The sequence below is a fragment of the Saimiri boliviensis genome, chromosome 4 (genome assembly GCF_048565385.1).
Source record: "Saimiri boliviensis isolate mSaiBol1 chromosome 4, mSaiBol1.pri, whole genome shotgun sequence".
Classification (NCBI taxonomy): domain Eukaryota; kingdom Metazoa; phylum Chordata; class Mammalia; order Primates; family Cebidae; genus Saimiri; species Saimiri boliviensis.
Genome location: NC_133452.1, coordinates 93,067,423 through 93,355,780, shown reverse-complemented (window position 1 = coordinate 93,355,780; position 288,358 = coordinate 93,067,423). Strand labels below are relative to the sequence as shown.

Genomic DNA, 288,358 nt, shown 5'->3' with positions numbered 1-288,358 from the left:
GGCTCACGCCTATAATCCCAGCACTTTGGGAGGCCGAGGCAGGTGGATCACGAGGTCAAGAGATCGAGGCCATCCTGGTCAACATGGTGAAACCCCATCTCTACTGAAAATACAAAAATTAGCTGGGCATGGTGGCACACGCCTGTAGTCCCAGCTACTTGGGAGGCTGAGGCAGGAGAATCGCCTGAACCCAGGAGGCGGAGGTTGCAGTGAGCCGAGATCGCGCCATTGCACTCCAACCTGGGTAACAAGAGCGAAACCCCATCTCAGAAAAAAGAAAAAAAAGAAGTATAATGAGAGCAATGGATCCAAATTCATAAAGTATTTAAACACCATAATATTTTTAAAAAATTACTTATTATTCACTGTTGGAGGTTGCTAGGATAACAACATTCTAAAGATTGGTAAATAAATAGAAAATTATCAGGTATTTATCTTGTCTTTTCTGTGTGGACTATAAATAATTTATGAAAGAGTATTCTTTATTATAGAGGAATCACAGCTAATAAGAGCACAAGAAATGAAAGAATCAGAAAAAAAACACTATTTTTAAAATTCTAATTAAAATCTGTATATAGGCAATAGTTATCCCTAGAAGCTAAAGATGTTTAAGGAAAGTTTGCTTGAGAATTTAAATGATGTTAACAGGTTTATAATGTCAGAATCCATGGATCAATGTCTATGTTACTAAAAGTAATATGCCTTCTGTTGTAATTTGATGATAAATATACAGCTCTACCTATAAATTGCTCCAGCTTCTCTTTCCCCTCCCACCAAAAACATTGAATGTGAATCTAATCAAGCTTCTCTATGTATCAAATTTATAGGAAATAAATGGTGTAAAGGAATACAGTAGATAACACCAGGAGGCCACTATCCCCAAAATGCTGATTAAGGCAAATATTATATGAAAATTCACAATTTTCTTCCATATCTAATTGACACATTAAAGAGGAGAGGGAAATTGTTATGTATTAAAGGATACGCAATCCATATACAACGTATGGATTTGCTTACATCCTCATATTGGCAAATAGAATATGAAGAAACTTTTGAAAACAATAGATTGTTGAACATAGATTGGCCATCAGATGAATTTAAAGAATTTTTCTTTATTTTACTGAATTAAAAAAGATTATATTTTTAGAATGTTTTATCTGTTATAAACACTGAAGCATTTGTGAATGAAAAGACAATGTCTGCATTTTTTTAAAAAAGTTCAGTAAAAGATAAATGGAGAAGTGGGAATTAAAGAAAGAATGGCAAAATATTGATAACAATCGTAGCTGGATAAGTTCATGGAAGTTCAGTGTACTGTTCTCTTTAATGTTTGCTTAAATGTTTCCATGAATAAAGAACCTAAAATGTGAAAAAGTGAACTTCAGCTTATACAACCTGGAAGGACAGCTGGGGAAAGAAAATTACCCGCTTTTCAGTTTTGTACATCTTTGGAAATTTGTATATTTAGTTCTGCTCCAAGTGTGGGTTAAATATAAATACCTTGCCAATAGTTTAATTATTTGAAAAAAAAATGGTATGTTTTAAAGGAGCAACATTACTACAGAGACAGAGAGGTTTATATTCCAAAAGTTTTATAAATAGGTAGCAACAATCTAGATTAATGGTTCTCAAACTTGTGGTCCATTTGCACTCCTAAAAATTGTATAAGATTGTAAAGATCTTTTTCTATGTGGGTTATGTCTGTGCTTGTTCTATATTGAAAATTAAAACTAAGAAAATTTTACATATATTTTAAAATAATGATACACTTATATGTTAGCATAAATGATCTATTTTATGAAAAATAACGCTATTTGCAAAAAAGCTGATGAGAAGAGTGACATCATTTTACTTCCAGTTTTTCTGATGTCTGCCTTAACTGAAGATTCTCATATTAGTTATTCAATGTTGAAGTATATTATTTTCCTTAAAAGTAGATAAAGAAAATTCATCTTCAGCTTCACATAGACATGTAGTTTGAAAGGGGAAGATTATTTTCATGACCTTTTCAGATAATTGTGGCTATTCTTCTTTGATACTGCCTCAAAACTAGATAGCTCATAGTTTCTTAAAGATTAGATGCAATGTGAAATTATCCCTTTATATTCAGTGACAGTGAAACTCATTGGTCTCTCTTGCACTTTGAATGTTTTTTTTTATTGATATCTAAACTTTATTATTTTACTAATTGACCACTTGGAAAATATTTGTCCACTGAGTGATGTATATTTCCCACTGGTGACACGTTTTATTCTACAATATTAAAAATCATGTATAATATGGCCTCCAATCTCATCAAAAAAGGCCAAGCTCATACTGACAGATTCAAATGTTCAAAAATTCTAATTTGTACTTAAAATCACAAATTTTATCATACTCAACAAATACTATCAATTGTTTTCCTTGAAATGGCAGTCTTATCACATTTCTTTTCAGTAAAATGTCGGCCAAGTACTCACATGTGTACAATCATAGTCTGTATATCAGTTTTACTTTCAAGTAAAATAGTGTTCCACACACACACAAACTGCTCATTCAACTCAAAACTCAAGGAATCACACAAGTGTGTTTGCTAGAGACAATCATCATACTTTGGTGTGTATCAGAACTGCTTTAAGAATACATCACATTCATCAAATGGAATACTAAAAATGTCTACTCAGGCATTGAAAAAAATCAATAATTTTTAGTGCTTCATCAAGGACATTCTTAAGTGTAAACAGGACTTTAATTACTATGAGAGCATGGCAGTGAATATAATGACTACTAGTACATTTTAGTGCTGGTATATTTTGGTGCCATTGCGTTAATTCTTGCTAAAGTCTCAGCAGTTTTACCTACCTTCAATATAAATAGCATGGTGAAAAAGGCAAATGATATTTATGAAAACAGTTTTCACTTCATGAATTCTGGAATTGGTCTCATAAACCTCCGTGGGTCTTCAGACCATGCTATGAGAACCACTGGTCAACCTTGAACGTACTGTTTTAGTTCCCTCACACATATGATAAAATTGTTAACATTTTTAATATAGGTAACTCACTGGAATTACACAGCAGGACTTGGAGAACTTCAGGATTTTAAGGCTTATTAAGTCATTAACTGTCTCAGTCAGGACAATAAGTTCTTATGTGTAAGTTTCCAGAGGAAAACATTCAACCTATACTAAATTATTTATTCATATTGTTTTGATTTTCTCAAAAGAAAATGTATGGAATGCTAAATTTTACATTCCAGGCATTTGAAAACTTTTGAATGTATTTATATAAAGCATATAATGCAGAATTATCTTTTAAACATTTTTAGATAATTGGGTATTCACATTCAGTTTTTGGAAATCATACAGAGAGAGATCTTGTATACTCTTTACCAAGTTTCCCTCAATGATACGTCACAAAACAATAGCACTGTATCACAACCAGGATGTTGACATTGATGCTGTGAAGATCCAGAACATTTCCATCACCTCGAAGATTCCCTCCCGTTGCATTTCTGTAGCCATACCCATTTCACCCCCATTAACTCCTGATGACCAATAATCTGTTTATTTCCATAATGTTGTCATTTCAAGAATTTTATATAAATAAAATCACAATATGTAAATTTTTGCAATTAGCTTTTTTATTGTTTAGCTTAATTTGCTGGAGATTCATCTAGGGTGTTAAGTGCATCAAATTTTGTTTGTTTTTATTACTGACTAGTAATCCACAGTATAGATGTACCACAGTGTGTTTAATTCATCAGTGGAAGGATATATGGGTTGTTTTCTGTTTGAGGCTATTAAGGAAAAAAAGATGCTATAAACATTCATGTACAGATATTTAAACACAAGTCTTTATGTCTCTGAGATAAACGTCCAGCACTGCAATTCCTAGGTGGTTTGGTAATTACAGATCTATTTTTAAAGAAACTGCCAAACTATTTTTTAATGGTTGTACTATTATATGTTTCTACCAGCAATACATAAATGATTTTATTTTTCTGCATCCTTTCCAGCTTTTGGTGATGTTATGATTTTTTAATTATAGTTCTGATTGGTGTGCAGTAATATCACACTGTGGTTTAATTTCCAAGTATTAGAGCATGGTTATAGTGTGAAAGGTTTCTCAGACTCAATTTACTTTCTCCAGTCAATTTTCTCTTTGTTGTTCAAATTAAATAATTTCTAATTTTTGTCTTGTTGTTTACTAATATTTCCTTTCTCCTTCCCTCCATTCTTCCGTTGTACCCATCTACTGAAATTTTTATTCTCAACTGTTCTCTCCATTTGTGTTTCTTGATATCTTCCATTTCTCTTTCTTTCTTTCTTTCTTTCTTTCTTTCTTTCTTTCTTTCTTTCTTTCTTTCTTTCTCTTTCTTTTTGCTAAAACTTTCTATTTGTTTTAACCATGTCAATAAATGCTTGCTGCAGCATTTTTTTCAAATCATGACTTCTTCAAATCTATTACAACGGCCTCATTACTCCTGGACAATGATGAAATCCTGATTTTTCTGTAGACTTCCTCTGAGACCACCCTAGAAGGGGAGAGAAAAGGGCACCTCATTGCTTATAACCTCTACAGGTTAGAGCCGTAACTTCAAAAGTCACAATCCTGGTTACCATACTCTCAAATGTTAAAATTCCAGAAGGTCAAAATCTCAAAAATGTCATTCTAGAAAGAAAAAATTAAAGATTATTTAAAAGACACTTATTTATATCTTCAAAGTGAGTTTATTTGAGAAACATAAAAGCATGAGAGAACACTTTATAAGCTACTTTACACAATAAAATAGTCAAAAATAACATATTTTGGTAAGCATAAGCATCACAACAGTATAAGTTATGTGAAGACAAAGTATGTTCATAAAGATATAGGTCAAAAAGCAAATTATATATATGCATATCACTGTGGTTTGTAGTTGTGTATCCTCAGCTTCATATAATAATCATAGTCATCTGAAACAGGGTGACAGTCTAAGTCTTTTGACAAGATCAGTCAAAACTGTGATAGGTTACCACCACATATGCAGTTGCTTGAAGAGTTATCTTTCAAGAAGTGTTATCTTTCACAAATGTAGATGGACAAAAGAACATCTCTTATTTATTAGGGAAGTTTCAATATCTTTACATACACTCAAAATGCATAAACACAAAACCAACTCAGTGATAATGCACTTTGGTGGAGTCAAATTTGAAAAAAAATGCATAAAATACATTAAAACTCTCTTAAAGTCTTTATTATACAATTTATACCTCCAGTATTGGAAATGATGCAAAGATGAAAGACAGCATAGCAAATTGGAGAAAAAAAAAAAAAAAAAAAAAAAGCTGACAATTTAAAATAATAGGAGAAAACCTTAAAAAAATAAAAACAGAAAAACTTTAACCTTCCCCCCAAAAAACTGACATATGAAAAAAGTGTATTATTACAGGGACAGACAATGGGCAATTACACAGAAGTCATCTATAAGAGCTGGCTGGCTGTCACTATCATCAACTATATTTTGAAATCCTACATCACAATGAATAGCTGCTTTTCTTTTTTTCTTTACAGGGCATGGCTTTCCTTGGAAAATACATTCACATTCATTTTCTGTGTGGTGTTTCTCTTTTAGAAATTCTTTCATAATTTTTTGTACACCAAGCATTCTTTTTAAGTTATCCCGTCTTCTGTGCCATGCTTCTATGTCATTTTCAGTGTAAGAAAATCTATTTTGCATATACTTACATTCAGACCAAAAATTTGGGAAAAACAATACTGGTGATACAACAGCAACACCATTGCATGTTTTTTTTTATCCTGACATGCCATAATTACTTTGTAATTAGTCAGTAACTTCTCTGGCTTCTTTAGGTAAATGTGGCTTCCATTTATTAAAAGCTCCCAGAATGTCTTCAGGTGGAAGGAAAGCCAAGCCAATGCAGACAAATAAATAATTTTCAAACTGAAGGTTTTGTTGTCACCCTATAGCATGGCCAAACCACTCATTTGATTTTTCCAACAAATACATTGGGCTGAATGAGAAAACAAATATCTTTATTGGAAAATATACTGAAATTCACCTTTAGAAATGTGGATTCCACCTAATTCCAAATCTGTCATTGTTTTCTGCAAAGTCCACCAAATCTTCAAATAAACAAGTGAATACTTCACCTTTTCCAATCATCAATACATACATGAGCAGATAAATTTTAAAATTTTCAGATCCAACAGGGGCATGAATTCCATATAGTTGATTAAAACCCTAGGGATTTTGAAAGTGTCATCTATTAGCCAAAATGAAACATGCTATTTTTTCTATGTTAGGATTAGTAGTAAATATAAGAAGTCCATATATATATATATATTTTTTTTTTACAATCAAACCCCTAACCAATAATAGTTCACCATTTGATGTATTTTTTAACACTGGAGGAACATCTATATCAGCAAGTGTCTAATTCAAAAGTCATTGAGCTTATTGAATTGTTTTTATTCTCTGATGAAGGACATTTTTGAAGGCAAGCCTCGTGCTATATGTGAAGGGGCAGAAGTCATACACAGTTGAATAATTTGGCAAGGAAGATTCCTTGAAATTTTTGTCTGCATTTTCACTTCTTCTGTGATCTTTAAAACACTAAAGCCATTCAAGGCAGACCTTCCCCACCTGGTCTACTGAGAATCAAAAACTAATCTCTGAAAATATCCTCACAGACACATCCTAAATAATAATTTACCAGGTTTTTAGATCTTCCTTAATTTAGTCACATTCACACCTAAAATTAAGTGCACAAGTCCACCCCTTGTCAACTTGACACTGTACGCAACTTCTGAAATTGTATTTCCTTTCCAAATAAGATAATAACAAGGTAATAGTTCTGTTTAGTATGATGCAACTATCCGTGTGCAACCAAAAATACACTAAATCCTTCCCCAGGATTTGGCTTTTAACATTAGGAGTTTTAATTTTTCAGGATTGTGATTTTGGGATTTTAGTTATCAAGGATTTTAAACTTCAGAAATTTTGATCTTTTGGGATTCTGATCTCTCAGGATTTCAACATTGGGGATAATGGCATTTGGGGTTGTGCCTTTCAGAAATATGACCCAGCTTCTACTAATACAAGGCATGGGAGTGCCCTGTGGGGCCAGAAGGAATGAAAGTCCCAGCTCCATATTGGCCTTCTCCGAGACCACACCAATTGGACTATTGGGGTCTCTCTTTACGGCCCAGCAAGACTGGCTCCCTACTCAGATTTTGCTGGCATGGGTGGAGGTGAGGCCTTAAGATTTTTTTGTTTTTTTGTTTCATGTGGTGTTTTGTTGTTGTTGTTGTTGTTGTTGTTTGTTTGTTTGTTTTAAGTTTCCTGTCTTGCTAGGTTGCCTCCTTCCCACTTCTTTGGCAAAAATAAAAAACTTTCGATGAGGCATTTTTTTTTTTTTTTTTTTTTTGTCTGCACTGGTTCACATTTCCAGGTTGCTGACTTCTTTAGCTCCCTGTCTAAGATATAAGATGAAAAAGAAAAGCCAGAGAACTCAACAACCCTATCATATCTCAGATCCCAAGGTCACTAGTTTAGTTGGTCTACGTTCTTCTTCTTCTTTTCATGTTTCAAAATCTTCTTTCTTCTTTACACACAATGCCCAGGATTTTTAGTTATGCTTAGCAGGAAGAACAGGGAAAAGTAAGTCTGTTCCATATCCCTGAAAGTGAAAATCCAAGGCATGAAATTTTATAACTACAGCATATCACATTCGTAAATAAAATCATTTTTTGCTCATCTATTCTATCTGCACTTTATATTATTGTATACAATTTACTCCATAAATGAGTAGCCAACAATTAAAAAGTATTGTATTGCTTTACTGGCTATTACTTATCCTGCATACAAGTGTATGCTTTGTATTAACTTGAAGCTTACATTGGGTAAATAACTTTCCCTACAGGTATTACTTCCTCTATCTTCTGCAATATTTATGAATAATAGCCTTTTCCTCCCCCTATTCACTTAAAAAATGCTTAATTTCTCTCCTCCTCCCTGGTGTGAATGGAGTCTGATGGACTTACATTGCAAAAGAATTAAGAGAGGTAAGATATAAAGGAAAACATGATTATTGAATATCCCTCCTCATTATTTACAGCCTAAGTGGAATCCCTGTTAATTAATTCAGTGCTTTGAGTGCTTTTCTAAGGATTTAATTATGCCCCACAGATAAAGAAATAGAAAAAAATTATAAATAAGGTCATACAATTTTATTGAACATTAAAAATGGAGAAGATCCAGAATCCTTTTCTTTGTAACTTAGAGTAGATGCAGACAGCTGTACATGTAGCTGGAGAAAACAAAAAACAAGAAGATGGTATTTGAGAGTTATCTGAAGGGCTCTCTAGGACCTAATATTTTAAGTCAGTAGAGACATATTTGCACAATCTGTTCTTAAAACATTAAACCATGCTCTTTAGAAACCATGTTAGTATGTAAATCTAACATTAGTGGTTAATTTCTCATAATGAAATAATATATCAAAGAAATATGAGGCAAATACCTCTTGAAATAACAAGAAAGGAAAGCATTCAAGTTTGGTGCACTATCTGCAAACACTTGTACATCAGCGCACTTGATGACAACACCATTGTGATGGTTAATATTGAGTGTCAACCTGATTGAATTGAACGATGCAAAGTATTGTTCCTGGGTGTGTCTGTGAGAGTGTCACCAGTGGAGATTAACATTTGAGTCAGTGAACTGGAAGACGCAGAACCACCCTCAGTCTGGGTGGGTACCATCTAATCAGCTGCCAGCACACTAAGATGAAAGCAGGCAGAGGAACATGGAAGGATGACACTGGCTACATTTTCTGGCCTCCATCTTTTTCTGGCCTCCATCTTTTTCTGGCCTCCATCTTTCTCCTGTGCTGAATGCTTCTTGCCCTGGAACATCAGAATCCAAGTTCTTCAGCACTGGGGTTCTTGGACCTGCGTTATTGGTTTGCCAAGGGTCTCAGGCCTTTGGCCACAGACTGAATGCTGTGCTGTTGGCTTCCCTACTTATAAGGTTTTGGGACTCAGACTGGTTTTCTTGCTCCTCAACTTGCAGCTGGCTTGTTGTGATCATGTGAGTCAATACTCCTTAATAAATTCCCCTTCCTATATACATATATCCTATCAGTCCTGTCCCTCTAGAGGACCCTAACTAATACAATTTCTCATAATGAAATAATGTATCAAAAAAACATGAGACAAATACCTCTTGAAATAGACTAAGAAAGGAAAACACTGAAGTATGGTGCACTATGGTTCACTGTCTGCAAACGTTTTCACACCAGAGCACTTGATGTCAACACCAACAAGAACTGAAATGGAGAAGATATGCTCTAGAGGGAGAAAGGCCACAGGAAGCGCTGAAATGGAAATGGTGAGGCACTGCTGTTTGCTTTTGTAACAACACACATCGGTGTTACTTTGAACAAAGGCTTTATCTTCTTAGTTTTTCGGAGCACTATTTACTTGATCTGCTAAATAACAAGTATGCCCACACTTTTAAGATTACAGTACTGTAGTGGACCCTGTTAGAACTACATGTCTGGCTTTATAGTCTTTTACCAGATCTGAATAATAAAAGCTAGATATGTTTAAGTAACATTGGATTATTATTATTTATGACAGGGTAAAAATGAGTAGGAAATTCCAACAAACTTGATTCCAGTTGAAACTTGATTATCACATTAATGACTTGATCAAAGGCATTTCCACTCAAAATTGTCTCAGTTTTATAGAACATAAAATTAGACATTCTTTAAAAGGCAAAATCTAATTAAGAATTTTAAAAACGTCACTTCCTCAGTGAAAGGTATACATTGAGGATAGTTAAGAAATCTGCCTACTCTTTTCCAGGCGTCCACAAAAGCAATGTATCTGCAATGGAAGTCTAGTGCAAAAACAGCAACAAACAACTTTGAAAAAGGGGAAGTTAAATGCAGAAGAATCTCCACTTTTGTAAACCTCTATCTGGAGAAGCTGCTTTCTGCTTTAAGCAACTTCCATCCTACAGTAGGGCCACAAGAGTTTCTTTTAAGTTTCTGGGCAAGAGCAAAGATTAAAAAAAAGAATTTAACTGTTGAGTAACTAAAAAGCAGAACACAGTTTTTCACAGCCACATATTTCCAAATAAGGGGTTTACATTCCATCTTTAGTAATGCTTAGTTTGATATTTGAAGTCTGAAATTACGTTTCACACTGCCTTTACAAAAACACTTTCTTAATTTTCTATTAGAGTGGGAGGCAAAGAGCATAACTTTCAGGAAGTAGACAATGTAAGGTCTAGATATACAGTTCTACCAGAGTCTGATCAGAAAAACATTGTCCTTATAATTACTAAGCTAGGACTTGAGAAGTGCTTTCATACACATGAGTTAATATGCTCACAATAAAAACTAGAAATAAACACTTAATAGGTAAGGAAACAGGATTAGATTATTCGTTTTTTGTGCTTATATTTAGCAGTTAATAAGTAAGCGGAAAATGATTCAAACCTAGGACCCAGGATTCATAGGAAACAAATGAGACCGGGGGAGAGAAAATGAGGCAAAGCAAAAAGCCGTTTGATATCTTCTCTGGCTTTTTATGCTCTTCCTCTTCCATAATCCTGACCCTATTGTCAGACTCTCTTTGGCAAGTTCAATTTTAGTGATAGATGTAATTTTGGGGACTACTGAAGTCCTGTTGTTTCCTTACCTGCACCTATTTAGTGGAATTCCATCTGTTTGTTGAATTTCAGTTAATTTCTTGAGTTTAACATTTTATCTCAGCATGAATGGATTATATTTGAGAGGTCCAGTATTGCAGTTTTATCAGGTTTTACCTCAAGGTGGCATAGAGGAATAGGAAGAGAGAGAATCAGATTTCTGAGAACACAAGGTAGGAGTCAGGGAAGGGGTATATACTCAGGGACTATCCTCTAAGTATGCCCTTTATCAAAATCATTCTTAAATTTTTCTATTACTTTTTAGTTCTCAGCATAGAAAAACATACTATGAGTAACAGCAGAGGAAGATATGAGAACTTCAGGGCTGCACTATTTTAAAATATTACTTTTAAACTTTTCTTTTTTTTTAATTAAAGAGCATACTAAGAGTATCCAGAAGATCAAAGAACTTTCTCTTCCTTGAATTACTACATTCGTTCAAGTGTTTAAAAGTAGACAAACAGTGCATCTATCTTTCTGAGGTAGACGTTAGTCTCAGTAATTGCTACCAGTTTGAACTCAACTGCCTGACAGGTACAGTGCTAAATTTCTCAAGTACTTTGGCATATATTGTCATTTCCCAAAACCTGTAAAATAGATTATCCATAATCACCATTTTATGCATGAGAAAACTGGAACCAAAGAGGTGTAGCACTTGCCATTGTCATTAAATTGTTAGAATGATTGTCTTCGTCCATTCAGGTTGCTGGGTGCCTTATAAACAACTAAAATATATTTCTCCTAGTTCTGGTGGCTGAGAAGGTTAAGATCAAGGCACCAGCCCATTCAATGACTGATGAGAATCGAAACCTGATTCACAAATGGCAATCTTTTCACTATAAACTCACACTGGAACAAAAAGGGGAAAGAGGTCTCTTTTAATCCTCTTATTACAAGGGCTCTAATCTTAGTCATGAGGAGTTTGTTCACATGACCTATCGAATCACGTCCCAAAGGCTGTACCAACTAATACATCACCATCACCTTTACCATCAACCCAAGGTGGTGGTGAGGTATTAGATAGTACTGCCTTGGGGGTTAGAATATCAACATATAAATTTGGGGCAGACACAAATTAAAGATCTGGCTCAGACTCCGGCTCAAATTAGGCTATAGTCTGGACGTCCAGACTATAGCCTAATTTGAGCCGGAGTCTGAGCCAGATCTTTAAGACTTCAAAGCCATAGAGATAAACCTCTGCATTTAGTGCTTTCTTTACAAAGAGGGCAGAAGGGATTAAAAACATAATAAGATTAGCAATACTTACAGTTTATACAAAGTGAGTATTCATTTTATGTCAAGCACTGTATCAAGCATTATAAAGTTTTTTTTTTTGTTTTTTTTTGTTTTTGTTTTTGTTTTTGTTTTTTTTGAGACAGAGTTTCACTCTTGTTACCCAGGCTGGAGTGCAATGGCGCGATCTCGGCTCACCGCAACCTCCGCCTCCTGGGTTCAGGCAATTCTCCTGCCTCAGCCTCCTGAGTAGCTGGGATTACAGGCACGCACCACCATGCCCAGCTAATTTTTGTATTTTTAGTAGAGACGGGGTTTCACCATGTTGACCAGGATGGTCTCGATCTCTTGACCTCGTGATCCACCCGCCTCGGCCTCCCGAAGTGCTGGGATTACAGGCTTGAGCCACCGCGCCCGGCCAAGTATTTTTTTAAAAAAAAAAAACTTCCCACAGTTTTATGAGGTAAGAACTATAATTTTCCATTTTGATGATGAGGACATTGAGACAGGGAAAATGAATAACCTTTCCAAATGGTGGGACATGAAGTCTAATAAAGATAGCTTAATTCTGAAAGTTGTTCTACCAGTCAGGACTCAAAATGTTTGATGGTTCGACAGTGTGCTATTATGACGGTATTCTTGCAGAAAACTTTGCAAGCAATGATAAGTTTCCAATTTCCACTGCTGTTTGGCTGAATATTTTTCTCTGTGTAGATTACCAAAATTGTGACACCTTTGAGAAATAGTAATGATGAAAACTTCAATCATGTTAACCGAGACTATATTACAGAAATTTAGTTAACACCCAAAATGGATGTTTTGTTATATGATCTGCCCACTCTTGACATTTTTTCTGAGTTGGTCCTGTTTTTATAATTAGAAGTAAGCTTTTAAGTTTAAGGATCAGTTTTTTTTTTTTTTTTTTAATTGGGCATAGAACGTTTAACATTGACTCGTCTATTTGAAATTTTATGCAGCTCTCATTCTAGAGTTAAAAATCTTAGGAATCATTTATAATACCCTTTGTTAGGGATTTCCCTTTAATTAGATTCCTGGGAACTCTTTTCCTCTGCCCTCCTCCTCAGCACCTGGTCCCCTTCTGTTCCATCATTCAATAATCAGATATCAAGTGATGACTCACTCTGCCCGGACAGACTGACCTGTTACCCTGATAGACTTCTTCTCACTAATGTTATCTATAATTTTGCTCATCTTTGCTGTAATTTTTCTGGGCAGGGATTTTGAATCCCTCAAAACACAATGCTGTACATTAGGGAATTATTTATTACACACAAGTTATGCTATTTCAGTCCAAATACAGAGAAAATTTTTCTCTTTATACTAGAGTATGTTTATTAGCAACAATACAATAAGTTACTCAAGTGTACGCCAGCTCTAGCTCTAGTTTCTACATTGATTCTTGTGTTTATATAAATTTGTAACAGCTTTAAACAAAGCAAAGGTAATAAATAAAATGGTTTACAAGAAAATTAATTATTTCTTTTAATTGGTTAGGCTTTTTTTTTTTTTTTTCCTAAAGCATACTATCTTACTAGTATCGTGATGCTACTCAAATGAAGGTTGAATTTATGGCTCTCTAAAATAAGGTTTTAATGTAAAATATACAATAACCTAAAGGTGGGATTCTGGTAACTTTGCCCCCTTTGCATTATTTTTGTAATCATCTTTATCTCTTTGATTGGTCATGCATATGATTATTCCAGGTGAGCCAGCAAAGGCAAGCAATCACTCTAAAAGTACTGGTAAAAAGTAACATCATACATAGTAATGGCAGCTACAAAACTGCTTTCTGTTTGCCAAATATGTGGAATGAAACCCCTAACTGTGGTTAAGTGTCACTAACATATAGTAAAAAAGTAAATGGGTATTGGTTTATCTAGATTAAAGTCCTATGAGCTCATTTTTTATCTGTTAAAATGGGAATGATTAATTTACCTTACACTATGGTTGAGATAGTAAGTTACTACATATATGTTATAAATATATATACATTATATGTATACATATATATATGAAAAACATCTGACACATTGTAGAATATCTTATATTAGTTTTCATTTGTCCTCTGCTTGGCTCAAGCATTACTTAACATGTACTTGAATGCTTATCAATTTTAAAGGTAGAGAAGGTCATTGCAATAGCTAACATTCAAATTCAACCAGATTTTAAAAATTATTTTAAGACTTTTTCCTCTCAGTTCCCAGTCTTAGCCACTTTGAATAAGCTGAGAGAGCAAGGACATTGAACAACTCAAACATAACCCAGAAGTGCTGCATTTTGTTTGGAAACCAATCTATCTTCCCCAAAGTCCTTGAATTTTACAAGCATAGTCATAGATCTAATTGAAAGTCATTTTGGAGAAATTCAATTTGACATTTAAAGAGAAGTCATTAGGCCAGGCGCAGTGGCTCAAGCCTGTAATTCCAGCACTTTGGGAGGCCGAGGCAGGTGGATCACGAGGTCGAGAGATCGAGACCATCCTGGTCAACATGGTGAAACCCCGTCTCTACTAAAAATACAAAAAATTAGCTGGGCGTGGTGGCTCGTGCCTGTAATCCCAGCTACTCAGGAGGCTGAGGCAGGAGAATTGCTTGAACCCAGGAGGCGGAGGTTGCGGTGAGCCAAGATCGCACCATTGCACTCCAGCCTGGGTAACAAGAGCGAAACTTCATCTCAAAAAAAAAAAAAAAGAAAAGAAAAGAAAAGTCATTAAATGTAAATATTAATGATCCACTGATTTCACTTGTAATACACTATAGAAGCCCAACAAATTGGAAACTGTCAAAAAAAGCTCTTATATTTGATAAGGTATCATCTGCATTAATAAACTTTTAAACTCAAATTTAAAAGGCAAAAATGTATATTTATTTCATCAAGTGACCTTGAGCTTTTTTTGTTTTAATACTTCTATTTAAATTCAGTTCAAGAAGTGTCCTGAAGATACATTCATGATGGCAGAAAAACTACCCTGATTTACGGTGATTTATATGTATAGCTCATAAGCAAACGCCTGGAAAACAAAGTTAGCTTTGATTGTAATTTAGGAAGATAAATTGATCTATTTTCAAGTTTTTAATCTTAAAATTGTGAACATGTGTGTAACTGCATTTTTTTGGTTCCCAAAATGAAGACATGAAAGTAAGTTTTCTAAAGCAAGAATAAAGGAAAATTATACAGGCATCATTTTAAGTTACTCTGTTGCAAGAAGTTTCCATTTCATTTCCTTTGGCATATTATCCAGCCGATTTTCTAACTGACGTAATAACTCCTTTAGCACTATTCCTATAAATAGTGGCAGTTTATCTTGGCCACTGATGTCTTTCTTTCTCCTTCAAATCTCAGCACTCATGTCTCCCACCTCACATGCTATCACTGAAAAACGCACTTCTGGCCACTGCAGAGGCTCCTTTATTTGCTATTGTGGTTAATCCCTAAACAAGAATAAAAATACTTGTTATTGCCAGATCCTTATTGTTATTCTCCTTGAATCCATGTACTTTTCCTTCTGTCGTATCATTGTTTCCAGTTCGTTCACTTATTTTTGTTATTTTTATTGTCTGTAAGAATGAATCCACTCATAATTCTTCTGCTCTTATGAAGATTTCCTGATAATGACGAATATTTAGCATGGTTGCTAGCCACTATTTGAGGAAAAAAAAATATTGAAAACTATATTTTTAAAGGAAATAGTAGAACAAGGACACTTTCTCTCTTTTGGCTTTGTGGCTAGGTCTGTAGAGAAAATTATCTAATTTATTCAAAATAGCACTGATTCTATGAACACATTTCTCATAATTTTATATTTAATTCCGTTTCTCCACAAACTAGAATCCTCTGCATTTCCTTGTGTTTGTAGCCATGCTTCCTCTCCATGCTTTGAAAGTGGGCTCCTCTCCCACAGATCTTAGCCCTGGGGCTAATGCAGGCTTTTGTTCCCTCCCCAGCTCAGGGGCAGCAGGAGTGGAGACCTTGCAGTGGCAGTGGCGGAGGGCCTTTCACTTGTTTCTTAGGGCTTCACCTCAGAGAAGAGCAGAGCCCCTGCTAGAAGAACAACCAGCCTGGGGAGTGGCAGCTTTGTTGTGGGACCAAATTGGGGGAGGTGGGAGTCTTTCTGGTAAAGAGCAGGTGCTGGGGTCTCATGAGGAAGACAGCTGTCCTCTTCGCCACAGGGCAGCTGCAGTGTGCTGGAGGTGTGAGTAAGGCACTTGGGTCTTTATTCCTTCCCCAGCCTGGTGACAGCAAGAGCCGGTACCCACGCAGGGGCAGTGGCAGAGGGGCTGTCTAGCCTCTGGGAGCTCCACTCCAGAAAGACACAAAGCTGCTGCCAATGGGAACCTCCAGCCAGCGGGTGGGGCAGCTGCACAACTTTATCTACTTTTAAGAAATCTTTAATTTCCTGATAGCCATTAGTTCCTTAAATTTATAATTTTATAAATTATAAATTTATAATAGATTTCTCAGCATCTGATAATTAGATGATAATCTCACAAACATAATATTATAAAGTTGTGTGGGGAAGAAGATTTAGAGAGAAATGAATACTAAAAATGATTTTTAAATTTTCTATTTATATGTTGTTATAATTAGAACTAAGGCAAGAAAAAAACATTTAAAAACATTAAGAAGATTTAAAAAATTAAAACACATTAAAAAGCTATAAAACCATTAGAAGAATTTATCCTTATACATTTGACTTGCCCTTAGAAATGCATTAATATTCAGAGAGCATGTTAATACCACAGATACATCTCCACAATAGTAGCAACTACATCTTTAATAATTAAAGAAGACAGGTGTGTATAGAAGAGTGAAAAGAGGACTGTATCAAATGGTATTATCAGTTTTTTTATAAGTGTCAGTAAATTCTTATAATGCTACTAAGGCAGTTTTCATGGAGCTCAAGGAGATAGCACTGAGAGTTTATTATGTGCAACTCATAAACAGAAAATACAAGGGCGAGCATGAATGTGAGATAGTGACAGGAAAAATAACCCAAGGCCTGAGGTGGGGGTAGGAAATGATAAAGGAGTAGTAGAATTCGAAATAAGATTTCTTTCAGTTCTTCAGTGTCTCTGATTCTAAAAGAGGAAGCTGCTAAAAGAGGAACATTGTGTACAGTCTGCTGTTCAGTATGTCAAATGCCCAGAGCACTTGATGTACCTTCCTATGGCATTCATTTCATTCTTCCAAGCCTTAAAGTAATCTGTTTACTTTTCATCTCCTCCATTAATAATATGAAAGGGTGACTGGGCACAGTGGCTCACACCTGTAATCTCAGCACTTTGAGAGGCTGAGGTGGGTGGATCATGAGGTCAGGAGTTCAAGACCAGCCTGGCCAAGATAATGAAACCCCATCTCTACTAAAAACACACAAAAAATAGCGGGGCATGGTGGCAGGCACCTGTAATTCCAGCTACTTGAGAGGCTGAGGCAGAGAACTGCTTGAATCCGGGAGGCGGAGGTTGCAATGAGCCGAGATAGCACCACTGCACTCCAACCTGGGTGACAGAACAAGACTCTGTCTCAAATAAATAAATAAATAAATAAAATGAGAGGGCATTTACTGAAGAATTACTGTGTGCCCCTTAGGAATGTCTCTGATATATGTTATTTCTGATCCTTAGAAAGTCTCTGTGAAAAATATATTGATATCTGTACTTGTAAAGACAAGATCAAGAAACTGAAGCACAGAGTAGCTGAGTAATTTGTCCAAAATCTCCTGGTAAGTTTTGAAGTGAAATTTATACTTAAATACATATACATGTAATTGAATGAATATGTTCATTTTACTATGCCTCTTAATACTCTCCTGAGGACAGAGGCTTTGTCTTACTCATTTTATTCCAGTGAAACAAATTACATAAGGTAACGTAGCATCATGTAAATATAAGTAGACTAGGAATAAAGAACTCTGGGTTCTAATCACTGATTAACTGTAAATTCTTCTTGAATAAACACCTCCCTCTCTACCTGCTTTCATGCTTTATTTACCCAACTGTGAAATGGCACAGTTCAACATCTGGAGTGAGAGTGTGGATTTGAAAACAGGTGTGAAGGGTAACTTTCAATGGTAATGCATCCTTACTTCAGCCAGAAACTATTCTATGTTTAACAGATCACTTAGTCACTGGGAAATACTTCTAACCCTCATTGTGGTACGGATATCTCATTTCTGTTTTTGTACTTGTTCATAGAATGGTAGCCACAGATAATTTTCTTCAATAGTGTCAAAAGGAAATCAGTTATTCAAACAAACGTTTGGAACCCAAACAAGACCACTAATTTGTCTATCAGTAATCTGAGCTTCCAATAATGCCCTTGAAAGCTAACACAAGGAAAATCATGTCAGTGTATTTAAAGTATCCTCCTGTTCCTCTTTTTTTTTTTTTTTTTTCTTAGTTTATGTCAGCACACCCTCAGCTACATTTTCTTTTTGGCTTGCCAGCACTTTTAAGTCAGCTGGTATTTTTATGAGATGCTACAAACATTTTTCTTTGTGGTAGATATCCACAAGAAGCAAGTGGCTTGAGCTGTCACTTTCTTTGACACATTTTGCTGCTTTTTGGTTTCTGTTATCAGTTTTTCTAGCTCATGAGTTCTCAGTCAGAACTGAATGCTCCTTCCTTTGGCATGAGTTGAAAGACTGTGGTAATCTACAGAAGAACCGACTGATATTGCTTTTCAAAGTTCTCCAAAAGTTGAAGCTGTGCTTCCTTTACAGCCTCCTGGAGAATATGCCAGTATGGAACATCTTGCAGGCATTTCACATTCCTGCTCTGACTTGGACTCTACCTATAATTACATGGTGATTTTAAAACCCACTTGAAGAGGTATGACTAGAGAGGATTAACCAGCTTATTAAAATATTCTCTTTTTTTTCTATAAGGTTTTCTGCTTTTCTACAGCCAAAGACTTCACATGGCTGGATGTGATATGAAAGTCGGAAATAAATGAATTGAAAAATAAAACTGTTAACATTTGGGATTCAACCAAATCAGGGAGATATTTTTTCTATGCTGAATAGAAATTTCATGTGTTAATCGCTATGCATATGCTGACAACCCTAGCTCAGCTGTGTTGAAGTGAAACAGCTTTTGATTTTAGGATTCGAAACAATCTTCAAATGATATTTGCGAGGGGTTTACAGTTACTTTGCACTGGCAGGTTCACCTTCATGAAGAGAATCTTCGTTTTTCCGAACTGCTTTCCTTTTGCAATAATACAAGGAGTCACTGAAAATTTCAGTAGGACCCTGTTGTCAGAATCTATCATGCTATCAGTTTTATTTGGCAGTCAATTAGGAAGTACAGTATTTTATTTTTGGCCATTAATTTTCATTGTGCATTCCATTGAACATTCTAGTTTTAATTTTCTATTTCCAGAACTGCACATTCTAAGTCACACAATGTTTGTGTTGCCATCGGTTAAATTACAATAGTTTCAATCCAGAAGATTTGTTACCTTCACATGGGAGAGTGATTGCTGCTAAGAAAAGATAGGCTTAAATTGAAATCCCATTAATAACTTGCCATTTAGCCATTATTGAGCCCCACATCTTCAAATGCCATGGAATTCTAGAAAGAAATATAAATGAGGGAAACAGATCCCAGAGAGAAGGTCTATTATGACCTGGACAGTTTATGCCCCACCTGCCTCGATTCAGGTAGTTTAAATTCATTTACTTAAACTCAGATTGCGAGTTTACAGCCCATGTGTTGAAGTTGGAATGAATGACCAGTTCTGTACCTTCTCCATGTCACTCAGAGGCAGGAAATGCTGGTTTAAGGAGTAACAATTTTCTTCCCAGCTCTAGACAGTGTAGATGGAAAAGGCCTGAACCTACCCAGTACATGGAAGTTAAAAACATAATAGGCAAGTGAATGCCCAAATCAAGATTAACTCTGCCGTGTCTCCAAAGTTACTTCGGTGTAAATCAGAGCCTCCACGTCTTTACAGTTAAGAGAATCTGATTTTCAATCAGCCTTCTTATTGGCTGTTTGAATACTAATGCCACTCATCTCCTAGATACTCCATTAAAGGTTAGTATTGGAGAAATGTTAGAATTGCCAGGTTCCAGTGTCCAAGAACTAAATCAACTCAACCTATATAAAATCATGGCTTCTCAGAGCTGTACGCATGTTAGTGAATTCCCTATTCCTCTCTCAGTTTATATGTATACGCTGTATAGGCCCAGCTAGTTAGAGTGAGTTTCTTGAAGTCACACAGTTGTTGAGAATAAAGACTGCAATGTTATTCCTCTCCCTCAGTTTTCCTATGATATATAATATTGAATATATGCATATTCTCTTCTACATTGCCTCTTTTTGAGCTACCCTATCTTTTCCATGTAATAGTTTGTATACTGAGATATACACTATTAAGTATAGAAACCAAATTCTACAAAAAATATATACATATGTGGCATTTAGAGTTACAATTAGCAACCTGCTCTAGTAGCTGAATGTATTTTAAACGCTGTGCTGTTATCAGCATGAACTATTGATAAGGATCCTTCCTAACGCAGAACTTGCCTGGCAGAGCAGAAGCTCATGTCTCCTGAGATACATACGGCCACAGCAGACACCCTGTCCCAGACTGACTAGCAGCCTGAAAGCCAAGGTCAGCACCCCACAGGAGGCAATACACGGTAGTGAGTTTTCAAATGTGGACTACAAATGAATTACAAATATACTATACATGGCAAGATAAGAATGGCAATATATTATCTACAAAACCAATGCTTACAGGATATCAGTCTTATTTTCTGAGACACTTCTACATGTCCCTACCTTGAACTTCACCATTTCCTCAATAGCACTCTCTGCCTACAGATTGAGAGGTGTTTTTATATGCCACTTCCATTCATCTGCTAACATATTTACTCAAACATACAAACATATCCAGCTTCTTTATGTTCGGAATACATCTGTTTATAGAGCATTCGGCACATTTGGAATAGATAAGAGTCTCGGTAAACGCTCCATTTTAATGAAAGCCCATGAAGGGAAAGTAAAACGGAAAATAAATTACAAGATAAAGTAAAACTAGCAATGCTACAGGGGTATAGTCATCACTATGGGAGCTAGAGAAAAAATTGACTACCTCATTTGGGTGGAATCTGGAATCAGCTCACACAAGAAGTAATATTTGAGGATTAGCAAATTTCTAGCTCAATGATAGCAGGAATGTAAAAAATGATCACTTTTTCTATTTCAAATCTTTTCAAAAACATCCATTTGGACTTGCTTTTGCTACTAAATTGGTTTTTTAAACATAGTTAAGGACCAGATTTTTGGAAGTACACAAAAGTCAAGGAATCTGGAAGATGACACTTTTCGAAGATAGGAGGAATTGTTCGTTTTTGTCACAAGAGGCCATGTTTCTGAATTATGACCCATGATACAAATCTCAAAGTGCTGATATGAAAGATATGCCAATTTAATCACAAATCAGTGAAAGGTTAAAAGAAACAAAAAAACTCAAATATATATGTCATAAAGTAAGGGCAGATTTTTTTTTAAGTTTTAATTATAATAAGAAAGTGTTTAAATGTTTACTACCTACACAACAGTTTAAAATTAGATTATTTTCATCACTCAGCTGCTGCTATCTTTGAGGTCAGCTGCATTCCATAAAATAATATGGGAACCCTTGTTGCCTATTATATAATTACAATTGTGAAAGAGAAAAAGATTACATTCCATTAAATTGTGCTAGGACTGATAGGAGCTGAGGAATAATGTCATCTAATGGATTTTTATTTTCTAAAATTTCTTTGTCCTCTGGTTTCCTAGGTCTTCTCTATGTTAAGAGAATTGGTGCTGCTTTGTACAGAAACATCACTTCTTTTAGCTAATCTTCTTTGTCATTTTCCCCTAATATATTCAATAAATGTTTACTGAGGGACAACTAAGTGTCAGGCACTATTCTAAGTACTGGGAAGACAAAGGGAAAAATGAGAATATTTTACCAAAAGATGCTTTCTTATTTATTCTGAGTGAAATTAGGAATCTACTTTGGGAGATAACATTGGAAATAACAACTAGATAACTCCTTGAAAAACTAAAATATAAAGAGTTAAAAGAGGTTTTAACTGGGGACTAAAAATAAAGGTAGGAGGGATGGGGCAGGAGAGTTGCTTTTCATCATAAGCCCTTCTGCATTATTTTACTTTTCACCATATTTATGTATTATTTGAATATAAATTAAAACTAACTGACCCCTTGAAAGAGCATGAAATGTGCTTACATCCTTAGAATGAGGCTATAAGAGACATTGAAAATAAGAATAACAAAAAGCAGAAGAAAGGAGTTAAAGACATGATCCTTAAGATTTGTCAGTTTAATAAAGAACCATCACAAAGCCTGAAAAAATATCTAATGCTATAAATTAGAAGTGGTAATTGTTTTGAATTGGGGGAGCTATTTTGATATATAGTTCTGCTAAACTTTCTTAGAATATTTGGAATCATGGCATCACTCCATTGCATTTAATTGGATAAACATTTATTGAATCCCTATTATTTCCTGGGCACTAACCAAGATGCAGAAATTCTACCACTGAATGAGGCAGACATCCTTTTCCTCATACAGTTTGCTGTTTAGTAGCAAAACGAAGAACCAGAGATATTAAGTTTATCCTGCCAATGCTCAAATGTCATATGTATTATACAGCAAAAAGCAGACTCGTTGTTTTCTCTCTCTCTCTCTTTTTCATTGTTTAAAGAGACAATCTCGCTTTGTCTGCAAGGCTAGAGGGTAGCAGCATGAACCTAGCTTACTATAGCCTCGAATTTTGGGGGTCAAGGGATCCTCCAACTTTAGCCTCCGGAGAAGCTGAAATTGCAGGTGCCACATTCAGTGGATTTTCTAAGAGATGAGAGTCTTACTATGTTGTCCATCCTGATCTCGAGTCTGGTCTCAAGCAATTCTAAGGCCTCAGCCTCTGAAATAGCTGGGATTAGAGGTGGGAGCCACCATGCTTGACTGTTTTATCTCTCAAATAATTTAGGATATCAACATTTTCAAGTTCAAGTGTCAGCTCAGATTTCTTTAACTTGCACTGTTGTACTGAGTTCAAATTCATGTTTTGGAACAGAAATCTCTAATTTCCTCATTAACCACATATACGCAATATGAAAAAATACAAAATCTGTATGTCACTTTGTTAGGTAGCAGAAAGAAAGAACACATGTACTGTAGTCTAGGAAGTTGGTGACCCTTGTTAACTAGGGTAAAACATTTGGTTGAACATTTGCTTTTCATGATTGTAGTGTCAGACACATCACCCAGGCTTGTTGAAAGAACTAGTAGCTAGCTGTTTGTAGTCATTATCAACAGCATCCTTTCTATGAAAGCCAAACCATGAATAAAGCTAGCCAACCTATCATCAAAAATGGAAGAGGATAAAGTTTTAATAACGAACATATTCTCTGCCTGAATCCTGTGATCAGAATTGACTGAACATCCATTAGTGTTGGGCCTGACACGCAGTTGAAGCCAACTGTTTCTGCAAAGCAACAGCTTGAGCATAAGACTGTGTACGCTTGGCCCTTCTCTAGTGTACTTCATAATGATTCTCTGCTAAATGTAGAAGTCATCCCAGAGGCAAACACAAAATAAGGGGTATTGCCTTCTCACACATTGCCCGCTATTAAAGTGAGGGGCACAGAGAAAGCATGGAAGGCATTAAGTGAAAGAAAGAGATTTCAAGCTTATTAATCATTTCTTGAGGTAAGATTTGGAAAGCAGCCTAATACTAAATCCCTTGTGGTTCGGGTTATAGAGGGATGTCAAAATAGTTGGTTTCATCAGGCTGTAATGTGCAAAACAGTCATGGCACTCTGCTAGTGCATGTTAAACCAACAGAATGAAGCAATTAATCTTGAGTCCTTTAAATGGCATTTTATTTTTTCTAAAAGAGAAGAGGTAACATCATCGTCTACATTTATGCTAAAAAGCTGGCACAAAGTAAAGGAGGAAAAGATTGGAGAACCAATACCAGCATCTTTCTAGCTTATTTTGATTGAATAGTTTAGCAATTCCATGACTCACATATTGCTTCCCAGTTAAGTATATTCATCAACATGGAGCAATTTTCATTACTCTAAAGATTAAATATTGATGCCTTTGTACACAGTGGGCAATGATTATACACTTCTCTCTACATTTATGTTAACTTCATTGCATTTGAGTTATGACAAAATGTTTTCCCATTAAGTTTTTTTTTTTCTCTAACTTCTAGTCATTTCAGAAATTTAATTAGTAAAGAAATTTAATCATAAAACCTGTTATGGTCAATAAACAGAGCTTCATGGTCTTCAGTTTTATTTTTAGTTCAATATTCACACAATGGCTTCCTTTCCTTAATAACAAATGATATTAACACCACCAATCATTTTCTTTTTTATTCACCCTTATGTATAGATGTCTCTATATAGCTTCAAACATGGGTGGGATTGATAGTGAACAAAAGAAGAACAAGTTTAAAATCAAGTATTCATAATAAGATGACATGGAAAGTGACTGATCTGAATAGATTAGTTTTTCTCAACCTTTCTTTAATTATTGTTTCCACCAAAAATACTTTTTATATATTTTTTCTTGTTACCTCTTGGTGAATTTTAATAGCATAGCACACATGTGTCTCTTTGTGTATTTGGACCTTTCCAGAGGACTACAAATCATTCCAATAGTTAAGCTTTTTCTGTTCCTCAAGAATCTGGTTTTGCCCTCTTAAAGAATATAGGGCCCCACTGAGAATATGTGGAATAGGTAACAGAATTCTTCTCAAATATTTCCATCACAGCATTGTGAAAGAAATTTAACGATATAATAAGTATCTAATAGTATAGTCCAAAATAATTACAAAGCAAAATTTCTTTGAAGTTTTAAATATCCATACACAGTTTCCACTCTAATTCGGAATATACCCATGTTTTCTTTGGTTTACAGTACATTTCCCCCAAATCTTTTATTAAAGTAGATCTACTCTGAGAACATGTCACGTGTATTCTGTGGCTTTTTGTATCCTGTCATGTTGTTACATATGCTATTTTATTACTGATATTTCTGTTCAATCAGCAGTATTGAAAGGCTCACGTATTCCTGATCACTGACTGTAGATGACTAAAATGACTCATGCTGATGCAGCACAACTCAACCCAGGGGCTTTCTGCCACTCTTCTACCCAATTCTTGGCCTTCTTCTTCAAGAGAAAAAATGTAATTCTCTTCACAAAATGTTGGAGTTACATGTTTAAGAAAGGCTTCACAGGAAGCAGGAAACCAGAAGGAGTTTGCCAGGATAGACAGAAAATCAATGATGTCTTTGAATATATGTCTGCCTGCCAGATTTCTTTCTCCCTGCCTTAACATTCTACATTGCAATATGTTATTACAACAACGTGGAAAGTAAACTCAATAATACTTTGAAGAATAATTTATAACTGTTCTAAATTTTCCTCCTAAAAATGTATTCTTGGATTTGCCATGTTACAATATCAGACTCTGGAATGCAGTGAGTTAATACCACATGAAGTGCTGTGTATCGTATTATACTAAAGAAATAGTACTTTCAAGCTGCACCATTAATATATGCTTACTGAAGAGAAATTAGGGAATGAAACAGAAATAACAATGCTATAAAAATCATATAATTATTTACCTCCTACTTAGAGGTAACTGGTAGGAAGTAACATCTTTCCAGGTCAATAATCTCCTTTCAGATATTTTTAATTTTTTGTTTTTTAATTTTTACATTAATTGTATTTTACTTTCTATCTCCCGTTATTAGAATGAATTTGTTCCCCCAAAATATATAGGCTGTAATCCTACTCCCTAATGTGATTGTATTTGGAGATAGAGCCTTTAAGGAGGTGACTAAGGTTAAAGAGATCATAAGGGTGGGGCCCAAATCCATTAGAACTGCATCCTTATAAGAAAAGGAAGAGAAGCTTTTAGCTCATACAGGAGGTGATGTGCGAACATCATGAGAATGTGGCTTTCTGTAAGCCAGGAAGTAACACTGCACCAGAAACCAATTCTACTGGCACCTGTTTCTTGAGATTTCATCTTCCAGAATTGTGAGAAAATAAAATTCTGTTGTTTAAGGTGCCCAGTCTTCGATATTCTCTTATGGCAACCTAAAAGATTAATATAAGTGTATATAATTTGTGGGGGGGCTGGTCACTGATTTTTAAAAAGCAAACATGTTTTATTTTAATAAATTTACTTCTATCATTACTGTATATGGTATAAACTCCTATTTAATTCAAATAAGAAGACAAAGATGTTTCTTTAGCATTCTAGAATTATAAGTAAGCCTAATTAATTAATATTAGACTTTATTATGACTAGTTCTTCAATTTTATAATCACTACTGGTTGGCTTCCAGTCAACACATTCTACTCACCTGTTTGTATTCTGTTAATTACATAATTAACCTGATTTTTCATCATCCCTGCTGGAGTTGGGGATAACTATAAAGAACCTTTGGTTTTCTGTGGTTATCTTCCTCATAACTGTTAAACACCTGGGTGGATATTTTCTCTGCTTTAGACCTTGTATGGATGTTTAAGAGCCAACTCTGATATGTATGGGGAAAAAGTAGAATAGAATTTCAATGGAATTGGATATGGAAAGGGGAACTTCATTTCAGGTTGGCATCACTTCCATGCACTGCCTTCTACTTGAGATCTTATGTCCAGGTGATGGCAAAGGCTAATTAATTGAGCCCCAAAATTGAAAACTTTGTTGAAACATACACTCAATTTTTATAAAGACATATCTTGAAGGATTGGTGTAAGGAGCTTCCAGTTTTGTTCCTCAAATCTATAAACATTTAGACAAATACTTATGCAGGAGTTAAGTTTCTAGTAACTGTTACAGAACTGTTTCAATGTAAGATTGTCCCTGGGCTCTTAGAAATACCATAATCCAAGTATCAACTGTTAAAACATACACCAGCTGCTGGACACAGCATAGACTAAAATGGGTCATGGTGACTTTACTTATCTTTGAGCTGACAGGAACACTTGTACAGTGAATTCTACATGATAGCCAGAGGTCATGTAAGGACATGTTTCAAGGTGATGTTTCACTCATCACCTCATTCTTTATTCTAAACATCACAATCTGCAAATTTCAAAATAAACATTGTTATTATTCCCAGAATCCTATTTGTCTTACTAATGTTCATAAAATAGAATGCAAAATCTTGATCTATCATTACACAAACAACCCCTCAAGTTAAGTCTGCATCTTTATTACATTTTTGAAAAAAAGTACATGAATGTAAAGCCAATACCTATACATTGTTGTGTTCTCACCCCAATAAACATATATATACACACCAAGAGCATTCACAGTAAACAAAAACAAATTTTAGGGATCATATTACTTTAGCACAGATTAATGTTTATAAGACCATCGTCATTTCCTGCATCAACTGTACTCTGTAGAGTGGATGCCAGTCTTGTTGGTGCTGTGAATGACAAATCTATGTTTTAAACAGCTAACCATGATATTTAAAGTAGCTCTAACTGGAGGAGGATCCTGTTTTGTATAGCATTCTCTTCTCACAAGGTCAAGAGATTGAGACAATCCTGGCCAGCATGGTGAAACCCTGTCTCTATTAAAACACAAAAAATTAGCCAAGCATGGTGGTGAGTGCCTGTAGTCTCAGCTACTCAAAAGGCTGAGGCAGGGGAATCACTTGAACCCAAGAGGCAGAGGTTGCAGCGAGCTGAGATTGCACCACTGCACTCCAGCCTAGTAATCGCGTAAAACTTTGTCTCAAAACAAAACAACAACAACAACAACAAAATGGTAATAGTGTCCTGGGGAGGGTGGGCATGCAAAAAAAGAAATTGCTAGGTATCCATCAATGGTAAATTGGATAAAGAAAATGTGGTATACATACAACATGGATTATGCAGCCACAAAAACAAACAAACAAACAAACAAACAAAAAACACCTCAGGTTCTTTGCAGCAACATGGAGGCAGAATACTGCATATTCTCATGAGTGGGAGCTAAACATTGGGTACTCATGGACATAAAGACAGGAGCAACAGCTATTGTGGACTACCTGAGGGGAGAGAAAGAGTGAGCTCATTGGTTGAAAAACTACCTATTAGGTACTATGCTCACTACCTGAGTGATGGCATTATTTGTACCCAAAACCTATGTTGTGCAATATACCCATGTAACAAACTTGCACATGTATTTCCTGTTTGAAATTGAAAATTTTTAAGTTGAAGTAAAGCAGATCTGGGGTATAAGTAAAGATTTTGGGCAATTGTTCATGTGGAGTGCCCTCCCTTGCCCTCAGATGCATTTCTGATATTCTCATTGCCTTTGGTTTGAAGCACTTTTATCATGATGTGCTTAGGTATAATTTTTCATAGACATTATCCAATTTGTGGTTTGTTAAATTTACTGGGTGTGTAGATGTTTATATATTTTTCACTACATTCAGGGAACCTTCAGATGCATCCAGATGGGAACATGCCCCCAGGAAAAGTTGCAGCTAATCAGTCTCAATTCATCACTCCTTTAAGAACTTTTAATTCTTGCTTTTTGCTTTACTAGGGCCCTGCTTCTGGAAAGTTATGTCTGTTAAGCACCATGAGACTGTAGGAATTTCTACTATTTTTAAGAAACTATCTTAACTATTTTACATCCCATGTGATGCCGCTTGGGAACGCCACAAATACACTGAAAAAGAAACCACCCAAGAGTTGAAGTTCCTTGAATCTCCAGGTTTTTGGTTGTTTGCTTGTTTTAGTGCTGCTGGGTCTGTTTTCTCTATTCCCTCTCAAGGATCCTCTGCTCCCAAAAGCAAAGACTCCTAAATGTTCCACAACAAAAACTACCAAAGGCCTCCAAAGCAAAAGTAGGTACAAACTCTGAAAAGGTTTCCCCTCTCTGGAATTTCAGTACCCTACCTCCTTCCTTTCGCGACTCCTGATACTTTTAAAAACACAGTGTTTGTAATGTATTTTGGTTTCTTGAAGTTTCATTTTTTTTTTTTTTAATTTCAAAGAAGGCATTGGAATGCCACCAACAACTCCAAAACACAAGTCTGTGTTACTGTTATTAATATCTAAAAGGCCCTCAATTGACTGTAATTCTACATAAAATTTCACATCACAAGATTCAGCACATTGAAAGGGTGAACATATTCTAATCATATAAAAACACCAAAAAAGTAATTAAGACATAATTCATAACTTTTTGAATAAATTTGTTTGACCTAATAATGTTCTTCACTTGAGCAAACTGAGATCACCTGACACCGAAATAGGAGGGGTTATTAAACATAAGCATGATTAAGAAAAGACACACTGGCTGGGCACGGTGGCTCACACCTGTAATCTCAGCATTTTGGGAGGCCGAGGCAGGTGGATCACCTGAGGTCTGGAGTTTGAGACCAGCCTGACCAACGTGAAGAAATCCCGTCTCTTCCAAAAATACAAAATTAGCCGGGCATGGTGGCACATGCCTGTAATCTCAGCTCCTCCAGAGGGTGAGGCAGGACAATCGCTTGAACCTGGAAGGAGGAGGCTGCAGGGAGCTGAGATCGCACCATTGCACTCCAGCCTGGGCAACAAGAGCAAAACTCTGTCTCAATTAAAAAAAAAAAAAAAAAAAAAAAAAAAAAAAGATACGTTTATTAAGACAAATTTTAGGGGAAAGGTGGTAGTTCTAGTCCACCACAAGGCCAAAAAAGAGTTTGAGCACCAACTAAAAGTAGAAACAATAATATATGATGGTGGAAATTATCACAAAAGGAGGAAAGTATATTTTGCCTCTGTAATTATTCTAATTTTTCTTTTTCTTTTTTTCTTTTCTTTTTTTTTTTTTTTTTTTTTGAGATGGGAGTCTTGCTCTGTTCCACAGGCTGGAGTGCAGTGGTACCATCTTGGCTCACTACAACCTCTGCCTCCTGGGTTCAAGCAATTCTCCTGCCTCAACCTCCTGAGTAGCTGGTACTACAGGCGTGCATCACCACACCCGGCTAATTTTTTGTATTTTTTTTTTTTTTTTTTGAGACGGAGTTTCGCTCTTGTTACCCAGGCTGGAGTGCAATGGCGCGATCTCGGCTCACCGCAACCTCTGCCTCCTGGGTTCAGGCAATTCTCCTGCCTCAGCCTCCGGAGTAGCTGGGATTACAGGCACGTGCCACCATGCCCAGCTAATTTTTTTTTTTTTTTTTTTTTTTTTTTTTTTTTGTATTTTTAGTAGAGACGGGGTTTCACCATGTTGGTCGGGATGGTCTCGATCTCTTGATCTCGTGATCCACCGGTCTCGGCCTCCCAAAGTGCTGGGATTACAGGCTTGAGCCACCGAGCCCGGCAATTTTTTGTATTTTTAGCAGAGATGAAACTTCACTGTGTTAGGCAGGATGGTCTTGATTTCCCAACCTCATGATTCACCCTTCTCAGCTTTCCAAAGTGCTGGGATTACAGGCACAAGCCACAGTGCCCAGCCCTAATGTTTGTTTTTTAGCCAACATGTAACAGAATTTAAAGAGGGGAAAAAAATGTATTGTCCCTTCTTCATTCTCAGTAAACGACCATAACATTCGCAAATAACTGACCAAGAGCAGTGATTTTTTTTTTTAAGGTGTGTTCTGTGGACTTCTAAGAATTATTTTGGAAGAGATGTGGTGGTAGCCTGCCTCCATCGTGGCCCTGAAGTGAGTCATGACCACGGATATTCATGGCCTTGCATAATCCCCTTCCACATAGGGCTTACCCAAGCAATTAATAGGATTTATCAGAAATGAAGGAGTGTGGCTTTCAAAGCTATATCATAAAAGACAGGACAGCTGCCTTCTTGCTTTCTCCGGGATTGAACTTTCTTCTGAAAGTCGTCTGTTACATCATGAGGACACTCAAACAGCCCAATGGAGGGGTCCATGTGGCAAGGAACAAAGGCCTCCTGCCAAAAGCCTGCAGCAGTGGGCCAGCGAGCCACCTTCAAAGCAGATCCTTTAGCCTCGGTCAAGCCTTCTGTTGAGTATAACCCTAACATATTTTCTGGAAGCCTATGAGAGACATTAGGCTAGAACCACCCAGCTTTATGATTTTACACTCACAAAACTGTGTGAGATAATGAGTGTTTACTAGTAAGCCATAATTTGGAGGAGAGAACTGGGTTACACAGCAAGAGATAGCTAATACAGATAATTAATAGGGATATTGCATAGGAAAAGGAGGAGAAGAAGATAAAAGATAAAGCAAGTACATGGGAATTGTAGCACTCCATCTTTCAACTTGATGCTATTTCTGACATTTTTCAGGAATGGCCCTACCGTTTGTATTCTAGGCAACTGAATATCATTTAAGAGAAGTCCCTTAAACAAATCCATTACAGTTGATAGTTTCCTTTACTGGACCTTAAAATAATTGCTTCCTAGCAAGGCAAAGTAGCTCACACCTATAATCCCAGCACTTTGGAAGGCCAAGACTGGAGGATCTCTTGAGGGCGGGGGTTGAAGCTCAGCCTGAGCACCAAAGTAAGATCCTATCTCAACAAAATTTTAAAAATTAGCCAGACATGGTGGCACTGCCTATACTCCCAGCCACTTGGGGAGCTGAAGTGAGAGGTTTGCCTGAGCCCAGGAGTTCAAGGGTGCAATGAGCTATGATCATGCCACTGTACTCCAGCCTGGAAGATGGAGTGAAACCCTGTCTCTGAAAATTAAAATGAAAAATTACTTCCTGTCCTACTTTCCAGAATTTTTCCTTCATCTTCCATTCAAACTCAATAATCCTTAGCAATAATAACCAATACTCCTTTTTCAAAAGAATAGTATATTATAATCAAAGCCATATTGCCAGTGAAATTAACACATATATTAGATTATCACAAAGAATCAAGGCAAATACAGAAGGTAAAGGAAAAGTGACACTCAGGTGTCTAAGTTGTCATGTTTGTAAAACATCATTTTTCATCTGGTCTCTCCTACATGCATTTAGATTAACATGAATTTTCAGCACGTGCCTCCCAACACTTGCCTCTCTTTATGTGCTTTTTAGAAAACTCTACCAGCAATTTTAATATCCACTTTGTGAAAGAGAGTCAGCTGGAGTTGTGGGTTTATCAAATGTGTTACTAGACAAAAATTATTAGTAAATCTTAACTCCTGCCTGAAATGAAAATATAAAAAATCAGAGTCATAGGCAGCCATTAGATCCACCCCATGAAAGTAAAGGAATGTTCACTTCTTTTTAACTACCCTCACTCCTTTCTGGCCTTGAATTTTTTTCATCTGTCTATCATAGTGTATCAGAGGTTTGTATCCAGATGGAAAAAGGCTAAACAGCAACACAAAGTATTTACTCAAACTGCTGAAAGCCTTTCAAGAAGGAGTATAGCCGGGCGCGGTGGCTCAAGCCTGTAATCCCAGCACTTTGGGAGGCTGAGGCGGGTGAATCACGAGGTCAAGAGATCGAGACCATCCTGGTCAACATGGTGAAACCCTGTCTCTACTAAAAATACAAAAAAAAAAATTAGCTGGGCATGGTGGCACATGCCTGTAATCCCAGCTACTCAGGAGGCTGAGGCAGGAGAATTGCTTGAACCCAGGAGGCAGAGGTTGCGGCGAGCCGAGATCGCGCCATTGCACTCCAGCCTGGGTAACAAGAGCGAAACTCCGTCTCAAAAAAAAAAAAAAAAAAGAAGGAGTATAAAAGTTTCAGGAAGGACAGTTACGTAACCGGTTGTCTTAATAATACATAAGTGAGGTTGAGAGACACAAGGAGGATCAAGATGAGATCTGGCAGGGTGGAACTGCGACCTTGAGAGAAACTTAGTTTGTATTTACCTGAAATTATTTTAATTATGTTGGACCACAGCCTTATAAGTTTGTACTAATGATATACCACAACTCTGCTGAGTACTATTTTAGAAAAATAAAAACTGATACAGAAGTTTAAAGATGGTAGAAGAGAGAAAATGTGAATAATAGTACTCAGTCTTCAGTATAGATTTCCAGAGATAATTTATCATTTAGGTTTTAGTGGATATTTGCTTAAGAATATTAGTGGGTAAGGTGACAATTGATAAAATTTTACTCATTCTAAGATTGTTCTTTCACCTCTTTCCAAAAGAAAGACATAAATTTATTTTCATCTTAGTTGGAATATACCTATATAAATGGTTACTCATAAAAAAGTTACAATGCCAAGGAGTCTTTCATATTAATAGAGAATGAAAATGTCCTTGGCCAAGAGACAGGCTAGTAATTTGGAATATTTCTCACCAGCAAACCTTGTGAACAGAGACATTCCTGTTTTCCCTGAAATAGTATAGCATAGGAGACCACCTAACCCTCCTACCATGCAGAAAGCATGAAAGCTTTGGACTTTCAGATCTCTAAAGAAGGGACAATAGGCCAGGCGCGGTGGCTCACGCCTGTAATCCCAGCACTTTGGGAGGCCGAGGCGGGTGGATCACGAGGTCAAGAGATCAAGACCATCCTGGTCAACATGGTGAAACCCCGTCTCTACTAAAAATACAAAAAATCAGCTGGGCATGGTGGCGTGTGCCTGTAATCCCAGCTACTCAGGAGGCTGAGACAGGAGAATTGCCTGAACCCAGGAGGTGGAGGGTGCAGTGAGCCAAGATTGAGCCATTGCACTCCAGCCTGGGTAACAAGAGCAATACTCCATCTCAAAAAAAAAAAAAAAAGAAAAAGAAAAAGAAGAAGAAGAAGAAGAAGGGACAATAGAACAATTAAGGCGTACTGGAAAAGGAAATTCTGCAGTCACTGATTCAGCCAATAAAAATAAGAACAAAAAAGAAAGACAACCATAGGCTCAAGTTTTTGAAAGAATGCCAGTTCCATGCCTCTGTGATTTTCTTAGTCTCCTTTATCTGTGTTGTATATTTAAACTTCCCAAAGCACTTTCTCAGACTCTATTGTTTACCTTAGTACTCTCTCTGTTAGCTTCTCACCCAAAGGTCCTTGGATTCCCAAATCTTTATTTTGTCATCCAGACCTTTCTCCTGAGTTTAGATCCCTGCATCCAGTCACCTACTCACTGTCCACATGGTATGCCCCAAAGGAAATTCAAATCCAGTCGATCCAAAGTAAATTCACCATCTTTTCTCCAAAACAACTTCTTACCAAGGTTGTCCTGCCTCAGTAAATGAATTATTCATCTTGTTTGCAAGGCAGAAACATAGCCGTCGTCCTTGAAATGGGTTGTTTCATTCCCTAGAGAAATAAATTTTTCCTTGCTCCCTTTTATGTCCGAAATCTTTCTAAGCTGTCCTCTCTTTTCTATCTACAACACTTCTACCATTCTTGTCCAAGCGACTCTCACCTCTCCTATCGGGCTCCCTCACAGCCTGCTCACCACTCTCTCCTCTTATGTAGGTTCCAACAGTCCATTCTCCAAAGAAAGGGCAGAAAGATCTTTTGAAAAAGAAGATCTTACTATTCCCTAACACCCAAATTCTTACAAAGGCTTTTCACTGTTATTAATGTGATGGGCAGGGTTCTTGCAATGACTGGAAAGCCTTGTTTTTTTTTTTTTTTTGTTTTGTTTTGTTTTTTGTTTGTTTGTTTTTCACTCCTTCTAGGCATCATCTGCTTCTTCCAGGTCCTGTAATGCCATGTTTCCTCACACACGCCCAGTCTTCCATCAGTCTGTAAAACTACCCTACAACCCCTCTGCCTAGTCACCTCCAATTCATCCTTCAGATTCCAACCCAAATAGAACTTCTTGAAGAAAGTCTGTTCTGAGCCTTCAGATTAGAACTATTCCCTAATCTGTTTTCCCTGTTATGAAATCTGTCTATATTTTCTGTACTATGAATTCTATAGATTCTGTTTCTTCTTTTTTTTTTCAGCCAATTTGAATGGATCTCTGTCCTTTCCAACAAGTGATTTTACATAAGCCACACTGGCAGAAAAGGAAAATTTGGAAAATCTTATTTGGAATTAAGAAACATTTAGATATTTGTTGTCAGTATCTTATTTTTGGTGAAAAGATGTTCCAAAACCATTTTGTACTAAAAAACCAAATATTTCTCTTCTTTCTACACATACCTGCTATGGTCTGAATTGTGTCTCCACAAAATGCATACATTGAAATTTTAACTTTCACTATGGATGCATTTGGTGACAGTGCCTTTGGGAGGTAATTAAGGCTAGGTGAGGTTTAGGAGATGACACAGTCATGAGATCACAGCCTCATAGTTGAGATCAGGTCCTCTATAACAGGGCTTGAGGGAATGGGTTGTTCAGTTTTGTTCTTCTGTCATGTGAGGACACAGTGTTCATCTTCATTTTGCTATGTGAGGATGCCTACATGCCATCTATGAACAAGAGGCCCTCACAAGACATTGAACTTGCCAGCCTCTAGAATAGTGAGGAAATAAATTTCTTCATTTTTAATAAGGTACCCAGTCTCAGATCATTTAACAGCATAAATGGACTTAAGACAAAGGTGCCAAGGATACACAATGGGGAAGGAATATAAATTCTTCAACAAATGGTGTTATACTAACAGCATATTCACATGTAAAAGAATGTATTTGGACTATTAACTTACACCCTATGCAAAAATTAACTCAAAAATGGATTATTAACTGTAGTCACACACCATAACCAAAAATATGTATAATTATCATTTTTCCATTAAGAATAAAATAAAACTTAAAGATGAATTAAATGCCTAAACATTAGATTTGAAAACTATAAAACTACTAGAAGAAAACATGGAAAGAAAGCTTCATGATATTGGATTTGGCAATGATTTATTGTGTATGATATCAAAATTAATAGGAAACAAGCAAATACAGACAAATCAGATTACATCAAACTTAAAAATTGCAGGCCAGCAAAAGAAATCAAAGCAAAAGCAACCTAGAGAATGGAAGAAAATACTGCAAATAATATGTCTAGTAATTAATATCCTGAATAAAGAACTTTTACAACTCAAACAGCAACAAACAAAAGCAATCCAATGTTAAAAAAAAAAATGGACAAGGAGCTTAAATAGATATTTTTTCAGAGAAAATATACAAATGAACAGTAAGCCAAAAAAAATCCTAAACATCCCTAATCATTAGAGAAATGCAAATCAAAACCACAGTGAGCCTTATCAGCCATAAGCCATACACCCTTCACACTTGTTAGTATAGCTAATTTCAAAAGCACAGAAAATAACAATTTTTAGCAAGGATATGGAGAAATTAGGCTCATTGAGCACTTCTGATTAGAATGTAAAATTAAACAGCCACTGTGGAAAATAATATGGAGTCTCCATATAATTACAGATAGAATTACATACGATCCAGCAACCCCACATTTAGGTAAATAGCCAAATGAATTGAACACATGCTCTCCAAAAGTTACTTGCACACTCACTTTCATTGCAACACCAGTTACAATAGCCAAGAAGTAAAAATAACCTAAATTTCCATAAACAGATGAATGGATGAAGAAAATGTTAATATATATAATGAAATAATATACCTCCTTAACGGAGAAGAAAATCCTAAGGTGTGTTACAAGGTGGATGAAATAAAATTGTCACAAAAAACAAACACTTCATGACTTCATGACTTCATGATTATTTAGATGTCAATAAAGTGATCTAAAATAGTCAAGATCCTAGAAGCAAAGTAGAATAGAGAATGGCAGGGGCTGACGATCAGGGGAGAAAGGGAGGTATAGTTCAGTGAATACAGAGTTTTATTTTTGCAGGATGAAAAAACTTCTAGAGATCTGTTACATAAAAATGTGCATATAACTAACACTACTGTACTCTGCACTTAAAAATGGTTACGATAATTTTATGTTGTGTGTTTTTTTTATCACAATACAAACAATTAAAAGCATGGGAGCATGATAGTATATTTATTAATATACAGTACATCATTACTTAACATCATCAATAGGTTTCTGGAAACTACAGCCATAAGCCAAAGGACACACAGGTCATTGAATAACATTGTTGCCTTCAATGTTGTTTTGTTATAAGGTTGATGAGAAAAAATGATTTTTTACATGTTATTTTGCTTAAAATAGTTTAGTAAAATAGCATAGCAAAAAAAAAAAAAATAGCAAAAACCTACGGATAATGTTAAGAACTTACTGAATTTGCTTCTTTAGAACCACATTTATAGTAATCAGCTTAATATTTGCAGTGAACTGGCTTCCTGCAAAGGAGTCAATGAAAACAGGAATACTTGTTTATTTGAGCAGGCATCCTAGTTTATCTCAGTCTCTCTATGTACAAAATCACAAAAAACTAAAGCATCAACCTTCAAGTTTTGGACTTTTTTGCTTTAAGATTCCCAATTAAAATGTATTCTAGCAATGTTTGGTTGGATATGCAAAGCTAGAATTCAGGTCAGGCCTAGAGATCACCCATATTTCGAGGTGAAAGAAAGCTGTGGGAGTGAGGGATAAAAATAGAGAAGAGCAAAGTGCTAGGAACCTTGGCAGAGACATTAAAAATATGTGGGTCTAATAAAACAAGAGCTGGAGTAGGAAAGTTTAAAAGGTCATAGAGGATATTCAGCCACAGATTTTTAGCCGTAGCTAAATAATTGAGGGTATATTCCAAGAGGCACCAAATAAATATTTTTTCCCACTAAAACAGTGTTTTTGGTCTCTTATTTCTTGCATTAGTCTAAAGTAATAGTTAATTCCCTTAGGAGATCTTTTCTTCTGTATCTTATAAAGCATTGATGTTCCACAAAAAATACCTTGGGCAGAGAACTAAATTCAGTTCTAAAGCACAGCTTGATGCAAGTGTCAGAGAATTTTTTTTAAAGCAGCAATTAAAAAACAAACAAAAAAGCTAGTTGCTAAAAAATCACACAAGACCTGAAATGCAGAAAAAAGGAAATGTATTTGGAAGATTGCAGAGATATTCATGCTTTAGAAAAATTGAATGAAGAAGCAATTTCCACCTAATTGTTGTGTCATCAATTTGCCAGTGATGACAACCAATTTGCATGTTTAACTAAAAAGAAAATAACATCCAAATGCAGATGAACAGTTTTGGTTCTTCCTTTTAATGGGCAGGTAAAACAGTTTCACAAAACCAAACATTGAACACAGAAAAATAAAACTATTAACATTCAGTTTAACATTTAACCAGCAATTGTGGTAGTTGCCCTTTATGTATATACATACACAAATACTTCGTAAAAAGCCACACGGACTCTCACATGTTCGGGAGAGAATGAAAATGTATGGCTATAGTTCTCAACACAGCTTTCTGACATTTGACTAGTTTAATTTTGGACAAAACTTTTCTATTCTCAACTTCTCAAATATAATTGATTGGATATGCCCATTATCAAAGCAACAATGATTTGTAATTCATAATGCCAACCAAAGTAACTGAAATAAAAATAAGAAACTCAACTTAAAATGATTAAGGATGTCTTTGGAATAGATCATTGCCAAAAGATGTAATTTAGAGACAAGTTAGAAACTTCTGTTGTTCTGTCTTCTTAAGATTTTTTTTTTTTTTAATCAGATGACTCACTTTGCTTACAATGCTACAATTACTCTGCCAAGTGGCAACTCAGAGAGGGAAAATAATTTTATTGAAATATGTAGATGCAGATAAAAAATACATAAAATAAACAGAACTGGGATATAGAAATATGTATGTGGTCTATGTTCCTCTGCAGAAGTATCATTTCCCTGCAGTCCTTCTCATCTCAACATTCCTGGTTAGAGGAAGCACTAGCCCAACCTTTTAACTGTTAAATACAGCAGCAAGACGAGGTTAGGGGCTTTTCTTCACCCACTGGGCTTACCTGTCCTGTACTTGTCATATTTTCATTATTCATATATCTATTTTTCCTGCTAAAGAGTAAGCTCTTTAAAGACAGGGGCTGTTTTATCTTTTCATAATGTCAAGCCATAAGAAACTCTTATTTAGATGCCAATAAAGTTATTTGACTTTGTTGACTAAGTTATATAACTTTTTGACTAAGTTATTTGTTTTATTCCATTCTCTCATCAGTCTGGTAAATTCTAAAACAATTTATTCTTTCAACCATGTTCATTTTGGGGATAAGAAGTTTCTATGCTCAAGGTGTAATTCTTGACTGTATGACAGCCTTAGTGCCACACTGCGGCTTCATCTTCCAACTATAAGAATTGACCTTCATTCAATCAGGTATGATTATATTGCAGGAAATCAGGATCATTATACTTTATTTTCTATTCCATATGTCCTTGTATATTTTAAAATTACATTTTTTAAAGCTAGTACTTACATAGCAATACAACATGTTAAACTATGAACTCATAAAACTCAAAACAATCCTTCAAGTCAGCAATCATTATTAGCATCCCATTTCACAGAGGGAAAACCTGAGATAAAAGGAGCAGTAGGCAGAGCTAATATTTCAACCTAGGTTGTCACCCTGAACCTGTGTTCTCCATTCTGGCCCTCTATAGGTACATTGCTCCATTATAAGTAAATTCTAGCTGCCAATTGCATTGAAAGCCTCTTGAGGGAAGAGGCTACAACAAATTTGAATTAAACAGTGAAATTTGAGCCTGGAGAGATAGAATAACACCAAATAACTATGTGAACTATGATGAATCAATTGGCCTTTCTGAGCTGATTATCCTCTGAGGATCTCCAAAGTCCATTCTTCAATATATATTACAATACATGAGGTACTCTGTACAAAGTATTTGGCACATCTAAGACCCTGAGTAAATGTTAATTTTTCCAAACTCCAAATGCTGTGATGCACTGAAATTTTCATTGTCCTCACAGCCCAAAGAGTAAAGAGATAAAATAAGCTTTAGCAAATATAAATTATCCAATGAATAAGAAAATAAAACATACAATACTGAAAAAGAATCAACCCGGACTTTCCACACGCTTGAGGTGCAGTTTGTTTTTAATTGATGTATTTCCAGTGCCTGAGATGATGGCATGAGCATCTTTGATAATTAGTAAACATTTCTTAAGTGAATAAACAAAAGGTAAAATTTAGACTGATATTTTATTATTTTTAATAATTATTACCTTACATCATGTGGGAATTTGGAAGAACTTTTTGAAAAACAGACATGAAACAGAAGAAATAAAGCAACAAGAAAAAATAAAATAAGATGTTAAAGAACATACATCAGACAAATTTAGTTGCATTTTTATAAAAGTATGCATGAATAGTGTAAAAAAATGGCTTTTGAAATAAACATATTTGTCCTTCATTTTATAAAGCAGTCAACATTTAAAAATCCATATAATTTTACTGTTAAAATCAGTTTCATTTCTTTGGACATTAGTATATTCATTTTCATAAATACAGTAAAATGTGGCCAAAGTATTTGCTATAGATAAATTAGGAACCATTGAGAGCCAAGTCAGGGAAAATGACGAGCCTCAGCGTTTTCTTTATTGATTTGTAGGCGAGACTGAGGACATTACAAAATTACTTAACATTTCAAAATGTGAGGACCAGCTCAGTTCAATTACCAGTGATACATGGATAATAACAATATCTATCTCAAAAGGTAATTGTGAGATTTTCAGAAGCTAGGTCATGTAAAATCCCTAGAACAGTGCCAGCCACAGTGAGAGTTTAACAAGTATTTTCTGTTACAATAAATTAGTTATCTCTGATAACCAAGATGAAAGAGAAGAATAAGGATGACACAGCTCACATATTCATGAGAAGATCTGCCTCTAAATAATTAATTTGGTACAGTGTCATGGTTCAATTTCTACAAAGACTATTTGATGGGAATAAATTGCAGAAAGTGGACTTCAGAAGATTTAAAACACTGACTCATTGACCATTTTAGAATTTAAGATATTACTGGAGAAACAGCATTTTAATAACATAGAGCGAACTAAGCAAGAAATATATATATATATATATATATATATATATATATATTTGACTATATTTGACTATATATATTGACTATGTATTTGACTATATATATAGTTATATAAATGGTTATATATATGTATGTATATATATATATATATATATATATATATATATATATATATAGTCATTTGCAGTAGATTTCCTTGTACTGAGATGGGGGATTGTGAAGTAGGCAATAGAAAAATAGAAAGATCTCTTAGATGCTCAAATGTTAAATGGGCAATAACATTTCCCAGACAGAGCACTGGGAAATGAGGATTGTCACGCTGCCTCCCTCTCTCCTTGCCAAGAGTAAAGGCATGAGGACTGAGTCTGGTTTGAAACACTTTCTCTACAATCATCAGCTACATAATGAATGTAGAGAAAGTGTTTGAAACCAGAGTAAGGAGACTTTGGAGAGTTACCTAAAGTCTCAAACCCTTAATGTCTTCATCTGTAATAGTAGTAGCAATAATCATGATAATGCATGCATAATTAACAGTACTGCAGGCAAAGTACCCTGATGAATACAAGAACCCTGATGAATAGTAGTTATTGTGTTATATTAAAAGAGAAGCTGAGGTTCAAGTTCTGTTCTGCTATGAAATAGGTGCACTTGGGAAAGTCATACCAATTCTCTAGGCTCAGTTTATTCACATAACAGATGAAACCTGTGACTGCTCATGAAGAATCTGTCTACTTATAAATGTTCAGTTGCTCACTCCTCTACAGAGAATGAGAACTGTGGTGAAACAGCTGCTGTTTCACTTAATATTTAATAGATATTTATATGTTCTTCAAAGACTTCAAATTATAAATTTAAGTCCCCAAATACGGTTCCCTTAGACTTCCTAATTTTATCTCATAATGTAGTAATGTGTTTCTGTAAATGCATGTGATATGCACATGTGTAAACCAATGTATATGTGTGTGTGAAGAATATTGAAAAGACTAATAAGCAAAAATAATTGGGACTTTCAAAACTTAGAAGAGTTCCTCAGGAATTTTACTCTGAATGACAATCATATAGCATTTGCTAATTGTAACTGTTGATACATGGAAATTTTGAGTAAGTCTCAAGCTTCATTCAGTAAAGTATGTTATGAAATTAGCATACATTTATGGAGGCCTAGAATATTAGTGGCTCTTTTATTTACTATTTAATGAGTGAAGATAGAAATGATTAGATTTATAAACAATAGGTAGGGCCCAAATTTAGTTCATCTTGTCTCCTTCAAACTCTAGTTCGTTTGCTATTTAGTGTTTCTTTAAATACAAAGATTTCCTTTTTTGTTTCGCATTTCTGTAGTTTGCTTCTATGTGAAGCAAACTGATGAGTGCTTAGGGCATGCCACGATGTCCTGGTTCACTTCTGTGAAAGCCAATGTCTTCTCTGGGATATGTTACTTATATTTATTAACTAATTAAAATCATCAACATAAAATGAACTTTGTGTTTTAGTAATTAGGAAATTATTTTAAGACTGAGCTGTTGGTAATAGTCATCTTAAGAGAGTATAATGAGTCAGTCAGCAATAATGTAAGAAAATTACACTTTGAAAGGCTGGTTTTGTCCTAATATGCTGTTGAACATCTATTTAGCCTGTACTTAAGTTGTTCTGTATATATATATATATATATATATATATATATAATTCTGTCTGGTATTATATGGAATGTTGATTGTGTCTGCCTCCCCTACCTAAGCATAAGCCCATGTCTTTCCAGTCTTCATTATGCCCCACAACATCTATTATTTGCATCAAGACCCAATTAACATATCACTGCTTTTGAAACAGCTCACCCAACACTTGGCAACAGAGTAAGCATTCAGGAAAATAAAACGTTTTGAAATTTTACTATAATGAAAAAGTGTGATAGTAGGAATTTATCTTCTAACTTTTGAATTCTTAAGAGAATTGCTAAACTGTTCATTCTTCAGTAAGCAAACAAACACAACAAAGACAAAAATAAAAATAAAAATAAAAACAAAAACAGAATTAAATTGTCTCCCAAAATGAAAATCCATTTTACTTTATGAAAGCCTTAAGAATTTTTACATACTGCCTAAGCAAACATCTAGTGATGCTTCTTATAGCAAACTATTCTTCAAAATAATTAATAGAAAAATATTATGCATACATTAATATAAGCATCACTGAGTTTTTAGAAAAATATTATGCATACATTAATATAAGCATCACTGAGTTTTTAAGGCAGACACAGAGCACTGTTGTAAATAAGTTCATGGATCTTCAAGGCTCCATGTGTGGTCTGTAGTCTTGTTTTAGAAGGTCAGTCTGGCTCTCTGCCACTGCCCGCCTTCCATATTAGGGACAAGTTTAAATGAAAAGCTGAAAAGAAAAACAAATAGGTTCAAAATTTGGGAAACACAAAAGACTTGGGCAGGTGTTTAGAGAGATCAGTGCTTAATATTATAGACTTCCAAATCGGAGACACAGCTTGATATCAGGCTCTAACACCTACTAGATTTGTGATGTTAAGTGTTTTATTTATTGTCTGAAATTTAGTTAACTTATCTGTAATATAAAATTACTATTATCTTCTCTATCAGATTGTTGTTAGATATAATCATTTATGGCATATATGAAAATATATTAGACTAGATATATTTATTATTTGCATTTTTTGGAGATATGAGAGAAACTTTGATGTTAGTGATTCCCAAGAAAATTTTCTCAGTGATCATACTTTCATGTAAAGTGTTTCTTCATTTGAATTCTTTTTTTACTCTATTTAAAAAAAGTTTATTTTAGTTTCAGGGGTACATTTGCAAGTTTGTTACACAGGAAAATTACATGTGATAGGGGTTTGTTGTACAGATTCTTTCATCACCCAGGTAATAAACATGGTACTCAAATCGTCCTCCCACCCTCCACTCTCAAGTACACTCCAGCATCTATTGGTCCCTTCTTTGTGTCTTTGTGTATTCAATGTTTAGCTTCCACCTAAAAATGAGAACATGCAGTATTTTGCTTTCTCTTCCTGCATTACTTTGCTTAGGATAATAATCTCCAGACCTCTTTCTTACACCATATACAAAAATCAACTCAAGATAGATTAAAGACTTAAATGTAAAGCCTAAAACTTTAAAAACCCTTGAAGAAAACCTAGAAAATACCATTCTGGATATCAGTTCTAACAGTGATTTCATGATAAAGATGTTAAAAGCAATTGCAACCAAAACAAAGATTGACAAATAGAACCTAATTAAACTAAAGAGCTTCTGCACAGCAAAAAGATATTAATAACAGAGTAAGCAGACAACCTACAGAATGAGAAAAAGATGTTTGCAAACTATGTATCTGACAAAGGTCAAATATCCAGAATCTATAAGAAACAAAGTAACAAGAAAAACACAAACAACCCCATGAAAAAGTGGATGAAAGAAACGAACACTTTTTTTATACATGTACAGTCTCACTCTGTCGCCCAGTCTGGAGTGTGGTGGTGCGATCTCGGCTCGCTGCAACCTCTGCCTTCCAGGTTCAACCAATTCTCCTGCCTCAGCCTCCCGAGTAGCTGAAACTATAGGTGCATGTTACCACAGCCAACTACAGATACATGTCACCACATCCAGCTATTTTTTTTTTTTTTTTGTATTTTTAATAGAGATGGGGTTTCACTATTTTGGCCAAGCTGGTCTCAAACTCCTGATCTCAAGTGATCCACTTGCCTCAGCCTCCCAAAGTGTTTGGGATTACAGGAGTGAACCACCGTGCCCAGACAACACTTGTCTAAAGCAGACATAAATATGACCAAAAGGATATGAAAAAATAAACATCACTAATCATTAGAGCAATGCAAATCAAAACCACAATGAGATATTGTTTCATGTAAGTCAGAATGGCTATTAGCAAAAAGTCAAAAAATAACAGATATTGGCAAGGTTGCAGAGAAAGGGAACATTTATGCTCTACTGGTGGAATGTAAAATACTTTCGCCAATGTGGAAAGCGGTTTGGTGATTTCTTAGAGAACCTAAACGGGAACTACCATTCAACCTCCCAATTCCATTATTAGGTATATACCCAAAGGAATGTAAATCATTCTACCATAAAGCTATATGCATGCATATGTCCATTTCAGCACTATTCACAATAGCAAAGACATGAGTCAACCTAGATGTTCGTCAGCAGTGGACCGGATAAAGAAATTGTGGTATATATGCACCATGAAATACTACACAGCCATAAAAAGAATAAGGCCGTGTCCTTTGCATTTGAAATCAGATCTTAACTATTTATATGCCAGGGTGTACATAGCTGTAAATCCGCTCTGCCCTACATTTTGTCCTTTTCAAGGTGTATATCAGAGGTTGGAATAAAGACCCAGAATGCCTACCTACCAGATATATAAATGGTATAATACTGACGTTAAGTAACAGATTCACTAGATGGCAAACTCGACGGGCCAGAAAAATGGGCACAGACCCATAAAAAGTATAAAATCTAACAGGGATTGAGATAAACATCCATATTTGATTTCCACCCAATAAATGAACTATACTCTTGCAAGGTAGAGGAGACCGGTTTATGGGGAAATATCAGGATCTGTGAATTGGCCATGTGCTGTCCTCTATGGCAGCATCACTACTACATTAATTGAGTTGAAAACTTGTCTTCTACTTGTTGCTCTTGCTTTCTTGTCCTTTGGAGATCATATATTCTACCATATCTACACAATCCTACCTCTATCTGTAGATTGGAATCTTTAGATTGAAATGAGGGTTTTAGGAATATCAGTATTTAATACTTAATAAGTATATTAAATGCTATTTTCTCTCCTAAAATATCAACTAAACTAATGAATCCAAAACTAAGAAAAGTAAGTTCCAACAGCCAGAGAAACCTGTATTTGAATTCATATATACACATATACACACACAGATTTTGTCATTTTCTAGCTGTGTGCCTTGGTTGCATATCTTTTGTGGGTCTCAATTTTCTCTTCTGTGAAGTGGGGGCAGGCGATACATATACAAGAGAAGGTGTGATATATTTAAATATTTCAGAAGGCTTTTAACTCCCTTCTTCATGGAAGGCAGCTGCTAACATTATAAAATAATTTGCCCTAAATGAAGTGAACTTGTGTATCATTGTGAGCACTATATTGAAACAGTAAATAATCAGTGTAGAGAGAAGATCAACTGAGACAGTATGAAAAATGGGTTCTGTATATAAATAAAATGGCTAAAGAAACAAAGTGTAGTCAGGTGAGAAAATCACTTGGTGCAGGATAGAGCTGGACATAAAGTTGGTTTTCAAATATTAAATGAATATGACACAAAAGAGTGAATCTATTGTTGCAAAGAACAGAAGTAGGAACCAAGGGTAAAAGTTACCAAAGGACTGCTTCAGGTGTACTATTAATGGGAATTATTAACTATAAATAAGAATTTAGACGGACAAACTCAAGCATTTGATGAAAATTTGTCAGGTGAACTGTAGAGACATCCCCCCACTGAGTGAAAATAAATGAGCTGGAGGTGACAGCATTCATTTCATGTATACCACATGCGAATATAAAGATGCAAAAATAACTCATTATAACCCTGTGAGTCTCTTATTTCATGATGGATGACACAAGTTCTTGACGCTTGTAAGAAAGAACAATAACTGATAGCAATTGTGGAATCTCTGTGTCTTAGGCTGTTTTGTGCTTACTATAACAGAATAGCTAAGGCTGGATAGCTTATAATAAATATAAATTTATGGAGGCTGGGAAGTTCAAGATCAAGGGACCAGCATCTGGTGAGTGTCTTTTTAATGGGTCTTCAGGTGGTGGAAGAGTGACCAAACTAGCTGAACGCTGCACAAAACATCTTTTAGAAAGGCCTTAATCTCATCTATGGGGAGCATCCCTTATGGCCTAATCATCTCTTAAAGATTACCTCTTAATACTATCACATTCAAATGATAGCACTCTGCTTTAGATAACTTGAAATACATACTTGTAGGACATACAGTGATTGCCTCAAGTACCATTACCTCTAAAATAGCAGGACCTTGGTCCTCTCTCAAATTTTCTCCAAGTTACAAGCAGGAATGACCAAAAGTATGCCTCACATGTATTAAATGAAACCTATCAGCAGCATACATCCCCAGGTTTCTGTCCTGTTCTTACTCTTGTAATTTTGTTTTCCTGAATACAAATCTCCTGAGCAAACCAGAGTGCCCTCACAACAACCACTGCAGCCATGGGCATGGGAACATCATGTTGAGCCGTGAATGTTCATCTGGAAGTTCCCAAGCCTGAGTTTCATGGCTCACAGTTTCATGCAGAAACAAGCCCATTTCCACATCTCTAGGTCATTGTTTTGTTGCATGGGCCCTGACACAGCTTTCACCATGCTCAGAATTTCCCAAAGTTCCAACTTAGCAACGCCATCAGCTCTCTGCCTCTACCCTACCCTATCAGTACAAAACCAAGCCAAGAGGCCAATTTGAAATAGACGCCACACCAGCTCCATCCTTCCCTTCTCCCCATTTTTTCTTTCTAATTCCTTGCTTCTGTACAACCCAACAAAGACCGATTCTGTTTCTAGTTCCCAGTCACTAAATAAAAGCATCAATACATAAAGCCAAACAAATTGGTTGGTATAGATTTATGTTGAGAATGCAAATAAGCAGTATGTTGGTGATGATATTTAGAAGGGGAGAAATTATTGTTTATTTTAGTAGCAGCTGGCCCAAATATCTTGTTTTATTTTTTTTTCCAAGGGGAAGTCAGATTGCGAAGCTTTTTAAGATAACTTCAAATGCACTAATATTATAATTCTATAAAGAGCTTTCTTTCATGCACTATAGAAATAGGCCATTAAATTTGCATGTCTAAAGGAACTTTTCGGTAATTACTTTGCTTAAACGCAATTAGTATATAGGCCCATGTAACTGGCAAGAAAAAGGAGGACAAAGTAAATTACCAACTTTGTTTCAGTGTGTGCATTAAAGAGGAATAAATCAGTCTCTTCTAACAGCTATACTTATATTTTAATCTGACTTCATAATGTGAAACCGTAAATTGCATTGACCTATTTTTAAAGGGCTTATCTGCTCGGTCTCCAGGTATGGGAATGTGCTGGTCTTAAATAGAGACTGATTAAAGAGTCTCCATTAGAGGGAAACTGGATATAATAGAGTAAATACTTCAATATTTTTGTTTCTTTGTTTCTTTTCTAGAGAAAGAGGGATTCTTCTTTTCTGTCTCTCACTTTTCTATACCCATGAAGTAAATTAAATGCAGTAAAACATTTATTCTGTTAACCAAACGCTTTTGCTGTCTATTGCGTCAACAAGCTCATGACAATACAAATTCTATTGCCATGATTTTACAAAGCAGAGGCTCTTCCTTTTTTTTTTTTTTTTCTTTTTTTGAGACAAAGTCTTTCCCTGTCGCCCAGGCTTGAGTGCAATGGCGTGATTTGGCTCACTGCAACTTCCGAGGCTCTTCTTTCTATCTGGCTTATCAGAGTAGATTTGCAGTGGCTATTCTGAAAGCAGGATTTCTAGGAACAGCTGGCAGAGAGGAATTCAGTTTTAGGAGACATAACTTGTACTTGAATGTTTCACCGAATGGTTGTATGAGCTTGTATAAAGAACTTATTATTTCCTACTCTCTCCATCCATGAATATGATTAAATATTCTTTCTTTCTCTTTCATTATTTTGTTCTTTCTTTCTCTCTATTTTTCTCTCTAAAAAATAATAAATAAATAAACACATAAAAATTAATTACATTTCCATACTATTGCATAAATAATCCAAAAAGGAAATTGAGTAAACACTTTTATTTACAATAGCCTCAAAAGGAATAAAAATTTTAAGAACAAATTTAACAAGACAAATGTAAAACTAATACCTGAAAACTACAAAATACTGTTGAAAGAAATTAAAAATCTAAGCACATAGAAATATATTCTGTATTCTTAGATTGGAAAACTTAATATTGTTAAGATGGCATTATTCCCCAAGTTGATTTATAGATTAAACACACCCCTATCATGATCCCAACTGGCTTCTTTGTAGATCCTAAAAAAAAAAAAAAAAAAAATTCTATCTTTCCCACAGTTTTAAACAAGAATCATATGAGATACTGGACTGGAAAATATTTATTTATCCAATCTTTAAACACTGTTTACTTTTAAACACCATGTAATTGTGTTTAAAATAGTGTTATTCATAAAGCAAATAGTGTCCTATGCAAACCTTTAAATAGTATTTACTTTGTGGGGGAATTATTTATTATGTTTATAAATATCCATCGATTTAATTTTCAAAACAGCCTGGTGAGTTGCAGCTATTACTATCCACATTTTCTTTTTTTTTTTTTTTTTCTTTTTTCTTTTTTTTTTTTTTATTGCATTTTAGGTTTTGGGGTACATGTGATGAACATGCAAGATTGTTGCATAGGTACACACATGGCAGTGTGCTTTGCTGCCTTCCGTCCCCTCACCTGTATCTGTCATTTCTCCCCATGCTATCTCTTCCCACCTCCCCACCCCCCGCCCCTCCCCCATTTCCCCCCAACAGACCCCAGTGTGTAGTGCTCCCCTCCCTGTGTCCATGTGTTCTCATTGTTCAAATTTTCTAAATGAAAAAAATTGAGGTACAGGAAGGTTAAGTAACTTGCACAATTTTTCCCAGATAGTAAGTGGCTGAACTGAGATTTTAATACAGTCCGTGTGGATCTGAAATCCATTGCCTTAACCCCTCTGCTGTGCTGTTTCTTACTTTGAAAACTCCAATATGTTGTATAAATCTTAGGTACCATTAATATTATTATTATTATTATTACTTTTTCCTTTATATTTTCAAATGAGGATAGTCATACGCTGTCCCTCCCTTAGTTCCCCGTGACAGTCCCCAGTGTGTGATGCTCCCCTCCCTGTGTCCATGTGTTTTTATTGTTCAACACCTGCCTATGAGTGAGAACATACAGTGTTTGATTTTCTGTTCCTGTGTCAGTTTGGTGAGAATGATGGTTTCCAGCTTCATCCATGTCCCTACAAAAGACATGAACTCATTGTTTTTTATGGCTGCATGGTATACCATGGTGTATATGTACCACATTTTCCCTGTCCAGTCTATCATTGATGGGCATTTGGGTTGGTTCCAGGTCTTTGTTATTGTAAACAGTGCTGCAATGAACATTCATGTGCATGTGTCTTTCTGTCTTCTCTTCCATAGTGAGTTTCAACTCCCTCTCTCTTTTTATATCTCCTTAAGAAAACAAAAGTAAACAGTAGTTGAGTATGTGTGTTCCTTCTGTCAGGTTAACAAAAATGTAAGATCTTCTTAAATAGTTTCCTGTTGTTCAGCTTCTGTTCTTGTCTGATCTTAGCAAATATAATTTCTTTTATTGTCTTTGGCTGTTTTCATAGATCTCAACACAGTCTGAGCTTTGGGGTATCCTGACTATATTGCTGCAGATTTGGATGCTCTATCCAAGGCTTTTTTTTCACACTGAAAGTTAGTGATTCTAGTGATCTCTCTGCATCCATTCTCCTTCCTTTTGCAAGTGTTATTTTAATGGCTAACTTTAGAGAGCTCTGTATGTAGTCAATGTGTTCTCTTTGCTTTTCCTCTTCTGTGGAATTATCAGAATTTCACTGTAGAAAATCCCATCATTCTTTTGTATCAAATTTTATTCAAATGTATTTATATAACTAGAAAATGAATATAGATTCACTATAAAATTAATTCAGAAGTTTAGAAAATAAAAAGATAAATTTTCCCTGTGCCCATAACAATCCCAATTCCATACTCAGAGGTAGTTGTCATTCTTACTTTTATGTTTTAATATCACTTTATAGTGATGTTGGTATTTTAAAATGGCAGAAGCTATATTATGTAAGCATCTAAACACTAGGACTTTCTAAAACTTTAGTCTGTGTTTTGATCCTCAATTTATAAACCAATGTGCCATCATAATTGAAGAAATTATAGTGCATGATGCTTTTGTGCTATATATAGGGCATGATGCTTGGTGAGGTGCTGCAGCTGGCCAGTTTGTGTTGCCATGGATTCCTGGTTCTTTATAATATAGGCAGAGGATGTGGTACCTGAAAAAGGGGTTGCACTGACGTCACAATATTGCTGCTAGAATGACATAGATCATCTAGGATTATCATTCATTCATATGTTTTGACAGTGAATGCTCTTTTAAAACCAATGAATTGTTCAAGTATGTATTATACACCTTTTTGTGATAGTACACTATGGATTTGAAATGTCTTAATGGTGGAAATAGCATTAAACTAAAACATGGCAAATCTTGATTATTATGGATAAATGATATATACGTGGGTTTTTAGATTTTTTTAAAGTAAACACATGTATTGTGCAATTGTTTCCATGTTGGTACATATATAGTTCTGCATCATACTATTTAATAGCTGCATGGTTTTGCATAGCTTACATATCACTTGCGATTCTAACAGGAAACATTTGTGGGCAGGGTTAAGAGAACCAGCAAAAGATGGTGAAATAGCCAGGTATTGCAACAGATGAAAGCAATGACCACCTCTCAGCCTGAGAAAACAAAGAGAGGACGTTCCTTGTTGCTGGAGCCCAGTGAATGCTATGGTCATGGGAGGCTTGCCCAGACTTACCCAGTGGGAAGTCTGGCCATGGGTAAAAGGATGCAGCCACTACCAACCACAGTGTAGCAGAGAAGCAGCAGAAGAGAAATAACAGAAATCCCCTCTCACTCTCCAATTCTGTTGCTGCCTCCATGGGCCAGTCAAACCAAAAGCCAGAAGGTAAGGGAACCCCAGATCAGCCTCCAAGCAATAAGAACAGGAGAAAGAAAGGATATAGAGGGGCAATCACAGAACAGTGAACATTGCACGTGTAGAAAGGTCATTCTGAAAACCTTTATTAAACTTTTATTAAAGGTTTATTAAAACTTTCTAAAAACCTTGCTGTGTGCCAGGCATTGTTTCAAAGGCCCAGGGGCTACAACAGTTAATGAAGCAGACAGATGTGCTGCTTTCAAAGAGCTTACAATCTAGGGTGAGAAGAAAACAAACTGACATTTATCCAGCATGTAACAGGTGCCAGACATTGTTCTAAGTGCTTTCCATAAGTACTGTCTTCTTAGTAAATAAATTGAGGGCATGAACTTTTTAATCATCCTTAAATGATAGAACATCATACATTGTACTCTGGCATTTTTTTTTGCAATTATCAACAGTGCCAAAATAATGTTCTTGAGCATCCTTCTTTGTGCACATACGTAAATAATTCTAGACATGAAACTGCTGAGAAAAAAAGGATGGTATTTTTTTAAGCTAGTAGATTCAGTCAGATAATGCTCCAGAAAACTGCACCAATTCGCACACTCACAAATAAGAGTGGCAGTTTCCTGCACACTTTACAATTACTATTATCTACTTTTTTCCCAATCATGCAAGCAGAAAAATGGCACACTGCTGCTGCTCTCCTCTAATATGTTTTCCTCTCATTACCTGTGAGATTAACCATGTCCATTTATATTTATTAGCAATTAATATTTCTACCTATAAATTGTGTGTCATATTATTTGCTTAGTTTTTTTATTAGGTTGCTTGTCTGTTCTTAAATTACATTCTGAAATATCCTGTGGTTAGTAATATTTTCTATGTTATATATTTTATTTTGTTCCTCACTCACATCTAGGGTATTAAAGGGTCAAGAGTTTCATTTGGTGAAAATTATGAAGAGGATTTCTCTGGATTGAGCTTTGCTGAAGAGTAACAACCACTGTCTCTCTCCTACAAGAAAGAAGAGTGAGGAGTATGCTACCTCTCACCTCCGCATCACTGGAAATGAGATTTGAGATAATGACTAGGAGTTTAACCTGTATTCTCTGCAGTTAGAAGGACAGTGGTGGTAGCCTGGGGTCTGAGTCTAGACTAAGAAATGAACGTGCAGCAGGCTGTAGTGGCTTTTGTGGCAACAAAGTCATGACCTGAAGTTTGGCAGGAAACTGTTCTTCTACAGTTTATTGGGGAATCATTTCCATGGACCAGACCTCTATAGAGAGGCAGCATCACCTCTTTCCCAATCCCTTCATCCCACCACACCAGCTAATTAGAGGAGCTGATTAGCTAGAACAAGAGAATGAGTAAAACATTTAGGGAAGGAAAAAGAAAGGAAGCCAATCAGCTTTCTTTCCCTTGCTGTTTGTCCACAATAGGACCTCCAAGGGAAAGGGGGAGATGCCTGAAATCAAGGTTAGATTCTTTGATGATGACATAAGACTGGACATTTTAGGGGGCTGAATTGAGACTCTGCTTGGTAAATGAATGTAAACAGGAATTATTAACTTATGATAAATCGTAAGGCTACCCAGTTTACCTGAGCAGGGAAAAGGGGAAGAAATAGCTCCACTCTACAACTGTAGAAGACAATGAGAAGCAAAAGTAGAAACACTTTATGACTACATCCTGTGAGTCATGTTTGTTCCCATTATAGTTGTCTTGGCTTGACCTGATGATTTCTGAGAGGAAGGGTTAACATTCCCTATCATGGTTATGTCTTTATTTACTAGTCCTTATGTATTTCATTGGGTTTGCTTTGCATAACTGTTTTATAAGTTCCTAGTAAAATGAACTTTGTATCATTATAAAATAGGCCTTTTCACCCAAATAACTGATCTTCACACTGAGTTCTATTTTTTCTTATATTACTGTTACCACAGCCATTTAAAAAAATACATTTTGCTAGATATCTTTTTTCCATTCTACATTTTCAAATGTTGTGTCATTTTGTTTGGAATGTATCTCTTAAAAATAACATTTAGTAACTTGGGTTGTCCATTTGTTCTTATTCTGGTTTCTCTGTCTTTTTAATTCAATCCAATGTTACCTCTCTCATAGAAAAACCTATACCTCCATATTTATTTTGATTACTTTTTATGCATTTTTAAATTACTTGCTATTTAAAAAAAAATTATTCTGATGCAATAAAACAAATATAAAATATTTTAGGTTATTCATCTATCATGTAATCTTGTTACCTAAGCAGTTCTCTTGGAGATTTCGGTCAGGATTCTCTATCCCAAGTGGGAGATGCAGGACTCAGAATAATATAAGAAAAAAAAAATGTATACGTGTAGGCTGGAGCAAGAAACACACAAAACAATGAGAGGAAGTGGGCCTCAATTTTGGCAGAATACCAGGGCTTACACAGCATCAGAGTACTCTCTCCACCTTTCTGTTGCCAAGCTTAGCCTTCCTCTCTTTATTAGCATCATTTTCTCTGGCTTCTTCTCCACGCAACTTCTACTTGAATAGTGATGGCTTTAGGCTCATATTCTTATCATTCTAAATCTTATGAGATGAAAGAGTCTTTTTCACCTTTTCCTCCATCAAACTAAATTGTAGGAAAGGATTCAGATGAACTTGAGTTTGATCACTTTAGAACAGTTATTGTTGCTTGGGAACTGAGTCACCATGACTGAAAAGAGGTTCTGTGAATGGAAGGACAAGGAAGAAATCACAATGCAAGGGAAGACATCACATTTGTGAGAGGCCTCATTGATTCTGGGTCAATCTCGTTTACCCTACTGTTCAGATATTTTACAATCCATATTTATTATCTTAGTGACTTACATGAAAATTTAATACATTTTTGAAGATATACCTATTTTTCTCTATATATCTTGGTTTGTTTTAGTATCTAGATACAGTTCCAAATTCAACAGAAATTTCAACACTTTTCACATCCCCTCATGCACATCCCCTTACATTCACCTACCATGTTGACTTCACTTCAATTGTAAAAGTTTCATATTGTTTTCAATTTTATGAGATATGAGACAGTAATTGTTTGCTTTCACTATGCTCTTCCTGTCCTGTTGCATCTCAATAATAATAATTTTTTCTGAATTTGCCTTGCTATTGAAAATTATCAACACAGCATGTGGTGTTGAGTTTCATTAATATGGCCAGTAACTGAAATTGCTTATGGGGAATTTCCAGTGAGGTTGTCTGCAGAAAATCTACTTATGGGAGGCATTTGTTTGCATAGTAAACATGCACCTACAAACTGGGAGGTTCATTAAATCTATGCAGAAACAAATTTGGTTTTAAATTCTGCATCAAAACACCTAATTCAGAAATCTCTATTTACAACATAGCCTAGAAGCTCAGGGAGGCCAAGGGGTTTGCTTCAGACATGCAGTAAGGTAGTGAAAGGCTGACCCTAGAAACACTGCATTCTAAACCTCATATTGTAATTATTTCCCCATTGCTACAAATCCACAAGTACATTGCTTGTAGGATGATGAGGAAAATACAGCTGAAAGTAGGTTTTTTTCCTGGATTCTGAAATAATCAGAGAATGTTCCTAGGATTTATGTTCTACATCTGCACTTAAAAGTCTTTTCTTTTCAGCTAACCTGTCTCTCACATGCATCTCATGTTGCTGTCATCCTGTGGAATTAATGTCCTGTACCCAGCTTTTTATGGAGGACAAAAGAGGCAAGCATATTTGAGTAACTTCTGTGAGGAGGAAGTGTGAACAGCCATGACACTCAGTTCTAGAACAGAAATTCCTAAAGTGGCTAGATGGCCTGCTTCTTCAAGGTCCATTGCCACCCGTCCAGCATGCTAGCAACTGTTGACCCTGGAAGCAGGTTTCCCTTTAAGGGCTGGAACTGGGCAGGCTGGCGACCACTATCCGGAGATGCTGCAGTTTGAAAAATCCTCTCCAAGTTTGTGTTAGTAATCTGGATCAGGTCCACCTCAGCTCTGCCAACCTCATTACTGCCAGGAAGGAAGCAGCTTCTCAAATGAAAGGAAGATAAATAAGCTTCTTTGTCATACCAATTCCAGACAAAAATAGCTGAAATGTTATTTAATATGAAGCAAATTACTGTAGAGGTTCTGAGCTTGTCATTTTAAGAAATCTGTGTCTAGGTACTTAAGTCTTCAAAAAAAAAATGTAAGATACAATATGCTGTGCATGGAGCAGTTTCAAATGGCCCATTTTTTTGATGCAATACTTAATTTTACTTTTAATTTTTAATAGTTTATATTCTTTTTTTAAATATAGCTTATAGTCTATCATAATTCTTATTTCCACTATTTGAATCTTCTATTACCCACAGCCACTGAAACAGGATGACATCTCTGGAGTTAACAAGATCAAGAAAACATTTTTGTTAAGAAGATCACTCTGCAAGCACTAAATGGTAACAGATATCACCAAACATAAGCATAATTATGGCAGAAAAACCATCAATTTCATAATCATGAAACTCCAGGCTGGTCATGGTGGCTTACACTTGTAATCTCAGCACTTTGGGAGGCCAAGGTGGGTGGATCATTTGAGGTCAGGGGTTTGAAACCAGCCTGGCCAACATGGTGAAACCCTGACCCTACTAAAAATACAAAAATTATCTGGATGTGGTGGTAGACACCTGTAATTCCAGCTGCTCGGGAGGCTGAGGTGGGAGAATCACTTGGACCTGGGAGGTGGATTTTGCAGCAAGCGGAGATTGTGCCAATGCAGTCCAGCCTGGGCAACAAGAGACTCTGTCTCAAAAATAAAGAAGAAATTCCAGTTACTTTCCTCCATCCTTGACTTATCTCATTTTTTTTCTTTGAAGTTCAAGTAACTCCTGTGTTTGGTACTTTTCACTTTGCATCAGAACTTCAGCTCTTCTTGTTGCAGTTGTTTTGTGTTGGGAAACCATGACATTAATGATGCTTGAAGGTATCTTTAGAAGTTGTTTGCTCCTGGGCTTTCCCTAATGTCCAGGAGTGCTGGTTTGGGTGATTGTAGCTGGCACCACTAAAAAGGGATACGGGCCATTCTTACTCAGACCATGAGACCTGACAGGTAATGTACAGGAACTCAGCTACTAATCAAGAACTTAACTGATTGAAGTAACCTAGTCTCTGCTTTCTACTACCTTCTCTTTCTGAAACTGATGGCAAGGGACACCTGTACCCTCTCATTCTTGCTTCAAGACTTGCCCAGACTCATCCTATTTCACATATATTCAGACAGCTGAGCCGTTACTATTTGCAGATGGACTGAACTTAACTTCTGTATTTACAACCTCTTTGATTTTTCCTTCTCCCAGCAAACCTAAACTGCACTATGTTCCTCTGTTTGCTTTTATAATAACTTCCTATTAAGGGCCTATCTTCTTGGCTATAGTATAAGCCCTCAGAGGACAGGGGTACTGTCCTTCTCACTTCTAAGATGCTAGACACAGAGTAATTGGTCACTGAAACCTTGCTCACTTAAACAATTCAAAGACCCAAAGTGACTTTGTAGAGAAAGGTTGGATAACAACCTAACATATTTCCTACTCTATTTCTTACTTTTTATTGCCCTTTCTATTAGTGATTTATTAATTGTAAAAAAAAAAAAAAATGAGTATGCTACTTGGAATTCATTAGATTTGCTTTAAATTCCAAATCTATCATTTATCTATGTTATGATCTACATTTCTTGAGTTTCAATTTCCTTGCCTTTCAGATGGAATAATGATGCCTCTTTTAGAAGATTTTCATAAGGATTAAGCTAAGTGACATAGAACTGTTAAGCACTATATCTGTTATACACAATATGAATTTCCCCATCTTAACAATAAAAAGATCTGTTAATTATTTCTGTATTTCTTTAATGATATATATTAAATTAAAATGATTAATAATCATTACTTTTAAAATTATGTTTGCCTTTCTCAAGCACATTTAAATTTTTCAAGCCTTTATTCTCCAAATGAAAGCTAAATTTAGTCAATATTTTTCTAAGAAAAGAGTTTTTGATCCATGGTAATACACTAATATTAAACTTTTAAATTAAGTAATATAATGATTACTTAACTATTTGTCATAAGTTTACCTAGATTTACATTGCATAAATTATTTTAACAAGAAATAAAATTATGGACAGTTTTGGCTTTACTCCTATATCAATATTTGTGTATATAACTACAAATTTATCAGTCATAACAGTCAAATATTTAATTAATACATTCTTTTACATGAATTAGTGTATTAATTCTTATTTGTCTAATGCAATATATATTTATGCTAGTTTCGTATCGATTGGAGTCTTCAATGCAGAGGAATTCTTGGGGTTCCCTTATGATTAAATTCTCCAGGGTGGCATATAAGGCCCATCACAATATTGTGCCATGCAGTCTTCAGATTCATCTTTGAGCTCTGTCCCACATTTAGTTTTTCCTCCAAGCACAATGACTTTTTTTTTCTTTTTTTTTTTTTTTCTTTTAAACAGAGTTTTTCTCTGCTGTTCATGCTGGAGTGCAGTGGTGCCGTCTCCGCTCACTGCATCCTCCACCTCCTGGGTTCAAGTGATTCGCCTGCCTCGGTCTCCTGAGTAGCTGGGACTGCAGGTGTGAGCCACCACGCCTGGCTAATTTTTGTGTTCTTAGTAAGACAAGGTTTTACCATGTTTTTCAGGCTGGTCTTGAACTCCTGACCTCAGGTGATCCACCCACTTCGGTCTCCCAAAATGCTGAGAATACAGTCATGATTCACTGCGTCCTGCCATACACAATGAATTTCAAGATATCCCATGTACTGTATTCCCTTATATGTCTGTGCCTTTGCCCATTTCTTCCATATTCAATCTCTATACTCCTTTCTCTATCTGCTAAACGATTTCTTCTTCAAGAGCTAATTGAAATGTCACTTCCTCCACCCTCACATAATTAGTTCCTTCCTCCTCTGTACTTCTACTATATTCTGCTCATAAAATTATTATAAAACTTGGGTTATTTTATAATTGATTTGTCTGCCTATCTATTAATATCTATCAGAAGCTTCTAGAGAAGAGGTCATATCCTACTCATCATTGTTTCCCATAGCCTGGCACAAGTACCAACAAAAATATTCTAAATATTTCCAAGTAATTTTGTCTCTTTTTAAGTGTGTGAAGTGTGGCATAGATATCTTAATTCTCATTTTTCAGTTGACAATATGAGCTTAGGTTCCCAAAACACAGAGTAGATCAAAGCCCTAGCTGACATCAGAGAGCCGGCATCCTCATAACGGATGCACTGCCTTTCATTCTCCACCAGTGAATTTCAGCCACACTCTACGTTTCATAGAAACACAAAAGGCACATTTTGTTTTTCAAAAAGATCACGATGGAGTAAGTTTTCCTGTTCCGCAGGGAGAAGAGGTATCCTGTGTCAGACAGGTATATCTTCTTAGGTGCAATCCAAGGAAATATTTGCCAAGACAACTCTACGTTTTTAGTGTAAATAGATTTTCATTTATCCATATTATTTCTCTAAAAAACTTTGTTGAGGTACACTTTATACATGTGCAATTATACTTTATAATTGGCATGTAAGAAAATCCACATTTATAAAGTATACTGTTTGGTAAGTTTTGACACATAAATACCTCTATGATAAACTATCAACACATCAAGATAATGAACATGTCCATAATCTCTGAAAATTTCCTCATGTCCCTTTATAATCTATCCCACAGCTTTATAATCTGTACTACCCTATCTCCAAAATATCAGTGATTGCATTGATGTGTTTTCTGTCTCTATATATTATTTTGCTTTTTCTAGAGTTTTACATAAATAGAGTCACATAGTATTTACACTTACTGTTGGGTTTGCCATTTTTCACTCAATTTAATTTTTTGAGACTTATATATTCTGTTGCATATATCAACAATAATCCCTAAAATCACTTCTTCCTCTAACCTGCTATGATTTCAAGGAAGAGAGACCGTATTTATCTGTAATTGTAAAATATCATCATAGTTTACTCACATTTATCTTATTACCCTAACTCTTCCTTATATTCTTAGGACATCAATCACATTTTTCTCATTGTGTTGTCCTTTGAGATATAATCTTCTAGATTCAATCACATATCTTGGGAAGAAAGAACTTGAAAAGCTATCCCCAAGAATTTACAGAGGAAAAATCATTTCTTGACGTGGTCAAATCCATACATCATCTAATGTTCCCTCAATGCTGCTCTCAGTTGATTGTATTACACAGCATTCAGTGAGTGAGGCTTTTGCAAACTTCTTTGTCTTCTAATTGATCTCAATATTTTTTCATTTTGTCTGTTATGTAACCCTATGTCCTCTCTCTTCCCCTTATCTATCAACCCAGCAGAAAATTATCCCAAAATTCGCCAAACAAGTTCCCTCAAGGAATTCTTTTCATTGTCACTACTCATGATTCATATCTTCATTTCTTTGCATTATTTCTTCACAGATTAGTCCACTGGTTACACCATAATACTGTCATTCATTCCAGTAACTTTCTTTTTTGTGCCTTTGTTTCTCAGAGAAAGAAAGAATAGGATGCTACTGGCAGAATACATTCCTTTTTATCTGAAATGCCCTTGATCTTTCAGTCTCATTTTTGCCAACCATTTTTTTCTAGACTCACTTTGAATTTCTTTCCCAATATTTTGAGACACCTCCATTTTAAATCTATGTCTCTTTTCTATGTGCTTTCGTAACAATTTCATATGCACCCCTATTACACATTTTATGTTTTAATTTCATGGTAGGATGATGTATGCATAAGAGGATTTTTTGCTTCTTGCAAGCTCTGAGATGACGGCTTTGAATCGTTGAAAATTCCTTTCATTCATGGGATGGTCAATAAATATTATTTCAGCGTCATTCTCCCTTCTCAAAGCAGATATAAAAGCTTCCACGGTGACCTTCCCATCATTCCTATTCATGGACTAGTAGGTCTATTTATAGTCAATTTTCTTCTTCTGCTTGCCATGTTTTTCTTCCTTTAAAGTTATAGATAATTAACATATGAAGGTGGGGAAAATGGGTGACGATGTAGTAAGAATTGATTAGGTCTGTGATTAAAAGCGGGCAGAGACGTTGTCAGATTTAATAAACGTTCTTTTCCAGCAATTTCTGCTGCCCTGTACTTTGAAATCACATGAGGAAAGACAATATTATTTCTTCTTCTCAATGGGATACTAGTTTGATCTATTTTAAATGTTCACCCATTATTGAGACATCATTTTACAAACCTACCTCTGCATAGTCCCAAATACCTTTGTTCTGCTTGGAAAAAAAAAAAAAAAAAGTGAATTTTCCCCAAAGTTAGGAAATAAAATTTAAAGTTTAATTTCTATAATACTTTAAAATACACTCTATGACTTGGAATGATTCACCTAGCTGTCCTAAATTCACACTTTTAAAAAAGAGAACTCCTTGGGCGAGTCGCTTCACCTTTTGCGAATTTTAATTCTTCACCTGAAAAATGAAGGGGTTTGAAGTAGATGATGTTTAAAGTTCCTTTTATCTTCAAGTCTCCATAAATCTGTGACTCTATAATATGTGCCTTGCAGGAATCCTGCAAGAATTAATGCTTTTAAAATAATTTAAGACTCAAGGATGAAAGGTTTTATACTAGTGCCAAAAACTATTTTTATCAAGTGAAGCATGCCAGGGAAGTCTGTTGTGCCTGGGGATAGCTTCTGTCAGCGGCATCCCCAGCACTGCCTGTGCCCAACACAGCCCCAGAGAATGAAAGAGAATAAAAAGAATTCCACAGATGGAGCCAGAAATCACAGCGAATAGAGAGCACAAACATTCCTAAAATTCAAACGAGATCATGATACATAATACCATGATGCATGGTAATATGTACATGCAAACACTAGCACTTACAGAGAAGCATTCATGAAAGAATCTTGCCTTGGTGGCCTTATTAAGACCCATTCCCATGCCAGGGAAGAGGACTTGGTGATATCCCTGTGTATCTGCTTGCACAGTGTATTTCCCATGACTTTTTGTGTTAAACCTGTCCTGGCCTGACCTTTTTCTGTCCCATCAAAGCAAGCCTGTTTGGTGCCCCCATTTTGGCTACTGAAGTAACTAAAGTGATTAACCAAACATTGATTAGGATTTCAAGACAATTTATAAATTATTAATTTAATTTTTCTCGTTTTGCCTCAGAGTAGTCATGAACTATCTAAAATTATAATTAATATAATTCCAAGATTGAATAGCCGGCCTATGACTCATAACCAGTAGTTATTTCAGCACATCTTATTATCTTAATACCACTCATTACTGGCTGATGGAGGTGTAATTAATCCCCTAGCTGCATATTGACAAAAGGCTTCAATGTTTAAATGCAAAATATAAAGTAGATATTTTAGCATTCGGCAAGGCCAGTGGAAGAAGATATTGTAAATCAATACTGCAAGAGCTGTTATGAATTCCACCATATCATCTAGGAATCATAAAGGAATCATGGCTAACAGACTTATCTCATCAGTGGATTCCTATTTTAATTCCTCCCTGGGTTTCATTTTCCAAATATGGAATAAGAAAATTGGAATTAAAACCACTGATTTCAGGGAATCATTTTTATTTAGGTAGATGAACACCAGCAAATTTAGGACAGAAGGTCAGATATATGGAATATATTAGAGTAAGATGTCTTGTGAGATTTTATCTAGGGTGTGTGTGTGTGTGTGTGTGCACACGCATGTGCATGTGTGTACTCTTAACCTGGATATCTTAAAAAATATAATTTCTCGTAGTGACTCACGCCTGCAATGCCAGCACTGTGGGAGGCCGAGGCAGGGTGAGGGGGTCATCTAAAGGCAGGAGTTCAAGACCTGCTTAGCCAATATGGCAAAATCCCATCTCTACTAAAAATACAAAAAAAAAAAAAAAAAAAAATAGCATGGACCTGTAATCCCAGCTACTCAGGAGGTGGATTCAAGAAGAATCCCTTGAACCCTGGAGGCGGAGGTTGCAGTGAGCCAAGGTAGTGCCACCACACTCCATCCTGAATAACACAGTGAGATTCCATCTCAACTAAAAAGAAAAAGAACATATAATTTTTGCTTCAATAGGCCAGGGGTGTGGTCCAAGATTCTGTACTCAGGTGATACTGATGCTACCAGTCTGAGGACCACATATTAAATAGCAGTTCTTCACAAGAATGCTCCTCGAATTTTAGCACGCCTCAGAATTACCTGAAGAAATTCTAATTTGGCAGAGATTCTGATTCAGAGGGACTAGATGGGGCCTAAGTATCTATCTAATAAGCTCCCATGTACCTGATTGAAGTCCATATTTTGAATACCACTGCCCTATACTATGACATTCCTCTTATAGTTTCATTTTTACTAGTGCCTTTACTAGCCACTCAACAATGACAATAATAACACATTTTGTTTTAGGTTAAGGAGAGTAAACGCCATAAAACATTTAAAAGCTTAAAATGAGTGACTAATATATACTAATATATAATGATTTTTGTTAATCTGTATGTTTCCTCACATCAGTAATCCTAAATGATGATAATGTCACCAAGATTTACCTTGCTGTTGAAGACCATCAGCACAGAAGATATAAGTTATCAGAAATTGCTTACTGTGAAATTTTCAAATAAAATTTAATAGAAAAAGTGATTACGCTAGACACTTGTTTATAAGTGTGAACCAGAAAACCTAGCTGCAAATTAAATTTGTAAAAAACTGACTGTATTTAAATAACGTGCGAGCATGCTCTTTTAAAGGATAACTGAACATGCTATTGTGACTGTACATCTGTCATGAATGAAGCAATCAAATCAAGACTGAAGTAAAACAGTTGATGAATATTACACGTGACGTCTTTTAATGATTTGAACATTTATGGATCCCAGCTGTCTACCAATGCACATTCTACGTTACGATACATTGTCTGCATTACTGAGTGGCCAGCTCCATGCTCAGTGCTTTCAGGGGATTTAGAAGCCCTTCATAGCCTGGTTTTCTCATAGAATAGTTATTTTACCCCTTCTGAGACTTTTTTTTTTTCAGCCTAGTGTAGAAAAAATCATAGGCTTTGGAATTAGGCAAGTCTCAGTTAAAATCCTGACACAGATATTGACAGAATTAATAGAGGTTACTCTATGATCCTGATGCAAAATGGCACCAAAAATGTCTGCTTGACAGTGTTGTTGTGAGGATTAGAAACAATATAAGTTAACTCTACTTTACTTAAGTAAAATGTCCAGCAGATAGCAGCTGTTTTTGATGGAAAAGCAGTGTTTTCGTAAGCATCCCTGAGAATGACCTTCCCTTCAGACAAATCCAATAATCATGTAAAAATGATAAAGGTTAATTTAAAAATATTGACACAAAGTATAGTAGATATGGAGTGGCTATAATAATTGTATGCATTTCTGAATGCATATTTACTTAATATTTTTATAATTAATTTTGGAATTTCTAATATTAAATGCATCACCTACTCTGAACTTTGAACAGACAATAATAAATTCTTATAGAAGTGTAGATTCTGAGTTAACTATAACAGATATTATATTAAGAACTAATATACACTACATAACATATATTTAGTCATAAGGACTGAAATTGGTGAAATAATTCTGAAAAACTATGCAAAATAGTGATGAACATTAAAAAATATAATCAAATTGAATCTTCAACTGAAAGAGACTTCTGTGTCAAAGAAGGCAGATGGAAAATATTAAAGAAAGAAAAGAATAGAAATTTTAAAAGAGGTAAAGTAATTAACAGGTGGTGCAGAATGTGAACAAATGACAAGCCCTAATCAATATTGCAGGCATAAGATGAGACACACATAAGACATAAAATTGTGATTCACAACTGTGGAAATAAGAATTTCAAATGCAACTGATAAATGTACTGAATGCTGTCATAATTAATAGGTTTTGCTCAACTGGCTGTATGAGATATCAATACTATTTAAAGAGCTGATTAAGTGGATTGACATTTAAGAACAAAAAACTACAAAATCATATGCAAGATTTCAATTCAATAATGGGTCAATAAATGCTAAAATTAAAACAATACTCTATACATTAGTTTTTAAAAGATTTATCATTGGACTCCAATCATATCTGAATATGATTATTAGTTATCTTTACAAAGACTATATGATTAAATGCATTAACATGTGTTAATATTTGTATTATCAGTTACTAAAATCTGTTAAAACAAGAAGTTATGTGTGGTTATAGCTATTGGGATTCTTTATCCCATAAAGACAGATTAACAGGATTTCAACCCATTCCACTACTTAATTTGTGATCATAATGTCCCAGAGTCTCAGAGTTCAATATTATGGAAAGTATTAAATAAAGAATACTTAGGTTATTTCTAAAACCATGTCTGTTTTAGACTAAAAACATTGTAAATTGTTTTGCTATCACTACTATTTAATTGCTTTCGATCTTTTGGAAATTTCTGCTCCTGCTACTACTGATCTCACTCCATTATGGCATCAGTATACCTCTGTCTTCCACATGGGAAAGCTTGGATCAGAGTAATGATTACCCCTGTTTCATTTATTTATTTATTTATTTATTTATTTATTTATTTATTTAGAGATGGAGTTTCACTCTTGTTGCCCAGACTGGAGTGCAATGGTATGATTCTTGGCTCACTGCAACCTCTGCCTCCTGAGTTCAAGCAATTATCCTGCCTCAGCCTCCTGAGTAACCTGTATTACAGGCACCGGTCACCACACTCAGCTAATTTTTTGTATTTTTAGGAGAGAAGGGGTTTACCCAGTTTGGCCATGCTGGTCTCGAACTCCTGACCTCAGGTAATCCACCTGCCTCCGCCTCTCAGACTGCTAGGACTACAGGCATGAGCCACTACGCCTGGCCATCCCCTGTTCCTTTAAACCAGAGATTTGGGCAAAGTTTTTATGACAGGAGAAAAGAGAGCTAATTTTGTCTGTATAAAACATGTAAATTTTCACTGCACTAAAACCAGTCTTTTAGTTCATCAAATGCTTAATGATATTCCTACAAGATCTGTCAGACTTAGCTGGATTTTTGCTGATTTTCATAACACAGCTTTTAAAAGATAAGTCACCTTCAATAACTTTCACATTTACACAATTATCCAAACTTAGGACCATTCATTTTATGCACAGCTTTTGTTTGATCTGTTCCATAGTCATCTTTACCACAATCGATTGATGGTCATTAAACAGAGCCCAAAAGATCAATTGCTTTTTATAAAGAAAGGAAATATTGTAAACTACAAATTACTTATCCATTTCAGAACTTGGGATTTTCACTAAATAGATTTCCTTAAACTAAACCAACGTATTTGTTGGCCATCTAAATTATGCTGAGAGAGGAAAATTAATCAGTTCTGATTTAGGAGACCCACCCTTCCAAACGGGGCACATTAAAAGGATGTCAAATAAGATCTCTAAAAAATACAAAGAATATTGCTTTGTGTTTTATCAGATCGACAAAACACTAGATGCTACCTTGTAAAACTTTTAGGAAATGGCAAGGAATTTACAATCCTGACTTCTCTTGTTGATGGTCTTGTAACCTAGCATGCCCACTCAAAATTGTATTTTGATTTTTGAAATAAAATATAATTATTGCTTATGGTCTTTATTGCAGCCAAGTAGGTTATATATTTTTAAATAATATTAATATTCTTACTAATAAGTTATTTGTTTTTATGTTGGTATGTTCTGTATACTACAGGCTTTGTCTAAAATCTAACTGCTTAAGGACCACCATGTAATAGTTCTATTAAGACTAAAGATATATAGATACTATGGTTTACCCTTGTCTTACTGGCCTAACTCATACCTGAGAGCTGAAGGAAAGGAAAGCTCACACAATTGCAGGCTAATTTTTTTAGATAGGGATGACTTTTTTCATTTGTTTTGTCTGCTTCCTATTTAGAATAAACATGCAGGCTTTGAAGAAAGATAATTCTGAATTTGAATCCAGGCTCTGCCATCTAGTGGTTATGAGACCTTAAGAAAGTCATTTATCATCTTGGAGCTTCAATTATTTCATCTAGAACCCTATGACAATTAATACTGCCCACCTAGGACTTTTTTGAAGATTAAATAAGACAATGTATGCAAGGGTCCTGTATCTTAGTAAGGGATTCATAAATATAAATTAGTATAACAAACATTGCTAATATTAGTAATAGCATCATTATTACATTTTAATTCCTTATTAGTAAATCATATAATAGACAACTTGGCTTACCGAATTTGTTATTTTACTTCTTAAAAGCATAAAGATACTACTTTGAGTATGTGTCATAGAGGGAAAAAAAAAACTACTAAATATGACTCAGGATGTTGGAGCTGCTGAAGATACTGGATAGACCAGAGGAGAAAAACATTAAAAGATGGTCACAAGGAGTTTACATCAAATCCATTTCACATTCTTCTACGCTGAGGCTAGATCTGTCCTGAAACAAATGCCATGTCACATGATCGCACAGACAAAGACATAGGCAGGCATAGGAAAGAGGGGAGGATTTGTGGGTAGGTGATGGGAGTGGGACTGGCAGCAGTCTCTGTGTCTGCCGTGTCAGGGTTTTACGTGCTAGGCTTCTCCAACTCTGCTGAAAGCCGACTTTGGAACAAATAGCGCTTATATATTTAAGATGTAATTTTGAACCTAATAGTAACTATAGACAATATTAACATGAAGAGATTCTTCTTGTTTGTCCATTTAGGAAAGAACGTGAATAACAAAGGTGTTAAGGCAGATTTTAACATTTGTGAGATGACCAAAAAATACATAGCAACCATAGAGACTCAAGGTAGAATTGTTTCATTTCTTTCTAAGTGTTGGATGTCTTTCTCAATAGGCATCTTCATTTTATAACTTTCTAAGTCCGAGGCTTTTCCCCCATGAAAATAAGAAAAGCTGAGGGAAAAAATGCAAATACCACTTTTTATTTACATCATTCAATTGTCTCCTTCTTGTAGACACAAAATGTTTAGTTCATTCCTAAGCAGACTTGCTCTGAAAAATAAGTGAGTATGTCTTTTCCTTTTTGGCTACACAATCTCTGTTGTGCCCTACTGTTTTCCTTTGATGGAAAAAAAAAACAAAAAACAGAAATCGGGTAATATTTATTTGTATTTGAAATTCTTGATTTTTATTAAAGAATATTCTTCTAGTTACAGGAGTCTGCATCCTACAGCCCAAAGGCCAGATTCAGACTGCTACCTGTTTATTTATAAATTATGAACTAAGAATGGGGTTTTCTTCTTTAAATTGTCAAGGTATGATTAAAAGAATAATAATTTTGTGCAAGTGAAAACTGTATGAAATGCAGATGTTAGTGTCCATAATTAAAGTTTTATTAGGACACAACCCTGTTCATTTGTTTACACATTGTCAATGGCTGCTTTCACACCACTACAGCAGGTCAAATAGTGTGACACAGCCCATATTTTACATATTTTACACTCTCGTTGCTTGCCACTGCTATTTGGTCCACTGTAAATTACAGTGACATAATTATAATTCTACAACATTTCTGGTGCTGTGAATATTGCTGTACCACATTTTTTTTTATTGTTGTTACAGGTCATGTCAAAGCAAAAAAAAATAAATAAATAAATAAATAAAAATAAATTAGACTCTGAACTTTGCAGTCTTATAGTACAATGGAGTGCAGATTATTTCATTGTCAAATTAGATGAAAAAAAATTTGTTTTTTAAGCAATGACACCATAGCTGGGCTAAAAGAATATAATATTGCCATTACCAGACCAAGCACTCATCACATCTCTAACTCATAGAAAAACAGCAATCTGAAAAAAAAAATAGAACATTTTAAATGGAATATCTTATCATGACAGAATTTCTTCACAAAAATAAAAAGCAAAAATGAGCCTGCAACTAAATTTCTCAGCAGCTCACTTATCAGCCAAGCAAGGAAATCCTTTTGCTGATGTTGACTTATAAAATCCTGAGTGATTACAGCAACTGAAGAAATGTAGCCAGAGAAAGTAATTAGGACCATCAACTTTCTGGCAAGAACAGTTTCTCAAAGAATTGAAAACACTGTGAGTAATATCAATAGTCAGCTAAAAATAAAAACAGCAAATGATCTTGAGAGGTTTTTCTTGGCTTTTGACGATCAACTCATGTTATCAACACTAGTCAGTAGTTGCTTATTAAAGAAGTCAATGGCAAGTTTGAAGTGACTGGAAAATTAACCTCTATCAATATGCTTATACATGAGAATATTCTCAAAAAGCCGAGAGAACACTAATTAAATACTACCTGAAGTGGAATCTCCTAAGATGTGTTATAACTGATGGTGATAAAAATATGTTTGAAGCAGGAAATAACTTAATTTTTATAAATTTACAAAGCTTCCGGTAAGGTATCTAAACCCCTTGCCATGCCTTGTATTATTCATCAGCAGGTACTTTGCAGAAAATATTTGAATCTGTGTATGCTATTGAACCATAGCATCGACAGTAAATTTCTTCACTCTGGCAGACTTAATCATTGGGTGATTCTGAAGTCAGGGCCCAGACTAAATTTATTTTTGAATGAGAAGTACTCTCAATCACTATTATAAAACACTGAGCAGTTTTGAAATTAGATTTTCCTATAGAATTAAAAGTGTTTCTTAATGAACATTAAGAAAAGTCAAATAGTGCTTATATGTGAAATGTACACAAAAGCTGATATTGTTTGAATCACAAATAATGGCAAATGGTCTATATGCATTGTGCTGCCAAACATTAGAACAATTAACTAGGTGTCTACTCTTATACAAACTGGTAGTGAGCTAAACTATAGTTCTGAGCTAAAACACAATTAGAGCAGCATTTTTTCTGACTATTATGAAAGTGCAAAGGAATTTTCATATTTCCAAATCCATTTAACTGCAACTGAGGAGCTTCCATCTAACATTCAATTGGAAGTGATTAATCTGCAACGTAATCACATGCTAAAAGTCAAATGTCAAGAGACGTATCCAGTAGAATATGGAGATTCCTTCTACTTAAGATATAAACATATCCAATCAAATTACATGCTTGTAGATTATTATCAGTATTTGGCAGTACCTGTGTGAAAGACATTTCATAGATGATATACACAAAATTTCCTTCCAGATCAACATTAAGAGATTAATATTTGCAATTAGTTTTGATGGTTGAGAACTAAATTTGAACCCCATCATAGAAGGTTTTTTCCTTCAATCACTGCTGTAGCAAATTACCACAAACTTAGTGGCTTACAACCCCCATTTATTTTCTCGCAGATATGTAGGTCAAAAGTCTGAATACATTATCACTCAACTGAGTCCTCTGTTTAGAGTCTTTTGAGACCAAAATCAAGGTATTAACACAACTGTCTTTCTTTCTGGAGACTCTGGGGACAATTCTACTTCTAAACTCATTCAGATTTTAAACAAATTCAATTTCTTGTGGTTGTACAACTGAGGCCTCTATTTCCTTGCTGACTGTCAGCCAGGGGCTAATCTTTGCTCCTAGATACTCCAGACACATTCGTTTTCATGCTTTCCATGTGGCCCCTCCATTGCTGGCAGGTAAAGTCCCTCTCATGCTTCTAACTTCTCATTTTGATATATCTCTCTGACTGCAGCTTCTGAAAGTTCTCTGCTTCAAAGTGCCCACCTGAATAATTCTGACAAATCTTCTATTTTAACCACTATAATCCTAATTATATCTGCAATGTCCTTTTTGTTATAGGACATAGTCAAAGGCTACAAGAATTAGGATATAGACATATATCTAGGGCCATTATTCCACTTAACATACCCAGCCTAGCAAATGTGATTACCCAGAAAGAATTTCGTTCTTCTTCTTAGTAGATCTATGTTACAAAAATTATACTCTATTATTACCATTGTATTTTGTTAATTAAATTATACTCTACTATTACCATTGTATTTTGTTAATTAAAAGGTGAAAATTTGTTTTTCTCTTGTTATATAGATACCTATATAGTATTCTCTATTTTGCCTATTGGCCCATAAGCCTAAAATATTTAGCCCTTTACAGAAAAAGCTTACCAGTATCCTATCTAGTGAAAAGTATATATATATATATATATATATATATATATATATATATATATATATATTAGTGCAGACTTTCTGGAAGAAAGTTTAACAATAGGTTTCCAAAAGTGAAAAACAAAAATGAAAAAATACTGTGCAAATGTGTCAGTAATTATACTGCTTTTTTTCCCCCTGGGAAACTACATATATGCTCATATTTAGTAACAGTTTTATTTTAAATGGTGTTTATTCAGCATTATTTAAAAAGGCAGAAATATGGAGCCAAGCCAAACAGGTACCAATAAGAGGATGGTTAAATAAATTAGAGTAAATCTATTCTGCACTCAATTATATTATAATAAATATAAATAATTCTTTTGTTTCACCATTGGTTATATACATTTTAATGTTTTTAATAACGTCAATTTCTTATATTTTAAGGAGAACCATAGTTATTTTTATAAATCTAATTGACTAAATTTTGTGGGAACGTAAAGGAAGTGATTAAAACTCTTTGGTCTAAAGTAGTTAATCCTGAAATCAAGCTCTGCAACTATTGTGTAGAGATATGGAGAAATCCTCAAAAAAGAAAGAGCTAAAGAAAATGGCAGGGATTGCCTCTTGGGAGTATAACTGAAAGTAGAAAGACACGGATCAAGGAGTCTTACTCTTAATCACAGGGTATACGCACTATTTGAATTATTTGACAAAAGTATAAAATATGGAATTATGCACTTGTGTATGTGGTTTATTCTGTTTAAGAAATAAGTGACAGAGGCTTCCCTATCATCAGGAAATCATTCCATGTCACAGAACCGAAAAGACTGAAGAATTGAGAGTAGAACTAATTACTAAGGTTGCTTCCTTTGACCAGACAGGTCAGAGTTCGAATGAAAGAAACATGGAGTGAATGAATTTTTATAAGACCTAAGAAGAATATTTCATAAGCCACATTTTTCCTTTTGACTCTTCCTGTTCTGACCTCTTCCTTCTACATTCATTTCCTGACTCCTGAACTCTGATGGCTACAGAAAGTTCTCCCTTCCAGCCTATAAAAGAGAAATTCTTAAGCCAAGCTGTTTTTCTGTGGCAAATTTGACATAGACATTGGAATACTTCCCCTGAATTCATGAATAGGCAAGATAGGAGAAAGTCAAGAAATGCAATTACTCTTAAAAAGGACATATCCAAGGCCGGGCGTGGTGGCTCACACCTGTAATCCTAGCACTTTGGGAGGCTGAGGAGGGTGGATCACAAGGTCAAGAGATCGAGACCATCCTGGTCAACATGGTGAAACCCTGTCTCTACTAAAAATAAAAAAAAATTAGCTGGGCATAGTGGCGCGTGCCTGTAATCCCAGCTACTCAGGAGGCTGAGGCAGGAGAATTGCCTGAACCCAGGAGGCGGAGGTTGTGGTGAGCCGAGATCGCGCCATTGCACTCCAGCCTGGGTAACAAGAGTGAAACTCTGTCTCAGGAAAAAAAAAAAAAAAAAGGACATCTCCAAAATAGACCAAGAACACAGAAAGTTTTTTCACTCTGCAGCCTGAATATCATAATAAACAGGGGCTTTTGGTGGACAGGTCTGATTTTAAATTTCAGTAATTCCCAAACCCTGAACCTCAGTTCTAGCATCTTGTAATAATGGATAACAATTTCTATGCCACAGGTTTCTTTAGTAATGAATTAAACAATAAATAAAAAGTAATTAGCCTACTATTTAGCATACAGTAAACATTCAACATAGCTGTTTCTCTGCTGGCTATCATAAATTTCTCTCTTACAACTATATTCTTCTTAATGTCTACAGTCATATAAATAATATTAAAACATATCTATACATATTTATAGTTATTCAATATAGGTAAAATAATTTCACTCTCAAGCAATTATGTACTTCCTTTGGTGGTAGATAAGCATTTTGAAGGCAAGAAGCAGATTGAATAATTCTTTTATAACTTTATATAAGATGCATACTAATTCTATTAATATATTTGAATAAATGTATTTGGCGTTTCACTTAATGAGAGGTATGAGCTCTTATCATCCCACTTTACAGATGAGGAGACTGGAGTATAGAGTGGTTAATAAGCTGACCACGGTAACATCACTAAAAGGTGGCAGAAGAAAGATTTGAGGGATTTGAACCTAGATTTGTCTGTATCCAGAGTCCATATATCTACCATGCTGTATTGCCTTCACTCCTAAAACAGAGCAGAAATGTCAGTTTCATGCTTATTTTTAAAGTGAATTCCAGAAGTATGCTACTTGCTTTTAATGTACACATCCACATTTAATCTATCACCAAATTATATCTATTTTCACTTGTACATAACTCTCAAATTCTTTCATTTCTCATCATCCTTGTCCTATTACCTTCATCCAGGCTGTCCTTGTCCTTGGCTCAAATAACTGTGTTACCCTCTTAAAAGGTCACTAAGCCTTCATTATTGCAGTCTTCATTCATTTTCAACACTGTAGCAGAGATATACTATATCCTAAAACTCAAGCATGTTCTTGGAACACTTCAGTGACTCCACATTGCTATGAAGAAGCTCCCACTCTTCAATTCCATCCAATCCCAGTACTCTTCAATTCTAGTACAATGTGTGCTCCATGAAAGTAGCAAATCTCTCCAGCTTCCATTGGAGGGTTTCGTACATTTTGGTTGTCCAGTAAATCTTTGGTGAGGGCATTGAATAAACATGGTTTCCATTCCTGTTTATATTCCTGCACTTGCCCATACCTTTACTTCAGCTATCATGAACTTTGTTTCGATCCTGAAAATCACCAAGAAAGGAAAAAGGTATCAGAAACATACAATGCTAAAACCAAAAAAGGTAAGCCCCAGACAATCCATTAATACCAGGAAAGCTGAGGCTGATGACAGGGCAGCTAGGATGGCCAAACAAAGACGTACTTGGGAATAAAAGGAGAATGTTCACGAGGCAAACAGGAGTTGAGGCCCACATCATCAGCCACAAGGATTAAACCTCAAGAATGAAGTTAGTCTGTTGTGTCTTATCTTTAGTGACATTTATACTTCTTTTTATCTTCCATAGTTCTCATCTATACTTCTCTTACATTGGGAAAGTTATAGAATAAATCAAGTAGCTATTAAGTGATTATGTGTCAGGTATTTTGCTAGAAATTAGGGTACAAGTCTAGAGAGTATTAGGCATTCCCCCCCACCCAGGAAGCCTACAGTCTATGTTGGAAGTAGACATGGATTACCTCAATATGATAGAATAAAGACTATACTAAATTTTTTTTTTGCTGCTGAGCAAAGAAGGGGCACTTTGCCAAAGATAAGTTCTCACAGAGAGAGATTTCATCACAGTTTCTATAAATGTCTATTGATTTTGCCTATGTCAACAAGATAACTAAACCCCCAGACAGTCTGCACGTTTTCTGGAGACGTGTCAGTATATATGTGTGGCATGTTAACAGTCATATAAAATATTTTTTTTTGATTTGGATATTTACTCCTTTGGTTTACATTGTCTTTTTATTTTTTTATTTCTTTGGCTAAAAGGCTGAATACTTGCCAAGGTCATAGCAGAATTCTTCACTTTGTTTGACAGGCTGAAGACCAAATTTGTCAATGTCAAACATAGTCTGAGTTTGTTGTCTAATGTCATTTCACTTATGTTTTCTGAAGAAATTTGTTTTTTTCCCGCAAGAAATCTCTATTTTAAACAGTCATCTGCCGATTCTGCTATACCAGCAGTTAGGCTCTTCTGTTTCTTTCCTCTCAATTTCTACACCATTCTGAAGGGCAAAAAAAAAAAAAAGAAAAAAAGAAAAGAAAAAAAAAGTCATCATAAGGGGCAGGGGTTCAAATCATATAAGAGCAACTAATTCTCTCCTATAATAATCCCAAATTGACTATAAATTCTATCCAAATCTCTTCACCAATATACCATAATATTGAATGGGAAGTTATTCAGAAATCACAGATGCAACTCCTAGGAACGGTGGTATATCGAGGGTTGCAAAGGAGGTGGAGAGGTGAAAGCACTCCACCCCGGGTATAGGCAATAACAGCATTGGCTGTAGAAAATTTAAAGAAATAATAAAACAGACTAAACACAAGTCTGCTTTTTATTGTCAGAATGTATTTCATTCTAAACAAGCTCAGTGGTTAAATACTCCTCCCTCCTGGATTGGAACACTCTTCTGTGCCAAACCGTCCCTACAAAGTTCCCTTCTCACTGCCTAAATCTCTTTCTCCTTTACCCTGCTTGTCAAAGGATACTGTTACCAGAACTCCAGAATATTGTACTCTTCTACTGCTGTTTTCTTTATAGTGATATGAATGTCGATATCTGATAATGCAATGATAAATACAGAGCCCCATTAAGGGGCAAAATCCCAACTGCTTCCTTGTTAGATGCCTCTTTACTGGTGAGTGTGATGTCCACTTTTGCTCAAGAAAATACTTCATCAAATTCTTTAATTTGTTAGACTGTGATGAGAGAACAGCCTTGTCAGGAAACAGGATTCGTTTTCATGGTTAGGACTATGCAAGGTAATTAATGAGAAACTCATCCTGAATAAGCAGCTTTCTCTCTGGATACAGTAACACCACCAAAACCTCAGTTTGGTAGCCAGCAACACAATTTTAATATAAGCACACACTTTTAGGAAAATAACATAATTTCATAACAAATATTAAGAGATAAATATATTCTGGTTCATCTAGAAGAAAGAGATATATTTTTAGAGTACTTTGAAGAAGGCCTTGTTAAAAACACTTCAGAAAAAAAAGTTTCTGCTGGGAGAAAAGTAAACAAGGAAGAAGAAAATGAAAAAAGAAAGGAATAAAAATATGTAGGAAGTCCTTCAGTTATTTTATAGATTAAAACTTACCAACTTGTATTACTATCAGATTTAAGAAAAAAAATCTAAAAGTGCTTTTTAAAAATGTGTTCTACTTCTTCCCAAATTAGAAAAATATTTATTTAAATAATTAAAAATTGAATGTGCACAAAGCAGCATGTCATCTTTGTGCACTGATCCAATAAGATTCTACACTATACTGTAATTTGGCAGGCAGTAATCTTCAGTCCAGCTATTCCCCTGTGGCCACAATATTCCAAGTATTTTTCCAGCTTCTATCTTTTTCTAGGCCAATACCAAAGCTTGTGTTCTTGAGTGGTGGGCCACTCCCAATCCTTGATAACTCTGTGTTTAATATTGTGCAAATACATGAATCACCAGGGAAGACAGAGACTTGAGTAGGGAATCAGAGCTGCTCTTTGTTAAGATGTGTCAAACCTAGCAAAGGAATCCCAGGAAATTAAAGTCTAGCTAGAACATCATAAAATCACAGCTGGAGAAAAGTTAATCATCACTTAGTTCAGTTCTATTACAGGCACACCTCATGTTATTGTACTTTACTTTATTGTGCTTCACAGATGTTGTGTTTTTATCCTACAAACCTTCAATTTGTAGAAACCCTGTGTTAAACAAGATTATTGGTGTCATTTTTCCAACAGCATCTACTCATTTTGAGTCTAGATGTCACACTTTAAACTTTTAAATTAATATTATGTCTGTTATCGTCTGTGAACAGTGGTCTTTGATGTTACTATTGTAATTGTTTTGGGGTGCCGTGAACTGTACCCTACAAGATTGCAAACTTAAATTACTGTGTGTGTTCTGAATGCTCCACCAACCAGAAGCTCCTTCATTTCTCTCTCTCTCTCTCTCTCTCTCTCTCTCTCTCTCTCTCACACACACACACACACACACACACACACGCACATCAGGTCTGCCTATTCCCCTGAGATACAACAATATTGAAATTAGGCTAGTTAATAACCTTAAATGGCCTCTAAGTATTCAAGTGAAAGGAAGAGTGGAAAATTTCTCACTTTAAATCAAAAGCTAAAAATCATTAAGCTTAGTGTGGAAGGCATGTCAACAGTTGAGTCAGGCTGGAAGCTAGGCTGAGAGAAGTGAAGATGCTTCAGGAAAATATCTTGAAGCTATCAGAGGTTGTTTCATGAGGTTTAAGAAGCCATCTCCATGAAAATGCAAAGTGAAGCAGCAAGTAATAATAAAAAAGCTGTAGTAAGTCATCCAAGTATCTGGCTAAGATAATAAATGCAAGTGGAAACACTAAAATGCAAATTTTCAGTGTAGACAAAGCAGCTTTATACTAGAAGAATAAACCATCTAAGACTTTCATAGCTAGAGAGAAGTAAAAGTCCTGCTTTGAAGCTTCAGAGGACAGGCTGACGTTCTCGTTAGGAGCAGATATGTCTGGTGACACACTGATCATTCCTAAAATTCTAGAGCCCTTAAGAATTATCTAAATCTACTACACCTGTGCTAAATAAATGATGCAACAAAGCCTGGATAATAGCACATCTGTTTACAGTACACTTTCCTGAACATTTTAAGCCAGTTGTTGAGACCTATGACTTAGAAAAGGAGTCCTTTCAAAATGTTACTACTCAGTTGTTAAGGCAGACTGAATATGGCCTGAGAAGGACTCCATATTTCTATAGTTGAGTCTTTGTGGATGAACTGTAACCTAGCTTAACAGACAAAATTGAAAACCTAACTTAATAACATGAACCCATAACAATAGCTGAGTACTGGCCAATCCAGTGGCCATACTTAACCACTGATAGGCTGCTGAATGTTAAAACTGCATTCAAATAAGGCAAATGCGGAGCTGCAACCGATCTCACTGTTTCTGTACCTCACTTCCAATTCCTGTATGTCACTTTACCTTTTTCCTTTATAAATTTGTTCTGTGCATGAGGCATCCCTGGAGTCTCTGTGAATCTGCCATGATTCTGGGGGCTGCCCATTCATGAATCATTCATTGGTCAATTAAACTCCTTTCCAGTTAATTTGGATCAAGTTTATCACATTGAAAATGCACCTGGTTATCCAAGAGCTCTGATGGAGTCGTACAAGAAGATGATTGTTGTTTTCATGCCTGCCAATACAACATCCATTCTTCAGCCCAGGAATCAAGGAGTAGTTCTCATCAAGTCTTATTATTTAAGAAATACATCCTGTAAGGCTCTAGCTGCCATAGATAGTGATTCTTCTGATGAATCTGGGCAAAGTAAACTGAAAACCTTCTGAAAAGAATTCACTATTCTGGATCCCTTAGAACATTTATGATTTATGGGAGGAGGGCAAAATATCATCATCAAGAGGAGTTTGGAAGAAGTTGATTCCAACCCTTGTAGATAACATTGAGGAATTTAAGACTTCAGTGGATGAAGCAACAGTAGATGTGGTAGAAATAGTAAAAGAATTAGAATTAGAAGTGAAGCCTGAAGATGGGACTGAATTGCTGCAATCTCAAAATAAAATTTTAATGGACAAAGAGTTGTTTTATATAGATGGGCAAAGGAAGTTGTTTATTGAGATGGCATCTACTGGTGAAAATGCTGTGAATATAGTTGAAGTGACAACAAAAGATTTAGAACATTATATACATTTAGTTGATAAAGTAGCACAGGTTTTGAGAGGATTGACCCCAATTTTGAAAGAAGTTCCACAGTGGGTATAATGTGATCAAACAACATTGCATAGTACAGAGAAATCTTTCATGAAAAGGAAAGTCAAGGGATGTGGCAAACATAATTGTTGTCTTATTTTAAGAAATTTCCACAACCACTGTAACTTCAGCAACAACCACCCTGAGCAGTCAGCAGCCATCAGCATCATGGCAGGACCTTCTGCTGGTGAACTTGCTGAAATCTTAAATGAGCATTAGCATTTTCAGCAATAAAGGATTTCTTAATTAAGCACATTTTTAAATGTAATGCTATTGACACATAATAGACTATGGTATGGTGTAAAGATAATTTTCATATGCACTGGGAAACCAAAAACTTTGTGTGACTTGCTTTATTACAATAGCTGCTTTATTGTGATGGTCTGGAAATGAACCCATAATTTTTCTGAGATACAACATATAAACTGTACTTTGTTTCAGTTTGTACATATAAATCTAACGCTTGTTGACATGGAATGATTTGACCAAGGTGATACAGTGGTTAAGCAGTTAAGTGGTTAAATTAACTAGTACAAAAAGAAAAAGAAAACAAACACTTGATTGTCTGAAATTTTCTCCAGAAGTTTAATCACTTTCCACCATAAAAAAACTACTTTTGAAGAAAATTCCAACTTATGATTCATTTATAAATGGGACAAAAGTGTCTACAGTCTTTTCTTTTTAATTTTTAAACATACGGTTGGATATTTTACCATTAGAAAGAATGATGGTTACCGTAGGTTTTAAGCAAACACATGCAACAATGTGGCAATAAGAATGAACCTATGAGTCATCTTTAATGTACACTCTTAAGTAAGATGAATTTTAGGTTATCAATTAATGCAAATCCTGTCTAAACTTTTTATTACTTTAAGAAAAGATGTTTGCATTGGACTCCTTAAGTCACTGAGTTTTATATTATAAAGATATAGTGAATAGAGATAACAGATTTTCCAAGTGATAATATATATGCTTATATCCTATTTAAATAAAGGTAATTTTTTAAAATATCAGATATCATTGGACTTTCTTCCTGTACCATTATGAAGCTTTTTAACATAAATGAATTAAAAATCAGTAAGACAATTCATTTGCCAGATTATAGCTCTATTTTCCATTTAGAAAGCAGTCTCCAGAAGCAAATTTTCTTCATATCAAGGTTAGTCTTAGCTACCTAAGACCGAAACGTACCAACCATCTTATCATGCTTCTTCCTAAAAAAAACCGTTTTAAAACAAAACAAAAAAGCAAAATAAACCCTGCATAAGCTCCCCCATGACAATGTGCTCAGAGAGGAGGCTGGCCCCATTCCCAGCACCAGTGTGAGTCCAGATTGGCCTCAGCCAATTACCACATTATCATTCCTCTCACCAGTGATTGATTTAGACATGGGCATGGGAAATGAGACTTAAGAGGAAATCTACTGGAGGCCTTCTGGGAAAAGCTTCTTTACTCTTACAAGACACAGGAGCTGAGGCAGCCTCTTCTGGGGATCTCGTCCGTCTTTGTGTGTTGCCTGTGGAGCAAGCGTGAGCACAGAGCTCAAGCTCTGGGCATGGGCAAGGCCAGATGAAAAAGGCCTGGACTCTTAATGACACTCTTGAATCTCTAAATTAACCAGCTTTATAAGTCCTGTTCTTGTGGACATCTTGTTATGTGAGATAAGAAATGTTCTTATTCAAACCAGTTACAGCTGGAGACATCCAAAATGCCAAAGACCAAAACTGCCTCTAAAACATAAAACGTTATCTCTCGGATATGCCCTTCTGCCTACAAGAGGCCTGAGCCAAGCGATGAGGCTAATCCCTGGCAAACTCCTTAAAACCATCACAGAGGAAGGTCAAAGAGCATTTCCTTAAAACCTACAAGCCAGCACTGCTTGAGATGGCAGTGGCAGAACAAGTCTGATGTAAAATGACAAAAGGCGGTCAGATGATAGTCTTGAGCTCAGAAACAGGACTGAAGGTAAACAGGGCAAGAGAATCCAGAAAGAGGGTGAGAGAGTTTGCTGCCTGATCATCAAGCTCATCTGCTCTTCTCCCTAGGCACAGAATTAAACTCCATTTTTCAGCCTCCCTGGAGGTTAAGTGTGAATCGCAGAGAGGAGTGAAAAAGTAATGTTTTTCATGCATTTCAGAGGAAGCCATAAAAACCTCCCAGGTTGCTAACTTCGGGCTCTTTTCCTATTTGCAACTCGTAGACTAGGAAATGACCTCAAGAAGGTCTTTGAAGTCAACAGTGGCAGGTGGATGAATGACTTTGTGGATGAATCCAGGCCTGAGCTTGATTCCTTTCCTGGATGACCAGAAATATCCACAAGGGACTGCTAACCTTGATTCCTTTCCTGGATGACCAGAAATATCCACAAGGGACTGCTAACCTTGAACAAGATAAAAACCTTGTTTTATTATGCTGAGCTTTGGAGGCTTAGCAAGTTAGAATGGTTAGAATTCGTAATATTACAGCAGTAATTAATACGGCAAACTTACTGAGGTTTTGTGAATACCAATGAGTGAATTAAACAAGTAAATAAATGTAATATATGATTATAAATACACCGGACCAGAGAATTAGGTGTCTTTTGTAAAACACTTAGGAAGTAAATTATGGAGTTTGCCTAGAACTCAGGTATTCCATGTCCAAGTCCTGGTTTCTCTGGTGTCCCATCCTGCAAAAGAAGCTATTAAGTCCCAACTTGATTCTAAGTCTTGAAAACTCCTACTGATCAAGATATGTCAGAAAACACAAATTCTGTTTGAGCTAAACAGAACCAATGAATGTGTTGTTACTAATTGGTCCATAAATGCACTGCTTTCAGTTTTATATTAAGCTCTATTTTAAATCAGATTCACAATAACTACCAAGTATTTGATATCCACTGACTTTTTAGTGAAAATTAACCTTCTATAGGCTAATCTGGAATATTGCTAACATTTCCTTCTTTTTAGCATATAATTTATCTTTCTGATGAATCCCTAATAGTATTTGGCATTGACTTTTCACAGTATAAAAATTGAGCAATCATGCTTTTCTTCCTTATCTTAATTTTCCTTATGAAAATTAATACATTTTTATTATAGAAAAAAATTTTTAAATCATTAATAGAGCCAGACTTTTTATTGTTGAAATGGGAGGTTGCAGGAGAACAAGGGAAAGGGGCTACAATAATCTATGTAGCAATAGATTAGAGCTGGAGTCATCAATACAAACTCACAGTTAGCTTAATATAGATACAGACGGTTATATAAAAATCATTACAGGTACACAACACACACATATATAGATAAGTATACATCCATGTAACTTCCTTGCTTTGTCAGAGATTAGAAGCAATGATACCTCAATAACAGCCATCATATCTAGCAACCAGATCTTTGTTTGTAGTACCATTCTCTAATAAAACAAACAAAGACTGCTTGGAGAAGTGGCTGATTCTAGGACTGGTATAGGACTGGTATACACAAACGAGCCTGCAGCATTATGTAGGACCAGGAAGTAGTAATATTTCTAGAAAAGAAAATGGTATGCCACAGTAATGGAATATCAAAGGGACCCAGGAGGCAATTGAAAGAGCTCCTTTCAGTGGCCAAAGCTGGAACAATTTAAACAAGAAAGTAGTTTCAAATTATAGCCCAAAGTAAAAAAGAAATATCCAGAAATATCCATGAGTCCATACCAATATAAATAAAAGACTGGCTGGATGAATAAATGAATAAAAAGGGAAAATAGACAAATATCTCATGCTCAAGATTTCCAAATTACATAGACTCCAATCTTAAGGAGGAAGGAGATACAGCCTAACTCTCCACTCCTTAAGTATAAGCTGCAGTTAGTGACTTCTGTCCAAAAAATGCAGTATAGAAGATAGTAAAAGATTAACTTTACAGTGGAGAAACCTGAAAAATGCTACTGCAGTTGAGTGATCAAGGTTCACAACAACAGTGATAAATCACTTTGATACAATGCACCCTTGATATAATGTGATGAAAATGGCACTTTATCTCTGGGTTCTTCCTCCCAAAAATCTCCTAGCCCCAGGCAAATCATGAGAAGAACATCAGACAATTCCCAATTGAGGGACATTCCACTAAATATCTGAAGAATACTTCTGAAAACTGTCAAGCTCATCAAAAACGAGGAAAGTGTGAGCAACTGTCATAGCCAAAAAGGTCTTAAAGAGACAAGACAACTAAAAGCAATGCAGTATCCAGGATATTAATATTGTATTAATGTTGGTTCACTAATTATAAAAATTTACCAAACTAATGTAAGATGTTAATAATAGGGGAAATTGAGGTTATAATGAAACTTTCTACATTATCTGCCAATTTTCATTCATCTAAAGCTATTCTATAATTAATGAATACATTATTTTACAAATTCACCCAAAATTCCAACACCTAGCAATAAACAGAAACATTCTAATGTATCCTTCATCTTTTTTCCCATATGTATATTTTTTATTTTTTAAAATGGTTTCATATTTTACATAATTCTTCAGTTATTTCCATGCCATTGCAAGTCTACAATATGATTTATATTTATGTCAGAGTAGTTCATCTCAGGTATATCCCATACATTATTTAGTCAATTATATATTGGCATTTTTATTCTTCCCTAATTCTATTAAATTTATTGAAGAAGGAAATGTAGGAAATGAAGACAATAAGATAAAAGATAGTAATACTGACATATTTGTTTGTTGTGAGAAGAGAGTAGACTGCCCGATGCTACCAAGGGAAATATAATGGGCTGAGAAGCAAGACAGCCAGACACCAGTGTCAGCTTCAGAGAACTCTGAGGGCGGCCTTGAAGTCACTTAATCTCTGCCATTTCTAGTGTCCTTATTTATAAAATGGACTTGATAAGTTATGCAACAATGTCCATTTCTAGACTCTATTATTGAATATTTTGCAAAAAGGCTATTTAAAAATGTCACGTAGAGGATATAACCGAGTATATTTAATGTAATAAAGAAGGTATAGAAAATGAATGATAAATACATTTCCTCTACTGTATAGCCCAGAATTTCCCATCATGTAGCACTAATGGAATATATTATATAAAGTGATATAAAGATCTTACAGTTGAATGCAAAAGTGACTCTTTCCATTGAAGGAGAAGAAAGACTAGTCTATGAATGTAGCAAAGAGATCGAGTTTGACTGAATACAAGAAAAGGCAGTCTAACAATAGAACAGGCTTCCTAGAAAAATTTGTGAACTCGGGAATGCTGTAGCATGGGCCAGATGGAGAACTACCAGAGATAAGATAGAAGTTATTCCTATCATCAGTAGAAATTCAAACAGAATGGCCGCCAAGGTCACTTTCAATTTAAAAAGGGTGGAATTTGTATTTAATCTCATATATGATACTTTCTTTTAGACACTTGTCCTTAAGCATCGTTGCTGTTTCTGAGCTCTCTGCTGTCTCATTGGTCTTTTAACTGAAGAATCAATTCCAATAGAGAAAAATAAAAGGTATCTATTATGACAAAGAGTCCTTAGCTTGTTCGTATGCATAGATGGGTCCCTTTCTAAGTGTCTAAAGAAGAATGGGCACTTTCACTGTTATCAAGAAAGTGTGCACGGAACATCTCTTGAAACTCAATCTTTTCTATGAAGTCATTCCAAAAAGAAAAGAAACTTTGGGAAGCAAATCTCCAGTTCACAATCACACTTTAGAGTTTGTCCTCGAAATTTCTTCACACCCTTTCCAGAACATGAACTTGCAAAAATCCCAATACATAATACACACACACACACACACACACACACTCTCTCTCTCTCTCTCTCTCTCACACACACACAGACACAGACACACACACACACACACACACACACACACACACACACAAATATTAAAGTTTTCGAAGTTGATCCCATCTGAAGCTAAGAATTTCTCACCTTCACACTTTTGGATGCTGAAGGAGGAATTGTATCTGGTGGGTGTTTTCTTTCTTTAAGGCAAAGGAGATTCACTGTTTTTTACAAGTGACTCCAGTGGGTTTCCCTCTACCCACTCAACTCTCTTTTTTTTTCAGGCAAAACTACCTGATGTGTGTCTGGAAGTGTCTGTTTCTGGAATTCCACTCACAGGGAAAAATTAGCCTAAACTAGATAGCTTGAAACAGTCCTCATGGGTGGGGAGTGGAAGGGGACATTGGGAAAAGGGGACTGAAATCAGCTTTAAGAACTTTCCATCCTTTAACCTCAAGAATACAGAAAGTGAATGTAACATTTTATGAGAAACCTCATACTGCCTGTAGATCTTCACTTTCAACACACACATATGCACATGCACAAGCACACAGGCTCTTGCTATTGGAAAATGCCTCCTCTCCAGCCACCAGACCAAGGAAGCAATCCAGACAGTCCCAATGCACCAGGGATAGACGGGGTCTCCGCAGCCCTCAGCTGCAGCGGGCTGGTCTGTGGAATCACAGCAAGAAAGGTGTTGCGAGGAAATCCCTTGCATGCTGTGTGGTATGTTAAAAATGCAGCATCATCCTCTCTGCTCTTTTTCTTCACTGAAAAGCAGAATTCGAGGGCACGGGGAAACTGGAGGGGCGAGAAGGCTGCCTCCTGGAGCCCTGGAGCCCTGGAGCCCTCTCACTCCACGCCCCACTCCTTCTCGGGCTCTAATTGCCCCTGCTCCAATGGGCCAGCAGCACCTTCACCATTTCCTCTTCCATTCACTCCAGCGGGGAGGGAAGAGGGAACACAAAACTCTAAAAATAACTGACAGCCTCTTAAAAAAAAAAAAAAAGGAAAAAGCTTATCTGCCCCCCCAAACACCCCCAACGTGCTCCCGCCCTTTCTCCCTCCTCTCCCTCCCCAGCCCCCCTCCCTTATGGGGCACATGTCTGCTTCTTACAACACCGAGGCACATGGTTCCAGTTAGGCACCGAACCCCACCAGGACAGAGAGGAAATCCACATCTGTGGGACGCTCCGCACGGAACCACCTCCAGCGAGGGAGGCCAGGGGACTGCAGCACCGAGATGAAGGGCTAGACCGAGGGAACGCTGCTCATGCGGTGAGAGCCAGCGCGGGAGGCGGCGAGGGCGCGGGGAGGCCGGGGACGGGGTGGGCCCCGTGGCGCCCCCGCAGCGCCCGCCGCCCGCCCCCACGCGCGCTGTCGATATTTGCCCGCCTTGCTGCAACTTGCTGCAGTGTTTGAAAGAGTAGTAGGAGCGCATGGAGGTGGGGCCGGGGAAAGACCAGGCGGAGTGGTTGTGGGGTGAGCGCGGAGTGGGTGGGGAGGCGGCGGCGGTGGGGAGGGGGGACTGGCCCCAGGGGGTGGGATGGGGGAGAGCGGGGTAGCCCGGCGCTTACACATGTCACATGTGCTTTTTAAGACGGCCGGGAGCGCCTGCGAGCTGGATCTGCTGGAGGATGCTGCGGCAGGTGCTTCGCAGAGGGCTCCAGTCGTTCTGCCACAGGCTGGGCTTGTGCGTGAGCCGGCACCCGGTCTTTTTCCTCACCGTGCCCGCAGTCCTGACCATCACCTTCGGCCTCAGCGCGCTCAACCGCTTCCAGCCCGAGGGCGACCTGGAGCGCCTGGTCGCTCCCAGCCACAGCCTGGCCAAGATCGAGCGCAGCCTGGCCAGCAGCCTTTTCCCCCTGGACCAGTCCAAAAGCCAGCTCTATTCGGACTTACACACCCCTGGGAGGTATGGCAGGGTGATCCTCCTCTCCCCACCCGGAGACAATATTTTGCTCCAGGCTGAGGGGATCCTGCAGACCCACCGAGCCGTGCTGGAAATGAAGGTGAACCACAAGGGCTATAATTATACTTTTTCCCATCTGTGTGTGTTGAGAAATCAGGATAAGAAATGCGTGCTGGATGATATTATTTCAGTGCTAGAGGATCTCAGGCAGGCTGCCGTCTCCAATAAGACAACAGCCAGGGTGCAAGTGAGGTATCCCAACACTAAATTAAAGGTATGCTCCTTCTGCATGCTTCTGCCAATTAAAGAGGCAGCACTTCATTTCTTGCCCTAAACAAGCAAAGAAAATGCAGAGGTCTCATCCTTAAGACTCAGAAGCTAATGCTTCTTTCATTTCTGGGGGGAAACGATGGGCAACTGAGTGAAGAAAACAGGCAATGAATGGTACGACTAGATACTAAGAAATTCAAGGCCAAACAAAACGAGTGCCAAAAATAAAAAAAATAAAAACAAAATTTAAATTTTTAAAAAAAGTTGTTTCTGAGACCCTGCAATTACATCTTTGTTCAGGGTTAATAAATCAGTGAATGGAAGGGGGAGGGGGAATCCTGAACAATTTGTGGGATTTCTTTTCATTATGGGGCTCAATGTATTTCTTATTACTGATTACACATCCACTTCGTGTCATATCCACCTATTTACATCTTCAGCCTGGCTTGATTGTTAACATGTAGGGAGTTTGTGTTTTGGTGCCGTGTGAGTGTGTGTCTGAAAACATGGAGTTATGAATGTAGTAGAGATTCCAGGAATGATGTGTATGTGTGTTTGCATACCAAAAGAAGCAGGAATTTTCTATGTATAAAAATAGGAATGTGCACCTAACTGATGTACTAGTTAACTGAATCCAGCGATCTTCCTTTCCCATAAAAAATTCCAGATGAAAGCAAGATTATTACAACAGCCCAATAACAAAAGCAAAGATAAAAAATCAGCAAAATTTACAAAGAATGGTCATTTCAGCATGAAATATATTGTGTTGTTTAGGCTCTCAATTTAAATTTTATTGTTCAAATGAGATTTCTAAACTCATTCTACGCTGCCAAGATTGAGCTGCTGCAGGCAATGAGGCATGAAGTCTCCAGGTGACTGAAGTTTCAGGGACAAATATGACTTCCAAAAGAGTCACTGCACCATTTGTGTGCTTGACCCTGTGCATGCCCAGAAACTGTGCAGCCAAGAACTCCCAAGACAGGTGTTTCCCAAGAAGAATAAATTTTTTTAACGTGTGTGAGGATATGTGTGTGTATCTGTGGAGACAGTGGAATAGAAGACCCCAGTTTCAATAAATGAATGGCCTAATATAGGAAATTACTAATATTCCTACTTATTTGATACAGTCAGCATCTATACATAATAAAAATAACTTTTTCAGAAGTTTTGAGAGAAAAATATCTTTTTCCTAAATTGAAGGAGGATTTAGTGTACTTCAAAACTAGAGATTCCTCAGGAAACCTTATAACCTGCCTTTTTTTTTTTTTTTTTTTAACCATGATGCCCTCATTTAAATGAATCCAAAGACTGACAAGGGTTTCAGCTTTACAAAGCTGAGCAGTCCCTTGAGGCTTGGTGAAATGAAACAGATGATTTATCCGCTTTAAATCTAGGTTAGGGCTTGCCTGCTTCAAACTTATCGATGAGAGCATGATGGGTATGTGTGGTTAGGCAGCATGCTTTTCATTTCCCGAATCCTTTGCCATCAACATTATTGCTTGCTAAGGAAAAGGATGTGGTGGAGAGGTAATCTTTCTAACCCATAGTCTTTTAATTGAGGTTTTTCCCATACCAAACACCTGGAGTGAGAAAGATTTGAAAGTTTGTCTAATTTAAACTTCAGTTTGTTTTCCTATGGAGTCAACTTTGCATTATTGGTTGGGTTCACTAGTGCTTTTATTCAGCGGTATTCTCCAGGTGTAAATTTTTGTTCAATCAGCCATTGAGGATATTTTGTTTTCTGGCAATATCTTTATGCTATTTACAGTATAAAATCCCTGAGGTATTCAACTTGCTCATTTAATAATCATTGGTTGTGCTCTTCTGATTTATTAAATGCTCTTCTAAGCATGTGAGACAGAGTTTGGGGCAAGAAAAGCAAAGTTCTCATTATCATGAGGCTTAACAGTAGTAGTCTGGGTGACAGAGTGAGACCTTGTCTCAAAAAAAAAAAAAATTTTAGTAGATATCAGTGTCCTCACTAGAGTAATCTGCAAGGAGGAACTCTGCAATCTTTGAGTTCACCATTGATTCAGCAGCATGCTAGGCCTATAACAGGTGCTCCATGAAAACTTTATGCTACTTGGTGGTTGATAGACATCTTAGAGGTAGTCAGAGGGTATCACAAAAGAAGGGAATAATTGATTACAAATGTTAATATCATAATAGCATAAAAAGAACAGAAGCATTACACATTAGCTTAAGTTCTTATTCTGCAATACTCTAATATCTATCAATGTTTCCTCAAATGTGTTGGCTTGACTCTCTCTGCATGGCATCACTGGGGATCTTTAAACCATGTTTGGGTAAATTGGGCTTTTGAGATCTTCTGAGAGCAATTGGCCCTCTCAAGCATTCAGACACAATCTCACATAATATAAAATATAATATATAAAACATAGTCTTAAGAGTACAATGGATGCCTAGATTCTTGTCAAAGGGTCTTCAGGAGCTCCCAGGATGAGAACTCTCTGACAGAGAGCAAGATGAGATGGACTTTTGTTTTAATTACATGTTGTTTGGAAATGATTTTGGTTCCTATTTTTCAGGGGGCTCACAAAGTGTGCTTCTATGATGCTGATACATACTAATGTGTGAAAACTCCTCGTATGCAAGATTTGAGGAACAATTTTATATGTGTATTTTTTAGCCCTCAAATTTATTTTGCTTTCTCCTGTTCCCCTGGGACACCTCTCTTCCCGACTCTGACCAATATGAAAAATTTTAGCACTGGAGAATGCTACTGGTAGGCAGAAAATCAGGAAATTGCAGAATAAATAGGGGTGGCTTCATGAGTATGAATTGGCGATTACTTGACATGAAAGAAGCAGGTCCGTGTTTACAGACAGGCTGAAGATGTTTAAACACTGGTTGACTGACAGAAGTGGTCAGAAACCTTCATTATAACAACAGAAGGTCATCTTTCAAATATTATTAAGACACCCAAGGAGTCCTGGACACAGAAAGGTTTAGAACTTCTGATAAACATGATTATGTTGACAAGGTGATCCAGACAAGCAGAGACACAGAAAGGTGCCTCCTATGGAATTCCAAACAGAGGCTTAGATAAAGCTGGTATGAAAAAAGCAGCCATTGACTTAGAATACCACAAAGAAATGGAACATATATGCAATGTCAAAAGCTGTGTAGAAAAGATGCCAAAATCTGAAATCCCTACATCTATATGACGTGACCTCTACAATTATTTCCTTCATTACAATCTTTTTTTCATATCCCTCACTAGGCACAAGAATCATATCATATATTCTTTCTGTACTGTTCACTTTCCCCACCCCAACCTAATTCAGTTCCATGTAGATAATATTCACAACAAATAGTCATTGATTAATTTATTGATAGATTTGCACATTTATACTGTTAATCACAAAATTATCTTCACTTTTTTTAACTTTTATGGCTTGCTTTTATTTTAAAGATATTCTTTGTATTCTCCAGCTATCTTTAAAGTGCTTTTGACCTGAATATTTGGGGGCTATTTTTTTTCACCTGTGAAAAGATACATATTATACTCTAATATAAAGTAATAGAAATGGGCAGACTGAATTTTTAAGTAAAATACTTAACATGTTGTTGAAGTCCACCTCTTGATTAAAGTGAGATAGGCATTCAGAATCTTTAAGCAAGGGCAGTTCTGGACTCTAAGAAGTGTTTTCATTATCATTCAAGAAGCTTGAGTGTTTACAGGTAATATTTCCCTGCTTTTTGGGTGGGCCATCATAACTTCACTTTTTCACCTGGCTAGTTCCAGGAAAGTAGCAATTCTCATATGTCCCCCAGTTTTTCATTTTAGCTGCAGTAAAAGACATAGGTAAAGATTAAGCAGATGAATGTGATTCCTTTGATATGGGTTTGATTCCAAGTCTAGATCCCAACATCCTAGCAAACAGTAATAGAGGAATAAAGCAAATCTGATTTCCCTGAATCTTGACATTCCCATTATATTCCATTAATAACCACACCTCTGAGCAGATGTTAAAATCAAATCAGTATATACTTCAATGTACCACATTTGAAATAGGAGCACAGATAGACCTTCCTGCTTCTTAACAGAAGACAGTGTTTCTTTGGGTACATTTTGGGTGCATGCTCCAGGCTTGGAAGATATCGCCATTAATTATTTAGCACCCGTCTCAATGGAACAGTAATTTAAACCAACATGAAAAGTGAGGACCAGCATTACTTGGGGAAATTTTGAAGCAAAGTTATGCTATGGACTTCTTTCTCTAATTCTAAAACCATATAAGATATACATGTCAGGATCTTCTCTGATGCTTTGATTTAAGCTTACCTTTCTGATTGAGAAAAACATCACTACCTTACTGAATGTTCAGTTTGTATCCTACATGGTGCTAGGTGTTTTATGCACACATGCTATTTAATTTTTACAAGTTTTTAAGTCAGGAGGATGATTTCTATTCCCATTTTATAAAAAAGAAAAGTGAAAACCAGGAGGTTAAGTCATTTCCTTGAAGTCCCCAAGCTAGTACTTGCTGGAGCTTGTATTTAAATCTAAGTCTGTCTGGTACTGAAGCTCATATTCTTAACCACACTGATATGTTAGATCCCATGACATTCTGCATCTTTCTCTGTAACAACAGCCCTTTATACTAAGAAAGAAGTAAGGATTTAATTCCTATCATCTGAAATCCATGGTAAAATACCACTACTAATCTTTCACACTATTTTTCTTACTTGCTCAGAGTGACTAGTGGCTCATAGGAAGGTGACACAGAGTGAAGCTTCTAGTTTGGGCAAACTCTTACTAACCCCTTACTGGGGAGAGTTGAGCAAACTCTTCATTGGCACATGATTTCACCCAAGCCAGAACAAACCAAGGAGAGGCTCCAGGATCAATTAAAAGTAGATTCCTGTAACCTGGCCTAAAGTTTGAGCCCGTGGTTTATGTGCCAAATAAGCTTGAGTATTCCTGGTTTCAACTAGCTAGAAAGAAAGAGAGAGAGAGCGAGAGAGAGAGAGAGAGAGAGACAGAGAGAGAGAGAAAGGGGGAAAGGGAGGGAGGGAGGGAGGGAAAAAGAGAAAGAGAGAGAGAAAGAAAGAAAGAATTGATGGGATAGCACAATATGCTCTAATTGAGAAATATTCGGGAGACCTGGGTTCTGTGAGACCCAGGTTTCTGTGCTAGTTAGAACTCTGAGTTCTAACTTCAGTTCTTTAAGGATCAATTGTGTGCCATTACGCATGTCTCATTACCAATTTAGGTGTTAGCTCTTTCTCTGTAAAATGATAGAGGCAGGCCAGGAATTGTCAGAATTCTTGTCAGCCAATCAAGTTCTATGATTCTTAGGTAACCATTCTACAATATAGTAGATAATTATCATTATAGTAGATTTGGGGGTGGGTATATTCTAGTATATTTTTCTTCTAGAGTAAAGTAGATGTGCTTGATTCGATTTCAGTAATGCTGCTGAAAGACTTTTGTCACTGCACCCGAGCATGATAAATTACAGTGAGAAAGATTAGATTGTCACTTAAATAAAATAGATAAGTGACAATGAAGGCCCCAGGTAGAGGCAGTCAAGAATGAAAATGAAAATATATTTGAAAAGGAGACTTTGGTGCTGAGCATTGATAATGTGTTATAGTCACCAGAGTTGCTTTTAAAGGTCAACTGAATTATTATACATACTTTTCCTGGCTACCCTATTGGGATGAGTTCTTTTATCAGACTTTTTAGAGCATCCAAAGTGGGCTAAAGACTTGCTTGGCATTGAGGTCTACCTTCTGCTTCTTGGTTTCAGCAAAGATCTACTTTAAATCTGGTTTTAAAATTTTGATAAGGACTTTTTTAAACTTCTTTTTATTTTCCTAAGTCAAGGATTAAGAGAGGGTTAAAAAGAAACAAAAAGGGATAGAAAAGAGTTCTCTCCACTCTCCTTTCCATTTCCTTGCCTTTAGCTGATCTGATGACGGTTTCCTTTAGCGGTCAGGACCACCAAGGACTTGGGGTGGGGGTGGAGAGTAGAAGTCAAAGAGATGTACACATCATGATGGAAGTGTATAAGGAATCCAAGATCATCCCCACCCCCCCCCAAAAAAAACCTCCTTTCCTGTCCTGACACTGCGATAATTCACTCTAACCGTTTTAATTGTCTTAATCTTTTCTACTTTAAATAATTATGTGTAATAACTGAACCAATCTTAATGTTGCATTTTGCAAAATACATTGTGTGTGGAGAATACTTTGCACTTTAACCCATTAGCTATTACACCTTGACTTTGACCACAGTGCTTTTAATTCTGTTTTAAAGTTGACCAGCTTTTCCCCAGACCTGTTTCAGATACATCCAGACATATGCCCAATATAAATATTTAAAAAAAAAAATCTGAAAATTCCAACCACTTGGATTTGCCTAGGACAGCTTTTGATTGGCCAGCAGATCTATTTCTTCCCTAACTTAAACAAATCACTCAAGTCCCCTTCCCAGGGTGGAATCATGGAATGACTCATTTCTCTGGAGCATTTCTGCCAGCGTGCTGGTAGACAAGGGTGCATTTATAATAGCCCTGGCACGCAGAAATATTTAGGCAATGGTTCTGACTTAAAAGCATGCCAAATTGCATTGTAAGCCACAAAATTAATTTCATTTTGTTTTCTAAGACCTTGCTCCTCAAAGTGTTTTGTATAGACCAGCAACGTGAGCACCACCTGGGAGCTTCTTTCAAATTAAAACTTCCCAGGATTTACAGACCTACTGATTAGAATCTGCATTTCAACAAGCTCCCGAGGTGATTAATATGCACCTTTGGGTTAGAGAGGCTCAGATCTACAACTCAGGGTTGACCTCAGCACTCCTAATTCATGATGTGATTTTGAAGACTCATATGTTGTTAAGACTGAATACATCATAAGAAAATACGGTAATTGAGCCTCTCAGTGTATCATTTAGGTATGTGATGGAAACACCAAGAGATATCTGGAGAATTATCAAGAGGCTGTTCTACATTGAAAAACCCTCATCTCTATCATCTACAGTTGAGCCTGTCACCTGGTTAAGCATTAAGCTGATTACTGTCATTCAATATTCTCAAAAACTGTTTAAATTAAATCTAACCGTCTCTTAAGAAAAAAAATCAGCAACATTTTCTCAAGTCTCTTTGCAGTGATTTCACAATAGTAGCAGCATTAAACCCTAGTTATTCCAATTATGTTAATATTATATGAGAACACAAGACACAGGAACCATACATGGGAGTAAAAGTATTTGGAGGAAAATGAAACACAAAATTACAGAAGAGTGTACCTTCAAAATGGCATTGTAATCTATGCTTTTTTCAGACAGAATTATTATGGAAGAGTCTCTCACTGAAATCAAGGCTCATTTTCTGTCATTCAAATAAATTCAGGGCCTCTGAAAGGTGCCTGATGAGCAGCATTCAAAAATGAATGGATTGTGTTTAGTTACAGCATTTGTGTTGAAACAGTTTCTCTTCTAGAGCTCCCCTCTCGACATGGAGAGGCCTCACCTGGGATCTTCTAATTTTTCTGTTTCGAAGACTGAAGGCAGGTCAGGCACGGTGGCTCACACCTGCAATCCCTACACTTCGGGAGGATCATTTGAGCCCAGGAGTTCAAGACCATTCTGGGCAACATGGCGAAACCCCATCTCTACTAAAAAATACAGAAATTAGCCAGGTGTAGTGGTACATACCTGTGGTCACAGCTACTTGAGAGGCAGAGGTAGAAGGATGCCTTGAGCCTGGCAGGCTGACGTTGCAGTGAGCCAAGATTACATCACAGTGCAGCCTGGGTGAGGAAAGGAAACCCTATCTCAAAACAAAACAAAACAAAGACTGAAGACAGAGCACAGGCTTGGGGTTCTACAAAGCCAAAAAGGTGTGTAAGGGGTTCTCATAGCTTCAGGAGGTTCTGGAAGAAGATCAGGTGTTCATAACAGGTGGACATTTGATTGGGTGTTAAAGGTTTAGCCTCAAAGTTTACTCTTTCTTTTAAATTTGAGCTCTGTTCTCCTACTCACCAGGTCTTTTAATGACATGGAGAGTGAGGATGTTCAGTTCTGATTGTCAGTGAAGGCTATACTAATGTGGGTAAGACAGACATTGTGTCGGTAAGACTCAAAAATCATTCACATACATGTTCATTTAGGTAACTGTTCTGTCTGTTAAGTCTCAGGCAATGTGTTGGCCACTAGAGATTCAGTGAGAGATAAAACAGATGTGGTTCTTGCCCTCTGGGAGCTTGAGTCTTGCTAAAGAAACACACACACACACACACACACACACACACACACAATCACACAGATAAATTTCATAATTACAAATTATCGTGCATGAAAAATACATGATGCTATGAGAATAGAATACCAAGTTTTGGGGTACAGAAACACCTTTCTTGAGGAAGTGACTGTGAGCAGAGATCTGAGGGGTAAGAGGGAGTTAACACACAAGGGTGGGTTAATGGTAGAGACAAGAGAGAATATGATAGAGAGGATGTGGTCCCCTAGAAGCACTGAAGGAAAGACACTGTGGGTAGAGGTTACAAAGTGATGCTGATGAGTGCTGAGGGTCATGTAACCAATTTCTTGAGGGTCAGCATAGGCAACATCATTTAGGTCAGGGTTTGTGGATCCAGATTGTCTGAGTTTACTTCTCAGTTCTACTTCCACTAACTCTTATGACTTTAGGTACATTTCTTTTTTACCTCTTTGTAGCACTTCACCCATAATAGTCATTACCTCACTCATTGAGTATTTTAAATTAGTTCATAATACCTTAAGCAGTGCTTCTCATACTCCAATGATCACTTAAGAATCTTGTTAAAAATGCAGATTCTTCTTTAGTAAGTCTGGAGTGGGTAAGAGTCTGCATTTAAAGCAAGTTGCCAAGTGTCACTGATGGTGCTGGTCCACAGTCCACACTCTGATTAGGAAGGTGGTAAGATGCTTAGAACAGCACCAGGTTCATTATACATTCTTAACCATTGCTAGTAGGTTAAGTTCCTGAGCATTGACTTTGTGCCCTTATTCGAAAGACAGAATTACTTTCCTGTGAATTCAAGATTAGATTTAAAAATCATTTTTGTTTCAACCCTCAAAGCTGAAAATCTCTCCTCCTTTTGGCAGCCCTCATTAATTCCTCAGTAAGTGTAATAAGATGAACATAGACCCCTCTACTTTTTGCATTGCAGAGCTGGAGCTCCCTGCAGGTCATAGTTCAGAATGTGACCTCTCTTTGCTAAGGATAGTAAAGAGTAGCAAAGGAAGATCTCTTGGACATTTGGTCTCAGTGTGCGCTGGTCTGGAAGTATTTTCAAGGTTGTATTTTTATGATATTCTCAATAGAGCTAGCCTTGATCACTTTCTCCTTTTTTGGTTTTTATGATGTTACAGTTCTTCTATTTCTCCAAAGGTTCTCTACCACTTACTGGTTTACTTTCCTATTTCCATAGGCATATATTTTTAATAAAGCAAGTTTTTTTTTTTTTTTTCAGAATCCATTCTCTTAATGTTCTCATTCAAGCCAAGCATCTGCTATTTTCTTGTGTCTGTAACTCTTTCAATGACATCTCTATGCTACCATTAACTCAGACTCAGTGTTTTGGTCATTTATGATTAAGTTTCCCCCACTCAGCCAAAACATATAAATGGTAATATCTAATTAATCATCAAATCATAATCAATCTACAGCAGCAGTTCTCGAACTGTAGTCCTTGGACCATCAGCATTGACATCACCTGGAAACTTATTAGAACTGCAAAATCTCAGAGCTAATTTAGTCTCTGCTGAAACTCTGGGGGTAGCACTCAACAAGCCCTAAAGGTGACTGATTTCAGCTAAAGGGTGCCCAGTCTTCGCTGAGTGTAGAAATCATTACTGGAGCTTTAAAAATACTGATTCATGGATCCCATCTACGAAGATTCAGATTTAATTAACCTGGGGACGACCCAGGCACTGTGACTTTTAAAAGCACCTCTGGTGACTATAACAGATTGCCAAGGCTCAGCACCAAAGTCTCCTTTTCAAATATATTTTCATTTTCATTCTTGGCTGCCTCTACCTGGGGCCTTCATTGTCACTTATCTATTTTATTTAAGTGACAATCTAATCTTTCTCACTCTAATTTATCATGCTTAAACCTAGTCTACATTACAAGATCATAGGAATTTCTTTTTTTTTTTTTTGATATCAATAATTTTATATTTGATGCATAATCTGCAAAATAATGTTTCTGTGTATCTTCTACAGAGAGAATGAAAAACTTTAACACTTATAAAGTAAATTTTAAAAGAAAGATTTTTTTCCCTCTAAAGGTGGACTTACTGAATCATTCCGACCAAAAAAGGTATATATTGCATACAAGTAATAATCAAATAGTTGAGACATGAAATGAATAACATCAAAGGCAATTGGCTTAAGAATGTTCATCATCTGCATATATTTCCCAACAAGTCTTATTACATTCAACGTTGTATTTGTTAAAATAGGTGCATTCACTTTATTTAGACTGTAATCTGATTTCTTCCTGCTTTTTAGAGTTTCTCGAGAAACACTTTTCACAGGAGCATCTCCTGTCTGCTCATCCACATAGTCTCGTTTGAGTTCCTCAGGAACATCACTGTCACTGTCATACTCTTGATAGGCACTCTTTTCTTGTTCATCAGATTCATACCCATTAGAAGCCAAGACATCTTCTGTTTCTTCATCTTTGTGGTTAGCCTGAATTTCAAACGGATTCCCACCGCTACAGTACTGCTCAAACAAGGTCACTGCTTCTTGATTATTCTCTTCCCTAACCAACTCTTACAGACACTTCCCATTTCCTGGAGATAAAAGTACAAGCTGCTGACCAAGGTCGTTGAGAACTTCCCTTGGCTCAGCCTCCAAGTTTCCTTGTGGTTTCAGTTCACGTTATATCAAATGCTGCAACACACCAAAACAATCATACCCTGGACTTTCCTGCTTTCTTTTCATCATTCATACGGTTCCTTTGGCTTGGAATTTACTGCATACTGTAAAAATCATACATATCTCTTAAAAGCTGAGGCCTTAAAGCCACTTTTTGCATGGAGCTTCTCTAAGCCATTTTCATGTACTTTAGAGGTAGATAGTTCTCGGAGTCTCCATCTAACTTGTATTGTAGATACATAGTGAATCTCAACTAAAGTGTAACTGTATGTGCCTAACAAACTAATAGGGCGTTTAGCTCTCTTAGCAGAAATTAATTTGCCTGGGAGGATGTGACCAGCAATGAAGTCTTCAGGGCAAGTCCTTGGGGGAAAGTTGTAAAGGAATTGAACCAAAGCCCATTCCAGGCAGTCTGATATCTTATGTTTTTGTCCAAGCCCTAAAGGCATATGGCTACAGAAAAACATATAAGCCATTTTCATGAGTGATCCTGAGATACCTGAGTCATGGACAACACAGCTTGGGCTCAGTAAAAAAAAAAAAAAAGGGGGGGGGCACCAGAAGAGGGAGGGACAGACTCTTTACCCACGTGTACACAGCAACCATGTGGCTTCAGCTAAGGAAAGGATGCAGAGAGCATGACATGGCTTGGGCACCTGATAGGGTTGCCAAATATAGCAAGTAAAAATACAGGACACAGTTAAATTCGAATTTCAGATTTTGTTTTAAAAAATAACTTTTTGCTGTAAGTATGCAATAAATACTGCATTCTTCACTTATCTGAAATTCAGATTTAACTGGGTGTGCTATATTTGATCTGACAAATGTGGCACCATGAGAGTTTGCAGAATCACATCTGGAGACTTCATCACAGACGTCAGTGTCACATGGTCACCAGCACTTGCAGTTCTAACTCATAACAGTGATCATCAGCCAGCCAGAGGTTAAAGAGGAAGACTGTGAATGGCCTGATGCAGACTACTGAAACATATCCTATGGACCCCCAGAAATGCATAAGTGAAGATTTGCAGGGGCCAGAGCTCCCATCACATTCAAGTGGGGACAGCAACAAATGAAATTTAAGTTACTCTTACTATGACCTGATTTGTATACTTTGGTCTTAAGAAACCCAAGTTACATTTATTGTTTTAATATATACAAGAAGCTACACTCAATTAAGATTTCACTGAATCCAAATGCCTCTGTTTTATATTTAACTATGAAAAGATGGAAACTATATACACATGAGAAAAATTTGATTACTGAAAAAGAAAGACACGTGCATAATAGTGAACAGTTATAGACTGAAAATATTAATAGGCTAAAACCAGAACCCCTAGACAGTATAGATTACCCTTTCTAGGTAAGAAAAATTTCATTAAAACCAAAGGTGAAGCATGCTGTTAACATTTGTACTACAGCACTAATAAGTATATGTGTTATTTAGAACCTGTCTTATTTTCCTTCAAAATTATACAGCTTTTGAAGGTAGCTTTTTATAAAGCTTTTGAGGATAGATATTGCATCTCGTTTACATTTATAGCCTTCTCCACATAATTTAAAAACAGTTTTGCATATAAGAAAGCTTTCAGTAAATGACGGATGAAATGAAGTAAATGTAAATGTATTTGTTTAGGAAGGGAATTCTCATTTAGTGCTGATTCTGGTTGCCTGAATCTGTTTAATTCAACATTTACCATACTTTTCCACTAAGAGTGGAAAACATTGGATACCATCCTAATATTCCATATGTGGCTCTTATAGTACCCTTCCCTCATGGGAAAAGCTTGTCATTTCTCCCAGGAACTGAGTCTTTCTGTACAATTCAATGTGGGGGACAATCTCTACAGGGCAAAGACCTGGGAAGTTGAGGCAGAGCCTGCATAACAGGACATGAGGACAGGGAGGGTAGGGTGCCAGTAAGTACCCCAGGAGACAGATATTCACTCTGCAAGAACACCTCGGGGGAATGAGAGAAGCTCAGGGTTTGAACTAGTTTAATGACCCCCTTTTAGAGATAGAGTATATCTCTCTGAGGGAGTGGCACACAAAGCTGATATTAGCAGCTTGGCTCTTATTTTTATTTCATTCTTTCAATCATTTTCACCTTGGGGATTGTTTTTAAGGAATTGGATTCTTTCTAGGTTGTGAACCTTTAGACTTTTTTATTAGCTAATCACATCTTATCAGAGGGGCTCTTCCAAAGCAATGTTCAAATTTATATTTTTAGAGTTAATTTCTCTTAAAAAGTCGTTTATTAACTGTTATCTTACTAATCTTCCTCTTGATCGAAAAATATTTTGGTAATTGATAACTAACTTGATAAGAGCTTCTTACTCCCCATCTTTTCCTCTCAGCTCAATAGCCTACAAATTCATTGATACTGTTTAACTTATAAGCTTCCATTCACAATCTGACCCACTTAGACTAAAGCAGCAAATGTTTTTACTGGGTGGATCCTGTTTTTTGATGAATTAATAGGGGAACCAGTTATTGATCGAGTCTGTCTTTAAACATTTTTAAATAAGGATGAAGTGGATAATACATAGAAAACAGACAAATTTATGTTTGTATCAATTATCTCCATTTATTTGAGGTGTGACTTTGGATGTGACACTTAACATCTTTGACCCTTAGCTTTTCTGAGTTTAAAAAAAATTTTTTAGCACTTGGTAGTTTTTAAAATAAATTGTAGCTAGTTTGTATTAATATAAACTCAGAATCATAACATCACTGGAAGGTTAGGAAACCATGTGATACATCACTTACCATCCCTTCACTAGTTCTATAAAAAATTTATTTCCAGTATTTAACTCTTAAATACACAATTGTCATCATAGGGTGCATGTCTTTTTTATCCTATTTATTTTTATTGTCTTATGATAAACATATTCATAATCGTTTTACTGATTGCATGAAAGTTCATCAGGTAGCCATGACACAATTTACTTAAGCTTTTATTGCTATCTTTAGAGTACTTCTGGGGAAGTGTTTTGGGACTGAATTTTACAATCCTTAAACAGACATAAGGAAGAAAGTAAAACTTTCTGACTTGCTAATATAAGCTGTAGGGAAAAATAATTCTTATATGATTTTAAATGTTGCTTTCGTAAGTTTAAACTTATGGAACATTCTTTCATAAATTTAAACTTTCATACAAACTTATGAAAGAAAAATATAAATATAGGTCAACAAGTTCCAGGGGAACAGATATCCCAAGAAAAGCCTTGGATAGAAATTAGGAGGACCTGAGTTATTTATAGGCCAACTCCAAAATGCTGTAAGTTGCTTTGTTAAGGACCATATCCAAGATTAAGCTTCTAAGAGCACCTTGTGGCTTATCCTATTACAAAGTACTTTTTACTGCATTTTACTTGGTGTAGTTCAATGATTCTGCAAAGAAACACTTCAGGAACTTTCCAATTATGTAATGCCTGGGGCCCCTCTTAAGATCAATTGAATCAAAATATCTGGGGAAATAACCCAAGCATTGGTATTTTTCAAGATCCTTGAATGATTCCAGTGGATAGCCAAATTCAGAAAAAGAACCTGAAACTGCAGAAAGATCCCCCTCTCCTGCCTAGCTCTTTTGCAGGCAGGATGAGAGGATAAGTGAACACTTTAGGACTCATGTTGCTTCCCCTGAAACTCAGCTTCAGGCCAAGTTTGGGGTCTCAAAGGAGAGAACATCTGCCCTGACACCAGCTACCACAATACCATTTTCTTGCCAGGTAAGTTGCCTCCATGGGAGCTCTGTAACTAAAGAAAACAACTTTATCCTTTTCTGTACTTCCCTAATCGATAAGTGAGTGGCTAGAAATATGATGTATTAATCAATTTGCTATGTTCCTAAGATGTCCCGGATTGCTTATCATTGGGAAAACATGTCCCTAGACACTTTAAGAGGCACCCTCAGTTAACACATTAATGCAAGGAAGTTAATTTTAAAAAGTAAATCTGTACATGCATGGTAAATATTTATTATGTTGATGAAAGGGTCAAAAGTAATAAATTTTTATAGCTTGAAGAAGTAAAATACTAAAACTTAACATAGACTTGATTTTTATTAAATTGTTATTAGCTCTCTCATTTCCATCAAGACAAACTAAATTCCTCCACATCCTGAGATGGTCAGTGTTTGTGACTTTGCAACTAATTTATTAATGTTATCCGTTGTTAACCCATACTTTTGATAATAAGCCTGTAGTAAGAGATAAGTATATGTCAAATTAATGAAAGACAAGGTGAATTACTCCTTGACTCCTCAGCCATTACATTTTGAATATTAAAATCATGACATCAAAGAATTTTAATCAGGCTTAGCTTAAACAAAACTTATTTGACATTCTTCGGCCAAATTGCATGTTTTCTGTCTCTTCACCTGTGAACAAAATGTTATACTCTTCTTCTAGATGTATTTACTACTTTTAGCAAGCCTGAGACATCTAATTCATTCATATAAGGTTCCTGACTTCACCAGATCAGTGTGGCAAGTCAAGCCATATTCAAACAGTATTACCATAATGTCTAATTAAAGAAAAAGTATGTTCTTTAACGTGCAATGAATATTTAAAGTAGTTTCAGCTACATAGAAGACATAATCATCCAAGTGCCCTTCTTGGGTCAGTAGAAAGCTTTTCCATCAGTAGCCCAGTGAGTCCACAAATCATTTACTCCCTCTCTTATTATTTTTAAATGGCAATTATAAATCACTTGATACATAAGGGGAAAGGATGTTTTTCCAGTCAAAATGAATGATGTAGTATACACCAACGGCCACTGGCACTGGAAATTTTACATTACAGAAGGAGAGCCAAACATTTGGTACCCCATCATCACCTTTATATTAAATATTCTATCTTTGACAGAAAGGCAAAAGCACTTTACAAAGCTGAATCCATATCTGCCTTATATTTTGCAATGCCATGTAAAATAGAGAATTAACTCCTCTTCTATGTCCTGCTCTAACACACCTCCAAAGAGTTTAACATAAGCATCATATTTTGTGCATAGAGTTTCACAAGATGTATCCAGAAAGGATACATTGTAGAGGGTTATCTCATCTACACACTTCAGAAAGCTCTGTTGTATTTCTTTAGTAACTTACTCACTATTTAATGTCTCTCCAGAAGAAAATTATTTCTCGTATCTATTTAAAACAAGGTATTGCTATTTGTTATTCTTCTAGTGAAGAAAGAGAACCTACGTCATTCATTTTTTTTTCTTTTTTTGAACTATCCTTTACCTGTGATCTTGGAAATGGTAATTATATTTTCCTAGCCTTCTCTCTGGCTAAAAATCTCTCACACATAGCTTTCATTCTCAATTTCCCACACTTTCTGTTTTTAGCTCCTGAAGCAGTAAACTTCTAAGTTCAAGAAATTGATACATCTCCTAAGTGTTAAAAACATATTATGTGTTCTTTATAAAGATATCCAGGTGTCTTCTCAACTTTCTCCTCCCTGTATTTGTCTTATTTCAATGAATACTTTTCTCAGTAGAGATGTATTTTATGCTTACATTGTTTCAGACACTGTGCCTGGCATGGGGTTATAGAGATAGATCACAGACTTTCTTTTCCAAAAATCTACAATCTAGTCAGGAAAGCAAACAGGTAAATAGGAAGTTAGCAGCACAATCTGATAACTTGAATCTTCAAAGTTAGTCCAAAATGATCTAGAGCTCTAAATAATTTAGAACTGTTATTACATGAGATTCAGCATCCTCAAGAGCTCTATAATTTAAAAAAATGGGCTTTTATTGGTTGGGGAAAATCTTTCAGAGCTGCTTATTTCAATTGGTAAGAAATGTTTTCTTTTTCAAAATTTATTCATTAAAATTGAGGTCAATGGAGAGCTGCTCACTGCAAGCAGGAAACTATTTTGCTATGATCAGTTACTCTGAAGGTTATGAAGTCAGCATAAAATCCCAATAATGCTATAGACTTAAAAAATGAATACAAAGCAGGAAAATTTTATGGATATGGACCAAGAAATATCAAGATGAAAAAACATGAGGGTTATTAATCATCCACGGACCTGGCCAGAAGATTGCTGGATAGGGAACTTTCCATGACCCCAAAAATCATCCTCCCTTTCATCTTTTTTCCCTAGTGTGTAAGAACTATTAAGGTAGCTGTGGGACTATTTAACAAGCAAAAATGAAAAATATATATAAGACTTCTTTTATAAATCATGAAGTAGCCACAGCTAAAATGGTAACGTTATGAAGTAACTATAGATAAGATGTTAAGCATTTTTAATAAGGACAAAGAATAAAGAGTTAATTCCTACTTTTGTTTTGGGTAATATCTGATTTAATAAACATCTCTGACTTCGTGCCTACTAGGGTGATATATCAGCATTTTTATTCCCATTAAACAAATGAGTAATTTTTATACCTTTAACAAAAGGTCACATTTAATCTTTCTGGAACAGGCTAGGTAAAAATAATCAACAAATGGTCTCTCACAGTTTATTGATTGAAAGATTGTTTGATGTGTGTTCCTAAGAATTGATGTTCATCTACAAATTGTAGGACTCCAAGTCTCTGTGTTAAGAAATATAAAATGAAAATGTGTGTTTTTTTCTCTTTTTTTAATAAGGATTATTTTGCGCTAGCAAAGTGAAGTACAGCACTACACAATTGCCCGACTCATTCAATTATCATGATAGAAAATCTAGTTATTGTTATCTGACTGCCCTAAGACAATAATTTTGTTTTACTTATCTCAGTAATTATTTGGTTCTTTATTTTGTTAACTTTAATGTAGACACAATAAGACTTCAGGTTGGAAAGTCTCTTTCTTTGAATTTTTTGAAGACAGGGATAGGTCAAGTCTCATCTGATATGGATCTATGGGGGCAGATCCACCATGTAATGGTGATGCATGCTCAATGGACCAAGTGTTCCATGTCATTTAGAACAAGACCTGCTCCAAGTAATGTGCATGAATTTATTTGGTTGTCACCAACAGCCCGCTTAGAAAGCTGTATTAGCCTCATTTTTACAGTGAGCAAACTGAGGCACAGATGGTTAAGTCACTTGTTAAAGTCCACTCAGAGTGGATGAACCCAGTATTCTTACCTTAGCACCTACATTCTTACTCCTTCCTAAAGCATTGACCAGCTATATAGGTCCCCCAGTCTTTAGTTTGGTTGCCCGTAATATATCTAAAGTTGTTCTTCATAGTTTCTTAGGAAACTCAAGATTAAAAGTGGAAAAGGATTTACTGTATCATCAAAATTATTCTCACCTAGAACTAATAAAAGTATATTCCCTATAGCATTTTTCCAGAAGCAGTTTAGTCAGTTTTATTAAGTTCAATTTATGTGCACCTCATTTAATTGATCGAATTTCTGCCACTTTTCTTGGAATGTTCATCTAAAGCCCTAATAAACCTGACTAATATCATGACACTTCTCTATTATAAAACTATTTCTCTTTATTATGATATTCCATTATTTCTTTTTCTATTAACAATATAGAATGACCTTACATAATTCTTCTTTTCTTAATAAGTCATGTTGATACCCAGTTTTCATGAACAGACTGGAAATGAAAATCCACTGCTTGGCTTTGTAGATTAGAAGCCAACATAAACAGAAACATATTTGATGTCGTTTTACACTGGTGTCTTTCTGCCACAAATTTTGACTGGGAGAAACGGGTAGCCAAAGTTTTTCTTATCTTATTTAATAATGACTACTCTGAGAGTATCCAAAATATTTGAAGATATGGTGAATAAACATTTATGGAGTCCTTACTGATAATAATGGATTGCGTGTTGCCAAAGCGGTATGAAATAGTACCTCTACCAGCAAAGAATTTACGATTTAGTTGACATGTCACATGTATACAGAGAGCCTACAAGGCAGTAAATGCCTAATGAGGAATGCAGGCACTACTTTCTGTGGATAGGAGTTTAGAGGAACAATGGATCACCTTTATCTTTCCCTAAGGCTTTTAGGATGACGTGAGATTTGTGCTCATTCCAAAAACAAAGATTGGAATCAGATGGAGAAACGCAAGAACACTTTGCACAAAAGAAGAACCAGTCTTTAGAGCATGCTTGCTTAGGTAGTATATCAACATTTTTAGCCTTGTTCAACACGTGAGAGAATTATTTTACTTTTGAGAGCTAGGCCAGCTAGGCTAATTAAAGACACAGAAAGCCACCTTGGAACAGCCCAATGTAGAACCTTCAAGTATTTCAATATTTTAGAGAACTCAAAAAATGCGTACATTCATCTAGGTCAGGGTTTCTTGACCTTGACACAATTTGGAGCCAGATGGTTCTTTGTTGTGAGATTGTCCTGTGCATTGTGGAATGTTTAGCAGCATCCTTGGCCTCTACCCTCTAGATGCTAGTAGCATTCTCCTGCTCCCTCAAGTTGTGAAAAACTAAAACGCAGTCTCTATACGTTGCCAAATGTCCCCTGAGGCACAAAATTGCCTCCTGTTGAGAACCACTGCTCTGGTTCTATGAACACTGAGTGAAATCGGTCTTGCAGGTTTCTCTCCTCACAAGCCATCAGGAAAATTGTCTTTGTACCTCACCAAACTCCCTCATAGTGCATGTTGTCAATCACCTTCTTCAGTGGTCTTGGAGTGCGTGCCTTCCATGTCAAAAGTACACAGGCCACTTGGCAGGAAGCCAGACTCTAGTCTCTGGAAAATTTCTAGGATGCCCAGTGAAAGCCACTAAGATATGCTCACTAAAATGTATTCTGCACTGAGGAAAAACTCTTTAAGCTTGTTCACTTGTGAAAATTGTAGTCCTATTTAGATTAGAAACCTATTTCAATTGTAAATCCTGTTGGTCTGGGAAGCTCAGCATTTGGGAGAGAACACAGCTGGTGCTTCCTGGATGTTAAATAATTCATCTTCCTCGTTTTGGAGAGTCAGAAACAGCAAGCTGAGATGCTAAATCCTCAGTAATATTGCAAAACCTAGTCACTGGCACGAAGGAGGAGAAAGGCCTTCTAAATCACAGAGGCCATCCTGCATAGCCTTAAGGGAAGCTGAAGAAAAGAAATGCTATTTGCTAATTTGATTTTTTTCCCATTTTGGCAGTATAGGGAAGATAGATTGCCCTGGGAGAGTTTTGTGAAACTCAGTTAAACCAAATCAGCCTGTTCTATGTATTTTGTACCTTTTCAGACCTGTGTCTCCCATGCAGGCAGTTCATTTTTCAAGTGAAGTATTTTGACCTTTCTAAAAACTATTTTCCCCAGAAATTAGAAGATAATCATGGAAACTGGGGAACCACCTGCTCAACTGCAGTTAGTAGAAAATAGATGACATTTGAGTAACTGCTTGATGATAAATATTTCTCATTAAAGTTTCTATTCTCACATTTGGCTATTTATTGCATAATCTATTTTAGGCCAAATTGTCATAGTACCTGCTTTAAGTGCATCTAGCATTTTCGTATAACTCTGGAAACCACATTAAATTCTCTGAAATGCTCAGCTTCTTCAACAGTGTTTCACAGTAGTTCATTACCACTTTCTCAGGTAACTAGTAATCTTAGAACTTCAATTTCTGTTCCATGAAAGAGAGATTTTTTTTACTAGACTGCTTATTTTATATCTTAAGGATATAATATCATTTTCCTATATTACAGAGTCCCGATGTGTATTATTACAATCTATGCTCTGATCTTAGTCACATCGGCCCGGTATAACAAAAACACCATAGACAGAATGAGTTAAACAGGATTTATTTCTCACAGTTGTGGAGATAGAAAGATTAAGACCAAGGCATGCACTATCAGATTCAGGTTCTGGTGTGGGCCCCAATTCCTGGTGCATAGACTGCTCTTTCCTGTGTGTTTTCTCACACTATAGAAGGGGTAAGGGAGCCCTCCAGTGCTCTTTAATAAAAACACTAATCTCATTCATGAGGACTCCACCTGGATGACCCAGTCACCTCCTAAAGGCCCGCCTGCAAATATCACACTGGGGAGTAGGATCTCAACATACTGATTTTGTAGAGAGGTTAACAGTCCATAGCAGCTCAGTTCAACCAAGTTTATGGGGCTCTAATGAGAATTTACAATGCTGAATGAGCTCAAAAACTGTTATGTTCTGATATATTCTGCTTAACTGTTTGGCTCCATATGACATAAACAATCAAACACATTTTTCATTGGTCAAGCTATGTAGTTTTGCATTTATCTCCACTGAGAGTAAATGTAGAGAAAAGTAAAAGGTAATAATAGAAGTCTACATGCAACCATTGTGGTTATCAAGGCAATGCAAGTTTCTAAGTGATAATTAGAGGGGGATTTTCTGGGGGTATTATAAATAAATAAAAATTGAATGTCCTAAGTGGAAGCTAGCCAGGAGTGGTTTGTAACAGCTGTATTCTCTGGGGGAAAAAAAACTAAAATGCTGTAGACAATAGAATAAGAGAAGGGAAGGGAGAGAGTTCTACCAAATAAAATCTCAGTTTTGATTCATTTATTAAACTTTTTTCTCATCTCATAAGAACAAAGGGGGAAAAAAATTTGGTGATTGGACCCGTGGGCCAGGCAACCCAATATTCAGGCTCTCATAGTGAATCCAAGACATTGCAAGCAATATTCAGTTTATGACAGTGGTGCCAGGGGAGGTCTTATGAGCATCCACACTATTTTTTCCTTCATGATGTTTTCTTCAGAAAACATTTAGAAGTTAGGAATATAACCTGAGCCGCAACAGCTTCTTAATAACGCGGATTGCTTTAATATGCCCCAAAGAGGAACACTTAATTCAAACAAACCCCAATTTTAATATGTTTCAAATATTTCTTCCTTGGAAAACTTCATTTTATGTGCATTTTATTTCATTTGAAAATTGACAAGCTGCATCATAAATTAGATGTTATACTGCCTGATAAGATATGTATTATTAAACAAGTTGCAGGACCTCTTAAAAGTCAGAACAATTGAGAAAGCTGTTCCAGAGTAATATCAGTAAGTTTAGAAACATACAGAATAAAAATTGAAATTGCTGAAGAAGTTTAAAATAAGGGTCCATGGAAGTAATATAGATGATACACTCCAAACAGTTATTTATGTATAACTAATATTAAAAGGTAGATAATAATAAATCCATTCTATTAAATATATATTCATTCAATTTAAAATGAAATCATGATCCCATTACTGGGTATATATCCGAAGGATTATAAATCATTCTATTATACGGACACATGCACACGAATGTTCATTGCAGCACTGTTTACAATAAAAAAGACCTGGAACCAACCCAAATGCCCATCGATGATAGACTGGACAGGGAAAATGTGGCACATATACACCATGGAATATTATGCAGCCATTAAAAATGATGAGTTTGCATCCTTTGTAGGGACATGGATGAAGCTGGAAACTACTGTTCTCAGCAAACTGACACAAGAGCAGAAAATCAGACACCACATGTTCTCACGCATAGGTGGGTGTTGAACAATGAGAATACATGGACACAGGGAGGGGAACATCACACACTGGGGTCTGTCGAGGGGAAATAGGGAAGGGACAGCATGGGATAGGGAGTAGTGAAGAGATATCATGGGGAGAAATGCCAGATATAGGTGATGGGAAGGAAGGCAGCGAATCACACTGCCATGTGTGTGCCTATGCAACAATCTTACATGTCCTTCACATGTACCCCAAAACCTAAAATGCAATAAAAAAGAAAAAAAAAACTGATTTAAGTCTTTTAAAAAATGAAAAAAAAAATGAAATCATGGTGCTGAGACTATAACTGACACTTCTAATTCTGTCAGAAGCCTATTCAAATGAGACTGGGAGAATTCACTCAAAAAGCTTTGTAGAACAGTGCTTACCTGAAAAGCTACTTCATCTTGAATTATTTTGTTTCCATAAAGGAGCTGCTCCAATAGGAATGAGTGATGTAAGAAGACTTAAATGTGGGCAAATGTCTGGGAATCAATGTCCCAATAATATACAGTGAAAAGGTCTTAACCGTGAAGGAGTGACATTTAAAAATCAGTTAAAATAAACGTATTCAGAGACAGCAAGTTTTAGGGTTATTTTCTGATTTGTTCTCCTAAGTAACCTACATTCATTTGTCCCCTGATATTTACTCTCCAGTTTTCCATTTTCACTAGATTTCTGAATGTCCAGTTCCAACAAATTGTTAAGTAAACAAGCTGGCACAGTCACAGCTATACCAAGACATGGCAAGTGCTAAGGCTATAGCTAATATTCTTGACACAGATTTTAAACACCTTGTTAAAAATGTGTTTAGCCATTCATTCATTTAACAAGCATTTCAGTGAGAATCCCTTGTATACTTGAACCTATGCTGGACCCTGAGGGAATGAAGATGCATTAAACTCAATCTCTGCCCTCAAAACTGTAGAGCTCAGTGGGCAAAAAAAATTCATTTCTGGAATCAGACCAACTTGGGATTGCATCCGGGCCTTGTTACTTTATAGCCCTGTGATATTGAATAAATGATGCTATCTCCAAGCCTTTGTTTTTTTATTTTAAAATGGGAATAACGATAGGAAGTATCCTACACACCACTGAAAGGACTGAAATGAGACATGCTTTTCAGTGTCTACAATAAAATAAGATATGAGTAAATATTAGATCTTATGCTCTGAAGGGAAGAACAATAAATAAAAAAATTCAACAAAACCACAGAAGTCTCTAAAATGGGAGTGCTGAGGATCTCTTGTCACCTATGAACAAGAAAAATGAAAATGAACCATCTTTCGTGGGTAGAGGCATTGCTAGAATCATCAAAACCTGAGAATTTAGAAACATGACAACTCAAACATTTTTAAATGTGATCAAGGAATAACTCTATTTCTAATCTCTGCTATTAGAGGAGGAAATGGAATTAAACCATAGTAAAAGATTAGGCCAAAGAAAAACTTTCTAATTCTAAAGATTGTTAGTAAAACTTTACCACTCCAAAAAAAAATGCTTTTAGAAATACAGTATGCATTTGTCTCTCCTGGAAAATTTAGATTCACGGTTGAATGGAGCCAGAGGGGTAAAATCTTGAGGATCTTCCTTTCCTCCTGTGATTGATATAGGGATGATATGCAGAGTTGACAACTTACAATAAACCATCGTGGCAGAGACGGAAAGGCTGTCATAAAAGGTCTGGAGACATAGGTGGAAGTTGTATTTCTATAAGAAATTGGTCATACACTGTAATGTGTGGGATTGCATAATCTTTCAAAGGTTTGACACGGAAACACTAAGCTATAAATTCAGTTTGCAAATTCTGTCTAGAATTGCAGCTCTAAATCTCATGGTGCAATTCCATTGAAACCCAGTGGCATGAATGCTGTTTGACAGGACTTTGAGGACTTTATCACGTAGAATCCATGCCAAAAATATTTGGAGATTTAAACCCCCAAATTCCTATGTTATTTATTTCAGTAAAAGAGGATTCTAAGCATGATAAAAAGTAAGAATAAATAAAATTGGAGCATACCAATACCTGTTTTGCATGCACTAGGCCAAGTGTCAGTAAATCACATAAAAAACAGATGAACACGACTGTGTGTCATTAAGACATTATTTAAAATAAAAACTCAAGGTCTAGGTTTGTTTGATGGGCTGTACGTTGCCAACCCCTGCTTTATATTTAAAAACATGGTGTCACACAATCATTTTTTTTTCAAAATGATAAATAACATTTTTCTTCTACTGAGTAACAGATACCCTCAGCTCCAAGTTTGCATTGTAAATCTATGTTTTCCTTCTGTCTTCAAAATGTAGCATCTATAACTGCACTTAGACTGGAAGACTCCTATCTACAAAGAAAAAAACAGACAAATGTATTACAGGTTTCTATTACATACTTGCATTTAATTTGCAAGTAATTTGTGGACACTAAAAGACTGGATGAAAAGAATGTAGCTCCAGATGACAGCAGAATACCCTCACGGTGTGTCAAAACTTTCTGACAGGAGGGAGTAGAAAATGTCAGATTCCTTCTCTAACATGCAAAAACAAACAAAAAAATTGCTCAGTTCATAAAACTACCTTAGGATGCAAGTACAGAAATTGAAATATTAATGAAAATACATAAAATAGTAGCTTTTAGCACTCCCGCCCCTCAAGCCTCAGGAAGGAACTCATAAAATAAGAATTTCACTGGGTGTTGTAATGAGGCTCAATTGGGAAAAACAAGGTTCCTCTTCTTATTCATTTCTCCTACTCTTTCCCTCAAACCTCTATAGTTTTTACATCCTAATTTTCATATACTGCAGGCAATTTTACCTTCGATTTTGGATCAAGGGTCTAAACCTGAAAACTGTCTCCTTCTGTCTCCAGGTTAAATAACATCTTGTCTTAAGATCTGCTAGAGTTCTGTGTAACTTTTACAGTGCATCTGATAAGCTTTATCCCCTCCAGGAGGCAGACAGCCTCACTTTTATAAATACTTGGTATCTGGAAGCATGCTTTTAATGTTTGAATATTGCAATGAGCTTAGCACCTATTTTGGGTGGCATTTCTTAGAGACATTGTACATAGTCAGAACAGCAAGCACAGGCATTTGAATTTAAGGAGTGATAACATTTTGGGGTTTGAGATTTATCCATGCTTTGCTGTTGCAAAAAAAATGCATTATAGCAAATGACTTAAGCTAAAGAAATTTGCAGAAAGGGCAAATGTACTTAAAGGAAAACTTTGAGACTAAGATGCAAAAAGTAAGAAAATAGAATCTCAACATTCTAAATTACAAATGATTTTGAAAGTCAAAAAACCCTGACTCTCAGCATAAAAATAATAATTAAATATTTTATAGGGACTGAATAATAATTCTGTAGTAATTCTATGACTTGTATGTCTCAGATTGACATCTGGACATTACTAATATTATAATTGCAAAGAGAACAGTTTGGAGAAGCAGGTTTGAATTGTTGAAAAATCACTCTAGGAAGTCTTAGGATCGATGTGGACATTTTTTGAAATACTTTTGTGTATTTCTCCATATTAAAGGTATGTTTATACCTTCTAGCAGTGAATACCTTTAAAACATGGGTTTGTTTGTGTCTTTGAGTTTTTTTCAAATGCACTGTGTTTCTCTCATTTTTTCCAGCTCTAATATTTGTTGCTCCCATATTATCAACATAGTCACTGATACTGTCTTTCTTTTCTGTACAGAGTGGAAATCCAACAAACTGTGTGTGATACATTAGCTGGGGACTAGACCCAAGACCAAAAAGATGCATCAGAAATCTGAGCAGACCTTCATTTTGCTCTTTTGTTTGGCTACTATTCTTAGATAAAAATTAAACCAATGAGAGAGAAGTCAGGATAACTGTCTGAGGTGCTAGATTTTCTTGGCAGTGGTTTCTAATTAAACACTTTATTAATAGATGTAATATTTATTCAGTTTTCAATGTCGAATGTCTGCCTAGTGTTTTGACTAAAGCAAGACCTAGAAATTGCAGAATAGGAAGAACTGCAGGGTAGAAAAATAACCAAAAAACTGCAATGCAGTGGCCTGGGAAAGTTGACCGAAGGATCGGTCAAGCAAACAGCATCTTGAATAACAAAACTGGGTCAGTGACTTGGTTGGAAAGGGCATTCCGGTCTGTTTCGCTGTTCAGAATGCTGAACTGATGTTTCTATCATACCTTTCAGCCTCTGTGAAAGACGTATTTTATTGGGAGCAGGGGACCTTTTCACTAAACATAAACTGAAGCTTATGTTTCTATTGCATTTTGCATGGAGATGCATTGTATTATATTGTGTTGCATTGCATTTGCCTTTATATCCTCATTTTGAAGATTAAATAACTAATATTTCTGGAAGAAAGTGATTTCTCCATGGACACAAAGCTGGAAAAGAATGGGCTTAAACATAAATCTTTTGACTGCTTATGGTGTTTGCCTGTCTGCACACTGCCTGATAGGAAGCTACGTAGAAATCACCTGTTCAGGGGCTTGGATTCTGATTAAAAATTGCTCAACATGAATGGTGATAGGAAGCAAAAGAATTAAAGAAATGGTAGGGAGTGGCACATAATCTTTCTCTTTTCTTGTAGTTAATCAATGTGAAGAGAACAAAGCATTTGTCTCTAACAGTATATCACTGGTCTCTTGTAATATCTCCCACCATTCAGTTTGTGAACTTTAAAAGAGAGGAGGCAGTCTGTTTGCTTTCTGCAGTTATGACCTTGAGTGCCAAGATTCTAATTAATTTGTCAATATGTTTCTGTGGATGTCTTAAACTATACTAGTCAGCAAAGAAATTTTGCAATGAGCAGCTCTTTCTTCCAGAAATCCAAACAATTTTAGTTTTTTTACTAGTTATATAAACATTCACAAATACTTTCAGATAGCTTTTTGAAAGATAAAGAAAAGAGAGTTAAAAAAAAAAAGCAAATAAAGATGTGACTACATGTTTACTAGCAATTATGGTTAAGCTTCAAATTGAGATCTATTTTCTGGAAGTTAAGCGATAAAATTGAAAAAAAAAATAAAAATAAAAGAAATGCATGACCCTCTCAACAGGAAGTAAGGGGGCCGCTAATTTTTCCTATAGCTGAATCTCGAAAAGTTGATATACTGGACAATAATCTCAATGACATTTTTAGCAAGCACCGAGGAAATTTACACGTAGGTATGGTGATCAGTGACCTATGATAAAAACAGAGTGCAGCTTTAATGATGAAAGTTCTGTGAGAGGGCTAAATGATACAGTTAGGTGCGTAGATCTCCCATGCTCAAACTGGTACTAAGGAAAGACTTTAAAATATTCTACAGAATTAGTGGACCACGTGTTCCTTAGGTAGTCTTTACTAAGTATTACCTTATTTAGATAAACATTTGGTTAGAGTAGGATTTCAGAGTGTTTGAAGTTGGGTTCTTTGATAAGGAACTAAAGAGCTGATGTCCTGTATTACTAAGTAAGGGAAGGTGAACACGGTCAGAAACTGTAAGAGGTAGTAGCAGGACTGATGTTTCTTTGTGAAATTTGAAAGCCTAATTACATTCTCACCTAGGTGGAGGCCTGCTTTCTCTCCATTCAAACTGTGGTCTGAATCCGTTTGCTCACTCAGCTGAACTTGTCACTGCTAAGTTTCTTTAGGAAACAAAGTTCATCCCACTGTAATCCAAAAAACTAATAATTTATACTAGTTAAAACTTGATACTCAAAGTGGAACTGCCATAAACATCACCATGGATTTATATATATATATATATATATATATATATATATATATATATATATTATGTATATAATAACGGTGCAATTTGAAGACATCTCAGAAAATGATAAAATACTTCCTACTTCAAATCCATGCTTCACCAAAATGAGATTTTTTTTACCTCTCTGTAGGTGCTGCACTGAGGGAGTGTTACGGGCCAATTGGAATATTGGTCTTGGAAGTTAGAAGACTGGCTTCTAGTCTTAACTCCATCTATTATGAGATCTGTTGCCCCGAATAAGCCCCTTGACCTCTCTCTGCAGAATGAATATGAATAATATCTATTTCACAGAACTGAGGCAATTAAAACATAGGAAAGCACCATCTGGCATATAGTCAACACGAAACAGATAGGTTTTACTTTTTCTCTTTCTTAATACTTATACCCTGCTATAAAGTTCTTCATAAAATACTCCTTGTTTATAATATAGAACCTTCCTTTGGGCCCTCGAATTTGTAACTGTTCATTTTAACCCCTCATTGTGGGAGCTAGAAAATAGGACACATCAAACGTTTTTCTTTCTGACTCCTCATTAGTTCCTGACTCCTCTGAGGCAAAAACTGACCTATAGAAGAGGTGTCACTGAGGGAGGGAGGAAATTGCCTCTGGACCGTGGTGGCTATGCTTTCTGTGATCCCAGTTGTTACAAGGAAAAAGTTAGGAGGAATACTTGCCAGGGGTCCCTCACTGCATTTCAGAATAGAAGAAAATAGTCACTATAAGTAAATATGGCAGACTATCAATAAAGATGTAAGAGGATTATGGAATAAGAGAGAAATCAACCTTCTTGGATTGACAGACTATCCTTATTACTCAGTGTGGCATGGCCTTAGTAGAATGAGATTAACTCATGCAGGTATCTAAATTAAAAATTAGAATTATCTCATCATTAAGTTTTAGGATTGGAAATGTCCTTAAAGGTCACCCATTCTCTTGCTGTTCCAAGTGACATCCACTAATTGGCAGCATCAACACAACCTTGAGGCTGTTAGAAATGCAGAATCTCAGGCCCCATCTCAGACTTACTGAATTAGAATCTGCATTTCTACAAGGTTCCCAGGTTTTTCTTCTGTACACAGAAGTCTGAGAAGAACTGGCCAGGACTATACTCATCCCATTTTAATATAAGCTTCAATATGATATGTATATATTATATATTCATCTGAGTCCTTGACAAAACGTGCTCATGGAAGCAACGAAGAAGGTGGGGATAGAGACCTTCAATATGCCTCTGAAAAACTCAAGCCTAATCTAACTACCTAAGTCCACATATTATTACACATTTCAAACTCATCTAATTGAATACCATCACCCAAAGTATTTTTCTGTACCTTTTCCGAAGTAATATCATGAGACATTTCCTCTAGCATTTTAATTGCATAATATATCATAAGTTCAGGAGAATATGTAAAAGATACAGGTATAGTTTAAAGGATAACTATCAAGCAAGCACCCATGTAAACACCACCAGGGTTAAAACATAAATCACTGCTAGTAGCTCAGCATCTCTCTGGCATCTATCCCCAGATGCATACTTTCACCTCCTCTCCAGTGGTAATAACCAAGGAAGCCTAACTTTAGCGACCATCTCTTTCCCTTATTTTCCTTTATCACTTTTCCATGTAAGCATCGGATCCTAAATAAGATGATTCTGTTTTTCCTATTTTTGAACATTATATAAATGGCATTCTATAGGATATGTTCCTTGCTAATCTGACTCCAACTTCTATTTGTATGATTTATCCGTATTGATTTGCTTAGCCTTATTAGTTTCATTTTTTATGTTATAGTATTTCATTGAGGGGTAATTTCACAGTTTATTCTAATGTTCGTGGGCATTTGTGCTGTTTGCTCTTTGGGGCCATGGTAGATAATACTGCCATAAACATTTCTGTGCATGTTTCCTCATGCATGTATGCAAAAATTTGTCTAGGATCCCCAGCTAAGAGAGAGAAATCCCAGAGTCATGGAATCTCTGCATCTTCAGCTTTGTTTGGTAATTCCATTGGTTTCTCAAAGTGGTTCCGCCAATTTATATTCTCACCTGCAGAATAAGTCTTATCATTGTCCATCACAAACCTTTTCAGATATTGTTTTGATAGAGCGCAGGTGCACTGGGTTCTCTACAATTCTTTGATAAATCAATCTGTGGCTCTGTTTGAAAACAAAAGAAAATAGAAAACACAGCTCACACCGTCTGTTCACTATCCCGGTGTGTTAATTTATTACTCACCACTCCTTGAAATATCATGTCTTAAATCAACATCAATCTTTATAAACCCAGTTTAGAAATTCACTTTTTTTTGAGACGGTCTCACTCTGTCATCCACGTTGGAATGCAGTGCCATGACCTTGGCTCACTGCAAGCTCTGCCTTCTGGGTTCAAGTGATTCTTGTGTCTCAGCCTCCTGAGTAGCTGGGATTAAAATGGGCACCACCACACCCAGATAATTTTTGTATTTTTTTTTTTAAGTAGAGATGGGGTTTCACCATGTTTGCCAATCTGGTTTCAAATTTCTGGCCTCAGATGATCTGCCTGCCTCAACCTCCCAAAGTGCTGGGATTACAGGCATGAGTCACCACATGCAGCCTCTAGAAATTCACTTTCTTTCTTTCTTTAAAACCCAAATTATATTTCCCCATCCCCAGGCTTCTAGAACTCCTCTGTCTTCTGTGGCTGCATCATCACTGTAGGCAGCTCGGTCTCCTCACATTCTCTTAGAACAGTGGATGGTAATTAACACAGGTCAGGAGACAGAGATAATTTAAAGGCGTCATTCAACAATGTTTTCATCATCTTTTATTCCTTCCTCAGTTTCAATTCCTTTTTCCCTAAGTTATTTCTACCCCGTCATTTTCATTGAAAGAGAAGACAGAAGCGAAGTACTGGTTTTAGTCTATTTTTCCTATTTGATCAGCCCCCAAGAGTTACATTACTAGGAGAAAACAGTGGGCTTATTTCTTCTCTGATTTTCTTGATCTGAACGAAGAAAAACAAATCAAACCTTTACAATAACAAATAAAAGAAACTTTTCTTTTTGCCTTTAGCATTTGGTGGCTCATTTTAAAGTTAGTCTCTGAACACTATTCTTATGGGTTCGTGATGGTCTTTTAAATTATTTTATTCTTTTTATTATTTTGACCTTTCCTTTTAAAAGGTAAGCTCATTGGAGAATACTCTGTGCCACCTCATTTTCTATAGGTTCTTTCCCTTTTCTTCCCTCAGTGGAATTACTTATGTTTGCATAGTCTGAGTGATGTTTTTGAGACTTTTAAAATCTTTGATCTTTCTTTTTCTGTTATTAGTTACATGTAATAAATTCTATCAACTTCTTCTTTTCAACCTTTGAAGTCTTCCTTTCTGAAGTTCACAGTGCATGTCTGACTAAGCCTAAGCTTGATCAAAATGAGATTTAGAAAAGAAGAAAAGACACAAACCTGTGCATACTTTCTTTATAATAAAAGGAAACTTGGCTTCTAGAGTTTACGTGCTTCTACACTTGTTCAGTGTAGCATGTCATCTTTAAGTACAGTAGCTCCCACCTACCCATAAGGGATGCATTCCAAGATGCCTGTGGATTCCTGAAACGTCAGACAGTACCAAATCCTGTATATGATGTTTTTTCCTACACATACATACCTATGACAAAGTTTAATTTACATATAAGGCACAATAAGAGATTGACAATAACCAATAATAAAACACAACATTAGCACACGTATACCTATGTAACAAACCTGCATGATCTGCAGGTGCACCCCAGAACTTAAAGTATAATAAAAAACATTTTTTAAAACACAACAATGATAACAATATACTGTAATAAAAGCTTTGTTAATATGCTCTCTCTCTGTCTCAAAAACTCTTTTTCTTGTAATGATGTAAGCTAATACAATCCCTACATGATGAAATGAAGTGAGGTGAATGACAGTCATTGTGACTGAGCCTTAGGCTACTGAGTCTGTGTAACCATCCTCTGCTTGCAGTAAATGGCTTGGTGTCACTCGTTTTCAGGGGATATCTTGATGAGTACAACAGGTTACCATCAATAGAATGCATTTTCTGTTCATATCTTCCACTCACAAATTTAATGACTTTTCCATCTTAAATAATGCCTTATCATGCACAGTGGCAGTAACTTATGGTGTGAGATGCCACAGCAAAATTAACCTGATTTTCTTCCTTCCTTACAATTTCATGGATAGAAAATTGGTTCTTAGATCTTAGAGACCTTAGCATATGACGTTTTTTCTTTTCTTAGTAAGTTAAGAATTTTCAACTAGTCTCTTTAAGAAAGCACTTGGTGGGTTCCTTTTGGCATATCAGAACTGCCAGCATCCCTGCTGTTGTATTCTGAGGTTATAATTAAGTAAGGGTTCCTTGAACACAAGCACTGCGGTACCATAACAGAATTTCTGATAACTGTGGCAGCTGCTAAATGACTAATGGGAAGAAAGCATCTACAGCATGGTTTCTCTGGACAAAGGGAGGATTCACATCTGGCATTTGATAGCGCAGGACAGCATGAGATTTCATCACACCACTCCGGAGGTTGTGCACTTTAAACCTTATAAATTAGCTATTTCTGGAATTTTTCATTTTAATACTTTCAAACCATAGTTGACCACAGGAAACTGAAACTGCAGAATGTGAAACTGGGGATGAGGGGCACCACTGTGATTTTCTGCTTCCCCCCCTGGGCATTTTTACCTCTTATCCTGGCTATACATGACCTCAGTCTGGCTTCTTAGCACCACCCCTTTCTCTTCTTAAATTGTATTTCTCTTGAAACCCTTCTCTTAAGTATCTCTCTGCTTATACACAAATACTTAATTTCTCAGAAATGAAAAATAATCAAACTTTTTGGCAATTTTTTTCTGGTGTGAAATTTGAAATAATACCCCAGAGATGACATTGCAAGCCCTGGAAGAAGTTCTAGGACAGTGATTTTGAAGCTTGAGGGTGTATCTGTTAAAGAAATGTTGTTCCATTACACTGTTAAAGAAGGTAAGGCAGGCTTTATTCAGGGGATAATCTTAGTAGGTGTAGGGAGCACTGCAATGAGGTTTTACATGGGGGGAGAGAGATTAGATTCAACTCTGAATACAACCAATGAAAGTGGGGATTTATAGTCAAGGAGCAGGGTGGGAGTTTATGAAGAGAAAATGACTAAGAGGAAACATCAGTGGCAAGGGAGATTCTGGCTAAACTGAGCTGACAGGATTCCTGCTGAAGGCAGGCCAGGGTGATCAGTTATCAACTGGGGTATGGTGCAGGATGAGGAACCTGATAAGATATTGAAAGTGATCAGATACTGAGGATAAAGGATTCTGTCTAAACTAACTTAGGAGGATTCTTGCTAAAATTGGACAATGCAAACATGAACATGAAAATCCAAAAGTTCAGGCTTGGTTAAAAAAGATCTCAGGAAAGCTTGAGTAGTTTCCTCAAGGAGTGAATCTTTGTCAGAACAGACTCAACTGAACATTTATTAAAACAGATATTGGTAGGCCCTACCCCTGTTTCTGATTCAGGGAATTGTAATTCAGAGAACTGGCAGTTCTACCAAGTTCTCAGGTGATGTTAAGGCTGTTGGTCCAGGGAAAACACTTTGAAAAACACTGCAATAGAGTGAAATATCAGAATCTTATGGAAGATTGATTTTTCCAATTTAGAGTGACTCAATTCATCTCTGTAATTCGTTATTATCTATAATAACAGAAGTTGAGCTGTTAGATGTATTATCATCTTCCAAGTATGTGTTTCAATGGTATATTATATGACTGGGAAAAATAATAATATCTAAATGTATTTCTCTGCAAAATGAAGAGAGCCTTACTCATCTACTACACAAATAATAAGGGAAGAATACGATTTAAGCAAAAGAGTAAAGAAAAAGCATTTATATTTTGCATCTGATATACATTTTGGTGTAGGAGAATAATAGAGCATCATGATAAAGTGGTTCAACTCTAATGAGAAATATATCCTGCCCGTTTTTCAAGAGGGTGAGGTGAATGCAGAATGTGTGCACCAGCAATTGATTCTAGAAAGGAACATACTTCTCTGTCCCTGACGAGGTAGCTTATGCTCAGATACTTTTATCCAGCATTTTACTTTTAGTCACTTATTTAAGATATTTTATCTCTTAATTATCTTTTAAGGAATGAGAAGATTAAGGAGTGAACAGCAAAATTTTCATTGGCTGCAAAGAGAGTTTAATCTGACAAAATATAACGCTTGTGGTAATTAGATCTGGAGCAATGGAAGTGCTGGCAGATCTCGAAAAATCTGTAGTATGCCAAGGCTCAGGAGAAAGAGAAATAGCAGTAGAACAAAGAAAACCCTGTAAATTACTCTAGGCAAATTTAACTCTCATGTAAATGTCAACAATACTATCTCTAAGATATATTTTGTTGTTTTTCCATCCTCAGCCTTGTTCTATAAGATATTAACCAAATGGTCCCTGGGTAATCTGCAATTTTTTTCCCAAGGAAATTAAGAGAATGCAGTAACAGTCAGCTGCCAATCTTCACATTTAGCCCCTAATTCTAATTCCTCAGGTCAAGGCACACACTCAAATGCCCCCTTTATCATGTGGTTGACTACTGAGCAACCACATGCAGTCACCCAGTAATAACTGTCCTTAGACATCTCTCCTTATCCAAATGTGCCGTCACTGAGACCTAAACCTGTCATTTTAGGTCATGTGTGCCTGTATTTCTTGTAAAATAAAAAAAAATATTATATTTGTCATACAAAAGAAACGGTTCAGTTAATTTTAGTCAAAAGCTTACAGTATGTTCAAACTTCCTGTTTTTCTCTAATATCTAGTGGTCCAGGATTTTCTACAAAATATACTATCCACTAGGGTCATAATTCTTCAGGGGATCCTCATGTTTGACTTTTCAAAATCTGTTTTTTAATGGATGGTTACGTCAGGGACTTGCAGAAGGTGCTGTCCAAGGTAACAGATTGTTGTTCTGGACTGCCCTGCTCTTGAGAAGCAAACAGCATCCAATTTAATTATTCATTAATTCCTTCTTGAATTAATGTTCTTAAGAGTAATTTTCCATGAAATATTGCTCCCAACCTTATCATCTAACACATGCTCATAGCACCTAATAGTAAAAATTTTAGACCCAAATAAGAGACAAGCAAACACAGCCTATGGAAATCAACGGAAAAGATGTTTGAGAGAAGGTAGAAACTATGTAAAAACCCTCAGTGTTGGTCTAACTACCCTTTTGACATGAAGAAAAAAAATGCTAGTCACCTAAATTTCATCCACCTGCCTGCAAATTTCATGTTTTTCTCTTCTCTATCATCATGATTGGTATTACAAGTCTCCATGCACCCTGATGCATGAGTTTTCAGTAAGTGTAATATTTCTTAATGCCTGGATTCACTGTGAAAAAGTCCGGGCATATGGTCTGGGGTGTTCCTTGCCATGTAAGCACCACAGACTCCACAGTAAGTCCATAGAAGAAAAAGGAGGAAGGCCTGTCTCACTCAACGGAGAGGTGCAGCCAAGGTGGCACTCCTGTTGCTGAACTTGGGTGGAGGCAGATGCTCACATGGTTGTTTTTAACTGTTAGGGATAAAAGAGCACATCAGGCTCCAAAGATTACCAGAAAGGATGAAAAAAGTACAAACTGTCATATTATTTTCAGAGGTCCAGAGGGCTTCTCACTCTCAGCTTCTTGCAATCTCTGCAAAAATAAATCTGAAAAATTCTTTAATTATAATATTCCAGCTCCACACAGTTCAGGCTAATGGGATTTCCCATGATACTGGAAGAAGGTTGAGCAAAGTAACCATTGAGAGATGATTTACTGTAGTGGCTACAAGTTGATTTCAAATTTTTTAATTTCATGTGTAAATTAGACCAATTCATTTCTTTTTGTAATCATAATGCTGTCCTGTACAGAAAAGACCCACAATTCAGAAAAGAAACATTTTTAGCTAAGATGCATACAACTCTTTGTTCAGTAAGTAAATTTTGAGAGATACTTTAGTGTAGGCAATTGCAAACCATAAGAAAACAAAATCAAACACTTATTCTACCTACTCCTCTACAAGGAGTTTCCAGTAAATAGATAGAGAAATAAAAATAATGAAATTGCATGTAATAATGACAAATGTCATTGCAGTGATTCAGAAACTAGCACAAGACATTAGAGGAAAGAGATTCCTTTCAGTTTAATATTCTTAAAAATTATTGTGTTAATTCTAACTTGGTATGCCACAGATAAAAGAATCCCTTGCAAATAAATTGACTTAGAAAATCGTGAAGTTTCCTCAGAAATACTGTGGTTTTAATGGACTTATTGAAGAACTTAAAAACATGTCCATTTTATCATAACCAAAAAATGTGTTAATTTTTCAAAATATTCTTAATGCAATATATAATTGCTTTATAAATAAGAGCTCATTTTTGTTAATTCTTTATTACTTAATTTCACTTCTGTCTCTTTAAAGTGTTGCTGTGTCAAATTAAGTTAGAATATTGGAAATGTCCCTTCCTACCACATAAATACACAAACACACACACACACACACACACACACACACACACACACACACAGAGCTATTTTTCTCCTTAAAATATACTGCTGATTCATGCGGCCTTGAATAATCAAGCTACTCTTTACAAATAATTCTTAGCATATTCAACGACCTGATCGAACATCATTCTTTTCATGACTGGTTCCATCTTTACAGACACCTGGCTATAAAACAGGAAATCTGTGAGGTCATCTCTAAGGATTTTCTTCATATTGCACACTGCAGAGAATAATTTTTTTTTCACCCTTTCTTTTAACTAGTTTTTTAATATCTGAGATAAATTTTCTAGAATCTGTCATTGCTTTATGCTGAGCACATTATCCAAAGAAATGCCTGGTTTGGTGGAGAATAATCAAGTCAAGGACAGAGGGTACTTCATTATAATAAAATGCAAACTTATCACAAAAGGCAAATCCTTCATCTCAAAGGTTGAACAGGATGCAACTTCAACTTAATTGGCGGGAATTCAGTGTTTTAGGAACCAAAAGCATATTCCAACTGAATACTATTCCTAGGATCTAAATTATTTTCATTTCAATGAATTGGAAAATATGAGTGCATTTTAAGCCCATGTCTTCTTACGAAAAGTATTCTGAGATACTTAAACAAATGTCAGCAAATGGGTTGTCATCCATTAGAATTTCTCCTCTGTTTAATATATTTTTCCCATTCCTTGTTAATATATGTCAGGCAAAATGTTTTATCAATGTAGACGATACAGGGGTGTTACCATTTTGCAGTACTGTTTGCCTCCCTGAATTTTCTCGAATGTATTTTCCCTGCTCCCATGGATTCTCTCCGCAGCTTCTATTCTCGATTTTTTTATTTTCTCTGGACAGATACGGCTTTAGCCACAATCTGTAAGAGGATACCTATGCTGCTTTTATCCTTTAAATGAAAAAAATAGTCTTAACACCTGTTAAAGAAAGTAATTATTCTTTATTCAGAGTGGCACTATTGTGATAGGTACAGCAACCGCTGCAGTGGAGCCTCCCAGTGGGGGAGAGAGATTGGACCCAATTCTGAATACAGCAGGGGCTGAAGGTAATTTACAGTCAAAGAGCAGTGTGTGGGTAAGCGGGTGAAAAATTACTAACAGGCAACATAGGGATAAGGGGGCTTCTGGCTAAACTGATCTGATAGCATTCTTGCTGAAGGCAAACTAGGATGATTAGACATTACCTGAGGAATGGTGGCAGAGAAGAAACCAGATGAGACTAGAATTAGATTAGATATCAAGGGATGGGAAATGGAGGGGTAGCAGTAAGGGTCTTGCTAAAACTGCATTTTACAAGGAAGTGCACAGATTAGCCTAGGAAAAGGTTCAGGAGCCTGACTGAAGTTTGCCTGAGCAAAGAACCTTTATCAGTTTCTCCTTCCTTTTGTTCAGGAAAAGAGACATTCTCCTTTCCTTGGAACAACACAAGTCCATTGTTCTTGTCTGATCATCTTATCCATTGAAGACTTTTTGAGTCACCTGTTGGGACTTCATAACAGAGAATATTTGCTGGATGGTACAAGCAGACAGCCATTTAATGAGGGATATTTCTATGAAAATAAAGAAAAACAAAGATTGATATTTAGAAATCCAGTTTCAGAGGTCAGTCAGTAGAGAATATTTCTAGGTGTTAGAATGATATCTCGGCAATTTTTATCTTGTTAAAGAAAATCTTATTTTATTAGATGGTGGAGGATGACAGAGGGAGGATGGCAGTGACAATCTGGAAAATTTTCTGACTTGCAGTTTGAATGTGTTCAGTAATGTTATTGGGCATCCTGGTGAACTTTCTGAGTGGTTCACACATCAGCAGACATGCAAGTTGCCTATACATGATTTGTTTTATGTATAGGCAAGTTTGTATCAAGTAATCCAGCTTCAGATTGCAGAGTTTTGGAATGTTTGTTTTAAAGCTTGTAGCCAGATATTCGAGAAAAGCAGAATTAGAATTTAGTCCTGTTTACAGGTAAATAACAAAAAAAGACAGTCAACGGGACTAAAATTTAATACCCTCAATGGTGTGCTATAATTTTCTATTGGAATATAATTTTTCTATCTATAATCACCCTTGTTTCTATCAAATATAATTAATTACAGTAAGACCAATTTATTTGCAAAGTATATCTTGTCTTGTTAAACATAGCCTGATTATTCACATAAATCCATAGTAAGTGGTCACTGACTACGTAGACCTTTTTTTTTTTTTTTTTTTTTTTTTTTTAAGTTTGCTTGCTTGGTACTATTCATAAGGGATCTCAGATTAGGCTTTAAAATCCTCTCGAGGATAGGAAGCCAAGCCAGACTTCACCTGTACTACCTATAGATTTGAGTGACTTTTCTTCTGAGGTCTCCAAGATGTTCTGACCTTCCTAGGCCTGCCAGAAAGTGACATTTCTTATTCACTTGTAATGCTGGAACCCTGTAAGCCAGGTGCCTTAGCTTTCCAAGGGACATTGCAAGCATTCGTTTCGTAAAGTCAACCTTAGTTTCTTAAAACTCTGTGGTCATATCTGATATTATGCATCATTTTCAAGTATGATATTCTAGTCAAAACTTTGGTAATGTAACCATTGTTTTCAGTTATGTTCAGAAAAACAGATTCTGCTTGAACTTACGCAAGTAACTATATTACCATAAAAAATAAGAACACTCAATAAGAATTTCTGAACTCTGGAAAGATCAGATAGAGAGAAAAAGCAATTGTTTCACTTTTTTTCTCAAAGGCATATTTTACTACATGGCTGTAAATTATAGAAAGTTAAAAGAAACGGAAGAGATTATTTAAATCTAGAAAATTAAACGCTTAAAAACAGCAAAATTTCAAGCAGAAAATCCACAGAAATTATAATAGTCCTCAACAGTTCTTTCAGCTTCACATGATTAATTTTTATTCTGCTTGATCTTGGGCTAGCAATTTTATCAATCCATCAGTTTTTTCAGTAGCTGTGGAAATTTTTTCTCACTTCAGTGACATGATCTCAACATGGTCAGAGATTTGATTTGTCTTTCATAGTACTGTATATGTCAGAGATTTTTTAATAAATCTTTTTGAAGATAAAGCATTTGGCTTAGAATTGATTACAAATGCTTTCAGAGAAAAATCAAAGTAAAAAAGATTATCTGTAGTGACAAAAGGCTTAAAATGGTTCAGGTTAAGAATCTGTTCAGAGAGTTTATTGATAAGAAAATTGGTTATTTCTGTGCAACTGTATCACCTTTTTTCTCAGAGGCATATTTTACTAAATATCTGTAAATTACAGAAACTTAAAAGAAAAGGAAGGGATTATTTAAATCTAGAAAAACGGCGGGAGGTGGGGAGGTGGGGAGAGATAGCATGGGGAGAAATGCCAGATATAGGTGAAGGGGAGGAAGGCAGCAAATCACACTGCCACGTGTGTACCTAAGCAACAATCTTGCATGTTCTTCACATGTACCCCAAAACCTAAAATGCAATAAAAAAAAACAACAAAATGCAATGTTTAATGTGATAATTGCAATTATGACTGATAGTATTATACCAACACATATCAAATTTGTAGGTATTTCATATAACTTCTGGAACACATATTAATAACATGTACTCATAAAAATATCACATAAAGAAGATTTAGCATCACTTCTTACTTGACAGTGCTTCCCATACGATTCATTATAACAAATAAACTAAATGAGTTTTAATATTTTATTTTACAGGGTGAAAGAGTAAATCCTTTGAGATTTTCTGGAGGTCACCTTGACAAATCTTAAAGTTAGTTTGAGGTTAAAAAAAGAAAAAAAAACTTCATTTAGAATTTAATTTTTGGAAAGTCTATCAAAAATGTCAAAAGCCTTAAATGTTTTATTAGTTAGATTGTCAGATTACCATGAAATAATATTTGAGTTATCTTAAATAATCAAGAGCATGATAAAGGTTGGCATAAAGCACAGGAAATCATTTTGCTAGGACATGAAATCTTTGATTTTTAGGAAGATTATTTAAAGGGTGAAGAAAGCCCTTTAGTTTCTTTTCAAGAACAGACCCAAAATAATCCAAAAAATAGGTAGAGAAAAAACAAATTGTAGTTTTTACACCAGTGCACTTTTCATGTTGTCTTTAAATTTTTTTCTTTCTTTAAATTAATTCAAAAATTAAAAGAAATTTTTAAAAGAAAATTTTTTCTTTCTTTAAACGAATTCATTTACATTTTAGCTAGCTTGATCACACTTAAAACTAATTTTTCACAATTTCTTTTCCACAGAATTCTACAACTTTCTTAGGTCCGCTCGGATTTTGTCCTATATTTTTCTTCTCTATTGTTCTTGAACAACAGTCATCCTACTTTAAAGGAAAATTGTTCTCCTTTAACCTTAGTGAAATCAAATCTTTCATACCTCATATATTGTCTCTTCAGAAAAAAACATATCATAGGCCAGGTGTGGTGGCTCATGCCTGTAATCTCAGCACTATCGGAGGCCGAGGTGGGCAGATCACTTGAGGCTAGGCATTCGAGACCAGCCTGATCAGCATGGTGAAACCTGTCTCTACAAAAAATACAAAAATTAGCCAGATATAGTAGTGTGCATCTGTAATCTCAGCTACTGGGGAGGCTGAGACATGAGAATCACTTGAACCTGCGAGACTGGGGTTGCAGTGAGCAGAGATTGTACCACTGCACCCCAGCCTGGGCAACAGAGTGAGACTCTGTCTCAAAACAAAACAAAAAAACCCATCCCAGTTTCTTTGCCTTTTTATATATCATTTCTTTTCTTCGCCCTTATTATTTCTGGTAGTTTTGATCACATATATTGAGAGAAAATTAGAAAGTAGACAATTGTGAATTGTCTTTCTCTTACTAGGAATCTACAGCAAACTAGTAAATGTTATTAATATGCCTTTTTTTTTCTTTTCTTTTTCTTTTTTTTTTTTTTTTTTTTTTTTTTGAGACGGAGTTTCGCTCTTGTTACCCAGGCTGGAGTGCAATGGCGTGATCTCGGCTCACCGCAACCTCCGCCTCCTGGGTTCAGGCAATTTTCCTGCCTCAGCCTCCTGAGTAGCTGGGATTACAGGCACAGGCCACCGTGCCCAGCTAATTTTTTGTATTTTTAGTAGAGACGGGGTTTCACCATGTTGACCAGGATGGTCTTGATCTCTTGACCTCATGATCCACCCTCCTCGGCCTCCCAAAGTGCTGGGATTACAGGCATGAGCCACCGCGCCCGGCCTCTTTTTTGTTTTGTTTTCTTTGAGACAGAGTCTTACTCTGTTGCCCAGGTTGAAGTGCAGTGGCATCATCTCAGCTCACTGCAACCTCCACCTTCTGGGTTCAAGAGATTCTCCTGCTTCAGCCTCCCAAGTAGTTGGGCTACAGATGCATGCCACCATGCCCAGCTAATTTTTTGTATTTTTAGTAGAAACAGGGTTTCACTGTGTTAGCTCAGAACAGTCTCCATCTCATGGCTTTGTGATCCGCCCCACCTTGGCCTCCCAAAGTACTAAAATTACAGGAGTGAGCCACCATGCCTGGCCCATTGCACATTTCTTATACACAAAATCTTCCTCATAGTACAATTCCTCATGTTTGTCAACAGACCCAAATATATTTATCTTATCTAAGCAATATGAAAACAAGGTGCTGAAAGTTTATGAATTTTATATTCAATAACAAATGTTCCAGTAGTTTGTGTTAGGAATAATCTAGACTTATAATAAATATCTATTACTTAACTTAGCATAACTCTAAAGTTGCAAGTTACCAAAAAGATTTTTGAAACTATTTTCAGGTAGATATAACTTTACACAAAACTATCCATCATCTAAAGCTTTTTTCCTATTACCTATTTTTAACCTTATTTGCCTAGAGTAAAAATGTACGTTTATGTTATAGTAATACTGACTATTTAGAAAATGTAGTACTTTCATTAAATCAATAATATTAAGCTAATCTTATTTATCAATATTTAACCAAATTCACGTGAACTGGATAAATATTCGGGTTAGTTTCTATATTTCTGAGAGTTTGAGGAATATTTACTTTATATAAGTATTTCTTTATCTCTTAGCCAATTTGAATATACCTTTTTAAGGGATTATATTAATTAATTTGGTAATGTTATCTGGATATAGAAAAAAATTACATATATGTAACATATATACATACACATATATAAACATACACAAACATATAAACAGAAATAAAGAAAAATCTTATTGCTTTCATCCTAAAACTTTAGCCATGACTTGGTAGAACAAAGTAATATAAAACTTGCCAGTTCGTATAAAATAATTGGCTCTCATCTTTTCTCCACTTTGCATTTTTGTCTGAATTGTGTTTCTTACCAAAGGAAAAAATAGGAATTATGTACTAAATAAGAGCAAAAGCCTTTTACTAATATTCATCAAGACTTTTAATATTTTCATTTGCCCTGATATGTAATCTTGTGGAGGCTATCGACTACCTTTTAGGCGAGGGTACCTCTAACAGCTATCTGGGTATCTCCAAAGCCCATCTGAGTGGATGAAAGATCCCATCAATTTCCAATTAGATGTTTTTCTCTTTCAGTCTCAAGTGCTTGTTTTTCAGAGATGCTGAATCCCTTGAGAGCCTCCAGTGGAGGGTAGGGACCTAAAGCCCAAGTGAATGTAGGGAGCTACGGAGCTGAAGTGGGAAGGGAGGGGTCTGACGGGAACCGGCAGAGGAATGGAGGCAGAGATGGGATTGAAGGGGGCATATAGGAGGTGTTAAGAGGAGTGGAAAGGAAGGAAGCTGAAGGGAAAGGAAAGGACATAGAAGAATGACTCTCAAGAGATCTTAAGTTCCCCAAGGGGGCCACTGAAGTTCCAAACCGTCCTCTGAAAATCACGTCGGCAAGAAGGAGATGGACAAAGTTGGCAAAACATATAGTTAGTGAGGTTTGAGACGAAAGCCTTGAGTTGATTGAGAATTTCTTATGAGGAAAGCGGTATCCAATAGAGAGAACAAAGAAACCTCACAGGCAGCCAGGAAGAAAGACTTCTAGCCCAGGGAGTCAGGGAATAATTCCCACTCAGAACAAGAAGCCAGGAAGACTTTCCAGCCCAGGGGGTTTACTTTCGAAGGAAGCTCACTACCAGAAAGAACTTCTAACACTCATATCTCGACAGATAAGTTTTAAAAATTTTCAATGGCCACTATGCCAAATTCCTTAGGGTAATCCCCTTCCAATGTCTCTCTCAGGTTCATACTTACTGTCTTTTCTGCATGAGCAATAGCTGTGAGGTCATGCTCAAATGGCTGTTGGAGAGAATGGTAGGAGTCATTGCCCTTTCAAACTAGGAAGATCTCTTTATTTTTCCAATTGCATAGCCCTGTCCTTTAGTACCATTCCATTCTTTCAGAACCTCTCTTAGTATTTTCTTGCAAACAGCTCCAGTGAGGTCCAGGCAACTGCCAGCTCCATTTCTGAGAAAGTATTATTTTAGGGGTGTGTATGTTATTACTGGTATTTTTAACAACGCATTGACATAGCAATATGCATCTGAAAAGACTTACCCTAAATACCTGCTTATGTAACAAATTACAGTGCTATTGCTTCAAATAGCCCTGATCTTTCAGTCAATGCTGACAGCCACTTACCAAGTTAATTGTTCTTCCACAAAATACTTCCATGTAAGTGAAGAATGTTATATTGTTCTCCTTACATAATCTCTAAACAAGAGAGTCTTTTCCTCATTCATATGGTGTGATATAATCACCTTGAATTCTCTGCCTACTTGTAAAATTATAGAAAATTAATAATTTTAATTTTATAGGAAATGAATAATTTTAATCTAGGTGTTGAAGGAAGAGTGACAGACAGTGTTTTTAAGAACAATGAACCACATTTTAATATTTTTGTGCCTATAGCTTTGTTTATAACAGGTGCTCTCAAAAATTAGTTTTTTGTCAAGTTTGTTAAAGTGGGAGCAATGTCTATGTGTACCTTTTTTGTATTTGCATTTCCCACTGTGTATTTTTTTTTCTTGTCACTTTAACATTATCAAGTCATTTTATTTAAGATATCTACTATCCACAAGGAAGATGAAATACATTAAGTTTACCTTAATACTGCACTAGACACAGTGTTCTTGCCATTCTTAACCAAACATCAGTGATGCCTGTGACATGTTACAGTATATTATAAAGAATGTTTAATATCTACAGCAAGCATGAAATATTTCATCCAAACAAATATATTAAAATTAAAGTTTACTGCAAATTATTTTGATAAAATTATATGGCTCTAGCAATCCAGTAGTGCTCAAATAATGGGGCAGCAAAAACGAAATAAAACCATGTGAGTGTATAATCATGTCATCCGACTTTTGCATACTACCATTTTTCACATGAAATTTAAACACAGATGGTAAAATGGAGAAGTTTTGAGAAGCTCCTTCATGCCTCCACCAGATGCTTTTCATTAGAGAAGAATCCTTCAATGGAGAAACCTCTGTACTGTGTAAGCAGGAGGTTTGCTTCTTACTTCAGTCTCACAATCTTGCCTGCAGAGATTGCCACAAAGCTGCAGGTGCTCTTTCCACTATGGAACTTGTCACATCCAGAAGCCCCATCTGTTTTGTGCCTGAAACAAAAGCAGATGGCAGTGTTACATGGAGGCCTGACTCTAAATCCAAAGGGATCATAGAATGCCTGCAGTGAAGAAGGATAAATCCTATGAGCTCAGTTATCTCAGTAAAGTTGACTTCGCAATGAATTGTTTCCCAGAGTAGAGAAAGCCCATGTCTAGGTGGTCATTTGAAGTATATTAGCAGAAAAATTGAATCGGCTATTTTTAGGATTCTTCTAAAAATACCAGACACAGTCTGCCTTTCAAACCTGTGTTGACCTAGGAGCAAGTTCTAGGTCATATAGAATGGACCTCCCAGACTGGAACAGACATAGTTGGCATATTTTGTTCATTTTAGCTAAATACACCCCCTTAGAGGGTCCTGTACACTTTCTATATTTGTAATGTAAGCTGAGGGTTGATAGAATGTTGTTTATGACAAGAGCCATGATTTGTTTTTATTTATTTTATTTAAGTTCAGTGAAATCATTCAACCATCATTTTGTAATTAGGTAATAACTATTGATGGAGCCCTACAAAATAACACACCGTGTGCTATCTCTCTTCAAATATCATCAAACGTAATTCCTGTAATAAAGCTTATGAGCTAGACAGTCCCATTTTATAGCTGAAGAAAGAGGCTTAGAGAATCTAATTTTCCAAGGTCACAGCAGTAGTAAGGGGCGAAGTCAGCATTCAAACTCAAGTTCTGTAAATATTAAAGCCAAACCACTATTGCAAGCTATATTACCTGTGATGCTAAGGTGGTTTTGCCATCATTGCTATGGTAACCAGGTCATATAACCCCTAGCATGGACTGTGAGTCTTTCCCTCTGAAGACCTGAGAAGAAATCTCAATCTATTTCCTAACACTTTGTAAGAATGGCTCTGGGAGCATTCTCCATGGTAAAGTTTTGATCTTTTTTTAAAAAGGTGGTTATTTGTGAAGAAAAAATATTGATTGCTAAATTATGAGAAACTGGGCTGCTGAGACTGTGCCCTGTTTTGGAACATTCAGAAGAAAATTAAAACCAACCTAAAAGAAGACTCTGATTTCCATTGGAAATATTGTCTCCAAACCCCATGAAATAGTGGGTAGGTGTTATGAGAGTGGATACAACTAAGAGGAAAATTTATATGTGATTGCAAGAAGCAGTATTCATGTTTATGTAGTGGTGGCAGTTAAACTCCCCAGGGCTGGAATGGGAGTTGTCCTGCTTAAAATCGGCCTAATTTTGGATACCAGATTCATAAGTGATGACTGCTTTCATTATAAGTAGACTATCTATCTTAATATTTTTCTCTATTGCATAAAAATCTAAGTAAATCAATTGTCAAAACCTTTTTGAGTTATCCAGTCATATTTTCTTTTGCTCATTGTAACTTACTACCACCAAACTTATTAAGGTTACCATATTTTCCAAACAAAAATGGGGATATATAATCAAATGAAAGATTTTAATTTGTGAACATTATTAATTTTAAAAAGCTCACAAAAGTATAAAACTAAAAACACATGTGAAGAAGTCTTCCATGAATTGACTCATTCAAAAATGAAATGGCATGAAATTTTACCTTCCTTATTAAAGCTGGCCCAAACATATTCAACATAGTTTAAAGTGCTGCTGACTTATTTCCTTGCTTGGTTGGGTCACTTCTCTCCCACATCAGGCAAGTATTTGTAAGTGGAATGCAAGATAACTTTAATATTAGCCTTAAATAACAACCAGAAAGGCAATGTTTTCCTTTTCAAAAAATAAAAACAAAGAATTATTTTATAAGTATATAGTGATTTTTGGTTATTCTTTTGTGATAAGTTAACCAGGTGAAAATCATACAGTTTGCTTTTGAGTTAATTTTTCATTCAAGTATCTTACAAATTTTTTAGAATTTTTTTTTAATTTACCTTCCAAAGGCATTGAGGTGCTCCCTTCCTATTATCCAAGAGTATGGATTTTAATACAAAGACTAGCTTATGCACTTGACTAAAATACATCACAACAGCCCGGAAAATGTTAACACACTTGCAAAAGTGAGCCATTGCACCCTCATCTCCTGTTCTGAGAAAAGTAATATTTAACTTCCACATGGAGCTTAAGATAGGAGAGTACTCACTTTATTGGCTGTATTAAAAGGCTTTCAATTATTTTAATATCTTTGAAGCTAAATATCTTAGTTGCAATAAGGAAAAATTGTATGGACCTTATTAGAATGTATATCACACACTATATTTTCAAAGCATGTCTGTCCTTTTGGGGATTAAAAATAAAAGGTAATTTAGTAAAGATAAAATGGACTTAAGCAAGTGTTGTATTCTTTATCTAGTATTTTACAGACATAGTTCAATAATTATCCCTGTCTGTGGCTTTGAGGTAGTTTTCTTTCAAATAAAGGAAGGACAGTGATAGGAGAAGAAAGAGGAGGAAAACAGGGAGAAAAGGTCAGAGAGAGAAAGAACGGGAGGGAGAGAGGAAGAAAGGAGATAAAGCAAGAAAGTGAATACCAACAGATTCCTGGCTGCTAATGGCAGGGAAGAGAGCTAACACACACTTAAATCCTGAGCTGATCTGGCCTTGCACTTGGGTAAACAATGTTTTCTTTTCAAAGAAAAAATCACAGGGACTTTTTTGGCTCAATATCACTTTCCTTGTATTGAGCTTGAGTTCTGAACTGGCCCTTATGAGGTACTATTAATCTTTGCCTTTGTACCTTTCCATCTCATACATTTGTTTGCTTTAATTTCATAACAAAGGCCAAATCATTTGACTAACCAAACAATAATTATTTTTGAGTATTTGCTATGCATAGGTTATTATGTTAAGTGAAAGCTACCTTCTTTTTTTTTTTTGATTATAGTTTTGATTATAGATAGTTGTAATTGCAGAGGTCTAGAATGTGAAGTTGAATACAACTTCTAGGAACTATGCCTTAGACAAAGCTGTAAGGAAGGAAAAAAATATATATGGCATGCCCCATCTCTAGTGCCCATATCCATCCTCAAGGCAAATCTGATGTTCATTTTTCACACCGCAGTTGAAAGAGAGCTTTGGAATAAACAGATTTCACAATCCTGACTACCAGTGTCCATCTCTGAGAAATCACTCTTTTTTTACCCTCCTTCATTACATATTCTGGTAATTCTCAAAGTCTCAGGAATACAATATGCTTACTTACACGAAGGCCATTTCTAGACCTTTTCTTCTGCTTGGAATACCATTCCTTTCCATGTCCACCAACCAAATCTCCCAGCTTTACTTGGATAATTGTTACTTATGCTTCGGAACTCAGCTAAGGTAATAGCTTTTTTAGAGAGCCTTCTCAGTACCCACTAAGTTAGGCGATTCCTTCTCAACGCTCTCTTGACAGCTGTGTTAATCAGTGCCACAGTACTTGTATTTTTTAAAAATGCCTTTCTGCTTACTTATCTTTCCCTGTTCCCACACCATAGACTCTTTGAAGATAGGCACTGTAGCTGTCCACCACTCTGTCCTCAGTAGCTGTCTGCCCAAGAGCATGTGCTCACTGAATCTTTCTCGGACGAATAGATCATTCTGTCGTCCTTGCCTCTTTCCACTTGTGCTGCGTGTCACATCCTTGAGAACCCCTACGTATGCCTGACATTGGTGCCCCATGAAGATACCTGCAATGTTGAAGGTGCTTGTATTTTCTTATTTTCCCTAATGTTCTTATTTCTGTGAGGATGTTTTGAGCTCTACTCTGAGTTTTGCCTGTCTGTAGGTTGTCAGTCTGATCTACTTTTCCAGTCAAAGGTGCGAATATCCCAAATGTCATAGTCCTATAGCCTCTGGTTGTAAACTAGGGCCTTTTTAGAAGAGAATTTCTTAGCCCAAAAGAAAGGCAATAATGGCAGGACGTTTAATCCTTCTACTGAAGGGGGACACCATACATAGGGATTCGCTGCTTTCCTCAAATGCTCCTGCGTGAGTGGGGCCAAATTCCCTCATGTAGGTCAACATCAGAGCTAAGTGTTGTTTGATATCGGATTGCTTGCTTTTAAGAAACTCTGTGATCTCTTTGTGAAAGATTCACTCATGTAACAATAGTAATATTGCTTTTCATGGAAACTTTTGGGATAAAATCTCTAATATAAGTTACAGAGAAACAAAGGTTATTTTTACACGGCTCACATTTAATGCAGATGTTAACTATTTCTGTACATTGTTTGTAGATTTATGCAAAGACTTTACATAAATAAAAGAGAAATTAAGACCTATGTAAACTTGTCTTTGATAAGCAAACAGTAGAGAGGATACTAGCAGACATCTGGAGATAAAATGAATTTTACTATCTCAGAAATAAATTAATTCATCTGGATTACAGAGAGATGATTTACATCTAGGTATATTAGGGCAAATTCCTTATCTTTCTCCATTTGGGAATTCTCTCCAGAGATTCCTCAAAGAAAGGGCAGAGAGGTGGTTTGGTCTAGATTTAGAAGAAGATAAAATATTTCTTGTTTCTGTGGAAAGGAACACTCATCAGTTTGTATTCTCCCTTCCTTTCTATTTCTTTCTTTTTTTTTTTTTTCTTTTTTTTTTTTTTTCCTCTTGGGGCAGATTTCTCCAGCATACTAAGTAGTGTCTAACGACTTTACCACCAATGAATCATTAACTATAGGGCAGGTAAGACCTTTAGAGATAATGTAAGCCACGCCTTTTATTTTGGAGATGTGGGTGCTGGCATTCAGAAAAGCCAGACAGCATGTCCTCTGTCACCCAGCTGTATAGTAGCAGACCTGGAACTTGGCCTGGTGCCCTGTGTTTTTCTCCATCATATTTCAAACATTTGCTGGGAATTGCGGAATAATCTTAGATGGATAAGTGAATAAACAGTATCATTCAAATATTTTATTTATAAAGTATATTAATAAAAATAATAGCCAACCATTTCTGAGCACTAAATACTTTATATATATATTTGTGTGTGTGTGTGTGTGTGTGTGTGTGTGTGTGTATCCACTCATTCAATCTTCTCAATGCCCATATAATTCTTATTTTAGCCATTAATAAAACTGACACACAGTAAGCTTAAGACCCTTGAACATCTTATCAGTGTTGAGTTTGGAACTCTAAGCAAGACAGTGGACTCTTGGATCTGTGGACATAACCATTATATTGTACTACTTCTCATTCAAATATATATAAATTATCCAAATATATGGGCAATTGTGTTAAAGAGTGTGGAGTTAGACACACGAATCAAGTGATTGGCTGTGCTACTTAATAGCGGTATAATATTTATCTCATTGTATCCTCTCTCTTGGTCCCAATGTCCTTATTGGTGATTTGAAGCTTCTTTAATATGGCACTTTTTCAGAGAGTGATTGGAAGACTTTCCTAAGATAATGCAAATAGAATTCTTATATCTTAAAATTGATTCTGCCACATGTGTTAAAACTTTCCAACCAAGTCCCAGTTAATCGATATGCTAGGGCTCTCTTTTAAACTTATTTTATATTCTGGATGGCTAGAGTTTTTATAACAACACAGAAATATTGTTTTTTAACCTTCCTCTTTGAAAAAAACGTGAAATACACCATGGCATAGTCCTAGTTTACTAATGTGACCAAATAAACTTAACTTATTCTTTATTTAGGGCATTTTAATGCATTAAGTCTTCATTTTGAGAATGACTTTTGATTCTTATTTTTAAAAAATAAATATCTTGTATGAACTAGGTTTTTCTCACTATTTTCTCATTTCTACTAAATATGAAGCTCTGGTGTGGAAAATCAAGATAACTAATGTTTTTATTTAATCCTAGTTTGTGTATATACTTGATACTGGTAATAAAACAAAGATACATAAGTTAGAAAATAAACATGATGAAAAATATGATTAAAAAAACAAACAATATCATTCCTTTAGAAATGTCACCATATACCACACACAGGAAGATTTTCCTTTCAGTGATAAAGGACAACTGGCCATCTAAAACTTTCCAGTATCTTTATGGTGTCTGCCTCATGGAAAATCAATAAAATCTGAATTGCAATTGTCTTGGACAAGAGCTGTGCTGTCAAATTATCTTGCAGTCACAGAAAGTCAACCTAGTATCTAGAAAGAACAAATATAATTGCTCTCCTATAATTTCAAAGCATCATCAAGTAATTTTTTTCTCTGCATTATTGTCGATGACATTAAATGTCTCTATCCTCTCTTATTGCTTTAATAATTTTTTTATCTTCTCTCTGGGAGTTTAGTTTTCTACTGCAGAGCTGTTGAAATCTCTGGATTGGGTGGGAGTAATTATTAAAGCTACAGAATAGTAACCTGAAACTAAATAAAAGCTTTCAAACCCAAGAATTTTTTTTTTCTCTCTCCAGCATTAGTGCTGCCGGAGAGATAAAGTGATGAAATGCTTTATGGCCACAAGATAGCATCATGACCTGGAATTCCAATGATTCACCTTGAAACAATTTACCTACTAGAAGCTGCCTCAGCTGACATTTTCTTATGCTGCATCAAGAACTTGTAATACTGCAGGGACTTCCTCCTAACTAAGCTCTTTCCTTTAGAGTCACCTTTCCTTCCTAAATCATTTTCCACAGTGCAATGAGAGTGAGAACTTCTAAAAGTAAAACATGTCATTCTCTTGCTTAACACCCACCAATGAATTTGTATTGAAGGATAATTAAGTCCAACTCCTTAACAAGGCTTTGATAGCGTTTACTGAAGAGTCCTTGCTGCCTTCTCTAGCCTCAAATCTTATGGCTCCCTTCAGGTCCCTAGGCTGACTTTTGCCTGCGGGCCATGATACATGTAAATTCTTTTTCCTGGTACTCCCTAAGTCTCCCTGTCTGTTGACTAGCTTACTGCACATGTTTGGTGTACAGTGAAAATGAAAATCAAACATATTTGGGGAAAGGTCATACTAGAATAAGCAGATTGAAAAAGGAATGTTGTTTCTTTTCTGTATCAGCCTCAGATTTCTACATATGCCTCTTTTCACTTGAGTTCCTACGGTTCTCGGGCACTTTGAGCTGTCTCCTACTTGTTCTGGTCTTAGCAAAGTAGTCTCTAAAGAATGACCTATAGTTAGTTATAAATACCTTAAGGTGAATTCACTCAGCTAATGAATAGTATGGAATGTTTATTATACATCAGTCTTTTTCCAGGCACAAGGAAATTATCAGTGAGCAAAACAGGAAAGGTGTCAGCTTTCAACAAGCACACATTCTAGCAGAGGACACAGAAAAAAGCAATTAAATGATAAAATAAGATCGTTTCAAATAGATATCATTTGTAGGAAGAAGATAAAAAGGTCTATGCAATAGAATGATTGCAGGGAAGGCTGGTTTGGGTCTTGTGGGTCAAATCGTTTATTTGAAGCTAAGTCCTCCGTGACCAGGAAGTAGTCCTGGCCATAAGAAGAACAGAAGGAAGCATTTCAGGCAGAGGGGACAGCTGATGCAATGGCCATGGGATGGATATTAACTTGGTTTCTTCAAAGAGTAAGAAGAAAGGTCAAAAAAAAGTTGGAGCAGAGCTCACGAGAAGAGTGATAGGAGACAGGTCTGAGGACTCAGCTAGCAACAGGCCAAGCAGGGCCTTTGAAACCTGGCAAGAGGCTTCTATTGTATTCCTAGTGCAAGTAGAAGACAGGGAAGGGTTTTAGGTGTAGGAATGATGCAGTTTCATTTAGAAATCTACAAGCAGACTCTGGCTTCCATGTGGAGACTAGGTTGAAGAACAGCAGTGGATACGAACTAGGAACCAAAGTCGTCTACTGCTAATGTGGTCAGTTCAGTTCAGTAAAGCACTCACATGGGAGAGCATTGAAAACAGCGGGTTAGAATCTTGTCATAGTTTTACTTTAGGACTTGTCTTTTTGGGGGACATAAAGGTGATTTCTGCACTTAAAGGAATTTCAGAATTTTTGTAGGAGGTTTTTGGGGAAAATAAGAAGTTGAATCAGTATACAAGTATGTGTCATTGCTAGGCAGTTGCTTTAGTGGAAAGGACAACATTGGAAAAGCAGATCCACAAGTGAAATAAGTTTTAATCATAAAGAACGTTTCATGGAGACTAGGAGCCAAACTGGCTTCCCTGTTATCACTCCCTAGGATCCGAGAAAGGACTGGAGTTAGACTCAGAAGATCTGAGTTTCAACCTTGGACTTACCACTTTAACTAGTAGGTTTACCTTCTCTGAGCTTTTAGGCTTGCTCATCTGTTAAACCAAAGGGCTCTGTCATGTGATAAGTAAGACCTTTACCATACAAATAATCAATTAATGACTCTATTAGTTACAATGATATCCTTTCTGACATCCAGATATCTTCAGTGAAACTTCACATTGTATTTTTATGGAAAAATAGAGCTAAAATTTCTTAAATATTATGTAAACCTTTGTTTTTGTACTGATATTTGCTCATTTTATAGATAAGAAAACCAAATAAACTAGCCGTGAGCTAATGAATTAGACATCAACTAAGGAAGTTATCCCGTTATTGTGAGCTGCATGCTGCAACTCAGCTCACATGATTCCTAAGTGTTCTCTCATTATTCCTTGTGGTCATCTTATAGCTTCAAGGAAGTTCTGTCCACAAGATAATTACAGTATTTCTTATAATCATTCTTTATTTTTCCTACATAGAAGAATCTACGAGCTGGTTAGTTTGGGAAGCTAATAAACTCTTCTATAATCCCTTATAAAATGGTATAATTTTTACATACAAATAATGCATAGAAGTGTATTTCTCAGGACTATAATTCATTGGATTTTTGGATTAACTGCAAGTACAAAAAGTGAACCTTTCAATGGAGCTTTCAATTCCAGAACATCCAAAAACTTTATTTATCTTGTTCTGATGCATAGAGAAAAATATGAGTAAGAAATTCATTCCAGTAGTAATGTTAATTTAAAAATAAAGGAAAAAGATGGATAGAAGCATATCTTTTACAAACTTTTTTTTTTGTAAAAATGGGCATTAGACAACTTCAAAAGAGGGGTTTGCAGCTAGCCAAACTCAATGAAAATCTCTTGTTTAAAAAAATGATATTAGCCTTCTTTAAAATTTTGTCTTTTGTCCAGCTACATTATCAGAACATTCTTTTATCCACTGTAATCTCCAACTGAGGCCCCAGAGATGCATAAGTCATTTTGCTGCTAAAGATCCCTAAGAAATCTTTTTGATGACAGAAATAAGTAAAGACAGACAGCTACATATTCTTAAGTAACTAGATAGTGCTTTTAAAATACTTTCTCTTTCAAATAATCAGAAGTACAAGTCCACATCAAAGGTGGAATTTCAAAGGCATAGAAACAAGGGTAAACCTAAAAATTACACCAAGCTTAAAACAAAAATAAATTAGTCTAATTGGGAAGCAATTTGTGTCTACTTAAAGAGTAGAAATTGTATTCCACAATTTCTCAGTTCTGGGATGAGATTTCTGCCTCCTTTCTCAAAGCACGCCTACCTTTCTACTTGCAGATCATGATAACGTCCCATGAGATTTAATCAAGAGAGAGCCTTGGGAACCCACAGCCATAATTTTCATTTGATTCTTAAAAGGAAAAAGTTGGAAAAATTATGAAGGTGACACGGAAGCAGGAGACACTCCAAGGGAAAAAAAAAAAAAACCTCAAATCAAATTCTTATTGGATTGTTTATTTAGAGTTGATCAGGTTGAGATAAATAAAATGATTGTATTCATTTAGTATGTAGGGAGGAAAGGGAGTGACTATGAATTCCTCTCTTGTTCTGAAATTGAGGCAGTAATTAATAGCTTGCCAATCAAAAAAAAAAAAAAAAAAAAAAAAAAAAAAAAAACCAGCACCAGACAGATTCACAGTCAAATTCTACCAGAGGTCCAAAGAGGAGCTGGTCCCATTCTTTCTGAAATTATTCCAAACAATAGAAAAAGGATTTCTCCCTAACTAATTTTATGAGGCCAGTATCATCCTGATATCAAAACCTGGCAGAGGCACAACAAAAAAAAAGGAAATTTCAGGCCAATATCTATGATGAACATCAATGCAAAAATCCTCAGTAAGATACTGGCAAACCGAATCCAGCAGCACATCAAAAAGCTTATCCACCATGATCAAGTCACCTTCATCTGTGGGACACAAGGCTGTATCAACATACACAAATCGACAAATGTAATCCATCACATAAACAGAACCAATGAAAAAACTGCATGATTATCTCAATAGATGCAGAAAAGGCCTTCAATAAAATTCAGCACCCCTTCATGCTAAAAACTCTCAATAAACTAAGTATTGATGGAATATATCTCTAAATAATAAGAGCTATTTATGACAAACCCACAGCTAATATCATACTGAATGGGCAAAAGCTAGAAGCATTCCCTATGAAAACTGGTGGAAGACAAAGACACTCTCTCTCACCACTCCTATTCAACATACTATTGGAAGTTCTGGCCAGGCAATCATATAAGGGAAAGAAATAGAGGGTATTCGAATAGGAAAAAGGGAGTTAAATTGTCTATGTTTGCAGATGACATGATTCTATATTTAGAAAACCCCATCATCTCAGCCCCAAATCTCTGTAACTTGGTAAGAAACTTTAGCAAAGTCTCAGGATACAAAATCAGTGTGCAAAAATCGCAAGCATTCCTATACACCAATAATAAACAGAGAGCCATATCATGAGTGAACTCCCATTCATAATTGCTAAAAAAAAAAGAATAAAATACGTAGGATTGCAACTTATAAGGGATGTGAAAGATGTCTTCAAGGAGAACTACAAACCACTGCTCAAGGAAATAAAAGAGAACAAAAACAAATAAAAAATAAAAACATTTTATTCTCATGGATAGGAAGAATCAATATCGTGAAAATGGCCATACTGCCCAAAGCAATTTATACATTCAATGCTATCCCCATCAAGCTACTATTGACCTTCTTCACAGAATTAGAAAAAAAAAAAAAACAAAAAAAAAACCTACCATAAGTTTCATATGGAAACAAAAAAGAGCCCGGATAGCCAAGACAATCCCGGATAGCCAAGACAATCCTAAACAAAAAGAACAAAGCTGAAGCCATCACGCTACCTGACTTCAAACTATACTACAAGGCTACAGTAACCAAACGGCATGGTATTGATGCCAAAACAGACATATAAACCAATGGAACAGAACAGAGGCCTCAGACATAACACCACACATCTACAACCATCTTATCTTTGACAAACCTGACGAAAACAAGCAATGGGGAAAGGATTCCCTATTAAATAATGGTGTTGGGAAAACTGGTTAGCCATAGCAGAAAACTGAACTGGATCCCTTCCTTACACTTTATACAAAAATTAACTCAAGATGAATTAAAGACTTAAATGTAAGACCTAAAACCATAAAAACCTTAGAAGAAAACCTAGGCAATACCATTCAGGACATAGGCATGGGCAAAGACTTCATAACTAAAACACCAAAAGCAAAGGCAACAAAAGCCAAAATTGACAGATAGGATCAAATTAAACTAAAGAGCTTCTGCACCACAAAAGAAACTACCATTAGCACGAAAAGGCAACCTACAGAATGGGAGAAAATTTTTGCAATCTATCTAACAAATGGCTAATATCCAGAATCTACAAGAAACTTAAGCAACTACACAAGAAAAAAACAACCTCATCAACAAATGGGCTAAGTATATGAACAGACACTTCTCAAATGAAGACATTTTTATAGACAATGAACATATGAAAAAAAAAGCTCATCATCACTGGTCATTAGAAAAATGCAAATCAAAACCACAATGAGATACCGTCTCATGCCAATTAGAATAATGATCATTAAAAGGTCAGGAAACAACAGATACTGGAGAGGATGTGGAGAAATAGGAATGTTTTTACACTGTTAGTGGGAGTCTAAATTAGTTCAACCATTGTGAAAGACAGTGTGGTGATTCCTCAAGGATTTAGAATCAGAAACACCATTTGACTCAGCAATCCCATTACTGGGTATATATTCAAGGATTATGAATCATTCTACTATAAAGATAAATGCACATGTACATTTATGGCAGCACTGTTCACAATAGCAAAGACTTGGAACAAACCCAAAAACCCATCAATGATAGACTGAATAAAGAAAACATGGCACATATACACCATGGAATACTATGCAGCCATAAAAAAGGATGAGCTTATGTCCTTTGCAGAGACATGGAAGAAGCTGGAAACCATCCTTCTCAGTAAACTAACACGGGAACAGAAAACCAAACACCACATGTTCTCACTCATAAGTTGGAGTTGAACAATCAGAACACATATACCCCAGGAGGCGAACATCACACACTGGGGCTTATTGGGGGTTGGGGGGCTATGGAAGGGATAGCATTCAGAGAAATACCTAATGTAGATGACAGGTTGATGGGTGCAGCAAACCACCGTCACCTATGTATACCTATATAACAAACCTGCACCTTCTGCACATGTATCCTACAACTTAAAGTATAATAAAATAAAGAAATGTCTCTCTTGGAATTCCTGGTGATCCTACTAATGGCATTTGTACTCTCCATAAATGTAAACTTTTTGTGTTTGCAACATACTCTCAAGTATTAGGGTTTCTTTGGTGCATGTTAAAAACGCAAATACAAACAAGTGCCTTGGATTTTAAGTGTCGGTGTTAAATAAGTCCAAAACAATTATGATATGATGGTACGTGTCTGCTAGAGTATGTAATACCTCCCAGTTTTGTGAAAACACCAGAGTTTTCACACTATTGGGTTTACTGTCTTCTGCCCTATCCACTCTGGGAAGAACTGTTTCGTCCCTTGATTTTACTCTTTTATATCTTTTTTAGATAAACATCTTGGCAGATGCAATTGACACACAGACTACTTTTGACATAAACGCAACTTAGTGCCTTCCTCTCACCTGGTACCCGTGCAGATTTTCAGTGCTATACTTTATCAAGCAACCTGCTACTAGCTTCAGTATTCTGAGAACCATTACCATTGAAATAAATGATAATTGTGGCAATAATAAATTTTCCAAATTAATGATAATTTGGTGACGGCTTTTCGAGATTTCTTTCTTCATGTTGGGGCACACTGGATGAGATTTACTGTTCTCAACCTGTTTTAATAACTCTTTGGCCACATATATATGCTTTAAAGTGGCATGATTGCTTTTCTTTTCTTTTTTAATTGCATTTTAGGTTTTGGGGTACATGTGATGAACATGCAAGATTGTTGCATAGGTACACACATGGCAGTGTGGTTTGCTGCCTTCCTTCCCCTCACCTTTTCTTACCAGTTTCCCTCCATCATGATTTTGCCTCCTCTACCTCATGTCAAACGCTGAAAATGAATTGATTTTTGGCAACTCAATCTGAAATTCTTATCAATTACATTTGGGAGATTTGTCTACTCTAATCAATAAGAAAAAGTCAACTGTGTCTGAGGCAGGTGCTTGGAGGGAGCTTTGTAATGTTTGGATATGTATTCACATTATACTTAGGAAACATTTCAGTGCCATTAAATTAATTATAAGAAAGCATTTTTTGTACTGCTCTTCAATATACAATTATAGTCCCAGAATTAGAGAATATATAAGAATATTCATGTTCGTATATATTTGTATGAGTGTTGGCATAGATATATAAATAAACTCTAGAAAGATTAGTCTATGTTTATAGAATACATAATCATCTTAACTTTCAAAATATTATTAGTTTGTGGTGATCTTTACTTTTGGCTGAATCTGAATCATAAAACTTAATCCTTTATTAAGAAGTTGTAATGGATTGTTACAAAAGGAAATGTTGGAAATTGGGATACAAGTGAGATCAAAATATTTATCTACATTTTTCTAAGCATGTGAGCAATTCTTCTGTAGCTTTGTAATACTTTTTGCATATTTTCTATGTTAGATCATCATGCTTGGTATCCCATGTAGCTCCAAATGTTGAATATAAAATTCTAACTTGCCTCTCCACCCACATCAGTTTCACAATTACTAGCACCTATCTCTGCCTTCCTTGTGCTCCTTCACTTAGAGTAAGAATCTATTCCCTGGAGTGTGCATCCATTTGGTAACAGAAGTCTCTTTTTTTTTTTTTTTTTTTCTGTTTTCAAGGATGGGAGGAACAGTTTTATTGGACATCAACTGGGCGGGGTAGTGGAAGTGCCAAACAGCAAAGACCAGCGGGTCAAGTCGGCCAGAGCCATTCAAATCACCTACTACCTCCAGACCTATGGCTCTGCCACCCAAGACCTCATAGGGGAGAAGTGGGAGAATGAGTTCTGTAAGCTTATGAGAAAGCTCCAGGAGGAGCATCAAGACCTCCAGCTCTACTCTTTAGCATCCTTTAGCCTCTGGAGAGACTTTCATAAGATCAGCATTCTGGCCAGAAGCAAGGTCCTGGTGAGCCTCGTGCTGATCCTGACCACAGCCACCCTCTCCAGCTCCATGAAGGACTGTTTGCGCAGTAAGCCCTTCCTGGGCCTCCTGGGGGTGCTCACAGTGTGCATCTCCATCGTCACCGCAGCAGGGATCTTCTTCATCACGGATGGAAAGTACAACTCCACCCTGCTGGGAATTCCGTTCTTCGCCATGGGTAACTATCCATCCTTGTGGTAATCGGATTCTTACCGGTTTGGGGCAAGGTAGTATATTTCTTGAATTCTCAGGTGGAAATCTGTTTTAATTTTGCATTGGTGTATCTATGTCATCATGTAAAATTTTACCTGGGGTTGCGTCTGTTTCACCTTATTGAGCCTTTCGGAAAATTATGGGATGACCAAACCATTTTCTCATTTAATTTAATGCTGTCGAATGTTCTTAAGTTACATGACATTGGAATTCTCTACTCAGATTCCTGAAAAATTACAGGTCAGGGATTATGAGAGACAGAGTTGCTAAGGAGATTCAAAAACATACTTCAAGCAAAATTTTGTGTTTCATATTCATGGCCATTCCCAAGTAGATGGGAGTGAAGAATGAATATCAAGAGAAGAAAATTTCAGGAACCAATGATATGTCGTGACCTAAAAGAACTCCTTAAGTAAGCTTTGTTCATTAATTTATTTCAGAGTTTCTGCATTCCCCTACCTCTATACAAACTAAAACCTTCCTGCTGCCACTTAGATACATCTCTAATTTTTTTTTCATTGTTGGTAAAAAGAATTAATGAATAGCTTTAGTCAAGATTATCTCATGTTATAAGTTTTCCTCCAGCTATACATAAATTGTCTAGAAAAGAGTATGTAAGTAGTGTGTATGTTTGCAGGTTCTTTGAAAGATAAGATCAAATCTGGGAATAAAGGCGAGTAAGTGCTTAGCAGCAAGATTCATGTGTTATCAGAAAAGAGATGATGTTGGTGATAGCTATTGGTACAGCAAGAGGGTTCTACATATCGTGTGATGTAATTCTCTACGTGTAGCTGTTTAGAGAATGAGCTGTAAATAGCTTCTTGGTGGTGAACTGACATGAGCAAGACAGCTTTCATATTAGACACCTTAGAGCTTGCTAGGGCATTTGCTAAAATTGCTGGTGAACTAATTAGGTGATGGAAAGATTTATCAGGAAAATATGCAATTACATATTCCATGCAAGTAGAGAGAAGAGCTGCTTCTACTGATGCTGGATTGTAACATAGGCTCTGTGAAGCCAGAGATGTGTTTTCATTCCTTAAACAAAATAATTTTTTTTTCACTTTCCAGGTTAAAATCAGCTCTGAATTACAGCTTTATTAGCAAATTTAAAAAGATGCAGGCATGTGGTCAGAAAGTCTTCCAGATGACATTGCCCTTTTTTTCTCGACCTTAGCAAACATTTTTGAGACTAAAAGCATGAAGCGAGTTTATATGACAGACACTGGGATCTAACTCGTTTATCTATAAACCCAGTGTCATTGTGGCCATCTTAAGTTAGTTCGTCTTCTCATATAAAATGGGGATTATAATTATATTTTCAAATAATTAGGTTTGAAAAATGTAACAGTATATAATTAAAGCTCATAGCATGTAGTAAATGCTAAGTAAATATTGCCAAGTTTTACTATTTAACCTTATGTTTTAAGTGCAGCGGATTCACCGATGAATAGAAAACAGCCCTTGGCTTTAGGAAATTAAGCCCTCCTGGATTTTGCATAAATACATATAAATCTTGTTAGTAAATGGTATCTCTCTTTTTCCCAAAGAACTTATTCTATAAAAAAAAAATCCTTGTCAACAGTGACAAAGATGAGTCTGGATTTGAACCACTTCTTCTTGTTACATTTTTTGGATTAAGACTCATCGCTTGAAATAATAAGATTTATAAGAACCATACGGCATGACTTGCAAGTGAAACATAGTTCATTTAAGATTAACAAATTGGACACCTTACAACTTTCTAGGGTTTCTTTGTAAAACTGCTGATGAACTAATGAGGTAATGAAATTATTTATCAGAAAAAATGTGCAATGACATATTCCATACAAATAAAGAAAAAGTCTACCTCTACTGATGCTAGATTGTAACCTAGGCTTTATGAAGCTAGAGAGGTATTTCCATTCTCTAAACAAATAACTGGTATGCTAAAAGCCACTGCGAGGGAAAAGTCTAGACCCTTCAACAGACACTTTGCACTTCTCCCAGTGACCTTTAAAATCATAAATAAACCCTGGACAGTGTTGGTTCACACTTTAGGAAGACTGCTTAATGATTCCTCTGAAGCATTTCTGCAATTCAAGTCCTTAAAATCTCCTGAAAGGAATATTTCTACTGTTTCTGAAAAACGTACTAACGGAAGACCTAAGAACATAAACTTTAAAATTTTTGCTTCATCAAGTGGGCATTTGTTTTGTTGTATTTTGTTTTGTTTGTAAAATGATTGTAGTAGAAAAGAGGCCAAGATTGAGAACTGGTGAAATAAATGGCACACTCTGCTGGGTTTCTTCCCAGCTTTCCTACTAACTCTGTGTGTTATATTAGGCAGTCTGTGAAGCCCCTTTGCCCTAAATCCTTCATATGTAAAATAAAGGATTTGGAATCTTCAGCCTTACAATTTGAAGATTTCACGATACAATTTGTTTCATCTTTGAAGTCAGTATTTAATCAGTTCTTTATAAAAACCTTTAAAGTATATGTTATCCTCAAATCTCTAATCTATATTCTCCTTTGTTGCCTTCTAATGTGTGTGTGTGTGTGTGTGTGTGTGAGAGAGAGAGAGAGAGAGAGAGAGAGAGAGAGAGAGAGACTTTAGAATAGAAAAATCACAGCTTTGCATACAGAACCTCAGATGCACAAAGCTGTGAGACATAAAAGCACATTGCTGTGAAGGAGGTGAGGTGGAATGTGATGTTGAGCATAAATACGTTGTGTTTGGAACATGTATATCTGCTGCTGGTATACATGATGATGGTTAAAACGGTTTTTGATGAATTGCAGTTTACATGGTGTCAAAATTGCATAATCCCTAAGTTAGCTGGGTATAAGGGAAAGAAGCCCAACTCTTCTGGTAAATCTCTATTTCTGTTCCTGTCTTTCTAAGATGACTTCTTTGAGGTAGTGAATATTTATTTACTCCATTATGCGTCAATACTCAAACCATTCGTGCTTGTCAATGTCATCCCTGAAGCTGGGTGTGTCACTGATACTGTTTGTTCCTCACACTGAACTGGCTCGGATGTCTTCTCTTTGAATGCATATCTCCCATCTGTACTGCACCTGCTTGTTCTTTTTGTCTGGTCATTCATCCACTTACTATTCTCAATGTCATTTCAGAGGCCTATATACTGTACCTAAATACCCCACAATTTTTAAGCCAGTGACAATTTTTATGTTTTGTCCTGGTGTTCTCATAAGTAAATTTATATGTGTCAAATTGAATGGCTCAGATTTGGGTTTAGAAAAGAAGATTATTATAGATGCATGCAGTCTCTCTAGAAAAGTATTCAGAGAGAATTCCAGAATTCTAATTTTTTTTTTTTTTTTTTTTTTTTTTTTGAGACAGAGTCTCGCTCTGTCACCCAGGCTGAAGTGCAGTGACATGATCTCGGCTCACCGCAATCTCTGCTTCCCAGGTTCAAGCAATTCTCCTGCATCACCCTCCCAAGTAGCGGGGACCACCAGTGCATGCCACCATGCCTGGCTAATTTTTGTATTTTTAGTACAGACGGGGTTTTGCTGTATTGGCCAGGCAGGTCTTGAGCTCCTGACTTCAGGAGATCCACCCACCTCGGGTTCCCAAAGTGCTGGGATTACATGTGTGAGCCACACCACACCCAGCCATACATTTTTTTAAATACCAGAAAGAACCTCATTTAGTGCCAGCCTAACATCCTTTCTCTCTCTAAGCACATACCAATGAGAATGACACTAATTTAATTTATAACTCATTGTCAGCCTTTTTTTCACCTCATTTGCTTTATGTGAATGTGTTTCCTCTTTCTCAAAGGAGAAATATGGGCTAATATCACACACAGACGCCAAGCTGGCTCATGCTGTACTTTGCTGACATTCTATGGATAGTTGCCAGGGATGGTAGTAGCCTCGACTCACTATTATCTGAGTCTGTGTTATGTGTACTGTCTCGCTTCAGTCAGCTCGACACTACAGGACACAGTGCTGACACAGGTAAGAACAAGGCTTTCAGATACAAATTTTCACTCTTTTTCCCAAACTGAGGTTCATTGTAAATTTTGATTAATTTTCAAATATTTATTGCACATCCACTATGTTCAATAAATTTTGGGTTCTGGAGTAAAAGACATTGAACAGAATTGATCAAGTTGTTACCCTCCTGGACCTTATGTTTTAGGACGGCAGAAGGGATGAACAGGACAACAAAATAAAGAAATATAAACTATATTATATGGTTTGTGATATAAAGAATACAAATAAGGAAGAATAAGGGGTAAAGAGCATAAGTGATCATATAAAACCCTTTCTAAAGAGTCAGATTGAAGCAGAGACTTAACAGAAGCACCTGAGATAAGTGGGTCTAGCAGAGAGAAATAAATGCGCAAAGGCTTTAATACAGGACCTTGCTTGGCGAAGCCAAAGAAGAGCAAGAAAATGGGTGTGGCTGGATCAGAGTCTGATCTGAGTGGGAGTGTTACAAGAAGGGGTCTGAGAGGTAGTATTGGCTCAGGTCATATAGGACACTGAGAATTAATCTTCAGGTAAAATGGAAGTTGTTCGAAGCATTGTAAGACAAGGGTGTATGGTCTGACATACTTTAATGGCACTTCTGTCTATACTATGTAAATTAGTCTGCAATGGGGCAAGAATAATTCTACAGAGACTAACAGGTTATTACAAATTCTGCATAGCATAGAATGGTGCTGTGAAATAGCATGGGAGCAGGGATGGTGATAAAAAGGAATTCGATTCAGGATAAGTATTTGAAAATAGAATTGACAGGACTCAGTGAGGGGCTAGATATGGCATGTAAGATGATCTGCACATGTACTCAAGAACTTAGAGTATATTTTTTAAAAAGAGTAAAAGAATTGTCAAGGATGACCCCCAGCTTTGAGGACCAAAGGAGTGATAGAATGCATTTGCCATTTACTGTAGTAGGGAAGTCATGGGAGAAATTCATTGTGAAAAATCAAAACCAAGTGGCAAATGTGGGGTGGGTAGTATAGCACAGTACATAGATCAGGCTCGGAGGAAGTCTGTAGATTAGAGCTAAAGATACAAATTTCAGATTCATCATGGCATAACTAATATTGAAAACCGTAGGATCCAGTGAAATCAACTATAAACATACATATGAATGACAAAATAAAAGACATCCAAGATTTGAGCCCGGGAGTATTTCAGTGCTTAGAAATTGGGAAGATGAGGGGTTCAAAAAATGATACTAAGAAGGATCAGGCAGAAAAATAGCATGAGAACGAAGAGAAAATAATGAACCAGCAGCAAAGTAAAAGAAGTATTTTATGAAGGAGGAAGGGATCGATTATCTCAAACACGGTTAAGAAATTGTGTCCATTGAGAACTGAGAAGTAGCCATCTGATTTAGCAATATAAAAGTTACTGGTGACTTTGAAAAGAGCTGCTTGGGGGAATTCTGAAAATGAAAGGGTAATTTCAAGAGATTGAATAGAGCTTGGAGGAGAGGAAGTGAAGATAGTTAATAAAGACAGTTCTTTTGAGGGATTTGGCATTAAAAAAGAAATTAATGTTTACTTGCTGGTGGGAACACACAGGTGAGAAAGAAAACTTTATAGAAACGTACAGACAGAAAGAAATTGCAGAAGCCATGAGACTGAGTACGAAAGAAGAGACTATTTTCAGAGCACCAGTGGAGTCATTGCATAGATAATTCACCTACTGTAAGAAAAGGAAAGGCGTAATACATGGACAGATCCAGATAACTCAGTGCATATGGAGATGAGAACATGTGGAAATTCTCCTCTGTGGCTTCAACTTTGTCAGCAAATATGAAGCCCGTCATCAGCTGAGAACAAACTTGGGGAAGGAGATGTTGGTTTGTAGAAAGTGAAAGGAATTTGAGTCACATTGGAAAACTGGAGACTGAATTACAGAAGAAAATTCAAATAGATAACTAGAAACCACTAAAAGCCCACTTGGAGTTTGTGTTCGTGAATTGTTTTAAAAAGAAATGGCTAAACATGGTTTGTGTTTCTTTAACCTCCAGCCATACAGCTGGGTAGAATAATTGAGTAGGTGTTGAGTTTAATCAGAAAAGAAAAAATGAGGTTTACAGTGTATACAAAGGTGTGACTATAGTGACAGATCATGAAAATTGTACAGGTCAGGGTCAGTAGACTAAACCATATTGCAATAACAAACAATACCTTAGTTAAGTTAACATAATAAAGATATATTTCTTGCTTATCTCAGAGTTTGGCATAGGTCAGGAAGATCTCTTTGCCACCTCCCTTCCAACAGAGACACAGGGATGCAGGATGCCTCCATTTTGTAGCCATGTATCCTCAAAGTTTGTGCTCAAGGACATGTAGGCAAAAGAAAAAATAGTTAGAGAACTCACACCTATTTGTAACAGCCTTATCTCAGAATGATGATGCAGTTATTTCTTATACATTCTACTGGCTACCCAACAGCAAGGAGTCTAGAAAACACAGATGGGCAAATGGATTGTTTTATGAGCATCACCTGTCTCTTTCAAATAAACTAAGTCAAACAGTAAAGGAAATGGCAGTATTATTCCTTATCATCACCATGTTAAGAAATTGATAAGGTGAAATATTATGGTTCTTTCTGGGTCAAACAATTGTTTTAGGTTAGAGTTTGTTCTAGTTATCTAGACAAGATAGACTAGTTAATTATGTTGGAGGTATCGACTTATCTACAATAAATACCACAAAATTTATTGGGATAAAACAACCACTTCATTATGTTCATGTTTCTGTGGGTCAGTCGTTTTGAAAAGGCACACCTCTTCTCTCCTCTACATTATGCACCTCTATTTCCCAAAGAGTGAACCAGCACAGCGTTTAGGATATAGTGGGCCCACTCAGACTTAATTCTTGGCTAAAGTTCTTTTAAATGATTATTTTACGGTATTAGAAATGTTTCTAATATGCTGCCCCAAGGCTTGGTTTACTTAGGATCATCAAACACATCCAAATCCTTCCTAAAATAACTCCATTGCTGTAAGAGAAAGGATCTTATTATGACATCCAGTATGTTTATTTAGTTGGAGCTATTTCTTAACCATGTTCATTGTAGTCATCATGCTTTTGGTGACAGTCACCTCCTTTGGAAAACACTGGCCAATGCTGTGAAAATGTTCCTAGGCTTATGCTTAGAGGCTTAGAGTCAGAAGACGTGGAGTCCAGTCCAGCTCCTGCCGAGTACCTGCTAGACGTCTTCTCCCTGGGCTTCCTTCATCTTACTCCTTCATAAGATGAGGAGGAACTCATTGTTCTTTAACATCTCTTCCACTTTTACTCTTTAATCAGTGAATCATTTATTTGACACTTAATTCTGTGTGTCATCTCAGCTACAGTATTTTTTTGTTTTGTTTTGTTTTGCTTTGTTTTGTTTTGAGACAGAGTCTCGCTCTGTCACCAGGCTGGAGTGCAGTGGCATGATCTCGGCTCACTGCAATCTCCACCTCCTGGGTTCAACGGATTCCCCTGCCACAGCCTCCCAAGTAGCTGGCACTACAGGTGCCTGCCACCACACCCAGCTAATTTTTTTGTGTTTTAGTAGAGACAGGGTTTCACCATGTTGGCCAGGATGGTCATGATCTCCTGACCTGGTGATCTGCCCACCTCAGCTTCAAAGTGCTGGGGGTTATAGGTGTGAGCCACCAGGCCCGGCCTCATCTAGAGTTTTGACTCACTGGGAATACAACTGGGTCTCCTTGGCATCTTTGCCATTGTCTAAAGTACCCATAGTCAGTATTTTTAAACATTGACTTACTGGTGGCTTTTATGATTAGTAGAGTTCTTAGAGCAAGAAGAATCTTAACTTTTCATTGTTTTAGTTTAAGTATTTTAATGTGCCCATTTTTATGTATGTAATTCTTTAGTTTTAATTTCCTTGACTATTTATTTCCTTCTCTGTTCTTTTAGAGCTTTGGCATGGACCTACTGTGTCAGAGCTTTCTAACGAAGTGATGCATTGTCTCACTAACTGGTTTTGCTAGATCTTTTAAAGGAGGTAGAAAAGAAAGCTATCTCGGCATAAGAAGTAAGAGGTGAATTTTATGTCAAGCATTTGAGGTAGCATTGACTAGTGTGTACTTTTTATTGTATAGCACTGCCCAACACTGCTAGTCATTTTCCTGACTCCTTCAGGTTCTACATCTTCTTTGGAATCCACCTCCGTCTCTAGCACTTTTTACTGCGAATGAGCTTCCTCAAGTGGTTACTGGGGTTTAGAAATAAGAAAGAATACTGTTACATAACAATTTTACTGAGGGTGAGAATCATACGGACCCATTTTAGTAATCTTGTTTATCTTGACAGTAGCTGATATGCCAGTTTAGATTTTTTTAAATAGGAAGATTTGTAAATATGCCTCCTGTTGTCCAATATGTGCTGCTCTTGCTTTTTACTTCTTGAGTCAGATAGTGAATCAGGATTGAATAGTTAAGCAGGGAGGGACATGGGAGTGACATCGGTTTATCTAGCACATGGTAGAGTAATTAATATGTCAGGTACTTCCATTTCTCCAACTTGGGCATCTAAGCCATCCTCAAATGCATGTCTATCAAAAGCAACTTTAACACTCCTCATTAATTGAAGCCTACTTTACTGTCATGTCAGAATGTCCCAAGAAAAAAATATTGCTGGTGCAGGACAGCTGCAGTTGCCAACCAGAAAGGGATTTTTTTCTGCAGTACTGCATCAAGCAATGTGAATGCTGCAAACGAAACTTTGAAAACTTGTAGGGTGAAAATGCATTAAGGGTTATGCCATTGTTTTTTCTGAAGAAAGATGTATTGAAAAACTGGAGATATACTTCCTAGATTAAATTATCTTTCAAGCCAGTATTATCATACCTAGTCATCTAATAAAAAAGAAATTGGAGAGAAAGATGAGATGCACTCTATGCTTATCTGATGGTCTCAGAGGCCAGTCTCAGGCTTCTAAGAATCGAGGAACTCCTTTGGGCTGACTCCCACCTGCCTTCCTGGAACATGGTGGCTTATGTTTGCAGCAAGTGTTTGTATATCATGGCTGTTGGCATCTTTGTTAATGACTGAGGAATGCCTTAATCCAGACAAAGACAAAATTCTAATATTCGAGACTGGACTTACAGATATCACTGTGTACCCTTAGCAAATCAATCTGAGTACAGTCCTGAGTTTGAGTTTAATATAAAGAAGATGCTGCTGTTTGTCTTGCTGCTTCCCACATTGACTTAGCCTGAATAAAAATAAGACTAGGTCCAGGCCAGTGATACTTCGAGGGATTGTTTCCATTTTAGGCGTAACATTCTAAATAAACATTGTGTTTAATAATATAAATTAAGATAGTATGTTAATAAAGATGTTTATTAATAGTATTTGAGGTGACATAATAAAAGACACAAATACATATTAGCAAATGATAAAAACCAAGTAATGAAGGAAAATGAGATAATTTCACTGGAAAGAATTGGGGACAAGATTAGGAAAAAAAAAAAGAAAGAAAGAAAAAAGGAAGGAGGTTAAATGACTCATTTCATAGAATGAAAACCAAGTAAGATTATACAAAAGAGATCACTGGAAGCCACCTAACATGCAGATTTTGGGGTGAGACTGATGAACATAATGAGGACTCATTATAATACTTAGCACTAAATTGAGGGCTTTACTCTCTGTAATTCTATTACCCTCCTCCTCCTTTACCCTGCTGTGATGGAGTCACGACAACGTTATATATTTTACTGTGTTGTCACCATGAGGGGCAAATAACAAATGGTGTACTCAGTAATTATTTCTTGAATGAATGACTTATGATTTTACTAGCTCATAGTAAAGTTAATTTTTTTTTAGAAAAATACCTTTATCTTTACTATGAGCTAGTAAAATCACAAGTCATTCATTATTCATCATCTTATTATTTTTTAGAAAAATGCTATAAACCTGAATGTAAAATTATGTGTTCTTTTAAAAATTTTATATCAATGGCTTTTAAATGAAGCCATTGAAAGTGATTGGATGATGAGAGGATTTGGGGATTTCAAATATAAGAGTTTAGTTTAAAAGTTGTACCTTTTTGTGTCTGTGTGGAGCTTGGAGCTTCACACACTTAAAAGTATTCAGTGGCAATTTTTTGATGAAAATGGATTCCTTATTTGCCAAGAGGTAAGTAGGGCAGTTGTTTGTGCTAAATAAGGAAGCAAAGTCATCAGAACCATTCTAATGACTGTGTGGAGTCAGAATCAGAACCTGTATTTCTTGATTTTGCCTCCCTAGGAGCCTAGCAGGCTCCTTGGCTCTGCTAGCTGTTCTCGAACTGAGCCTATGGGGTTCTGGGGTGCAGAGGGTACTGCAGGGCCTGAGAACAGTTCAGCCATCAGGAGTCTCAGTTACTCTGTAGCCCAAGCTGGAGTGCATTGCTGCAATCTTAACTCACTTTAACCTCTACCTCCCAGGTTCAAGCGATTCTCCTCAGCCACTCGAGTAACTGGGATTATAAGCATGCGCCACCACACTCAGCTAATTTTTGTATTTTTATTAATAGTAAAGATGGGGTTTCACCATGTTGGCGAGGCTGGTCTCGAACTCCAGACCTCAAGTTATCCTCCTGCCTCAGCCTCCCAAAGAGCTGGGATTATAGGTGTGAGTCACCATGCTCAGCCACTCTCTCCTGCTTCTGACCATGCACTTTGCCCTAAATATTTTACATAAGAAGTTTCCATAAACATTCAGTTTGAATAAAAAATTGCTATGAACTTAAAAATATATATATATAAGATTGGAATAATCAGTACAACAAACCCCTGTGACATGGATTTACCTATGTAACAAACCTGCACATGTACCCTTAAAATAAAAGTTAAAAGTTAAACCTAAAAATAAAAAAAAAAAGTTTGAAAACTGCTATTCCTCTACCATTCTACTATGCCTCCTTCATAATATAATGGAAGGTAGAAACTAAATGCATTTCATATCATCAGTGGCTGTGCTTCAATCAAATATTCTATCCATGTACTTCCTGCAGTCATTTTATTGAAGTGTTCCTGGAGGTATGATTTCTACTTAATGCCTTAACTTTCTCTCCTGTAGACAAGTTAACCCAACCCAAAAGGCTGGAGGCAATGAGGGTTTATGGTTGCCAGGATAAACTATGTAGGATGCCTAGACATTCAGTGACAGAATTATCTGTAATGTTATTGTATTCCGGGGGAAGAACTTTTGTCTTATGGGTTTAGAAATTGTTTAATAAAGGCACAGTGGCAAAACCAAACTCTCAATGAAGGAATCCCATTAAGTATGTTGACAAGAGATAAATAAGTGAGCCAGAATCTCTGTCTCCTACCCTCTCCAAAAAAGTGGCTTGCATATATCTTCTAACTCAACTTCATTTTCTCAAGATATGTAAAAACACCAATGATTATTCAGAAGGCTTTGTGATGAGCATAAATTAAAGCAGTGATGCCTGATGAATTTCTTTGTTCCTTTCAAAGAATGTTGCTACAATGCCTCCCCGATGCCATTGCTCCCAGGAAAGTTCTGTGTATATAAAATGATGCTGACCTTGCTAGCCCTGACCATTCTATGTCGGCCACCTCCTTTTGTTGTTTAACTTTTGCCAAGATGAGCCAATATCACTGACTATGTAAGTAAATGAACTAAGTAAATAGTGTTTCTGATGGGACTAGTAGACATTCTTTCTCCTTTATGTATTTATTTATTATAAATATGTTACTTATTTATGTCAGTAGATAAATAGGTCAAATGAGACAAACTCTATTTAGATCAAATGAGTTTAATCCTCAGAAAGTGACCATCTTTTTATGATTTCTAATTGTTAGTTCTTCCCTACTGTTCCCTGCTGTGAACTTCCTACAACACTTTTCTTTATTGTTGTGTTATTTAGTTCAATCTGTTTATCCCTTTGCCCGTTCTAATTCTTCTTAATCTTTCCCTGAAAAATGAAAATCCTAAAGCAGCAGCAGATATTCCCCCACCGTACCCGAAGGCCATTACCAACATGCCATCTACATGTACGCAGCTCAGCACTACTGTGGTTCTGTAGCATTTCAGCCAAGGCAGAGAGGTCTCTCCAAAGAAACCCATGGGTTTAGTTTCTGTACCTCTTCTAATTCTAACCAAAACCAAACTGATATATATCCAAATATACAAGGCTGTTTCATATCTCATAATGTTCCTTTTTCCAGAAATGACCTTCTACCTCCTGTGATTTACAAGATTCAAATGTAGTTTGTTCTATGGCATTTTTTTACTGACTTCCAAATATAAGAATCACTGATTGGTTTCCTTTTCTGCCTTCTCTGTCCTCTTGTTTACATGCCTATTGTCACTTCCCAAGCTATGCTGCGAAGTCTTCATTAAAAGATCAAGACTTACTATTTTTGTGTCCCAGGTAACTAGTAGAGGGCCTAGGACAATACAGGAGGTAATTTTAAATTATTTTTGGAAAGACTGGATGAAAGATGCTCCCTCATATTGATCCACTATGCACAATTGGCTTTTACCTTGGGTGCCTTGCATGGGATTTGTGCTGGTCACTCTGTTTTCCCTCTCCGTTGCCACCATAATTTCTTCCCACTATTCTCTTTTCTGATCTTTGCTCTGGACAGCTGATCCCTACGGACTGCATTGCCCAGTATCCCTTGTCCTCTGGCTTTTGTTTGGTTTTGGCCAATAAAGGTCACCACTGGAAGATAGTAGGATAGAAGGAAAAATAGGTCAAAGTCTTTCTTACATGCTCCTTCCTTCCCTGCTCTGACAACAACTTCAATATCTGACAGGCAGCCTCTGCTCCATATCTACAGCCACCATCAAGCACTGGTAATACTATTTTGTCTCTTATACTTTAAAAGTGGTAATAGCTTCCTGCTCTTGATAGTCTGAGTATTTCAACATACTTTTTATTGTTCTGTTTTTCCATTGACCCTGCTCATATCTCTGTAAGTAGTCCTTTAATTAAGTTCTTTTCAATTCTATCATCTGAGGGATTTTTCTATCCTGCTAAGCCTCTCAATTTCTTACTAGATATGAAACAGTAGCTTCACATCCTGCTGGATCTAAAGTCCTGGCCTAAGGTTCATCCACTTGTTTTAATTCATTGCCTAACTCTTGCCAACTAATCATTTTCAAGGGAAATGGATTCTACTGTCTACCAACCCAGTTGCTGGCCACTAATGGACTTAGGAGCAGTCTGCATTGCCCACTTGTCTTTGAATATCACCTGACACCTGGACATCTGCTGCCGTATTCTGTCTGCCGCTTTTACATCTCAAGTTCACAATGTCCTTAATACACTGTGCATTGCGTCTCCTTTCAGAGGCCAGGCAACTGTCAAGGTTCATTTTACCTGCTTTTAGAATTCCTAGAGTCTGCTTTCTCCAAGTGGAAGTCTTGAGGGCAGAACTTCCTGCGTAGACTTATTTTTGTACCTATCTCAGCTATTGTGATATGTCAGCTTTGAAAAAGAGCCTGAAGAAAATTCTTCTAACATACATGTTTTTCCCATGATCATTAGCAACATCCGAGACTGCCATTAAAAGAGGTTATACTCTCTAAAACACAAGAATAGAAAAATGATCGCAGTGGTGACTTCCATATCCCCATAATCATTTTTAGGTCATGCTGGCTATTTTTTTCCATGTACTTAGTTTAAGCTAAAAGTAGTTTGACATAAAATTGTTGCCTTACAGTCAGACTTTCCAAATATATATAAAAGAGGCTGCCTGTCCTTGTTTTGTGCCATGGTGCCTGTGCTTTTGCAGCTGAAAATAGCATTGGCATTCATTCCTGGCACATTACACTGCAGGCTTCTATCTAATTTGCTGTCCACGCTCACCCTGAAGTCCTTTTCAGCACTGCTGCTTTCCAAGTATTTTCTTTTCATTCAGTATCTGTGTCTCATACAAAGCTATTCATTTTACATTTTCAAGGTTGACACACATCTTTCTACAATCTCTCTTCTCTCTATTCTGGATGGTAATTGTGTGTGTGTGTGTGCGCGCACGTGTATTTAATTTATATTTTTCTTATTACAAAAGCAATGCAGCATATTTATTATAAGAAAACATTAAAAGAAAAAGAAAGTATAAGACCACCATCCAAGGAATATTAGTAATAAAAAATATGTGCATAATTTTATTACATCTATACTTAGATAAATATATAAATATACAAAAATAACAAACAAAAGTGAGATGACTATATATGTTATTATGCATCCTCCTTTTTTATTTAATAATCAAGAGTTTTCATAAGTATAGAAACTGTATAAAACCTGCGTGTGTACTATTTTTACTAATAGCTATGTGTTGACATGTGTGAATACTTCTCGGAGGAAGAAATAGAACATGATCAGCATTCTAGAAGCCTCCTGAGAACATTTTCCTAATTACAACTCCCTCCCTCATCCTTTGTAATAACGAGTGTCCTGACTTTTATGGTAATCACCTTTAACTTTTCTTCATAGTTTTTCCACATGTTATGATGTGCGTGCATTTGTACATCTGTGTGTGTGTGTGTGTGTTATATTATCCTGGTGAAATAAATATTTTATCAGGATAAAGTTGTGTTCTATCTCTAGAAATAGTTTTTAGTCTATTTTCTACTGCTAATATATATTCTGATATTAATACAGATTCATCAGAATATTTTGTTCATATATGTTGTTTCTCCATTTTTTTTGTATTAACCTGTTTTCTCCTATTTTCCATATGTGATTTGTAAATTGTGTATAATTAAATGTAGAGATTCTTCCAGACTAATGATTTTTTTTTCCTCTTAGTGGAAAAATTTAGTTCCTTCAGTTTCTTCAAAATCATTTTAGATATGATTGAATTTAAATCTATTGTCTTATTTTTGCTTTCTAGTTGTCTTGTATGTCTGTATGTTATTGTTGCTCTTTTTAATTGCCCATCTTTTTTGGATTGAATTAATGTATTTCATCACTCATTTTTCCCTTTTGCAAGTTTGAAAGTTAAAAGTTTTGCTTTTGATTTTGTGATTATTATACAAATTACAGTATTTGTATTTTAAAAATCTAAAATTAATCAAAACCTTCATTTTCCTTTCATATATAATAAATAACTTATATCATTTGAGCTCCATTTAGATTTCCTCCCAACTTACATGTTATTGCTGTCTAGCACTCTAAGTCCATTTCTTTCTTTAACACCATTAGACCTTATTATTTTTTTTTTGATACAGCTCATGGTCTTTCACATTTACTAACACACATATTTAACAATTGTTTTTTCTTCTTACATCTCTGACCTTGATCTGGGATCAGTCTTCTTTGTAAAGAACAATACTTAGTTCTTTAGAAATGTTCTGCTGGTGCAAACCTCTCTTCATTTTTTGTTTCTTTGTTTTACTCAAAATGTGTTTTTGGTCCTTACACTGAAAGCTGTTTTTGCCAGGTACAGAATTCCTTTATTATATTGAAAATAATGATTCTCTGTCATCTTTATCCCATTGTCTTTTTCTCTGACTGATTTTAATATTCTTCTTTGTCTTTGGTTTTCTGCAGTTTTGCTGTGATATATCCAGATGTGGTTTCCTTTGATTGATTTATTTTATTTATTTTGCTTTGAATTTGTCTCACTGAGGATTCATTGGACCTCTTGAATTCATGGTTCATGGTTTTTACAAAATCTAAAAAACAATATCTATTCAAATATTATTTTTATATTATTCTTTCCCTCCTCTCTTGTACTCCAATCAAACATATATTACAATTTCTCATGTCTCATACTTCCTTTTGTATTTTCTCCTTGTCTTTGAGCTACATTGTGAATAATTTCTTCTGTCTAATAGAAAAGTTCACTAGTTTTCTCCTTTGTAGCATCTAAACAAGAGAGAAGAGGTAGCTATTATGAATATGTAGCTAAAAATATTCATTAAATATTAAAATATTTATTAATGGATTTTTTATTTCTACAAGTTTTAGTTCTTCTTGGAGTTGCCTATTTCTATACCTGTTTCCCATCTGAAGATACTTTTTTAAGGTTATATTTGTTTTTATTAAGGTAAGCACATGTATTAGTCCATTTGCATGCTGCTAATAAAGACACACGTGAGTCTGGGGAGAGAGTTTTAATTGGACTTACAGTTCCACATGGCTGGGAACGACTCAGAATCATGGTGGGAGGCAAAAGGCCCTTCTTACATGGTGGTGGCAAGGGAAAATAAGGAGGACGATAAAACCATCAGATCTCATGAGACTTATTCACTCTCCTGAGAACAGTATGGGGGAAACAGCCCCCATGATTAAAATTATCTCCCACTGGGTTCCTCCCACAACAAGTGGGAATTATGGAAATACAATTCAAGACGAGATTAGGGTGGGTGCATAGAGCCAAACCTTATCATTCCGCCCCTGGCCCCTCCAAATCTCATGTCCTCACATTTGAAAACCAATCTTGTCTTCCCTACAGTCCCCCAGAGTCTTAACTCCTTTCTGCATTAACCCAAAAGTAGAGTCCAAAGTCTCATCTGAGACAAGGCAAGTCTTTTCTATCTATGAGCCTGAAAAATCAAAAGAAAGCTAGTTACTTTCTAGGTACAATGTGGATACAAGTATTGGGTAAATACAGCCATTCCAAAGGGGAGAAATTCGGCAAAACATAGGGGTCTGACATCCAGCAGGGCAGTCAAATTTTAAAGCTCCAAAATTACCTCCTTTGACTCCAGGCCTTGCATGCAGGTCACACTGATGCATGAGATGGATTCGCATCGTCTTGACAGCTCCACCCCTATGGCTTTGTGGTGTATAGTGCCCCTCCTGGTTGCTTTCACAGGCTGGCATTGAGTGTTTGTGGCTTTTCCAGGTACGTGGTGCAAGCTGTTGATGGATCTACCATTCTGGGGTCTGGAGAACAGTGGTTCTCTTCTCATAGCTCCACTAGGTGATGTTCCAGTAGGGCCTCTGTGTCGGGGCTCCAACCCCACATTTCCCTTCTACACTGCCCTAACAGAGATTCCCCATGAGGGCTTTACCCCTGCAGCAAACTTTTGCCTGGGCATCCAGGTGTTTCCATACATCTTCTGAAATCTAGGCAGAGGTTACCAAACCTCAGTTCTTGACTTCTGTGCACCAGCAGGCTCAACACCACGTAGAAGTTGCCAAGGCTTCGGGCTTCCACCTTCTGAAGCACCAACCCAAGCTGTACCTTGGTCAGAGTGGCTGAGATGCTGGGTACCAAGTCCCTAGACTTCACACAGCACCAGGACCCTGGACCCCACTCACAAAACCACTTTTTTCTTCTAAGCCTCTGGGCCTATGATGGGAGAGGCTACCTTGAAGACCTCTGACGTGCCCTGGAGACATTTTTCCCACTGTCTTGGGGATTAACATTCCCTTTTTCTTACTTATGCAAATTTCTACAGCTGGCTTGAATTTCCCTTCAGAAAATGTTTTGTTTTTTTTTTTTTCTATCCCATTGTTAGGCTACAAATTTTTTGAACTTTTATACTCTGCTTCCCTTATAAAACCAAATGCTTTTAAAAACACCAAAGTCACCTCTTGAAGGCTTTGCTGCTTAGAAATTTATTCTGCCAGATAACCCTAAATCATCTGTCTCAAGTTCAAAGTTATACAAATCTCTAGTGGAAGGGCAAAATGCCACCAATCTCTTTGCTAAAACATAGCAAGAGCCACCTTTGCTTCAGTTCCCAACAAGTTCCTCATCTCCATCTGAGACCACCTCAGTCTGGATCTTACTTTCCATATCACTATCAGGCTTTTGGGGAAAGCTATTCAACAAGTCTCTAGGAAGTTCCAAACTTTCCCACATTTCCCTGTCTTCTTCTGAACCCTTCTAACTGTTCCGACCTCTGCCTGTTTCTGAATTCTAAAGTCACTTTCATATTTTGGGTTTCTTTTCAGCAGCGCCCCACTCTACTGGTACCAATTTACTGCATTAGTCCATTTTCACGCTACTGATAAAGACATACCTGAGACTCAAAAGAAAAAGAGATTTAATTGGACTTGCAGTTCCACATGACTGGGGAGGCCTCAGCTCATGGTGGGAGACAAAAGGCAGTTCTTACATGGCAGCGGCAAGAGCAAATGAGGAGGATGCAGAACGAGAAACCCCTGATAGAACATCAGATCTCATGAGACTTATTCACTTATTCACACCATGAGAACAGTATTGACCCCATGACTCAAATTATCTCCCACTGGGTCCCTCCCACAACACGTGGGAATTATGGGAGTGTAATTCAAGATCAGATTTGGGTGGGGACACAGAGCCAAACCATATCAGAACAGTCTTCTAAGATTTTTATAATTAGTTCATTGCCTGAGGTTTCTGTGACTCTGCTGTCATTTGCCATTGGTGTAGTTTGATTTAAGTCAATCATTCTTATTTCTTTATGTGCCTGGTAATCTATGAGTATGTGATAGTCACTATTTTTGCAAAAATTTGTATGGATGTTTTCAGATTCCTAGAATGGTGCTATCTCTTCTGAAGTGGCTACGTGTTTGTATCAGCCTAGAACTTGGGAGTGCTACTAACTGGAAAACATTTCAAATCTACTCTCAGCTATAGGTTTCCTGTTCAATGCGTAAATGTATACAAAGACCCATCTAAAATACAACTTTTTACTTTTTTTCTTTTAATATCTTTTTCCTCCTCTGCTCAGCACAGAGACAAGTTTCTATAAAATGTTATGTGACTGGGCCCAGGCACAGTGGCTCACATCTGTAATCCCAACACCTTGGGAAGTTAAGGAGGGTGGATCCCCAGAGGTCAGGAGTTTGAGACCAGCCTAGCCAACATGGTGAAACCCCATCTCTACTAAAAATTTAAAAATCAGCTGGGGTGCAGTGGCACATGCCTATAGTCCCAGCAACTTGGGAAGCTGAGGCTGAAGAATCACTTGAACCCAGAAGGCAGTGATTGCAGTAAGCCAAGATCACACCATTACACTCCAGCTGGGAGACAGAGACTCTGTTTCAAAAAAGAAAAAAAGTTATGTGACTGGAAGTAAAACATAGGGATTAGTTTTCATGTGTCATTGTTCTAAAGCTATGGCTTTTGAAATCCAAGCTTGAAGTGGAGAGGTATCTCAATCAGACTTCTCATCTTGAGCAACCCATGGAACTAAATTTCTGAACTCCCTCTTTTCTTCAGGTCAGTAGCCATAAGGAATGAGGGTGTTCAGAAATGGCCCTTTAGTGTATCATGTGTTTATTTTTTATCCAGCATTTAGCATTTTTTTAACTAAAGGATTAATACAAATTACATAATCTTGTAATATTAAGAATCAGAAGCAGTTCCACTGTCACTTTAAATGGCTGGATCTTTAGTCTTGTTTTTAAGTCATCACCATTTGAGTCTTTTTCAAATACGCATGTGTATGTGTTTAATTTTAATATTTACTGCCCTGTAACCCAAGTTTACTCTCATGTAATTTCCTAGGTGACAATTTGTTCATCGTCTTCAATTTTAATTCAATAGATAATATTCTAATACAAACTTTTCAAACTCGCTTTTACAGTAGACCCATCATTACATTTCTTTTAATACCCTGGTATCTCCTCAAAAGAAAGGTTTTGCTGCTGTGAGAGGTTTAACATGAACATAGAAGCAAAATGTTTCAAAAAGAAGATACAGCAGAATGAATTTATCCAGCGAATGGCACTGGAACACCACCAGTGTTGAGTATGATATCAAGCAGGTATTTCCCCTGCAGTGGCATACCCATGATTGGAAATACTGAGAGCATACAAATCAGTACCTTACCACACTGTATACCGGTAATCTTATTCTACAACTTGATGTATGTACGTTATGGGAGAAAACAGAAACAATATTCACGGTGATTCTTTAAACTTACTGTTCAAAAATATTATTTGAAGTACTCTGGGCTGAAGTTTGATTAGACTTAATTGATAGAAAATGTAATACAGCCCCACTAGGCAGAATAGATGCAATGACTTGATGACGGTAAGATATAAAGAATCTCTTACAAAGCATTTGAAGACAGGTAGGAGCAGCCACATGTATCTCCATATCAAAAGATTCTTAAATACCTCAGGAGGCAGACTACCAACATACTGTCCTGACAATATACAGGACAATAGGAAACGGTGGGATTTGTACAGTGGAGAACATATATACTGCTTAAAAGCATTCAAATTTAATTTTTGTAAATATACCACTTATCCAAGACACATCTGCAGGCCAGATCTTGTGGTTAAGGAACTAGAGTAACTGATGATGAAGATTTAATAATAACTAAAATATATTGAACATTCATAATGTCCCAGTGATGAATACTTTCCAAGTGTTAATTAACTTAATTCTCACAATAATCCAAAATATAGGAATGATTGGCATAAATAAGGACAGTGATACATAGAAAATCTTAATAATTAGCTGAAGATCATATCAGATAGCATGCAATAAAGCTAGAATACAAACACAAGGGCTCCATCTAAGTTCTCATACTAAGCACATTGTCCCTCCATGTCTTCATAAATAGCTATTCATTAAGACTGAAGTTCTACAAACAGAGGTCATACTGTCTACAGACTTTTTAAAAACTCAGACATACTTCTTATCTCATAAAAGGGATAAATTGTATATATAAATGATATTGTATTAATAATACATCAATACAATTAATATATATACATATATACACATATACAATTAGTTCTATATAGGCTGAAATTTTGCATGAGGCAGACCTGCTTTGGTCTCTATTCAAAAATAATTTAGATGTTGAAAAACCTAAGTCAAAAAAGCAAGCAAAATTTTAAAAAGAAAAACTTACTTCAATATAAGATCATATCACCACAAGCTTTCCTCACAATGCACATTCCATGGATATTGAAAAATAATGAAAATATTCATGCTGAAATGATAACCTTTCTTTTCCTTTAATGAACAGTGAAAAATAGGGCATGGCAGTAAAAATTTATCTGAGTATGGATATATAATACGAATAGCAATTGAATCAGCATGAATTTTATTTAATTAAAACTAGTTCTTTCATCATCCACTAAATGAAGGAGTTGTTTCTAAAACAAGAAAATTAAATAGGAATATTTATATCATAAATTGTTCTTCTTCAATTTTTTGCATATTTTTAACTATGTTAAAAATGTTTTAAGTCTATATAAATGACGTTCATACATGTCTTTCCATCTATGCATATGCTTTGCTACTGTAAATAATTTTATTACCATCTGAAAATATTAGATTATCCTCGCTAGTTACTTCATAAAATCATAAAATTACATCTGTGTCCTAAAATTTGTCCTTGTACCACTTATAGGTTTTAGCATATTCTCCATTTTGTGCTGTGTGGTCTTTTTTTTTCAGTATTTATTTATTTAAGGTATAGAGAATCAATTCTATCTGCATGATACTTTTTATTCAACTATGTCAGCTTAAAAGAGTAGTAAGAATGGGAGCTCTACATACAAAAGGCAAGACACAGTAAGAAGTCAGCTTCTTAGAATAAATCCAAGGAATCACAGGAAAAGATATATTATGTTTGATGAGTAAAAATCAGTTCTCCTAAGTAAATGAAAATGTGTTGGAATGGTCATAATTATATTTTAAATTCTCATATTTGGAATTCCCAATGCATTTCACTGCAGAGAACTAAGCTAACTTTATTATAGACTGCAGAGAACTGAACTAACTTTATTACTCATTATAAAGTCACACAGAAAAATCTTAATAAATAGAAGATATAAAAATTTGTCATCAGGATTTACGTAAAATCTTGGCTTATAAATCACCTAACTGTTTTTTGTACCTCTGAATTTCTTCTAGCTAAGTTATATTACATACATATCTATTTTATTTATTTGTAATGTAAATACATTTTAGATCATAAGTACATATATTTAGATCATAAGTACAATTATGACAAATTACCTGAACATTAAATTAATGAAACCATATTTATAGTTTTATAATGTTAATATTTATTTTTCTTTCTGATGCATTATCTTCTGAAACTGTACCCGTAGGTGTACTTAGATGTTCTCCAAGTATTTATAGATCTGCACAGAACCTTTACATGAAATAGAGCCTTTCTTATTTAAAAGAATCCTTTTTAATGCAATCACCAATAACTCATTGTATTAAGATGATATGGTTTGGCTGTGCTGCCTTCCAAATCTCATCAACAATTGTAATCTGAATTTTAATCCCTACTTGTCAAGGGAAGGACCTGGTGGGAGGTAATTGAATCACGGGGGTGGTTTCCCCCATGACATTCTGGTGAAACTGAGTGAGTTCTCATGAGATCTGATGGCTTTATAAGGCTTTCCATCCAATTGCTAGCTTGTTCTCTCCTGTCATCAAGCAAGACATGCCCGCTTCCCCTTCTACCATGATTGTAAGTTTCCTGAGGCCTACCCAGCCATGAGGAACTGAGTCAATTAAACCTCTTTCCTTTTTAAATTACCCAGTCTCAGATAGTATCTTTACAGCAGTGTGAGAATGGACTAATACATAAGATTTAGCTTAATCTCTAGCAAAATAGAGAATCTTTGAATTGTGTTTAGTTTAAATAATTATAAAGTCAATGATAATTGACAATTTATAAATATACTTGTTTATATAGAAACATTACTAATGCAGATATATTTCTAATAAAATACTTATTGATATTTGTTCCAAGTCATTTATAACATATTATTTCTCATACAGTATATTTAAATATGCTATATCACAATGAAAAGGAACTATGTTTTGTTTAAATATTACACATGTAATATTGTCATAAATTTACATAAGATTAGGTTAAATATCATTTGGTTTACTGACAAGTGTTTGATATGATTCATATTATTTTGTAAATCTAAAAACCTAGAATTATCCTGTTTTACTGGGTTCTAACACTGGAATGACAGATTAGCCTAAACTATCATAGTATTTAGAGGTTTTTGATTTGAACTTCAAAAGTGTTTAAACTGTTGGCATATTTTGCTAAGTTCATCAGTAATTTACTATCTTCGTTATTCTTCCTAGTATGATAAGATAACTTTAGGTTAGGCATTTACCATCATTTTATCCTTTTACACACAAAGACAGTTTTGTCATATGGTTGCACTATAAAAAACTAAACTTGGAAATCTTAGTTATTTGCCCTTCAAATCTTGAAATACCAAATGTACCTTCCTAAATAGAAAAAACAATATTTTTTCAAAACTGTTTTAATGTCATGCCTTTAAAGTGTTCTCAGAATGTTTGTCTGAACAGTAAGAAAAAGAAAAATTTAAACCACTGAGAACTAAACTTTTGTCTTGTGAAATTAAAAAACATGGTTTGAACCATGCATAATAAATTCAACATTGGCATGCAAGGCACCATTAAAACTTTTTTAAATCATATTTTTAATATGTTAAAATTCATTTTCTACTGCAGGAACCAAAAAAAAAGCAACAAAAAACCCTCACATCTTTTAGTACCCAAACAATTTTATTTCCTTCATTCATTGTATTTCCAAAATAGTTTTCTTGCCTTCAGCTTGACATTTATTTGACTTTTTGATATCTATTTTTAATTTTACCCTAACTTGCAGAAATATGTAATCAACATAAGTAATCCTCCAAAAGTATCTCCATTATCTCTTTAATTTAATTAATTTCTCAAGGTATTTAGGGCTTATTTACTTTCTGCTTTGTCATGTATATAATGTATATGATTTTACAGCCTTTTCAAAAAATTTTAAGGTTACTTATCTTGGTATACATTGGATGCCCTCCAAGATAACTTAATCTTGTTTGGAAGTCATCTTTTACTACATTCATGAGCTAATTCGTCATTTTATTTAAAGTTCTTATTGAGCATCTATTATCTGCTAGGTGCTGTGCTATGTAGAGGGGATAAAGAGATAAAACAGGCTGGTGTGATAACTTCATTTGTTGAGATTAAGTTTTCATTAAACAAATAAGGACTGTTTAGGACATAATCAGGCACAGAAATAAAATATTAAGCACCATGAAGGGCCCAGAAAAAAAGAGAGGGCAGTTTGTAATGGATTTGTTGGAGAAAATACAAAGGGAGATGGGCCTTGATGTCAGCCTAACGGGTAAGCAATGCTTCTAATTAGAGATGTTTCACTGGATATTTTAATAGCTTGCCTCCTTTACAAAGTATTGAGAGCAAGCAGGGAAAGAGTCATAACCCCAAACTATAAATTGTGAAAAATAGCTACTATATTGAATTAAGACAAAAGAAGATGAACAAAATCAACATATATCCATCTCCTTAGATTTATGTCAGGTTAGAGATATTTTGACAGTTAAATGTCACAATTCTGAGAAGTGTGCACACCATCTTTTGAACAGAGAGATGAGATGCAGAAGTGGTGACAAGTCTTGGAAGAACCAGAGGAATGACCCAAGAGAAACTTATCTGATACCATAAAACTTTAGGAAAAGTTAAGCGAAACAGGAGTAATTTTTGCTCACAAAAATGAACCTGGTTGAGAGCTGGAAACACAGCAGTATGAATTAACTCCTAATCTAGAGAAGTACCAATTAGAAAGGGTCTCCATAAACCATACTGTCCTCCTGAATGCCAAAACCAAGCGAAGATGAACAATCCAAGTACAGCAACAAGAAGATTTAGTGAGGGAGATTTCAAGACTGCTGGAGGGCAAACCTACCTCACTTCAGCTACCAGCTCCTAAGAGTTCAGCAAACAGCTACTCCAGATAACATTGCTTCTATTTAGTAATGAGAGGGACTAGCACACAAAAGTAAGAAAAGAACATAAACAAAACACAGAGATAAAATTTTACCAAAAGATCAGATTTTTCTATTTTCCCCAAAAATAGAAAAATCTCAATGCATGTTCCATAAAAATGTAAACACCATGACTTCTCCAGAGACTACAAAAATGTTAAAAATGGTCACAAAGGAAACAGAAAAACTGAAGAGACAGCAAAATGAGAGGAAAAAAAGCTAGCAGAGCCCAGAAAAAAAAATAGGAGCAAAAAATAAAATCTTTATTAGAGAAAAGAGTTGCTTTGGAAGCAACAAAATACAAAATAAACAAGAGCGAAAACATATTTAGAATCATGGAGGAGAGACTTGAGGAAATTGCACAAAATGAAACAAAAAGAACAAAAATAGGAAAGCAATTAGAGGAGAGATGATTAAGATGGGAGACAAAGGCATCAACATAGTGATAAAATGTGATTCTGAAGAGAAAATAGAAATATGGAATAGGCATAAAATATTCATCATTACCCAAGTTGTTCTTCAAGCATAAAGACTAAAGATAGTTGATCGCCTGCTTTCAGTAACTAAGGGAATACAGCACACATGACCCTTTTCTGAAAAAGAAAACTCCATTACAAAATGCAGTCATAAAAAGAAAAATCAAAATTAAAGCTCAATGGAGTAAACATGATAAAGCTACATACATACAGAACCGAAATCTTCAATTCTGAGAAGTACAGATATAAAAAGAATGCAACTATTATAAATATCAAAATGTTAAATCAAAATATTTAACAAATTTGGGGAGAAGATAAAACTGTGTATCTCTTGTCTTTCAAAGTAGGGAATATATAGATGGTGCTTAGTGTTGAAATATGAAGTTAAAAAACGTTCTATTCTTTTAATTTTTCATAACTTAATTATTTGTATTTATAATAATTACTTAGAAACGTTATCATTATAAATGAAATTCATGCAAAGTTTAGACATTTGCTTTGAGGAACTTATTTAAAGAATGTGATAACATTACATTAAGTTATCAAAAGAATTCAATAACTGTCACTGGTATTAGACAAATATATGTGAAATGTGATTTGAAAACATCATTTATATAATCTAACTTAATTTCTTTAAAAATCTATGGAAGGATAGAGGGAATTTTTAAGTTTTTACATAAGATGACAGCTATAGAGAAACAAGTGATAAGAATGGGAAGAATTTAGATTAACAACACAGAGAAGGAAGAAAGGCATATGAAGAAGTGATGAATAAAACTATCCAAGTACAACGTGGAGTAGATGTTTCCATGACTAAATGAAAATTGTAGCATATTCACATATGAATAGAAAAATGTGGTTTTTGTGGCCTAAAGTGCATGAATTTACCCTTGTTATATAAGAACCCTGGGAAATCATCTTCCTTCAGATTTTAGTTTTCTTATACATAAAAATATAATCATTTTGCTTCCATGCTTAAAAAAGTGTGTTTGATTTTAAAGTTATTGCAGGGAAACATTTTTTTACTCTGTACATGAAATAAATTGAATATAAGCAAATATTCTCGTTGGTTAAGTCATAGAGGTGTCAAGGTATATTGGTGTGTTCATACTGAAGAATGCTAAAAATACGGTTTATTTAAAAATTTATTCGAAATAAGATTGTTGTTTTAAGAAACGCTATTGCTTTGCAAGTAGAGCAGATTTACTAAGTAAAAATGCACTTTTTCTGTGGCCATTAAAAATACAGCAAAGAGAACTATGTGAATGAGCAGTGGTTGATTTTATAAGCTTACAGGAAATATGAACTTGGGAGATTTTAGTTTTCTATAACGCTTTACTTAAGGATAGGACTCTCCTCTCCAAATTTTTAATACAATTTTTTTCTGATATATGGTTACCTGGGAAATCAAACATGGATTTAAACGTATGGAGTATCTAATTGGATATTCAATACTAGTTGAGTATTAATATTGAACATAATTAAATATCTAATTAACATGATCTGTTTGCTTGGTAATAAAGAATCAACAAATTTCTGTCATTTAAGAGTTTAATTTTCTCTGCAGTTATTATAAACAATTTAAAACTTAAGAAAAAAGCTGAAAGAATTGTTTCTACCATCTAGATTTTACTATCAACATTGATTACACTTTTTTTCCACATAGTTATTCATCTATCCATTGTCTGTTGATCAACCATCTTATTTTTTATCCATTTTAACTTTTGCTCCTAACACGTCACTGTGCGTGTCACTTACTAGAGTTCAATATTGTTTTGTTCTTTTTTTCTTTTATGTAAAGTTTATATACAATAAATGCACAAGTCTTAATTGTGTCATTCATTGGCTTTTGATAAAAACACAGTCCTTTGTAACCCAAACCTCATCAAGATATAAAACATTCCATCATCCCAGGATGTTCCTTTATGCCCCGTTTCACTCAATCTGTATCCCCACAGCCATCCCTCAACAGCAACCACTGTTCAGACTACACATCACCATTGACTAGTTTTGCCTTTTCTAGAACTTCATAGGAACAGACTCATGTGTTAGACTTTGGTAGAAGGCTTCTTCACTGGGTGATAAGATTTTTAAGGAACATCCATTAAGCTCTTTTTTCTTATGTCAAATGAACTCGATATTTCAATGAAAGCATAAGAATGAATAAAATATTCATTTTGTTTATTTCTAAGTTTAATAGAATCTTGATATAACACATGAGAGGATGAGTCTGTGTACTTTCTGAAATCTTTTCACCAATTGTATATGTCCCACACTTGAAGAAACATGAAAAAATTCAGTTTTGAATCCTGACTGTATTCTCTTATTATTCTGTTGGTAGATGAGTTACTTAGCTTTCATCCACCTCAGTTTACTTAACCATCACTGGGATATTAAGATCTGTCTCGCTGGGCGCGGTGGCTCACGCCTGTAATCCCAGCACTTTGGGAGGCCGAGGTGGGTGGATCCCGAGGTCAAGAGATCGAGACCATCCTGGTGAAACCCCGTCTCTACTAAAAATACAAAAAAATAGCTGGGCATGAGCCGGGCACGGTGGCTCAAGCCTGTAATCCCAGCACTTTGGGAGGCCGAGGTGGGTGGATCACAAGGTCGAGAGATCGAGACCATCCTGGTCAACATGGTGAAACCCCGTCTCTACTAAAAATACAAAAAAATTAGCTGGGCATGGTGGAGCGTGCCTGTAATCCCAGCTACTCAGGAGGCTGAGGCAGGAGAATTTCCTGAACCCAGGGGGCGGAGGTTGCGGTGAGCCGAGATTGCGCCATTGCACTCCAGCCTGGGTAACAAGAGCGAAACTCCGTCTCAAAAAAAAAAAAAAAAAAAAAAAAAAAAAAAAAAAAAAAAAAAAAAAAAAAGATCTGTCTCAACGGGTTATTGTGCAGAATAAAGGAGAAAACTTACGTAAAGTCCTTAATGTAATTCCTGGAACATAGGAAGGATGAAATAACTGATAGTTATTCTTACCATAATTAGAAACCCATAACATGGTTCTTACGTTTCACTGTTCTAAGCAAATTAACACATTTAATACTCACAAAATCTATGAGGTAGACACTGTTATTATCTCAGTTTTTATACTATGAAACTAAGATATAGAGAGCTTTAATTACTTTTCCAGAATATACACAAAGTGATAGAGTAAGTTTCACACTGAAACAGAGTTCTCCAAACCTCTAAGTCATACTACCTCTTGGTAGTCCAGTAGTGCTCTGTAATAAACTGGTGTGGAGAGTAATAGTAAAGTAGGAAGTGTGAGTAGCAGTAGTAGTAGTAGTGTTAGACTAATTAGGAGAAATGGAAAGAATCAGAAGGACAATAAATCTCAGAGTAAAGTAAGAAGGAGACTCTATAAACAAAAGGAAATGAAGAGAAGGAAGAAGAAAAGGAGGAGAAGAAAAATAATGAGGAGTGGCGAAAGGATGAGGGAGAGGAGGAGGGAAGCAATAAGGTCAACTTTAATTATTTGCTAATTTCCCTGTTTCTATTTCTGTCAATAAGTTCATTCTTTAAGGAAAGACTAGTGTTGGAAGTTTCCTAGGTCACAGGATAGTCTTCCTGAAGCTGTCAAGTTAAAGCAACTTTACCTTCATAGGCTTCAACATGTTAATCAAGAGGGCATGGAAATTCTGAAATTATCCACTGAAAGAAATAGATTTTGTTGATTTATCTACCCCTTCTTTTTCTTTTAATGTCATTTTCTGATTGTGTAAATAGAATGTGCTATTTATAGAAAAACTTCAAGATGTGGAATAAAACAAAGTTGAAAAACGTCATTCTTATATTGTCAGAAGATAATACTTTATTTTATAAATATATATGTTGTAGGTATCTATTGCAGCATAACAAATTATCCTATTATTCACCTGCATAAAACAATAGCAATTATTTTCTAAAGTTTCTAGGGATTGGGAACCTGGGCATGGCTTTAATGAGTCCTCTGTTTCAGGATATCTCACAAGGCTAGAATCAAATTTCAACTGGGGCAGCATCCTTGCCAAGCTCACTCAGTGGTTGTTGACAGGATTCAGTTCCTTGCAGGCTGTTGGAGTGAGGACCTCAACTCCTCATGAGCTGTTGGCCAGAACTTACCCCCAATTCCTTATCACAGGAAATTCTTCAAGATGCCCACTTGCTTCATCAAAACCTTCAAGAGAATTTACAAGCAAGATGGAAGTCACAGCTTTTTGTAAGTTAATCACAGGAGTGAGACTCCACCACTTTTGCTGACTCTTATTTATTAACAGTGAGTCACTAAGTCTAGCTGACACTGAGGGGCAATGGATTACAAAAGAGAATAAATATTAGGAGGTGTGAAGATCATTGACACTCATCTTGCAAGTCTGCCCACCTTATATATAACCATTACTTAACTTTTGTATAACTGTTTTTTCCTTGGTAAAATGAAATACACAATTAGAGAGGTGAGCATACATTTTTACTCACCTCTTTAATTATTCCCTTATAATAAACTCCTAAAAGTAAAATTGCTAAGCTACAGAATACATGCTCTTTTAATAACATCATCAAATTATGTTTCAACAAAGTTATGTTACTTTATCTTCTCAGCAGGGAATGACAATGTATTTCCCAAAACCTCATCAATCTTTAACAATTTCATCTTAATAACTGATAACTTGAAAATCAAGAAACATTGCATTTTCATTTAAATTTATATATTCTTATTGTTGGTGCTGAACTTTTTAAATATTCTTATTGATAATATAAATTTTTCTTCGGTAAATTATCTGTTTCTATTCTTTCCCATTTTTAAGAGAGACATATTCTTTGAATAATTGTTTTGTAATTACATATATTTTTATTTTATTGATGTATTTGTTTATCTATTTTTGAGATGGAGTCCACTCATGGCCCAGGCTGGGGTACAGTGGCACAATCTCGGCTCACTGCAACCCACACCTCCTGTGTTCAAGCAGTTCTCCTGCCTCAGCCACCTGAGTAGCTGAGATTACATAGTGTGTGCCACCATGCCAAGCTAATTTTTTTTATTTTTAGTAGAGATGGGGTTTCACCATGTTGACCAGGCTGATCTCAAACTCCTGACCTAGTGATCTGCCCACCTCAGCCTCCCAAAGTGCTGGGATTACAGGTGTGAGCCAACACCCTCAGTCAATAATCATGTATTCCTGTAACATAAATGCCTCTGGAAATATTGCTGCATTGAGATTTTAGCAGACTTTCAGCCAGATGGGAGAACTTATTCCCCATATGAGAGCAGGATGCTGAGAAGGCTGAGGAATTCATTCTTTCTCTCTGGAAAGATAAAATTGTGCATTTGACCCCATTCTTGAAAGACAGACAGGGACGCATTGATTACCTAGCTGCTAGACCATACCTAATGAGGGCTTTTCAAGGGTTTCTGGGCCCCAGCAACAAGCTGAGTGAAGAGCATCAATGGCATAGCCATCTCAGGAAGTACTTTACCAAAGCAGAAAACATAAGCAATTGAAGAATTACATGGTCTGTGAATGCCTGAAAAGGTATTGCCAACCAGGAAAAACAAGACAGATGAAACATCTGAGAGCTGAAATGATGTTCAAAAAGGGCAAAATGGAATCAAAGAATAGAGAAGTGGACTACTTAAGAACCCATCTCAAAAATGCAACCCATCTTTTTTGACATTCACCTTGTGTACAAATGGCCCAGAATGTGTATGTAAAGTTGAAGAAGCTTGTGGCCCACTGTGCACTTTCCAAGAACAAGAGTTTCTCTGCTCATCTCTGTATGCAGAGTGTTAAGTACAATGCCAAACTGATTAATAGGTGCTAAAGAAATATTACTAGTTTGAAGAATTAAAGTAATACCACAGTCAGGAAGAGGCATAGGTGGGTGCAGTAATGACATACAGATGTGTGGGGAAAAGAAGACAGAGTAATTGTTGGTGAGGGAGTGGCTCTCAAGGCCAGCCTTACAACCTGACAATACAAGACAAGATTAGTAGCTAGCCAACTTCTAGTTGAGAAATCCATGAACTAAGAAGGTTAGGGGTTGATAGGTGCAGGAAACCACCATGGCACGTGTATCCTGGAACTTAAAGTAAACTATAATTTTTTAAAATGAAAAATAAAGATTAGGAAAACAGATGCTAAGAAACAATAAAGGGATACCTTGGTATTTGAATAAACACCTGCTTCAGCCAGAATGATTCATAAATTTTAGAATCTATAACAGGAAGAACTTTTCAAGTGGATTAGTCATTCATTTACTTATTCAGTAACTATACACTGAGCATCCAGTATGTGATGAAACATGCTATTCACCAGGTATATGATGGTGAACAAAGCACATGCTATAACTTCAAGAAGCAAACAATCACAACTAAGCTTAAAGGCCATGATGAGATAAGGAGATAATTTTAAAAGAGTTCCAGCAAGGAAGCCCAACTCAGCCTTGGAAGTGATGAAGGTTTCCCAGAGATGTGTCAACTGGCTTTTTTTTTTTTTTTTTTTTTTTTCATCATGGAATCTCCAGTACCTAGGAGGGTTCCTAGTAAATAAATGTTATTAAATACACTGTTATAGCTTGATTATAAATTATGGTTTAGTGTGAAACGTTTTAAACTCCAGATTGGTTTCTGGCTGATATTTTTGTATCTATTGGCCAACTTTCTTGCTTGCCAATAATTTGTGGTCAGCAAATAAAAACCAGTGTTAATATTAGCCTATGTTAAACACAATTAAGAAGGAAAATCAGCAAGAAATAATAATGTTATGCTTTCCAAAATCAAATATTTTTCTTATATTCATACAGCATTCTCAACCAGGGGCAATTTTGCCTCCCCAGGGATATTTGGTAATGTCTGAAAACATTTTTGATTGTTGAGACAGGAGGAATTCTACAGACATCTTGTGGGTAGAGACCTAGAATGCTTTAAACATACTACAAGGCACAGGACAGCCCCCACAACAACAAAAAAGCCCAGCTCCAAATGTCAGTCTTGTTAAGGTTGAGAAATCATGGATTTTCAGAAATCAGAGTTTGTGCTTATTTGGCACAGTCCATCTAAAGACGGTTTTATCTCTGAACTCTTAAAACACTTCTAGCTCTCAAAGTCCAAGTTTAATTACAATGAATGTATTTGGCTCCCTAATAAAACAAAATACAGTAGGAAGCATGAAGGAGAAAATGAAGTTTGGCTCTGGGACAAAGGACATATGAAAGGCTAGCCATTTCCCTGCTGCTAAAAACGAGATGAAATATTACAGCCAACTTTTCTCTTGTTTTCTTTCCAGAATGAAGCCTGGGAAAAAAAAATTAACAAGTAGAAAATGGTTGTATCTGGCATTTCTCTTGACTTATCCCTCATTATTTGTATTCATTCCTATCTTGTTCTTTATGTCTTCTCTTCATGTGTGGTCAGCTCATCCATAAAGCGCCCCATTGTGTATTTTGCCCCCTCGTCCCCTACTGTTTCAAAACTGCCTTTCTCTTGGTGTCCTGCTCTTTTTTTTTTTTTTTTTTTTTTTTTTTTGAGACGGAGTTTCGCTCTTGTTACCCAGGCTGGAGTGCAATGGCGCGATCTCGGCTCACCGCAACCTCCGCCTCCTGGGTTCAGGCAATTCTCCTGCCTCAGCCTCCTGAGTAGCTGGGATTACAGGCACACGCCACCATGCCCAGCTAATTTTTTTTGTATTTTTAGTAGAGACGGGGTTTCACCATGTTGACCAGGATGGTCTCGATCTCTCGACCTTGTGATCCACCCACCTCGGCCTCCCAAAGTGCTGGGATTACAGGCTTGAGCCACCGCGCCCGGCCGGTGTCCTGTTCTTAACCACTTGAGAGAGGCTCACTTCAGTGGCAATTGCTGGCAATAGCTTTGATGTTACTACTTGATAACTATATTTTCATTTTTAAAAGTATGACATATGCGTAACCCAAAGTAATTGATTAATAACGGTAGGATTTCAAGCAGAGATTTACAAGAGCATGGCTTTAACTTTGCCTTTTTCTTTAGGATTGAATTTGTATGTAAACTCTAACTCTATAAATGTAAGATACTATAACAAAGGTTGGTCTTCATCCTTGGCAACAGTACTGGCTGCAGTTAACCACTAGTAGTGGTTAAAGTACTAAAAGAATTCCATGCTTACAGATGTACAGCTACTGCCCTAAACCTCCTAAATATGCGGAATTATCACTGTCGACCCAGCCCCACTGCAGACCTTTCTCCATCTGCCCACAATCTAGCAACTGCAGAGTAAATACCTGCCCCTGTTGGTGCCTTCCAGCTCCAGCAGTTTCTGCTCTGATTCACATGTTCCGCTAGTCCCCTGTCCTGGTTGTTGAGTTATTTGAATAGTGCCTTGAGTATATCTCCAGCTACAACTACTGTTGCATTGTTCTCATTATCATTATTGCTGGTAAAAGTGGAGCTTATCTTCTTAGACTCCATTAAGTAAAAGTAGGTGAAAGCTTCTTTTCCTTGGTATTTGGGTACTTGTTTGAATGATTTCAAGGGAAACAGAGGACTTCAGCTATGAACCAAATTTTGGCGTTTCACAATAAATCTTCTTAAAGGTTAAAGAATTAAATAATGAGACACACGCACACGTATCCTTGCTCAGGAAAATTAACTATAGTAAAATATCCATTCCAAAATATGTGACCATTCTGTTTGTGTCTCTTTTAAATGTGAAATATATACATAATGGTATAAGTTAAGCATACGTTTCTGACTCATAGGACTAAGAAATGTGATGTGTACATGAGGAAAAAATAATAAATGAGGAAAATGAAACAAGTAGTTTAATTCTAAGGGTACTAAAAGCATATAATAAGAGATTATATTATAGAAGCATGTAAAAGGGGGAATGACATCATTCAACTTGCAAGCCATAAAATTCATTTAAAATATTTCTTCAATTTCAAGACTCTAAAGATGTTTTAATATGAGTATCATTATTATTTAAAAATCTAATCAATATAAAAAGTAAAAAGACAAGTGTAGAAAATAATTCCAAGCCTCATCACTTAGAACCATCATCACTAACATCAGGTGAACCTCATTCTAGATGTTCCCCAATTAGCACATATGCAGACAAAAGGATAGAAGAATAAATGGTTTAGATATATAAGATAGATGATAGATTGATACAGAGCATAGCAAATTTTATTAAAATGATTTTATGGTGTTTAATTTTTTAAAAAGCAAAGGAATTTTTGAAGTTAAAAGACTGCTAAACTTTATACAATGTTCAGAAAACTAGAGGGATATTCATTTCTAGAATTTCTATGGATAAGGGAATGAGATTATGCAAAACATTTGGAGATCATACAGTTTTAAAAAATATTTGTTTCCCTTTTTCTGGCCACTCTTATTTCTTCCTTATTATAAAGTATTTTGAAAAAAAAAATAGTGTACTTTTTATAGCACCCTGTTTCCCAGTTCCTGATCTTTGTTAGTTATTATATAACTTTTTCTAACATAATCATTATCCTCCCACTTTCTTAATTTGAGTTCTACCTGTAAATGGAGCCCACAGCAATGTTCAGCCTTTTCAGTGAATTTGTATACAATTATTCTGCTGTTTTGTGATTGACTCAACAACTGTGCATCATCTATCGACTTCCTACAATGAACTGCGAAGATTTAGCTCACTTACACCATTTCTACCATGCGTTGCCCTCCCTACATCCTCTCATTATGGTTATATCATCATTTTTTAAATCAGCGTTCAGTGCTCACATTAATATGATGATGCAAATATTCTTCACAACTGGGCTATTATTACATTTCTTTCCTACTCGGTTTATTTTCTCAAGTTAGTAATTGCCTTGCTTTTCTGTCAATAACCCTAATTCTTCCCAAAGTCAGTATTAGTTTTCATGTCAAGTAATCGGTTAGGTCCACTGGCTCCTCCCGGAAACATGACTCCTGGAGCCCTCTGGTTTCTCGAACCAGACATCTACTCACTCTTTAAGTTTGTTGCAGTATCTTCTACCTTGGAATTTCCTGTAGATTTGATTCTGAGGTTCCCCTTTTTCTATGTCCAGTAATGGTGGCCGAGTTTTCCAAATCTTGTGTCTTCTTATTTACATGGAGTGTATTCTGCATAAGGGAGCATAGGAGATAAATTTTTAAGATCTCATGTATCTGAAAATATTTTTATTCCGTTCTTACACCTTAAAGATGGTTTGGCTGGGCAGCAGAAACTTCTTTCTAAATTTGGAGGCATTTACCCATGATCTCCCAGCTTCCACAGTTTTGCTGCTGTAATACCAGGTGCCAATTTGATTCCCTAGGTTTTATAGGTAACTTTTTCCTACCTCTCTTGAAGTCTAGTGTTCTGAAATTTCAGGTTCTGAACTGGTGCAAGTATTTTTTTATTCTTTTGCTGGGTACACAGTACACAATGGGCCATTTCAATTTGGATGACCTTCAAATACAATTCTTCTAGAGTTTTTTTTTTTTTTTTTTAATTTCAACTATCATACTTTCAATTTCCAAAGAGCTCTTGCCTGTTTCTTGTTGTTCCTTTTTTTTAATCATCTGATCTGGTTTTATGAATTCAATCTCTTTCCTTAACTTTCTGAAGCTATCATTTATAGTTTTTATATTCTTTCTGTTCTTTCCAATGTCACACTTTTCTCTAAGTCCCTTTTCCCATTTGTTTGGGTTTCGGTGTTCCAACTTCAAGGATGTCCTTAAATATATTGTGATCCCTTGGTGTCTGCTGTTTTGAAAGCATGATGGAAGCTGTGGGCTTCTTATACTTGGGTGTAGCTGGCTGGCAGCCTGCATGGTACAGTGAAGTAGTTGACACCAGACCTTTCGGGCCAATCAGTTTTTCTAGAGCAGTGGTTCTCAAATCTGAGTTTGATATTCATACCTGAGTAATTCAGAATCACTTGGATGTTTTGTTGAAACAAAAATTGCTAAACCCCACACTTGGATGTTTTGAGTCTGTGCAGAGTCTGAGAATTTGCATTTGTAATAAGTTTCAGGTGATCCTGGTGTTGCTGGGCCTGGGGCCACAATTAAGAATAATTTGTCTAGAGAAAACTTAATCCAATTTCCTGCCTAGTGGGAAAACGTCTGTTACCAAGAGCAAAAAACAAAGCAATCAGACTGGGGATCTCACTCTTCAGTACTGTGTTTCCTCTAAAACCTTCAGTCCTATTTCAGACCGCCACTGTACCTCATGTCCTGCAAATCACAGGTCTCCAGTAATTTCATCAGAGTAGAAACCTCATCCTACCCATGGATTTAACCGCTTCTTAAGAAGATTTCAACTAGACCTGGTCTTCTCAGACAAGCCTTACACTCTTACCTCCTAAGATAAAGCTTGCCTCCAATTCCTGCATTTTTCTAAGATTCTGCAACTTGAATCCTTATTGGCATCCTTCTGTTCACGCACTCAGGTTTCATCTTTCCCTATGTTTAGTCAATTACTGCTCTTCCACCTGCTTTCTATTTCCCCACTTTGTTAACACTTCATCTAGTATCATCTCTTATTTCCACTTTCTTTTTCGTGAATTTTATGCTTTTCTGAAAGCCACCTTATCTTAATGGGGCTCCAGGAAGAAGCAGTCTTAAATACATGTGCTCAATATGCTCTGTATTATTAGAAATCTCCTTTCACTTCTTGTCTTTCCATTCTCTTCTTGTAATTTCTTTTGGCTACAAGAAAACTAAGTCATAAACAACAGATGTAGCCATAGATGTGTCTCTTTTATGGGAACAGCTTTCTCTTATCCCAGCTACATCCATATGCTCAGATTGTGCTCTCACCTTTAGGGCTAATGTGACCTCCTTAAAGTTTTGAAAAGAGTTATGGGTCACCTTTTTCAGACCCTTTATTTGCTTTGGTCTATATTTCAGAGTACTTGATTCATAGTTTATTATTTAGATTGTGGATAGGCTCATATTTTATTGAGAGTAAATTTTTGTTGTAATTCTCATTTGCTGTTAATACTGGTAAATTTCGAGGAATGCTGGGAAGATGGCCGCCTAAGAACAGCTCAGGACTTCAGCTCCCAGTGAAAGTGCAGAGGGTGAGTGGACGCCGCATTTCCAGACGAACTCTTATTGCCCACAGACCAGGAGATACCCAGGCAGAAGGGTCGCCAGCGTCGCAGTCCCAGCCGGTGCGGCTGTTTTGGCCCCCACGGGGCTGATTCTGCCCGCACGGCTGCTGTGACCACTCCCTGTTGCTGCGGTTCTCTGTACAAAAGCCACTGGTCTGGGAGCCCTCTTAGCTGGCGAGCAGAGCCCTGAGACGGCAGAGCTGCCGATTCAGCTGAAATAGCGAGTCAGGCCAGGAGATTCCTAGGCAAAAAATCCGCCAGGAGCCGGCGCCTCAGTTCGAGCCGACTCCGTGAGTCGCAGCACGGGAGATCCCGGCGCCTTTTCAACAAGCGACCGGAACGCGGGGTCGTTCAACTTAAAAGAAAAGACTCTGAGTCAGGGAGCCAGGTGATCAGGCTCGGTTGGTCCCACCCCTCCACCCCCAACAACAACGAAAACAAAAATAGTAATTGGAAACCCTCTGGGTTGAGCCCTTCAAACCAGACACAGCTGAACCGGGAAGGTCCGGCTCCGTGGGGGAGGGGCTTCCGCCATTACTGAGACTTTCCACCACTACGGAGGCAGGCTGCCATTGCCGAGGCAACTCGCCGTTGCCGAGGCAACCTGCCACAACAGAGAGAGTCCACCATAACAGAGGCGGGGCCACCATTGCCAAGACAGTTCTAACTACGCCCTTATAAAAAGGACTACAGGGAAGAGCTCAGGGCAGCTGGGCGGAGCCCACAGCAGCTCAGCAAAGCCCCTGCAGGCAGGCAGTGGCTAGGCGGGCTGCTAGCGGGGCGGGTCCGACCTGAAAGAAAAATCAAAAAAGGCAGTAGTGCAAGGGAAACTCATAAAGCTCCAACTCCCTGGGACAGAGACAGACAACAGGTGGATAAACCCACAAAAATGGGAAGAACCCAGCGCAAAAAGGATGAAAACTCCCGAAACCAGAACACCTCTCCTCCTAAAAGGGACCACAACTCCTCACCAGCAAGGGAACCAGACCGGATGGAGAAGGAGGGTGATGAAATGACAGAATCAGACTTCAGAAGGTGGGTAGTAAGAAACTACAATGAGCTAAAAGAACATGTTCTAACCCATCGCAAAGAAAATAGGAACCTTGAAAAAAGATTGGACGAACTGCTGACGAGAATGGACAGCATAGAGAGGAGTATAAATGAATTGATGGAGCTGAAAAACGCAACACGAGAACTTCGTGAAGCATGCACAAGCTTCAACAGCCGAATTGACCAAGCAGAAGAAAGGATATCAGAGGTCGAAGATCAACTCAATGAAATAAAAAGAGAAGGCAAGAACAGAGAAAAAAGCGCAAAAAGGAATGAACAAAATCTTCAAGAAATGTGGGACTATGTGAAAAGACCTAATCTACGTCTGATAGGTGTACCTGAATGTGATGAAGAGAATGAATCCAAGCTGGAAAATACTCTTCAGGATATTATCCAGGAAAACTTCCCCAACCTAGCAAGGCAGACCAATATTCAAATCCAGGAAATACAGAGAACACCACAGAGATATTCCTCAAGAAGAGCAACCCCAAGGCACATAATCATCAGATTCACCAGGGTTGAAATGAAAGAGAAAATGCTAAGGGCAGCCAGAGAGAAAGGTCGGGTTACCCACAAAGGGAAGCCCATTAGACTCACAGCAGATCTCTCAGCAGAAACCCTACAAGCCAGAAGAGATTGGGGGCCAATATTCAACATCCTCAAAGAAAAGAACTTTCAACCCAGAATCTCCTATCCAGCCAAACTCAGCTTCATAAGTGAAGGAAAAATAAAATCCTTTGTGAACAAGCAAGCACTCAGAGATTTCATCACCACCAAACCTGCTCTACAAGAACTCCTGAAAGAGGCTCTACACATGTAAAGGAACAACCAGTACCAGCCACTCCAAAAACACACCAAATGGTAAAAAAGCATCAACACAATCAAGAATCTGCATCAACTAACCAACAAAACAGCCAGGTAGCATCAAAATGACAGCATCAAATTCACACATAACAATACTATCCCTAAATGTAAATGGACTAAATGCCCCAATCAAAAGACACAGACTGGCAAATTGGATAAAAAGCCAAAACCCATCAGTGTGCTGTATCCAGGAAACCCATCTTACATGCAAGGATACACAAAGGCTCAAAATAAAGGGATGGAGGAAGATCTACCAAGCAAATGGAGAGCAAAAAAAGGCAGGAGTAGCAATCCTCATCTCTGATAAAATAGACTTTAAAGCAACAAAGATCAAAAGAGACAAAGAAGGACATTACATAATGGTAAAAGGATCACTGCAACAAGAAGAGCTAACGATCCTAAATATATATGCACCCAACACAGGAGCACCCAGATACATAAGGCAAGTTCTTAATGACTTACAAAGAGACTTAGACTCCCATACAATAATAGTGGGAGACTTTAACACCCCATTGTCAATATTAGACAGATCAACCAGACAGAAAATCAACAAGGATATCCAGGACCTGAATACAGACCTGGAACAAGCAAACCTAATAGACATTTACAGAACTCTCCACCCCAAATCCACAGAATATACATTCTTCTCAGCACCACATCACACCTACTCTAAAATTGACCACATAATTGGCAATAAATCACTCCTCAGCAAATGCAAAAGAACAGAAATCATAACAAACAGTCTCTCAGACCACAGTGCAATCGGGTTAGAACTCAGAATGCAGAAACTAACTCAGAACCGCACAGCTTCATGGAAACTGAACAACTTGCTCTTGAATGTTGACTGGATAAACAATGAAATGAAGGCAGAAATAAAGATGTTCTTCGAAACCAATGAGAACGAAGACACAACATACCAGAATCTCTGGGACACATTTAAAGCAGTCTCTAGAGGAAAATATATAGCAATGAGTGCCCACATGAGAAGAAAGGAGAGATCTAAAACTGACACCCTATCATCAAAATTGAAAGAGCTAGAGGAGCAAGATCAAAAAAACTCAAAACCTAGCAGAAGACAGGAAATAACTAAGATCAGAGCAGAACTGAAGGAAATAGAGACACAAAAAACTCTTCAAAAAATCAATAAATCCAGGAGCTGGTTTTTTGAAAAGATCAACAAAATAGACAGACCACTAGCCAGATTAATAAAAAAGAAAAGAGAGAATAACCAAATTGATGCAATAAAAAACGATAAAGGGGATATCACCACAGATTCCACAGAAATCCAAACCATCATCAGAGATTATTACAAACAACTCTATGCACATAAACTAGTAAACCTGGAAGAAATGGATAAATTCCTGGACACCTGCAACCTCCCAAGCCTAAACCTGGAAGAAGCCGAAACCCTGAATAGACCAATAACATGGTCCAAAGTTGAGGCAGCAATAAAGAGCCTACCACCCAAAAAAAGCCCAGGTCCAGATGGGTTCACAGCTGAATTCTACCAGACATACAAGGAGGAGCTGATACCATTCCTTCTGAAACTATTCCAGACAACCCAAAAAGAGGGAATCCTTCCCAAATCATTTTACGAGACAAACATCATCCTGATACCAAAACCCGGCAGAGACTCAACAAGAAAAGAAAATTTCAGGCCAATATCCATGATGAACATAGATGCAAAAATCTTCAATAAAATACTGGCAAACCGATTGCAACAGCATATCAAAAAGCTCATCCACCATGATCAAGTAGGATTCATCCCGGGGATGCAAGGCTGGTTCAACATACGCAAGTCCATAAACGTAATTCACCACATAAACAGAACCAAAGACAAAAACCACATGATTATCTCGATTGATGCAGAGAAGGCTTTTGACAAAATTCAACAACCCTTTATGCTAAAAACCCTCAATAAACTAGGTATTGACGGAACGTATCTCAAAACAATAAAAGCTATTTACGACAAACCAACAGCCAATATCATACTGAATGGGCAAAAACTGGAAGCATTCCCTTTGAAATCTGGCACTAGACAAGGATGCCCTCTCTCACCACTACTATTCAATATAGTACTGGAAGTTCTAGCCAGAGCAATCAGGCAAGAAAAAGAAATAAAGGGTATCCAAATTGGAAAGGAGGAAATCAAATTGTCTCTATTTGCAGATGACATGATTGTATATCTGGAAGACCCCATCATCTCAGCCCAAAATCTCCTGAAACTGATAAACAACTTCAGCAAAGTCTCAGGATACAAAATCAACGTGCAAAAATCACAAGCATTCCTATACACCAGTAATAGACTTCAAGAGAGCCAAATCAAGAACGAACTGCCATTCACAATTGCTACAAAGAGAATAAAGTACCTAGGAATACAACTAACAAGGAACGTAAAGGACCTCTTCAAGGAGAACTACAAGCCATTGCTCAACGAAATAAGAGAGGATACAAACAGATGGAGAAACATTCCATGTTCATGGTTAGGAAGAATCAACATCGTGAAAATGGCCATACTGCCCAAAGTAATTTACAGATACAACGCTATTCCCATCAAGCTACCAATGACCTTCTTCACAGAACTGGAAAAAAACACCTTAAACTTCATATGGAACCAAAAGAGAGCCCGCATAGCCAAGTCAATTCTAAGCAAAAAGAACAAAGCAGGAGGCATCACACTACCGGACTTCAAACTATACTACAAGGCTACAGTAATCAAAACAGCATGGTACTGGTACCAAAACAGAGATATAGACCAATGGAACAGAACAGAGGCCTCAGAGGAAATACAACATACCCACAACCATCTGATCTTCGACAAACCTGACAAAAACAAGCAATGGGGAAAGGATTCCCTGTTTAATAAATGGTGTTGGGAAAACTGGCTAGCCATGTGCAGAAAGCAGAAACAGGACCCCTTCCTGACACCTTACACCAAAATTAACTCCAGATGGATTAAAGACTTAAACATCAGACCTAATACCATAAAAACCTTACAAGAAAATCTAGGCAAAACCATTCAGGACATAGGTGTAGGCAAGGACTTCATGACCAAAACGCCAAAAGCAATGGCAACAAAAGCCAAAATAGACAAATGGGACCTAATCAAACTCCACAGCTTCTGCACGGCAAAAGAAACAGTCAGTAGAGTGAATCGGCAACCAACAGAATGGGAAAAAATTTTTGCAGTCTACCCATCTGACAAGGGGCTGATATCCAGAATTTACAAAGAACTAAAGCAGATCTACAAGAAAAAAACAAACAAGCCCATTCAAAAATGGGCAAAGGAGATGAACAGATACTTTACAAAAGAAGACATATGGGAGGCCAACAAACATATGAAAAAATGCTCATCATCACTGGTCATCAGAGAAATGCAAATCAAAACCACATTGAGATACCATCTCACACCAGTTATAATGGCGATCATTAAAAAATCTGGAAACAACAGATGCTGGAGAGGATGTGGAGAAATAGCAACACTTTTACACTGTTGGTGGGAATGTAAATTAATTCAACCATTGTGGAAGACAGTGTGGCGATTCCTCAAGGACCTAAAAATAGAAATCCCATTTGACCCAGCAATCCCGTTACTGGGTATATATCCAAAGGATTATAAATCATTCTATTACAAGGACACGTGCACACGAATGTTCATTGCAGCACTGTTTACAATAGCAAAGACCTGGAACCAACCCAAATGCCCAACGATGATAGACTGGATAGGGAAAATGTGGTACATATACACCATGGAATATTATGCAGCCATCAAAAACGAGGAGTTCACGACCTTTGTAGGGACATGGATGAACCTGGAAACCATTATTCTCAGCAAACTGACACAAGAGCAGAAAATCAAACACCGTATATTCTCGCTCATAGGCGGGTGTTGAACAATGAGAACACATGGACACAGGGAGGGGAGCACTACACACTGGGATCCATTGGGGGGAAATGGGGGAGGGGCGGGGGGGTGGGGAGGTGGGAAGAGATAGCATGGGGAGAAATGACAGATACAGGTGAGGGGACGGAAGGAAGCAAAGCACACTGCCATGTGTGTACCTATGCAACAATCTTGCATGTTCATCACATGTACCCCAAAACCTAAAATGCAATAAAAAAAAAAGGAAAAAAAAAATACTGGTAAATTTCAAGGAAAAAGACTGGAGTCTAAATTGTATTCTGCCATCTGTAATTGAAACATTCATTTCTAAAAATTTTAAATGCCCTGAAGTTTTATTTATGCTAACTTGAGGTAAATGAAAAGTAAGTACTGGGAAATTCTTCAAGCCCCCTAAAATAATATATCCTCCTAATAGTTATGCAATTTTAATTTTTTTGGAGGGGATTCATTTTTTAAAGACTTTTACACTGGCAAAATTTAACCTGAATCATGTAATGTACTACTTTGATACTTAAGTTTATTCATTATTGAGTTTAAATATAATTTTACTTTATATATACATATATATGATAGGTAGTAAGTATAAATTTTAAAAATCTTTATAAGGATAAGCCTATAAAAATATAACAAATAATTTTTCAGATTTTCTTGTGTGATGCCTGCTAGCATTAGATATTAAAAGATATTATCTAAACCAATGAATGCAAAAATGGATTTCAACAAGTAAATGCACATTGGATAGATTTGTTGCCCCATTTGTGTTCCATCACCATAACCAGGTAACTAGAAGAAATAAACAAGAGGAAAACACAAGTATGTGAAAATAAAACAGGCTCCTAAGGTACTCCTGAAATCCTGAAGTTTAGGCAATGATCAATAACTCCAGTTTTATTTTTAATTTTGTCTACATTTAAGTTGTAGTCCTTTCTCTGGTTTGTACTGTTTTCCTCAAGGGCCAATGAAGTTTTATGAAGCAAGAATTTTACCAATGTCAAGTGGAATTCAAACCATGAGAAATAATTAGTTCTGGATTACTATAAAGTTTATGCAATATATCAGAAACTGTATTTTTGCTAATAGGAAGTTTGCAAGTTAATCAGTAAAGGAATTTAACAAAGAAATAAATCACTGCAGGTTTAGAACAAGAAGTAGAGAAATCAGTGAATAATATATACCCTATTATTTGGAATGAATAGGTTATATACTTTAATATAACATATGTCATCACATAGCATTTTCCTCTTCCTCTCCCATTTTCATTATAATGTTTTCCCTGATTGGGTCTTGGAGTCTTGTTTGTATTTATAGAGGACCTTTATCTTCTTTGAGTTTTTGAAGACATATTTTCCTGTTCACCTTCCTACCATCTCGAAATGACTTTTTTAAAAAATGCTGTTAGAAACTGTTTTCATATGATTCGAAAGGGATTCTATGAAAAGTAAATGATTCAGGGAAGCACCTAGTTCATTAGGCTAGAGGGTGGCCACCAGGTCATTTACAAATCCAGGCATATCTTGTTTTATTGTGCTTCAAGTCATTGCACCTAGCAGATGCTTTGTTTTTTACAGACTGAAGGTTTGTGACAACGGCACTCAGCAAGTATAGCAGTGCCATTTTTCCAACAGGTTGTGTTCATTTCACGTATCTGGGTTATATTTTGTTAATTCTCACACTATTTCAAAACTTTTCTTTATTTTTATATCTGTTGTGGTGATTTGTGATCAGTGATCTTTGAAGTTACTATCGTAATTGTTTTGAGGTACCACAAACCACACCCATGTAAGAGGTCAAACTTAATAAATGTTGTCTGTGTTCTGACTGCCCCATTGACCAGCCTTTCCCTCATCACCCTCCCTCTCCTTGGTTCTCCATATTCCTGACATGCAGTAATATTAAAGTTAGACCGGTTAGTAACCCTGCAATGACCTCTATGTGTTCAGTGAAAAGAAGAATCACGCATCTCTCACTTTAAGTGAAAGCCAGAAATGATTAAGCTTAGTAAGAAAGGCAGAACAAAATGAGAGGTAGGCCAAATCTAGTGCTCTCGTGCCAACTAGCCAAGTTATAAAGGCAAAGGAAAAGTTCCTAGAGGAGAGTAAATGTACTGCTCCAGTGACCTCGTGAATGATAAGACAGTGAAACAACCTAATTGCTGATGTGGAGAGCAGTTTAGTGATTTGTATAGAAGATCAAACATGTCACAACATTCCCTAAAGCCAAAGCCTAATTCAAAGCAAGGCCCTAAATTTTCAACGTTAGAAAGGCTGAGAGAGGAAAGGAAGCTGCAGAAGAAAAGTTTGAAGGTAGAAAACGTTGATTCATGAGGTTTAGGGAAAGAAGACATCTCCATAACATAAAAGTACAAGATGAAGAAACAAGTGCTGGTAGCAAGCACAATCACAGGTGCTGCAGCAAGTTATCCAGAAAATCTGGTAATACAATGGATGAAGGTGGCTACACAAAACAACAAGTTTTCGATGCAGATGAAACACCCTTATACTGGAAGAAGATTCCATCTAGGACTTTCACAGCTAGAGAGGAAAAGTCACTGACTGGATTTAAGGCTTCAAAGGACAGGTTGACTCATGTTAAGGGCTGATATTGCTGGTAACTTTAAGGTGAAGCCAATGCCCATTGATGATTCCAAAAATCCTAGGGCCTTTAAGAATTATGCTAAATCTGCTCTGACCATGCTCTATAAATGCAACAACAAAGCCTGGATAAGAGCCTATCTGTTTAGGCACAGCTTCTGAACATTTTTAGCCCGCTGTTGAAAGCCACAGCTTAGAAAAAGAGTCCTTTCAAAATATTACTGTGAATCAACAATGCATCTGGTTACCCAAGAGCTCTAATGGAGATGCACAAGGAGATGATTGTTGCTTTTATGCTTGCTAACACAATATCCATTCTCAACCCATGGGTCAAAGAGTCATTTTGACTTTCAAGTCTTGTTGTTAAGAAATACATTTTGTAGCAGGGCGCGGTGGCTCAAGCCTGTAATCCCAGCACTTTGGGAGGCCGAGGCGGGTGGATCACGAGGTCAAGAGATCGAGACCATCCTGGTCAGCATGGTGAAACCCCGTCTCTACTAAAAATACAAAAATTAGCTGGGCATGGTGGTGCGTGCCTGTAATCCCAGCTACTCAGGAGGCTGAGGCAGGAGAATTGCCTGAACCCAGGAGACGGAGGTTGCGGTGAGCCGAGATCGAGCCATTGCACTCCAGCCTGGGTAACAACAGTAAAACTCCGTCTCAAAAAAAAAAAAAAAAGAAATACATTTTGTAAGGCTCTAGCTGCTTATAGATAGTGATTCCTCTGATGAATCTGGACAATGTACATTGAAAACCTTCTAGAAAGTATTCACCATTCTATATGCCACTAAATCACCCACGATTCATGGGAGAAGGTGAAAACATCAACATTAAGAAGATTTTAGAAGAAGTTGATTCCAACACTCATGGATTTGAAGGGCTCGAGACGTCAGTGGAGGAAGCAACTGCAGATGTGGTAGAAATAGCAAGAGAACTATAATTAGAAGTGGAGCCCGAAGATGGGACTGAATTGCTGCAACCTTATGATAAATATTCAAAAGTTGAGGAGTTTCTTCTTAGGAATGAGCAAAGAAATTGGTTTCTTGAGATTGAATCTACTGGTAAAGATGCTCTAAACATTGTTGAAATGACAACAAAGGATTTAGAATATTATATAAACTTAGTTGAGAAAGCAGTGGAAGGGTTTAAGAGAATTGGCTCCAATTTTGAAAGAACTTCTACTGTGAGTAAAATGCTATCAAACAACGTCACATACTACAAAGAAATCTTCCATGGAAAGAAGGGTCAATTTCATTGTTGTCTTATTTTAAGAAATTGTGGCAATCACCCTAATCTTCAGCAAACATCACGCTGATCAGCCAGCACCATCAACATTGAGGGAAGGCCTTTCACCAGCAAAGAGATTATAAATCATAAGGCTCAGAAAATTATTAGCATTTTTACCAAAAAATATTTTTAACTAAGGTATGTACATTTTTGGACATAATGCTATTATTGCTTAGTTAATATACAATGGCATAGTGCAAAGATATTTTTTATATGTACTGAAAAAACAAAAAATATGTGACTCACTTTACTGTGATGCTCAGTTCATTGTGGTGGTCTGTAACTGAACCTACTATATTATCAAGGTATACCCGTATGACCAAATGAATCTTTCACATTTCTTTGTGGAAACAGAGCCAAACATTTCTCACCACTAAATTCCAGATGCTGAAAAGTCTTGAAGCCAAGAAACAATGTTATCATTCATTCTGAAATATGTCTTCTATGTCTTACTTATATATTCTTCATATTTTGTTTCCCAAATGCACTTACATCAAATGGGAACATTCTTAGAACCAAGAGTTCTTGGATTTTCCTATTAAGCAATATATTTTCTTTTAAGTTAGTATTATTACTAAGATCTGCATCATGATTTATAAATAATGTGCCCCCTAGTAAATGTTAGTTTTCTTTTTAAAAATTCCTTTCATTAGTTAAAATTATTAAACTCCTATTTAAAAAATGAAATCATTCTGTCTGTAATATTTTGACTTTTTCTGAGGTCTTTTTAAGGAGAATACTTTGGAAACGTTTTCAAGATCTTTAAAAAAAATACACAGTTGCTTTTAAAACTTCAAGAACAGCAGAGCTACAAAGTGCAATTTCAAGTCTTCATATCTACAAGTGATATTTTTGCAACTTTGTCATGAAAACTTACCTGTCTTTAAATATATACTAGTTAGTTTCATTTAAAAATAAAGCTAAATTTAATAGCTGTTCGGGGCATTCAAATTTGCTTACTGAACCACTAGCACTAAGGAAAAGTACACTGAGGAGTATTTTTTTATTTGAAAACATTTTTCCCACTAGTACCCAATTAAAAATGCACAAAGTGGTAAGAGGAAAAATGAAGAGAAAATGTGGCTCATGAGAAACCTGAATGAAGGCCAAGTATTTTCCAAATTACAACTGGCAGGAACTCTTTTATAAATATAAATATGTAATGACAGTCATCAATAGTGTACTGTCATACCCCAGAAAGTATTTTATTGCCAAAAAACTCACTTGAGTGTGCTGTTTTTTAATCGTTACAATACTCTCCAACAGAGCAGTGGTATACTTCATAGAAAATAAAATGTATTTCAACTAAACTTTACTACTGTAGTAGAACATCTTCTGCTAATTATTCCAAAGTAATTGTGGCTCTCAAGCAAGCAAATACACTATTAAGCCGAACGTGAAACTTAAGGTTTTGATATAACTGTAATAGGATTAAACCACTCATTACCAAGATGAAACTACTTTATGCAAAAGTGCTGTTTCAGGTACCAACCATTAGATAACTGGCACATAGTTCAGAAATACCTTTGAAACATTTAGAATTGTAAGTCTATCCTTTTTTCTAAAAGGAAAAAATAAGTCTTCCAAGTAGTGGCATTTAATATATTACTGTCAGTCTATGGTAGACATTTGTACTATTCAACTTCCCACCCCTAATAGGCAGATCCACATGAGGTTCTGGCCAATAAATATAAGCAAAGGGGATCTGTGTGTCACTTTTAGGTTGAAACTGTGGAAACTTACATGTAATTCTCCAGTCTCGCTCTTGTTCTCCTGCAACAGATGTAGAGTTCTAAGTGCCTTAATGCAACCGCCTTTAAAAAAATATATATGGTAATAACACTTAACATGAGATGCATCCTCCTGACAAATGGTTACGTGCATAATACAGTATCATTAACTATAGGCACAATATATTGTATAGCAGATCTCAAGAAATTATTCATCTTGCATAGCTGAAACCTCATACCCATTAAACAGCAACTACTCATTTCCCATTCCTCTCTTCCAGTCCCTGCTAATCACCATTCTACTCTCTGCTCCTGAGTTTGACTATTTTTGATAATGCTTATAAGTGGAATCATGAAGTATTTATCCTCATTACCTTCATGCAACAATATTATCCTTTATACAACAGCACTTTTGCATAAAGTAGTTTCATCTTGGTAATGAGTGGTTTAATCCTATCACAGTTATGTCAAAACTGTAAGTTCCACATTCAGCTTAATAGTGTATTTGCTTGCTTGAGAGCCGCAATTACTTTGCAATAATTAGCAGAAGATACTCTACTACAGTAGTAAAGTTTAGTTGAAATACATTTTATTTTCCATGAAGTACGTCATTGCTCTGTTGGAGAGCATTGTAATGATTAAAAAACAGCACACTCAAGAAGGGGTTTTTTTGGTCAATAAAATGGCTTATTTCATTTAGATAATGTTCTCCAGGTTAATCCACGTCATCACACATGGCAGAATTTCCTTCTTTTTCAACACTGAATAGTATATCATTGTGTATATGTACCATAGTTTTTTTATTCATTCATCTGTCCAGAGTCATTTACTTTGCTTCCAACTCTTGGCTTTTGTGAATAATGCTGCAGTGAACATGGGAGCCCAGACATCTCTTGGAGATACTGGTTTCATTTCCTTTGGCTATGTACCCAGAAGTGGGATTGCTGGATCATATAATCGTTCTATTTTTAGTTTTTAGGAATCTCCATACTGTTTTCATAGCAGCTACACCATTTTATTTTTCTACCAACAGTGTACAAGGGTTCCAGTTTCTTTATATTCTTAGTAAGATTTATGTTTTGTTTTTTGATAACAGGCATCCTAACAGAAGTAAGGTGATATCTCATGGTAGTATTGTTTAGCACTTTAGTGATTATTCAGCTGTTGGCCTGTTGTTTACCCTTTGTAGGAATGTTTGTTTAAGTATTATGCCTATTTTTCAGTCAGGTTATTTGTTATTTTGGAGTTTTTTGCTGAGCTGTAGGAATCCTTATATATTATATATATATATATATAATATATATATCCTTATATATATTATATATATTTGGTTGTCCACTCTTCATTAGATATATAGTGTATTGGTCCATTTTCATAATTCTGTAAAGAACTGCCTGACACTGGGCAATTTATAAAGAAAAAAGGTTTAATTAACTCACAGTTTAGCCTGACTGAGGAAGCCTCAGGAAACTTACAATCATGGCAGAGATGAAGGGGAAGCAAGGCACCTTCTTTACAAGGTGGCAGGAAGGAGAAGTGCTGAGCAAAGGGGGAAGAGCTCTTTATAATCTCATGAGATTCTCAGATCTCATGAGAATTCACTCACTATCACAAGAACAGCATGGGATCACTGCCCCATGATTCAATTACTTCCACCTGATCTCTCCCTTGACATGTGAGGATTATGGGGTTTACAATTCAAGATGAGATTTGGGTGGGGACACAAAACCAAAACATAACATATGGTTTGAAAATACTTTCTCTTATTCTGTAAGTTGACTTATGACTTTGTTGATAGTTTCATTTGCTGTGCAGAAGCTTCATAGCCTGAATGCCTAGTCATTAAGCATAGCAAAGTTCCCCTTGATCTGCAAAGGGCATATAGAATGAACAAGAATAAAATCTTGACTTTGTTAAGTCACTGGAATTTTTTTTAGTACGAATTATTCAAGAAATTATTTCATTTTATTTAAAATGTCTGATTTATTGACATGAAGTTTTTCATGATATTCTCTTATTGTAAGTAAAATGTCTGTAGAACTGTAATGATGTCACCTCTTTCATTCTGGAGACTGATTTTTGTTGTCTTTCTTTTTCCTAATAAATATGGTTAGATGTGAATTAATTTTTTTCTGTCTCCTCAAAGAACCAGCTTTTGTTCTCATGATGCCTCTGCATTATTTTTAAATGTTCTATTTAGTTTATTTCTACTGCAGTTTATTGTTTCCTTTCTTCTGCTTACTGTGAGTTTATTTTCATTTTATTTTTCTAGCTTCCCAAAGTAGAAACTGAGATACTTGATGTAAGATCTTTCTTCTTTTCTAATATAGGCATTTAGTGCAGTAAATTTCTTCCTAAGTATTCTTTTAGTGGCACACATTTTGATAGTATGTTTAATTTTTATTCCATTTAAAATATATATGTATATTTTGTTTTGCAACTGATTTACTTTTCTTTTCAAAATGAGAGAACTTATTTTCAAGCACTGATATGAGAAACTATTGGTTAAAAAACAATAATAATAAATGTTACTATGAGTAAAATGAAAGTTCAGGATCCTGTTTCTTACTATAAGTGGCATTAACATACTATTTTTAAAAAATATCACATTCCATAAAGCTAATATATAAAATAGTACTATTTAAAGAATACACCACTGGGACCACATTGGATAAGACAGCACCCAGCACTGGGTCTCACTCAAGGTCTGTTGTAACCACTCTCTGGCTAGCACCTGTGTTCACTCAAGGCTCTAGCTCTATACAATCAGCAGGTGGCAAAGTCTGCCAGGTGCGCATCCTTCCCTTCAGTGTAGCAAGTTCTCTTAGGTGCCGGGCAGGTCGCGATATGCTGCCTGAGAGCCAGGGATCAGACTCATAAACCTTAGAAATTTACCTGATGTTCTATTTTACTGCAGTTAAATTGGTACTCAAACCACAATATAAAGTCCTTCCAGTGCTTTCCTGCCCTTTCCCCAGGTAGAGGAGCCTTTTCCCAAGAGCTGTTCTTCGGTTCATGGTGAATGCTGCCAAGCTGAGCACTCATCCTTCGGGGCAATGGGATTGCCTCTGGCCCAGGTCCAGAAATGCTGTCTGAGATCCTTGGCCTGGGCTTGGAGACCACTAGTTCCTGCTTATGGCTCTACCCTTCTCGGGACAAGCTGGTATCTAAGGTGCAAGACAAAGTCCCTTTTTAATTTTTTCTCTGTTTTTTTTTTTTTTTTTCTGAACATAAGGAAACATTCACCACAGCCAACACAGCTAGGATTGTGCTAGGTCACACCTGAAGCCAGCAGGTCTCAGAGCCCAAGGCCCATGGCATGCTCCCTGCATATCAGTATTGGTTACCAAAGAATTATAAATCATTCTATTATAAACACACATGCACACATATGTTCACTGCAGCATTGTTTAAAATAGCAAAGACCTGGAACCAACCCAAATGCCCATCAATGATAGACTGGACAAGGAAACCATGGCACATATACACCCTGGAATACTATGCAGCCATAAAAAAGGATGAGTTCATGTCCTTTACAGGGAAATTAATGAAGCTGGAAATCATCATTGTGAGCAAACTGACACAAGAACAGAAAACCTAACAATGCACGTTAAATACCAGCTCAACCACAGTAGAATGGGCCACCAATAAGAGTTATGAGACTCACATTCCAGGCGCTAGCTCGTGGATGACATTTCTAGATACACCTTTGGCCAAAAGGATACCTGCTGCCTTGAAGGAAAGAACCATTTAAAATATTTTTAAAAAATATTTCTTTGACCCAGGAGTGTATTAACCAAGGAATGATTAGTAAATGACTTTTATTACTATCCCTGATAGTATTCTTTACACTGACGTTTACTTTGCTAGCCAGGCACGGTGGCTCACACCTGTAATTTCAGCACTTTGGGAGGCCAAGTGGGGTGGATCACTTGAGACCAGGTGTTTGAGACCAGCCTGGCTAACATAGTGAAACCCCACCTCTACTAAAAATACAAAAATTAGCCTGGTGTAGTGGCAGGCGCCTGTAATCCCTGTTCTGTGAACTCTGTCCACTTGGGTGTTCTCACACCCTCAGCTCCATCTCAATTCAGAGAGTATGCCAGGTGCTGCCCAGGGTTCCCCTCCCATTATTAACATGGCCTGGAAACTCTCTCAAGGCAGTGAGCTGGAAGTAATGGCAGGGTTCACGTCATTTGTTTCCCGTTCTTAGGGATCACTCTTTAGTTGCCTGATGCCCATATTTTGAAAACCATTATTTCATATGGTTTCTCCAGTTCTTGATTGTTTTAGGTGTGGTCTTGTCCTGCTTTTCTTAGGTGTTGTCTTGTGGTCTTGGTCTTATCTTGGTTGCTTTAGGTGTGGAGAAAATTGGCAAATCTGGTCCCTGTTACTCTATCTTGACCAGAAGTAGAAGTCCAAGTCACTGGAATTTTAAGATTCACTTATTACTACAATATAATCTAGCCTATGCTGATTAATATACATATATTTCACCAACATTAGAAAGACTACAAACAGGATATTTTTGCTTGAAATATAAACAAAACCCACAGTAATTTAAGACACTAAAACTTTGCCCATATTTGTTAAAAAGAAAAAGCATCACATGTTCCATTAGTAGCTAAAGAGTGGGCTTTCTTTAAATACTGAGAATTCTACATAATGTGCTTTTGAAAAGTAATGTGGAATTGATTTTCTTCAGCTTCCAGTGGATAGACTTTTCTTAGCATTGACATGTATGTATCTTAAAAATTTAGTTTTATATTGAAGAGTAGAAACCCATTTATACTATTTCTTCGGTTGGAGGCAGTAGGGTAGGAACGTAGGATAACTAATTCAGATTAAACTTTATAAAAGCTGCACCATATGTCAATTGGTCTGAAAATCCATAACAGAAATAGAAGGTACATTTTTAGCAATAGCATTTCTGAATGGTCTTACAAATAATGGAAATTTTACCTACAGTAACATATGTAGCTTAAGTAATAAGTCTCAAAGTGGAATTTGAGAATTTGTATCCTGTATAATCAACTATAGTCTTTCTTGAATGAAACTAAATTTGCGTTATTTGCTTTTTTTTACTCTTAACCATCATACTCTTTGAATTTTATTCCTGTTTAAAAAATATTTAATATATTAAAGGCAAGTTTTTTTTTAGATAGTCTCGTTCTATCACCCAGGCTGGAGTACAGTGGTGCAATATTGGCCTACTGCAACCTCTGCCTCCCAGGTTCAAGTGATTCTCATGCCTCAGACTCCCCGAGTAGCTGGGATTACAGGTGCTCACCACCATACCTGCCTAATTTTTGTATTTTTAGTAGATACAGGATTTCGCCATGTTGGCCAGGCTGGTCTTGGACTCCTGACCTCAAGTAAGCTGCCTGCCTCAGCCTCCCAAAGCACTGGAATTAACAAGCATGAGCCACTGCACCTGACTAAAGGCAATTTTTTAAATGATAGAAAACGTAGATATTCTCACTGCTCTAAGACAATTATCTTCAGATGATGTTATCTGCATAGGTATGAACAGTTGAAACCAACAGTACCTAGAATAGTGTTTAAAAGCCATATTCTCTGGCTTCAAATACTGTCATTGTCCAGCTCTTTGATCCTGAGCAAGTTATTACATCTTTGTGCCTCATCTGTAAAAAATTACCTATCTCATCAGGAAGTTTAGAGGATCTAATGAAAAATATTTCTAAGGTACTTGAAACAGAAGCTGACACATAATAAGCACTCACTAAATATTAGCTACTGTTACAGGTATGTGTATAGTCAGGATTCTCCAGAGATACAGAAGAAACAGAACCAAATTGTTAAGCTTTCTCTCCACTCATGTATAATATCTCTCAAGGGAAAGAAAATCTCATTTGATGAAAAGGATATTCCAGTGCTATACGACTCATTCACTCAGAAACAATATAAATGGGTGTTGAGCATAAGAAGAACTAGAAATACTTTCCTAGATGTCAAGAACCAATATATAATAAAACTAATATATAGCTAAAAACTTCATTTACATGTTAATTAAAATATATTATAACAAAAGTTTAATTTAGGTAAAAACCATGAGAAATTGAAAGATGGCTCTGGAAGCATGAGACTCAGAAAGGAATAGGACAGGCCGTCCGCCCACAAATCCAGATTTATCTCTTATTATACTCCTATATGCACACACTCCTAGTGTTTTTCACACATTTTTGATAGTAAACTGTACTTATTCTGCTAGATATAATGGCCCAGGTTATGCATCTATGTAACCACAAGTAAACATTTCACAATATAAGCCTTCTTCTTATCAAATAAAATCCACTTTAATATTTTTGTATAATATTCTATTCTGGTCCAATAAAAAAAGTCTGATTTTCTGATCTGATTTCATGACCCACCTGTAAGTTTCTCATTACATTTTGAAAGTCTTACTACACTCCAGGGAAACTAGATGGCTTGCTCTTGTCCAACACCAACCAGAATGGTAAATCATGTCTGGATTTATTCAAACTGCTCTTTTGTTGTGAATGTTCTTGCTATTTTCTCTTCTTCACATACCAGCCCCACCCCCATCAGCTTATACTGTTTCCCTTTTGTTAAAGTTTACTCATAATTCAAGAGACTTTGACAATATGTATTTTGTTCATTTTTTTCCCTTTCTCTCATTCTTCTCATCTGCCCAAAGAAGATCTCTCCAACTGTACCTCTATGACGATTTATTTATTCCTATATTATATGGTTCCTTATATTACAAATATTTTCATAATAACATATACTAATTTTTCCTAATAATACCATATACTAATTTTTCTTATTGTTCTGGTAATCTATTACTGCATGATAAGCTACCTCAAAACTTAGTGGCTTAAAACAATGGAGTTTATTTTGCTCACAAATTTGCAATGTGGGTGTGACTTCATAGAGATAACTCACCTCTACTCCACTCAGTCAGCTGGGATAGCTCAAAGACTTCATGTGAGTCATTTGATGCTCACATCTATGTTTGACTAGTTGTTGCTGAGACTTTGGCCAGGGCTAGAGGCCAAACCACCGTCCCCTTCCATGGGGCTTGGGCTTTCTCACAACATGGTGTCTGGTCCAAGAGCAAGCTAGGTGGAAGCTGTATTACTTTTCTATGAGCTAGTCTCAAAATAACATACTGTCACTTCTGCTGCATTCTATATGTTGAATCGATCTTAAAAGCCCACCTATAGCCAAGGGATGGGTAAATTAACTGCACTTATAGATAGGGGAGTAACAAGGTTCTGGAAGAACATATAGGAGAAATATTCCTTTGAACACTTTTTGAAAATACAATATACTACACTAATACTAAAACAGTTCTATTAGTACTACAAAATAGTAGTAATGGCACATAGTAAGCATCAATACCAACACCAATGCTGCCACACTTAAAGCATACCTCTAATGTCATGTCAGCTACCTCACTTTAGTGTACTTACTGTTCACGTCCATCTCTATCACTAGACACAGGTTTCATAAGAACAGAAGTTGTGTGTTAGTCATTTTACTTCAAACCCTTAGCAAGAGGTTTAGCACCGAACAGGCACTTAATGTATGTTCGCTGCGTGAAGGAAAAGTTTTGGGTCATCACATCTTTAAAGAAAGATAAACTATGTCCTTTTTACTTTTTGTTTGTTTGTGACAGTCTCACTCTGCTGCTCATGCTAGAGTCCAGTGGTGCCATCTCTGCTCACTGCAACCCCCGCCTCCCAACTTTCAAGTGATTCTTGTGCCTCAACCTCCAGAGTAGCTGGGATTACAGACGTGCGTCACCACGCCCAGCTAATTTTTGTATTTTTAGTAGAGATGGGGTTTCACTATGTTGAGCAGGCTGGTCTTGAATTCCTGATTTCAAGTGATCCGCCCACCTCAGCCTCCCAAAGTGCTGGGAGGTATGAGCCACCGTGCCTGCCTAATTATGTCCTTAAGCAATTCTAATTCATTAGTAAATCTCTAGTGTCTAGCTTCACTTCAGTAGTAAAGTGGAAGAGATTATGTCAAAATAGGAAACTTTAAGTAGTTAAAAAATATACTGCCCCTTTAAAAATGAATTAGGATGTAACTCTGCACCACAGGAAATATTAGGGGGGAAAATTATACATTCAGAAGATATTGTGAGATGTAGCTTTTGTTCCTGCAATTCATTTTGGCAGACAGCATTCAAAATTGAAGGAAGATTCCAACTTAGAACAGATAGTGTTTTATGTCATCATTTAAGCAGTCAGTGTTTTCCTCGGAAATTATTTCCTAGTCTTCAGTCACATCAATACATCACCCAAATATTCTCTTTCTTAATGGAATATTTTTACATGCAAAGCACTTTGGACAAGATATACATGGCTTTGTTTTGTTCTACTTCTCTATTAATGCATTTTATGTGCTTCATTCTTTTTTTTTTTTTTTTGAGACGGAGTTTTGCTCTTGTTACCCAGGCTGGAGTGCAATGGCGCGATCTCGGCTCACCGCAACCTCCGCCTCCTGGGTTCAGGCAATTCTCCTGCCTCAGCCTCCTGAGTAGCTGGGATTACAGGCACGTGCCACCATGCCCAGCTAATTTTTTGTGTTTTTAGTAGAGATGGAGTTTCACTATGTTGACCGGGATGGGCTCGATCTCTTGACCTCGTGATCCACCCGCCTCGGCCTCCCAAAGTTGTGCTTCATTCTTTGTACTTTGATTCTAATTTTTGAACGACTATGTTAATTTTAATGTAAATAATTATAACATCATCTTATGTTCATACTAGAACCTATAGGGATATCTCAGAGCATTTAACCTAATGGGATTCCCTCTGAGATTTGCAGTACCATAGTGATATTAGTTATATTCTAAGTAGGATACTGATGTGTACAAAATTACTTCTTGATTTAAATCTCATCTAAACTCAGAGATAAATTCAGCACTTTCATATAGGTAGATTTCTCAAAATGGTTTTCCCCACAAAACAAGATGGTTAACTTTTTAAAAATTCAGACCATTGTAAAATTGCTGATGAAAACTAAGAACCTCACCTTCAGATTGAAAGCAAACAAACATCATCATATAGTCACACATTTTTTGCATACAATTGTCAAAACTGTCATAAACTCCTAGAAGAGCATCCATTATTCAGAAGTTAAGAGGGGAACTCCTTTGCTCTAGAAGGTACATTCTGTCATTCACAGTGTCATTGACAGCCTCATCATCAGCCTCATCACAATTGTATGTTGTTTCTACATTACTTTAGTATTTTCAATGTGCATAAATCTCTAACATTTGATTTTAAAGAATAATTTTGTGTGTATATATGTATATGTATGTGTATAAAACATACTGCATATACATGGGATACATTTTCTACTCTATGTGTACGTGTACAGTATACATACTATAATTTATATTTACTATAGTCATATGTAGTCATGAGTCATCTAATGACAGAAATGTTCTGAGAAACGCATCATTAGATAATTTTGTCACTGTGCAAACACCACAGAGTGCACTTACACAAACCTAAATGGCATAGCCTACTACACATTTAGGCTATATGGTACAGACTATTGCTCCTAAACTACACATCAGTACAGCATGTTCCTGTACTGAATCATGTAGGCAATTATATTACAATAGTAATCATTTGCACATCTAAACACAGAAAGGTATAAAAGGTGTAATAAAAATATAGTACTGTAATCTTATGGAAGCACTGTTGTACACTGCAATCTGTCATTGACCAAAATGTTGTTACGCAGCACGTTATTTTATATATGTGTGTGTGGTGGCCGCAGGGACATGTATGTACTTACTCTACAGTTAATTCAGCAAACACTTAACACTCAATATATACTTTGTGCCAGGTAGTCTCATAGAAGCTAATAATTAAAGGCATAAAAAAATGCTCTGATGAAACTCATATCTTTTGGTGTTCATAGACCGACAACAAAAAATTACAGAGTAATTGGAGTGTTAAGCCAAGACTAGCATAGCTGAGATAGATAAGAAAATATTGCAGCAGCAAAGCTCAGGAGATAATTAATTCTTCCTTTGGAGAACTCTACTATAAAAGCTTATGTTACAATAGACATGGCCTATCAGTGTTTTATCAATGAAATAAACTCAAATTACCTTACCACTACTACCATTCATTTCCATTGTCCCCTTTTCTGTAATATTTATTTCTGTCTAGTTAATTCCCATTTTTTCTTCTAATCCATGCACATATCCAGCCTCTCTGAGCCGTCCCCTTCTATACTTAACAAGATTAAAAATTTTTTGCCATAACATAATCAGGAATTAAATATTCCTTTGTCTCTCTTCTGAACAATTGCTCGGATGTGCAGTGTATTTTCTACTCTAGAACTTTGTGGTAACTTTAGTCATTGATATATTATCTTGGGATGTTATATAATATCTTTATCCTGGTTTTTTTTTCTTTTCTATCCTGGGAAACTTTCTAAATATTATTGTAATACATTCATATGCAAATTAATCTATTTTTATTTTGTGCAGATTGTCTTTGACATTTATCTCCTTAATACTCTTCTATTCTTCTGTTTTCTGGCAAGTTGATGTCTGGTCAAATGTTCTTCTGAAATGCAAAAAGGGATCTTTGTATAGAGGTGGGAGGGTTATTTAGGAACCAAAAAAAAAAAAAAATACAAAAAATATTCAGCCTCCCTTAGTTGGGGCATGGTCTGTCTTCAGTTATTCAACAAATAATTTCTGAGTACAGAACTGGCCACATCATTTGCAGAGCTTACTGCCAAACAAAAATCTGGGGCCCCTTGTGTGTAAACGGCTGCAGTAATATATTTTTGTTGTGATCTGTTGATATTATAACTTGACTGAGTAACCTAGATAGTGCCCAGCACTAGTCATACATCCTCCAATTCTGTGTGATATAACTCTGCGAATGATAAACAAATGTCATAGTCATCTAGGCTGATAATCAAACCCCACCCAGGATTCAGGAGCTGCTTCTCCAGTGCTCCTTTGGGCTGGGAGTGATAAAGGCTCTCTACATACTATCTCTGAAGTAATGAGTTACTACTAGAACTGTGGTTTCCCTACATCTTGCCCAGACTTAATTTCTAGAAAAACTACTTGAATTTTCAAGGACAAGAATAATTAGATTAAAACATGGATAAAGAGGATCATGCCACAATATCTACCATTTAAAAAGAAAATTCTCTTAACTTCTCCCCACCCCTGCAAAAATCTCATCATATTCTTCTGCTCCCATGTATTGCAAAATTCTTTAAACTTTTTTTTCTTTTGAACTCACTCCAATCAAGCTTTTGCTTATCTCACTCTACCAACATTAGTGACAAGGTCACCAATGAACTCAATCTTCCCAAATCCCAACAACTGACACATTGACTATTGCTTTCTTAATTCGACCTCCAGAATGCTGACTCACTTGAATTTTTTGATACTAACCAGCCTGCTACTTCTTATTCCCTTTATATAGTTTTTCTTCATCTTCTCGGCTTTTTTTTTTATTTCTGGAAACCATCATTTTATTTGGTTTTTGGTTTGGTTTGGTTTTGCTCGGATACTTGCCAAAATGAGACTCTCCGTTGGCAGCTGGGGGAAGGGTCTGTGACTCTTTCCTTTTAGTTTTGGGATTACTTTGGATCCTGGGGGACCAATGAGGTGAGGGGGATTCTCCTTTGCCCTCAGCTTTTCCCCAGCCCCTCCAGCCTGGGCTGCCCACAAGGCTTGTCCCCCAGAGTTCTTGACTTTTAAAAGCCCATCCTTTCTCTATCTATTAACTCCTTTAGTGACCTCATAGAGTCCCATAGCTTCAAACGCCATCTATACTCTGTCATTCCCCACATTTACAGCTCTGTGACCTACCTCCCCTTCTTCTATTCATCTAAATATAATTTCTTAATGGACATTCCATTTAGATGTCTAATAAGCATCACAAAATTATCTTCCCCAAAATCGAATTTGTTTTTAATCTCACTGAAAATCTGCCTCCCTTCCTATGTAACTCTTCTGCCATTCTGTCCTTTGCTTTGGCCAAAAATTTGAGAGCCCTTGAATTCTTTATCCTCATCGTTCTCATCCAATGTCTATGGAAGCCTTTTCATCTCCACCTTCAAAATGTATCCAAAACCAGCTACTTCTTTCTCCCTACACTATTCTTTACTAGTAAGATGATAAATATTGCTCACCTGAGCCTCTGCAAATGCCCTCCTAAGTATTTTCCTGAGTCTTGCTCCCACCCAGTTTCTATTCTCCATGTGGGAGTTACAGTGCTTGAGGTATAATTTATATCACGCAACTTTTCTGCTTTAAAACCTCCAGGAGCTTGTCAACTAAAACAATCCAAGTTCTTTACTGCATTAGTTAGGACCCCTAAAAGAAAGAAATGGAACATTCAAACTGGGGTTATACAGAAGATTTTGATAAAGGGATTGTTTACAAACTACGAGCAGAACGTGGGGGAAAACACGTCTTATAGATCATTACCCCAAGGCTAGGAAGGAGGGGAGATTGCATCACTGTTCTGAAGGATCAAAGAAAGGAGGAGTTGGAAATCTGGAAAAGAAAAAAAAAAAATTCCAAGGAGAGGGCTGCCTGATAGTATCTGTGACCTTCAGTCAAGGACACAGGCAACCACAGCAACCCCTCAAGGAGAGAATCAGTACAGTAAATTCCCAGTTGCCTTCTGCATTTAGCACATTTCCTGCCAGGGAGCCTATGGATGCAATCTACACAAATCAGCATTCCGAGCAGAAACAAGGTGGCAAAGATTTTAGGAGACACAGAGAGATACTGAAGACATTAAGCAAGGCCACAAAGACCCTTCCTTCTCCACCTGGTCATATTGCTTAATGCTTTCCCCTTACTCTGTTCCAGCCACATAAACCTGCCAGGTATTCAGCAAACTTGATCTGACTTAGGGCCTATATATATACATTTTCCTCAAACCTTCCCTTGATGGTTCCAACCCATCACTCCAATCTCTTCTCAGCTAGTTATATCCTAGAGAGGCCTGTCCTAACAACCTTATCTAAACCAGCCACAGGCCAATCCATCCCTTCACTTCAACATCCCTCGCCCCTGCATTCTCTTCCTATCCTCTTCGTGATATAAGACATATGCATTTATGTGTTTGTTTAGTTGTATATTCATTTACTTTTCCAACTTATCATTTGTCTCCATGAACAGAATTTATTTTTCAGAAAGGAAGATACTTGCCTTGCCAGTTTACTGTTGTTTCCTAGAGGCTCCAGGTGCACGCTCAGTAATGCTTTGTTGAATAAGGGAACTGCAACTAATTCAATAAAAATGGAGAGAGGGTAAGGAGGGGACGGTAGTGAGAAATACAATCGGATAAACCTAAAGTTCCAGGGCTAAGCAAGACCTGGAATTCAGACTGGATCCCAGGGCTAAGGGAAGCCATTGAAAGGTGTAAACAGAGCTGTTCCGCCTTCAGGTATATCATGTTAAAAGATCCTATGGGCTGCAGTGTGCAGAACAGATTAGAAGGAAGTCAGATTAAAAGTAAGAGACTAGTTAGAAGAATAGTATAGAAATCTAGACAAAGGCAAAGGAAAGCAGAGAACGGAAGTGATTCCAGCTCCCTCTCTTATAATGAGGCACTCTGTTTCTCATTTTAAAGCCCATAAAATCAGATATAGTAGCGAAAATAAGTAAGCTAAAAAAAGTATATGTGGTAAACAAACTCTGTGGTAGCCCTCACAATTCCCGACTTCTGATATTCATGTCCTTCTGGGACCCTTCTCCTTGAGGATGGGTGGGGCTTGTAACTTGTTTTTAAACAACAGAATACAGCACGGATGGTGGGATGCCACTTCTGTGATTATATTATATAAGATTGTGACCTCTGTCTTGCAAAGAGCCTCTCATCATTGCTGGCTTTGATAAAGAGCATGGTTGGAAGACCCACAGGGCAAGGAGCTAAGGATAGCTTCTAGGAACTGAGGGCACCCTCCACCTGGCAGCCAGCACTAAACAGAGGCCACAATCCTGCAACAACAAGGAACTGAATCCACTGACAACCAAGTGAGCTTGGAGGTGGACCCTTCCCTGGTTCAGTCTTGAGATAAAACCACAGCTCTATCTCTGAAGCAGAGGACCCAGTTAAGTTATCCCTGGACTCCTGACCCACAGAAATTTTTTTAAGGGAAGAAATTTATGAGAAATCAAGCTGAAGAAATTATTGAACACTGCACTTAGAAACAAATAAAAATTATGAAAGAGAGGCTAAGGGACATACAGGACAAAGTAAGATAATTTGACAAATCTTTAATTGTGCTCCCACATGGAAAGAACAGAAGCAATAGCAGAAAAATAATACTGGAAAAGAAAAAACTAAGAATGTTCCAAAATTTATGAGCGACTCAAATTCTCAGAGTCAGAAGGTCCAAAGGAATTCAAGCAGTTTGAATAAAAAGATACCCATATCTAAATATTTGTATTGAAATTATAAAAAACTAAAGACAAAGAAAATCATTTAAAAGCAGCCAAAGAGGAAAAGAACACATGATGGAACAAAATTTAAAGTGGTATTTCAATAGCAATGCATAGTAGAATACAATTATCTTTAGTGCATTGAAGGAAAAAAAAAACTGTCAACATGGTGTTTTATATCCAGAAAAAAAAAAAACTATTTTGAATAGGGGTAAAATGGTAACAGTTTTGACCGAAAATATACTGAGTTTAGTAAAGATGAACTAATACTAAAGGAGGAGCTAATGAATGTAATTTAAGAAAAAGAAAAATGACCTCAAAAGGAAGATGCGAGATACAAAAAGAAATGTGAAAAAAGAGAATATAAACTCTGTGGTAAATATTCAACAATCACTGATTCTATGAAAAAAATCAAAATATCTAATAATAGAGTAAATGTACCAAGATTGAGCTAAAAGATTGAGCAAAGTTGGTATATAAGTGGAAAATTCATTATCAATATAAAATTTTCTTTAATTGTTTGGGGTAAAGGTAAAAATATTAACAAACTTGAAGCTTTCTGAGTTAAATATGCACTTCCCATTACAAATAAAGAAATAGGGCCAAGCATGGTGGCTCACACCTGTAACCCCAGCACTTACAGAGGCCAAGGCAGGAGGATCACGTGAGATCAGGAGTTCGAGACCAGCCTAGGCAATATAGTGAGACCTCATCTCTACAAAATAAAAAAATTATCTGGGCATGGTGGTGCAAACGTGGGAGGATTTCTTAAACCCAGGAGGTCAAGGTTGCAATGAGCTATGATCATGGAACTGCACTGTACCCTAGGTGACAAAGACCCTGTCTCTGAAAAAATAAAAACTAAAAAGAAATAGAATAGAAATTGTGCACATAATTTCAAACTAAAAGAGGAAATATTTGGAGAAAACTCAGTACCAAAAAAAGCAAAAAGGGGTAAAAAAAAAAAAGAAACATAAAAAGCAATATAAATTAAAGGCATAAAACAAGAGGGTAAAAATAATCCAAATATATTAGAAATCACAGTCAATGTAAATTCACTGAATAATCCAGTTAAAATAGCCAGATTGTATTTTTAAATCCAATTGTATTCTGTGTATAAGATAGTCATCCTTAACATGATAGACAAAGGATGAATGTAAACTAATAGAAAAATACATGTCAGCCAATAATAACCAAAAGCAGGTAAAACTATATTGATATCGGGGGAACAAAAGACATTGAGGCAAAGCCTTTACTAAGAGATAAAGAGGATCCTTACACATTGACAAAAAGGTTCAAGCTATCAGAAAGGTATAACAATTCTGATATATTCTTAATAGCATAGCTTCAAAATATATAAAGCCAAAATTGGCAGAAATTTGAAAGTTTACTATTATAATGAGAGATTTGAACTTCTCTCAATATTTAATAATTCTAGCAGAAAAAACAGTAATAAGGAATATTTTAACACAATGAACAAATTAACTCTAGCCGGGCGCGGTGGCTCAAGCCTGTAATCCCAGCACTTTGGGAGGCCGAGGCGGGTGGATCACGAGGTCGAGAGATCGAGACCATCCTGGTCAACATGGTGAAACCCTGTCTCTACTAAAAATACAAAAAAACTGGCTGGACGTGGTGGCGTGTGCCTGTAATCCCAGCTACTTAGGAGGCTGAGGCAGGAGAATTGCCTGAGCCCAGGAGGCGGAGGTTGCGGTGAGCCGAGATCGCGCCATTGCACTCCAGCCTGGGTAACAAGAGCGAAACTCCATCTCAAATAAAATAAAATTAAAAAAAAAAATTAACTCTAATAGAGATCATCCACTGAGAGCAAGAATATACACATATTTTTAAGTACAAATGACACATGGTTGGAAATTGACCATGGTCTGGACCTTATGGCAAGATTCAATAAATTTCAAAGAATCAGTATCATATTTACCGTATTCTCTAACATCAATGCTATTAAGGTAGAAATGAATAAGAAAAATCTTATTTGTAATCGAAAGTGTACTTCTAAATAATTGCGGGTTGAAGAAAAATTTATAATTAAATTCGTAAAGTATATATTATTGAATAACAAAATAGCACTTGAGAAAACATTAACAATGCAGCTAAAGTGGTAATATTTACATAGCAACTAAAATATAAGGTCACTAGGAATATCCTGACAAAAGATTACAAGAATTTTATGAAGAAAATTATAACAATTTAAAGGGAGTAAAGAGGATCTAATTAAATTGATAATTTGTAATTTTCATAGATAAGAAAATATATCATATGAATGTCCACTTTTCTGAAATTGAGCCATATGAAGGTAGTAAAAAATCAATGAAAGTAAATCAACTTCAGCTTCATCATTCAACCTGAATTGATCTCAAAAAAACATCTTTTGCACAAAAGAAAGTTGAATCTTAGAAAATAACACACAGAATGATTACATTTATTAAAGAGTGCAAAAATAAGCAAAATTACACAATATATTGTTTAGACGTTACTTAGAAATAAGGTAACATTTTAAAGAACAAAATGATTGATTTAAAGTTTAAGAGAGTTTACCTCTTGGCGGGGGAGAATTTTTGAAAGGGTATTTATAATGTATTTCTTAGGCTGGTGAGGTGTACACAGGTGTTTTGTTTTGCTTTTCACTAAAATAAACAAGTATGGTATACATGCCAGTAATATTTGTTAAGATTATACTTCTCAAATTGGATAACTGAATTCTGCCCTGTTCTGGGAGGGATGGATTTTTAGAGAGAGTAAACCAGGTGAATTCTTGAGGCATTCATCTTACTTAAGATGTTTAAAATATTTTAACATTATCGATGTGAATTAACCTTTTACCTAATGAATATAGTAAAATTTTCCTTCTCAGTTTTCATGGCAAACATATTCTTCCTTGCCTATTACCCACATTATGTCATTGCCTTTCAGAAATAATGGATTCTGTCACCTTTAAATTTGGCATTTTATTTTTATCACCTGCTTAGCATCTATTTATACTGATGATTTCCTCTGGTTGCATGACTCTACATTTATCCACATTTTCAAATGGATCCTTTCCTACAGGATTCTATATTCCCCTACACCCATTAGCATATCATACTTCATTAAAATTTTTCAATGCTTCCCTTCACCAACTAAACCACAGGTACTGTGAAATGAGGAATAAGCTTGCTTGATTCTCCATTGTATTTCCAGCGCTTAACTCAGTGTTTTGCAAAGAGTAGGTCTTCAGTAAATGCTTGTTGAACAAATGAATGGACAAGAAAGATGTTCCCAAGTTTTATTGCAAACAGAGATGTAATTACAGCAGCCTAAAGAAGAACATAATGGCTATTCCCATTTTCTTCCCTCTTCTTCAATTCCTCTACCGTTAGCACTGTACCTGTTATTTAAATGGAGGTTTTCCAAGATAGTTTTTAATGTAGACACGTCCAGCCCATTCTCAGGTTTAAAGCACCTGTTAAAGCTTTAACTATATGTCTTAATGGGTGATTTAGACTACATAATTTGAATAAATAATTATTGCCATCTGCTCTGCTGTTAATATTTCGTATTTTATTCTTTAAGGGAATTTATTACAACTTATTCACCTGCTAAAATCTAATAAATGTTTCAAAAATGGATTAGGAATGCTGCCAACTTATTTTCATTGATGTTTTCTGAAATGTATTTGAATAATTTGTTATTGTTTAGGGGTTATCTTTACTTATAAAAAATAAAATTTGGAACATTTGAATTTTTAATTGTGCAATTGTAGGCAGGTTCGCCTCAACCTTTAATTGATTTCCAGAAACCATTGTGCAGTGTGTTTACTCCAGCTGCAGCACTATATTTAATTTTAGACCATGACACTTTTATTATAGAAACAGAACAATGAGATATGGGAATAGGAAGATTCTTTTGAAATCATCTACTTTTGCCCTCTCATTTAATTTATTGCTACCCAGTCTGCCATTCCCTTTCTGAGATGGTGTGTGCAAAAGCAGAATCTATTCCTGAAGATTGATCATTTCTGGAAACGGAGGTTTTTAGTCCAACATCAAAAAAATATTTTAAATAAATTTTTAGAAAATACTACTAATAAAATAACAACCTACTAGATAACATTTTAGGATATTATGATTCTGACATTTTGACAAAATAACATGGAAGGGCCTTCGTAGCCAGATGGAACTGTCTTCAAATGCCTGATTTGCAATTATACTAACCTAAACCAGGGGAAAGAAACTTCCTTGAAGGGCCAGATTGTGGATATTTTGAGTGTTACACAATGCCTCTCTTCCTAGGTGCTCAGCTCAATATTTGCAGCTGAAAGTAACCATAGGCAACACATAAATAAATGTGTTTGGCTATGTTCCAATAAAACTTTATTTACAAAAACAAGCAGCAGGGGAAATTTGGCTGACTGTTAATAAACTAATTTTCCAGGCACATGATCTTGAGAAATTTGTTTAAACTTAAAGCACTGTAATTGACACTTACTTGATAATTAATACATTAACCTCCTCCCTTCACTCCCTCCCCTCAACACAGGTAAATTTTTACTCTCTGGATTTAAATTTCCTCCAGATTAAGAAACACATATCTTTAGTAGCACAGTGCCAAGCCCTAGTAGGTATTCATCAAATGTCTGTTGAATTAATGAATGATAAATAAATGAGGGTATTCTTAGGAAAACATAAAAAAATCATAAATATAAAATAATTTTAAGTTTTGTGCACAATCATCAAAGCATTTTAAAAACCTAAAGCCCTTTTCTTTCTTTACAAACTTTACATAAACCATGCACAACATTGTACATGTTCAAAAAACATGAATCTTAGATTTGCATTTATAAGAATTTCAAACATACAAACAATAAAAGGTTTTCCCAGTGCTTAATCTGAGATTTTTCCCCAAATGAGTGGGATTAGAAAATTAGACATTTTTAAAAGAACCATCTTAATAAATTACTGATATCTGCCTTCAGCTGGATTGAAATAGGCTAATTAACGAGAACATGTTTCTCATGAAACTGCATACAGAAGGTTACGCCACAAGAAAGTTCCAAACTGCTGTTTCAGGCTACAGAATTGCCACAGAATATTTTCTGATTTAAACACCTGGAAAAATATTTTTTAGGTTACCTGGCATATTCTTGCTGTATTTCTCAACTGATGACTGAATGCTTAAAAACCAGAGGGAATAGTTTTGCACCTGAGAGAACAAACAAGACAGAGATTATTTGTTCCTCTTTCTCCCCTGGGTGGCATCTGCCAGGAACAAAAAGTGTACTTCACTTTGCAAAACTGAACAATGTCTGCAAGGAAAAACATAGAGTGTCAAACATGAGGTTGCCACAGCATGAGGAGAGCTGGTGTTGTTGTTGTTACTGTTGTTGTTGTTTGCTTTTTGAAACAGGGTCTTGCTTTGTCACTGAAAAGACCTGCTTTTTGAAACCAAATTTTTCCAAACTTGAACCTCCAGCTTTCTGTGCCTAACGGGGTGACCTTGGCAACCTACACCAGCTGTGGCAAGAAGAACAGCAACAGAGAAAGATCCTGCAGCTTACACTTTCTGTCCTTGAAGCTGTTTTGTGTTGTTATTTTTTAATTGTGTTTTGCTATTCTTTACCATCACTGCAATCCCTGAGAATTTATGAAGGACAACCCTCACATACTCATGGGTTTTTATAAGCTAGGAAAATTATTTTTCTTGAATGCATAAACTATAGAGTTCTGTCCTTTCAAAATAGTTATTCTGAGACCGTAAGCTTATGCCAGTGATGGTGTCATTGTCTAGGATGTATTTGCAACTCCTCAGTTGGAATCCCTTTGGATTCTCTGCAATGCTATTTTGAACATCTTTGAAAGTAGCAGCACTTTAGCCTTTGAGAGTGTGTTTGATTTTGTACAAACAGCCCTAAATCATTCAAAATTAAAGCACATGAACAAGGTGAATGGCCACATTGCATAACACAGGCAGAAACACTGGAGCTTGGGAGCTTCCTGCACTGGAAAAATCATATTCCAAAATGAGAATTGCTCATTTTCTAATGTGACTCCACCAAAATCTACATTTTCTAATGTGACTGATAGAGTCACATTAGAAAATCAGCAATTTGTCATTTTGTAATATTCGTCACAACTTCAAAATATCCATATTCTAGTAATGCTTGGAGCTTTGGAATCAGTATCCAGCTTGACAATGATTTCCTTAAAAAGAGACCACTTTTAAGGAACTATCAAGATATGCATTTTTAAATTAATTTTTCTTTAAAAAATATTATTAGTAACCATATCAGCCTCTATTCTATGCATTTTACAAACGTTAATTCATTAAACTGCATAACAACCTATAAGGTAGATACTACCATTAACTTCATTTTACAGATGAACAAACTGAAATCTAGTAAGTTCCTCAAAGTCAAACAGCTAATTACTATTAAGTTTGACTTAACCCCTACTCAGTTCAACTCCAAAGTGTTTTGCATCTTTCTAGATGTTATCAATTTTGCTACTTTATGGCTCTGCCTCCTAATAGACTGATCTATATCAGATGGATTCATGTGGATAACTTCTGTCTCCCAACTCATCTCCTCCCACCTAATTTAACTATGTCAAGTTTTATCAGGGAGAATGGTATTTCACTCCAGGCAGATTTAATATAGGGGATAGGGGATAAAGGGATAGGGGATAAAGGACAGAAAAAGTCTCCCCAGGCTGTCAGAAAGTTAGGAGTTGCCAACCTGCCGGCAATGCCAGCAGCTTCCATGGCTTCCTCCACACTCCAGGATTGATTTTGTACAAACAGCTCATACATATACTTCTGCCATGGTACATGTAATGTGCTTTTTCTGGAAGAACACAAGTATGTCTTCTGCTTTTCTTCAATGTCCCAAAAGTTTCAAAAGTGTCTCTCATTGGTGGACCTTAATCAGAAACCCAACTAGCAAGGATTCCGGAAAATGTAGTGCTCATGTGTACAGACCCTGCCTTAACAAGGGAGAGTGAGTATGGAGGTAGGCTGAGTTGCCAACAGTCAGGCACGCTGGAAGCTAAGGAAGGTTTGTTTCAAAACAATTGATATGGTGGCTGTGTAGGCAGACCAGATAATAAAAGGTCTAGAAGTGAGACTGTGTCAGGATGTCAAGATTTATTAGTTATCTGTTGTAGATCAGCATTGGAATGGCTACTAACAGAGACATTGGGTTTACCACCCCCTTTCACATTTTAATATTGATTTGACTGTTAGCTTGAGATGGCCTATTGCTCCCTCTTTAAATGAGATCTAGAATAGTATGACTTTTGTTATTAAGAAAGAGTCAGTAATTAGAAGGAAAAGAAAAATGGAAACATCTAAATTGGTTTTTCCCTTCCCTTATATTCTGGGTGACTTTCCTATTAAGTCATATTTTTCAAAGTGATGCTTCTTACATAAACAAGCACAGTAAGTGGTGAAGGGAAATGTCTATTTTCACAAGCTTTCACAGGGTTGTGGAAGTTTAGGCTTTAACTATTTATGATTTTAATTTTAGGCTCAGATCCAGTAGAATGACCTAGAAAGGCTAATGCTTTATGGTACGCAGTTTAAAAAATATTCAGCGGAATGACTCTGGGGAACTCCCTTTGGAGATGAAAAGTAGAATCATTGATTAAATTGCTTCTCTCTCTCTCTCTCTTTCTAAATGATTTTTTAAGGAAAGGCATCCACTCAGGGAGAAATATATGGGTAACATGGAGCTCCAGCTTTGGTGAGCAGCCCCTAATAGCTCTTCTTAATTACACTGCATGGGGCATAATGCAGGAAACATATCTAGCTAATTTAAACTCAATGTACAGGCTAGTTAACACTGGTTACATTATCCAGTGAAGTTATGATGACATTAAAGATGTAGCAGAACTATTTCTATTTATTTCTCCCGTAGTTTCATTTTTTTATTTTCTTTGTGGTCATGTATAAGATCCAAGATAAAAAGATCACAAAAAAGCTTTGGTTAAACCCTTTTCTACCACTGGATAAGGGACCTTCACAGAAAACAATTACGATCATAATTATAGTTTACATCTGTACAATAATAATACTTTCGTGTTAGATCAATGTCCTTTACAACATTACTAGTTCAAAGCAATGGATGTTTAAATCACCAAAAGTTATCTTTGTTATAGGGAGTCATATTTTAAAATTCCAAGTAATATTAAGGAAAGTATAGTGCTCACCATCAAACCAATGGTAAAAGATCAGTTTCAGAGCAACATAGAGAGTTTCAGGAGAACTCATTTAAACAAAGAATATGCTCTTTCTTTAAGAACAGATATAACTGCAGTGAGATGAGTGAGCCTCATGTGTCAAAACTATAATAAGTACTTTAACATTTTTAACTCATACATCTCCCAACAACCTCAGAATTTGGGCTAAGAAAAGCCCTACTTTGCAGATGAGGAAACAGAGATTAACAAACATAAGTCACTGGGAGTCTCATTCTGTCACCCAGGGTGGAGTGCAGTGGTACAATCTCGGCTCACTGCAACCCCTGGCTTCCAGGTTCAAGCAATTCTCCTGCCTCAGCCTCCTGAGTAGTTGGGACTACAGGCGCCCACCACCATGCCCAGCTAATTTTTGTATTTTTAGTAGAGATGGGGTTTCACCACATTGCTCAGGCTAATCTCAAACTCCTGACCGCAAGTGATCCACACACCTTGTCCTCCCAAAGTACTGGGATTACAAGTGAGAGCCACTCTACGCAGCTGAAATACTTTCTTTACTTGCCTATCAAGTCTCTTTCTTATTTTCTTTCCAATGTAATTGTTTCTTCCAAGACCTCATTGCAGGTTCCCTCTCCTCTTCCAACCCTCTTTCAGTTGAAGTGCTTTAGACTCTATTCTTGGTCATCTTTTCCACATCCATTCATGTCCACAGTGGTATCATCTAGTCACCTGGCATTAATGCCAAGTATAGGCTGACAACTCCAAATGTACGTCTTCAGCCCTAACCTCCATCCTGAACTTCAAGTGTGTCCTGATGCTTATAGACCCAACAGCCGTTTGATGCCTAACAGACATCTCAAACCTAGGATGTCTAAAACAAAACCTTCCTCACATATCTCCTTTACCCACATCATTTCCTGTGTAAATTAGCAGCAAACTCCAACCAGTTATATAACCAAAAATATGGAATAATCCTTACCAGTTCTCTTTCCTTCACACAATCCATAAGGAAATAATGTTGATTTTATCTTCAAAACGTGGCCATATCCTCACCCCTTCTCACCATCTCCACTGTTAACTTGCTGGTCCAGGCCAACATCATTTTTCATGGTAATGCTACAGTACTTTCCTAACTAGTCTCTCTACTCTACTTCTATGCTTGTCCTGTTACAGTTTATTATTCAAAACCAGCCAGTCATTCTCTTAAAACACCAAGTCATAGCATGCTTTTCCTTGACTCAGAACTTCATAGTTATTCTGATTTTACCCAGATGGAAGACCAAAGCCCTCGCAGGGGCCTGCAAGGGGTTACATGATCTGACCCCGTTGCTAATCTGACATTTCTTAGGACTCCATCGCTTACTCTGCCCCTGCCACATGGGCTTTCTTGCTATTTTTTGAACACAGCAGACTTGCTATTGCCTGCAGCCTTCACACTAGCTGTTGCCTCTGCCTAGAATGCTCTCTGGCTTAATTAATTCACCTTTTCTAACCTACCTTGACACCCTCTAGGTTAAGACTGGAGTGTTTTTGGACCAATCCTCTTTATCCTACTCTACTTTTTTTCTGTTGTACTCATCACAGCTTAATTTACTATATATTTTACTTATTTATAATATTTATCATTTCTTATCTTTTTTTGTGTCTTAAAATGTAAACTGTAAAACTGCAGGAATCTTTGGTTGATGGATGTAACCCGACTGTTTAGAACAATGCCTGGCACATAACAATAGACATTTATAAAATGAACAAGCCACTGAGTAAAAGGATAAATTGTGTGCTTGTGTTTTATAGCTAGAACTTCACCGGGATATAGGAAAAAGAACATTGGATTGGAAGACAAAAAACCCAGTTTGAAATTTTGGATTTGCCATTTACAATCTGTGATCTTGGACAAGTCACTAAAACTTTCCCAGCTTCAGATTTTATGTCAATCAAGAGAGCGTCATGGTATCAGGGCTTTTTGAGATTATGTTTGAGGAAATATTTTTGAAAGTACGAAGTGTTTAATAAAGAAGGGACCATAAAATGTATCAACTAAACTAAAACACTTTTGAGAATAAAAGAAAGTGCTCTTCCTAATGATCCACAGGTCGTCCAATGTAAACCAGGACAAAGAGTCATCCTGTATGTATTAAATCGTATTGGATGTAACTTCAAGCTATGTCTCTAGAACCTCATAATTCTCATCACTTCCACCAACACTGCCCTAGTCCAAACCGCCATCTTCTTTCCCTGCAAGAGCCTCCTGTTTTGTCCCCTCTTGTTTCCTATAGTGTTTTCTCCACTTCACCCTAAATGATGCATAATTATATGTAAATCAAACCAAGTCACTTCTGTGTTTCCAAAGATTCTCAAGCTTTCCCTCTCAGGACAAGACCTCGATGACTTTGCATGGCCTACAAGGCCAACTGTATCTCGGACCTTCTCTCCTCTGCTTAAATGTCACCTTATCACCCTATGTGACAAAATCAAGCCTCCCTCTCTATCATACTGCCATTGGCACTGTCTACCCTCCTTTTCTGCCTCATTAGTGTTATTTTTCTCCATACTACTTGTCATCACCTAAGATGATATGCTGTGTGTATACATATTCATTGCCTCACCAATCAGAATAGATCTATGAGAGCAAGGATGCTTCCTTTTCTGTTGCTATATATCAGCATCTAAAATGATGTCTGGCACCTAATCAGTAATCTATATATTGACTGAATAAATGAATATATAAAAGAAATTGAAAGAATAATTAAATGCATACCAGATACAAATGAATGTGTTTAAAGCAATAACAAGAAATTGTTGGTACTGATGAATTCCAACCAAAATGCTTTCTTGGTGTTTGCGGCTTCCCTTGATGCTGTTTGTTATCTGAGGAAAAGAATACTAAGTCAGCCTTGGTGGTGACATAAAGGAGAGCTGGCAGAAAGCACAGGATGAGCCAGGTGGTGTTACTTCTCTTGAATTCTTTCAGACATCTGAATAATGCAAAGTGCCCCATGGCATGTTCTCATTTTAAAAGACTCTAACATATTAATTTTTCCTCTAATTGAGACTCACCATAAGAACAAACCTCTAACTACAATTCAAAGCCACAAATTAAGAGTTAGCATAGGAATGACGTACTTCCTAATTGATCTTATAGTTTAATTAATTAATTTAACCTAAGAACAAATTGTATATAGGGTATAAAGCTGTGTGCAGTATGTGAGAACAAAATTAAGAAGCATGGTTCTAATTCTATAACAAGAGTCCTTAAAAAGATCCAGTTTCTAAATCTGTGACTCCATCACACAAACACAACTTACTGGAAATTAAATGACATTCCACTCTAAAACAATACTGAAAAAAAAAAGTTAGGTAAGATCTTTTCCAATTGTATTTATTTTGTTATGTGAACATAGACTTATTTAATTTTAGATACAGGTGGAATAAAATATTTTAAAACTTAATTTAGTAATACTGTGCACATCCAATATTTAAATTGGTTTACAAAGTCCAAAAAGTTTAAAAATTTATTTAAAATCTTCTCAAAATTGATATGGATTTTATAGTCATAGACAAATGATATCTGTATTTTCACAAATATTTCTTACCAAGAGATGAAGATAACAGAATCAAAGTGGGTGAGGAAGTGAGTAAATATATAAATTGAAGGCATTTCAGGGAGTGATTTATTGAAAAGCTGCTACTTCATTTCGGACACAAATGCTTTATTTAAATAAAAATATAGTTTTAGGAGTTTAAGGAAGATGTTTGATAAGAAAGAATTTTAAAAGGTGAACCAAAAGTCACACTGGTCAAATTTAACTGTTTCTCATATGCTTTTGCAACTAAGTCACACATATATATTTTTATGCTACTAGATTACATTCCTAGATTTAGATCTGTAAGATGTGTTGGAAAGCAAGAATTATACTCATTTTTTTTCTTGGCTTAATGTCTAGAAAATTTCCATATGTAATAGTGTTGCAGGACGTTTCCTTAGTTCAGCTAAAGATGGGGTTCTTAGTCCCACAGCCATGAAAATTCAGGCTTGCAGACAATTTGAATGTTGAGTAAGACAGGGTTTTTATTGGGTGAAAAGGAAGAAAAAGGGGGAACAGGGACTTTCTCGAGGCCAGAGCTCCTCCTGCTAGAGCACTTCCTGCCTGCAGCTTGAATCCCAGGTTCCACACACAAAGAGGAAGGGCCAGGCTTCTCCCTGCTGCAAACTTCCTGAGGCTCCACCTTAGCAGGCAGGCTGGTTGGAGTTTCTCTGGGAACCCCCTCCCACCTGGCTGTCTCATTAGAGTTCAGTGGAATAGTTTCATGAGGAATTTGGTGATGTGGATATACATGTACACTATATATACAATAACGTTTTTAAACTGTGAACAGATGACCCTGCTATTCTACCAAGAATGTATAAACATAAAACCTGAAGTGTTTAAGTGTAATAATCAAATGAAACATAACAAGTTAATACTTTGATACTTTTATGAATAAGTAATTTGTTTTATAATTCATAGTAATCAAAATAAATGGCTAGCAGTTTTAAAATAATATAATCAAGTAAATGTAGTTATTGTTTAAAACAGAGAAGAAAGAAGCTGTCACCATTCTTATAATTATAGATAAAGCATTTTTCTATCATAAATGAAGATTGCCCTCAATAAATAACTGGTACTCATTATTTTCAAAAGAATGGACTTATATTAACTAATCTTACGCTAAATCTTTGATTTTCAAATACTTAATTGACTTGTATCTTACTGCCCTACCTATCAGGTCAAAACTCAGTTTTTGAGAAGTATATTTGAATCCAGTTCATCTTCCGGATTCATTAGGAATTTGCAGCACTTAAAATGTTCTTGGTTCCTTATTGAAATATATAGTCAGAATGGATAAATATGTATAGTCACTTTGAAATTTCTTTAGACTAAAATTATTTCAGCCAAGCTCTCTCCAGTGCACAAAACGTGGGCCCTTGCAGAGCTATGTGTATCTTAATGGACTTAGAACTCTTCCTTGAAAAAACTTTGAATTCTTTCACAAGAGAATCTAGAAGAATATCTAGTAACGACTATTAATTGTTTTCATGCTTGCTCTTAAAAAATGCATCTGAAGTTACTGCAGATCTCACAGTAGGGAAATGTCCTCCCATTCACCATTTGTTCAATTGGGTTCCTGAATTTTCATTTCACATGTCACCCTAGCCTTCCTCTGGGTTGATTATCAAAGAATGTGGTTTCTGCTTTAATCAGCTATATCAAATTCCTGTAGGTGAGGAACTTGTCAGAATGCATAACCTTGAACTCTTACTTCCTGACTGTGATCACAAGTGCAGCAGCAAGAAATATTGTTTATTGCATGTGTGGCCCACATTATGTTTAGTCTTTCTTTTAGATATTCTGTGCTTTCTTCCTTTGATTAATAATACCAAAAACTTAGTGCCAGTGCACTACTCCAAGCTTCACATATACCGACTAATTTGGCCTCATAATAAAACTATGAGGTGAATGATTTTATTACCCTCCCTTTATAGATAGAGCCAGTGAAATGAAGTAATTTGTCCAATGGCGCATAGCCAGGAAGTGGCAACGTTGGGCTCCCAGCTCAGGCCTGCTGTCTGCAGCCTGTGCTCTTGACCTTTGCACTGTACCACACAGAGCTAGCCTTGTGCTTGCTCCAGAATAGGTGGGCTGCCCTTCAAAACTGTGCCTTTCTGTAGCTTTGCTTTGGCATTGAGCCACCTATAGTATTGCAGGCCGTTCGAAGAAGTAGCCTGGTAAAACTCACCATTGGACTCTCTGAAAAATATTTCTCTGAACATAGTTTACTGAATGATACCATGTACCTTTTAGGAAATTTCTCTCACATGTCAGAAACAAAGAAAAAGTTGTGCCCCTTATCATCGGAATGCCATCAGATTCATTCTCATAACCTATTGTGTTTAACCCTTTATTCCAGCCTGGCAGAAGCTCCAAACCTAATTTTTGTTCCACCTCTAGCCCCTATCTTTGCCCTTGACAAATATTCTTTCCTTTGACTGAACTTGAGTCAGCCTCCTCTAAACTCAATTTTTTTTTTTTTTTGAGACATAGTCTCACTATATGGTCAAGCTGGAGTGCAGTGGCGTGATCCTGGCTCACTGCAACTTCCGTTTTCCGGTTTCAAGCAATTCTCCTTCCTCAGGCTCTCAAGTAGCTGGGACTACAGGCATGCACCACCACACCCGGCTAATTTCTTTGCACTTTTAGTAGAGATGGGTTTTCACCATGTTGGCCAGGATGGTCTCGATCTCTTGACCTCGCGATCCGCCCGCCTTGGCCTCCCAAAGTGCTGGGATTAGAGGCGTCAGCCACCGCGCCCAGCCTGAACTCACATTTTAAATGCCTTACACAGCACAATGCTAAATCCTCCCAGCAATTCCTGAGGTCACTACTATTATAATCCAGTTTCAGATATGAGGACCAAGTGAGGATAGATTACTTATGTGCAGTCTCCTGGGTAGTGAAGGTGGAAATCAGCTGGCTACAGATGGATGTTCTTAACTGCCACACCCTGGGGATTCTGGAGTGGAGCCCAGAGAAAACAAAGAAAGAGTAATGGAAGCTAAGCAAGTGTGTTTCTAGAAAGAGAAAATTTCTGTGTACCGAATAACATCAGAAGGTTAGGCAGAAGCAGACCCCATGGTGCATACAACGTGAGGCCCACTCTTGGGTTTCATTCCATTATATGGATTTCTATAGTGTCCAGTGTGTCTCAGAGAAGCCCTTTAGGCCTTGAGTCACTTCACCTTTGAATCTCAATTTTCTCACCACTAAAATGACTATAATTCTGGTTGCTGTTTATCTCCCCTATAGGAGCTTTGGGAGGATCCATGACCCACTGTCTAGGAAAATTTCCTGGCCCCTAAGAGATGAGCATTATCATTACCCCTGCTATTGTGTGTCATTATTATGCTAATAACACTCTTATCGGTCTCAGGCCAAAGGAATAATCTATATGTTTATTCAAACAGCATATAGCCTAAATGAAAATGGGAACTTGCTTCTTCATATTTGTTTTTAAGCATATTTACACTTAGAGATTATGTTTTAAAAGTACATAGCATTTTAACAGCAAGTAAAGTAATAATTTCATTGCTCCTGAGTCAAACAGCAATGATTATACAATTACCTGTTTTTCTCTATCTGAAATTACCACTACGAATGTGCTCCTTTATTGAGGCATTTAATTCTTAGCTTTCCAGCGGCCATTAGAAATACTTGGCTTTTTCTGTGCATTCACAATGCTGTGTTCGTCCATCTAGAAATACTTCTTTTACCAAAAATGGGAAAACTTGTCAAAAAAAAGTGCCAAGTACACATATATAACTCTGATTGGACTCTCATGATAGTTGCATGTGTCCTGGTAAGACCAAAAAGCCACTTAATGATCAGCCACAAGGACGAGCCTGAAACTGGTGATCACTTTAGACATGGCTTCCCCCTCCTGTTCGTGGTGAATAGGGAGTGTTAAGCAGGATGTTACCAGGCTCCTCATGCAAGAATCTTGTGGATGAATAAATGAACCTTCCTGAAAGGATGCTGTCTTACATAAAGTCAGCATCAAATAAAACACAGTCCTCACCAGGCATCATGGAGGCTCATGCATGTAATCCCAGCACTTTGGAGGCCGAGGCGAGTGGATCACCTGAGGTCAGGAGTTTGAGACCAGCCTGGCCAACATGGTGAAACCCCATCTCTACTAAAGATACAATTAGTTGGGCATGGTGGTGCATACCTCTCATCCCAGCTACTCGGGAGTCTGAGGCAGGAGGCAGAAGTTGCAGTGAGCCGAGATCATGCCATTGCACTCCAGCCTGGGCAACAAGAGCAAAACTCCATATTATCAAAAAAAAAAAAAAAAAAGTTCTTTATGTGAAGTAAGGATGTCACCATTTCCAGTAGCCTGCAGGGTGAAATAATCAGATGTTTAAAGAGCTCTGGGGTTTGCCTCGTTCCTCTGTATCCCAGCATCTTGTTTCTGGCCCCTTTGGCTTTCCTTCTTCTCCTTGATTGAAGTTATGAAACCTAACTCTTTCCCCCATATCTTATACAAATATGCACACTGTGAATGACCTGGTAACATCGAATTTATAGCCTAACAGACCAATTAAATTTGGACTAAAATCAATCCATACCAGAGTGTTATCTCAACTTCAATTCCCCTGATGAAATCTCTGTAACACATTTACACATCTTAAAAGGTATGTTTTTCTAGGTAACTACAAAGAGGTAGGGAACTTGGAAAGATGGTATGCAAAAATCTCACTATCAGGAAGACACACTGGAAGGCTACCCACCAAGGAAAATCTGATTGACAATTTTTTTTTTTTTTTTTTTGAGATGGAGTTTCGCTCTTGTTACCCAGGCTGGAGTGCAATGGCGCGATCCCGGCTCACCGCAACCTCCGCCTCCTGGGTACAGGCGATTCTCCTGCCTCAGCCTGCTGAGTAGCTGGGATTACAGGCACACGCCACCATGCCCAGCTAATTTTTTGTATTTTTAGTAGAGACGGGGTTTCACCATGTTGACCAGGATGGTCTCGATTTCTTGACCTCGTGATCCACCCGTCTCGGCCTCCCAAAGTGCTGGGATTATAGGCATGAGCCACCGCGCCCAGCCCTGATTGACAATTTATGGATGACAAAGATGGATGGCTTGGTGGTCACAATCTAATAACTGGCAGCATGTAGAGACAAGATGTTCTCCCAGGAATTCGGTCTAGCCTCTTGCAACTGAGGAATAACTATGTTTCAAAAATTGCAAAGAATGAAAGAGCCTATTCTATTGATTTGCCATCCCCCTACCTTCCTCCAGCACACCTCAGAACAAGATCCTACCTTGCCCATAGCTAAAAAGTAGCTTATACTCCTTCCCCCATCACACTTACATAACCTCTTTGCTCCCTGTGTCAGCTTCCCACATCATAGATAATGAATACTTTTTAATCTTGCATATTTATCATGTTTATGATTGTGTTTTTGGAGCCAAACTCCCTTTCTCTAATAATAAGAAATAGATCCTAGTGATCTCTATATTTCATCTCTACCCACTGCATGGAAGTTTATGAGAAAAAAGAATGTTTTCATAAAGAGTATTTTACTGCTGAATAGGAGTAGCCCACCACAGATGACAAATAAATAATATTAGCTAGTTATCTTCAAAGACATGATCCATTTAAGAGAAAGAGGAAGATGGACGTCATTGCACCTAAGGAAAAGAAAACAGGTCAAATTGCATTTGCGTTTGCCTGAATTCTCTGAATGACGCAAACCAGAACAGAGTGTGTCTTGAGTTACCCAAGTAATTGCTACTCCAGGACACTGAATGTTTAACCATTTTTAAACAATTGGGATAAAGAGTAATATAGAAATCTATATTCAGACATAAATCTATGGAGTTTTCTTATGGCAAACAAGGTATGGAACTCCCATACCCCACATTCCCATACAAATAGCTAAAAGGGAGATCAAGAGTATGCTATATACTTCAGGCTGGGTGCAGTGACTTACATCTGTAATCCCAGCACTTTGGGAGGCCAAGGCAGGCAGATCACCTGAGGTCAGGAGTTCAAGACCAGCCTGGCCAACATGGCGAAAACCTGTCTCTATTAAAAATACAAAAACTACCCAGGTGTGGTGGCACATGCATGTAATCCTAGCTACTTGGGAGGCTGAGTCAGGAGAATCACTTGAATCCGGAAGGCAGAGATTGCAGTGAGCCAAGATCAGACCATTGCACTCCAGCCTGGGTGACAGAGTGAGACTACGTCTCAAAAAAAGGAAAAAAAAAAAAAAAAAAAAAAATATATATATATATATATATATATATATATATATGTATACATTCACACACACACACACCACATATATATATGTATATATATATTTATATATTTCATGAGTATATATGTATAACTGCTTCATAATACCAATATGTATAATATGAAAGGAGACATATTTCCTGGATGCTGCCTATGTAATGTGAAATTGCTAACTCACTCAAATTCCAAGCTGGTGAAGAACTATCACTTGGAATATGCATTTTGGTAGAACTCTGTGTATTTTCTAAGCATACATATTTCTCATGATTTTTTAAAGTATTCTGGAAAGAAAATCTTTTAAAACTATTTTCTTTAACGTGTGTCATGGATCCCTGGGAAAATGTGCCTACGAATACATAGGAATATAGTGATCTTGTTAACACAGATACCTAGGGTTTTGCTACAAGAATTGATGTTGTGGAGTCTCAGAAGAACTTTATTTGGGGAAATTTTATTTTAAAAATCCATGTCTGTTTTAGGGACTTTGTATCAGATCTTAAACATCTATGTACGAAGCAAAATTTTCATCCACTTACCTTAATACATTTAAAATGGATCTTTAGAATTATTGAACGTAGCTGAATGCTAAGGCGTAAGATGTTGTCATATGTCTATAAAACATCCACCTTTTGACCCTCTCAAAGCACTTTGTGCTTACCCCAGTATGCTGCTTCTCCTCCCTCTCCTTCTCTTTCCTTTCTTTTCCATCTACTTCAGAAAAATTATACTATTTTCTAGCAACTGATTTAAGGCTGCCGACCCAGGTTTAACCACAGGGCATGGAAGTCAATAGAACCAATCAAAACAAGCTTGAAAGCAAGACTACAGGACAAGTTTCTTACTTCAGACTCTATGAATTTTGTCTTGTTAAAAGCGAATCTAAGAAGCTGTAGAACAAAGAGCAGATATTACTGCTTCTGTCTCTGATTTACCCATCTGTGAGGGACTAGAATGCTCCCACCCAGGAGAAATGAAAAGTGAAAGAGGCCAGAAAGAGGGCCATATTGACAGCAAATAGTATCTGGCGGTGAGCATGATGGTCAGGATGGCTTGTGTTGGCACACGGTCGTTGCACACTCAGCGAATAGCCACAAATCACTGGTGAAACAGCACCAGAGTATGTAAGAGCCCACTTCTCAGGCAGTGATTCAAACCCTTTATAGCAGGCTGGAGTTCCTCTCCGGAAAATCACAATTTCACATCTTAGACATATATGGCACTGTGGTGTCACAAACTAAAATGTAGTGGTGATTTGTCAGAGTGAACAACTTTTTTACCTACTGCAAGAGGAGAGGACTAAAGTTATGTTCTCTTCAAAATAGGCAGCATCCTAAAATGCCTGCAAGTTTCAGGAGGGAAGAATTGCAGTGAGTTTCTACAGAAGCAGCCCTTTGGGCTTATCCAATACCCTACCCTATTATGATTTATATTAAATATAAATGTAAAGGTTAGAAAATAATAACTGGCCATGTGGGTGCAAGTAGGCTCTTGATATTCCATGACCTATTTAATCTTTTTAAGTAGAACTTTTTACTTCTGCTAAATCTTCTGAGCTTAAATCTTCAGTTCAAATAACATTTTCATTTTGGTATGTAAATTATCTTTTCCATGTGGATTATTTTACTTGCTTAGCCAATTTTTCTTTTCATTTTATACTGTTTCTAAGACATATTTTACATGCCCTGTCTGAGCAAAGTGGCAAAACCCTGTCCCTACAGAAAAAAAAATTTTTAATGAAAAAATAAGTCAATAAACCATGGATTTCTAAAAAGTGGGGAAATAATTTAATCCAGTATTCTCATATTTAAAAATAGAAAATACAATGTCCAGATTGATAAAATGTCCTGGAAGAGGAGACCCACATAATTGTATATATGGAATTAGAGAGAGAATTAGACCTCAAGACCTAAGTTTTAGTTGAGTGTTCTTTCTCCCTCTCCTTTTTAACATGGGATCCATTTCTGATTCCATATCACATCTTATATCACTTAGATTAAAAGGTGGTTGTTTTGTCTCATTCTTCATGGTGTACCCAAATCATACTGTTTGGCAAAGAGCTCAAGCAGAAATTAGCTGCATCCCTGAGAGCAAGCTGCAACTCATGGACAAGAGGACCAGCAGGAAAGGAGTGTCCTGTTATTTCAGCATCTTGCAGAAAGGCCACAGAAAGACTACTTGACATGAGACAACATGTTTATCCCCACTCCCACTCACATTCTCCCTATATACATGGCAAGCAACAAGAGACGCAGCCCCATGGAGATTTTGCCTTCTTGTAGATCTCTCTTTTTAATAGAGCAAGTTTGAGGTAGGGGATGAGGGCACATAAGCATGTCTAGTTCAGGGGACCAAGTAGCTGAGTTCAGGTGCTGGTTCTTTTTGGTAGTCCTGAGAAACGATGACTTCCCACACCTGGAGAACTTGGGGGATCCCCAGTCCCATGAGAAGTTGAGTGAGTACAGCCTCTTCCCTAGGAGGCAAAGGGTAGGCAGTGTAAAGAGAACTCATCAGACAGTGCTACTGGCCTCCCACTAAATGAACTTCAAAGGAGTGCAAGAGTTTCAATAATCCTCTAACTGTATATATTTCAATAAGAAAACGATAATCGTTATCAGGTTTTAGTGTCAGACATTATTGTGCTAATAGTTTACATCCACACTCTAACCTTTATTCCTCATATCTAGGCTGAAGGCAGATGTTACTTCCTTCACATTACAGATCAGAAAACTGAGCTTATTTGCCCAAAGATTATTAGTAATATATCTGAAACTCAAATTCAGATCTATGTTCTTTCTACTACAGGGTATTGCATTTTCAATAGTATCTTATTTTACCTATGAAATATAATAATTGAATCTCCAAATATTAGCTCTGAAACCAGTTTTTCCAAGCCTATCATGTGCATGTGAATCAAGTGAACACAAATTCCAATACAGATTCTGAATCAGTAGATCTTGGATGGGGCCTGAGACTCTTTATTTCTAACACAATCCCAGGTCAAGTTGATGCTGCCTATCAGGGACCACACTTTGAGTAGCAATGGATAAAGTATTTTATGCATCACCTACTGTTTTTTATTCTATGGGATTTTAAGTTACAGAGAATCAGACATATTATAGTTAAGAAATTAAAAAAATAGGCCAGGTGCAGTGGCTCACGCCTATAATCCCAGCACTTTGGGAGGCTGATACAGGCGGATCGTGAGGTCAGGATTTCGAGACCAGCCTGACCAACATGGTGAAACCCTGTCTCTAATAGAAATACAAAAATTAGCCAGGTGTGATGGCACATCCTTAATCCCAGTTACTCAGGAGACTGAGGCAGGAGAATCACTTGAACCCAAGAAGCAGAGGTTTACAGTGAATCGAGACTGCGCCACTGCACTCCAAGTGACAGAATGAGACTCCAGCTCAAAAGAGAAAAAAAAAAAGAAAAGAAATAAAAAATAGTATCCTAGTTCTATCAAACAAGTAGTATCTTTTTACGGAAGCAGTCATATCACATTAGAATAATATATTCTACACCATTAAGCTCTTTGAAGAAAATATATATGTATAAAAGTGTCAAGGGAGACATCTAGTCATTGGCCACTGTCAACCTAGAGAAGTCACCTTTGCTCCTCATCTCCAGGAGAGACTTACACTCCAACACCCTGTCAAGATTCTGCACAACTGCATTTGCAATGTTGAGGTGAAGATGTTCTTCACATGCCCTTTAATAACTCAGATGAGTTGAGCTACAGCACCTTTGAATGCAGTTGTATTTTGTGTTCATCGGGCTTAACAGAAAGAGGAAAATGAACAAGAGTCTAATTTTCGAGACTCCTGGAAGCCCAACCTGCCAACCCCAGCCTCAGCCTTTGCACAACAAATTGCTCATTAACGCGAGAAGCTCCAATAATTAATCCAGAACCTGTTCTGTGCTTAGTTGAAGAATTATAAGATAAAGGAAGCATACGTGACTGGAAGGAAGTAGGAAAACGAGCCTTGATAAATTGCCCTGAGACTGAAGCAGCATCAGCAAAATACTACATCTGACCAGAAGGGAAGAAAGGGCCATGCAAATTCATTGGGAAGCAAAGAACAACTAAAAGCAAACCAACAGAGAAAGTCACAGACCCTGTGGAGTCCCACCTTTGTGGTTGTCATCACAGGTCATGTGTGAGATGAGACAGGCAAAAATTAAGGAGTTGTGATGTTTCTTGCTTCTTTTAGGATTGCAGCAAGTCATAAAGAAACCTGTCAGGTCCTCTTGGGACTCTTTGCTTTGATGACATGAGTTGGTGCCACTCTTCTCTAGAAGAGAAGAACTCTTATGGTTAATTAAACTAAGAATACTAGGAAAATACCCTGCCAGTGAGATGTGTAACTCTCTATACAGGTTGCTGCAGATAGTCACCATAACAAATGCCATATATTCATAAACACAAAATAGGAGTTTCAACAAATATTCATGAATGCCTTCTTTGTCTCAGACATTTTTCTGAGTACTAGGGATATAGCAGTAAACCCAAAACAAGCTCTTTTCCTTCATGAAGCTTAGATGCTGGAGGAGACAACCACAAACTGTAACAAAAAGCATATACATATATAAGATGTACATATACACATCTTATGTATATGTAGGCATATACACATCTTATGTGTATATAGGTATATTCTTTTCTATATATATAAAATATCTGGTTATAAGTGCTATGAAGAAAACAAATCAAAATAAGGGGAAAGAAACTGATGGAAAATGCTGTTTTACATAACGTTGTTGGGGAGGGGGTCTTTGTGAGGAAAAACATTTGATCAGAGGCTTGAGCTAGTTGAGTAAAAAGAAAAAAAACCTTAGACTCAAAGGATTGTATTTGCATTCTTAAAAACATACTATAATCTGCTCTCAACTGGTTTAGAGCAAAGTCTCAGTGGAAATTCCTTAGAAGCCCAAGGCCAAAGTGATTAAACCTGTTCTTTTGAGCTACTAGTTACAGAATGCCTGTTATGGGATGGGGGGTGGGGGGACCGTGCTAAGTGTGTCACGTACCTCATGTCCTGTAATCCTCACAAGTCTACAAGGGAGATATTATGTTCCTTGTTTCACAAATGAGATAACGGAGACTCACAGAGTTTACAGAACCAGCCCTTGATACTCAAAAGAAAGTGACAAGCTTGGACTGACTCTCGGGTCATTACCCACTTGCCCTTAACCTCCACACCTACTCATTCATTTTGAATGCCTCTGTGCCACTGAGTTTCAAAGCCATCTTAATCTTCACTTTGATAATAACCCAAAATAGCCTGTTAGATAGACATCCTTCTCTTTCTTTCTCCTGGAGAAGAAGACAACCAAGCTTTTCCATGTAGTCGTGACTCGGTTACAATGGGAAGCAGCAGGACAGTGTGGGATCTAGCATCCGGCAGAGCAGGAGAGACAGCAGCTCAGGAGGAGGGTGAGGCTCACAAGAACTATCTGGTGATATTGACCAAGATAGTGGATTCCATGTAGAACTAAATCAGGGAACAAAGGATTTAGCCGGCAAGATGCAAAGCCCAGACAGGTAGAAATATTTAGGGCAGTGTCGATAAGAACTGGAAATGTCAAACGGAGTACTGGCCATCCAAAGTTAGTTTTTTGTTCTGCATTCACATTTTGTGAGTGATATTAGCCTCAGCCATGCACTGTGGAGTGTCACTCAGAAAGCAGAGGATTTTAAGGAATCACTGCCCTTAGCTGGGACAAGAAGCACATGCAAAGAGGACTGAGGTAACATTCATCATTCACCTGAGCTGATTCCAGAAAACCTCCTTAACCTTGCAACTAAGCATTTTTGCAACTAAGCGTTTTTATGTGTTCAAACTCATTTTTATGTCCAACAAATAAAAGCTGAGAAAAACCTAACAAGGAGCTTATACCATTTACGGTGGTTTTATAGTCAACATTATCATTAACATAGAATATAAATCACCCATCTTGACATTATCCATGCTCTTTGCATTTGGAACAAGAAAAGATATCAAATGAAGGGCACAGAACACATACCATAAGCTTACGTCAAGTGGAAAAACGGTAATAACATCAGTTTTATTCTTAACCATAAAGACATTGGTTGGAAATGACACAGAGGTCTAGGCAACATCAATTTGTTCAAGTTAAGTTTATTTTTATATGTGAGGACTCTGCAAAAACAAAATATAAAAAGTGCTTGGCGCTATAACTTAAGTAAGGCCAAGAGAGCTTTGATTGTGTTGGTGGAAAGAGTAGTAAGACTACAAGAATTCCTATGAAGTACTCTCCTTACATACCCAGTGGCTCACTCTCTTTTCAAAGTTAATCTATGTAACTGTTGTAACATTGTACCAAGATAAAAACTGGAGTTCTGTTATTGCAGAAGAAGGAAAGATATACTGGGAGAAAACTAATGGCCTCTTCCATAATATTTGAAGTGATTTTTTTCCACTAAAAATTTTAAAAGTGAAAAAAAAATCCTATTGAAAAGAACTGAATCTACAGAATAGAATGACCACTACTATAACATTTGGAACAGTTAAATATGCCTATAGCTAGCCAACTACAAATATTGTGCAAATATTCTAACATTAACTACCAATTCTATTCCTTTAACTACCCAAAATATCTTAGCAAAAATGGCATGGGGCAATCTCTGACTTATTTCTTATTCAGCCTCTTCATTTTTTTTTACTTTAACTTCTGGGGTACATGTGCAGATCTTACATGATTGTTACATAGGTATATGCACGTCATGGTGGTTTGCTGCCTCCATCCCCTCTGTCACCTACATTAGGTATTCCTCCCAATATTATTCCTCCCCAATCTCCCCACCCACTGCTATCCCTCCCCTAACCCCACAACCATTCAACTTCGCTGGTACTTGGTTGGCTTGTTTCCTGTCTCTTACTCCAACATCTCACCCTGTCGTATTTCCCGAGGCTGATCTAGATTTTTTTCTAGTTAAGAGTTAATAGACTAATTGCAAATAACTCAATTTCATGTTGGATCTTTAAAATACAAAAACATTCTATCTTTACTACATTAACTTTTTCAATAGCATTTCTGTTGCTTTAGCTGTTCTTATTCTCCTTAGAATACAATAATATGCACAAATCAAAAATTTGAAAAGAGGGCTTTCCGGTGCAAACATGAAATTTTTTTAGCTTCAAATGTCTGTGAATGTCTTCTGCAGCTACTATTGGAGGGTCATTTAAAAAATGTCTTAGATTTTGTGTGGAAAAGTTAACATCTGTGTTGAGTCTAAGATAGAAAACATATACTCAGAAGCTCTTTCCTCTACTGATTTTTTTCCTCTCTCTTGGCAAATTGTCTTCCTAGATTCATCCATCCCGCAACCACCAGTAGGCTCTACTACTTCAGCAACTTAAGTGTGACCTTGTGCCTGGAGATGAAATTCTGCTCAACTGCAGTTTTAATTTTTCTACTTTTTATACACTTTTTCATGGTTACAACTATGTTACTCAACATCTTGCTACTTGGATTTTTTTGTTTTTCTGTGAGGGTCTTTAGCACTATCAGGATAGAAATAAATTCACAGGTATGTCTATCTTCAAGAAAGTATGATGAAATCCCCAGAAATGTTTCAAACTTCCAATAACTCTACATAGGAGACATATATACTGTACATTTATTTGGCAATTGCAAGCTTTCAAACCTCCTTGCTCCAGCAAATGCCTCAATGTATTTGAGTTTGAGAATATTGATAAAAGTATATGCAGAGTAGAATCAAGTGTTTTCTTCAAGATGGCTGATGAACTCAAAGCAATATGGGTTACTTAGAGAAGGAATGGTAAAGAAAACGTTTCAAGACCAACATGAGGTGGTTTATAGTGTCCTTGTGTTTCTGAGCATCTACCTACTTAGTAATACATATGATTCGTATATGTGAGAGTCATTGTCCATTTCACTGATGATGCATTTTCATCAATCAGACTTTTATTATTTACAATGTGTAGGGTGACTGATGATGCTTTGATTTCTAAACTAGTCTAAAACATGACCTTGAGCAATTTACTTAACTTGAGCAATTTACTTAACTTCTTTGTGGCACAGAAATTTTGAAAGGAATGACTAATTCTTTTACTCTGATTCTTTTAAAACATAGTAGCTCTTTTGCTCAAAAGTAGTGTTATTGAAAAAAAAAAGTTACAAATTAAATTTTGGAAAACATAATCATGTTTTAGATACAAAATATAATTGTTTTACACATAAGAGCATAATCAAATTTTGCTTTGCCCAAAAGTAATGCTATTGGAAAAAAGATACAAATTAAATTTTGAAAAATATAATCACGTTTTATATACAAAGTTGTCCACTATATGTTACTTTATATTACAGTTGTAGTTTAGAGAATGAATCTCTCTCTATAAGACAAATAAACAACTCCGTTTTATTTAAATTAAGATCTTCGTTAAGTCAGAGAATTTCTTTAAAAGATTAACTGAGGAGTACCTGCCCAGGAAGATGTAAATAAAAAGTTGTTTTATTTTTCTCCAATTATTGTCTCCAACCCAAGCTTTCACATTTTTGACAGATGCTATGACTTGAGGTGAATAAGTTTGTAGTTATGACAACTCAGCCTGTTTCACAGTAAATCTTCTATTTCCTGGCCAATTACCCATTATCAACTAGCCTTGTAGGAGGAGGCATAGTATATTCCTCCAAAATTTAACACCTTAGAGGGTGTGTGGGGGCGTGTGGGGGTGTGTGTGTGTGTGAACTGGGGCTGGGTAGGAAAGTTTGGTTCAGGGCTGCCTGCTTCTGCTCCCTCTTCTAGGTCTAGCTTTCTCATCATTGGGAATGGAGATGAGATAAGAGGGGCATATCTTCCTAATCAACTGATTATTTGTAGGTTGTAGGGAGAGAGCCTTTTCTTGCTGTGGCTCAAAATGGTCCATCTTGCTGCTAGAAGCCTCAACAGCTGTGGCAGTCCTCACCTAGATGACAGGAGTGGTTTGCTGAGGATTCCCTCAAAGAAGGTCAACAGTGTCTCCCTTCAGCCCTACCAATGCTTGGATTTGGGGTGGGGTATAACCTCATTTGTCCAGTTTACACCTGGGCAATTTCTGTCCTGCCTCCTCCATTAACATTTCTGCTCCTTCAGTGAAACTAGAGGGACTGCTAAGGTCCTCTCCCATCTACTGAGAGACCTACAGGGACCCAGAGGAGAATATCAGCACCCCCTTATCCTGAGCCACTCTACATAGTCCCTAACTCTGCTGATGTCAGGTCCCCCAACAGCCTTCAGCACTTTCTGGGATTGGTAGACCAGAAACAGCCACAATTACTTGTTCATACTCACAGCTACAGGGCATGCACACACATCACACTCTCCCAAGTTACCTGTCACCATGCACTGGATGATAACACTGAAACAGGCTTCTGATTCTACAGCTCAGAAACCTTTCAGCACTGTGTGTAAAGGATTCTCACAGTGTCACCAACCAGTCCACCCACACTCCCTCAAAATTCTTCACTCTCTTTTTTGCACTGAGGCACTCAATGGTTTCTTTCAGCCTTTGTTACTGATTTTGTGAAGTTAGAGGTGTTCTCAGATACTTCGTGCTTCTTTGTCCCAGTACGGGGCAATGTTGAGGCAATGCAAGAAGTCCTAGTCAATGTTTCTAATAAAGATGGTAATTATAAATGCCAAGCACTGTAATTTGTTATCAGATTTATACAAATAAATGGCATTATGAAGAAACTAACTTCTAGGTGTGCCTTTTATTTTTCACTCTTCTTCAGCTTCAATTTTCTTATATGCAAAAAAAAAAAAAAATCTGTCTTCTATTTTCTATGAGTCTCTTCTACCAACTCAGAGCCTCTTGGAACTTTCCACCATTTTCTTCAGAGCTGATGTAACTATCACTAATCTGTGAAAGATGCTTAGGACTTTCAGTGCTAATGGATAATTTTCTTCTATACCCAGGAATTGTCAGCATCTTGAAGTGATCTCCATGGAGAATTTTCTTATGCTTTGGCATAAACTTGAATTCTGACTATGCCTCAATAATGGTGGATATTACAATATAAACCTAATAAATAAATCAACATACCTAGCAATGTAGAGAAATGCTGACAAAATGAATATCTCATTTTCTTAAACAAATAAGTGCTTAAAGATTTAACATCAGCTTTTACAATCCATATTGACAAGGATTTTGGAGAGCCTGAAGTAACCTCTTAATGGCTTTACTTTTTAAAGCAGAGAAGTAGTAAAAAGCCTGTGACATTTAATTAGGTTTCTTTTTCATGGAATCACCATTGTAGACCTTTCAGCATGGATGGTTAATTACTACCTCAGGCAGACATATTTTATTGCCCAAATTTGAAATGGAGTCTAATAAAGATTCTGGAAGTAGTTTTGGAGAAATTTGAAAAAGTTTATAAAAGAGGAGAGAAGAAAGAACCTTATGGTAAATATATCATTTTCATGCTCCCCTTTGACTGATTTACACAGTACTCTTTTTTTTTCCTTCTTTCTATATTGATTTACTTGACTGTATTCATCAGGGTTCTCCAGAAGAAAAGAACTAATAGGAAATGGTACAAACATAGATAGAAACACAGGTAGATAGATAAATAGATAGATCCTATTACATATAAAAATACTTTTATGTATTTTAATTATAATAATGTTATATTAATACTAATTAGAGAGAGAAAGATTAACTATAAAGAACTTCTCACATGATTTTGGAGACTGAAAGGTCCCATGATATGTCTTCTGGAAGATGAATACCTAAGAGAGCCAATGGTGTAAGTTCAAGTCCAAGTACAGGAGAAAACTGACGTCCCAGCTCAAAAACATTCAGTCACAGAGAGCAAATTCTCCCTTCCCTTGCCTTTCGTTCTACTCTTACCTCCACTGGATTGGATAAGGCCCATCCACATGGAGAAGGGAAATTGACTTTACACAGTGTACTAATTCAAATGGGACTCTCATCCGGAAACACTCTCACAGATATGCCCAAATAACATTGAACCAAACGCCTGTGCAACCTGCAACATAGTCAAGTTGACACATGAAGTTAATCTTCACAATGACAGTAAGAATATACTTAAACAGCTGCTAAAACAAACACAAAACATACTGGTAAAGAAAACAAAAAGATTCTGTCATCATACAGATATTTTGTGCACACAATACCAAACATAAGAATATTTGAATATATTTTGTATATTAACTAAATTTTCCCATTGCCATTCATATTTTTGGTATGGCATAGCCAGATTATTGGACGAGAACAAACATGAGAGGAAAAAAATCACTATGATGTTAACACTTGTGAATCACATATATTCAGAAACAGAGACCAGCAGTCTAGACACAGAGTGTGCCAATATCTATTCAGAGATAACTTGCATCAGAATCGCCTAGATACTTGTTTAAAGTGCAAGTTTCTGAACTCCAACTCAACCTTCAGAAAAATGTCTAGAGAAGGGACATTAGAATCTACATTTTAATAACCTCTGCAGCATCAGCCTCCTCCAGCATCCTTCAGTTTGAGCGTCTCTGCTCATAAACTTTCTTTGAAATAACTGGAGTCTTGAAATTAGAAGTGATTAGAAAAGAATTTGGGCTCTCTGTTTTTGTGTACCGGGCCCATTACTTACAGTGAGAGTGCTTTTCAAAGGTGTTTTAGCTTCTACTTTTATCTACACCATCTGATCCAGAATATGTAACATTTTCCCCATTGTGAATCAGTGACTTCACCTTACCAAGCACTATTTTGCCTTGCAAGTGCAAAACCTTTACTCAAAATTCAATCGTTTTCTTTCTCTGATTTTTTACCAGAGTAGAAAAAAAAAAAGTTATGACATAAAAGAATAAAACATCACTTCAGTTTCTGGAAATGAGAATTGGAATTGCAAGTGACCCAGATGGAAAGAAGCCAAATAGTATGAGATATTTGTCCTCATTAGAAGAGATAAATATGACTTGGTCTTGGTGTGCAAAGTGATATTTCATGAATCTTATTTTATAGTGCTCCCCACTGGGACACTGTCGTTATAAATAGAATATGATTTAACTCTCATAAAAACCCTGTGAGATTGGTACTACTGTTGAATTCCCATTTTACAGATGAGGAAAACTGAAGCACAGAAAGCTAAGTGCATGGCACAAAGTGACACAACCAATATAAGGGACGGCCAGGACTGGATCCAGGACCCAAACAGAATGACAGAAACTCAAACTTTTAGCAATCCAAACAGTAAAACCGAGGATAGCTTTTAGCAGTGCTAGCCACTGAAAACTAGAGATGACTGCCTAAGACGACTTTTAAGAGAAATTCTCACTCCCATCTTGAGCAATCACATGGAGAAGCAAGGCAAAAGACAGAAAATCTAGACTCAAATAACATTATAAAGATTATTCAGGGGAAGGAGAGGGAGAAACAGGAGTTGCTCAGCATCTCCACTGATATTTAGTCAGCAAAATTTCCCACTTTGCACTGTGCTGCCCTTGGAACAAAGCATTGCAGATAATATTTTTTTAATGTACAGTTGAATGAATTATATTATTTGACAAGATGAAGAGTTTATTTTACCTCAAATTATCTTCCTATTACTATTACAGTTCATCAATTATTGATCCCAATAATAATGTCACTAATCCTTATTTATTTGAATTATTTAATGTCTGAAAAAACATTCAAAAAAAGTATGAAGGAATGTAATAGTGAGACCAAGGAAATGGAAATATGGTTGGCAACCACGAAAAGCATGTAGAGAGGAGAGCATTAAAGCGAGCGTTAACTATTGTGGCATTTAGTGTTGGGGGACGCAATGGTCAAGAATACCAAACGTCTTGTAACGCATTGGCAAAGACCAGTTTTATAGAATTCTCCTACTGAAAAATGTCATAATCTGTCCAACTGAGAACTTCTGGCACAGAATTACAGAGCAAGATGTTGTGGTTTTTTTTAATTCCAGAAACTTAACCTCCACTGGAATGGGGTTTGGTGGGAGATGGAATGGGAGTGGGAATTGCTTCCTTTTCTAGGTAAAGAAGGTATCTATTGTCTGGTGTGTGAAGGCTATGTTTTCTCCCTCAGTTTTTCAGATCTTCTGCCTTTTATCCCTTGAGCAAAACCCCGCTATCACCATCACAGATAATGTAGGGCAGTGGCTAATAACTCTAATCAAATGGTCAATTCTTTATTCTCTTCTATATCAGCCCCAGAGCAACATTTGACACAATCAATCATGCCCTCCACTTGAACCTCTTGTGTCACTTAACTTCTTGTTGCCATATTCTTCCAATTAATTTTCTTCCTCCCTGGATGCTGTTTCTCAGTTCGTTTCATTGAATTCTCCTCCTCTATCCACCTTATAAATATTGAATTTCTCCAAGTTTAGTCCAAGGGTCTCTTTGACATTTCTCGGCATTTATTTCCTAGATCTCATCCAGTCTCTTGGCTATCTATACATGAATGATTCCTAGAATTCATCTCTAGCCCAGTCTTCTCCCTTGGACTCTGGACACACATGTTTAAATGCCTAGTTGACATCTGGATTTAGATGTCTACTCTACCGGGCATCTCAAATTTAACATGTCCAAAATAAAATTATTGGTTCCTGCTACCCTCAGAGCCCTCTCCATGACTATTCCTCATTAAGTCTTTACCAAGTCAGTCAATGTCATCACTGCCCATGGTGTGGCCAAGGCTCAAAACCTGGATGTCATCCTTCACTCCTTTACTCCAACTTCATTGCACTGTGTCACACAAGGTCCTATGAGGAAAGAATCTACACTAGGTGTCCCAAAAGAAGAGTTGTGATGTAAATAAATAGTAATAAAGGAAGCGTAGAGATTAGAAAGAAACGAAATTGCTTAAACTTCAGTGCTTGAGGGAGAAAGTGAGACAGTAATGGTAATAAAGCAGTATAGAGATTAGAAAGAAATAGGAAATTGCTTAAACTTTAGGGCTTGAGAGGGGAAGTGAGACAGTGCCACCAGAATATAGCAGGATTAAAGTTTATGGAGTCCAGTTACTCATCTCTATTGTCACTGCTCACCTCTTGGTCCAGTCAGTTCATTGTTAATGCTTGTTCATTCATCTGTAAAAAAGGGGGAAAATAGTATCACTGGCTCACTTCAAGGAATCCTAGACATGAAATAATAAAGGATAAAAATGGCATAGTAATTGAGTTTAAATTATAAGCTAATAAATCATCATCAGACAATTGAAGGTAATGAAAATATTTGTCATATAACTTACAGTAATTATTTCCTTAGTTTTAAAACCCTGACATCCAAATTGAAGACAGTACTGCATCTTAACATACAGAAAATATTAAAATCTTTAAAGTTTTTATTTAATATTGATGTTTTAAGCATGTAATTTTGTCTTTAATGTACGTATATTAAGAAAATGTGCATTGCATTCTTAGGGTTTATGATAATATCACATGAGCAAAGCCTTTCAATTTTCTCTTTAGGTAAGCATTTGTTACTTATATACTAAATTACATGATATCATATAGAGAAAAGATTTGAGTGAACATTTCTCAGAGATTGCAGAATCTATAGTCTCTAGGTGTCCGATATATATGCTCTTTGGTATTTAAACTATTTCAAACTACAATAATAATTTTCAATCTTAGGATTATAGTTCACTTCTAGATTTCTTTTGACCATCCTGACTAAAGTAGACTTAAGACTATATATAGTGTGAACAAATCATTCAAAACATAATTTGTGGTTTTAATTTTAGTAAATATATATTATTACCCAGTGTATACCAGGGAACTTGCTAGATAATTCGCTATTTAATTTATACAGTATTCCTGAGACAGAGGTTTTTTAAATGAGCAAACTCTTATGTCTTTTCTATTTACATCATTATTATTATTTTGTTATTCCATATTGTAATCTCCTCAATGGATCATTAGCCATCTACATTTTTACATGTACTCTCAAGGAAGAATTTTATTAAAATGAATATTTCATAATTATAGTTAGTAGGAAAGATATGGGTGCTAAGGAGCCAAATTTATAGTCATGGCATAATGAGATACAATCAAAAGATTTGGTGAGTTACATTTGTCATTTGTGCCAGAAACCATGACATTCCTTAAGAGAATATTGGTAGAAACCATAATGAGATCTCAGTAAGATGCATTACTGAGGGGTAACAGCTTCCAGCCCAGAATAGATTGGCAAAGGATGGCATGAAGGAAAGTGACTTAGCTCTCAGGCTCCTTTGGGCATTATGTTTAAAAGGTCTCCAAAAATGGGGTAATATCTTATTTATATCAGCTGATCCGTTCACTAGAGTTCACTCATTGCAGAGGCCATGTGGAGCAGAATCAGCTCTCTCTCCTGAGGCATTCATCAAGACACATGACTAATGCTTGAGTTGGAATCATGACTTTGAGTTCTAGGCAGGAAAAGGGAGACAAAATTCCAGTTAATGGATAAGAGCTGGAGTGTGAGGGGCAGACTGATAATTCATTGATGGCCATTAGAGATTACAGTGGTCACCCCAATAATAATAGTAACTGGATATTTGGAGCACCATGTTATAAGCTATGTTATAGATCTTAGTTTTCCTTTAGCAGAGTCCCTCCTTAGACTCGTCATGGAGATTCTGGTCTGCTTTTATAGGCTATGGTCCCAATGACAATTCAGTTCTCACACCTTTGAGTGCTTTTTGGGTCTGCTTTGCTTGCAGGCTACTCAGAGGCCAATCCATAGCTTGGGCAGTATTCTATACTGTAACTCTTCTCAAACCTTTTACAGTGTTAATTCTAATCAATTTCATGTAAGGGTTACTAAGCGTCTGCCCATATAAAGGTTTAAAGAAACAATTTCTCCAGCTTCCTCCTCTCCAAAATCCTCCCCTTCTATCTCATTGGAAGAGCAAGAAACACAGCTTGAGGTGCGGGAAGGGTAGTCCAGGTTTCCCCTACAGTCTGCTGACACCATCCTGGCTGCAGGGGATTCTGAAAGCTGTGTGCTACCTTGCCACATGCTACTCCCAGGTGGAACTGGAAGTCCAGGCTCCCTGCTCAACCTCTGCCAGCAGCACAGGGGAATGGGGGTGGGGGTGGTTTTTTTCATGAGGTTTGGCTGGAATAGGGTGACTATTGTTAAACATATTGGTATCCTGCTGGACCAGCTATTTTCTGGTCCTTTGGTAATAGAGAGCAGACATTTAAAGGGACTTTTTGGCTGTGCCTGTTGGCATTTCCCAGTCAGGGGCTTCTCAAGCAAGCCTAGGATGTATGGAAGGCAAAAAGAAAACACAGGGCATTCATCCTATGTTGTCAAAAATCCAGGTCCTTAATCTATCTACTCTCTTCATTCCTCCTTCCACAGTTTTCTTTTTCTTGTCTCTTGTATTATGACCAGAGTTTAATGATTGTATCTAATGGGAGATAGAGAATGAAATGAGTCTTCTCCATCTTGCTCAAAACTAGAAGTCTCACATTATTCATTAAAATCATTAACAAAACCGATTCTACACAGTGGTTGTGCTTCTGGGACCCTGGACCAATGTAAAATAATGCAGTGACCATTTGGCTACAGGGTCCTAAAAAATTTTACTGGCCTCGTGAGGAGGCCAACAGTCTTCTACTGAGAAAAGTTTCCTCTGTTCCAAGGTACAGACATTTCTAAAATCCCTTTCCACCAATTCCATTTGGCCCCTAAAGACCTGTAGCTCCATCCAAGATTTGAAAACATGTTTGTTTCAGAGGGCGTTCTATGTGGAAAGAGCAAAATGCAGGCATTATGCTGATGTATATCACTTAAAATGGTCCTACTTTGGAAAACAAAGATGAGAGGAAGCATGTCAGAGTTGACATTTTCTGTCTTTTCCTAAACTGACTTATGATTAATAAAGTTTCTGCATGAATTATAATTATAACTCAACAAATTTGCTGTATTATTGTACAGTAAATCCAAAATAACTCTGTAAGTGGGGTCCCAAAAAGTGAAGATCTCACTACTGTAAAGTTAGTGAAATGATGCGAGTGAGACTTCTGGGGGAACTGTCCATCCCCTTATGTCCAAAATGTGCAGAATACAGAAATGTCACATCAAGGATTTCACCATAACTACCACGTATCTAACACTGATATTATGTCAGGACATGCACTAATGATTTTATCCTGGGTAGAAGACTTCGCTATTTTCTTTCTATACATGAAGAAACTGGGTTTTAGAGTACTTATGAAATTTTCCCACATCATATAGTCTGAATATGGAGGTGCAAAAAGAGAAAATGAGAAGATCTAGCTTCCAAACACTTGGTTTTAGTTAGTACTGTATCCTGCCCCACCCCTTCAAAGAACCAGAGTACATGGCTCATGGCCTAACACCAGGCTCCATCTCTTGAATGTGAATAACATTTGCAATATGACTCATGCTGAGTGAGACTGATCCAACAAGTGGAAGTGATCCCAGCTTGGAGGGCAAGGAAAAGACTGAAGCTTTGGCAGACTCTCTCACTAGCAGCAGGAAAACATCCTTGAATAGTCTTCACTGTGTGCAATGACCGCTGTGAACTGGCCTTGCTGAAACTTCACCACAGTTTGTTTTTCATCTTTTGATTTAACTAATATTCATTAAACTTTCAGTGTGTGTAGGCACTCTTCAAATGGCTGGGACTCCGCAGCTCTCGTAGAGCTCCAACCTGGATTGAGTAAGTCTTGGCCACAAGACAGGGTACATTTCTGAGATCCTGGACTTACTTCTGTTAAGTATTTCAACTTTATTTGGAATCTTTATTTCTTATTCTTGGCTCCTTTTCACACTGTGAGGCCAGGCACAGATTGACAGATAGGAAGAAAATTGATGGGCCTCCAAGGGCCCAACAGACAACAAGCAACAAGCAATAGAGGCCAGCCAGCTGCTAGCCCAGTGGGGGACACAGTTGTCCCGGCAGGCTGTCTGATCATGGCCTCAGGAGGGGCTGGTGGCAAGCCATAGGCTGACTGGTAGCAACAAGAAGTGTGGAAAGGAGCTGAGGTTGAGAGATGCAGTTACAGAAATTACTGTGTTTGGAAATGATTAGACAAGAGTTCAGTGACATATCAAGAGTATTCTCCCAGTATTTCCCAAGCCTCTACTATGTGTGAGGTGCTGATGTATTGTGCACATTGGGGATACAGTAATAACTAAATTTCCTCACCAATCAAGCTAATAGAAATTTTCTTTCCTTAGGACTCCGCTGGTAGTCTTCTTCCAAGTAGTCATACAGAATTTATAATTTATCCCAGTAGGCTACATGTAATAAGTATTTGCATACTTTTCTTACTCTTCAGAGCTATAATTTATTAAAAGCACAGGCAGTTTCAATTTCTCTTTGCTACCTCCCAATATAGAACCAAGAATAATATTTAGTTCACAATAACAATATAATAAATGTTTGCTGAATTGAACGATAGACACCAACTTAGTCTAAGCCACCATCATCATCTCTCTATTAAGCCACTGCAAACCAGCTCCTGACAAGCCAGTCCCTGGACTTTAATCAGTAGCCCACTTCAATTCATATTCTCTACTGCAGCCAGAGCGCCATATAAAAGGTAAAACCTACCATGTTTTTGCCTATACTCTTCAATGACTTTGACTTACAATAAAATTAAAACACCTTCACAATATGTACAAAGCCTGGTATTTTTCAAAAACTCATCATCTCCAGTCACATTTCATGACTCTTTCCACACTGCTGTCAAAAGTCTAGCCATTCGTGTGTGTGTGTGTGTGTGTGTGTGTATGTGTGTGTGTGTGTGTGTGTGTGTAATGGCTGTATTTTCTTCCTAGTTCTTCTAATCTCTGTTTCACCACCTTTGCACATCATTTCTTGTGCATGAAAGACTTCTTCTCCATCTTCTCACCACTTCATGTATTAACTCATATGGCATTTTCATTGACCTCTCCCAATGTAAATCAGTTTCCTTGTTTTCTCACCATTGAACTCTAAGCCTTTTCTTTACAGCATTTAGAGCTACTGTAATTTATACTTACTAGAGGTTTATGTATGCGATATCTCTCTTGCACATTAAATTTTGATTGCTAAATGTTTTGAAATAATGTATCTTGAGTGAATGTATGAATGATATTTATTATCTCTTATTGAAAGACTAATCATATTTTCATACTGTACCATTCACTAGAATTCAGAAATAATTCTCTCTGCCTTCTGCAAAGTTTGTACACAATTGTGATGGTTTTCTCCTGTGCTGTTTTGCATATAGGAGATAGCTTTACTGCTATAATCCTCCTTCTAGGAGATTCTAAGTCAGACATGGGCAAACTTGTTCTGTAAAGAGACAGATACTAAATATTTTCAACTTTGCTAGGCATATGGTCTGTGCCACAACTACCCAACTCTGCTCTTGTAGGGTGGGGAAGCAGCCACAGGCAATATGTAAATGAATGAGTGTGTCTTTGTTCCAACAAAATTTCTCCGAAACAGGCCGCAAGCTGGTTTTGGTCCACAGGCTCTGGTTTCCCAAACTCTGCTCTAAATGCCTAGAGATGCGGTTTTAGATAACACATCTATAATGCCTGGATTATCCTAACTGGCACTGACCTTTCATCACTTGTACCCCTGTCTTCTATTCTCATGATAGTGACCAAGGTGATCTTGTCTAATGGCCTCCCATCTTACTCCATGTAAAAGTCCAAAGTCCTTGCTGTGATTTAGGAAGCTCTATCTGCCCCTCACCATTATCTCTCTGAGCTCACCTCCTATCAGTCCTCCCTTCTTTCAGTCCAGTCCAGCCACAATGACTTTGGGCCATTCCTTGAACATTTCAGGCAGGCTCCTGCCTCAGTGACTTTGCCCTTGAGGTTTACTCTATCAGGAATATGCTTCTCCTAAAGGCATTACAGCCAGCTTCTTCCCTTCTTTCAGATCATCTTCCAAAAGTGATCTTCCTGGTGAGAACTTTCATGGCTGCCCTATAAAAAATCCACCACTCCCACCCCAGATGCTTCTAACCCCTCTTTTCTGCTTAAGTTTCCAAATTCATCAATAAATAACACATGAAATATTGTGCTTATTTACCTTATTTAGTATTTGTCTTTCTCAGTAGAATGTAAGTCCCATGAGGGCAGGGACTTGCTGTGTCTTGATTATTGCTGTATACTTAATGCCAAGAACTGTGCCTGGCATATAGTATACATTCAATAAATATATATTAAAAGAAATAATGAATGAATGGGCCAGGCATGGTGGCCCACACCTGTAATTCCAGCACCTTGAGAAGCCAACGCAGCCAGATCGCTTGAGCCCAGGAGTTTGAGACCAGCCTAGGCAACGTGACAAAACTACATCACTACGAAAAATACAAAAAAGGTGGGCATGGTTGCGCATGCCTAGAGTCCCAGCTACTCAGGATGCTGAGGTGGGAGGATCACTTAACCCAGGGAGGTAGAGGCTATAGTGAATTGAGATTGTGCCACTGCACTCCAGCCAGGGTGACAGGGAGATCCTGTCTCAAAAAAAATGAATAAATAAATAAAAGAAAAGAAAAAAATGAATGAATGAGTGAATGAACAAATCATCTTTCCCTATAGACACCTCTGTGTCTGAACCAAGATACCATCACAAATAGTTTTTTCTTTTCTTTTTCTTTTAATATTCAAGAAATTAGTCAAGCTGGGGGAAAAAAAGCCTGCACACATTGTACTCATCTTTGTGCTCAAATTAAGAATACTTAAGAGTTGCCTTTTTGACCACTTCTTTCCTTCTGAACTATCTCTCTCCATTAACAGGATAGATTTGAAGGGAAGGAAATTAAGTTGCAAAACAAAGACAAGATGTACCTTTTTTCCTCAATTAAATGCACACACAAAAATTGGATACTGAGAAATTTTGCTTAAATTCTCTGTGCTGACCAGACCTTCAATCCTGAGTCACCATAATGTCAAAAGCTCTCTTTTTAGAGAGCTCCAAAACAATTTATTTCATAACTTTAAGTGGAAACTATTATGTGAATCTATGTTTACTTTATATTTTGGAACAAAGTAAAGTGTCACAATTTTTAACATTCAGAAGTGTACATGGGTTATTTATGAGCATACGAAATTGGCTTAAGGTAACACGTATTTTTACAATGACCCTTCCATAGAAAAAGAAAGATTAGAATGTGAATTCATTTATATGTAATTAAAAGGAAACTAGAGTAAAAAATAATTAGTTGAATTTTTTTAATTGGCCGCTTTGTTTGAAATGGAAGTGAAAACTACTGCTAATTAATCTTCCAGTTGAACTTTTCACTAAATGTCTCCCATTTCATTATCAATTCATATCCTCTTCATCTTTCTCAGTTCTAGAATCATTTCCTTCATGCAGACTTTCCCATTTGTGCATTTCCCTGAGCTCTTATAGTTTTATCCCTGAATTACATGCAGTACCTTGAACATAGTGGGTAGAAACAACAGATACCAATTTCCCTATTTTAAAGTGCCTTCAAAGTGTCTTGAATTCTTATTTAAATATTTCTTGAATATATGCCGTCATCCAGTGAGACTGTAAACTCCTCAAAAGAGAAAGTATCTGAACCTCCCTCTCTCTAATTCCTCAAAACCCAGAGCATACAAGTTCTGAATAAATGTCGGTTTAACTTGATTATTTTAAAGAAACACTGATGTGCATCAAACATTTAAGAATTAAAATAATACAATGTTATAGTATTTAAAATTGAGTATTTCCATAAAGTCTAGTATTGTGAGTGGGTGAGAAGATGTTGATTCATCCAGAATCAGACAGGTTATTTTGTGGTTGCTGTTGTCGTTGCTGATGATGATAACTCTTCAGTTCCCCAGTGTTTTTACTATAGTAAGGGTGAAATATGAGTTAGGCTAGAACTATAACATAACTCTTGTTATTGACTTGCTCATACTATTTTTAAGGCATCAGTGGGTTTTCTCCACTGAATTTACTCCAAACGAGAAACAAATTTAGTTTGGAAGAAAGAAAGGAGAGGAGGGAGAGAAGAAGCTAGAGAGAAAGAGAAAAAATGTTGCATTTGGAAGATTCGATGTGAAGACTCCCAGGGTACAATAAAATCATCATCATCATCATCATCATCATCATCATCATCATCATCATCACCACCACTATCACCAGAGCAATATGAGAGTTTATTCTGGTCTAAGAACCTAGCTCTCTGCTTTTTGGAAGTTATGGGTCCTCCAGGTATTTCTTCCCTCCTTGTGCTTAAGAGCTGCGTGTCTCTAACACTTACTGTCTTTTCTATCTCCCACCTGACTTCTCTCATGGGAAACTAAATTACTTTAAATCATATGGGTGCATTATAAGTACTGTTTAGTGATGAGAATAAATTTATTCAAATCATATAGGTCTTTTCCTAAATACTGACTGATGAGGAAGTTTAGATTTGCTGTAATTTATAAATGAAGGAGGTTATGTGGCAACACGAGAGAGGGAGGAACAATTACCATATTTGATATTTAAAGGAAAGAATAAGGAATACTTTACAAATAATTCTACGAGATAAACATTACCCTGATGCTAAAACTAGACAAAAACATCACAAGGAAGGAAAACTACAGGCCAATATCTTTACGAACTTGAGAGTAGAAACTCTCAGTAAAATACTAGCAGGCCAAATTCAATGAACAAGGGAGGTTTATTTTGTCAGTGCAAGTGTGGTTTAACATTTGAAAATTAATTAATGTAATATCTCATCAATAGAAATAAGGTCAAAAACCATGTGATCATCTCAATAGACACAGCAAGGGCATTTGACAAACTTTAACATCCTTTTACGACAACAAAATAACTCTCAACAAACTACTAATAGAAGGGAACTTGCTTCACTTGATACAGGTATTCATAAAAACCCAAAGCTACTATCATATTTAATGAAGAAAGACTGAATTATAATCTCATAAGATAGGGAACAAGACAAGGATGTCTGCTTGCAGCATTTCTATTTAACATTGTATTAGAGGTTTTAGCCAAGCCAACTAGACTAGAAAATGAAATAAAAGGCATTCGTATTGAAAGGACAAAGCAAAACTGTCCTTATTTGGAGATGATATTGTCTCATATGTAGAACATTCTGAAGGATTCACTAAAAAATGATTACAATAGTAATCAAATTCAGCAAGTTTTCTGAATATAAGATCAATATTCAAAAACCAATTTTATTCTATATCAATTAATAATTCAAAAAATGAAGTTAAGAAAACAAATTGATTAATAAAAGCATTTAAAAGAATAAAATTATTAGGAATAAATTTACCAAAAGAAGTGCCTTGCTGTCTAAAAACTATATAACACTGTTGAAAAAAATTTAAGAAGATCTAAATGAATGAAAAGAGGTTCAATGTCATAGATCAGAAGACTTAATAGTGTTGAGATGGCAACACTCCTCAAGTTGATATACAGTCAATGCAATCCCTACCAAATTCCCAGCTGGCTTGCTTAAGAAACTGATGTGGTAATTCTAAAATTTATATGAAAGGACAAGTGACTCAGGATAACCAAAACAATCTTGATCGGTAGAAGACAACTGGAGAAACTGGCAAACTCACACTTTCATATTTCAAAACTTCCTACAAAATTAGAATAATAATGATGCAGTTGTACTGTCACAAGGGTAGACATATAGATAAATAAAGTGGAATTGAGACTCCAAAAATAAATCTTTACCTTTATGGTCAATTAACCTTTAACAAGCTGCCTAGCTAATCCAATACAGCTGAAAATAGTCTTTTCAACCAGTGATGCCAGAGCAACTAGATAGCTACATGCAGAAGAATGAAGTTGGAACTCTTTCTCACACTATAAGTAAAATTTAACTGGACCTATGTGTAAAAGCTGAAACTGTAAAACTCTTAGAAGAAAACATAGAAGTAACCCCTCAAAACCTTGGTTAGGCAAAGCATTCTTAGCTATGACACCAAAAGCCAAAGAAACAAAAGAAAAGATGAACAAATTGGACTTTATCAAAATTTAAAACATTTGCACTTCAATTAATACCATCAGTAAAGTGAAAAAATAACTCACAGAATGGGAGAAAATATTTTCAAATTATCTATCTGATAAGAGACTTGTATCCACAATATTTAAAGAACCATTTCAGTTTAATAATACAAAGACAACCCAATTTAAAAGTGGACATAGGATTTGAATAGATATTTATTCTAAGAAGATAAACAAGTGGCAAAAAGTAAATGAAAAAGACTCAAAATAATTAGTTATTAGAGAAATGCAAATCAAAACCCCATTGAACACATCATATCCATTAGGATGACTAAAATCAAGAAATCAGGCAAAAACAATAAAATCAAGAAGTCAGGCAATAAACTTCATCTGCAAAACTTATCAGGACAACACACAAAGTTATTTCAGCAAACACTTGCTCAAACAAGCATTAATGACATAGAATCGGAACCCTTCATACATTGCTGATGAAAATGTAAATGATGCAGCTCTTTTGGAAAGTAGTCCAACAGTTTCTAAAAATGCTGAACTTAGTGTTACCATTTTGATTCAGCAATTCCACTGCTAGGTATATACTCAAGAGACATGAAAACATTAATCCCCGCAAAACCGTACAAATGTTCATAGCAACATTATTCATAATGCCAAAAGGTAGGAACAATCCAAATGTTCATCAACTGATGACTGGAAAAATAAGAAGCGGTATAGACATACAATGAAATATTATTCAGCCATAGAAAGGAAAGAAGTACTGATACATGCTCCAACATAGATGAAAATTGAAAACATTTTGCTAAGTGAAAGAAGTCATGAAAGTGTACGTAACTGCATGATTCCATATATATATAATGTTCAGAGTAGGCAAATATATGGAGACAGGAAGTAGACGAGTGGTTGCTGAGGACTAGTGGGTTAGGGGATGAAGCCAGGGAATGGAGTCACTGCTAATGATACAAAAATTCTTTTAGAGTGATGAAGTATTCTGAAATTGATTATGGCAATCATTGCACAGTTCTGTAGTATACTAGAAACCTTTAAATTGTACACATTTATGGATGAATTGCTTGGCATTATATCACCAAAAAAAGCTGTTAAAAACCAAGGAGGGGGTTCACCTTCCATTTCTTTTTTTCTACTTCACTTGCAAAACATATTAGGACAATACGCAAAGTTATTTCAGCAAATACTTGCTCTCTAGACTCATTTTCTGTCCCCAGTAAAATGAATTCAAGCTCAAGAATCTTCAACAGCTGTACAACATTGCACCTATGTTATGGAGCACAACAAAAGATTACTGTTCCCACCACCATCTCACAAATATTGTCTCATTTGGTGTCCGTCAGGGGAAATATTTGTATTCAATTTGTCAAAAACATGTCCTAAGTACCTATCATAATCATAGTACAGTGAAAGCTCACGTGCTTGGGAAAAAGGAGACATCAAATGCAATTTCATGGAGTTGGCAAAATAAGTGAAATGGCAAGACCAAAAGAGGAACAACTAAGAAATATCTCACTATGCATTATATGGGAAAATTCCTGTGAGAATCCTAGGATTTATGACAGATATGGTATTTTATAGCCTTGCTATTAAGAGAAGAGTTTCTCCTGGTCTTGTATCTGCTTTAGTATTTATCCCTTGCCTCTGGTAGGAGCAAGTACTTTTCCATTTATGGATACTTCTAGTCTTCTCCCTGAAGGAAGAGTGTAAGAGGAAAGCCTTCCATTTCTTCATGAAAACCAATCACTGGCTTTTTCTCCAGGGAGAGCATGATCCCACTCATTGGAGAAACAGAAAGAATCTGACATCCAGTGTCCCCCAAACCAGTAGGGACCTAAAAAGGAAGCACACGTGCTTCTCTTCCTCCTCTCTCTTTCTTTCCTTCCCCTTCTCTCTCTTTCCTTTGTTCTTACACCTCTTCATTTCCCCACTGGTGGCATGACCTCTCTCTTCTTGCAAGGGATGTGTGTTTCTCTGAAATGACTTTGCCTTTAAATAGAAGTCATCTACATCAGGTTGGGAGGTAGAAGTATCCTCCTATCTAGTTTTACCACAAGCAAACTGATAAATTTATTGCTGCTTAGCTCAGGTTTTTGTGTTTACTCTATTTATAAGAATTCTTGAAAAAAATCTGAGTGGTAGCACATAAACACTAAATGGTTGCTGAATTTCCAGCATTATTCATAAGATTGTCTTTTGCTGGCCCCATGCTTTCATTCTTGCTCAATGAGGAAAGTTCCTAAACACAGCTATGTTTTACAGTTTTGACTAATTACTGTGTATGGGAAATAATTGAAAAGCACAGGATCATGTCCAATAACAGGAGTGGTGCTTCTGTTGCAGAAATTTAAAAATAAGTATTACACCAGAAGTTTCTGGAGGTTACCTAAAATTTTACATATGGAATTACGATAGTTTAAAAAGCAGTTTTAAAAAAATGAATATTGTTTTGAAAGGATGAAACGATGGCCAGATGCAGTGGCTCACGTCGTAATCCCAGCACTGTGGGAGGCTGAGGCAGGTGGATCAGGAGGTCAGGAGATTGAGAGCATCCTGGCTAAGATGGTGAAACCCCGTCTCTACTAAAACTACAAAAAATTAGCCAGGCATGGTGGCATTTGTAGTCTCAGCTACTTGGGAGGCTGAGGTGGGAGAGTCACTTGAACCTGGGAGGCGGAGGTTGCAGTGAGCCAAGACTGCACTACTGCACTCCAGCCTGGGCAACAGAACAAGACTCCATCTCAAAAAAAAAAAGGATGAACTGATAACAGATAGCAACAAAACTGCAGCCTCAATGTGGTGTGTTTATGGCATGTCTATTAAGTTAGAGATGTGTTCTCACTAATCATCTCACAGATAATGTGTGGCAGTCCATTATCTCAATCAATCAACTCTCCTCTTTGCTGGCCTCTTTGTAGTAGAGAATACACCAGAGAAGCTAAATAAGAGTCAAGCTGTCATCCTTATAAATAAAAGCGTGGTGTTTCCCAAAGTCCTTGGTAAAGCTGGAATAAAGACCTTATCTGGGACCAGAAGCCAATGTAAGAGTCTCCACCTAACAAATACAAAATCTAGATTTTTTTTCTCCCCTCACCTGAAGGGAGGATCAGGTCTTTATGGCATCTCCCTCCCCGGGATTTACTTAGCAGCCAACTACATGGAGGACTGTCTTTTGCCTCATAAATTCAGTTGCTGTTGGAGACAGAATGCCAGAGACCAATGTTAAGAGACGGGTGACTGGCATCCTTTTGAAAAATAGAGCCAAGACTGCTTCACGCATGGAATGAGAAAGCTGAGAGCAAGCCTCAGCACTTCTCACTTGTCTGTTACATGAGCAGTGCAGGAGAGAGAAGATGCCACTTATTTATTGTCTTAGAGGAATAGCAGCCAAACTATTGATAAATTGCGGCAAGTGTTATCAGATGAGCAGTTCCTAGTGCTTGGAGAAGAATAACTAAACAGTGAAAAGAAAGAGTACAAATGTACCCTTTAGCACTATCCAAATGAAAGTGGAGTAGGTGGTCCCCTCTTCATGGAATCATAAGAAGTAGGGAACAATCATCTCCACCTCAAAATACTATGTCATCAGAAAACATGGGAGCCCAGAGGCACACATTCATTCCTCAATTTTACAAATAATAATAATAATAATAATAATAATAATAATATGTACTGAGTGCCAAGTACTGACATAGGAAAAGGTAATCCAGGAATGATGGCAAGACACAGTCACTGCCCTTAGGGAGATCAGTCTCCTTACACCGGAGTAAGAGTGTCACGATTTGGGTTTTTGTCCTATCTACCAAAAGAACTCGATATTTGCATGTCTCTGATTCTTCCGAGCCTCCATTTCTCAACCATTAAATGAGAGGAGAACATAAAATGCCTGTCTCACAAGGAATTAATGGGATTCAGATACAGCGGTGTTTCCCAGGATCCCTTTGGGTACATCTCTCCATTGAGTGGGTCCTTCCTTCGTACCTAGCTTGCTTTATCAATACCTTAGGAAAGAATATGAAAACTCATTTACCTAAAGAAATTTAAGAAAAACTACCATGCTTATAAAGTGGGCCTTCCCAGGAGTATTTACATTTTCATGGAAGATTAACTCCTAAAATTGAATATGGAAATAATTTTCACTTATTCATTTCCATGTAGTAACATCTTTTCTTAGCATTAAGGTGGCAGGCAACTCCACTAACAAATCAAACTAACGCTTCTCCATGGAAAACAGCAATCTGGTAGAGAAAACCTACTCTTTAAAGCATTTATTAGTTCATTCATTGACTTGGTAAACTTTTCCAAAAAGTATTACTAGGATACTCTGCCTCATAAGAGAGAAATGGGTTTCTTTCCTTTGAGGACCTCCACTGCTAGTGAGAAAAAGAGTTTGTGCAGTACTGACTGGACCATATCTGTTGCAGAAATCATCTCAACCATCAAATTAGAAGAGAGTGTCACTACCCACTACAGTACAGAAGATGAAAGAAGTATAACAATTCACAGCATGTAAATGTTCATCTCTCTGCCATCTTCCTTAACTGTAGTTAAGAGATGATCACAGGGGTTATCATCTGCTACTCCCAAAAACCTCTGTCTGCTTTTGAGCTTAGCAAGTTTACAAAGCATCTTATCACTAGATTCAAAAATATTTATTTAGTACCCACTATCCCCATGACACTGCTAGGTAATGACAGGCAAATAAAAGACACAATTTAGTTTCAAGGCACGTTCATTGCTATGTGACATTCCAGATGGAATCCCATGCAGATGTTATCTTAGTAAAAGTTGAAATACTGACACGATTGACCTAGAGTAGTAGGAACATACCATGTTACTATCTCCAGTATTTCAAGTTTGGGTATGTGGGAAAACACTTGGCATACAAGGATACAACTGGGAGCAAATTTTGGAAATTTCAAGGCTACAAATTCCAACTCTAAATATGGATGAACTTTCCAAATTCTAGAAAGTATCTGTGCAGCTTATGTACTTGTTGGGCATGTGGAAGGAGGATACATACGTTAGGAAAAAAGTTGAATGTGCTCTCATATAGCACCAAGATTTGCATATGTCAGGTGCTTAATTAATATCTGCTGATTAGCTGTTTGATTTCTTTGAAAGGCAGGGTATCTTCTTGAAGATTCTCATGCCAGTAGTAAATAATCTACCTCTTGAGAAATCTCAGGGAGTATCAAGCAGATAAATTTTACAAGCTGCTAACATGCTTTTTTCAGCTCTTTATTTAACATTTCTGGGTCCTAGGTTGTTGCCAGCTAATTATAGGTGAATATGGTCTGAAAAGAAACAATGCGTAACTATTTTGTTTTGTTTTGTTTTGTAATGGCTGGAAAAGCCCTAGAGTTTTTACATAACTTAAGAAGCCTTAAGATCATTTGTCTAAACTTTCTGGTGGTCACGTGGCCAAACTCATCCTTCCCTAGGGTCAAGTTAGCTGTTTTATAGTCATAGCTGTCTGGAAGGGTCTTCATTTGACTGTTTCTTATTATTGTTTCTTTTTTCTTTTTTCTTTTTTCTTTTTTTTTTTTTTAGATGGAGTCTCACTCTGTCGCCCAGGCTGGAGTGCAGTGGCACGATCTCAGCTCACTGCAAACTCCATCTCCCGGGTTCAAGTGATTCTCCTGCCTCAGCCTCCCCCAGTAGCTGGGATTACAGGCATGAGCCACCTCGCACAGTTAATTTCCTTTGTATTTTTAGTAGAGACGAGGTTTCACCATGTTGGCCAGGCTGGTCTCAAACTCCTGACCTCAAATAATCTGCCTGCCTCAGCCTCCCAAAGTGCTGGGATTACAGGCATGAGCCATGGTGCCTAGCCCTTATTATTGTTTCTTGGTGAATGTTTGCTAATACAAACGAGCAGGACAAAGTCCATGGATATTATCAACTGGAAAGAAAGAATAATGTTTATCACAAGAGAGCAATAAATGCTCTGGTACATTATCGTGATTGACTTCATATCTATTGATAACTTCAAGAATGAATCTTAGAATTGGATTTTGATATGCTGTGAGTATGTAGCGAAGACTCCAAATGAATGTTTATCCATAAATAAAAAATATGGCTAATATTTATTGAATGTTTAGTAAGTGCCAAGGGCACTTTATACAGATTATCTCATTTACTATTTTCAGCAGCAAATAAGATAGGAGTTTGCATTCTTTGTCCTGCATATGAGGAAGACTACGTGGGGCAGTTTCTTATTGAAGGTTATCTAGTTGGGAAGCAATGCAGGTGGGGACTGAACCTGCCATAAAAACCAGAGCTGGTACTCCAGACACCTCTGCATGACTACTATCTTCCCTTCTCCCTATCCTCAATTCCCTGACTTCGAGAATTAAAACCAAGTGTTTTTTTGAAAGAACTTTTGTTTATAAATTTATGTTGTTAATAAGGCCAAGCTAAGCTGTGGACAGCTGGAAGAGGGCTTTTTCCTTGTGAAAGAAAGTCTGTACTCATGAGGAATACATTCAATTGACTCCTGCTCCTGTCGCTTCTGAGAAAGCCTTCTGGCAAAGGTCTTCTGGCCCCATGGGCTGATAGAACTCATTTGGCTGCCCAGCAGCTCAACTATGTTCTCCTCCTGAGTGTGACTGGGTTTGCTGTTATTTGCCGAATAAATTATAAACAAGAAAGCTCTCTTTCAGCTTCTCCCTGCTAAATGAAACCTATTCTATTAGCTTATTCTGAATAAGAATATACATGTAAGAAATGCCTCACTTATTTCAGAGGATGTCTGGGAAAAAAAAAGAAAAGAAATGCCTCACTTAGTTTAATCCAGTTAACTAAACCCTTTGTTAATCAGCATTTTTCCACAACTAACTTCTAAAGACAAAAAAGGACAAATTTCAAAATAATCAGAGAAGAAAAGTTTAAAACTCTGCTCTATGCCTGATCCACATTCAACTTAAATTCCTATGTTGCTAGAACCATAAAATATTACTCAGTAATAGTTAGCATTCATGGAAGCATAGTTAATTGTGTACCAGATATTTATACCAAGGGACTCATGTGTCTATGTTTCCTTTAACACAGCAAGTCTTTGAAGCAGATATTATTATTCTCTTCATTTTGCAGGTTAGCAAATCGAGCCATGGAGTAGTTCATTTGCCTATCTAACACATGGTAGTGAGGAAACTTAAACCCATGCAAGCCTGATGCCTTGACCCATATACTATATTGCCTCTTGATTACTAATGCATGATAAAATGATGACTCCAAAGTATATTATGCAGTATATGGAGCCAGAACTGGGACCAAAATGCCTGACTCCACAGTGCATCTTTTTAATTGCTACACATACAACCTTTTCTTTTTCTTTTTTGGGGGGCCTAGATAAAGAAGAGAAACACAAGTCTAATGTATTTTAGAAAGATCTCTAGTAAAGTTAACCAACCAATCAAAGTTAAATGAAAAAGGAAGTTCTGGTTGATTAATTTAATGACGATTCAAACGATCAGAATCATCCCACTCCTGAACTTTTGAGTTAATTGGTTTTCCATTGGCTTCAAGGCATTCTGTTCAGAAAAAAAAATCCAACTATGGAATGTTTTTATTTCATTTTCATTGGTAAGAAAGGCAGCAAAACATTAAGGGATGCCCCTAAAAAAAACCTTGTCCTTTGAAGCATTATGCTTTTATCAAGCATCTGTGATGCTTGTGAAGTAAAGTTGTCTTCAAGCAACTTTGAAGATTTTTCTTTTGAATCATATTTAGTAGAAACCAAAACTGTGCATAATTTAAGTTTGCTAAGTAAGATTCCTTTCATTTCATAAATACATCCTAATGATTGAATCAGACATTTCAAAAAGCATTCTCCAGCTCTTACTGCTGTAAAATCCTAAGTCAGTATCCATTTTACTCTTTATAGAATTAAATATCTCTAAAGCTTGCAATTAATGAACTGTTAGATTCAAGCATATGGATGTGATACGATTTTCAAATGGCACAAAAAGAAGTTATTAAACTTCAAAGTGATGGCATTTTATCATATTTTACTGGGCAGCATTCAAGAAATGTCCTTCAAATGAAATAATTCATTTTTTAATTAATATTTATTCCTTAAATGTGTGTAGCTCAGCAAATGCTCAGATTGTCATAATTGTTATTTCTGCAAGTTCTCGTATTTATTACTTTCTTTTTAATTCTAGGTCTAAGTTTTTTTTTAAGTATATGCTTGTATTTAGTTTATAAACTACCAATTTCTTCCCCTTGACAGTTGTAAGATTTCCAGTCCCACTCCAAATTACTCCATTCATTGCTCTTCTTTGCCTAAAGCAATAAATTTTTAGTTCCACATGGCTCCTCCTCCCTTCTCCTATGTTAATATTCATGCTATCATCTTCTTGGAATATCTTTTTACTTCTCATATGCCCAACTGGCTTTCTCTTTTCAGTGATAACACAACTAAAATATTACGAGGAAGCCATCCCTTTTAGTGGTGGCATGGTTTGGATATTCACACGCTTTTGGGCTTAACTCTCACCACTGTTTCTGTTATAACTCCTGTACTCAAATGAAACTTACTTATAAATCAGCAATGATAACAAATATTTTAATGAGTTTTATTTTCCATAAATATTTGTTACAAAATACCAATGCCCTCCAGCCAGACCACCAAGAATACTATTATAATTGAACACAATTAGGTGTATTGACTAATGACAATGAAGAAAAACTCACACCAACGGAGACCATGGGGGCATTTCAGGAACAAGGCATTAAAATGGACTTAAAGGATTTTTGCAAATGTTCGATGATTTGGAAGAGAGTTCAGGGGGCACAGTTGTTTACTGTTCAAGAAGAGAGGGTGGTTCCATGACTGGTTATCTTAATAATAGTTATCTTAGTAATTATTATAACTAGAAGGAGAGAATACCAGAGTAAGGGTAAGCTGTGATTGGTAAAGAAACAGCAATTATTTCTACCACTTTTGACAGGAAGACGTTTGGTTCATTTTATGTTTTGGACAACGTTTGTGTTTTGTTCGGGCTCAGTTCTCATTATGGAGAGGTTTTGTTTTGTCTCAGCTTATCCTGGTCACAGAATGGCCTTGTCTGATGCTCTTTTGTGAGGTTGTCTGTGGTTGAGAAGATAACACTCAATACAGCTCAGAGTTCTAGACCAACTCCTGGCAGCACCAAGGCCTACTTGACAGCATCCAGCCCTCAGAGGCTGTGTTTCCTTCCTCAGTTTTGTTTTTGTTTTTGTTTTTATTTTTGTTTTTTTTAGACAGAGTCTCACTCTGTCACCCAGGCTGAAGTGCAGTGATGCAATCTCGGCACACTGCAACCTCCACCTTCCAGGTTCAAGCGATTCTCTCACCTCAGCCTCTCAAGTAGCTGGGATTAGGCATGTGTCACCACATCCAGTTAACTTTTGGAATTTTTTTTTTTTTTTTGGTAGAGACAGGGTCTCCCTACATTGGCCAGGCTGGTCTCAAATTCCTGACTTCAAGTGATCCACCAGCCTCAGCCTACCAAAGTGCTAGAATTACAGGTGTGAGCCACTTGCCTGGTCCCATATATTCATTTTCTAAAACTTGAAAAGCATAGAAAGTACAGAGAAGAAAATTAAAAACTTCCTGATAGTGGCTGTTTAGCAGGGGAGAGATGGTTTGAAAGCAAACCATCCTGTGTGTGCTGGCTCTGCAGTGGTGCCTCAGCTTTCGGCAGCACCAAGGCCCTGCAGCAAGGAAAGCTGAAATAGAGCTCTGGGAATCCCCCCCAAAAAGCCAACTCAGCTGGGGCAGTAAAGACATCAGTAACCAAGCTGCATTCAGAAGCTGGCATTCCAAGCCCAACGATTTGGAACGTTCTCCATGGCAGTCATCCTGCGGTTGCCAGCACTGTGCTTTTCCATTCAATGTAGCGCTTACTGTGTGCCAAGCACATGTACCAACTTATCTAAAATGCCTAACAACCCCATGACATACATCTCATTGTCACCCTATTTTACAAATGAGGAAACGGAGACTTGGAGAAGCTTGAAAAACTGCCTGAGGTCACAGATCTACAAAGTAGGAGAGAGGGAATTTAAACTCAAGCAGTCTGTTCTGGGGGAATGTGCTAATAACAACAATATCAAATAGTGTTACTTACCAAGTTTTGCCCACTTCGAGTATGAAAATCTCCACTGCAATAGTCAATAATTTTAGGACATTCCTGTCTCCCGTCTCTATTGCTATTTCTCTTCTTGCTTTTTCTCTTTTTCCAAATATATATACATATAATACAAATTTAGGTGTATTGACATATTTATACATCTATATACAGATGACACACACACACACACACATACATATACACATGCACACAAACATACACTATATATGCATATCTGTGTTTATACATATGTAATATGTGTATGTATCTGTATATATGCACAAACACACACATATCTGAATATGTATGTATACACTGGATTTTTAAGTTTTTTATACTATGTAGAACTGCAAAACAAATTGTCAAAAATGACTGAACACAAACTCTGGATGACACTGTGTGTCTTCTATCTATACACTAAGATAGATATAAAATATATAACTGCTCTGAATATTACACCATGAGATTCTACTAAGTTTTATTTTTTCTTATTAGAGGCCTCATGAAATCCTGTAACCTCTTGAGTGCTAAGGACTGAGTATCTGTTCATGCTCATAATTAAGTCCTCTTTCCCTTGCAACATTCTGCTCCTTTCCCCTTCTACTCTCTGTTCTTTACTCTCACTCATTCTATACTGTGATAGAAATATTTCAAGAAAAGTCACTTCCTGCTTAAGAACAAGATGAAGCTAGACCCTCGCTAATTGTACAACATCATCAAAGGTTTCCAGGTAAAACCATCATACACATCACTGCTGTAGCAGCTTAGAAAATTCCTGTTGAATACCCTCTACCCTTTGTGGGCTAAATAAGAACCAAGAGGTAGAAGCACTGGCCAGTGTATGAACTAAGCAACCACTGGGGCCTGATAATCAACTATTTACTTTAAGTGATACTTAACTAGAAGTAGTCAGTATACAAATAAACACTGATCATCACCTCAAGGCTAGACATTATGGGGATTAGAAAATATCTAAAGAGATCATCATTTCTCAGGCAGCAGGAATGCCTTATGAACCCATCTCTACCCTGTAAAAGAACAACTTAGAACAAATTCTTTCATTTCATATTACATTCTCTGTTAGACAACTGTAGTCCTTAATCGGCCAAATTAATGAACAATATGCTAATTTCCCAATTACGCATAATTGACATCTATTGCCACCTCTGCCAATGTGAACTGAACAGAGGAGGAAATGGGAGAAAAATTCAGAATCATTGGGTGACACTCAGCAAGTTTCCTTCTCAGTAAAATGAGGCAAATGATATCTATTTCACAAAAGCCATTGCTGAATACAAGGCAGTTAATAATAATTATTGTAAGAACTAATGATAATAAATAGTAACATTTCCATAAATTATATAAATAAGTTATATTAAATGTATAATTCTATTAAAATGATATAGAGTAAATTATGTAAAATATAATAAATACAAATTAATATATTAATATAAATTATACTTATTATTGTTAAGCTAATAAGTATCATTACAACAATAATTATTACAAGAAGAATGTGTTCAAATATCCTTAAAATTTCTACATGTAGGTCATGGCCAATTCAGCTTTACAAACATCTATTGAGCATTTACCACAAACCAATAATTAGTATACAAAAATGAAAAAGGCAAGTCCCTGACCTGGACAGTGAAGAGCTTCTGGACTGCCTAAAAGATGGGCCCACCAATGGGCAATTTCAGTCTGGTGTATAGTAAGGACTATGATTTGGACTGGAATACAAAGGAGAGATGTCCAAGCTGGTGGAATGGGGGTGCTTAGGGCAAGGGTAAAGTGTTAGAGTTCACACGTGCTCAAGTGGTGAGATTATGTTTGAGATCATCCTGTAGGAATGAGCCAGCTAAAGAGAAGGAACAATGGATAAATGATCTCATATAATGCCAAAGAAGTGAACAAATACTCAAGATACTGATTCATTATCCAGACTTTTTCTTCAGCTGCTTTGATGGACTGAGTTTTCAGTTGACTGTGATTTTATTTTTTCATTCATTATTTATTTATTTAGTTGGTATTGGGATGTCACAAGCAGAGGTGATTTTCACAAACACAGTTGTTGAAAGCGTAGCTAACCAAATGCAGAAATAACTGCTAAGGGTAAGTGGTAAGCTTTCCCTGAAACAGGTCATAAAAAGGAGTATTTTTTTTAAACTTCTATTTCTTATGTCTCTGATATCGGTGTCAAGCTTTCATGTCTTGATTAACATGATCGAGTGAAATCGGATACCCACCAGTATGTCTTCTGAAGGCAAATGTAGAGAATTCTAATTCTACTGATTAAAATAAACCAGAAACCCACAGATCATTCTTATTAAAGCAATATAGCAAAGAAAAACTCAGTAGAGAGTATTAATTGAGTCAGTTACAACTAGTTCCAGTTGAATTTGACCCTTGTTAAAAACTATTTTCTTTGGAATTATAGGTTTTGGAGAGATTGAGTGTAGGATTAAAATAGCAACTGTAAAAAATTATATTGGATTTATAGGAGAACAACATTGTTCTGAAAAAATAAAAAAGAAAGAAAGAAATCTTGCTGGCACCGTGGCTCACACCTTTAATCCCAGCACCTTGGGAGTCCAAGGCAGGCGAATTACTTGAGGTTGAGAGTTTGAGACCAGCCTGACAAACGTGGCATTTTGTATTTTCAGTATTTCTCTACTGAAAATACAAAAATCAGCCAAGTGTGGTGGCGGGTGCCTGTAATCTCAGTTACTCCAGAGGCTAAAGCAGTAGCCTCTTGAACCCAGGAGGTGGAGATTGCAGGGAGCTGAGACAGCCTGAGTGGCAGAATGAGACTCCATCTCAAAAAAGTAAGAAAAATTATCTTTAGATCTAACCATGTCACCACAGAATTTTCCTACAGCGATGTTAGATGCAATTACAATATGGAAGCTTACATCAGAAGAGTAGGAGTTTTGAAAAATGTTCTTAAAGGCAGGCTGGAACTGGTTCTCAGAGAAGATCCATCTTACTTTAGAAGTCATCTTTATTTGTTGGAGAATGATACTAGAGATTCAAATGGAATTATAATTAGTACTGAGTGCTCCCCACCTCACGGAAGACTGATACCAGTTTTGCTTGGTAACAATGTGTTTTTTTAATTTAAAACATTTAAATATTCACTCTGGCAGACCTGTACTACCATGACCATGAAGGACCTTCATGATCTTTCTATTTCATATGCCTCAATTGCAAATAGCAGAACTTACCAAATCATTGTTAAATGGGAGTATGTCAGCAAGCTGCCATGTGTGTTTTCTTTATTGCTAATACAATGCTTCCAGCTGTTTTCATTTGGAAAGAGTTTTGCCCATCAGCATCCCAGCAGGCTTGTGGAGTATTCTATACACATGTACACACACACACACACACACACACACACACACACACACACACACAATTAATTCTATTCATCACTCTCTTTGAATTTTTCTCCCAGTTTTTCCTTTGTTCAACTCTTTTTCACCCTTAAGAGTTCTCCCTCTTTTATTCCATAAAACTGTGCCAAACGAAATATTAGTTATCTAATAATGTCTCAGGTGAATAACTTAATATATTATTCTAATACAGTGTGCAACTATATACTAATGTAACTCAGGGAAATCATGACCAAAGTGTTGCAGTCAGATTTTCGAACATTAAACTAAAAATGCAGTTTGGACAATAGCTTAACCTGCTATACCAGCGAGCTAATCTCTACTAAGGGAACAAAATAATAATTATAAACTTTAAATACAACTATCTTTTTGTAGTTTACAAGTGTTTGTGTCTCTATTTCATGTTATCCCAGCAGCCTAGGCTGTCATTAGCATCATCTTCTGCCTAAACCTTCTGAAGCTTTCCCTGATTCCTCGGGGGGAATCAGCATAGTGCACAGCATACAGCCCTACTTAGTAAAAACAAAATCCCTCTTTACATGTTAGCTAACTGCATGTAAAATGAGTCCAGAACTTGAATGGAATTGTTCTTAAAACACGCTGTGGCCTCAGGTGAGAATTAAGGATTTTGGTGGGAAATTGGGACAGATGCAAAGAACAGTCAGGACTGGGTACTGGGAAGTAATATAATATAGCTCCAATCATCATTCAGTGGGGCAAGTCGCATTTATATTTGATCCAGGCATCATCATCTGAATTGATGGGTCACCAGGGTCTTTGGGGTGAACATTGGTACATCAGTTTGAGGTGCATTATTTGAGTTGGATTAAGACTCTATGAGTAAGGGTGGAACTGCAGGGAATAAGATACTATTAGAAAAAAGCTAAAGAGAAAGTTGGGGCTTCTTTCAAGTGAGCAAATGCTCAAAAAACAGCTCCAGCCTCAGAATGAAAACCAAAGTGAAAAGTAAGAAACCAAGACAGAAAACACTGCAGAGATTGGAAAACAGGCTCTCCATGGTTGACTGGCCTGCTGGACAGAACAGCAAGAGTAATTCTAAATCCTAATTTTCAGCTGGTTGCAACCCAGTTCTTTGAATTAGTTATATAGGTAGTTACCTATCTGAATAGATGGCTAGATAGATACATAAATAAATAGATATATACATACATACACATATAAATACATAAGCTTGGAAGATAAAAAAACAAATGACTGGAATAAATGCTTGAAGTTGTTACTAGCAGTTTTCTGTGTAGTGGGATTACGGAATAATTGGTTTCACCACTATTCTTCATCTTCCCCAAATTTTCTATGGAAATGTGTCCTGATTTTAAAATCAGAAACAGATAATTAAGTATGCGTGTGTATGAGCGCTTATACTATTTCTTTTTCTTTTGACTAAACCAGTAATTTTCAACTGAGGCCAAATTTGCCACACAGGCAGCATTTGACAATGTCTGAAGAGATATTTGGTTGTTACAACTGTGGGCTGTGCAACTGGCATCTAGTGGGTAGCAGAATGGTGCTAAACATCCTCTAATGTTCATGACAGTCCCAGACAACAACGAATTATCCAGCCCAAAGTGTCAATAGTGCCAGGTTGGGAAACCAGGATTAAACAAATAAAAGTTTTATTAAATTTTTATCTCCATATATGATTAATTTCATTGATACTATACACGGTTATTTCAGATTAACAGTTATTTTTAAATCTAAAATCCCAATAATATCTAGCATTTTAATATAGACATTCTATATGCATTAGCAAGAGCTTACAAATAAATAATGAAGCTGTTTCCACAACAGTGTATTTTCTCATTCTATGACAATAGAAACAATACCTACAGAAAGAAAAATCACTCTGACAGGTTCTCTTCTTAATTCATGCTCTTGCTTCTTTATTTTTAGAGAAGTATTGATGACTTTGTTACAAGTGGCAATATAATTTTTAAGGTATATAGCCCTATTTTTAAAGCAGTTGCTTAGAAGCTATAATCTTGGTCTCAGAATTACTTAATTGAAAATTACCTTCTGGACTGACAGTTGTTGAAAAAGATTGTGTTTCATGTTTACCTTATATACTTATATACTAGTATATACTAGTATACTTATATACTAGTATACTTATATACTAGTATACCTTATATACTAGTCTTATATACTAGTTAGCAAAAGTTCTTATATAACAAACTCTAAATAAATATGTATTGCATTCAATGAAAGTAAATATTGTGTAGCTCTTCAGGATACAATTGATATTTATGTAGGTATAAAGATGTATAATAAATTTTATAATAAGTAATCAAAAGATTCATTTTTGGAACCATCTATAATCAAGAATTACAGTTCATTTAATTCAATAAGAGGCTAATGGGCATCTTTTGGGCATCTGTCATTTTATCTGATGTTCTGCAGAGTATAAAAGTAAGATAAAATGTAATCCCTAGCCTTGAAGAATTTGTAATCTAACCAAGAGATAGATCATATCTTGGAAAAACCATTTAATTCCAGAGCAAAACAGCACATGGTTGAGGACCAAAATGAGTGACTAATTAGTGCAATAAAAATTTAAGGAACTAAAATATATCTACATGACTGGGATCATTACAAATGGATTCACAGCAAAGAGGAGAATTGAACTGACCCTTAACAGACCAATGAATAGAATTTTGATATGACCAGAATTAGAGGAAAGTATTTTAAGGGACAAAAAATAACATAAAAAAAAGCAAAGAAGATAAGGCTAATCAGGAACATGCACATAGGGCAGTGAAAGACAATTACCTTGGTTGGAGCAGGCAATAAATTTGAACTGCTAGTAAATGGCCAGATTACTGTGACAGTCAAATGAGTGAATATCAGTAGGAAATCCTGTAAAATATTTAAACATATGAGTGGGGTAAAACATACTATCTCCAAATAAAGTTTGAAAATTGTGTTTTCAGTCTTGACCACATTTAAAGTGATTACCTAATCTAATATGGTTTAGTATCATCGTCCTACACCTACAGACCTTTGAACTACACAAAGCAAAAATCTGGCCTACATAGTGTACCTAATGTTCCACAAAAAATGACCACTATCAAAGGCAAGCCAAATTTAGCTGTAGCTCCATATAGCCTTTCCCTTGTGACTACTAAGATAGCAGGAGTCTTCATTTCTGAAGAGAGGTGCCCTCGTTAAAGAATTATTTTAATTACCTTAACCTTTATTCTAACATTATATTTTAGTCAAGGGATTAATAGAGCAAGCACTGTATTCTGTCTCTTCAAGGAGTTTTGCAGAAGATAGGAATGAACAATTAACATTGCTAAGAATCATTAGACTAAATTTAATACACATATGTTGAGCTCACGATAAAATGCAAGAAGGAACAGTTCATTACCTCCAAATGAAAAAAAAAAATGCCTTCTACCTAAGTGCAGGTTACATGACCCTTTCTACTTAATAGGATACACTTATCTTTCCTGACTGGAGACTCATAAGAGACAGCTTTGAAGAATAAATAGGCTTCATATTTGAGGTAAAAAGAATTCTAATGCCTAGCTTCATTTAGTAACCATTAATAATTAATAGAAACTACCAAGAGGTGAGCCAATGTGTCTTTAAAAGTCAGACTCTTGCATCATATACATTTAAGTCTGTAAATACTAAAGTCAAATTATCTATGAAGCAAGAATCCTTAGGTCATCATAAAAGAGATTTTGGTAAATGTTAACTCACCTATGAAATGTTGTTGGTTAGGAATAGATTCAGCTGCATGTAACAGCCTTACCTACAATGGCTTAGCCAAATGGAGATTTGGTTTTTTAAAAGAGAATTTCAAAAGGAGGCAGACAAAGACTCTTACTGGCGGCTTCATTATGCCATTTCAAACAAAGTGCCCTCCGGATTTCTAACAAGTATCCTTAGATGACTTTCAGTTATATTGAATTGTCCAGACCTATCACATGGTTCACCACCTCTAGTTGAAAACTAGGCTAGGAAATAATATTTTTAAGTGTTTATATTGTAGTCTCAAATAAAAGAGAGAAGAATTATATAGGTCAGCTAGCAAAAGCTATCAGCCGTGCAAATTCAGAGCAATTGCAGTAAGGCCCCAGCTGTCATATCTTTGTTAAAGCACTACTAAGTAAACTGAGTCTGTAACACCTAACTCCAATATCTAAGTGCCACACAGAAGTCCATTTTCCAGGTTTTCATGAACTAGGTCATTTTGACCAGTAAATGACCTTTCAGCTATGTCTTTGTCTAATGGATTTCTTGGAGAACAGCCCAAGCACAGCTTGTATTCATTCACAGAAAAGGTTCCTATGTAGTATTGCTACGCCCATAAAGGCAAGAGTGATCTATGAAGATTTCCGCTCACTCAGAAAGCTACCAATTGATATATTGTGTATGGTCATTGACAGGTCCAATTCAGAGAAGCAAAAAAAGGGTAAACTTCAGACATGGCACAATACCTTTGCTTTCCCAGCTGCTTTCTTCTTTTGCTAGTAAGAAAGTGGTAGTATCTTAAGCGCTGTGAAATTCCTCAAAATTGCAGCCCAGTAGCTACCAGAGTCTGGCGCACAGTGGGTGTTCAAGTAATATGTTCTGAATAAGCATTTTGCTTACTTACTCTTATCAAGAGGTACACAAACTGGTTTAAAATAAGCATTCTTCATTCACTTTAATGAAGCTGTCAAAAGCATTTAGTCAGCATCCATCTCACCTGAGTCAAAGCTCTATGACGTGCCCCAAGGAAGTGCTTGCTAAGATTTTTCACCCTGAAGGTCTTTCTCTGGGTCTTTTATGTGACCTGGAAAATTTTTTCTTTTTTGACTCACATCCAGAGTTAATTAATCAAATCTCTGAAAATTGGTTTCTAAGCCATTTGGCCACCAAGCAGATTATCAACATTATAAAATCAATTTAGAGCCATTTTTAAGTGTTTAACATACTTTTATAATTTCCTAAATCAGCATATAAATCAGCTTGAAATGAAAGTTAGGAACTGTCAGTCAATGATTCAGTTAGCTAAGCACTTGACATGATGTTAAGGGACATTTGAAGGTGCACAAATAACAGCCCCTGCCCTCTACAACTTACTATTCATTTAGAAAGACAATACGTTTACAGGGGGAAAAAACCATGTAATAATGTAACATTATATTTACAACTTGTCACATTCATAGACTGGACAATAAATGTTTCAATTTTCCCAGAATATCAACAAATTTGGGCTTTGCTAAAGTGAAACAGGGGCAGAATGTATCCTATACGTAAGTCAACTTTTGAGACCCCGATAGGAGGATCACAGTCCTTTTAACCTTAGAGTATAAAATGCTGTTTAGCATAGATAAACTGTAAGGAATTCACCTGAGCCATAGGAGGAAGTAAAAATAATTATTCTCTTCTTTTTTTAAACATTAGGTCATGGAACTAAAGGAGTGTTTGAGCTTCTGTCTGGATGGCGGAGAACCAAAGAGAACTTGCCCTTCAAAGACAGGATAGCAGACGCCTATTCTGATGTGATGGTCACCTATACCATGACCAGCTCCCTGTACTTCATCACGTTTGGCATGGGTGCCAGTCCATTCACAAACATCGAGGCTGTGAAGGTCTTCTGTCAAAACATGTGTGTCTCCATTCTGTTGAACTACTTCTACATTTTCTCCTTCTTTGGCTCCTGTCTGGTCTTTGCTGGCCAACTAGAGCAAAACCGCTACCACAGCATCTTTTGCTGTAAGATCCCTTCTGCAGAATACCTGGATCGCAAACCTGTGTGGTTCCAGACAGTGATGAGTGATGGGCATCAACAGACCTCCCATCATGAGACGAACCCCTATCAGCACCACTTCATTCAGCACTTCCTCCGTGAACATTATAATGAATGGATTACCAACATATATGTGAAGCCATTTGTCGTCATCCTCTATCTCATTTATGCTTCCTTCTCCTTCATGGGGTGCTTACAGATCAGTGACGGAGTCAACATCATCAATCTACTAGCCAGTGATTCGCCAAGCGTTTCCTATGCCATGGTTCAGCAGAAATATTTCAGCAACTATAGCCCTGTAATAGGATTCTATGTGTATGAGCCCCTAGAGTACTGGAACAGCAGCGTCCAGGAGGACCTAAGAAGACTCTGTAGTGGATTCACTGCAGTCTCCTGGGTGGAGCAGTACTATCAGTTCCTGAAAGTCAGCAACATCAGTGCCAATAACAAAAGTGACTTCATTAGTGTCCTGCAAAGCTCGTTTTTAAAAAAGCCAGAATTCCAGCATTTTCGAAATGATATCATCTTCTCCAAGGCAGGGGATGAAAACAACATTATTGCTTCTCGCTTGTATCTGGTGGCCAGGACTAGCAGAGACAAGCAGAAGGAAGTCATAGAAGTATTGGAAAAGCTAAGACCCCTGTCCCTCTCAAAGAGCATCCGATTCATCGTGTTCAACCCCTCCTTTGTCTTCATGGACCATTACAGCTTGTCTGTCACGGTGCCTGTTCTGATTGCAGGCTTTGGTGTTCTCCTGGTGTTAATCCTGACTTTTTTTCTGGTGATCCACCCTCTGGGAAACTTCTGGCTAATTCTTAGCGTCACCTCAATTGAGCTGGGCGTTCTGGGCTTAATGACCTTATGGAACGTCGACATGGACTGCATTTCTATCCTGTGCCTTATCTACACCTTGAATTTCGCCATTGACCACTGTGCACCACTGCTTTACACATTTGTACTAGCAACTGAGCACACCCGAACACAATGTATAAAAAGCTCCCTGCAAGAGCATGGGACAGCCATTTTGCAAAATGTTACTTCTTTTCTTATTGGGTTAGTCCCCCTTCTATTTGTGCCTTCGAACCTGACCTTCACACTGTTCAAATGCTTGCTGCTCACTGGGGGTTGCACACTTCTGCACTGTTTTGTTATTTTACCTGTGTTCCTAACGTTTTTCCCCCCTTCCAAAAAGCACCACAAGAAAAAGAAACGTGCCAAGCGAAAGGAAAGAGAGGAAATTGAATGCATAGAAATTCAAGAGAACCCTGATCATGTCACCACAGTCTGAGGGGTATAGACCAATGGATTATTTTTCTTTTCCAGTATTGCACAACGATGCAGGGCAAGTAAAGCTCAGACCTCAGCTGCTTGGGCTGGCCAGGGGTAACAAGGCAAGTCAGACCAAGAATGCATTATTCATGACATGTCAAGGTGTCTGCTTCTTGGGGGGAAGAGGGAATAAAAAAGAAGGGAAAAGTTCTTTGCAATCTTGTTCTCTGCTGAAAACAAGTTTCTGCATGTAATCTGAGAGTGCTTCCAAGGAATGGACGAATCAATGGAGTGTTAAGATAGCAGGCCAAAAGAACTAACTGCTTTTAAAAATAAAATGCTTAGGAGCCATGGAGAAGCAAGGAAAGGTGTCCTTCAAATAGGGGGAAATACATAGGAAATGTCAAAATTGCCAAGGCACTTTTCATGTTTGTTTTTTGAACAGGTCGGTCAAAGGAAACCTATGCACTTGGGAAGTACATATTTAATACTGTCTAAACCAAAGGACTTCCCAATCCACTTTATGTGTACAAATATATGTATATATCCCATATATACATATACTTAGATTTGTCTTTAGTGTACATTGACGTTTATGTGGAGGGAGGTGTCCATTTGCAGATAGGATGGTCTTTCCCTAGAAAGTCAAATCAACCTTAGCCAAATATATAGACTCATTAATAGCCATTCTAAATCAACCCAAGTGTCTCAGCAGTAAGTGTCATTCAACTGTGGGATGAGCAAAATCAACAGATGTGAGTTCATTAGATTATGCGTATCATGTCATCAGTCATCTAGACTTTTGCTTTGGATGACTTAGCAAAAAAACACAAAAGGCATTTGAATTAATTACTACAAGGACAAGGTTTACAGTTTCATATTAGAAATAAACAGTTGACGTGGATTATCACTGGCTTTTACTGTATTTGGAAGGCAGATATGGCTGCTTTCAGTGAGTTCACCCAACTGCAAATGAGCACTTCACACAAATTATCCATACATGTGTCTAAAGGTGCACAAGTATGTCTATGTGAGTTGGGGTATTCCATAGTTATACCGTTCTTATTTTAGATAGGGAAAATAACTGCCATGGAATATGGGTAATTAACATAGCAGAAAGGAGACATAACTAGGGAAACTCGTAGAGTGAAATAGAGTAAAATGGACCATACCCACTCATCACACGCCATCTACTGGTTCTTAGTGTAAGGAAACTATTCTAATCCTAAACTCTAGTATATTCCTTGCATTAGTATTTGGAACATAATCCAGGACATGATCACCACAGTAGTGGTCACTATACCTACTGCAGTATCATTTTGTAGCTTCTTACAATAGCGTTGCTCTTGCTACCTGGAAAGTGCTCCTCAGATGGCCCCCTCCTAGGGTGATCACAGGTGGCATATTAATTGTAACTGCTGCTGAATTCTTTCTCAAACAAAAGTACTGAGGTAAATGTTTTCCTTAAGTTAAAGTTTAAAACTACTCCCACGCAGGTGGACTCAGCCTGTTGGGTGCTTACTTGGACTAACGCTGTGCTTCCTGTCACAGAAAATTACTAGAAAATGCCTTTTCCCATGCCAACCAGTAACATAATTTATTTCTAGGTAGGACAGAATAAATGTCCAGTGATTACAAAATATGCTAGTAAGCTCTTTTACCTAGAAGAAAGCTACTGTTTCCCATCAATTTTGTTTCTATATTTTAATCAAATCAATACTATCTAAAATAATGAAACTCCTTGACTCAATTATGCTCAGAAAAAAGATACAAACCATTTCATTCTTGTTATCGTCTCTGGAAATGAAGTTGGTAAACTAATGAAGTTTCAAAACAAACATACTTAGACATATAGCTTTCCAGAATATAAAAGGGAAAGAGAATAGTCCCTAAAATGAAAACATTTAAGCAGCATTTTATTTATTAAATGGAGTTAGCTTTGTTTTGCCTTGAGGTAATTGGGTTTCAACAGGAAATGATCCATGTCTTCTCCACTGTGTCAATTTGAGTGCAATATCTATAGATTTCATAACCAGAGGGTTATTATTTTATGTTATTTGTAAAATCACGTCACAAATACCCCTAGCCTTTGGCCTCACAAACTGCTGTGCTAGAATGAACTGGTATTCGGTATGACTAGCCTCCAGACCATGATCTCATATCTGACGTAGAAGTTTCTGAAATTTTTAGTTTGGGTTTTGATTTTTGTTTGGGTGAGGGTTTTGTGGTGGGGGTGCCAAGAAGAGGAGAATTCCTCTTACAGATTACCCATCATTTCTAAAGATTTTTAATTTTTGGCATCCCTTGCAAAACATGGAAGATAATTGTTAGAAAGTTCATTATCTATCATTCCTTTTCTTCCCATTGTGTGCCACACTCCACTCAGTCACCTATTTTTTAAAAGACTGGCTATTGGGGTTAGTTTTTTGTTGGTTCCTGTAGACCATTTCTCATGCAAAGAAGATTGACAGGCTGATTTACAGAGAAAGAATCAAACATGCCAGTTGTCAAAGGCATGTGGAGGAAATGGCATATCCTGCAAAATGACCAGGCAGTGCTAATGTTACGTTTCCATCCAGGTAGTCTCTATTTGGATAGGAAAAAACCGTTCTTTTTTTTTTCTTTTTTTTTTTTTTTTTAGTTTATGTCTTCAAGAATCAAAGTGTCTAAGATGAATATGAATTTCTCATTGTTTAAGTGACTAGAGGGCATTTTGGAAGGAACATTATCTTTTCCAGGACACAGTAGTTCTCTTTAGTGAACTGTAGCAATAATTTATTGAAATGGAATCCTTTGTTCTGGAAGAGTTAATATACCACCTAAAATGCCTTAATTCAGTCCTGAGAAGTAATTTAGTACTAAGAAGAATCTAACAGAGCATCATCTGACCTCCACACCTCACTGTGAAACAGATGTTTTCAAGAATTCCATTTCCTGAATGCTAAGATACATCCTAAGATAAGAGATCATGATTTGCAGGTCACCCCTAATCTCAACCTTTTTTTGGTAGCTTGTGTGTACCTCTCTCTAGTTTTTCAAGTTTACACTCATTGTTTTGTTTCATTTGTAAAGTACTAATGCCGTTCAAATTAGGAACTTACCTATTGTCAGCAGATGACCAGTCAACTCCTAGCAGAGGAGAAATGTGTGGGAAATATGTCAGTTTTGTGTAATATTTTATTTAATTGAAATACGTATGCCCTTTAAGAAGTTTGAAAAAAAAACCACTCCTTTTCTGCATTTAAACTGGAATGTAGATTTATTCCCTTCCATCAGAATTTAAATTTGAATTAGAACGTACCACATGAGCTCTACTCTCTTTGATGTTATAAACTTCAAAAAGGTATTCACCTAAATTACAGAAAGAGATCAGCTAAAAGTTAGACTTTTAACTCCTTATGGTTAAAGGTAATCATATGCTAGCCCAAGTTTAATTTTTTTTAATGAAAGTCATGTTTAGATATTTTCCCATGAATTCTTGCAGTGACTATGAACCTCTTTGAAGGTTGTGCATAAGTATCCTATGAAATAACTATTCTCTGTCATTGTATCATGTTAGTCGCTCTTTCCTATTTGATTTCCATTTATTTCCACAGAATTTAGATTTTTTTACCTTGTGAGGTGAGAGGAATAATGATGACAAGTGTAGTTTTATGATGCTATTATAGTCATTCTTGAATGTTGAATTCAAGAGCGTAAAAGCTTTGTCCATTTTGTAATTATCTATTGCACTTTCCCATAATAAGCTAATCCTTCTTGGCTTGTGTATAGAGCTAAGGATTAACTATTGCCATTCAGAATTACATGTATTTTTATAAGTTGACTGTAAATATCATAATTACAGTCACATATTTTATGACCAAATAGTTATGAATGCACGGCACTATGCATGCATCGTTATTAATAGTATGTAGCTTATTAAAGACACTATTTTCAGAGTTATTGCAACTTTTATTAAAATTCTTGTATCATCTATTCATAAATGCCTCATGGCTTTTGGTCCCAAGGGCCTAAAGTCCACAGAAAGTTCCATCCCAAGGTAAGCAATTTAAGAATTGCCTTCCCTGGGTATCAGTAGCAGCCACTTCTTCTAGCATGGCCTTTGGAAAATCCCAGAAGCCAAATCTGGCTTCCAGGTAAAGGGCCTAGCATATTCTGTAATGGTTAGTAAATAACTATACGTTTTTTGTCTTGTCTTTGCTAATATTATGGTGAAGCAGGGAATATAATGCCTTGAGAATGGCATTTAGATACTGTCTCTTAGAGACTGGAGAATTCAATGATTTGCTCGGCATCCTGCCAGAGGAATCTTTCTGTTCAGTCTGGTTTGCTGGTGTCTGCGAATGGTCTTAGCAATCTTTGCAAAAAATGAATCTGAAAACTGTTACTTATTTTTAAAAAGCCTCAGAAGCACTTTTCTTCCCTTTAAAAACAAACAAACAGAAAAGGTTTAGCTTTTTCTGGATTACCAAAATTTTGTAACAACTTTATAACATTGACGCAAAACATATTTATGGCTGAATTGGTATGCCCTTGATATCTCCCCATCTTCAAACACAATATAAAATTGAACATCATCACTGTGGTGCAGACCTTTACACCAATATTTTTAAGCAACGATCTGCAGATATATTGTATAGGGAAAAATCAAATTTTTTACTACTTTGCCTGCAAAATAACTGCAATGACATTGACCCAAATGAAAGCAGCAAAATTGTAAGTGAAAGCAACAAAGCCTCATTGGATGAGTTCCATCAGGGTAGGGACTGTGTATGGGTATGATTGCAGTAAATTACCTTGACTTCTCAACTAAAGGACCAAGGTTCATGCACCACCATATTTTACTTAGGAGCACAAGAGGTGATGTTCTGTATCTGAAGTGTTGTGGAGTTAGATCAGGCAACATTTGAAATGAGACTGGAAGATCATTGAGAGATAAGCCCACATCTCAGAAATCAAGATGTCTGTAAGTAGGTGTGATAGAACCAGTGGAATAATAACACATATTCTGTGATTTAGAATACAGCAGAGAGAATCGTGTGATGGCACGAAACTATAGATTGTCAACTGCTAGCAAACTTGATCATAGGCAAATACATCACACTTGAAGACGGTGTTCTCATTTGTCAAATTCATAACCTAATCTTTGCTGTGGGAGGTGCTCCTAAATTTCCAAGCACAAAGGAAGAGCCATGGACTCTTTTGTTAGTAAAAGTGAAAAGCTAGGGAGACTCTGAAAAGCAGCTTAAATTAAGCACCCAGATAGGTATCATTCATTCCTAGACTGACTCTCATCATTGACTAGATTTTGTGAGTCTTTAACTCTTAAATTAAAGAAAGCCAGCTCCTACTATTTTTCCCCGCTTGAAAATTTCCCTTAAGAAAGGTCTCACAGGTCATGATAAATTACGAAGTCTTAAAAATCATAAGAAAACTTAAGGAATAGAGTAGGAATCAACCACTGATGATGCGTGATTCCTGCTGTGTATGATGTGATTGTACTTATCTGAGCTGAGGTTTTTAGAAGTCATTTGTAACTGGGCTCTGGTTTCCCAACAGCTAATGACATGGTCTGATAGAGGAGCATTACAGTTTTCTTTCCCTCTGTTAAGACAGTTCGTAGAGTAAGCACGTTACCCACAGGGCTCTGTCAAAGCAGTGGGGGGCAGAGGGGGGATCTAATGCTTTGAAAGATTGCATTGAAGAATTTCCTAGGAATAACTATGAGAGACTCTCATGGATGAAAGATTAGTGGAGTTTAATAAAAATGTATAACTTTTCAGTGCTATATAAATTTAACTTATATTCTCAGTAGAGGCATTCTACAGTATGTTATGGGGAGCATTTAAATTACCTAATGTAATATGGTTACTACAATCTCTCCCTGGACACCGAAATACCTTCTATAATTTTATCTGAGGAATTCACTGGTTGTTGGTAGCACACCGATAGAGCTGGAAAAAAAAATAACAGGCCCTCATATTCTTGCATCTCCTGGTACAGTCTGCAACATCTATTTCAAGTAGAAAAAGGAAATTCGGGCATCTTTTTTCGCAAACAAAAAATTGTGCTATGAACTGATAAATTAGACCTCAAACTGTCCAGTGCAAATATTCCCATGTTTTAGTAGAGTTTAAGCAACAACTTTATTATACTTTCCTGTTAATTATGCATATTATTCAGTAATAGACTGTTTTGCTCTTAACTAGGAAATCTGTCACAGATTGAAAAGGGCAGAGATCTCTCCAAGCTACCTCATAAGGGTATTTAAATACAAAATGGCATGCAATCTTTGATTAAATGGCAATATATTAAAGCCACAAAGCAATATTATTTATCGTCTTTCCTTGATGTTCATTCACTTTATCAAATTAGACAAGGCAAAATGCAAAATGAGCGCTCCTCTGTGCAGTCCCACATTCTGGTTAACATCATATTCATTAATATGAAGTCTCTCAGGGCAGTTGTCAGTTGTCTCTCTACAGATATCTCAGAACACAAAAATTGACTCAGAAAGAGAGTAATCTGACTTTAAGTAGAGGCAGTGGCCTACCTAGTAAGATGCACAAATAATCTATGGATAACTTCGGAAAAAATTCCAAGTGCATTTCACTTATCACTTTTCTTGGAGGAAAAGAATCTGTGTGTGTGTTTGTTTATTTGTTTGTTTAATTATTCTAGGCAAATAGAAAGAGGCAAGATTACCATTATTTGGCATTTTACTTAAGTTTTTTTTTTCCTCTGAAAGGCATTGCTATTATTTTCTGCTAAATTCAGGTTTTTAAAACATAGGTCACTTATGAAAACATTGGCATCAATGAAAAGAAACCCCTAGGGAGAAACAGGCTTCATCCATCTATAGGCAAATTGTAGGAATTAAAGTAAAAGTTAAGCATTTTTATTTTTTTCCTAAAAAAAAAAACCCCACTTGTTCTTAATCCTAGCTAGACAAAATTACTAATTTCTACAGCAAAGAAAGATGACTAAATGTATGAAATTATGAAACGTTGATGTATTAGCACTACAAACCTCATGGCAAACTACCAATTTCAGGTGTCTTTACCCATAAGAATATTCTTTCTAAAATGCTCTATTACATATAGTTTCATCCCATTCATGAAAACGGCTTCATTTATTATTACCAAAATACTGCAAACAAAGCCATTATAGCTTTCTGCTCTGTAGTTCTGTACCTTGGGCTCCACAACTAAAGCTACCTTACTGAGGAAAACTTAAAAACAAATTTTGGACAAAAATGTCAAATAAAAAAAAATTACCTAAGTTATATTTCCATCCAAAAAATCTGTGAAATAGAAGACTGCTGTGTAGCCATTTTAGATCTCACCAAGAAGAAAATATTCTAAAAGTACCCATTTTGGATCTTACTAAGAACCAAAACCAAACGTCCTTCCAAAGTTTCCAATTCACCTGAATTTGGTCCATTACCAAAACTTACCTCTATGTTGACAAGTGAAAAAATAGTTTGCAAACCAGGTTTTCCTTAACTATAATAGAAACAAATAAAGAACAAGTTATTTCCCATAGATTTGAATGTGTAAACATACATTTAATAATTAAATGATCTCATACCTTGGTCAAGGGAAATTATGTTTCAAATATTTATTTGTTCTGTTTGCCATTATTTTCATAATTTGGACACATTGAAATACAATAATTTTAGTTAAATTGCTCAGAATTGCTCTGCATAAGAAATTTATTCTCTAGAGCTTAAAGGTAAAAATCTTAAGAAAAATAGCAATTAAATCTTAGCTACTTGGAAAACAATGTCATCAAAGTTATATTTACTACAGTGCCACTAGGCAAAGTTAAACACAGCATTTCTGGCTATCTTGATTTTTTAGTTTAACAAAAGAAATCTAGTTCCATTAGTTATAATAAGAAATAATTCATATATTAAAATAGTGATAAATTATATGTGTGTATATTCTATAGTTTTTGGGGTCCTATACGAGGTCTTTTAAAATCACAACCTCAAATGCTGTAAAAGCTAGGTGATTCTTAAATTCACCAGACTTTCCTTCATTTTTTACTGATAGTATTAAATGTCACACGGAATATCATAATATGCAACTTATTCCTCTCACTTCAGTGAGATCTTCAAGTGTGCTACCTTTTCGGGAAAGATTTTTCTAGGCTACGAATTAAACTTCCTAAACAAAACATCTTATAACATCACAATGTAAAATAACATAATCTATGTTTTTTTAGTCTTTTATTGAATCACATGTTCTAAAATGTATAATGTAAATTTTTATCCTTTAAAGCTTCAAGAATACATACATTAAAAGTAATACTGTGATAATATATATCAATTATCTCTACATGGTTAAGATAAAGCATTCTGAAGCAAATACAAAATGTCTTAGCATTCCTGAGAGATATTTTTATGAATCCCTACATTCACAAGTATCTCTTAAACACATAAATTACTTAAGTATTACGAAAAGATTTAGATGGCACTTTAAGACCCCTTAATAATTATACTACCTTCAAATTTAAAGCAATTTATAATCAGGTCAGACGCTATCTAAAATTTCTCACTGCATTACATTGCATTATTATAGTAACATTAGCTGTAAAAATACTTGAACCAACATTTTTCTCACTATATGAGAGCTGCAGAATATGGAGACAATGAGTAAGCCAGCCGCTATTCAGTAGTACCCAGAGATTACTCACAAAGCACATCCCCTTGGCTGCATGCTGTACAGCTTCAAGCCTGGGCATAATTGTTCATGGGCTGTCAGTACCACTTCTAAGTCCCTAAAGTCAATAATGTTAAATATTTCAGTATCTAAGTCGACTGCATTTTGATGAATAATGTTGTGGCATTATAAATAATGCATAGATAACCAACATTCAAAATATTTAAATTCACTTGATGTCAAAAATATACTTAAACAATTTAATATTCCACAACTCACTTCAAGAGCTTTGTCATTGCAAAGCTTTCCTCATTATTGACATATAATGAGGAGACAAAAGAAGTCTTAGTAATATTTCATTTTATATAGTTTTCCATATGCTTTCTTAACAACAAGGATGCCTTTATGTCTCTCATGGAAACGTTCGGACTTATTCAGTAGCCATTTTCCTGTCTAATTTTAGTATTGTAATCATTAATTTTATTCTGCTTTTTCCCTTTGTTTAAATATGTTCAACTTTTATCATTTCTAAAATAACTTTTCCTTAGTGTCATTAAAACATGTTTTCTTTTTTACAAAAAAATAAGCATGGCTAGAAAGGAATGAAATACAAATTTAGCAAAATACTATTCATTGTCACTTATATGTGCTTCAAGTTGAAATTATCCACTGATTTTATTTTTAAAATGGCAACTGAAATGGAAAACTATGCACTCTATGTCTGCTTTGCAGATATTCAATAAATCACTATTCAACGAAGAAAAATATAACTTCTCCAGCTTCTGACTTGTTTGCTTATGACGTAATGAAAAGAAAGTTATTAATAATCTCCATCTTTGAGAGCCCATATTCAGAAGCTTTTGTTGTTGTTTTGTTTTATTTTCTAGAATTTTCCTATGTAGCCAGTTACACAGGAATAAGGCCCCATACAAAGAAAGAATTTTAGGTTTATTGATAATAACTGTCCTTTCCAATAAGTTAAAATGCTAGAGCCTAGCGCTATATACATCTTGATAGTAAAATAAAGAGGAATGTGATCTAACATAAAGAAAAACATTGAAGACAAGGATGATTTTTTAAAAAAAAAGGTAAATGAGAAAAATTTTAAAAACAAATATAAAACTATTAAAAGAGGGACTAAACAACTCAACTAACACATTTTTGTTTTATTTGGTTTTCATTTGTTTGTTTAGTTTGGCTTAAAAAAAAAAAAATAAACACATTGGAAAGTTTCAGAAAAAACCTACCATATCTAAGTCTCCAAAAGTTTGTTACTCTTTAAAAAGATAGAACTAGAAATTCAGTCCCATTTTAGGATCAAGATTTGCTATGGATGGGTTTCTGAAGTACCTCTAGATTGCTTGGGATTGTATATATTTACCCACCACATATTTAGGAGAACCTACATTAGTCTCTGTGCTAGGCTTTGAAGAAAATACACTAAACCATTCACAGTTCCTGACTTTGAGGTATTATGATCTGTTGAGGAAATCTGCAGCTTGAGGATTCAGGAAAATTAAGGAAGGAATTATGAATGATCCACATTGAAGCCTATAAGATTCTAAAAGATAGAGCGGAGGATGGGCACAACAGTCTGGGAGAAAAAGTGAAATACACAAGGGCAGGAAAGCAGGTTGTCCAGGATGAAGGCAATAGCTGATGAGATGATAGGAACCCAGAGGAGACTGGCTACAAATGAGAATAAAGACGAAGAGCCTATTGTGAGTGGCATTATAAAGAATTGCCAGGATATGGAGAGTTATTTGGAGCTGAGGGATCATAAAGGAAAAGTTGTTTTTATGATATATCCTTGGGCTTAAATGCAGTGAATCATTTATAAAATATAAATACACAGTCCCTAGTTTTGTATTTTATCTGTTAAAAATCAGGGATCCCAAAACTCAGCAATATCACATAAATTTATAATCTCTCTTGCTTAGAAATGTAGTGACTGCAGAAGCCAGTTTATCGCATGAGTTTGATTCTCCTGATGATGGAACATCATCCATGTTTTGGCACAAAAGCCGACAGCCATCTGGTCATCCCATATACACCCGATGCCCCTCAAAGTGCAAGAGTAAGAGACTGTCATGGATTGCTTGGAACCCAAACTCTCCAGAGCAAACAGTTCAAACTAATACACTCAAATTAATTATCTCCGTTAATATTATTTTTATTAACAATTCAAATAATACCTGCATAATAGCATAGGTATTCTTGTCTCTGCTTTATAGATTGTTTTAAGAAAGAAAACACTGTCAACAAGTACTATGTTCCTAAGGTACAATACATCATCTTTTCATCATAAATCAGGATGAAAGGTGCATATATAGAGAAGTCCAAATGCAAATTATAAGTGATGAAAAATAACTGCATAGATTTTCTCCCATCTATCCTTTTCTAAATGCAAATTTTAAGACAATGCATTTGTTAAATTGCTTACAACTATTTTTTTAATTTACTTCCTTATGATTCACTTATGCTTTCTTTGAAGATCACATAAGGTACATACGCACATAGTTTTTAAGCATAAACCTAACTGATGTATACATTACTTTGTCCTTTTTTATAAAGTTTTAATTATAATTAAGTGGGACTCCCCAAAATCAGCAACCAGATTACAAGGATATTTGGAGGAATATATTTTAATCTATAAACCTGAAATAAACACTTCCTAATTATGCTATTTAGAGCTGTAGATAAAGTTGGAATTGGCCTGGGGAGGCCCATTTTGCGACTGGTTCATGAGAAGGACATCTCTTCACAAAGTAGAATGGAAATAAATCCACCAACCAGGTGGCTATAGGAGACCATGGTCAAAAAATATACTCTAAGAGACATTTTGGATAATCCCAGGAGTAACAAAGCTAGTGTTTCCCAAAATTTGCTGTACTTTAGAATGACCTAGAGTGATGTTTAAAGTCTCAATGCCCAGACTTCATGCCCAACTACTTAAATCAGTATATCCTGTAGTGAAACCCAGCCTCAGTATTTTGGGGAACTCCCCTAGTGATTTCAATGTGTAGCTAAATTTGAAAAACAGTGGCTTAGACAATGGGGTCAACACATTTAATCCAATAAGTACTGATAAAGTCTTTTATTAAGTGAAGTTTTTAACAAGTCACAAGACAGAAGCATCTATGGCATCTATGACTAAAATATAAGCCAGAACTTGTACAGAGTCCAAAAGAGAGTATCCATAGGGTAGAGAGATGATTTATAGTAGAGCCAAACCTAGTAGCAGTGCGTTGCATTAAAATAGCACTTAAGATGAGGTAAGATTATTGGCCTGAGCACCCCATGTGACATGACGAGCCTGAGCAAAGCCCACGAAGAAACAAAAGCACAGAATATGTTCCTGGGTCAACGAACTCAATTTAGCTTGAGTGTACATTTCCAGTACAGGATTTGAATTTGTACAACCAGAAATTTTGATATAAGAACCTGCAAACATCATGCTGAAGAATTTATATTTGACATAATGGACTCAAATTACTTTTATCATTATGATTATCATTAGATTCATGATCTAGATAGAAGTGTTAATCTGCAATGTTCTAAGCATAGGTTAGACTGGAGATGAGAGACCTGGACCAAAGAATTAAGTTAGGAGGTTCTTGTGGTTATCACCAGTGAAGGCAATATTGGCCCAAAATAGAGTTGTGGCACTGAATATAAAAAGGAATAAATAAATACAATTCACAAAACATATCTGCAACATGACCTGAACACCTAAGAACTTTGAGTGTCTAAAACACAAGAATATGGTACCCTATAATTGAATATTCACATTAGTAAATTTAATATGCTATTACAGTAACCAGCTATGAACCTTTACGTGATCTACTTACTATAATACTCTAATTTATAGTTTAATCATCACATTCCTGTGTTTTTGACATGCAACATCATCCATTTTTATAGCATTTATAGAGCTTTACCACAAATTTTTGGGAAATCACTTTATCTTTACAGAATGGTTGATTTGATTCTCTGGAAATCTAACTTGGGAAAAAAATTGGTTTAATTGGTTCACCATATTGCATCATTTAAATGCAGCGAATAGAAGATGAGTCAAAGAGGAAGAAACAAATATCTTAGGAACATAAATAGGTACATCCAATCTTTTATGCTTTTCTCCATGTAAGATTGCTGGATATTCAGGTATATACAACTCTTACTTATAGGCATGTATTACAGCTAGAGATGCTACAATAGAATCTAGATTAATCTACATACATAAACATCAATTTAATTAGAAAATAATTATTCAGATTTATTTGCATTTCGGGGAATTTAGCAATTCAGGTGATTTATGCTTAGAAACAAAATCACTGTTCCTCCCACAATTAGAGAACTGGTCCTCAGACACCTTCCACAAAAGTTTAGTTTAAGGCACATACTTTTATTATACCATAAAGATGTAGTACTGCAATGTTTACATCAGCACTGGGCAATGATGGATATATATGTCAAATGTAATTTTCACAACATATCTTTACACATAGTTGCATATTCATTGGATGGACTTTCTCTAATTCAATACTTTTCCTACAGAATAATTGTCCTGTCGAATATTTCACACGTACATGTTTTTAGCATTAACATTAAAACCACCAGTGAAAATAATCCATATGAACTCTTTGTATTCTTCTACAGTTACAGAACTAAAATATTTGAGGATGAGGAAGCAGGTAACAACTTGAGAAAATGTAAAAAGAGTTGGAACTTGGAGCCACAGTGCCAGGCAATGAGGTCACACAGCAGCTTGATCATCCACATAGCTTTACACAGTGGCCTTTGGGTCATGGCTTTCACCAGGTAGCTTACTCAAAAAAGAAAAGTTAATTATCTATTAACTCCTTTATTCACCAAATCTTTCACTCAAGAAGAATTTTAAACACCTTCTATGTACCATGCACACAAAGAATAAATGCAAAGAGAAATCAAAGGCAGTCAATACCCATCAAGAATTTAAGAAAAGCAAACTAGCAGGTGAGATATATATATATATACATGTGTATATATATACACACATGTATATATGTATATATATATATAAAATTACAGACACAAAAAAACCTTCAAAAATAATATATGTATATATATATATATATATATATATATATATATATATATATCCTACAAGTTTATGTTATGTACATGTATCTCTCTCAAAATAATGGGTGTCATTTATAGTGCAGTGATCCTCACACTCGAGCATGTATCCCGCCTGCGTGACCCCACCTCCAGAGTTTCTGATTCAGTAGTTCTGGAGTGAGGCCTGAAAATTTACATTTCTAACAAGTTTTCAGGTGATGCTAATGCTACTAGTCTGAGAAAACACACTTACACTTAGAAAATCTCTGAAATTCAAGTTTGTGAATAGCAGCAGGCGTTCTGAGAGTAGCTGGATTTAATCTGTCCAGAGAAGAAGGTGAGGACAAAGGTCAACTTCTCACCACTAGGCCTGAAAGGCTGCACAGTCAATGTGCAAAGACATTCCAGGTTGAAGAATAGAAATTACCTGAATTAAGGCCATACCTGACAAGTTTACCTGTTGGTAGGAATCATATGGGAGACTTTTTAAACTCTTGAAGGGATGACCTTAGTAATCTATATTTGTAATAAGTTGCTCTGGACAGTCTTTTCATGAAGAAAATTTAGGACACATGGAACTAAAGCATAGAGTATAAATAATATATCATTTTCAGAGAAGTTCTGGTATAGAGTGGTATACCTAGAACTAGTAGTCTATATACTAGATCTATATTCGTATAGGACATGAGTTAAGTTTGAATATCTGATAATCAGCAAATTAAATTTTTAGTACAAGTATGTTTCATGCAATATTTGGAATCTACCATACTAAAAATACTTGTTTCTCTGAAATTCAAATTTAACTGGGCATCTTGCATTTTTACTTGCTAAATCTCACAACCCTAAGAACATAGAATATATGTCAGGTGGAGAAAAGAACCAGAAATAATGAGGCTGAAACAATATTATATTATTAGGCCAAATAATAGTAAAGTACTATTTTTCATGTGGGATATGCAAATGTAGCACGCAGCTAATGAAGCCTAGACATCTGAGCCTATTGCTTACATACGTCTTTTGAAGGCCCTAGGACAGTCCTTAACAGTATGTTCACATCTTATGTTTATATAAAAATTTTAAATGTATGATAATTTTGTATTCTTTTCCTTAAAAAGGGACTCCAAAAATGTATTCCCTTCAGGCTCAAGAAAATTTTGATCTGCCCCTACATGTGGGACCATCATACGTACCAAATACAACACAAAAATTGTATTGATAAATACTAACTCTTAAGTAAAAACCTAAGTACAATGAATGCCCAGAGAATTTGAAGATCTTTTTGTTCATATATCATCAAAAACTGCTACTTGAAGTTCAAATAGTTTCAACACTGGCAAAATGAAGCCTATTCTTTGAATTACCCTCAGTGTGTGAAAGTCATGTCCCAGGAGCACAGTGAGAATATTTCATTTCCCAGATATAATTGACCATGGGACATTATATTCATAGGACATCTTAAAGAACTAGTATTCCAAGGAGAAACATTGATAATGTCATTTTAGAGAAGCCTGTCTGTGTTACCGAAGGGCAGATAAGTATTACAATTCCAAAGAAAACAGTATTAATGGGCCTGTGTGGAAATAGTTCTTATTTTCTAAATAATATTGCTGATTTCTAGCTAATCGAGTAATTTATAACCTAATAGAAGACTAGAATACTTAAGGAAAAATGACTCATCAGCATGGATTTCATTTAAAATAATACAGAACGAATTTTTCCCTTTGGTCCCAGTAGAAATTCAGGTAAAGAGAAGTAAGTAAATGGAAACCAAGTTAAACTAGGCCAAAAATAGTAAAATACGAAGAAAAAAAATGCCAAATGACTAGGAAGCCAAACAAATAAACAGATTGATATTTTATTTTTCATTATATTGAAAAAATATATAGCTCTAGAATAATTGAAAAATTCTAGTCTTAAATAAAAGACTTGAAGAAGGTTATTTCTTGGAGAACTTTAATGAAGGGAAAAGGGGGAAATCAGCCTACAGAAAAAGTTTAGTGTGTTTTGAAAATGGCTGTAAGCAAATCTTTGGTCCCAACACCACAGCTATTAAACTATGATACATGCCAGACCCAAGATATTTTTTAAATGCCATAATGTAACAAAACTAATGATTGGCAAAATCAATAATTCATTAAAAAAATCTACCAGACCTCCAAAAGGCCAACTTGGTCATACCTATACAATAAAGAAGTGTTGAAACTCCAATCAGAATTACACACGATATGCATGTCAAATATCTCTTACCAAATGTTCCAATAGATTTTCTTTATGTATTAAATTCAAATACTTAGAGTCCTTGATTATGCTCAATGATAGGGAGTCACAGCTAAAAGTCAACAAAGAGAAAAATTGATTGGAAGAACTTTTTCAACAACAGAAAATATGGGGAGTTACCTAGGAAATAGGAAAATAAAATGACATGATGAACTTGCCATATCATTCATTCACTAATCCATCCAACAAACATGGATTAAGAACCTATAATGTGTCAAGTGACATACAAAGCCATGTGAGAGGGACAAAGAAATTCAAATTGTTCAGTGGAATATCTTAATGTCTCATAAAAAGAAGAAAGTAACTATTTACTTTCACTGAAATACATGTTATGAGGCACTGTCAAAACTAGAGTTATTATTTGCCTGCTATTAACCTAATTAAACTGCTATTGATCTAAAAATTGTTCAAAATTATTAGTTAACATTTGGTTTCCATAATGAATAGAAGTTGCCATATTAATTTTTTTGTTTGTTGGACACAAGTGTCAGTGAGGACCAGATGTGTTTTGGACAAAATGGTAAGGTAGGAAGGCAAAAATGCCTGATGATTGGTTAGCATATTAACAACACAGAAGATACAGCCTTGAGGGTATAAATCTTTTTGTATGAAATTAATACACCTAAACAAAGTAGTGAATGTAAGTGTAAACAGGTTCCCAAACTCAGAATTTTATCCAAGGAGATAAATATGAGT

The 288,358-nt window shown here is 36.4% G+C and overlaps 1 protein-coding gene across 3 annotated transcripts; it reads left to right on the top strand.

Annotated features, from left to right (window-relative positions):
* The first annotated feature begins 84,917 nt into the window (after positions 1-84,917).
* Positions 84,918-285,349, top strand: PTCHD4 (patched domain containing 4). Of its 3 annotated transcripts, XM_074397877.1 has the most exons (4): positions 84,918-85,238; positions 85,561-86,146; positions 145,445-145,925; positions 270,005-285,349. In XM_074397877.1, exons 1-4 carry the CDS (start codon positions 85,234-85,236, stop codon positions 271,636-271,638), a joined length of 2,706 nt encoding a protein of 901 aa, XP_074253978.1. In that variant the 5' UTR covers positions 84,918-85,233; the 3' UTR covers positions 271,639-285,349. The 3 variants fall into 3 exon arrangements, with proteins under 3 accessions (XP_074253978.1, XP_010332286.2, XP_074253977.1); XM_010333984.3 differs by lacking the exon at positions 84,918-85,238 and having other exon boundaries at positions 85,547-85,972; XM_074397876.1 differs by lacking the exon at positions 84,918-85,238 and having other exon boundaries at positions 85,547-86,146.
* The last annotated feature ends 3,009 nt before the right edge of the window (positions 285,350-288,358 follow it).

What these genes read in the sequence shown, in the direction of transcription:
- PTCHD4 (XM_074397876.1), top strand. Translation starts at nt 85,547, where the DNA reads ATGTGCTTTTTAAGACGGCCGGGAGCGCCTGCGAGCTGGATCTGCTGG. An exon ending in ATCCCAACACTAAATTAAAG is followed by an intron (nt 86,147 to 145,444) that starts GTATGCTCCTTC and finishes TCTGTTTTCAAG; the next exon opens with GATGGGAGGAACAGTTTTAT. An exon ending in AATTCCGTTCTTCGCCATGG is followed by an intron (nt 145,926 to 270,004) that starts GTAACTATCCAT and finishes TTTAAACATTAG; the next exon opens with GTCATGGAACTAAAGGAGTG.